The sequence below is a fragment of the Pinus tabuliformis genome, chromosome X (assembly GCF_031772625.1).
Source record: "Pinus tabuliformis cultivar Carrire ecotype Pingquan chromosome X, CPIR1, whole genome shotgun sequence".
NCBI lineage: Eukaryota > Viridiplantae > Streptophyta > Pinopsida > Pinales > Pinaceae > Pinus > Pinus tabuliformis.
Genome location: NC_142308.1, coordinates 396,980,529 through 397,268,886, shown reverse-complemented (window position 1 = coordinate 397,268,886; position 288,358 = coordinate 396,980,529).

Sequence of the window (288,358 nt, the reverse complement as noted above, 5' to 3'; positions counted from 1 at the left end):
TTTTGTAATAAAGCATAAGAGTGGTAAGTCAAATAAATTAGTAGATGCATTGAGCAGCGTAAGTTTTATTGTGCAAGAATTCAAAGTGGGTGCTATAGGATTTGAGGAAATGATTGAAATGTACAAAGATGATGCAGATTTCAAAGATATCTATACGATAGTTCAGAATCCAATGAGTCATAATAGAAGTCAGTGGTTGGACTACCTCATTCAAGGAGGCCTATTGTTTAAAAGCAACAAGTTGTGTATTCCCAAATGTTCCATGAGGGAAAACATAATAAAGGAGAAACATAGTGGAGGATTATCTGGTCGCTTTGGACAAGATAAAACCTTTGATCAGGTGAATGATTTTTATTATCGGCCAAAAATGAAAACTGATGTTAAGAAGTTTCTTGAGAAATGCAGGATATGTCAGCATGCAAAAGGAAGGAGTCAGAATGCAGGATTGTAATAGACATTGCCAATACCAGACCAACCATGGGATGCAGTTAGCATGGATTTTGTTCTGGGATTACCAAAAACCCACAGAGGGAATGATTCCATTTATGTTGTGGTATACAGATTTTCCAAAATGGCACATTTCATTGCATGTAGGAAAACTAGTGACGCAACAAACATAGCTAATTTATTCTTTTTGGAGATTGTAAGATTACATGGGCCACCTATAAGTATTTTGTCTGATCGAGATACAAAGTTTGTAGGGCATTTCTGGATAACTCTTTAGAAGAAATTGGGAGCTAATTTTAGTTTTAGTTCAACATACCATCCTCAAACAGATGGACAGACCGAAGTAGTAAACAGGAGCTTTGGAAATATATTGAGAAGTTTAGTGTATCATAATCCTAAGCAGTGGGATTTAGCACTAGCTCACGCTGAGTTTGCTTATAATGATACTCCAAACTGAAGTAATGGAATGATTCCATTTTAGATTGCTTTTGGAATGAATCCAAGAGTTGTGTATGAGCTTAGGGATTTGGGTAAATAGGAGACCAGAAGTGCAAAAGCTGAAGAGTTTGCAAAACAGATGCAGAAACTATAGGAAAATGTCAAACGGAGATTGCAAGAAAGCAACAAAAAATACAAACAAAGGGTAGATATGAAAATAAGAGAGAAAAAATTCCAAGTGGGAGATTTAGTGATGGTATATTTGAGAAAAGAAAGATTTCCAACTAAAACTTACAATAAACTGAAAATGAAAAATATATGACCTTGTAGAATTGTAAGAAAGTTTTTAGCTAATGAATATGAAATTGAGTTGCCAGAAGGGATTGGAATATCACCCATTTTTAATGTTGTAGATTCATATCCATACAAAGAGGTAGAGACAAAGCTACAAGAGGAAACAGCAGGAGAGGAAGTTCAAACTGTGAATTGGGAAGAACAAATGCCAAAGACAGCTAAGGAAGAGGTGGAAGTTGTTTTGGAGAAAAGAGTATCCAAAAGAACCAAAGGACAGACTTATTTCCAATATCTAGTCAAATGGAAAGGACAGCTAGTGGAGGATGCTAGTTGCTTGACAACAGAAAAAATGCAGAAGTACGGAGTAAGTCCTGAAAGTTTGAAGGACGATTCTTTTCTTCCCCAGGATTCTAATGCAGAAGCATCCGGACTTAGCCAGCAATGTGAAAGTTTGTTCACATGTTGTGGCTAAACAAGTTGAATTTCATTGACCTGATTGGTCAAAAATCAGTTTTACTGAGAGGGTTTGATCTCTCAAGAAATGAGTTGTATTTCATTATTGTAATAAGTTAGAAATTGTCTTATTTTAGGTTCAAAGATAAGTTGTTAGCATAGGTGTGAGGTAGAGCTAGGAATTAGAAGATTTGTTGTTAGATTTATTAAAAATAGGGATTGATTTGTTAGACACAGTTAGAGTGATATCTGATTGATAAAAGGAAGGAAAAATGTAATGAAAAGAGGGAGGATTGAAGAGAGGATTGAGTGGAGCGAGAGCAAGAATAGTGTGTGGATTGGGTTTTGAGACAGAGGTCTTTATTTTGTTGTAATCAAGCCCAAGGCCGAGACTCTGTAAGTATTTTATTGTGAATGAATCATATTGTGTGGATGACTGGTTATCGAACCTGTGGAAACCCTTATGTGCTTTCAAATTCTTTGTGATCGGGACAGAGTGTTATTTCCTTTGTTATTCTGTGTTTCATGTCTAAATCGTGGGTTTTATAGAAGTTCGAGGCCTTTTCTTTAAATATCATTGTTTGATCCGCTTAAATCCTAACCGTCAGATCACCTTTATTAGGTCGGCGGAGTTTATTATATCGTTTTGGTCCCGTAAGTGAAAAACCCAGTTTACACAAAAAATGAGCGCAAAACATAGTCAGATTTGGAATCCAAACTTGAAACATCTATAGACAAGGATCTATACTTTATCGGGTCCGTAAGACCGATATCGGATCGGTGCTTTGAAGTGGAAGGAGTCTAGACAGTGGGCATCGCAACTTGCGATTGGCCGATTCAATCATGGCCATTAGATCGCGACATATCGCAACCGTTGGATTGCGAAGCAGTTTTGCTACAGTAAATGGTTATCGGGCACGTTAAAAGTTGTAAGTGGTTTTGAAGGTCCGACACCCGATCCCATTGAACCGTTGACACGTAGCAAGGTGGAGGGGAAGAAAATCATTTATTGGGCAGTTAAACCTCAGTCTATTGTCCTGCCCGAAATCTCCAACAACCATCAGATTTCACAGCTCCAGATCAACAGTGACCAAAGATCGGTGCGTTGAATTTTGGGTACGGCGAGTGCGCCAATTAAAAAGGTAAATATTCATTGTTTCGGCTTGTTGTTTAGTGTATTTCGATAAAAAGGAAAATTGTCATGTAATAGTTTAAAGGGGATCCACAGGGTGATTTTGGGGGTTTTCTTGAGTCTGCTTCTGCGCTGCGTCATTAAAGAATAAAAAAAAAAAATTAGAAGTCTGCAAATAGATTCTCAAAAACATATGTGAATCAATTTTGGTGGACTGATGGCTAGTTAATAATTTGGTTTCTTTTTATTTGAGTCATATATTTTCAAGGCTCGCTCTCTATCACCTCGATTGTGGCCGAGAATTGAACGGGTGACTTAATAGAGCACCGATCATTATCTATCCAAGACCTTCAAGACTTAGCGGTAAAAATAATTGACTCTAAATAATGGCTTATTTTTATTTGTTTGCTCCAAATATATATATATATATATATATATATATATAAAACAATCAAATAAGTAAAGTCATAGTCCTTTAAACAAAACACTCAAATGAATAATACAGGGGTGAAAATAGTTTACTCTAAGTGCTCTCTTATTTTCATTTATTTCCTCCAAATAGTTTAGCATGATGAAAAAAGCCCCATAAATTTAAGAATTTTTACTTCATTAATAAATAGACTTTACTTTAAATTTAATGCACACTCAAATGTGGCATCTTCTTTTCATTTACTTCCTCCAAATAGGTTAGGATTATGTGTCTTCTTTTCATTTATTTCCTCCAAATAGGTTAGGATTATGTGTCTTCTTTTCATTTATTTCCTCCAAATAATTTAGGGCCTAAAAACTTTTACTTCATTAATAAGGTGAAATATTGAATAAAACTTATAGTAATATATTTTACTAAATATTTTTCCCTAACTCCATTTTTGGAATGGAGGAGTTAGTAAGATCGGAGGAAATATTAAGTAATATTTATGATAATATGTTTTAAGCAATATCTTTCTCCCCCAATTTTAGAATTGAAGTGTGAGGGGTAGATTCATTTAATGGGAGGCCAAGCTATGCGGTTAATAATGTTTATGAAGGGAGTTTTAGGGTTGAATATTGCATAAATTTAGAAGTGAAGTGTGACAGGTAGATCCATTTGTGGTTAATAATGTGTTTACAAGGGATTTTTAGGATTGGGTATCGGGTAAGTTTAGAATTGAAGTGTGAGGGGTAGATTCATTTAATGGGGAAAGGTCTGTGGTTAATAATGTTTATACAAGAGAGTTTTAGGATTGGGCGCACAGTGTGTGTTTAATAAGGTTTATAAAGGGAGTTTTATGGTTGAATATTGAGTAAATTTAGAATTGAAGTGTGAGAGGTAGATTCATTTAATGGGGGCAAGGTGTGCCATTAAAAAAAATGTATTGAGTAAAATTTATAATAATATATTTTAATCAATATTATCTCCTACCATCACCTTTGTATATGGGATAGGGTAAATATTAAGCAAACATTATAACAACAAGTTATACCTAATATATACTCTCTACCCCACTTTCATAAATGATGTTCATCTAACCTATGATCATGTATTAAGTTCATAAGAGGTGGAATTGGAAAGTTGTGGCTAATTATCCTACAAGAAGGTAAAAAGTTTCAATCTTTAGTTGTAATTTCCTATTAATTTTTGTCACCCATAAATTAAATATATTTGGTAGTTAAAGTTGTTCTTAAATATTATAAATAAATTAATCTATGTTCACATTTTTTATTTTCCAATTTTTTAAATGTATTGAAGTTTAAAAATAAATGTACTTGGAAAGTTGTGGATGATTACCACATATGAAAATAAAATGTTTCAATTTCTTATTATAATTGTCTATAAATGTTTTTCAATTAGATAATTTCATTTATTAAAATTGTTCTAATGTTGTTTCAATATCATTATTCTATAATACAATTAAAAAATAGAAGTTAAATTTAAAAATTGAAAATGAAATAAAATTAGATTATTTACAATAAATATGATAATTAATTTATTTACCATTTTCAATCATATACGTTATTTTATAAGTCATCTATTTATTCAAAATTTAAACATTCAATATATGTTTTGTCTATAAGTTAATAGTGTAATTTGAAATTTCCTATGATTATTAATTTATTATGAAGTAAAATTAATATAAATCAATCTTTCATACTTAATTTTATTAAATTCATAGGCATGTTTCTTTTGGATAGTGTTTGCAATATTTTAATTTAAGAATGGATAATAGAGATTTAATTTTAGTGAAATATTTTAAAATATTCTTCGTAGTGTTTATAGATGGAAAGTTGCATATTTTTCTCCATAGTTATGCATTTTCTACACTTTTAATTTAATTGATTAAAAAAATAAATAAAATATGAATAAGTGTAACATGAAATGAGTTAAGATTCTTTTGACATGTGGTTCTGATAAGCCATGCTATTAAAAAAATATTATTTCTATGTTAAAAGTTTCCATCATAAATTGGGCTCCAATATCCATAGTCAAAAATGTTATTACTCGTTTTTTTTAAATATATCTATATTTAGCTCATATATTAAATTTTTTTATAATAATAATAATAATTAATATTATTATCCAATTTACCAAATTGGTGTATGAGACCCCCTTGTTTGTGGGACAAGGGATCAACCTCTGCGTAGTACTGCTAAGTCTACGAAGCCATACATACTCTACCTCCCTCTGGTTTCAAAGTTGTGACTTCTTAAGAGGAAACACATGCTCTTAACCACTCGGGCCACTCAAGTTGTACACATACTCTTAACCATTAGGCTGACTCAAACTGTATAAAGTTCTCACTTAATTAAATGTTATAGTTTTTTCTTCTTCTTTTTTACTAATATAAAATGTATTATATAGTAAATGTTTTGATACTTATAATAAGTTAATACATATCATATTTATCAGCCATTTCATTTATGTGAATAATTTGATTTTTAAATTATATCAAATCCTTACCTCATATATTCCTTACTCTTTTATATCTCATTAACTCTTAATTTGAAAAATAACATTAAAAAAACAATTTAATTAAATATAACATCACCTATGTTATATATGGAATGGACTAATGAAATTTCATTTCATTTCCCGCTCCGCCATATTTCATTAACTCTACAACAAAAACAAACAAACAAAAAATATAATACATTAGTTGGACTAGTGAAATACCACCACTTCATTTTAATTTGAGGAATATTTTCCCTAAAAGTCGTCATGGCATTCGAGGAATACATCTATTATAAGCACATAGATAACAACATAATTGGGGTGAGTGCAGAGGTGGAAAATTTAATGATGAAAATGAAGACACATTGAAGAGACAAATAGATTAGATAATAACAAAAAGCTCTCATTGTACGTTTGATTTACCATCATTGGTTTCCAAACTATATTTGGATTTTTGGTAGAAAACACGTGAATTTGATGCTGACAACATCTGCCTAAATCTACTTTAAATCTCGAACAAAAGAAAAGAGAAACAAATAGGGTAGAGACGCCATTAGGCGAACATCTCCACATTGACAACCCCTCCTACGATGCTGCCATACTCAACCACCGTACGACATGTAACCCATTCATGCAGTGAAGTGTTGGCTGTATATGAATACCAGCTCAGCTGGTTATGGCAGGGTTTAGGGTTTGTTTATTGTGAGTGCTCTGTGCCTTGTTCTTTGTTGCGTTCATTTTTGTTTGGGACCTATTCTTGTCTATTCGCTCTGCCTAGTAGTTGAGCGTCGCTGCTCCAATGGCGGTCACTACCATTACTGTCGTCGATGATGTGGGTAGTGGCTTCAGTGATGTGGGTGGTCATTTATGGACTAGCAGAGATGCTTGTTCTTCAGCTTGTTCAGTTGTTTTTCGTGCGTTTCGTCTTGTTTTTTCGTTTGGTTTTTCTTCCCGTCTGGTGGTATGGGCCCGTTATTCGTCTGCCTTTATCCCTGTGGAAAATTTAGCTTGGCTCGGTGTTGGACATGGTCGCTTCACACTGTGAACAGATTTTTCAGGTTTGTAGTTCAATTTATGATTTGCAATTTAGCATTTTAACTTATTTTTGGTTCCTATCTAACCATTTTGATGTTATTTTGTAGGTTGTTGCAGTTTGAGCTATTGTTTGATCATCTGGGGTTCCTATGGCTTTCTGGCATGGAGAAAAAAGGTAGGACACTATCCTACCAGCTAGAAATACTCTATTTTTTAACACATTTAGCCTCGATTGGAATATTGTGCCCTTTTTTTGTGCTTGTGTATGCTTGTGTATGTGTTTACCTGTGTGGGTTTTGGGTTGCAGGTTGCAGGTTGCGGGTTTTACAGTCAGTGGGTCAGTGGGTTTTACAATGGGTTTTTGTTTGTGGTCTTCAATCAGTGGGTTAGTGGGTTTTACAGTGGGTTAGTGAAACCGGTAACTCAGGATGTCTCTCACTATGACTATAATCAAAATAACCCTCGGCTCAAAGGCCTCTAGGCGAGAAAGGCTTTTATTTACTATTTTTTATCAGGGCTTGATCAAGGGTGTTATCCCCAAGCTGCTAAGCCCGTCATTGAAAGACTGACCTGGTGAACTAGCATGTCTACTAGGTTGGTGCCTTACGTGTACTGGGTGGGCTTGGTTGGCGTGGCCTTGGACCCTTGTTTCTGTTACATGTGCTTCTAATGCTTTGGTCTCTGCCACTGGGCCTCAGGACAAAAAATAAAGGCCCTCGAGTAGTGATACTGCCATAATGAAAGCTACAACAAATTAACGGGCTTCAACCCAAACATTGATTTGAGTCATGCATTTCCTTCTGGTCCAATCTCTTAATCTAGTGTCTCACTCTAGTATCGGTTAGTGGGTTTTACAGTTAGCGGGTTTTACAGTCGGTTTGTGTTTGTGGTATTCAATTTGTGGGTGGCGGAAGAAGTTGTAGTGATAACTCGTGCTATGAGATCTTCAGGTTAGTTAGTAGGAGGGTTTTGAGATTATGGTTGCTATTAAGTTTTGTTTGTTGTGAACATATTTGTTTTTGCTATAATTCCAGTATTGCACAAATTTATAATCAATTGGTATTTATAGTATTCACATTCAATATATCCATGCTCTAAATTTGATTTGTTTTCGGTTCTTGAGTTTCCCTCTTGGTGAAATTTTCACTGCCGACTATAATTACATTTATTTGACATGTACATATCTCAACTATTCAGAGAATACAGTTAGATATAGAGTTATCTTCCTTTGAATTTCTTTCACCCTTATAAATCATGAAAGTTATATTATATTACCTACCCATAAACTACTGCCGAGTTTTCTCCTTATTGAAGTTCAGGTAGTTCATTTTTACTAGAAAATATAGGAAGTAAGAGCATTTACTTCTGAAATAGTTCTATTGTTTACACAGATTTCCATGGATATTCTTTTGAACTAGCTTTCCTTCTTTTTTAAGGAAAGTAATTGTTATCTACACAAAAGTCAACTATTTCCTGTATATTACTATGGTTGCCTCTTCTTATTCGGAACTAGGGATTGTTTTTGGGTTGCTATTAACTTAGCTAAACCCAAGGATTAACCCAAATCCTTTGAGATGGTTCCAGTCCTGTTTATTATGCACACATGTCTACTAATATTACTATTATTGGCTTAGATTTCTTTACATGGTATTTTACCATTCTATTTCAGTACTTTTGTAATGCTTCTACCTACTTAATGAAATCAATACAAGTTTTCTACTTAGAAGGATGCTTTTGGAGATGGCCAGGCATGAGATGGGTGTTTTCTAGTTCTCTTAGCAACTATAGATCCATGGTATGGTAGTATTTATGCTTGAGTCATAGCTCTGGGGCCTTCCAGAGATTGTCTTGAAGCATTATTTGTAGAGATTGTCTTGAAGCATTATTTGTGTATCTTCTATTATTATTGGTTATTAGTATATTCTATTTGTAACTACTTGTCATTTATGTTCACTTCTTCTGCTTCTTTATGTTGTTGCCTTTCATCAAGTAATTACCAAGACTTTCGATCAGCTGAGTCAAGAATCTGTACTAAATGGTTCTTAATGAGCATTTGTGTTATTCAGCTGAGTCAATAATCTGTTCGAAATGGTTGTTAATGAACATTTGGTTTTTGTTGTTGGGGTAATTGCTTTATTTTGTGGCCTCTTCTATAAAGCTCCGGAGTTCAGGAGTGGTAATTACAGAGATTATCTTGAAGCATTATTTATCGTGGCTCTTTAACTTCGTTACTTACATCGTTCATTTACAAACTCTTAACATAGTTAAAATTTCATTATTATTTACAATTTCTTCCTATTCATATTGTCTAATTTCACTCCAAACATAATACTTTTAAATCATGGATTTTTAACTTCGTTACTTACATCGTTCATTTACAAACTCTTAACATAGTTAAAATAATTTTTTTGTTTTGGGAATTAATACTTATTTCATATAAACCTCTAATTTATTAGAATCCCTACACATACTAGTTTCTATAATTTTTTTCTTTTAGCTTAAACCTTGAAAAATGAACTCAAGTGATCTTTCTCACTTTCACTACCATGTTGGCATGTGTCTATTAATTCCTTGGGTGTATCAACTTGATATGGAAGCTGGTTGACTAATCATACACCTGTCAGATTACCTTCAGTGAGGAGACTAATGATAATCCTCATGTTAAAGCTCAAGGGTTATTGGACTAAACTCAAGATCCTAATCTTCTTAGCATTATTAGAGTATCGACATACTCTTCCTAATGTAGTAAGATTGTAGGTTGTAAGACTTTAACAAGATGATTAGACTACTCAAAAGGTCGGCTCCCAGGTTCTAAGTTTATTCTAAGGTTTTATAAAAATTCAAAATAAAAATCATCTGTTTTATAAAAATTCAAAGTCAAAATAAACATTAACTAATTAGTGATTATTTACAATTTCTTCGTATTCATGTCATGAGATTTCACTCCTAATAGAATACTTAATAATCTTTGCCCATTAATTTCTTTGCTTACATCGTTCAATTACAAACTCTTAAGAGATTGTCTTGAAGCATTATTTGTGTATCTTCTATTATTATTGGTTATTAGTATCTTCTATTGGTAACTACTTGTGATTTATGTTCACTTCTTTTCCTTCTTTATGTTTTTTCCTTTCATCAAGTAATTACCAAGACTATCGTTCAACTGAGTCAAGAATCTGTTCTAAATGGTTCTTAATGAGCATTGGTGTTATTCAGCTGAGTCAATAATCTATTTGTGTTATTTAGCTGAGTCAATAATCTGTTATAAATGGTTGTTAATGAACACTTTCTTTTTGTTGTTGTGGTAATTTCTTTCTCTAGTGGCCTGTTCTATAAAGATTTGGAGTTGAGTTCATTTATTTTCACTTCTTCTCCTCCTTGATGTTGTTTCCTTTCATCAACTAATTACCAAATTATGTAATTTCTACTTCTTTTGAACCATAAGGAGAACCCTGTGGCCCAAAAAGAATCTAAGTTTGTCCAACTCCTGCTGAAAAATTTCCATATCTAGTGAAATTCCCCCATAGAGAGGTTTTGAATGGAACAGAGAGCCCTTGGTAAGGGTTCCATGCATGAGAATAGGGAGAAAAACTTTGGAATGAACTCACGGAGGAATACGACATATTCCCCTGTTGGCCAAAGATAATTGATTCCTGACTCCAAGTCTGCTAACAGTTGGGTTAGTTCATCATTGGAAAGGATTATAACTTTGACCCATGGAGGGAAAATGTATTGATCCTAAATATGGGTTAGAATGTGGTATATGACAACTCCCAAAAGGGAGACACTAAAAAGAAGTTAACCCACTTGCCATGGAAGTCATAGACGTGGAGGCAGCTGATGGAAAACTTAATAGAACAGAAGGAATTGTGCTGGTCAGCATTCCAAAGGGGAAAGAAAAAGTGCCAAAGGCAAAAGCTTAGGTGTTGATGTAGGAGCATCTAACCCCCCCTTAATTAAAGGAGTAATTCAAAGCGGAGAAGGAGGAGATGTGGACCATCGATCAAAATAGGGGACAATTCTGTTCAAAACATAGTAAATGATGGAATGGATAAAAGTCTCCAAGAGACCTATTAAATGTAATCTGCCACATATGTATGCATGTAGAGAGATTACGGAGTTGTTGAGTGTTTCATGGAGAGGATTGATTAGATACTTCCAGTGATCCAATCCAATGTTTCCTTATATATATATGAGCCTGCGTGTTCAATGAATAGATAGAGAGTGACCAAAATGTAACCGAAGGGAGAACTTGTGCCTAAGGTTGAAATGCCTTAGATTGTAACTATTCTGTATAATATAGAAAAGTGTGTGTTAAGTGTTGAATTGATGTGCCTGTGTATTATTGTATGAATAGTCTGTGTGTGTGTATTCCATATATAGAGTTGAATCCAGTGTTGCAGGTTCGATCGACCATCGATCACTGTATGGATCGATGGCGATCTAAAATGTCATATATATGAGTGTTTTTCAGAGTGTGGCAAAACTGTGTTTAACACAGAAATCCATCAAAAGGAAAGCGAGATTAAGTTAAGGACGAAGTGGGGGAGAATGCACAATGACCATTGGATCTCAAAGATCAACGGTCCATATCCAATCACTGTGGAGCAGAAATCTCATATCGCATCGGCAAAACCCTTTATGTGATATCAGAATTGGCCTTTAAATTAGTGAGATTGCGATTGTGCGATCAAACAAGGACCGTTGGATCAGAACCAGGATCAACGGTCAAGATTTGATCATTGATCGCATTTCGGCAAAGCCAAATGACAATGGACAATGATTCAGTGATGTTCCAATTGCAATGGGCCTATATGTTGATAGCAATAAAGCATCAATCGGTGATTGGGGATTGGGCCAATCGGAGATCGGAGGAGCGCAGCGATAAGGTTTTAAAGTGAGAGCTGGATTCGATGGAGTTTTATGAATGCGGGTCAAATCTTTTTCAGATCCAGCTTATGCTGTGAAGTGGGTTTTCCCATGTAATCCTGTGTAATCCAATAAAGTGTTGAGGACTCGGTTTTTTAAAGAAAAACGGATATGTTGTATGGTCTCGGGTTTTGAGGTTTAAGCACTATAAGAACGCTTCTGATATGTACTATGGGCCATAATCCACAGGCCTCGGATCGCTTATTTATAAAGAAAGGGGAAATTGGCTATAGCCCTATTTTCCTTTTCATCAAGTGGTATCAAAGCAGGGAAAGGCTAAAATGGAAAGGATTTCCTAAGAGAAGGAAGAAGAGTACAAGCAGAAGGAGAAGAGGTACAGTTGATAAAGCTGGAGAGTTATGATCTTACTGTCATGTAGATAGCAGCAACAGAAGGTGAGAATATTTGCAACAACCTAGAGCAAGGTGTGCTCAATTGGTTCCAGAGAAGAGAACAAAAAGGATGCCAAAAGACCGAGTGAGGAGGGCTTGGTGAGGTATCATGTAGTAGAGGAAGACTATTACTGTAGAGGTTGGTTGCAGCTCACAAAAGATCATGAAGGCAGTTCCACTGAGAAGTGGGTAGAATTGCTAAAGATAAGGAGAAGCATATGACCAGGAGGTCATAAATTTTTGTGCCTCGGGAGTCTGATGCAGGAGCATCTGACCCCCCCTTAATTAAAGAAGGAATCCAAAGCGGAGAAGGAGGAGATGTGGACCATCGAGCAAAACAGGGGACAATTCTGTTCAAAAAAGAGTAAATGATGGAATGGATAAAAGTCTTGAGGAGACTTATTAAATGTAATCTGCCACATATGTATGCATGTAGAGAGATTAGGGAGTTGTTGAGTGTTTCATGGAGAGGATTGATCAGATCCTTCCAGTGATCCGATCCAATGTTTCCTTATATATATATATATATATATATATATATATATATATATATATATATATGATCCTGCGTGTTCAATGAATAGATAGAGAGTGACCAAAATGTAAACGAAGGGAGAACCTATGCCTAAGGCTGAAATGCCTTAGATTGTAACTATTATGTATAATATAGAAAAGTGTGTTATAAATGTTGAATTGATGTGCCTGTATATTGCTGTATGAATAGTCTGCGTGTGTGTATTCCATATATAGAATTGAATCTTGTGTTGCAGGTCCGATCAACCATCAATCATTGTATGGATCGATGGGGATCTTAAAATGTCATATATATGAGTGTTTTTCGAAGTGTGGCAGAACTATGTTTAACATAGAAATCCATCAAAAGGCAAGCGAGATTAAGTTGAGGAAGCAGGGGAGAATGCACAGTGACCGTTGGATCTCAAAGATCAACAGTCCAGATCCAATCATTGTGGAGTAGAGATCTCATATCGCATCGGCAAAACCCTTTATGCGATATTGGAACTGGCCTTTGAATTAGTGCGATTGCAATTGTGCGATCAAACGAGGACCATCGGATTGGAACCAGGATCGATGGTCAAGATTTGATCGCTAATCACATTTTAGCAAAGCCAAATGATAGTGGATGTTGATTCAGTGATGTTCCGACTGCGATTGGCCGATACGCCGATAGCGATAAAGCGTTGATCGACGATCGGGGATTGGGCCGATCAGAGATCGGAGGAGCGCATCGATAAGGATTTGAAGTGAGAGCCAGACCTGATGGAGTTTTATGAATGCGGGTTAAATCTTTTTCAGATCCAGCTTATGCTGCGAAGCAGGTTTTCCCATGTAATCCTATGTAATCTGATAAAGTGTTGAGGACCCAGTTTTTTAAAGAAAATTTGATATGTTGTATCGTCCCAGGTTCTGAGGCTTAAGCGCTATAAGAACACTTCCAATATGTACTGTGGGCCATAATCCATAGGCCTCAGGATCGATTATTTATGAAGAAAGTGGAAATTGGCTATACTCCTATTTTCCTTTTCATCAGGTGCCCCCACTCGAAGATGGCATGGAGGTAGAACAAAAAATTGCAGTGCTAGGAGTGATTAAATGTATGGAAATTGTACCTCCTCCTTGTACTGATAAAGGATTTTTAATACTAGTAGCACTCATTGTGGATACCATGCTTCGAACAGTGATCACTGAAGAAAAATATTGAAATAGACCTGGTCTCAAAGGCATGTGGGTTGAAGTCCTGATGTATAATAAAACGTCGAGATGATCGGGAGGAAGAGGAAAATTAGGATTCAAAGGAGGCTCAAGAATTTCTTCAACCTCTATAATGTCTTCGGACTAGAAGAGGACTCTAGAAAGGACTGGAGTGTTCCTCTCCAAGTCTCTACTGATACCAGGTCGATTTTGTGAATCAATAACTTCAACCGGAGGATCAATCTCCATTGCATCCATTTCCACTGATTGGAAATCACCAGCAAATTTGATCCTACTCCTTCAAGAAGAAGGCTCAACACTTGTAGCTGAAAGCCAACGAAGCCTCCTAAACAAAGGAACTAGTCGATCAACCACTTTTAATTATTTTTAAGAGAACTAATTAAAGACTCAAAAAAATTATAAATCTAGGCTAAATACGAGCAAAGAGAACTCTCTAAAAAATTCCCTAAAATATACATTCAATCAAGCTACTTCCATGTATTTCCACTCTGGATGATGAGGACCAGACACCAAAAAACATGCAAAGTGTTTCCGGGAAAACTAGTGTCCATTCAGAGCTGCTAGTCCCACTAAGACGGGTAGCTATCTTAGAAACAAACAATTCAAAGTAACTTGTGTTTTCCTTTATGAGAGATAGATGAGAGAGAAGCAAAGATTACCAACCTCAGTCTTTCGCTTGGCTCCTTGCTTGTTTCCTCTCTCCTTTGATAGAGCTTCACCACTCCTTTCTCACTTGTTCCACTTCAAAGAACACCTGTAGAGTCAAAGCAACAAAATACCATCAAAGCATAGAGATCTATAGCCATAAACAATGTAGAATCAGATGTACATTAACCATACAAATGCATACACAAATACAAGATTCAAAAAAATACAAGTATATGGAGGAAACTCAAATAGCTTTATTGATAGAAGTAGTAGAAGAGAGGATTACAACCCAGTTTTCTGATCCAACATCCTCCTCTCAGCATGAAAGCCCTCTTCACCTCATGAAAATCTAGATCACCCATCAATACAATGTCTCAAAGAGAAACCAACAACACTTCCTTACAAACTACAAAATTCCAGCCTCTGGATCTCTAGGATAAGGGATCCATATATAGATGTTTTCAGGGGAGTGAGTCAGCTTTTGGGATTTTGATTAGTGTCATTTCACTGATAGTTCTTGGTTCCACTTGGAGATTTCATGATCTCTTACTCATCCCTAGGTGAATTCAGAGAGGCAAGTGTCATATGAGTAGTTTCTAGAAGATTTTTTGAGTTTCCACCTAGCAAACTGCCTCTGCCATTTGTCTGCTCTCGCTCATCACACCCTACAGAAGGGTTTTTCAGTATGCATTGCACCCTCTATGTGTAGCAGGTGAGATGCATTGCACCCTCAGCATGGAGCAGTCTGTATGGTCCTGTTTTGACCAGTTCTGAGCAGTTTTTCAGGGAGAACTTCTGGGAAATGATGTAATCAATTCACCTTGATCCTTTAGGGTATGAAGCAATACTTTTAGGAGTTTTAGAGCTCTTGGTTTATCGACATTTGTGATTGGGGTTACAGTGCCCAAATATGTCTATAACACAAACTGAAATCAAAGACCTTCCGAAAATATCGTGGGATAATGATGGCCCAGGCCGAAAGGTAACAGAAACAGTTACATTGAACTCTAGAAAAAATCCTTTGCCAGTGCAAGCAACCAAGCTTCACAAGGGTACCCTCTAGAAGTACTAATGAATGTGATGCAACATCTGCCTCAGGTGCTATGGGATTCCCCTCCGCAGCCACCTATGTTATCCCTAGATATAGCAACTATGGGCACTAGTTCGTATCAAAAGCTGGGCAGAATAGTCTCGGGGCGGGATCCAACAAGCAGGAGAGGGGGTATCTCTCTTCCTTATCTTCACTCTCCCTCATGCTTGACTCCCAATCACGGAGCTTTCCGGGTCTTTTTAACGACACTTGGTTTCACTCATTATGTAACGTCTACGATTGATAGTTTGAGTGACTTTGGAGAGTTAACACTCCACTGACCTATTCCAAGGCCCTAAAGAGCTTAAACTTGTTGGTGTTGTTAATGACAAATTAAAAAAGTTCTAGTTCTTTTTAATAAAGCGCTTGATTTTATAGGGTTGTTCTTTAAGTCAAAGGTACAACGAGAGTGAAACTTATGGTGTTTTCCACGCAAAAGAAATCAATAGAAACCTAACTATATGCATGCAGTTATTTCCTTTCGATAAAAATGGATTTCTACTTGGTTCTACGAAAAAATTATATAAGAAAAATATTATTTTTCTTTTCTTTTTCAGAAACACTCCACACACTCAAAATATAATAAAAGACTAAAAATTCTTATTGCGCAAACCAACATAATCCAAACTCAAATGGTGATGCAAGATCCTATGAATACTCATACAATAAGAAAACATGCTTTTTTATAACATCAATAAGCCAACTTGAAAATAAAGAGGGCAAAAGGTCAATAACAAATTTTCCTCAAAACCAAGCAAAACCAATTGAAAAAGTTCACAATCGCTCAAAAACAAAAAAAAAGAAACCAAAAACAAAAACTTGAAAAGAAAAAGAAAGGAAAAAGCTATGTTTTTTTCTTTTTCTTTTAAAACCCCAAAGAAATTTTTGAGGTCACAAAATACTACAAAACTTTAAAGATCAAGAAACAAGAATAAAGAGACCCAGTTTTTCGCAAGTTATGCAACTTATCAATAAAATGAGACTTGAAATGAGAAAGGACTACAAACTTACATTAACTAATCTGAATAGAAATGTAAAGGACTTCAACAAACTAATAGAATGTCAGGAAAGAGTCTCAAGATTGCCAAAGACACACTCAAAAACCATGAAAAACAAAATAGGTGAACCAAAAAGGAAAGGAAAGAAAAGAAATATGAAAGTTGGCTTATAAATGAAACTAAAATCAATTTCTTGTTCTAGAAAGACAGAACAACCAAGAACTTCCAACAGAAATCTTGAACCCAAAATGCAAACTTAAACCTTACTCAAAAAGAAATCCTAGGTCAACTAGGTTTTTCACCGAGAAGAAGATTCGAAATTGAAAACTTGCAAGAGAGAAGAGCTCTACTGACAGTAAATAACTAGAAAATAGCAAAATTCACCAGGAAACAGACTCAACTGGGCAAGATATTTTGAAGAAGCAATTCAAAATTAGGTATATGTGACTGTTGAAAGGCACAGAGGCTTGCACATGCATTTCAAACTCAAGAAACTCGCATATATGTGAGTCTATTTCAGGAAACAAGCGTGTATACACTATTATATCTGTAAAACAACGTGTATAAAAAGCTCAATTACGAAAAATAAAAAATGAAGGCCTGCAACAAAAGATCAGGCTTGATGGCTGGGAAGCCAATAAGTTGTTGATGCTATAAAAAAAGTAATCAATAAAACAAAACCTGATCAAGAACAAACAACCCATACTAGGAAGAACAAGAATGTTTTCCCCAACCGAGTCACCAATTCTGTTGTGGGTGGAAACACCCTAGGGTCTTGGATTGAAAAGCCCAATAGAGTGGAGGGCATAATACATAAAGAACACACAGACAAACAGTCTAAATGCTTAAACTACTGATGTTGGAAGTGGTATTACCCGAAGGTCCTACGTTCGAGGTCGATCGTGTAGGGTCCAAACCTCTTCTCCTTCAAATGCCTTTAGAACCTGTAATTTATCCAACAAAAGAATATACAATAGCATTAATAGAAAGCATGTTCATGATATAGGTGTTAAATCAATAAGCAAGTGAGAAAATGAACATTAACATAAGATTCATAAGCAAATAATAACATAGATTAATGCATAAACACAATAAATATCAGGAACAGAACATCATTTCTTTAGTAATGTAAGCTAAATGAAATGTGGAAAAATACAACCCAAGTCTTCCTCCAGTTCCAAGCGGAACCATTCTTCGGATCTGTCTTGCCTAGGCCTCAACAATCTTCCTCCATCGATATATACAAGGATATCATAAAAGGGATGAAGGACATCTCAAAGAGGGAAACAAAGGTTTCCTATAACTTTGGGAGTGCAGAAGGCATAGGTTTCTTTAGAATTGATCAGGTATGTAATCAACTATAATATCAATATCGAATCTCTTCTCCCCTTATACCTTCCCATGGAGGTTTATTTATACTTCTCCAAATTAGTTTTTTCAGTTGGGAAATAGTTGGGCCACGGGCTAGAGTAGGTGAGAAACAGATAAAACCCATAAACTGCGCATGAACTTAAGAAGATTATTTATTATTTAGTGTTCTAACACATATACACAGGTCGGGTATAGACTAACCCATGTGTACGCGCCTTTTATACAGGCAAAAATAGTGTATGGGAAGTAAAACACTGTTTTTTAGAATTTGGACCAAGTCTGAAAAGGAAGGGTTTCCCTAGGCCATAACCATAGCATCAAATCTACCAAGAGTGGTAAATGGTACTATAACAACATGGCTAGATATTTCTAGCTATCTAGTTTCTCAAAGTAGACCTAGAAAAAGGAGTAGAAAAACCAAAGTAGGCCTACCAAAAAACTAGAGAAGAATGTGTATGCAAATATGTAGACTACCAAGGTGTGAAAGAAGAAAGAGAAACTACACATGTAGTAACAACATCTATTCCCCATTACAATCCATTATTCTTAGATCTATTATTACTTGATGCTTACTCATAAAATACCACAGAGGAGCTATGAGGGGTACATAAGCTCAAGGGGGGTGCATGGAAAAAGTATGGAAGCATGAATAATTGATGTAGATCAGTAGCTACAACAACAAGGTTTAGTAGATGCGTACATATGCTTAGCAAGGTGGTTGAGGAAGGCTTGTAGTAGAGGTTTCAAATCCTTGAGTTTTCTATGGTTACAAAAACTTCCAAAATATTGCTACTATCACACAGTGGCACTCCCTTACTTCCACACTCTTATTATTGTGTGTCCGTGATATTTGTTGTAGGATGACCATTTTCTACTCATGGCATTCTCTTGTAGGTATGAAAAGAAAATCGATGGTCTTGACCAATGGAAATTGCCCATGGAATTTTTTCCAATCATGGTGCCTAACATTTTAGCTTGATTTGGTCATCAATGGGAGTATGAACACAAATATTGATGTGGTTACGACTTAGCAGAACATCACTAATGTATTGAGTTGTTCAAGAATGTCTTGATTTGGTCTTCATGGAGCTAATTCACTTACCAGTCCAAGTGGAACGTATCGGTTGTGTTGATTGAGTCTAAATTAATTAATGATGATTGGGTTTGGTATGTTGTTTGAATGGTGAATTTAAAGGTGACAAAGAGGGACTAAGTTAGAGGTCACACAATGTGAGATTTTGAGATAGTGCGTAGAGTATAGACAGATCACATATCTTATATACCTATGCGAATGGCAAAGATGTCAAAAAGAATATAATGTAGAGCTTGTGCATATCATGAGACAGAGAATGTTGGTAGAAGCATTAACAATATTTTTCACTGTGTGTGTGATCATTCTCTATTTGAGTGTGTATGGATCAGAGTAGCATGTCCGCTGGTGATAGAGTGTTGGATCATGTTTGTCCAAGTTTTGTTTGAAGATTGTCATAGATCAATGTCATGGCAAAACATGGATCCAATGACATGGTTTTTGCAGGGGAATATCTTTGTTAAAGTATTTTAGTGTGAGATACATAGATGCCATATGGGTATATTACTAGTATATTGATATATTTGTATATATTATTGGGTAGATTATGACTGAGTGAGTTTGTCAGTAACTTATTTGTGTTTTTGGTGATTGTGTTTTAGTTTGTTGTTGTCTATTGTATGTATTTCCATGTATGATATGGCTCTTGTATTTTCATGAGAGTTGAGCATGTGTTGATGTAGTTTGAGTTGAGTCTTGAGAGCATGTTGTTGTTAGTAATTGGTCAGATGATTATGTATGGAGATATGATTGTGTGAGAGAGTATGTTGTTAGTGTTTGTTGAGAGTATAGATTGATTTTGTTGAGAAATGGCTTGCCTGGAGAGAGGTTCTTATATCCAGTTGATGAGCGTAGAGTCATAATAGGTCCAGTTTATAAATAGGACAAAACAGGGCCTAAATTTGTGTGACCAGAGTGTAGTGGGCCCTAGCATGAAAATGGACGAAATATGGCTTGCTGATTTAGGGATTGGTGGCTTCCTTTACATTGTGGCCTAAGGACTTTGGGAGTGGTGGCATCTCTTTGGTGGTGTCTAGAGGAACTATTGGGTGTTGGTGAATCCAGGAGGTAGTGGCCTACATAGTTGAGGGAGTGGTGGTTTCTAGTAGGTGGTGGCCTGCAAAGTTGAGGAAGTGATGGCTACCAATAGGTAGTGGTATAGACCGAGTGGTTGTCACATGCATTTCATGTTGGGTCTTGCACACTAGTAGTGACAAGTGACATGACGTTGTAAATAATATTTTTCATAATAGGAAGAAGAGAAGAAAAGCGTAAGATGGTTTTTCTCCCATATGGGTTTCCACTTAATACCTAGTGTCATTATGTGTATTGATGATTTATGATTCATGATGGTTCATGTGTTTCTAATGTGATTATATTCTTTGATGCTTTATATGCTCTTCATATGATATGGCTCATGGTTATGTGTTGTTGATAATTAATGAATGATTCAGTGACTGGTAAGGAAAGGGAAAAAAAAGTAATTGTTGATTAATTGTTGCAATACTCATTCAACACCCTCTCAATATTGTCAAGCACCAAAAAAAGTGTGAGAGGAAGGGGAGAGATAGGGATGTAGAAGGGGACACACAAGATGGGATAGAGACAAAGGTTGAGAGATAGCGAGAGACATATGAGGAAGAGGGAGAGAAATATATAAGGGAGACATACAAAGGGGAGAGAAATAGAGATAAGGGTGGATGAAAAAGAGAGAGATAGAGAGAGAGAAATATGAGGAAATAGGGATGTGGGAGAGATAGAATGTGGAAGACATAAGGAGAGAGGAGAGAGAGGGATGGGGGATAGATAGTGGGGGGAGAAAGAGATAGGTAGAGACAAAAAGGTAGGGAAAAGGAGGGAGGGAGGGGTAAAGATAAGGGGAGGGAGAGATATGGAGAGAAGTAGAAAGGGACAGTGAAATGGGTGGAGAGAGGTGGAACTATGGAATGGGAGAGAGAGAAAATGAGGGATGGGGGGAGGGAGGGAGGGAAAGATAAGGATTAGGAAAGTGAGATAGAGGGATAAATATAGGGGGTTAGATATTGTATGTGTCAAAGAGGGAGAGGAATATGTGGAGAAAAAGAGAGAGTGGGATGGGGAAAGGAAGCTAGAATGCGAAGTAGAGAAAGAGATAGAGAGATAAAAAGAGGAATAAAGAGAGGGGTCTAGACAAAAATAATTATGGAAAGGTTAAAAGAGAAAATGAGGCTTAGGGAAAATTAAATTTTAGGAGGAGACATGTGGGAGAGAGAGAGAGAGTCAAGGGGAAGAGTGTTTGTGTGTGTGTTTTCGTTGGAGAGAGAAGGGTGTATAGAGATAAAGAGAGAAATTGAGAGAGGAATACAGAGGAATACATAAGAGAGAGAGAGCGGGGGAGGTATATTTGGAAAGAGGGATACATAGGGATAGAGAGGAGAGAGAGGGATAGGGGAGACATAATGATAGTGAGAGAGATAAAGAGGTAGTCAGTGACAAAAAGGGAGGGAGATGGTGAGATGAGACAAAGAGTAAAAAAAGAGGAGGAATGGTCAGAGGGAAGGAGAGAGAGGGGTACAGAAAGAAGGAAAGGGGGAGAAATGGTGGGGGGTGGGGGTGGGGGGTTGTAAAGAAAGGGGGAGAGGGGGTGGGGCAAAAAGAAAGATGGATGTAGCATGGATACAAGCAGAAGGAGATGGAGAAAGAGATGGATGTAGGAGGAAGACATGCAATGGGATGGTGGAAGAGGGAGGTAGAGACAAATATAGGAGGCAAACATATAGGGAATGTTACAAAGAAAGAGTGAGAAAGAGAGAAATTGGTGAAAGGTGGGAGAGAGAGAGACATATGGGGTAAGGAAAAGAGAGATGAGGGGAGGGGGAGAGACATAGATGAGGGAATGGGGAGACAAAGAGAGGGATAAAATATATGTACATAGGGTGAGAGGGAGGGGGGGTAGGGAGTGGGGAGGTGGAGAGGATAGAAGAGACAGACATAGCATGAGAGAGAGACAAAGAGATAGAGAGAGAGGAGGCTTAGGAAAGAAAAGAAGGAGAAGGATATTGGGGAAAGAGAGATAGAGAGAGTGTGGGTAATGGAGGGAGAGAGACAAGAGAGAGAGGGAAAAGGAGGGAGAGAGATAAGGGAGACAAGGGATATAAGGGAAGGGAGGGAGCAAAAGAAGGGAGATATTGGAGGGAGATATAGGGAGGGAGAAAGGGGGGTAAAAGGAAAAAGAGAGGGGAGTTAGAGAGAGGGGAAAAGGGTGATAGTTGGGGGGAAAGAGATGGATGTAGGAGGGACACATATGGAGGGGGGGAGAGAAAGAGAGGTATAGATGAGGTGGCATAACAGAGTGAGAGAGAGAGAGAAGAGTGATATAAGAGGGAGACATACCAAGGGGGAATGGTGAGAGAGAGATGGGTTAATAGAGAGAGAGAGGGAGAGAAGAGGAGGAAATAGGGAAAGGGGTAAGAGAGATAGAAAGGGGGGGACAAAGGGGGAGAGACCATGAAGAGGAGTAAAACCATCACTGCTCAGCCACACATATTCCTCAAATAAATGTGGACACCTTTTAGATTACGTCTAGCAACCGGCTTCAATAGTATTCCATATTTCTAAAATAAATTTGGAAATCCATTCTGGCTGTTATTAAATATGAACTACATTATTATATATTCCTTTTTCCCACAAACATATGGCCAAATAAAATTTGTCAACTGGACTATCATCTACATAATTCACATACAAACAATAGATCCAACATTTTACAATATTCTTTGGGCCAACCAGTAAAACAAAAAAATATTCAACATTTTACAATAGACTTTGGGTCAACATTAAAGATGAAAAAAAATGGAAAATGGAAAAATCTTGTACGAAAACATGAAAAAATTACTAAATTTAGTAATCAAGTTTTTCATATTATCAAATTTTATCATTTATTATTAATTATAATATAGTACTAAGTAATTTGTAAACCAGAAAAGCAGGAAACTGTAACATAATATTATTAAAATAATTTACCAATTATCATTAACAAATAAGATATAATTTTAATTTTAATTATCATTAATTATTAGGTAGATGGTAGGGAGATAAATTCTACATAATATTTTAGAACAGTAGTCATAGAAAAGTTGAGATTTATCTCCAAAGTAGTTATGTTTTTTTTCTTTTTCATTAAATTGATTAATTAAAAAAATGACATACCATATGAAATGGGTTATGGTATTTTGAGGCTGCTAATAAACTAAGGTATTGAACTATGCTATTGTAACAAAACCTATTTACAAATTATGAATATTTATGGTAAAGTTGAAATAAATGTTGATAAATAAAAATCTTGTTACATTTGTATATATACTTAACTCATATATAAATTATTTTTATAACTAATAATAATAATAATAATAATAATTTAAAATAAATTTATAATATAATTAATTATTACTATGTTTTAATATTTAGCAATATAAAATGTATCATGAAATAAGTGTTTTAATGTTTATCATAAATCGATTATTAACAATACTTATCAATCAAATACAATATTTGAGCGCACTAATTATCACAATTCTTTATTTAAATATCTTATCAATATATACATTAATACCACATCAAATGCTAACTCATATTGTCCACAAAATATGTTTTTCTCAATTCTTTTTTATATTATTTTAATAATTGTATTATAATTAACTTTTTACCGTATTATATACATATAAAATTAAAATACTATATCATAATTTTATTCCTGAAAAGTAACTTACCTTAAGATACATTTAAATTTAATGTTAATATTTATTAAAATTTTATAGATTTACTCTTTATACATATAATACCTTTATTCTTGACCACTAACTTACTTTGTTATGCATCTAATTTCAATATTAAATTACATTTTCTGAATCAATATTTATTATATACATATAGAATTAAAATACTACATCATAATTTTATTCTTGAAAACTAACTTACCTTAAGATACATCTGAATTTGAATGTTAATATTTATTAAAATTTTATACATATAATACCTTTATTATTGACCACTAACTTACTTTGTTATGCATCTAATTTCAATATTAAATTATATTTTTTAAATCAATATTTATTATCGTGTTTTTAAATTTAATTATTAATTTAAAGATTTAGTTAAAATTTTACATAATTTTATAGATTTGTATATATTTATATAAATAATAAGTAAAATACAATTTATTTTTAACTTATAGAAATTATTTATATATATAAATAAACTGACTAATATTTAAATAATTGTTCTAACTTTATATAAAATGAAATAAGAAATATTTAAATATTTTTTAAAATTAAAATATATTTTCTTTTAAATCCGATACATATAAATTTAAATATTAAATTGTATTTCTCGTAATAGTTTTTGAAATTAATATCTCTTTAATCTTGAACTTATTAATTTAGATGTTTTACCAATGCATCTAGTTTGAATGTTAAACATTATTCCCTGTTTTTGTTCAAGACTTCTTTAATTTTGAGCCTATTTATTTGACCTTTATTGAAAGGACTTGAGTTTATTAATTTGAATTATATTGGTTGTCGTTAAATTTTGTTTAAAACGTTTTAATATTGAATTTATTGATTTATATGTTTTATTTATTGTCTTATTCTTATTCACATTTGCTATTATTTACAAAAATATCTACCATATTATCAATTTTCTTAATTTATTTAGTAACACTAAGAATAAAATAATGCTTCTTTTTTCTATTTCAACATAAAAAAATATTTAAAAAATCTCAATTAATTTCTTTTTTAAGTGGATAGAAATCATTAGTCTCAATCATCATCCTCAATTATTTAAATTTTAAATTATATTCCTATCATCACTATTACCAAATAAACCGCCGCATAAAGTAATTTAAAAATAATAATTAATATTATACCATCCATTTTAAAATCGCGAATCACCATCATAAAATTATGATTTTCTCTACGCAATTGATTCCAAAATAATGATGGAAAAAACGCTATCTCAAAATAAAAATTGTACTTGCTTTATAATAAATTTAACAAATCTAATGCAAGGAATCAATTAATATACAACATTTGGATAAAATTTATGAATACGATAGTACACGGAAACTCTACAAGGAAGTTTAAATAAAGCGTGTCACGTTTAATGATATGTGGACACTATACAGCAAAGTTTGAATAAGATATGTCACATATATATTTTGGAAACCTTTCAATTCGATATAATATGCATAAAGCCCATTATCAACATAGGGACCACTAAGAAGCGAGGAGAGAAATTCTAAATACAATACAGTTGAAATAAGAAAAAATACAAGACATACATCAAACAAATGATAATGGAGAAGAAATCACAAGTTTTTTATAACATCGCAGAGCTTGTCTTGTTTGTATTTAAGGGTGAGAAAAATTACAAATTTATAGTTGATGGATAGAGCTCTAGAATTCTCTGCATGTGTTTTTCATGAATGCATAGTGAAATTAGAAGTCAATGGTTGGTGGGAAGTTGACGACAATCGATATGGTAGGTTGTGGCGGTCGTAGTAGGCGTCGGCTTTGTCATTTACATTGCTTCACGTTTAACATTCTCCACCTTGAAGCCAAATCAAGAGTCATGAATCAAGTCACTCCGAGTCCTACCATACCTCTAGATAACTCGTGTTTATTTCTTGGTAGAATCTTAGTGAGCATATCAATAGTATTCTTATCTATATGGATTTTTTCCAAGGATAACTAGTCTTCCTCCAGCACATGTTGAATTCATTGGTACCTTAAGCCAATGTGCCTGGTTTTCGAGTGAGATGTTGGCTTTTTTTTCCAAGTGAGTGGCACTTTGACTATCACAATATAGCACAAACTTGTCCTGCTTTATTCCTATCTCTCCTAGGAATCACTACATCCACAATGTCTCTTTACAAGTTTCTCTTGCATCTATGTACTTTGTCTTTGTTGTAGACAGAGCTACTATTCTTTCTAGCTTTGACACCCCAGATATTGTTGCTCCTACAAATGTATACAACAACCTATAGTGGGCTTTCTGGTGTCCATATCTCCAGCCATATTTCCATCTGCAAATCCTTCAAGAAAAGTATCATTATGGCCAATACATAAACAATAATGACTACTACCCTTGAGATACCTCAAAATCCATTTTATTGCTTGCCTATGTCATTTCCTAGATTGGCAAGGAACCTTCTCACTACTCCCACTAAATAGACAATGTTTGGTCGTGTGCATACCATGACATACATCAAGCTGCCAACTGCTGAAGCATAAGAAATCTTGCTCATTTCTTCATTCTCCTTGTCATTGCTAGGACATAACTCAATACTCAACTTGAAGTGGGTTGCAAGGGGTGTACCAACTTACTTGGCATCCTTCATAATAACCTGTCAAGTACCTTCTCAATATATTTTTCTTGTGATAACCACAACCTTTTGTTTTTTCTGTCATGCCTAATCCTCATGCCCAATATCGGTTGTTCTAGACTCAAATCCTTCATTGTAAATTTGTTGCCCAAAATATTTCTTCAATTTATTTAACATATTCTTATCATCCCCAACAATTAGTGTGTTATCCACATATAAAAATAATATGATATATTTTCTTTGATCATACCTCTTGATATAGACACAATGGTTAGCTTCCAACCTGTGATAACCATGTTCCAACATGAATAAATCAAATTTCTTATACCATTTTCGAGGTACATATTTCAACCCACAGAGACTCTTCTTCAACCCACAATTGAAGTCTTCATTTCCTCTTTCTATGAAGCCTTCTAGTCTCTCAATATAAACATTAAAAATTTCTTCCTCCAATTCACGAGGAAAGAAAGAAATTTTTACATCAAACTATTCATATTTTATGTCTAAAGCAGCAACAAGACCAAGAATGACTCTCATGGATCACATTTTGACAATAGGTGAGAAAATATCAGTGGATTCAATACATTCATTTTGGGAAAATCCTTTCACCACCCGTTGTGCTTTATAGCTCTCCTTCTTTTCATCACCTTCATGCTTAATCTTGTATATCCAATTTTTTTGTAGGTCCTTTCTACCTTTTGGCAATTTTACCAATTCCCAAGTTCTATTTTCCAGCAAAGAGTTCATTTCTTCCTCCATTTCTTTCTTCCATTCTTTATTATGCTCAAATTTACAAGCCTCTTGAAACCAATTAGGCTCACCTTCATCAGTTAATAGGATATAGTTTGAAGGAGGATACCTTTGTGAAGGTTTATGAGGCCTAGAAGAACTATGAACTAGTTGTGGTGGTGTGTTATTAGGTTGAATCTCCTATAAAGGTTACTACAAAGTTCCTTCTTCTTGATGTTCATCATTTTCCACTTGTTGTCCTTCCTGCTCTTGAATTTGTTGTCCATTTTCATGCATTGGTGGGATGTTTTCTTGTTGTTGTTCAAAACGTCAATAAGTTTCTTGACCGTCATCTCACCTACATATATATTAAACATTTGTGACTCATTAAATATAACATCCTTGCATATAATAACTTTATGTTTGACTCGATCCTAGAGGCGATAGCCAAATTCTTCATCTGCATGTCCCAGAAAAATGCATATCATGGATTTATCATCTAGCTTAGTTTTTTATTTTTGAATATGTACACATGATTCACATCCAAATATTTTCAAATGAGAATAATTCAACTTCTTACTAGTCCAAACTTCTTCAGGAATGCCACAGTCCAAGATTTTAGTAAGAGATCAATTTATAAGATAGTAAATTGTCCTCACTGCTTCTACCCAAAAATACTTCTCCAAACCAAAATTTGACAACATACTCCTCACTTTCTCCATAATGGGGTGATTCATTCATTTTGCAACACCATTCTGTTGAGGAGTACCAGGCACAATCTTCTCATACTTTATGCCAAAGTGATTATAATATTCCTTGCTTTTAAGCAATATTCTTCATCGTTATTTGTTCTCAAACACTTGCACAATTTATTAGTTTCTCTTACAACAACAACATGGAATTTTTGAAATATTTCAAATACTTCACATTTACTTTTCATAGGGTAGGCCCAAACTTTCCTGGATGCATCATCTATAAATTTTATAAAATATGATGCTTATCTTAATGACTTAATGTTAACAGGCCCAAACACATCTCTTGTATAAATTCTAACAAATTTTTCTTTCTATCATGGCTACCTCTAAGGAATCAAATCCTTCTTTGTCTACCATATATACAATGCTCGCAAAGATCAAAATTATAGGATTTCAAACCTAGTAGTAAATTTTTACCAACAATGATTTTTAAGCCCTTCTCACGCGTGTGATCAAAGTGCATATGCCACAAATCTATTGAATTTCATTATTTTGTAACAACAACCAAATCTATTTTTTCTATCATTGCCTTCAATGTATATAATGTTCTTTTCTTGGGTCCTCTGTCAACGACCAAATCTCATTTCCTAATTTTTTAGCCTTATTTTCCAAAATTTGTTAAATCACCTTTATCATCTAGTCATCCCACAGAGATCAAGCTCATGCACATTTATGGTATATGACTAACCTGTTTCAGCAACATATCTTATCCATCCTTCATCTTGATCTCAACATCCCCCATTCCAACAATATTGCCAAAATGATTGTTCCCGAGATACACTCTACCATAATTACCAAGATTATATGCAACAAAACTATCTTTACATGGCATTCCATGGTGACATGTCCGAGGATCAAAGAGGTGTGAACATAGAGAAATTATGTGGAAATCTAAAATCCCTGTTCAAATGGTCAACATCAATCCCAGCGGTGCAGCCCCTGTGACAGAGGTGTGAAGATAGAGAGATTATGTGGAAATCTAAAATCCCTGTTCAAATGGTCAACATTAATCCCAGCCGCCTGGACTTAATCAACTCTTTATACTGACATCGCCATCAATCCCCCCAGAAAACAGCGACTGTATAGAAATTGAAATGAAAATAGCATCTAAATATTCACTATGTGCGTGGTTAGTTGTGAATTGTAATGTTGACGCAGTAATTTCTTCCCGTTATAAATAGGGAACAAATCTGTACATTCCCATTTGTATTTAGACAGAGAGAGAACAGATCAGAGCATCGTGGAGAAGAGAGGAGATGATACCGTACTTATATGTCTCCCTTCATTCATTCGGTTTGAGATGAATAAGTAGTAGATATATGGGGACAGTGTCATCTCCCTGCGCATGAAACCTCCCGTTTCTGTACACATCATTTCTAATGACGATCTCGAAGAATCCATTTTCAGTACTGCTTTTAAAGTTGGTAGGATTCTTTGTCCTTTTCGTTTAGTAATTTCTTCTTCTTCTTCTGGGTTAATTTTGATTGAAATTTAATAAAAATATTTAGCTTCGCAATTTTCACAATTCAAGAACTTAGAGATTTTTCGGTGTTTTTCAGGAATTGAATCTAGTTATACACCAAAAACTCATTTTAATCAATTTAGATTCAAAAGCTTGTCAAAAATTGCACCACCAGATTTCTACCGAGAAAGCCAAACCTTCTGGTTAGACTATTTCTAGATAAATTTGCAATACTAAAATTGTTAATTTACAATTTGACCTTTTGTTGTTCTCTCTGGATGAGAATAATTGGATTTTCTTGTTTTTAATTTTTTTGATGAAATAAATTTTCGGCCACTCGTGTAACCAGGTTTTAAATTTGTTTAGAAAAATAATAAAATTTTAGGTAAATTTTTGATAAAATTTAATAGAAATATTTGGGAAATTTAAGTTACTTGTATCGAGTTTTAAGATTTAGAGTGTCCAAAGATTTTGATGGGTTGAATCCATTTTTTGGTAAGATTTATTAAGAAAAAACAATAGCCAGATTCAGTAATTTTTTAATCCTCCGGACAAATTTGCCGCCCCGTAGATAACGCCAACGTCTGAAGCCTGAATTATTTCATTTTAATATTGATTCGAATTGCAGCGAACGTTGTCGAGTTTCTTTTGTTTGATTTCCAGCAATTTTTAATCGTTAATACATCAGTTACAGAGTCCATAGTTTGGTATATTGATTTGAATGGCAGGGAATTTGTTTTGAGAATATTTTGGTTAATTTTTAGAAATTTACAGTATTATTCATTAGTATTCTGTAAATTTGGAACATAATTTGTAATAGGACCACTAATAATAATATCAAATAATTTTTACCCCACTCCTGTGCGTCCTCCTAAAACCAGTGCTGCCCATTACCCAGTCCATAGGCTGGTGTATGATTTTTTGGTAAAGCGGCTAAATGCTTAGGGAAGGAAAGGAGTGCTTCAATATTTAAGAAAAATAATCATAGCTTTAAGAAATATAAATATTGTACATGAAGGTGTATAACAATAGTTTTTCCTGCGGAGTATAAAGAATACATTTTCCCTATCAAATTTATTAATAAATACAATAGGTGTATTTTCCTTAGTATAAAGAATACATTTTCCCTATCAAATTTATTATTAAATACAATGGGTGTATTTTCCTTAGTATAAAGAATACATTTTCCCTATCAACTTTATTATTAAATACAATGGGTGTACTTTCCTTATATACAATCTCTAGATTGATTTTACAAATCAATCTTCTGCGTTGAATTGCGTTTCAGAAGAATGGTGTTACATAATTTAGACATTTTAATAACACTAATTGTAGCTAAAAGAAGCCTTAGATAGTTCAAACATTTTTAACAACAATATTCTACGCACTTATGAAGAAAACTGACGGCTGTCCTCAAGGGGCAACATCACTGATTCCTTCGGTTATTAAATGTCCTAGTCTAATATGTCAAATCCATTAACTTTCATTAATGGGTTAACAACTGTTTTATAACAATAACTTGTTTCTACTGGGTTTGTTTTAATTGAAAAATTAGCTTTTTATAATAAGAGTTTTTTTTTTTTTTTAACATAATTGGTCAATATATATTAATGTTTTGAATAATATTTTTACGTTTTATTTTTAAATTTAAAAAAAAAAAAATTCAAGTGATAAAAAGAAGAGTCCGGTGGTCACAATATTTCTAAGGCAATAAGTGTTAGTCCGATGGTCACAATGTTTCTAGAAAATAGCTCCCTTTTCATCAACGGTCCTGAGACATAAGGTGTTTCATCCCGATTGTTATCGAATAGTTTTGGTCTATTTTGTTCTTATTCTGTATCCATAGAGGGCAATTTAATAGCTTAAATGATTAAATTCTATTTTTTCAGAACTTTCTACCTTCCAACAAATTAATGAAATTATTCTTTATTACAATAAATTTATAATTTGAAGGGTAAACATTAGATAAAATTTATAATATTATATTTTACTAAATATTTTCACTTAATTTCATTTTGGGAATGGGGGAGTATTGAGTAATATTTATGATAATAATTTTTAGCCAATATCTTCTCCCGCACCAATTTTCGAATTGAAGCGTGAGGGGCAGATTTTTTTAATGGGAAGTCTAGGTGTGTGATTAATAATATTTATAAAATGGAAGTTTGGGGGTTGAATATTGGGTAATCTTTTTTGTGGTGATCTCATTTTTTTTAGGTATATCAAGGAAATATTGAGTAATATATATAATAATATGTTTTATTCCATATTTTTTCTCATCATCACCATTGTATATATAAATATTGAGTAATATATATAATAATATATCTTATTCCATATTTTCTCTCACCATCACCCTTGTATATGGGATAAGGTAAATATTAAGTAAAATTTATAACAATAAGTTATACCCAATATTTACTCTCAGCAGCACCCTCATAAAAAATGTTCATCTAACCTATCATCATGTATTAAGTTAATAAGATATACCCAATATTTACTCTCTGCAGCACCCTCATAAAAAATGTTCATCTAACCTATCATCATGTATCAAGTTAATAAGAAGTGGAATTGGAAAGTTGTGGCTAGCTATCTTACCAGATAGTAAATTTTTTAATTTTTAATTGTAATTTCTTATTAATGTTTTTCAACTATAACTTAAATATCTTTGGTGGTTAAAGTTGTACTTAATGACTATTATAAATAGATTAATCATGTTCATATTTTTTATTTTCAAAAAATTGTAAATGTATCAAATTAAAAAAAAAAATGTAGTTGGAAAATTGTGGATAATTATCACATATCAAATAAAATGTTTCAATTTTTTATTGTAATTCTCTATCAATGTTTTTTAATTAGAAAAATTGATTTATTAAAATTGTTCTAATTTTATTTTAATATCATTAATCTATAAAACAACTAAAAATAAATGTTATATGTAAAAATAGAAAATAAAACCAAATTATAAGACTTGAAATAAATATGATAATTAAATTATTTACGATTTTAAATAATATAAATTTCAATTTTAATATGAAAAAAAAGTTACATTATTTTATAATCCACCTATTCATTCAAGATTTTAAACTTTCAATATATGTTTTGTCTACAAGTTAATAGTGTATTTTGAATTTCCCAATGATTATTAACTCATTACGAAGTAAAATTAATATAGCATAAAAATTAATGAATCAAATTTTATATTTATTTTTATTAAATTGGTAGGCATGTTTCTTTTGGATAGTGTTTACAATATTTTAATTTAAGTATTGATAATAAAAATTTAATTTTAGTGAACTATTCTAAAATATTTTGAAAATTCACAGATGAAAAGTTGATATTTATCTCCATTGTTATGCTTTTTTTACACTTTTAATTAAATTGATTAAATAAAGAAAACCATATAAACAAGTGTATGAAGGTTTTTTTGACTTAGGTTTTGATAAGTCATTGTTTCTATGTTAAAAGTTTCCATCATAAATTAAACTCCAATTTCTATGATGAAAAATGTTATTACACATTTTTTAAAATGTATATATATTTAGCTAATATATTAATTCTTTTTATAATAATAATAATAATAAAGTTTTAACTTAGTTTAATGTTATGTTTATTTTTATTTTATTAATATGAAATGTATTATATGATAAATATTTTGATACTTATAATAAGTTGATGGCTATCATATTTATCAACTATTTCATTTATATGAGTAATTTAATTTTTATATTTTATCAAATATTTACCTCATAATATGCTTCCATATTCCCTACTCTTTTATATCTCATTAAATCTTAATTTAAAAAATAAAATTTAAAAGTAATTTAATCAAATATAACATTACTCATGCTATGTATAAGTTGGGCTAATAAAATTTCGTTTCATTTCCTCCTCCATATTTCATTAACTCTTCAACGAAAACGCAAAAGCCAAATTATTAAATATAATATTACTCATGTATTCCATGAGTTATACCTGAGTTGGAGTAGTGACATACCACCATTTCATTTTAATTGGAGGAATACTTTCCCTAAAAGCCCTCATGGCATTCGAGGAATACATCTATTATAAGAACTTAGATAACAAAGTAATTGGGGAGAGTGCAGAGGTGGAAACTTTAATGATGAAAATGAAGACACACAGAACTACAAAGAAACAGATTAGGTAATAACAAAAAGTTCCCATGGTACGTTTGATTGACTATTGTTCGTTCGTTTCACACTATATTTTGATTTTTCTATAGAGAACACGTGAAGTAGATGACAACATCTGTCTAAGGAAGATGTAGAAAGCTACTCGCTTTAAATCTCGAACAAAAGAAAAGAGAAACAAATTACACCAATAAAAAATTAAATTAAATTAAATTTACTTGAACATCCCTAACCAGAAACAGATTACGGGAATAAAAAAACAGTTAAATTAAATTCATTGAACATCCTAACCACATAGAATATGAAAGGACGCCTCTTGTGCTTTCAAAGCCCCATCATAAATAGAACTTGGACCGTTTCTCTGAGTTTTATCTTTGGGATGGTTTAGAAATTGAGAAATGGGAGAATATTTAAAGAATAATAATAAAAAAATAGGAGTCTCGCAATAGATTTTCAAAAATATATGTGAATCAATTTTGGTGGATTGATGGTTGGTTAATAATTGGTTTTTTTTATGAGTTGTATATTTTCAAGGTTCATTCCAAATCATTTTGATTGGGACGGAGTATTGAGCCATTGACTTTATATCATGGAGTCTCTTAACAGAGCACCTAATCATTATCTGTCCAAATTCCTAAGGGCGTAGAGATAAAAATAATTAACTCTAAATAGTGACTTATTTTATTTATTTGCTCCAAATAATATATATATATATATATATATATATATATATATATATATATAACACTCAAATAAGTAAAGTCATTTAAACAAAACTATATAGATAGATAGATAACACTCAAATAAGTAAAGTCTTTTAAACAAAACACTCAAATAAATAATACAGTGGTGAAAATAATTTACTCTAGGTGCTCTCCTTTTTTCACTTATTTCTTCAAAATAATTTAGCATGATGAAAAAACCCCATAAATCTAAGAACTTTTACTTCATTAATAAATGGATTTTACTTTAAATTTAATGCACACTCAAAAGAATAAGAATAATATCTAGGGGTTTTCCCATAAATCTAAGAACTTTTACTTCATTAATAAATGGATTTTACTTTAAATTTAATGCACACTATAATGAATAATATAGGGGTGAAAATAGTTTAATTTAGGTGGTGTCTTCTTTTCATTTATTTCCTCCCAATAGTTTAGGATTATGAACAATTTAGGATTATAAACAAAGTTAATAAATTTTACCTGAGGTGAAATATTTGATAAAATTTATAATATTATATTTTATTAAATATTTTTCCCTAACTCCATTTTTAAAATGGGGGAGTTAGTAAGCTCCGAAGAAATATTAAATAATATTTATGATAATATGTTTTAAGCAATATCGTCCTCGCCCCAATTTTAGAATTGATGTGTGAGGGGTAGATTCGTCTAATGGGGCCACCGTGTGTCGTTAATAATGTTTATGCAAAGGAGTTTTAGGGTTGAATATTGGGTAAATTTAGAATTGAAGTGTGAGGAGGTAGATTACTTTAATGAGGGGCCAAGGTGTGTGGTTAAGAATGTGTGTACAAGGGAGTTTTAGGGTTGAATATTGGATAATTTTTCTTTGGCACCCTCACTCTTAGTATACAGCATAGGAGGGGAATATTCAATAAAACTAATAATAATATATTTTAATTAACATTATCTCCCACAACAACCCTTGTATATGGGATGGGGTAAATATTAAGTAAACCTTATAACAATAAGTTATACCCAATATATACTCTCTATCCCGTCCTCATAAAAGATGTTCATCTAACCTATGACCATGTATTAAGTTAATAAGAGGTGTGTACTAAGTTAATAAGAGGTGGAATTATAAAGTTGTGACTAATTATCCTACAAGAAGGTAAAATGTTTCAATATTTAGTTGTAATTTCCTATTAATGTTTGTGAATCATAACTTAAATATATTTTCTCGTGAAAATTGTGCTTAAATATTAAAAAATAAATTAATCTATGTTGACATTTTTTATTTTAAAAAATTTGTAAATGTATGAAAGTTAAAACAAAATGCACTTGGAAAGTTGTGGATGATTACCACATATGAAAATAAAATGTTTCAATTTCTTATTATAATTCTCTATCAATGTTTTTCAATTAGATAATTTCATTTATTCAAATTGTTCTAATTTTGTTTCAATATCATTAATCTATAATAAAGTTAAAAAATAGATATTAAATTTTAAAATCCAAAATAAAATCAAATTAGAAGACTTGCAATAAATATGATAATTAACTTATTTATCTTTTTCAATCATATACATTATTTTATAAGTCATGTTTTTGTCAATAAGCTAATAGTGTAATTTGAAATTCCCTATGATTATTAATTCATTATGAAGTAAAATTAATATAACATAGAAATTGATGGATCAATTTTTGATAGTTATTTTTATTAAATTGATAGGCATGTTTCTCTTGGATAGTGTTTGCAATACTTTAATTTAAGTATGGATAATAGAGATTTAATTTCTGTGAAATATTTTAAAATACTCTTAATAGTATTTATAGATGGAAAGATGATATTTTTCTCTATAGCTATGTATTTTCTACACTTTTAAATTAATTGATTAAATAATAAAAACATATGAATAAGTGTAACATGAAATGATTTAATATTTTTTTGACATGTGGTTTTGATAAGCCATGCTATTAAAAAATATACATTTATATGTTAAAAGTTTCCATCATAAATTGGGCTCCAATATCCATAGTGAAAAATGCTATTATTCATTTTTTTTATATGTATCTATATTTAGCTCATATATTAATTCTTTTTATTATAATAATAATAATAATTAATATTATTACTCAATTTATCATATTGGTGTATGAGACCCCCTTGTTTGTGGGACAAGAGACCCACCTACATGCAGTACTACTAAGTCTTGAGAAGAAACACATAGTCTTAACCATTAGGCCCACTCAAATTGTATACATGCTCTTAACCATTAAGCCCACTCAAACTATATAAAGTTCTCACTTAATTAAATATTATGTTTTTTTATTTATTTTACCAATATAAAATGTATTATATGGTAAATGTTTTGATACTTATAATAAATTAATTTTATCAACCATTTCATTTATATAAATAACTTAATTTTTAAATTATATCAAATCTTTACCTCATATATTTCTTACTCTTTTATTTCTCATTAACTCTTAATTTAAAAAATAACATTAAAAAAGTAATTTAATTAAATATAACCTCACTTATATGGATTGGATCAACGAAATTTAATTTCATTTCATTTCATATTTTATTAACTCTTCAACAAAAACAAACCAACAAAATATTATTAAATATAATATTACTCATAAATTGGACTAGTGAAATACCACCATTTCATTCTAATTGGAGGAATATTTTCCATAAAAGCCCTCATGGCATTCGAGGAATACATCTATTATAAGAACTTAGATAACAAAGCAATTGGGGAGAGTGCAGAGGTGGAAACTTTAATGATGAAAATGAAGACACACAGAACTACAAACTTAATACCTCAGACAAGACATTGTTGTGTCAGGCAAGATGCTACCAAATTGCATGTAAAGAACTGGCAATATCCCCACCACCTAACTATTTAATTCTTGACATGCCTTGCTACCAAACTTGCTCTCTCCCATGCCTCCTCACATCACCTCATATCTTTCATACACGCCGCACAACTGCCACGACCGCCCTCCCACATTAATAACTATCAGATCATTCATGGCTTCGGTCCCAAGTGAGATGATACTCTTGCACGCACGCCAATCGGGGGATCGATAATAGAGATTTGATTTCAATAAAATATTCTAAAATATTCTTAGTAGTATTTACAGATAAATGTTGACATTTATTTCCATAGTTATACCCTTTCTAAACTTTTTAAAAACCATATGAATAAGTGTAATATGAAATGAGTTAAAGCTTTCTTGATATGTGGTTTTGATAAACTATGGTATTAAAAAAACTATTTATATGTTAAAAGTTTCCTTTCGTAAATTGGGGGCTCCAATATCCATAGTGAAAAATGCTATAACACATTTTTTTTAATTTATACATATTTAATTCATATATTGATTCTTTTTATAATAATAATAATAATAATAAAATCCTACCTTAGTGAAATATTACATTTTTTTATTTATTTTAACAATATAAAATATATTATATGATAAATATTTTGATACTTATAATGAATGAATTGATACCTATCATATTTACCATTCATTTCATTTATATAAATAACTTAAATTTTATATTATGTCAGCTCTTTACCCCCATAATATACTGGATATTCCTTACTCATCCATATTTGATTAACTCTTAATTTGAAAAATAACAAAATTAATTAAATATAACATTACTCGTGTTACTCGAGATGTACTAGTGAGATTCCACCATTTCATTTTATCTGGAGGCGTAATTTCCCTAAAGTCCCTCATTGCATTTAAGGAATATATGTGTTATAAACAGATAGGTTACAAAGCAATAAGGATGAGTGCAGAGGTTGAAAAAAAGGAGAATCCAATTAGATGAATAAAAAATTAAATTTAATTAATATCCCTACCCAAAAACAGATTACGGAAATAAAAAATTAAATTTACTGAACATCCTTATTAACGAAACAGAATTTAAATGGACGCCTCCCGTCCTTTCTGTTGAGATTTTCGGTTTTAATAAATTAGGCAAAAATCTCAGTAGGTGACAACAATAAGATTGAGTTGCTATATTAGCTCTATTTTGTTGGGAGAGAGTTAATGCATCCTATATTTGTTGTAAGAGGATTTATGAGGCAGTTAGATTCTCTTAGCTATAAAACAGGTGTCCATACGGATTGGGTGTGTGAGAGTTTGTGAGGAACTTGATTATCTTGTAATCTCCTGTTTGATAATAAAGATTGCCGATGCCTATGTTTGGTGGACGTAGCCCAGATTGGTTGGGTGAACCACGTTAAACTTCTGTGTCTTTTGTGTATGATTTTATATGCTGTTGTTGTCTCTTGTTTTTGCTGCGCACTGTTGGCTCTAACAAGTGGTATCAGAGCGAGTTGGAGGAGTGGCGCAGCAGAGGTGTGGCGGGCTCACGTTTGCTGGAGGTTGGAGGTCCTGCGCGTTGAACTGCGCTCAACTGGCGGTCCTGCGTGTAACGTGGCGATGGTTTAACGCTGTTGGAGCGTGGCGGTGGGCCTGCGTGCACACCAGGCAACATTGCAATCGTTGTTGGCACGTCATGTTTCAACACAGCGATTAAGCAAAGGAATGCATCAGCTGTTTCAGAGGTAATCAGAATGCATCGCTCACTAGACTCTTCAAGTCATAGCTGTCGTCATCATCACTAAAGGAACGAGATCGCAGATCCGTCATACGCCATTTGGGTAATCAAGGAGAAGACTATAGCAGCGTTAATCTTAAAAGGAAAGGCGATTTCGCATCCGAAGATTTTCTTGTTCGCTATGGAATTCAAAGATCTGGAGACGTACATCAACTACACTGCGTTGAGGGCCAGTTCGATCAATGAATTTAAATTGATAGTGGATTATTGAGCCATATCCTGTCCGGATCATTGTAGGTGGAGTTCTGTTGTGCGTGTTTTTTCAGATATCGCTGTTGGCGCGTTCTCTTCAAGAACAGTCGCGCCAAAACTGGAAGAGGCGCGGATACGATTTTATTAATCGCGCCAGTGCGCTAAGATCCGAATGGGCGCGGAATTTACAGGTATACTCGCGCCAATTTTCAACACTTAAAGCGATTTTCAGTTGGCGCGGTTATTGTGTTGTTAAGCAAGCGCCAAGCCATTTTGCTGATTTGTTGCGCGCCAATCCATTTACAATTTTTTTTTTTTTATTGTAATGTGAAATTTAAATCAGAAGAGAGATGGAAACGGCAATGTAATCAGGCAGCGGTATTTGTTTTATATATTAATTTTTTTTTTATTTAAAAGTTGGATTTGGAGATTGTTTGTTTTAAACGAGATGGCGAAAACTCAGAGTGCCCAGTTTGAAATCGAGAATTTTAACGGCAAAAACAATTTTGAGATCTGGAAGGTAAAGATGCATGATCTCCTGGTACATCAAGGCGTGGCAAAGGCGCTGTTGGGAAGATCCAAACTGCCTTACCCCATGACAGATGATGAATGGAATGAATTGGATGGAAGAGCTTTGAACGGTATTCGACTGTGTTTGGAGGATGATGTTTTGTTTAACATCGTGTCAGAGAAAATTGCTGCTGGTTTGTGGACGAAGCTGGAGAAGCTGTATATGACGAAATCCTTGACAAATCAAATTCTCCTAAAGCGGCAGCTATACAGTTTGCGAATGAAGGAAGGTACATCGATTACTGATCATTTGAATGTTTTTAATACTCTATTGGTGCAATTAGAAAGAATAGAAGTAAAATTTGAATCCGAGGATAAAGCCATAACTTTATTGTGCTCGTTGCCCGAGTCATGGGATCATTTTGTTACTTCTATAAGTCTTAGTTCATCAGAAACCATTGAATTTGATGATGTCGTCGGAGCTTTGTTGTCCGAGGAGACCAGGAAGCGGTCGAATGCTGACACATCTACGTCAGAGGCAATGATGGCTAGAGTTCATTCTAGAGAAAGACGCTCTGGTAAGCACAGCGATTCGTGTTCAAAGTCGAAGGGGAAGAAGAGTAAAGTAAAGTGCTGGTTTTGTGGCAAATCGGGGCACTTGAAGAAGGATTGCTGGAAGCGACAACAAACTTCTAAAGAAGCTTCATCGACAGAGAAGAAGGAAGCAAACACGACCGATACAGGTTCGGCATCTGGTTCAGGTATGAGCGACGAAGTGTTATCAGTTAATTTGTCAAATCATGATCAACATTGGTTGTTAGATTCTGGTGCATCAAACCACATGTGTATTCATAGAGAATGGTTTAAGACGTATAGATCAGTTAATGATGGAGTCGTGTACATGGGTAATGATGTCACATCTAATATTGTGGGAATAGGGAGTATACAGCTGCAAATGTTTGATGGGACAACTAAAATGTTAACTGATGTAAGACATGTACCAAATTTAAGGAAAAATCTAATTTCACTGGGGGCACTTGACACAAATGGATATAAAACTGTAATTCAAGGTGGAGTAATGAAAATTTACAAAGTTATTTTACTAGTAATGAAAGCTAAGAAAGTAGGAAATCTGTTTCAGTTAGAAGGAAGAACATGGTCAGTTCATGTGTCTACTGTGTCTGAACATGACATTAGTTCCATGCGCCTATGGCATCAAAGGTTGGGCCATATGAGTGAAAGAGGGTTAAAGATTTTGGCTAATCGCAAGTTACTTCCTAATCTAAGGTCTGGAAAGTTAGATTTCTGTAAACATTGTCTGTTTGGCAAACAAAGTAAGCAAAAGTTTAAAACAGGCAAACATACTAGTAAAGGAATACTTTATTATATCCATTCAGATGTTTGGGGTCCAGCACCTACAACCTCGTATGGTGGCTCGGCATATTTTGTATCATTTATTGATGACTTTTCTAGGAAAGTGTGGGTCTACATGTTGAAAAGGAAGTCTGATGTTTTTACAGTTTTCAAGCAATTTAGAGCATTGGTAGAAAACATCACTGGTAGAACTATAAAATGTTTAAGAACTGACAATGGTGGTGAGTTTACTTCCAAGGAGTTTGACAACTATTGCAAGGATGCAGGGTTCGAGAGACATAAGACTACTGTTTATACTCCTCAGAAAAATGGAGTTGCTGAACACATGAATAGGACTCTTTTGGAGAGAGCAAGGAGTATGCTGAGTAACGCTGGTTTGCAGAATGAGTTGTGGACAGAAGCGGCGGCTATAGCTTGTTATGTGATAAATCGGTCACCATCGACAACGGTAGGTTGCAAGATTCCTCAAGAGGTATGGAAAGGTCACCCTTGTGATTATTCTAAACTCAGAGTGTTTGGTTGTGATGCATATGCTCTAGTGCCTAAACATCAGTGCACTAAATTAGATCCAAAATCAAAAAGGTATATCTTTGTTGGCTATGGTGATGGAATAAAGGGATTTAGATTGTGGGATCCTACTACCCACAAAATCATCATCAACAGAGATGTAAAGTTTGATTAATCCTCTCTTGTACAGTTAGATGTAGATAATAAATTGAAACAGGATGATGTATCTGATTTTCAGCACATTCAGTTTAACAGCACTTCTAATGATAGTCATGATGACCATAGTTCAGATTCTAGTCATGAACAGGTTTCAGAATCAGATTATGAACAAGGTTCAGATGTAGGTCATGAACAGGTATCAGATGGTGATCATGAAGAAGTTCCTACAGATGGTAGTTAGCCAATTTTGGAAGCACCAGAAACATCCTTAAGGAGGTCTACAAGAATCAAACGCCCTCCAAAAAGGTATGATGATTATGTTACTTTAGTTGCATTTACCGCTAATGATGATGAACCTCTGTGCTATCAGGAAGCTATAGAAGGTTCGAAAAGTGACAAATGGAAAGCAGCTATGAAGGACGAAATGATGGCCTTAGGTAAAAATGGCACATGGGATCTGGTTGAACTTCCCAAAGGCAGGAAAACTGTGGGATGTAAATGGATTTTCAAGGTGAAACGGGGTGTGAATGATACGGAGGACAGATACAAAGCAAGGCTGGTTGCAAAAGGGTTTTCTCAGAAAGCAGGCATTGACTTTCATGAGATATTTTCACCAGTTGTTAAAATAGTTTCAATTCGCATTGTATTAGCATTAGTCGCTTTGCTTGATTTAGAATTACAGCAACTAGATGTTAAGACTTCATTTTTACATGGAGATTTAGATGAGGAAATTTATATGGAACAACCGGAAGGGTTTGTTCAGCATCACAATAAGAAATTTGTCTGCAGGCTCAAGAAATCATTGTATGGTCTGAAGCAGTCGCCTCGACAGTGGTACAAGAAATTTGATTCTTTCATGTTGAGTCAAAAATATATAAGAAGTGAATATGATCATTGTGTTTACTTTAAGCAATTAAGTAATGGCATGTTCATTATCTTAGTGTTGTATGTTGATGATATGCTTTTAGCAAGCAAAAGCATTGAAGAAATCAACAGGTTAAAGACTCAGATGGCAAGGACATTTGATATGAAAGATCTAGGAGCAGCAAGACAGATTTTGGGCATGGAGATTTTCAGAGACAGGAGCAATGGTAAGCTGTGGCTATCACAACAGAAGTATATTAAGAAAATACTTTTGAGGTTTGGTATGAACAATGTGAAGCCTGTGTCAGTCCCTTTAGCTTCCCATTTTAAGCTTTATTCCAGTTTATGTCCTAATACAGACGAAGAAAAGGAATATATGTCTCGAATTCCATATGCCAATGTAGTAGGATGTTTGATGTATGCGATGGTTTGTACTCGACCAGATATTTCACATGCAGTTGGGGTTGTCAGCAGGTATATGGCAAATTGAGGTAAAGAACACTGGTCAGTAGTGAAATGGGTGCTTCGGTATTTGAGAGGCACAAGTAGTTATTGTATCACTTACAATACAAGTAGTGAATTTGTTTGCGGGTATGTTGATTCTGATTTTGCAGCTGATTTGGATAAGAGAAGGTCAACTTTAGGGTATGTCTTTACTCTTGCAGGTGGAGCTATTAGCTAGATGTCAAAGCTACAAAACATTGTTGCTTTATCCACTACCGAAGCAGAATACATTGCTGCTTCTCATGCTTGCAAAGAAGCGATTTGGCTGAAAGGTTTGCTTGGTGAGTTTAGTAGGTTCCAGGACAACATCAAGTTACTTTGTGATAGTCAAAGTGCAATACATTTGGCTAAGAATCTGGCCTATCATAGTAAATCAAAGCATATACCAATAAAGTACCATTTTGTAAGACAGGTTATCACTGAAAGGGGAGTCTCTCTTGAAAAGGTGCATACAAAGGAAAACTGTGCAGACATGTTCATGAAACCAGTTTTGTTAGAGAAGCTGCATTGGTGTTTGGCTTCTCTTGGATTGCAGAAAAAATAAATAATAAAGAAACAGGGTATCAGGTTAATTGTTGTCAAGGTGGAGATTGTTGAGATTTTCGGTTTTAATAAATTAGGCAAAAATATCAGTAGGTGACAAAAATAAGATTGAGTTGCTATATTAGCTCTATTTTGTTGGGAGAGAGTTAATGCATCCTATATTTGTTGTAAGAGGATTCATGAGGCAGTTAGATTCTCTTAGCTATAAAACAGGTGTCCATACGGATTGGGTGTGTGAGAGTTTGTGAGGAACTTGATTATCTTGTAATCTCCTATTTGATAATAAAGATTGCCGATGCCTATGTTTGGTGGACGTAGCCTAGATTGGTTGGGTGAACCACGTTAAACTTCTGTGTCTCTTGTGTATGATTTCATATGCTGTTGGTGTCTCTTCTTTTTGCTGCACACTGTTGGCTCTAACACTTTCAAAGCCAATGATTGTGTTGCTTCTCCTTATAAGTCTTACATTTTCAATGTTCTCTCCCTAAACCCTCCATCGGTCCTCCCCCTACGAGCCTCAAATGCAAGGTATCCCTCCTCTCGATGTTTAGTGCTAGAAGCCTATCGAACTAATTTGATCTCGGGGACTATTTGGTCCATATGGACAAGAGTCTAATTTTTTATTTAAGAGTTAGATCATAAGAATATGTTATTTTTTTAATTTGATAAATGTTTCTAATATCACTGGTTTGATTTCCCTAGTCGTGGACCATGGTAGTAAATAACGTTGATGTATATGTTTCTAATTTAAAAAAATACCAATTAATTTAAAAAGAAATACTATATATTATTGATAATAATAATAAATTAATGAGATTATTTAAACATATTTTATTTAAATCTTTTTATTTACACATTATGCAACCTCTACTTCCTATATTTTTTAGTGTGAAAATATAGAAAAATATATCAAACTTTAAATGTTTCACCAATCCATCTTAGTCCTAAATCCTCCATTTTAAGTTAACTTAAAAATCAAGTAAAACATATATATATATATATATATATATATATATATATATATATATATATATATATATATATATATATATATATATATATATAAGAGGAGAGAATTATTAATAGATTAACATGTAATCTATATAATTAGATCAATATAAACTACTTTATTTTAATAGACCTTAGTAAATCTATATATATTTCAGTTACTGTGGTTAAAGTTACTTGGAAGACTTTGGGCCATGTAGAGGTCTGAATGACTAATAAATATAAATGTTTTTTTCAAGTTTCATTAATATATATTTTATGCAATCAGTCATGGAAAATACAGTGGAAAATAATGTTGAAAGAAAGTTTCGCATCTAGGCAATTAAAAGATAGTTATGGGAAAGGTAGTTTCCTATCCAAACTCCTCTCCCTAGAGATAAACTCTCTTAGTTTGGGAAAAGGAAGCCAAGAGGGTGAGAGGAAGAACCATGATAAGCAACCTTGAAATCTTGGAGCTTGGTTGAAGGGGCCTAAGGGAAGAGATGATAGTTGCAAGCTTAATACCTCAGACAAGACATTGTTGTGTCAGGAAAGACGCTACTAAAATAAGGAGTTCTTGAGCTGGTTGGCGAGTGGGACTCTAACTGAAGACTTTGTGCTTAGTTTAAACCCTAGACTGAACCTAGTTGGGATCAAAGGTAGTTCTAGGTTGAACCTAGTAAGCTCTCCATCCTGAAATTATTCCAGATGTGAAATTAGTTTCTAGCCCAAGCTGAGACTATTAGCAACCCAAAAACAATTTTGAAATCAAAAATGCAAATTTGTATGAATAGTTTCTCGAAAATAGGTCCCATTCAGAAAACTTCCAGACCAAGAAAAAGGGTTTGAAAAATAAAATTAACTTTAGAACTAAGCATTGTATATATGTATATCAATGTATGCATGAAAAAAAAAACAAAACAAAACAAAGATAATTATTAACATCATTATAAATAAAGGAAAATATGTAAAGACAGAAGACATTGTGTGAGTATAAGTACTTGTGTCGAAGATAAAAACCCATATAGATTGTCCAAACAAGTAACTAACAACCAAATCATTCATGTACCAACCATGACTAATTTTACACAAATAAAATCAAGTACGCGTGTATGCTTGAAAGAAAGAAATTTAATTAGGCCAATCGAGGGAAAGGGAACTTTCCATATACCAAATTGAAAACCAAAAACATTAATAGAATGTTTCCAACAAAATATTTCAAGAGAAACCTCATGCATCGGTGATGATGGTTGTGAGGGTATTAACTTAGAATTTATATGTAGAGAGTAAAAAGAAGTTTTCGAGTGTTAGAAACAATGGAAAGCAATACACTACTCAAAGGGGTGGTGAATCAGTGGCGTGGCCAAATTATACAATTTTCACAAATTATACTTTTCAATTACTTTAGCAATTATTCGTGGATCAACAACATAAATCTATCATGTAAAACATATCATCATAAACATCAATCACATTAGAAATATACACAGAAGACACCAATTTTGAATTTATTTCAAGCTTCAACTTGATTACATTAATTCCCCACAAGATATTGCTTGTAGGTTTATCAAAGGCTACCAAAAGGAACTTATATCCCTACTCAATTATCAACATTCAGTGAAAGGGAATGCTTCCCCTTCTCGTTTATTAGCCTATAGTAAAATGGATTCTTGTCCCTTTTCATTTATCAACCTCTGCTAAATGGGACTCTTTCCCTTGCTCGTTTGTCAACCTCTCCTAAAAGGGAATCTTGTCCCTGCTCATTTATCAATCTCTGTTGACAGTGAATTTTTCCCCTAGGAATTTACCATTACCCATTGGAAGGAGCTACATCTACCCCTCATATACAAGCTACCATTTGCTAGGTTAGTTGATCCATCTTTCATCTATTTTCAATCTCAGATGCATTAGAGGAATTTTGAGGTCTAAAATGGGCCTCCTAAGGAAATTATAAAATAATAGTGGAAATAATAAATAAAAAATTAGATTACATCATCAAATTTTAGAGGGAAAAAAGAGAAAAATATTTTTTCAACTCATCTTCTCAGCTTATCTCCTTATGGATTTACTCAAATTTTGAGTTGAAACACTCATTGGATGCAGAATTTGATTCCTCATCCAAGTAGTACTCATGTTTCATACTTTCGATGGACCATTCTACATGAAAAATGAGAAATACATGAAAAATGTGATTGCAATCATGTTTTTGCATGTATTTCTCATTTTTCATGTAGCAGGGTCCATCGAAAGTATGCAACATGGGTACTCCTTGGATGAGGAATTAATTTTTGCATCCAATGAGTACTCCCACTCGAAATTTGAGTAAAACCTTAGGGATATAAGTTTAAAATACGAGTTGAAAAATTAGTTTTTTTTTTTTTCTTTATTTTTTTACTCCAAAAATGGTGAATCATCCCTCATGGTTGACATCATCATCTTGAATCCTATTGCCTCTTATAAATTTGATTTTGGTTGTACATTTTTCTTAGGAGGCCCATTTTAGACCTCAAAATTCCCCTAATGAATAGACCACGTACCTCATAAACATATAAATATTCCCACTCCTACTACTCACCAAATCCACCTTACAAACATCTTCAACAATATTTGATTAATGATAGAAACACCATCACCTTCAACAATTCCTTATTACTGAACAAATCACAATAGTATATGCAACAACAACATTACTACCAAAAATCACTTTGATGAACACACCAAGCCACTTAATCACTGATTAATCATTCACCTCTCAGATATCAAATTTGATCTCTGAATTACTCTTGATGCATACCAACATTATGCATCATGCTCCACCAACAACTTTTAACCTCTCAAATACATCGTATTCCACACATTAATCGACCCATAAACTCTACTACTCAAATTCTTCTTATAAAGATTTTGGAATGATATTTTTGGCTTAAATGTTTTTCTTGTGTAATTTCATGAATCCTAATTTTTTCCTTTCTCCGGTTCATTCTAGTCTTTTGTATGTTCCCTTAACTTCTCAATCTCTGATTTGTAGTTTTGGGCTCAATATATGAATTTTTTTTTCCTAATTTGCTTATTCTAACATTTTACAGAATTTAGCTAGACTTTTCTATTTATGGAAAACCTCTAGATTTTTCAAAATTTCCAAATCAACCTCTTAGTTACTTTCAACTCCTTCATGCATTTACGACTCTATTGTTATGTTTGGCTTAACTACCAAACTCCACCATTAAACTTTCACTTCTCAAATTTGTCAACTCGTTCTACCATGAGCCCAAAGGCTCTACTAAGAACATCATGTTGCCACATTAGCTTCCAGCTCATTCCATCAATTCATGTCCTCCAAGCATTTTAATATAGGCCCAAATACCTTTTATTAATCACCACTACCAAACAAACTTCACGTTGGGCCGAGTGTTTTAAAAATAATATGCGACCCTCATTTATATTATAGCTCAATTGCTTAATAATGCTGCCAAATACACCTCTGCATGACCTCTTTTTAAATTATATTAAAATTGTTACAATTCTTCCATATTAGTTTTTAGCTCCTTTTTCTTGGGACTTGTTTTCTTTTCCACCATAGGTTCTAATCATTTTTTAGGCCGGTGAGGGCTTATTCTCTTTATTAATTGCTCCTTTGTGCCCTTGGCCTTTAACTACAACATATACCTTTGTGTCTAGAACTAAGCCCATAACTCTCTATCCCGTTGCATTTTAGCCTTGCCTTCACCTAAATCTTCTGGGCTAGTCCTTGCGGGCTTAATTGTCCTAGAGGGTCCTCCACTGAAACAAAAATACAATAGAAACACTCCTAGGTTGAGTTAGCTCTAACACTTCGTACGTCATCCTAGACCTAGTTAACCTGTAAACCTCCCGTAGTGCTCTGCTTTATCCTTTCGAGAATGGACCAATAGGCTAACATCATGTTGACGTCACCGGCGCCACATGTCAACCTTTGATTAGTCCACATTTCAATAATAAATTGACCCTTTGGGTGCCCAAATACACCAAATCTACCTCCCATATGTCACGCTCCCAATGGGTGGTTGTTGATGTCACCTCTGACCAATAAATCACTGCCACTTTTCTTGTTGTTAGAGAGGAGAGAGAAGGGTCTCGAGGACAGTTTTTCTCCATATTTCCTTTATTAAAATTTTAATGGTTCCAGACTCTTTTTTCTTTACTTATCCAGGAGGATCCTCAAAACTCTCAAAATTTATCAGTCTCAGATGCTCATTAAAGCAGCGGCAAGTTGAAGAGCTCACTGTGTTGGTTTTGGTTGTATATTTAGTTTTCAAAATGGCCTCCGTATGAGGGAGAAGACACACTCTGAAGTTTTGGTCAAATGAGCAAAAGATGGGCTAGAGCAGGCCAAGTGGCAGCGCCACAGTAGGACAAGTGGCAGCAGGTCAGCAGGGCATGTGGCAGTCAAAATACCAAGTGGAGAGGTCAAACTACCAAGTTGTGGGTCGAACTCGCGACCACCGAGCAGTCATCTCAAAAAAATACCAACAGGCCACAAGTTCACTTTTTCATACAATGGTGCCCAACTATATTTAAAGTTTCTTGCATTGATATGGTGGGGAAAGGGTGGGTGGAGCCCTCCATAGCTGGCAAGCCCTCCAAACCCTTGGATTGTTTTATCAACATTTCCAAACAAGCTAAGAGCACCACCAATATAGCGCATACATATCATCGCACATCCCAATGTTTAACTATATGGTACAACCATTTCCAAAGTTAAAAACATTTGTTAAATCAAATCTAGAATGGCGTGGGCTTATTACCAAAGCTAAGCCATACAATATATATTATATGTATATATGATATTCTGGTGCGCTCGAACTCCAGCATTAGCCCAAACAATATAAATATAATTCTATGTAATGCGAAGCAAATCCAGGGAGGCCAACAGGTTTGACCCTGGAACCTCAGGTGGGTATTATAAAAGACTTAACCATTATGCCATCAGCCAAGGAGATATAAGAACAAATTTGTATTAGTGAAAACTAGAACTTCTCCTCCCTGGTTTCCCGTAATTGACTTGCGTCACAACTCCACATTCATTAACTGCTACTGACGTCATCAAACTTCAAGGTCCCTGCAAGTGTTGAAGCGCTCATAGCTACAATTAAATTTTGAGTGTTGTCTTTCATAGAACACATTAAGAGAATAGCTCTAATTTCATCTTCTAGAATGATTTTAACTGACGCAAGCTAACTAGTAATAATATTGAATTCATTCAAGTGCTCAACAACTGAATCACCCTCCTTCATCTTGAGATTATAAAGATTCTTCATTAAGAACACTTTGTTTGATGTCATGTTCTTCTCATATAGATCATAGAGCTTCTTCTGTAACCTTTCTATCGTCTTTTCTCTTGACAAATTGAAATGCACATTATTTGCTAGATATTGGCAGATTGTTGCAATCATCTTCCTATCTAGGTTATTCCATTCTTCAACCATCATCGATGGAGGTTTCTTTGTCATACGTTTAATTGGAAAATATTGATATTTTAAAATCAATATACCCTCCATTTGTGATATACATAGGGCAAATGTAACCCATTCAACTTCTCCATATTAATTAATTCTCTCTCCATTCTCAATAAAATTCACGCTCTGAAAATTTAAAAACTCTAATTACAATATATAACTTTTATTATTACACCCTTTTAAAATAAAAAACCAAAATCAATCTCTTTTAAAAATTTCATCCTCACACCCTTTTAAAAATTATTTTTACTTTTTTCTATATAACATTTTGATATTTTACAAAATAATATTAATTATTTTCAACGTTTCAATATCATTAATCTATAATAAAATTAAAAAATAGATGTTAAATTTTAAAATCCAAAATAAAATCAAATTAGAAGACTTGCAATAAATATGATAATTAACTTATTTATCATTTTCAATCATATACATTATTTTATAAGTCATGTTTTTGTCGATAAGCTAATAGTGTAATTTGAAATTCCCTATGATTATTAATTCATTATGAAGTAAAATTAATATAACATAGAAATTGATGGATCAATCTTTGATAGTTATTTTTATTAAATTGATAGGCATGTTTCTCTTGGATAGTGTTTTCAATACTTTAATTTAAGTATGGATAATAGAGATTTAATTTATGTGAAATATTTCAAAATATTCTTAATAGTATTTATAGATGGAAAGATGATATTTTTCTCTATAGCTATGTATTTTCTACACTTTTAAATTAATTGATTAAATAATAAAAAACATATGAATAAGTGTAACATGAAATGATTTAATATTTTTTTGACATGTGGTTTTGATAAGCCATGCTATTAAAAAATATACATTTCTATGTTAAAAGTTTCCATCATAAATTGGGCTCCAATATCCATAGTGAAAAATGCTATTATTCATTTTTTTATATGTATCTATATTTAGCTCATATATTAATTCTTTTCATTATAATAATAATAATAATTAATATTATTATCCAATTTATCAGATTGGTGTATGAGACCCCCTTGTTTGTGGGACAAGAGACCCACCTACAGGCAGTACTACTAAGTCTTGAGAAGAAACACATAGTCTTAACCATTAGGCCCACTCAAATTGTATACATGCTCTTAACCATTAAGCCCACTCAAACTATATAAAGTTCTCACTTAATTAAATGTTATGATTTTTTTTATTTTACCAATATCAAATGTATTATATAGTAAATGTTTTGATATTTATAATAAGTTAATTTTTATCAACCATTTCATTTATATAAATAACTTAATTTTTAAATTATATCAAATCTTTACCTCATATATTTCTTACTCTTTTATATCTCATTAACTCCAAATTTAAAAAATAACATTAAAAAATAATTTAATTAAATATAACATCACTTATATGAATTGGATCAATAAAATTTAATTTCATATTTCATTAACTCTTCAACAAAAACAAACAAACAAAATATAATTAAATATAATATTACTCATAAATTGGACTAGTGAAATACCACCATTTCATTTTAATTGGAGGAATATTTTCCCTAAAAGCCCTCATGGCATTCGAGGAATACATCTATTATAAGAACTTAGATAACAAAGTAATTGGGGTGAGTGCAGAGGTGGAAACTTTAGTGATGAAAATGAAGACATACAGAACTACAAAGAAACAGATTAGGTAATAACAAAAAGTTCGCATGGTACGTTTGATTAACTATCGTTGGTTTCCAAACTCTATTTGGATTTTTCGGTAGCAAACACGTCAAGTTGATGCTGACAACCACGTAGTTAAATCTCGAACAAAAGAAAAGAGAAACAAATAATATAAATAAAAAAATTAAATTTAATTGAGCATCCCTAACCAAAAATACATTACGGAAATAAAAAAATCAGCTAGATTAAATTCATGAATATCTTTAACAACGAGAATATGAAAGGACACCTCTTGTCCTTTCAAATACCTGGTGTCCTTTCCAATACCCATCATAATAGAACTTGGACCTTTTTTTCCATGTTTTATTCTTGGGATAGTTTAGAAAGAGAGAAAATGTCAGAATATTCAAAAGATCAGTAAAAGAAGTTTAGGAGCTTGTTAATAGATCGTCAAAAATATTTGTGAATAATTTTGGTCGATAGACGGCTGGCCAATTATTGGCTTGCTTCATTTTATATGTCTAACATTTTCAAGGCTCTTTTTTTATCCTCCATTGTCCTTGCCCTACAAGTTTGAAATGTGAGGTCTCCTTCACCTCTGAATATTTGGTTACCGCCTCTGAATAGATTCCTCAAGTACAATTTTGATGGAGCCACAAAGGTCAATTTTGGAAACTCGCGATATAGGGACATCTTAATAAATTGAGAAATAAACCCTAGATTTATAGTGGAAGGTTCACTGGGACACAACAAAAACAATACAATAGAGTTGTATGCTTTGGAAGTAGGTCTTCAAATGGCGGTAGCAGAAGGCTTCTACTGAATAATACTTGTAGGGAATTCTATCATTGTCATTAACATCCTAAAAAAAACTCTTGAATGGTTCTAGTATGAAGAAGATCTCAACTAGTTGGCAATTGGAATCCTTCATAGTTTGAATTAATCACTCTCTCCCAAGCATTCCAGTGGTCCTTCCAAGTCATGTAAAAAGATTTGGTGATAATTTAGTCAATCATATTGCTAACAATGGTTGAAAAATCAACAACGTATGGATAACATCCATCTCTCGCAAGCATTCGAGTAGTCCTTCCAAGTGATGTAAAAAGATTTGGTGATAATTTAGTCAATCGTATTGCTAACTATGGTTGAAAAACCAATAATGTATGGATAACATCAACCTCTCCCAAGCATTCCAGTGGTCCTTCCAAGTGATGAAAAAATATTTGGTGATAATTTAGTCAATCATATTCCTAACTATGGTTGAAAAGACAACAATGTATGGATAACATCTAGCTGGGAGTCATTGGCCACCCTAGAGTTAGTGGAGGATTGTAGAAATTTGATTGATAAGGATCGACAGAGCTAGGCAAACAACTAGGATCTCCCTAATTCCACCTCAGATTAGGGTGCTTCTAGTTCGAAACATGTCAAGCTCCGATATATGTCTCCAACTCATCTTAGTTTGTCATGTGGTTTCTATATGTTATTTTTTGTAACTAGCTCTTCATGGTCATAGCTTTGCATAGTGATGGAAGCCTATGGAACCAATTTGATCTGAGGAAATGTTTAGTCTATATGGACAAGAGTCTATTTTATGATTTAAGACTTAGATTAGAAGTATATGTCACTTTTTTTTTTAATTTGATAAATGTTTCTTCTGTCACTGGTCTGGCTTCCCTAACAGTAGACCACAGTAGTAAATTATGTTGACGTACATGTTTTATAATTCAAAAAAGCACCGATTAACTTTAAAAAAATAGTATATATTATTCGTAATAATAAAAACTTTAAAAAATAGTATATATTATTGATAATAAAACAAATTAATGAGATTATTTGAAGACATTTTATTTCAATCTTTCCATTTACGCATTATACAACCTCTACTTCCTATATTTTTTAATGTGAAAATACAGAAAAATATATCAAATTTTAAATGTTTCATTGATCCATCTTAGTCCTAAACCCTCCAGGTTAGGTTAAACTGAAAATAAGTAAAACCTATATACAATAGATTAAAATGTAAGCTATATAATTACATTGATGTGGACTACCTTTTTGTAATACCACTAGTAAATATGTAAATATTTTAGTTACTATTATCGAAGTTACATGGAAGACTGTGGGCCATGTAGAGGAATGAATGTTTGATGAATATATATGTTTTGTTAAGATTTCATTAATACATATTTTATGCAATTAGTCATGGAAATTATTCTTGAAAGTAATGTTCAAAGAAAGTTTCACTTCTACATAGTTGAAAGATAGTTGAGATCAAGGTGGTTTTTTGCCCAGACTCCTCTCCCTAGAGATAAACTATTGCAATTTGGGAAAAGAAAGCCAAGAGGATGAGAAGAAGAAGCCTAAGGCAACATTGAAACCTTGGAGGTTCATTGAAGGGGCCCAGGGAGGATATAATAGATGCAATCTTAATACCTTAGACGTGATGTTGTTTAGGGATGAAGGTCTCTACAAAAAAAAAGAGTTTTTGAGTTGGTTGTCTAGTCAAATTCCAGCTTAAGCCTGTGCACTTAGTTTAAACCTTAAACTGAACCTGGTTGGGATCAAAGATTGTTATGGGATAGACGTAGTAAGGTATCCATCCTGAAATTTTTCTAGATGTGAAGTTGGTTCAAAGGGAAGTCTCAGTGGTGTTACTAGTTCTCACAGGTTGGGTGGAGCAAATTTTCCCTTATAAATTTTTGGTTGGCTCAGACAAACAAAACAGAAAGGACCATATAAGTACTATGAATGTATTTTCTATTGTATAATTTTTTATTTCAAAGGTAGAATTGTTTTGTTTTATCCATACTCTGTTATGGTTTTCTAACTATAACATAAATCTTGATATCAAATACAAGACTGGGTATTAAGTTAATGTGAACTCAGCCTAGTTTCTATACAAAGATGAGACTCTCAAAAGACCAGAAAAAATTCGAAATTCGAAAATGAAAATATATATGAACAAGCCCTAGAAAATAGTTCACGTTCATAAAAACTTCTATGCCAAGAAAAAGGGTTTGAAGAGGAAAATTTACTTTAGCACTAGGAACTATATATATGTATATCAACATATGACTGAAAAAGAAAAAAAAGAAAAAAAAAAGAGAGATAACAAAGAGAATTATTAACATCATTGTAAATAAAGGAAAATATGTAAATACAAAAGACAAATTGTGAGTATAAGTACTTGTACCAAAACTAAAAACCCATATAGATTCTTCAAACAACTAACTAAGAACCAAATTGTTCTTGTACAAATCATGATTAATTTAAAAAGAATTAAAGCATGAATGAGTGTATGCTTGAAAGAAAAAAATTTAATTAGGTCCATCGAGGTCTAAGGAACTTTTCATATGTGAAATTGAAAACTAGAAATATTAATAGAATATTTCCAACAAAATATTTCAAGAGAAACCTCACGCATCAGTGAGGATGGCTCTATTCCTAGAAGTTCATCACTTTTTGAAGTCAACTATCAACTCGAGAAGAGGGACAAACAATTACACTGAACTTCTCACCCTAAATATTTTGATGTGTTGGGCATTGGAACTGGGATGCAGATCCCTACAAATCTTTGGAGACTCCCTCAATGTAGTCAATTGGTTCAATATTGTCTGGAGATGACACAAGTTAAATATTTTTCCTATTTATGAAGAAATTTTTTAGTTGAAATCATCATTTGATATTGTCATTTGTTATGACATATGCAGGGAGCGAAACGGTGAAATAGAAGTGCTATCTAAAGCAAGTGTTATACAGGATCAAGGCATATGGCAAGTCAACAACTCAGTAGAGGAGTCATATCTCTTACATCAACATTAGCCCTTATTAGCAGCCTAAATCCCTTCCTTATATGCTCCTATTCCTTTTTTCATGGATCACAATTGACATTTTTTTGTGGATGGTGGATCCTGTATGGATTATACATATGACTATTTTGGTAGTACTATTGGATATGTCATTTTTTGTTATGGGATGCTTATTTTGTATACTATGGGTTTAACTCTTCGTATAAAGTCCATTTTTTTCTATTCTCATGCTATACGCAGACTTATGTTGAATGGATCATTCTTGTGCTTATGTAAAAATTTATAAATAATAATAAAAGGCTACGATTTTTCTGCAAAACAAAATCAGTGAAGATTGTTGTGAGGGTATTAACCTAAACTTTTTATGCAAAGAGTACAAATAAGTCCAATATTTAATGTTATGATGATTGTAATAAATATTTAATAGAATAATTACTATAGAAATAGGGCCATAATCTAGAGTTAGCCTCAATGGCAACCCAAGTTCGAAACGATCGAAGTCTTTTAACATAATAAATTTCTAGATAAGGTAAAAACTAATAGCTTAAACCCTAACTCAATTATATCCTAGGACGGGATCAGTTCATAATTCCAATAACACTTGGAGAAAATAATAGAAGGGTTTCATTAAAACCTTGGAACTTGAAATTTAATAGCCAAAATTTCCCACTTGAAGTTAAATAGGAACCTCACTAGTAATCAAAGAAAGAATTAGAAGAACAAAAACATTGTTAGTAAACCTAGTAATTATTATTCCAAAAAAAAATATGAGCTACAAGGACATAGGAAGTAGGGTTCTTACATGAACCCTTCCTCAACTATAATAGTCGCACCAAATACATCCCTGTGCAAACAATAAATTTAGAATGCATTGGATACATAGAAATTATCAGAAATTAAACTAACTAAAGGAGGATACAACTCATACCCAACAACAATGAAATATCTATTAATAGTATAAATAAATAAGATAACTATAACCACACAAACCCTCCAAAAGAAATTCAAAATGGTTTCCAACTCACAATTTTTATGTAAATTGTCTATGTTTGCTACGCCAAGAACTAAACTACCAAAACAAAATGAAGGAAGATGGTTCGAACATTTTAAACATAAATCCTTTTCTTTGTAAAAATAATATCTATTGAAAAAAGTTAAAGAGTTGAATTACCTGGAAAGCTGTTGTCGGACCATTGCAGGAGAAGATGATTCATGGCATAGGTATTTTTAAGATTCGAAAGGGTAAGTTGTAGTGCTAGTTACAATGAGTGGTGAGAGTGTGAATGAGTGGAGATTGATGCCAAACCATGGAGTTGGTTACTCTCTAACAACTTCATCTCAATCTAATTGTTGATGCAAACCATAAGGTATTCAATCATCTATTAGGACCATAATTCACATCCCATCATGACCAAATCCCTAGGCGATGTCACAACTAGAGGTATCACAAATGTTCAAAGTAGCCACTGAAGGGATAAAGGAAATATGTAGACCCTTGGTGAATTACGAAGCAACATACAAACATATAAATTAAACATTCATAATAAGTTGTTCTAAAAACTATACATAACCTTACCAAGTGCCAACACAAATATACTACATCGTATGAAAACACATAAGAAAAACATTACCATATCATAAGTATAGCAATATTCTATAACATGGAGGATGACAGAAGTAGGGTTTACAATGTCTCAACATAGGGAAGTGGAATTTATAATGTCTTGGAATATATAACTTGCAGCCCATAGATATCTATATATATATATATATATATATATATATATATATATATCTATTGTAAGCTTGGCAAGACTATATCTTCATGATCCCAATATATCAGCCCGATCAGGACGGGGAATTGAACCAGTGACTTCACACCAAGGGGTGCCTTAACAACGCACCTGATCATTGTCTATCCAAGATCCCGTGGACATCTATATAAAAAAAAATTAATAAGTCAACCTTTAACACAATAATTTTCAAGTTACACATAAAAGAAAAAAAAATGGTGAGGTATGTTACAAGCTGTATCAGAGCCTTAGTAACTATATTGTGGCCTATTCAAGGAAATCAGTATAGTAAAAAAACTATGTTTTTTATTCCACAGAAATGAGGAGATAGTGGCATGACTACCACACCACCTACAAGACCACCTACATGACATAGTTCAATACCCTTTCCAAGACCCAATCTAGAAATGTGGGTCCAACTACAAGATGAATCTCAGTCCATAACCGTAATGTTGATGTAAATAGTTCAACAACTAAGGACAAGGATGGCCAAGTTAAGTGTTGATAATGAACAACTAATGTGGGACCAGGAAAGGATAATTAAAATCTTAACTGATAAACAAAATCAAATAAATTCAGCCCTAACTCCTGATAATGGAAATATAGTAGAATCACATGGGAGAAAAGAAATCAATGTACTTGAGAGAAGCCTTGCACAAGAATCAAAGGGTGGTAAGGAAAAAGAGGAGGAAGAATCAATAATTTCTTCCTAAGAGAGAATGCAGAAAGGAACAAAAAGACAAAAAACATAATTATAAGGGGAGTTTACAAAAATCAATCCCTCAATCTTTGACAGTGAATCTGAAGAGGCTGCTAAAGCATTGTCGGTAAAAATAAATAAGTACTTACATATTTATGAGTATGATAACACTCCGGGTTAAGGAAACCGAAGGGGTTGATGAATAGGGGATCACTTGGGAAAATGTTCAACAATACTTCAAGAATAAGTACTTGACTGAATTGTTCTATGATGATAAATCGAAGGGATTTCATCACTGTAGATTGGATAAATTATCCATGGATTAGAATGTGATGCGGGAGCATAGGACTCAAAGGGGAAAAATCTCCCAAATTATTCCAAAAATCCAAAAAAAAATCTACAGGCAAGGGAGTGGGGACCTTTAGCCTGCAATTTCTATGCTTTCTTAGTTAAAAATAGAATAAATCCTAGCAATAAATCATGCTATTTGTAATAGAGCTTTTCAAGCTTTAAATCATCCTGTAAAGCATGCTTTTCTTTGTATCGGATAAGGACCGAGAGGGCCTATCCTTAGATAAAAATAAAAAGCCAGAAAAGCTCTCAAGGAGAGAGAGAGAGGAGCGATGCCAGAAGTATCATTATGGAAGTACCTCTTGGCGTTCTGGAGAAAAATCGATGGTATTCGATCGATGTCGATATATATATTGTAACTATTTTATATAATGGATAGAATCGTGTTCAGTGTTATTTGTATACATCTGTGTGTGTGTTTTATAAGTAAGTCAAATCCAAACATGCATGCGTTGTGAGTTTGTCAATCTTCATCGATCGCTTGAGAGATTGTCATGACACATTGGTTAGATTCATAATTGTGGAGTGAAGCAGGCATCTTAACCGATTGAATATATGTATAGTTCGTCTTATGTTTCTATTATTTTAGTTCTCTGTGTTCGACATGATCGATTAACCTCGCTTATCGATTCATTCAGCAACAGGGGTGTCCAGTGGAAGTGGAAATTAGTGATGAAGGCATTATTCTGTGAAACCATAGAGTACGAGTTTCGGCAATCAAAATTTGAGCGTTTATTTGGCAATTATGAAGGAGCCTGAGGGGTCGATATGAAGCAGGACATGCTTTCACCCACATGAAAGATGAGTAAGATGCCGAGGATGTAATACGAGAGCTGGATGATCCAAAATTTGGCAGGCAACGGCGTGGTCTCAGCATGGACTGGAAGAAGCCGCTGATTGAGGTTTCCGCCGATCTGAGGATGGATGAAGATCCGTTACAGGTTTGAATGTTTAATCGAAAGAAACAGTTGGAAAATGTATGTGACCACCGCTGGTTATAGAGTCAGAAGTATTATCATGTATTCCCGTGTGTTGTGTTATGGTTTGGGACAGAGTTTATTATTTGACACCTATCAGGTATGCTGGTTGTGATTATAAATGGCGTTAATTGCGTGTTGTAAAATGGATTATTAAGTGAATGCTCGATTGTAATAAAGAATCGTTGATAAATTAAAAGGCTTAATCCCAAAGATGTTTCCGCAGCAGAGACTTTGTGGGCCATAACCCACAGGTCCAGGTTCGAAATTTTTGGGATTTGGGATTTTGGGCTTACCCAAGATCTCATCCCATCAGTTGGTATCAGAGCCCGTAAACTGACATTGAACTAAATCTCAGGAGAGGGAGAAGGATGGCTTTCAGAGTTGGAAGAGAATGAGGACGTGGTGGAAGAGGACGGCCTGTTGCAAATGCTGAACTAATGGCAACCGTAGAAGAGCTGCGAGCTAGAGTGGATGCATTAACTTCGGATAGAAATATAGATGATGGAGATGTCAGTGAGCCCGAAATTGAAGCTGCTGCAGAGGAGGAAGTTGTACAGGTTACTCCTGAGATGAGGCTCTTTCAGTCAGTGTTGAAGTCCACAGCCAGGCCATGGAACCAATTAGTACCGATATATCAAGGAGGACTGAATCCAGAAGAATTGATCGACTGGATTAACAGCATGGAGAAATTCTTCGATTACGAAAGAAACAGAAGATGAGAAGAAAGTAAAGTTTGTTGTCACCAAGTTAAAAGGCCATGCAGCACTCTAGTCGGATGGTGTGCAGGCGGAAAGGAAGAGACATTGTAAGCAGCCAATCAAGAACTGGAGCCGAATGGTAGCAAAGTTAAGAGGTAAGTTCTTGCCAAGTAATTATCAGCAAATGTTGTTTAGACAAATGCAAAATCTTAGACAGAGAGCTTTAATAGTAAAAGAATATACAGAAGAGTTTTATAAAGTGAACATAAGAGCTGGAGAAGCCCAAGATACAGATGAGAAGGTGGCTAGATATCTGAATGGCCTTAGGATGGACATTTAGGATGAGATAAGTTTGTTGTCTCCTAAAACAGTAGAGGAAGCTTATCAGATAGCACTGAAAGCTGAGGAAAAAATCATGAGGAAGCAGTCTGCCAGAGGGAGAGAGACTTTCAAAGGAAAAGGAAGTCAAGGTGGTAGAGGAGGATCTACATCACCTAAAGAAGGAGCTAGCAGTAGCTCAACCTAGCATGCACCCACAGGAGGTGATGCAAGAGGCAGAGGGAGTTTTTCTAGAGGAAGAGGAGGCAGAGAAATAAGATGTTACAGATGTAACAAGCTGGGACATAGAGCTTTTGAGTGTCCAGAGAATGCAAACACAAAGCAGAGGAATGCAATTGTTGCTCCAACTGAGGGAGAGATGCCAGTGGCAGCGGTAGCAGAAGAAGAAAATTTACCAGAAAGAGGAGAATCTCTGGTGGTTAATAAAGTCTTACTTAAACCAGTGAAAGAGGTGGCTGAACCGCCACAAAGGAAGACTTTATTCAGGACAGTGTGCAAAGTCCAAGGGAAATGTTGCCAGATGATCATTGATAGTGGCAGCACTGATAATTTGGTCTCTACAGAAGTAGTGGAGAAATTGAAGCTGAAGACAATGAAGCATCCAACACCTTATAAGGTTTCATGGTTACAAAAGGGACATCAACTGTTGGTAAGTGAACAGTGTGAATTGGAATTTCAAGTGGGCAAGTACAAAGATAAAATTGTTTGCGATGTGATGCCTATGGACGTGTGTCACATATTGCTTGGAAGACCTTGGCAATATGACAGAGGAGCCATACATGATGGAAAAAGAAACACCTACAAGTTTGGAAAGGATGGTATCAATCATACATTGTTGCCTCTGCAAGAAGAAGATGAGCCGGGACAGAAGACTAATTCAAAAACCCTGTTACTTGGAAAAAAGGAATACCTTGAGCAGATGATAAGTATACCGTTGAGTCATGAAGAGGAGATCATTGATGATTTCTTGAGTTATTGGATAAATCCAGACCAGCTGGATAATGTAGCTGATACTTTTGATGTGGCTACAGGGGCTGAGGAGGATGTGCAATCTTGTGAAGCTGCTACAGCACAAGAGGAAGTTCTTATGGATGCAGAAGAAGTAGATCAGTCTGTAGCACGGATAAGTGAAGCAACAGTTGAGACTGTTGAACTCTGTGATTTTCAAACTGACAGTTTGTGTGTGAATGCAGGGACTATAAGTGATGACGAAATGCTGCAACAATGCCATAGAGAAATTGCATTGTTGGAATACTTGTTGAAGAATCCAAAGTATGACAGGGAGATTGCAAATGAAAGAGTTCAGTACAGTGGACAAGACCAAGAAGGCATCATTAGAACAGATGGTGTGGAAGAAAGACTAATGGACAGTCTTATGAATTTTGCTAAGAATTCGAATCAGCATGTTGATATGCTGACGGAGGAGAAGGAGAAAACAGAGCAGCAAATTGAATTATTGCCAAGAGAAGATAAGGTACAGCAGCCTTATGTTTTTAATTCTAACAAGTGTTTTGTGAGTGCAGGTGATGTAGAAGACAGTCCATCACTTGGAATTGTCTTGAGGGAAGAAGAACTGTTGCAAAAAGAAGATAAGACAGTCATGTCTCATATGCAGAAACTTGTTTCTATGGGTGACAATAAAGAGTTGGCTTGCGGTTATAGACATTTTTGTGCCTCGCGACATGGAGCATGAAATGTCAATAATTACAGGGATCCTCAGTCCCTAAACATGTTGTTCTTACCCCTAAAAGAACAAGGTCATCAAACAACAGCACTTCCAATCAGTTCTCCACCTGAAAACACTTCAAAACAGGCTAATTTTGGATCATGTCAGCTGCTCCACTGAGCATCTGCGCTGGAATGCAACTGCTCCTCCTTGTACCTGCGCTGGAAGTCAAATCTAATGAAGGCTACCTGCGCTGGGCGAGATTGGCCAAGTGGCACAGTCATTTTGCAAGGTGTCAACTGCCCAGGAAGCTTCCAAACTGACACTTGGTTCATGAGATTCGCCCTGTGATGAGTAAGAGGTACTTGATCACCATGTGTAAGCAAGGATCTCCAAGTGGACTCAAGAACTGAAGATTAACTGAAGAGGGAGAGGACACAAGGCAGCTTCATGTCAGTCTCAAGCTGACTCATCCTCTCTTCTTCTCTCCTATATATAGAGCTCTTCTATGAGGTCTAAGGAGGCTGGAATTTTGTGTAAAGCAAGGAGGTGTTGTTGGTTTACAGTTAGAGCTATTGGGTGATTGTTTTACTAGAGGTGAAGAGGAGAGTTCTTGCTGCTGGGGAGGTGCTGCTGGATTGGAGCCATCATTGGTTGTAACCTTCTCAGAACCTTGTTTCTTCTATCAATAAAGTTTTGCATGTTCTCCTATATACTTGTATTGCATTGATGTATTGTATTTACATGTATATTTGATTCACTCTAATCCATGTATCAGTTATGAGTACTTGTATCTTGTAGTTTCCTCTCTTGTTTTGTGCAGGATCTGTGTGTAGCTGGACCGGCAAAGAGAGCAAGGAGCTGGGAACAAGAGACAAAGAGAGAGGACAAGGATCGACTAAGCGAAAGACACCAGGTTGGTTAATCTTTCTTCATTCTCTCTGTACTTTCATAAAGGAAATCATCAAAACTTTACTTTCAGTTGTTGCTAAAGACTGTCACCTTTAGAGTAGGGATAGGGTCATCCGCATCGGATACTTTTCCCCACAACAAACTGGCGACTCCGCTGGGGAGCCTAGTATCTTGTTGGTGTTTGTAGTATTTTGCTATTCATTTCTTGAAGAAAAAGAGTACCAAATCGAAAAGCTTTTGACTATATCAAAAGCGAAGTAGAGGGACTGCTACTCTTGCTCATTTGCTGAGCAAATTCAAGATTTAAAGAGCTAATCTACAAAAGACTCTTTACTCTTTGTGATAGATCTTCATCCTCTTGATCATCCCTTAGCCTGTACTTGACCTATAGCTTTTTATTTCAGCAAAAACAGTGCATTTTTGAGCTTTTTATGACCCGGAATTCTTTGCAGACGCAACTCTCGTGTGTCAGTGCAGGCTGTCCACAGGCAGTCTGCATTACAGCGCAGGTGCTCCCTTCGGGAACTGCGCTGAGAGTCAAATTGGCAGACTAGAACCTGCGCTGGTCCAGTTAGCCATTGTCTTGCTCAGCTTTCCCTTTGTGTCTTGGCCCTGTTTTCACTGATTTTTAGCTGATTGCTTGCTGGTCATTGTACTTGCTGTAGACCACTTCTCCTTGACATTATTCCGCCTCAGTTGTGTGATGAAACTGTGAATGTTCTTTCAGTATTTCTTGTTTCAGTTACAGTTTCCCATTGTGAAAAGCGAACCAGTATAGTTGTGACCTCTTAGATCCTGAACTGTAAAAATGTCTTTGTGATCTTATGAGCTAGTTTTATTACTGTTCATGGCTGTTTGAGTTTGTTTGTTTTTCACTTTATGGTTTGAATCTATACATTTCCAGTGTTTAAACAAGTCGATCATAAGGTGTCTTTTTGATTTTGGACAAGCTTGTTTATTTCTACTTGAAATTAGATTCAAAATTATACAACAGTTTCCTTTCTGTCTTACATCAACATTAAGGATAACGAAAAGAAATACATGCATTGTGCATTTTGCATTTGACTGTATGCTTGACGATTTAGGAAGATGTGCATTTTAGTGTGTGTTCTATGATCTGTGGAAAAAGTTGTGTCTTTCTTTTCCCTCAGTAGATTAAGGTTTTCAAAGTTGAAAGATTGAAAAGATTTGCTTCTCATTCTTAGATTGCATATAGGAAGTTGTATATATACATCTCGTGGCGAACCTGAAAGGCAAACTGTTAAGAAAGATCAACATTAAAATAAACTCAATTTACATAACAACGCTTTGGAATTTAACGCAAACATCTAGAGGTCTAGGTAGAGACGTGTTCCGGCGTCGTTAAACATAGTGACTGTCGATCTCTACGAAGGTGGGTGATTCCTCCTGAGAGTCGGTGGCACTAACACGGACTTGAGCTCCCGCGTACCGTCGCGTATATTGGGAGACCCCTATAGGCTTTTATCCTTTATCCTTAGGAAACCGTGTCGGCCGCCCTACTGATTGCGATGCAGTGAACACAGCATTCACGAAGATCGACCACCCGTACCGTAAAACGTATTCTGTGGTTTCGCGAAAGGTTTGGCACACCCTCTGCCTAGATCTCCAGAGCAGTTTCTTTTGGCCTTTTTCAAACTCTATAACTGAAAAAGTCCAACCGAGCATTTGTCACTTCGGGCTCGTTAAAACATCGAAGGCGACTAGAGTCATCTTTAGCTTTTTCTCGACTCTTAAAACATGAAAAAGCAAGTTTGTGTCTAAAAGCGTCGTTAATAAAATTTATTTTAAGCGGAACATAATCACCTGTTATTCCCACGTTGATCTTTCAGTTGAAAAGTATGGAGCCCACCAACCAAGGAAATAACCTTGGCGGAAGTCCAAACCCCTTCTCCTCTTGGGGAGATGTTGGTGCGCCTCATATGGCTACATTGTCACTTCCAGGATTGACAATCGGCCTCCCTGTATGGCTCTTTTCAACTAATGTAGTCCAGATCGCCACTAATCCTGAGCAGTCGAATCAACAGTCAGAACAATCTAGAACTACCCACCAGCCTTCCACTTCTTATGATACTTCCTCTGATCCTTCATCTTCCCAAGGTAGAGCTGGCAAAAGTCAGCCTCCCAAGGAGAAGAAGGAAAAGAAGAAGAGAGAAAAGAAGCAGAAGGAGCCTCTGGCGAAGGCGACTGGGGGCAAGCAGAAGAAAGCTGACAAAAACCCACACACTGCACCGACCGGGCCTAAATCGCCATGTGTCATTTGCAAAGGGATCCACTTCCATCGTGATTGTCCTTGTATTCCCTGGATACTAAGGGACTGGTCCCCAAGGTTGCACAATCCGGTAGCATCAACCTCTGGTTGTCATGTTGATTGCAATCCGTCGACTAATGAGAGTGAAGGACGAAGAAGGGGACCAAGATCACCCTGTCTATTGTGTGAAGGCAATCATGCCATCCACAAATGTCCATTCTTAGATGAGGCAAAGAGAGTTTTGGAAGATCGTCCGGTATCACCGTTACGACTTCCTCCTGGATACCAAAAACTCGTGCCTAATCCCTCGATAGTTGAAAATCCAGCTGGCCCGCTCAAGTGGTCAGCTGAAGTGTCGGTCATTGAGAATGAACCTACTGAATCCAGACCAGACGAAAGTCTAAAGGTCGAAACGGCAGTTGACCCGGTTCTTCCTTCAGAGGTTCTATCGTCCAATGACTCCGTCATTGAAGACCCGTCTTCAAATGACACCGTCGCCGAAGAGTCATCTTCATGCGACACGCTCACTGAAGAGAATAAGGATGACACCATCTAGGTTCTTTTCATCAGCACCGACTCCGATGAGCGTCAGGGCAATGTGCCCATTCCTTTATCGCAGGAAGGAACATCATCAGAGTCATATCCGGCCGTATATTCGGTCCCACCACCAAGCAACCTGGTTGTATCCTTTGATTGGAATCAACTAGGCATACCCCGGTTACCAGCCAGTGTACCATTCAGAATCATTGTCCAGATCTATAGAATGATCATGGCTGGTACTATCATTGATGAAGGGGCGTCTGTGAGTATCCTTTCCTCTATTGCTTGGAAAGCACTGGGTTCCCCAGCGCTTTTACCTGAGTTGAGAAATCTCTCAGGTTTTGATAAAGGAACCAGTCGACCATTAGGGATCCTCCCCAATGTACCTGTTACATTGAAAGGGAAGACCGTAGAGATGAACGTGATGGTCGTCCAAGGACCTTTGGATTATAACCTACTCCTTGGGCGGGACTATATTTATTGCATGGGAGCGATAGTCTCCTCACTCTTTAGAGTAATGTGTTTTCCACAGGAAGGAAGGGTGGTCAAGCTCGTAGACCAACTTTCGTTTCCGGGATCTCGCATCGCAGATAGTCAAATACCATTCCTAAATGGTCTGTTCACTCAAGATTCGCCTCCACCCCCAGTCCTTCTTCCCGATGAGTGCGAGTGATTCGGAAAGAAAGACTGGAACCCAGGGGGCATGCACCCTGGTCTGCTTCGGGCAGAAGAAACCCCGGGTATAAGGAAGAATTTCCGCAGAAGAATATGACTAGTCCGTACCCCGTCCGTGGAAGGAAGTGGGGTTGTTCTGGAATAATAATCTTTTGTTAAAGTTATGTGTTTGACAAAAGAGTCATTCACCTTTGTCTAAAAAAGTGGGCAATGCCCAAGTAGGAATTCCCTTATTGCAACAGATAGTAAACATCCTTGAATTCAAGCCTCGCCCATCGAAACATATGTTTTGAAGGATAAGCAGGGGCAGCCTACAAGGAAGGGGACTATATTGTTTCGACAGAAGGTAACCATCTTTGGACAACCCAATGATAGACACCGCCAAAGAAAGACATTGATTTGCGGCAGCAAATCAAACCGTCTTTTGAATAATAAGAAAGAGGCAAGCCTCCCTCAATAATACCAATGTTTTATCTTTGAGTAGTGTTCTTCCATTGTCACAAATAGCTGTTTGTTAAAAGTGGGCCGACAAGAAGCCTGAGTACTGCGTAAGACCCCTTAGAATAACGAGAAGACAAGTATCGTTAACATTAGATTGGCAAGATGACAAGTAACTGTGAACACCCAAAGAAAAGCAGAGGTAGGGGAGAGGAGGGGCAGCCTCGAAATTCTATCCTATACCTAGGGGCATGCAAACCTTCTGGAGTGCAAGCTAGGGGCGGTTATTTATCTGGTTTTAAGATTAGCCGTTTCCAAACTTGCATGAAAGAAGCTTGTGGGGCAAAAGTAAAATTTGCCAAAAGTGAGCATAGCTGTGGTAAGGCATAAGCTCTATAAAAATTGGTCCTTACGGGAGGCGTTCTTTTTATGACTGGTATATCGAGCAGTTTTAGCATATAGTTCATGCTCGTTAAAAAATAAACGCAAAATTCGAGTAGTTTTATGACTGAATCTATGCTCGTTAAAAAATAGAAAAGTGTGAGCAAAAGTTTCCCCCAGAGTTCAAGCTCATGGAAAAAATGAACCGGTAAATAACCTTTTGGGATCGCAAATTCATCAGCCATAAGAGCCTTGATCGTGTTGTCATCCATCACCTCCACCGTTCATTTGGCTGATTATTCACTTCCATTTGTGTGTTTACCTCTTTTGAGAAACAGCTGCGAAGAGTGATTCCACCTAGCCATCCTCGTAACACTGCCGTGATTGGAAAATTCCAACCTGTACCTGGAATCTGTAGCTATCCCTGTTTATCACTTGTTCCTCAAAAGACGAGTCTTCTTTCAGCTCTTTTCACTGACTCGTAAAATATGAAAAGTTTGCCGAGTTTTGGCCTTCCAGCTCGTTAAATGACCGGAACGCTATCCCTCCTCTAAATTTTAATCTTTTTGGACCTGAGGGATTATTGCACAAAAGGATCGAGCGCTTGTCTTGTTCGGCTCGTTAAAAGTACCGAACAGCCATCCCTTCTGTATTGTTTTATACTTTTTCGGACTTAAGGGATTTGCTGACGAAAAAGGAATTATGGAGTTGACTTTCCGTACCTTTTCAGACTCTCTAAAAATGAAAAGGACCGAGTTTTCTTTGTCGTTAGACTCGTTAAAATGATTAAATAGTGACAAACTTGTCTTTAGACGAGAACGAGTTTCCCTATCGCTAGGCTCGTTAAATCATAGCGATGGGCTTGCCCGAAGGGCAGGTTATAGAACAAGCATATGTTATCCTCCTCAAGCTTGACAAAAATAAAGAGGTACTGGTCAGAAATGACTGGGGGAAAATTGGGAGAACATCAAAGTTTAATGATAGCAAGTCACTCTTGAACGTGACACTTTTCCTCCGTACCACATCGGGTTGGGTTGTTTCATTCACCGGTCTCATCGCCATGGTCCTCGCCAAACCATCCACGTTTGGGGTAATGCTATCGATCCATCGCATCAGTGTCGTTATATGTTCAAGAGGGGTCATTCTGAAAGTGTCAACCGTGTCCCATCCACTGCCATACATTATCGTTCATCCATTCATGATCGCCACCCTGAATCATATGTCACAGTTTGTTTTCACCTCCACTAAAGTCATTAGCTCCGTTCCGTGTCATTGATGTGGGATTCATTAAGGCCCTCCTTTGACGGATCGCTTCTTGTCGACTTCAGCTCATTATCCAAGAAGTTGATCTAGGAACACCCCCATCAGTACTTTGAAGCTTGCATGCCTCAATGGCAAGTTTCTCACTTCCGGCGACAGGTATACATCAATGACCTTCGACTAGAAGATTTTGCGTGGCGTTCGACGCCAAGTCCTTTATTCACGCCACGAGAATTGTACTGTAGTACCTTGAGGGTCATCGTCATTATTGGTGATTCCTCTCGCGCTTGTTAACGGTTTTCATTATTGACCGGTAATCAAGCGATGTCTTTCCATGTTCGACTTCAGCAAAATTCTCACATGGATCGACTTGTACTTAGAGTGAAGATCGAACGAGTTTGAAGACCCCGGATCTAGTTTCATCCATCCGGGCTGCGATATATATTCAGGAAATATAAAAGCATTTGCCATGTACATCATTGCAGCAGATGATCATCCTATTCAAAGGATGATAATTTCAGCAGAAAATTATCAGTCTACCTTCAGACGATCGTCTGTCATATGTACCAAAATGTATTTATAAAAGCTGAGCATGGGAATGCCCGCCTCAGCTAGATCATGAAAATAGAATGAAAAATAATGTATTGTATTGTATTGTATTACAGGGCGCCTCCTCAGCACTAGAATGAACTTCGGACCCTCTAGATAAAGCATTTCACCCGATAAACGGCCTCATACTTTAGGGGGCAACTGTTATAGACATTTTTGTGCCTCGCGACATGGAGCATGAAATGTCAATAATTACAGGGATCCTCAGTCCCTAAACATGTTGTTCTTACCCCTAAAAGAACAAGGTCATCAAACAACAGCACTTCCAATCAGTTCTCCACCTGAAAACACTTCAAAACAGGCTAATTTTGGATCATGTCAGCTGCTCCACTGAGCATCTGCGCTGGAATGCAACTGCTCCTCCTTGTACCTGCGCTGGAAGTCAAATCTAATGAAGGCTACCTGCGCTGGGCGAGATTGGCCAAGTGGCACAGTCATTCTGCAAGGTGTCAACTGCCCAGGAAGCTTCCAAACTGACACTTGGTTCATGAGATTCGCCCTGTGATGAGTAAGAGGTACTTGATCACCATGTGTAAGCAAGGATCTCCAAGTGGACTCAAGAACTGAAGATTAACTGAAGAGGGAGAGGACACAAGGCAGCTTCATGTCAGTCTCAAGCTGACTCATCCTCTCTTCTTCTCTCCTATATATAGAGCTCTTCTATGAGGTCTAAGGAGGCTGGAATTTTGTGTAAAGCAAGGAGGTGCTGTTGGTTTACAGTTAGAGCTATTGGGTGATTGTTTTACTAGAGGTGAAGAGGAGAGTTCTTGCTGCTGGGGAGGTGCTGCTGGATTGGAGCCATCATTGGTTGTAACCTTCTCAGAACCCTGTTACTTCTATCAATAAAGTTTTGCATGTTCTCCTATATACTTGTATTGCATTGATGTATTGTATTTACATGTATATTTGATTCACTCTAATCCATGTATCAGTTATGAGTACTTGTATCTTGTAGTTTCCTCTCTTGTTTTGTGCAGGATCTGTGTGTAGCTGGACCGGCAAAGAGAGCAAGGAGCTGGGAACAAGAGACAAAGAGAGAGGACAAGGATCGACTAAGCGAAAGACACCAGGTTGGTTAATCTTTCTTCATTCTCTCTGTACTTTCATAAAGGAAATCATCAAAACTTTACTTTCAGTTGTTGCTAAAGACTGTCACCTTTAGAGTAGGGATAGGGTCATCCGCATCGGATACTTTTCCCCAGAACACTTGCCTAAATAGCCAAGAAAAGACTGGTATGCAGAATCTTGGAGCTGCTACAATGTTAGAAAATGAGGTTACAATGTTTGAAGGACTTGATTTGATTGAGAAAATCAATCAAGATGATGGTGGACAATTACTGAAGATTTTCGAAGAGGAAGAAGAAGGTGGTGAGCCAAAGAATGTTGCAGAGGGTCAGGAAGTTTGGGAGGAAGCAACATCTATGGCAGCAGCGGCAGCAACATCTATGGTGGCAATGATAGCAACATCAATGGCGGCAACATCCATAGTGACAGCTAGAGCAGCATATGGGATGACATTTATAGTGCCAGTTGAGACAACATTGACAGCAGCAGAAGAAGCACTGAAGCCTTATGGTTTTTATTCTAAAAATTTTTCTGTGAATGCAGGTATTGTCACCGGTGCTGAGGAACATTTGACTGAGTTGAGCAGTCAAATGAAGGGAAAAGAAGTTCTCTGTTCCAGAAGACAAGAGGGTGTGGATGATCGGGTGGCAGTCAGAACAGAGGCCAGCATAGAAGCAAGAAATCAGCAAGTGACAGTACAGATAGAGAGAGTAAAAACTGAGCAAGCTGTCTTAACTCAGCAGATAGTAAGAAATCGACAGCTGGGAGATTTATTGGACCAAGAGATTGAAAGCATCAGAAAACTAATGATGACAGTATCCTGGAAGAGGTCAACAGCAGTAAAACAAAGGAGAAGCAGCAAAAGAAAGATAACAAAAGAATATGAAGGCTTAGTCAGTGCGGCGATGCAGCATAAAGTGTGGAGACCTAGAGAAGAACAACAAATAGAAGCAATGACAAGTGGGAAATGGCAGCACAAGATATGGGATCCAGGGAAACATAGATCTGAACACATGATCAGGAGATCATGAAATTTTTCTACCTTGGGAGTCTGATGCGGGAGCATAGGACTCAGAGGGGAAAAATCTCCCAAATTATTCCGTAAAATCCAAAAAAAAATCTACAGGCAAGGGAGTGGGCTCCTTTAGCCTGCAATTTCTATGCTTTCTTAGTTAAAAATAGAATAAATCCTAGCAATAAATCATGCTATTTGTAATATAGCTTTTCAAGCTTTAAATCATCCTGTAAAGCATGATTTTCTTTGTATCGGATAAGGACCGAGAGGGCCTATCCTTAGATAAAAATAAAAAGCCAGAAAAGCTCTCAAGGAGAGAGAGAGAGGAGCGATGCCAGAAGTATCATTATGGAAGTACCTCTTGGCGTTCTGGAGAAAAAACGATGGTATTCAATCGATGTCGATATATATATTGTAACTATTTTATATAATTGATAGAATCGTGTTCAGTGTTATTTGTATACATCTGTGTGTGTGTTTTATAAGTAAGTTAAATCCAAACATGCATGCGTTGTGAGTTTGTCAATCTTCATCGATCGCTTGAGAGATTGTCATGACGCGTTGGTTAGATTCATAATTGTGGAGTGAAGCAGGCATCTTAACCGATTGAATATATGTATAGTTCGTCTTATGTTTCTATTATTTTAGTTCTCTGTGTTGGATGTGATCGATTAACCTCGCTTATCGATTTGTTCAGCAACAGGGGTGTCCAGTGGAAGTGGAAATTAGCGATGAAGGCATTATTCTGTGAAACCATAGAGTACGAGTTTCGGCAATCAGAATTTGAGCGTTTATTTGGCAATTATGAAGGAGCCTAAGGGGTCGATATGAAGCAGGACATGCTTTCACCCACATGAAAGATGAGCAAGATGCTGAGGATGTAATACGAGAGCTGGATGATCCAAAATTTGGCAGGCAATGGCGTGGTCTCAGCCTGGACTGGAAGAAGCCGCTGATTGAGGTTTCCGCCGATCTGAGGAGGGATGAAGATCCATTACAGGTTTGAATGTTTAATCGAAAGAAACAGTTGGAAAATGTATGTGACCGCTGCCGGTTATTGAGTCAAAAGTATTATCATGTATTCCCGTGTGTTGTGTTATGGTTTGGGATAGAGTTTATTATTTGACACCTATCAGGTATGCTAGTTGTGATTATAAATGGCGTTAATTGCGTGTTGTAAAATGGATTATTAAGTGAATGCTCGATTGTAATAAAGAATCGTTGATAAATTAAAAGGCTTAATCCCAAAGATGTTTCCGCAGCAGAGACTTTGTGGGCCACAATCCACAGGTCCAGGTTCGAAATTTTTGGGATTTGGGATTTTGGGCTTACCCAAGACCTCATCCCATCAAAATGTAATGAAATTTACCTCCTTACTAAGGTATGTTCCTTACATATATGACTAAAAGGCTAAAGTGTAGCATTTTATAAGTAGTCGACCTACATTTATGAAATAATGATTAGAGTTTGATAATTATAAGACCATGGATGAAGTGGTCCATAAAGCACGGACATGTTATGAACAAATGAAATAGAAAGGTGATAACAATAAAATGTCGTTCGGTAGAAATGGCCAGCAGTACTCTCAGAATACTAAGAATGCAAATACTACAAATTATAAGAATTCACACAAAAATCAGCAAAGAAAATTCTTTAGGAAGAAATTAGCGGAAGCATAAATTGAAAAATGAATCTAGACCAATAGAACCACCTAGAAAACTTGAATATGGTAAACCACAGAAACGACCATTACAGTGTTGGGGTTGTGGAGAACCACACTACGTTAAAAACTTCCCTTATCATAGGAGGATAGAATAGGAAGCAAATATCCAAGATGCATATACCATCGCGGAAGTGGCAAGGAGTCTACCCAAGATTAATGATGCACTAGAGGACCATCAAGTTGAATACCAACATACCATGGTTGAGTTCGAAGGTAATATTTATAACAATGTTGTTTCTATTTTAATTGACTCTTGAGAAAGTCTCAACTATATAAGTCCTAAAATATTAGAGTTATTTCATTTTCAAGTTAATAATTTCAAGAACTCAAGGATGGTGGAGTTAGCCACTGGGGAAAAAGAGGAGTGACGGAAATGATGGAAAGTTTTCCTATTGAGTTGATAGGAAAATCAATAGAGATAAATTTAAATGTTTTCCCTTTAGGTTCTTATGATATTTTAATTGCCATGGATTGGCTGGAGAAGAATTGGTCACTTGTAAATTGTAAAGACAAAACCATTAGTTTTATTAATGATGAACGGGTTAGGCAAGGGATCTAGAAAATAAGAATACCTCTAAAATTGAGACCAATTACAACATCACAGCTTGGAAAATGCATTAGGGAAGGCTGTAAAATTTATGTTGTTTGAGTGGGATACACTAATTCTAAGGAGAAGATAAGAACCATAAAAAATATTTTAATTGTCCAAAAAAATTTTGATGTATTTTTGGAACAAATCCACGAGATGCCCCCAAAGTGGGACGTTGATTTTACCATTGAATTGATTCCAGGAGCCACCCTAGTATCTAGGGCACCTTATGGATGAGTATATTGGAATTAACTGAATTAAATATGCAGTTGTAGGAACTTCTTGTTAAGAAATATATTCACCCAAGTGTATCGCCATGGGGAGCCCCTGTACTCTTTGTAAAAAATAAAGATGGCACCTTATCACTCTACATTGACTATTGACAACTAAACAAGTTAACCATTGAAAACAAGTACCCGTGAGTTAGGATTGAGGATTTATTCAATCAAGTTGGTGCCACTACTAAGTTTTCCAAGATTGATCTGCACTCCAGTTATGACCAATTAATACGAATCAAAGATGAAGATATATGTAAAATTTCAATTATGACTTGTTACATGAACTATGCATTTGTATTCATAGCTTTTGGGCTTACTAAACACACAACTACATCTATGTGTTTCATGAATAGCATATTCTATCAGTATATCAATAAGTTCTTGGTAGTTTTCTTTGATGATCTCCTAATTTACTCAAAGAATATGGAAGATCATAAGAAACATTTACAAATAGTGTTTCAAACCTTACGGAACACCAAATATATGTTATGTATAGAAAATTTGATTTTTATAAATATAAAATATAATATTTAGGACATGTCATCACTCAAGAGGGAATAGTTGTAGATGCTGCAAAGATTAAGACTCTAATGTAATGACCTATTTCTAAAAATGTATCAGCGATTAGATATTTCACAGGGTTAGTAGGTTATTACCATCACTTTATAAAAGGAATTTCAAGGGTATCCTACCCCATCACTTCTTTACATAAGAAGGGGAGAAGTTTTTAGTGGATAGCAGAGTGTGATAATAGTTTTGATCAACTAAAGAATATATTCACTACAACCCCCATATTGAGGATTGCAAAGCCAAAGAATGAGTTTGATGTTTGTATTGATTCTTGTAAGGAAGGGCTAGGAGGTGTGTTGATGCAAGAAGGGTGGGTGGTGGCCTATGAATACTAAAAATTGAATGAACATGAACAAATGTATTCAACCTATAATTTGGAATTAATAGTCATAGTGCATACATTAAAAGTATGGCAACATTACCTACTACGAAATAAATTCGTCTTGATGACCAATCACAATAGTTTGGAAAATTTCTTTAAACATCCCACTCTTAACACTTAACATGCATGCTGAAATTCTTTCTTAAGTAATTGACTTTGAGATAAAACATTTGAAAGGTAAGGAAAACCGGGTGGAAGATGCTCTAAGTAGGAGGTTGAATTACATTTATGAAATATCATTGAGGAAAATCAAAGTTGATTTTATGAATCAGTTTAAAGATATAGCCCAAAGAGACCTAGAATACCAATTTTTATGGAAGCAAATAAGGAAAAAAAAGAACACTGAAAACCAACTACGTTATGATGTTAATAATGATTATATGTTGAGTTATAGGAACATAATCTATGTTCCCAACCAACAACCTACTAAGAAATTGATTTTAGATAAATACCATAGAAGCCCCTATGTTGGCCACCCTCGTTATCAAAAATTAATTATTGTTTTAAGGAAAGATTAATTTTGGCTTGGTATGAAGAGAGAAGTGGTAGAGTATATGAAAAAAAGTCTACAATGTGAACATGTAAAAGTTGAATGCCAACATCCAGCAGGTTTACGTCACCAATTACCCATTCTTGAATGGAATAGGAGACCATCACATTGGATTTAATACCAATTTACCTAAGTCCAAGAGGAAAAATGATTCTATAATGGTTGCGGTGCACAAATTAAGTAAATCAACACAATTTTTGCATGTACATTCAACCTATAGAAATGTTCATATTGCTGACATATCTATGAGATAATTGTTTTCATTTACAAGGTGTACTTAAAGTAGTAATCTCTGAAAAAGATGTGAAGTTTACTTCTTCTTTTTGGAAGGCCCTCTTTATAGGATTAGGCACTCAAATACATTTCAGTACTACTTATCATCCGCATATGGATGGACAAACTAAATGAATAAACCATGTACTAGAGGATATGTTAAGAATGTACATCATGCAACAACCAACCAAATGGGAAGAATACCTTCACCTACTAGAATTTGCCTACAACAATAGTTACCATGCCTCCTTAAAGATGATCCCACTAGAGGTATTGTACGAATGAAGGTGTAGGACACCTATTAATTGGAGTAATCCTAAAGATAAACTAATGTTGGGACCTGAAATGATAAAAGAGATGGAACATACTGTGAAGAATGTATAAATGAATTTGAATCTTGCTCAGGATCGAAAGAAAACTTATGTAGACAAAAGATGAAGTTTTAGGGAATTTCAAGTGGGATACCATGTGTATGTAAGGGTGAAATTGAAAAAGAGAACCTTAAGGTGGGAAGGCTATTCAAAATTGGCTCCTCAATTTTGTAGCCCTTTCCAAATTCTTACTAGAATTGGGCCTGTAGCCTATCAGTTGGCATTACCTAGTCACATACGTTGACATAACGTATTCCATGTCTCTTTGTTGAACAATTATATTTACAATCATAGACATAAAAATGATTTTATATGTGTATTTGTTAATTATTGGTTAATGGAAAACTAATTACAACCTTAATGACTATGGATGTAGGTTGTGTTGGATGGAAAATTCCTGGTCAAGCCTCTATGTAGCCTCGATTGGAGAGAAATAATGCAATGAAAGTGATCTATCACCTAGGTTAAGGTATAGAGTAAACACTTTATCCTAGCAGCCCAGAACAGGCTACGTGGGAGGATGGAAATTTTATATGAGAGGCATATCCTAGCCCATTCTAAGGGATAATAAAACACCACAGATGATGTTTCACTCAAGCGGGGCAGGGGGTGAGATGTAATACCCCCAGTAAATTTATAAATATTTTAGCTAATGTGGTTAAATTTATTTGGAATATTTTGGGCCATGTAGAGGCCTAAATGACTAATGAATATAAATGTTTTGTTTAAATTTCATTAATATATATTTCATGCAATCAATCATGGAAATTACAGTGGAAAGTAATGTTGAAAGAAATTCTCACATCCATAGAGTTGAAAAAATGATACAGACAAGGTGGTTTCCTGCCCAAACTCCTCTCCCTGGAGATAAACTATCTCAGTTTTGGAAAAGGAATCCAAGAGGGTGACAGGAAGAATCCCAAGGAAATCTTGAAATCTTGAAGCCTAGTGGAAGGGTCCCAAGGGAGGAGATGATAGTTGCAATATTAATGCCTCAGATGAGAATTTGGCGAGGGAGGGAGGATGTTGCCAGAATAAGGTGTTCTTGAGCTGGGTTGCTAGTGGAATCCCAGTTGAAGCCTGTATACTCAGTTTAAATCATACACTGAACCTGTTTAGGATTAAAGGAAGCTATTTTTTTCACCCACTAAGGTCTTTGTCTTGGAATTATTCAGGATGTGAAGTTGTCTAAGAGGAGAGTCCCAATAGTGTTACTAGTTCTAACAGGTTGGGTGGATTATTATTTCCCCTGTAACTTTGTGGATCTCTCAGAAAAAAAAAAAAAAAAGTAAGGAACACATAAGTACTATGAATGTGTTTTTTGTTGGATAATGTTCTATTTCAAAGGTAGAATTGCTTTGTTTGATCCATACGGTGTTATGGTTTTCTAATTATGAAATAAATCTTGATATCAAATACAAGACAAGGTATTATGGTAATGTGAGCTCGAGTTAGTTTGCATACCAAGACTAGAATTTCAGTAGCTAGCGACTATCTTGAATTCTAAAAGGAAAAATTGTATGAATAGGTCTTGGAAAATATGTCCCATTCAAAAAAACTTTTTGACCAAGAAAAAAGGTTTGAAAAAGGAAATTAACTTTAGCACTAAGTACTATATATATGTATATCAACGTATTCCTTAAAAAAATTAACAAAGAGAATTATTAACATCATTATAAATAAAGGAAAATCTATAAATACATAAGACAAAGTGTGAGTATATGTACTTGTGCCGAAATTGAAAACCCATATAGATTGTTCAAACAACTAACTAAGAACTAAATCGTTCCTGTACCAACCATGACTAATTTTAAACAAGTAAAAGCATGAATGTGTGTATGCTTCAAAGAAACAAATGTGCTTAGGCCCAATGAGGGCTAGGGAACTATCCATATAAGAAATAAAAAACCATAAATATTAATAGAATATTTCCAACAAAATATTTCAAGAGAAACTAAATGCACCAGTGATTATTCTCATGAGGGTACTAACATAAAATTTATATGCATAGAGCACAAATAAGTCCATTATTTCATGGTATGAAGAATATAATAAATATTTGATAGAATAAGAGACATGACCACAACCTACAAGTAGCCTCAATGGCAACCCAAGGAAGAAACAACCAAAATATTTTAACAAAATAATGAAAACTAATAGCATAACCCATAACTCGAGTAAACTGTAGGATAGGGTTGGTTCATAGTTCCAACAACACTTGAGAAAAGAATAGAAGGGTTTTCGTAAAAACCTGGGAAATTGAAAGTTTGTAACCATATTTTCCCACTCAAAGTCAAATAGGAACCGCAACTATAATCAAAGAAGGAATGAGGAGAACAGAAACCTTATTATGAAACTTGGGAATTAATGTTCAAAAAATATTATGAGGTACACAGAGATAGGAAGTAGAGTTTTTACCTGAACCCTTCCTGAAACATAATATTCGTATCCAATACATCCTTGTGCAAACAATAAAGTTAGAATCCAGTGGATACACATAAATTACTAAAAAATAAATTAACTGAAGGAGAATACCACTCATACCCAACAAAAAATGACATATATATTAATAGTCTAAACAAGAGAGAAAACCAGGACCACTTGAAACCTCCAAAACAAATGCATAAGGGTCCCAAACTCACAATTGAAATGTAAATCATCTATGTCTACTACCTCAAGGAACAAAATACCAAAATGTTGATGGTGCTTGACCCACCAACATGTCATGGATCTGCCTGGTAAGAAGTCCCAATTAGGCCTCACACATTTGGTGTAGGAGTCCCACCAATGGGTCATACAGTAATTCCTTGACCACAGTTTCTTACAAAGGCAAGTAAGATGTCCCTGGTGGTAGCAAGGGTGTGACATATGCGGTAAGCCAAGGAAGGTGCATGAGAGGTTCTAACAAATGGAGGGAGAGTTAAGTGTGCCCCTTGGAAACTTGTGATAGCATGGAGTTAAGAAGGGAACACAGGAGAAAAGATGCATCACAACATGGAAGGCAAGTTAGCTAGCAATCCAAAGTAATGGTTAAACCAAAAACACATTTTAGAAAGATTCATACATACATATGCAGAAATAGCTACACATACATGCGTAAGAAAACATATACATATATCATTTAGAGTACTCAAGATAGCTGAAATACAATACGACATATGCATGAAACGTGTTAGCTCTGTTATATTAAGAAGTGTAAGTTCTAGTCATAAAATACATCCATGTCCAACCACTAGTTTCGACATTGAAACGTTACAGCCACAACCGCCTGCTCCTCCAAAGAGATATACTATGTCTGCGTAGTGGAGAAGCCAAGGCACTTTACAATACTATCCAAGCTCTCTCTAAGATGCTCCTATCGAAGATTGGCTGACCAAAAGTCTCTATAATGGGTTATCAGGGACTATTTATAGCAAAGGGTGGGGTGGCCCTTGAGATTCCCCTTTGTGATAGTTCATCTACCCTCATGACTCTTCATCTACTCTATGACTGTTACACCCTGTTAATATAGGTTCTCATTGACGTCAATATAGCAGTGTTTGTGATGGAAAATTCTTTGATACATAATTTCCCATTGATGCCCATTGATCATAATGATCATAGTGATGAAAGTTTGATATATGATGATATGATGAGATGGATGACCCAAGTGGATTGAATATATATATACAGACATAATAGAAGCAAGAAGCCAAAGAGGAGAAGCGATCGTGAAGCCAAAGAGTAACATGAAGAGTTTATCGAAAGCCATCAAAGAAGAAAGTCATCGGAGAAAGATAAGCAGGTCATCGCATATGCCCAAGGGTAAGCGTTATCGAAATAAAACAGCGAAGGAGAAACAACGACAACGTAGGAGTAAATAAGAAAACATCAGACGAGCCATATTGGAATTATCGCATGTAATATATGCCCAAGAAGAACCGATAGGAAGAAAGCAATGGAGGAGCATAAACAGAGTTATAGGAGGTCACAGGAAGATAAGCCACAAGAGAAACAACTATTGGAAGAGCAAAAGAGTGAAGATAAGTCACAGGAGCAACAACTATTGGAAGAGCAAAAAAGTGAAGAGAAGTCACAGGAGCAATAACTATCAGAAGAGTAGAGGTTAGGAGTATACATATGTTTCATGCTAAATCCTAGCCATCGATCTCAGCCCACGCTAAATCCTAGTCGTCGATCTCTGTTTTTAAACCGTGTGCTAGTTGAAGACCCGCAGGCCGTAGATTTGATGACCTCGTATATCGAATGGATATCAGGTCATAAAGTGATCAGACGTTAAATCTAAAAATGGACCTAAACTTTTATAGATCAAGGATATATAATCCTTATCCTCTTTGTAAAGCAGTTAAGCGTTGCGTAAGTTCTCTAGCCGATATCATTGTGAACCATTAGATCCAGTGCGCCTTGATCAAATGGTGGAGGATCAGCGATTGGGTTTGTTGATCGGGTGGATCAACAACTGTCAGATTAATGATGAGATCAACGATGGAGAATTAATCTGATAAGACTTGGGACTGAGTGGACCCAAGACGTTTATGGACACGGGTTTATTTTATTTGGGGTCCGGTCTTGTGCATTCAGGTGGGACTGACGTTCGTTGTCGGGTTCTGTGTTAAAGCACTGCTTGGTGATTGGTCGGGTCTTTGTTTAAAACCCAACAATGTAAACACTTCCAATTTTTATTTATTGCATATCGAGGAGTCTTAGGAATAACTCCAATTTTTCATGAATTTGCGATTGGAATAAAGGTGATGACGTGGCATGTGGGACCTCTATGTGGGTATAGAATCTCTTATATGGTTTTCCGTGAATAATCAAGTCTATGGATAAAAGACCCTCCGATATATATTTTTAATATACAAGTCAACCTCCCTCCCATAGATGTGTCCTTTGGTCATTGGTGAAACTCGTATAAAAATGAGTTAAACGCTTCAGTTCTTAGTATCTATCTCGGGCACAAAAATAGAGCATAAAGAAGTTCACACCTTGTGAACTTGAAGAGACAGAGGAAGCCAAAGGAACGGTAGAAAGAAATCCAAAGGTCGAGCGAACAAAAGTGGAAGCTGAAAGATCCAACAGAAGAAGAGGGAAGCTTAAGGTCCAGCGAAAGAAGAAGGAAGCCGAAGCTCGAACATTCTATTGACTGGGTTATTTATTGAAAATATCGAACCTATGTTTGTGTGTGATTCAGATAACAGTTCAAAAGGACGCTCTGCAGATCTAAGAAGATTATCTGAGTATGAACAAGGTTGTTTTTAATTGAACACACAATATGAAACCGCAACAGTCACTCCTCTAAATAAGTCACTCCTGAAGCAGTTACTCTTGAAGCAGTCACTATTGAAGCATTTACCGTGATAGTGAGAACATAGGCTTGAAACAAAGAGTTTTTTTTGTGCATAGCTTAGAGCAGTTCATTGTAGACACATTGAAGTTGCGTGGAGACTATTGAAGACCATGATGTATTAGTCATAATGATGTGACTTGGAGATTTTTCTTAGGTATAATGAAGAGAAATGGTGATACCTTCTATGAGACAAGGTTGTCATTGATGTAGCAGTGAAGTTGTAGATTGACAGAATTCAGTGAAGAAGATTTTGGGAGCAGAGAATTACTATCAAACATATCTAGAAAAAATATAGCAGTGGGTTGGAGCCCAGAGGGTTGGTGCTCTGAAGGTTGGAGCCTCGAACAAACAAGGTAGGTGCTTTGACAAGATAGGGTTGGAGCCCTTGTGGTTGGTGTCTCAGAATTGGAAGGATTGGTGTCCTTGGAGTTGGTGCTCCTAAACACAAGGTTGGTGCCTTGAGAAGATAGGGTTAGTGCGCTAGAGGTTGGAGCCCCACAAAAGACCAAGTTGGTGCTTGGGAACTGGTTGGAGCCTGTGAGATTGAAGATTAGTGTCTTCATGAAGGGTTGGAGCCCTATATATATTATACCTGATTTATTGTAAAGATTGTATTAATAAAAGCATTTATTCCTATTGTTCATTTTGTGTTCTCAATATAAATGATTTAACTATAAAAATAACAATTGAAAAGGAATACTAATTCAACCCCCCCTCTCAGTATTTCCAACAATTGGTATTAGAGCCAGTACCTTCACTCAAAGCCTAACAGCTTGAAGGTTGATCATTAGAACACAAATGGCAAAGCCAAGGAAGAAAGTCTCCAATCCTCCTAAAGATGTGTCTCCCTCTACCACTGAAATAGAAGTCAATCAATTTGTGAACGCTCCATGGTTCAATGAAAACTTTGATTGATGGGAAGAAAGAATAAGGAATTTCTTAAATACTCAAGGCATTGAAGTATGGGAATTAGTAATTACTGATAACATGATGAATGGAGAATCCAAGGAGTACAATGCAAAAGCAATGAAGGCAATCTTGAATGGGCTACCATATTATATAAAGAACAATTTAGGAAAATGTTCGTCAGCGAAGGGTATATGTGACAAACTTCATGATCTTCACTCAAAAGGAGCATTGACAATGATCTCTAGTCAAGAAAATGATGGAAAACAAGAAGAAAATCTAGAGCCCGTCAAGGAAGCTGAAGATAAGATTGATGACATCAAGGCTAAAGAAGACCTAGAAAATGAAGAGAATGAAAAATACTTTGTAGAAGATCTCCTCACTAAACTTATGGCTGCCATGGAAGAGATTATCAATTTGAAAAAGGAAAATGAGGAACTTAATAAGAAAGCACTAGCTGGTGACAAAGACCAAACAAGGAAGAAAGTTGACCTTGTCAAGCTTCAAGTACAAGAAAGGGATGAAGAGCTTGCCAAGCTTAAGAAGGAATTTCATCAAAACAAAAGAAAGCATCATGAAGAAGTCATATCGATGACAAATCAATTGGATAAGGCAAAGAAACAGGAAGATATCTTATCAAGTCAGTTTCAATAAAGGTGCAAGAGTTTGAAAAAACTTGAAGAAGAGATTGGTCAGTACAAGGTAGAGGTCTCCTCTCTCAAATCTCAACTGCAAGAAGCAAGAAAGTTAGCACAAGGAGCTGAGAAGACAATGGAAGCATTGGAAATCATAGAAGGACAGGTTGATGACACAGAAAATGAGAGAAACACCATGTTGTGCCAACTAAAAGCAAAGGATGAAGAGATATTCAAAGTAAAATCCAACCTCTACCTTCTCAAGGACAAAACATGTAAAGCTACAAGAATCAAGGAAGAAATGGAGAGCATTCTAGCAAAAGAAAATGAAGAAATATTCAAAATGAAGTCAGATATCATCTCCCTTAAAATAGAAGCAAATGAAACTACTTGTATCAAGGAAGAAACTGAGAAACAACTTGCTAAAAAGAATAATGATTGCAAAAGATTGGAATAAGAGATTGTCTCCCTCGAAAAAAAGGTTCAAGGGATGGAAAAATTATTGAAAAGCTCTCAAGCATTGGATAACATGCTCAACCATCAAAGATCTCCATTTGATAAATCAGGTCTTGGCTATGAAGGTGAATCCTCAAGCAAGGGTGACCATACTTCAAAAAAAAGGATGTGAGGAAGCCAAAAAGAAATGTTGATGCTCCCAGATCCAAGAAAGGCAAGGATAAGAGTCAAGGCAACAATGAAGGAAATCCTATTCTAAGAAGAAATGAAGATGATGTCAAGGATGCAAGAAGAAATGGTTATAATCAAGGGATCTCAACGCAGAAAGGCTTCAAAAGTACATCAAGAAAATATCTATCTCCCAGGTACTAAAGTTTATTTCTTGGTTATTGTTATTCTTGTACAAACCATAGACACATGGAAAAAGATTGTAGGGCATATCACAAAGACAAATATAATGGTCCCCATCAATCTCCAAGAAGAAATTTTGCAAGAAGAAGTCATGAATTCTTATTCAAGAATGACATAGAGTGCTTCAAGTGTCATAACATTAGTCATATGGCACATAATTGTAACTTGATTTGGGCATCTTCTCAAGCTAGAAATATGCCAGAAAAGAAAGTTATACAAGTATGGAGAAGAAAATAAATACAATCTGAAAATCTCTTGAACTCTCCAGCCAACAACACATGTTGTTGACTTGATGAAGATATCCTTGATATTCTGTGTGTTTGATGATAGGTTTCTTCCAAAACCATACAGTTAGGGGGAGATTATGTTGATTAGGATTTCTTGCAGAAGTTATTCATGAATGGATCCTTATGAAATCCTTGATGAGCTATATTAACAATCATTCTTTGATAAAGATCATTTCTTAGGAGCACTACATTGAAGAACAAGGTCTTGTAACCATTCTTTGGACTGTTGTTGAAGATGTTTTTTTTCCACTTGATCACTAAGGATAAATTGGAGCAGCAGAGAAGGCCATCAAATGCTAGAGAAATAGGGAAAATAACTATGTTGTCGTTATTACAGAATGCTAGAGAAATAGGGAAAATAACTATGTTGCTGTTATTACAGATATTAAATGTCTCGACTCATGGATTTGATGTGAGAACAAGTAAATTATGGACACAAATAGAGGCAACCTCCAAACAAACAGATACATCTGGTAATGGAGCTTGAAGCAAGAGCAGTTGGCAACATCTAACAAAACTAAAGAATTGGAAAAATATGCCTATCAGTAAAAAGAATTTAAAAGACAGTCACAAATTGGATATCAAAATCTGCTAGTGGAGATAACTTGCAGAGACTTTTACAAGAACATAAGGAAAATATGGCTCATCAAAAGGACTATAGAAAGGAGAATGTTGTGTAGTCGAATATAGCTCAATAACTTAAGGAGAAGCACAGAGATACAAAGGAACTTGGATATGAAGAAACATAGCAATTTTAGTGGTGTCTTTTCCTGATTCATACTATAAAGACTCCTTAATTCTCACTGTGAAGACAACAAAATTCGGATTGCAAAAGCATAAAAACTTGGACTTGAACATTTGGTGTATGTCTATTTGGAGTCTATTTGGAAGCATTGAAATGGATCATCCTTAAGCATTGTTGAAGCCATGATAAAGTAGTTTTTGAGAAATAAATAAGGGATAATGTGCTAGCTGATGATGAGGCAACAATCCTTCTATCTTGAGTAAAAAGAAGAGAACCATGATAGAGGGAGTAACATAACCATGAAGATCTACCATTCATAAAGAACAGAAATAGTTTGATAGGGGGAGTCCTTGTGCACTCCTTTCCCATTGATGTCAAAGGGGGAGAGAAGAAGAATATCGCCATAAATGACAAAGGGGGAGATTGTTAATCCAGGTTGTCATTGATGTCAATATAGTAGTGTTTGTGATGGCAAATTCTTTGATACATAATTGCCCATTGATGCCCATTTATCATAATGATCATAGTGATGAAAGCTTGATATATGATGATATGATGAGATGGAGGACCCAAGTGGATTGAATATATATATATATATATATATATATATATATATATATATATATATATATCTATATATATATATATATATATATATATATATATATATATATATATATATATATATATACAGACAGAATAAACCAAGAAGCCAAAGAGGAGAAGCCATCGTGAAGCCAAAGAGTAAAATGAAGAGTTTATCGAAAGCCATCAAAGAAGCATGTCATTGGAGCAAGAGAAGCAGGTCATCACATATGCCCAAGGGTAAGCGTTATTGAAAGAAAACAACGGAGGAGCAATAGCAACAACAAAGGAGTAAAGAAGAAAACTTTGGAGGAGCTATATCGGAAGTATCGCATGTAATATATTCCCAAGAAGAACTGATAGGAAGAAAACAGCGGGGGAGCATAAACAGAGTTATAGGAGGTCACAGGAAGATAAGCCACAGGAGAAACAACTATTGGAAGAGCAGAAGACTGAAGAGAAGTCACAGGAGCAATAGATATCGGAAGAGAAGAAGAGTGAAGAGAAGTCACAGGAGTAACAACTATCAAAAGAGCAGAGGTTAGGAGTATACAGATGTTTTAGGCTAAATCCTAGACATCAATCTCAGCCCGTGCTAAATCCTAGCCGTCGATCTCTATTTTTAACCCGTGTGCTAGTTGAAGACCCGCAGGCCGTAGATTTGATGACCTCGTATATCGAATGGATATCGGGTCATGAAGTGATTGGAAGTTAAATATAAAAACAGACCCAAAATTTTATAGATCAAGGATTTATAATCCTTATCGGCTCCGTAAAGGTGGTTAAGTGTCGCGCAAGTTCCCCAGCCGATATCATTGTGAACCATTGGATCCAGCATGCCTTGATCAAACAGTAGAGGATCGGGGATTGGGTTTGTTGATTGGGTGGATCAATAACCATCGGATTAATGATGAGATCAACGGTGGAGAATTAATCCGATAAGTCTTGGGACTGAGTGGACTCAAGAATTTTATCGACACGGGTTTATTTTATTTGGGGTTCGGTCTTATGCATTCAGGTGGGACCGACATTCATTGGCGGGTTCTGTGTTAAAGTGCTACTTGGTGATTGGTCGGGTCTTTGTTTAAAACCCACCAATGTAAACACTTCCAATTTCTATTTATCGCATATCGAGTAGTCTTATGAATAACTCCGATTTTTCATGAAGTTGCGATTGGATTAAAGGTGATGACATGGCATGTCGGACCTCCATGTGGGTATAGTAGCTCTTATATGGTTTTCCGTGAATAATCAAGTCTATGGATAAAATACTCTCCAATATATATTTTTAATATACAAGTCGGCCTCCCTCCAATAGACGTGTTCTTTAGTCATTGGTGAAACTCATATAAAAATGATTTAAAGCACTTCAGTTCTGAGTATCTATCTCGGGCACAAAAATAGAGCATAAATAAGTTCACAACTCATGAAATTGAGGAGACAGAGGAAGCCAAAGGAACAGTAGATAGAAAGCCAAAGGTCGAGTGAAAAAATGTGGAAGCCGAAGGTCGAGCGAGCAAAGAAGGAAGCTGAAAGGTCTAGTAAAAGAAGAAGGAAGCCGAAAGGTCTAGTGGAAGAAGAAGGAAGCTGAAAGGTCCAGTGGAAGAAGAAGGAAACCAAAGGTTGAACATTCTGTTGACTAGGTTATTTATTGAAAATCTCGGACCTATGTTTGTGTGTCATTCAAATAACAGTTCAAAATGATGCTCTGCAAATCTAAGAAGATTATCTGAGTATGAACATGGTTGTTTTTAATTGAACACAAAATATGAAACCATGACAGTCACTCCTCTAAAAAAGTCACTCTTGAAGAAGTCAAACCTAAAGCATTTATTGTGACAGTGAGAACAAAGGCTTGAAACAGAGAGTTATTTTTGTGCAGAGCTTAGTGCAGTTCATTGTAGACACATTGAAGTTGTGTGAGACTATTGAAGACCATGATGTTTTAGTCATAATGATGTGACTTGGAGATTTTTCTTAGGTATAATGAAGAGCAATGGTGATACCTTCTATGAGACAAGGTTGTCATTGATGTAGCAGTGAAGCTGTAGATTGACAGAATTTAGTGAAGAAGATTTTTGGATCAAAGAATTACTATCAAACATATCTAGACAAAATATAGCAATGGGTTGGAGCCCAGAGGGTTGGTTCCCTGAAGGTTTGAGCCTCAAATAAACAAGGTAGGTACCTTGACAAGATAGGGTTGGAGCCCTTGGGGTTGGTGCCTCAGAATTGGAAGGATTGGTGTCCTTGGAGTTGGTGCTCCTAAACACAAGGTTGGTGCCTTAAGAAGATAGGGCTGGTGGCCTAGAGGTTGGAGCCTCACAAAAGACCATGTTGGTGCTTGGCAACAGGTTGGAGCTTGTGAGAATTAAGATCGATGTCTTCATGAAGGGTTGGAGCCCTATATATATTGTACCTGATTTATTGTAAATATTATATTAATAAACACATTTATTCCTATTGTTCATTTTGTGTTCTAAATATAAATGAATTAACTGGTAAAAATAACAATTGAAAAGGAATACTGATTCACCCCCCCCCCCCAATATTTCCAACACACCGAACTATCGACACTTCAACTTACACTTGACAAGATGTTACATTACAATGCACATGTACCCATGTGAGACAAAATGGCTTGAGAAAACCATGCAAGACATCAATATGTCTCAAAAAACTATTAGAAGACCAGCTCTTCGACATCCTCATGGTGGTCAACAGTAGTGAACTGATGCCAAGATCAATAGTCCATGATGGTGTCTATGTACTCTAAGGTCACATCCTTCTAGAACCTCACTCTTGCCTCCATAGAATCTAGGTACACTACTTGGGCTTCTCTATCCAACTTGTTTGATATCATGTGCATCATTTTCTTGAGTGCAGACAGACTAGCAACACACTTGTATATGGTGTCTGCACTAATGGATAAGCCTGGGATGGTGGCTATGCGCATCAACTCGTCAAAGTACGAGTCAATATCTAGTCGTACCTGTGCCTTTGTCCTCACCTCAGTGAGTGTCCCAATAGATGGGATCACATGTGCATACACAACAACATCCATGCTCTTGAATACATGTGTATGGGAAGCCTGTAGACTAGTGATGAGCTACAGGAGCTCTTCATAGTTCCCGATCTAACTCCAGATGCGTGCCTTCAGCTCAACCGCTCTGGGCTTCATCATCTTAGGCAAGTGAAGTGGGGCCCCCTTGTATCTCATCGTCTATGTTTTCATGTAATCAACAGTAGCATGCATGTTCGACAAGATATGTGCTTTCCTAGCACATCGTTGCTGCCACCCGTTGAGATGGACGACTGCCTTATGCATAGTACCAAACTTGGAATACAACGCCCACATGATTGTGTCAAGAGACAATACTTCATCTAGTATTGCCTTCTTCAATTCTGCTCAGGCAGATGCTATAATCAATTCTCCTACCTACATGGAAGTTTTTATCTCCTTAGTCATTTGCTCATTCTCAGCTATCAGGAAGTGAACACTCGAGCTAGTGGCTTCGACATATGCTCTGGCAGAATCAGCCAATGCTGCTAGATGTTTGTGAATGTCAGACATGATCACTCATTCCTCAAACTACACAGGAGGTGTATGATCATCTTGAGTCGACACTCTGCGAGATTGCATAACTCTATGTTCAGACTCCTTGAATGAGATGTTGTGCATCTCTCCTTCTAATGTATCTCTGAGGATATCAGTTTCTCCTTGGTCGCTTAGGACTTGCTCCTCTACTGGATATGGTGAAGCTGGTGGGTCAACCTCTTGTTGGTGACGCATGAGGTCATTATGATGCTCTAACTCCTATTGCTCCGTGAATTCATGCTCCTGCGAGGACTCACCCTATCTGCTTGATGCCCATTGTTTTGATGATTCTACTACATGTACAGGCACAGTTTCATATATCTGCACAAGTTGCACCCCCTCTTGTACCTACTGCTACTGCACTTCCTTCTCCTGTCTGTGCAGCTCCTATTCCTTTCAGAGTTTCTCCTTTACCTCATGCAACTCCTTCTTTGCTTCCTCCATTCTCTATTTCTCTCTTTTCCTTTGTGCATTTCTCTTGTCTCGTTGTTGACTCTTTTCCTCTATTGCCAAAGTTGTTTTCTGCATAAGTGGGTTAGCTCAGAACTTGCAGCTTTTCTCCCTACATGTTGTCAACAATCTTCCTTTTTCCCTTGTCGCATACTCGTATGTTTGCCTCTACTATTGCTGCTACTTCTAGTGCTCTCTGGGATGTTGCTTCACGCTACTTCGCTGTCCATTCCACAATGAGGCCAACTAGTTCATTGAGTCTGGAGGAGTTGTAACAATATCTCCATGGGTCTTCCTCTGCCCAATGACATGCCCCGTGGATCTAGTTGAACTGTACTCTCATGCAATGATCTTTCATAAGACAATGCAGGTCATACAAAATATAACTTTGGAGGTCGAATGGATATTTCTTCATCTGCTTTGCTTCGACATCTGCATGCTTGAAACTCTGCATCTCGTATAACCTGATCCACAATGGAAGAGTAGTCCAAGGTTCCTTCTTCTTCTGGTGCAACCTAGCTATCAATCCTGGTGAGATGTGATATTATACTTCCTGCATGATGAGTTTGTCCAAGGAAAACTTCGGTAGAACATGCAGAGGCTTCTCCACATTTACATCCGTATGAAGGTACTAGACAGTGAGGCATACCAATTAGCTTTGTTAATCAGTGCCTCCACTGCTACCTACGACATGCAGGGTGGATTTTGTTCGAATATCATCTTGTAAATTGGGGTGAGAAAATGATCAAACAACTGTGTGATAACTCCTCTGAATTTTCATTCAGACAACATCTTATAATAAGTGTTCATAATAGTCTCTGCCGGTGTTGATGCCCACTTCAAGCCTAGGAACTCTTGACAGGAACAGATTGCATTGATGATGTAGATGAAGATTTAGATTTCTTCTTGCATACCTTTGGGTGTTTTTCGAGCCCTTGCTACTTGTTCCTTCAGCTGATGAGCCAACATGTTAGACCAGTTGCATGCTTTTCCTTCTCTGGCCAGTTGGTCCAATGTGATCACCCAACTCTGTGGGAAGGTTTCCGTGCTTTCTTGGCCATACAGTCAACATGAAAATATGACCGAGTATTGATATGCCTTCCACAGTATCTTCATCTTGTAGACTTAGTTGGGTGTCATCCTGAATCTAGCCGACTCCTTCACCTAGTTCTTCAAAATGTCTTTGGATTTAGCATTGTTGCTGGGTATGCTGAAGGGAGTCTCCATGATGATCACAAGCTTTGACATATGATACATCTCAACATAATACTATGCCCTGAAGGTATAAATCTTTGTCCAACTAACACTTCTCAATGTCATCGTCTCAGGATCAGTGTGTGAGATGATCCAATGTATCATGTCCGTGCATGGGAGAACTGGATACCTGCATGCAATCTGGTACAAGCTACACTTGTGGATGCTCACATATACTTGGTGGTCTTCGAGGTGTTCCCCAAATGTCCCTGCAAATGCATCATTGACCTCTTTCCATTTCAGCTTGATGTCCTTGTCTACATTCAGCTTGATATCTTCATAGATCGACATACTTGTAGGAACTCGCTCAATTGCTTCTCTAGTTGCACTTCCATAAGTGTCCTTTGATCCTTCTCTCTAAGAGGCCATTGATCTTGAACTGCAAAGAGGCGGAAAAACACCTGCTAGATCTTGAAACAAAGCGACATGCATGGCAAGAAATCTGTCAGCGAAAGCAAAAGAAAACTTGAGGAATGACATGCAACATACCTCGGGATTGACTCACAAGGATTACCCAATTTCTCCTAGGAGGCTGGATGACTAGTTTCTAGAACTACGCAAAAGGCAGTCTGGGCTATCTGGGGAGGTTGGCTGGCTACTGGAATTGTGCAATGCGCAATCTAGGCTAGCCTGCTGGGTACTGGAACTGTGTAAAGTACAATTTTAGCTAGCAATGGTTGCAGGCCTAGTGACTACATTGTGCAATTTTCTGGGCCATCAGTCACTGTCCCTCAGAATTGCACAGTGTAAGACTGGAGGATAGTCACTGGGAAAATATGCGCATTTCATGAGAGGAAGACAGAGCCTTCCCTCTCATAATTGTACAATGTTGTCTTTGTGTGGCATCATCCGGGCCATGGCTACCCATATCCACAAACAGGCAACTGAAAGAAACTATGAATATGATTGCATGGCGATAATGAGTGTAAGTAGGAGTGAATGATTGTGCATGCAAATAGTGAACGAAAGATTCAGAAAATGGAACAACATGCATGTGGGTGAAGTGAGTTGTCGAATTGGTGATTGTTCGTGCAAAACAATTTCGTGCATGCGACAATAGTGAGATGCTAATGAAAATTGAAACGGTGCTAGCACAAGCTAGTATGCATGTAGACAATAGCAAGCATTCATATAAATCAAGAAAACAACACTCACACCAGTGGAAACACAAAAAGTGACAGAAATGCTACAAAAGACAGGTTACGACAACTTACCTGTGAATATCTCAGCTGGATGTGCTGAAGACTCCTGGATGTGTTGTGGGTTGTCAGAGCTCCAAGATCGATGTGAATAAATGAGATCTGAAGCATCGAATAAATAAGTTTTAGGCTCATGATGCACATTACAGCAAATCTAGGAGAAAGAGACGCTTGGAGAAAGGATTCTAAAACGATCTTTGCATGTAGCCTCCAGTTGCTAAAAATGGCTCCCTAAAATCTAGGGATGCTTTTTGCATGTTTCTTTTTACTATTCCTGGAAAAAGAAGCCCATGCATTCAAGTCAAGTTTTCTTGGTCCCTGGTGGAACTAGTCAACCCAACTATGTATGCAACAATCTACTCAGTTGAGGAGAAAAAATGTACATTTCTGGGAGGGAGTTGGGCTAGTTGCCCAAAGGGATTGGACAACTACTTGGCAAAGCAGCTGACTGCTACCCAGATTTGTGTAATTTCTTGACTGAGAAGTCCTACTGGGAGGAACTACGCAATTTTCTCAGTGAATCTTGACAGGCATATTTGTGCAATTCTGTAGCCCAGTAGACTGCCATACATAATTGGACAATTTCTGGAGGGAAGGCTAGTTTCTCTCCAAAATTGCACAATTTTTTTAGGGATCTGCTCAGCCTAAAGCTGGACCAAGTCCGGAGAAACAACCTATGATGGGGATGCAACAAGCTCTGATGCACAGGTTGACAATCTGCTAGAAAATCACTGAAGCTTGTGTACTTGACAAGGCAAGACATGCTGCTCTAAAAGGTTGGTAAGGAGACTCCAAAATGAAGATAAGGAAAAATTTTGGAGGGTGGTTGTAGCCGCTGCAACACTTGGCAACACAATGGTAGAACTCTAGCCCTTTGAATGGACCTTGTTCATGAAAAGCAAGTCTAACACCTCCGAAAGTATTGTTCAGTTCTAAATTCGTCTTGGTTTCCATACTAGCTTGATTATAAGATGTAGCATCTGCCAAGCTCTTGGTTGATTGACACACATTCCAAGCCAAGGAAACATAGTTGCTTTGATTGGGGTTGAGGGATATATTGGTGCACAGGCAGTATAGTCGTCAGAGTCTTAGTTTCATCTCTGTTGTTGCTCCGCTGCCAGCAGGCCTGGACAGTACCCTGACGGAGTCACGCAGGAACACAAGCATCGCTCTGTTGCCATTAATTCTGGTTAGTACCCCGATGGAGTTAATTGTATCACCTCTCTGTGTAGGAAGCCTTTCTCCTCTTTCACCTTATTCATTTTTCATTTTTAAAATTTTTCACTTTTCATTTTCATGACTATGCATAGCACTTATTCATTTGAGAGGCAGAAGAGGGATCTTGACTTATTGAGAGTAGAAGAGGTTGTTCCTTTAGAGAAGTAGTGTATTTTATAACTTTGATGTGCCTATTAAGGTTTTCCCCCTCACCTTACTCTACTTGACTGAGCTGCCAAAGGTTAACCCAAAAACAACCGACTAGAGTAGGCAACACTAGTTAGCGCGCAAGCATTGTGTTTTCACTAAGGTTCACTTTGAATAGTACATATTTTCCATCAACATATCATGGACCAAAGGTAACAAGTTCTTCATATAGAGGAAGGATTATAGATAATGAAGTAGTGATAGGTGCACAAGGCCTCTTTTGCTTTTAACCCATCTTTTTTGAAGAGTCACGCATGGTTTCATGCAAAACTAACCTACAAACAAAACAAAGAAAACAAACAATAGTGCAAAACAAAAGCAAAAGTAAAAGCAAAGTGAGTAAGTAAACAAGGAATAAGACAAACAAACATGCAAAGCAAGAAAGAAAACAAGCATGCAAGCAAACAAACTGAAAGAAAACACTACTCCAACTCCTAAGATAACAGTGCATGGGCCTGATCACATGAAGTGATATTTCAAATGTAGCCACCGGTGCATTGGTTGACCCATGTTGGTGAAGGCTTGGTTTGTAATCAACCCGGTCGTGCGAACCAACAAACAAGAAAGATATAACAATGAAGACAAACACACTTCATGTTTAAAAGTGTCTACAGGACATAAGTGAGTGCAAGTACATGCCATGTGGTCCCTGGACTTGTCACGGTGCTATGCGACACTACGTGTAGCTTTGAAGCATACACATAATCTTCACTATGACATGCAAGGAAATGAAAGAAACAGAGACAACTGGTGTCGTGCGCATGTTCTTCCAATGTAAGATTCCTCCAATGCATGAGTGATGGGATCGTGCAGTTCAAGTGGAGGAAGCATCATATGTGTGTGAGATTGATATTCAATGCATACATATGAGTGATGAGGAGCCTCAGGTGTTTCAGCAATTTTCTAATAGAAGCGAAACCAACCTTGGGACAACGAGGGCCTAACATAACCATCAGCTCGGGCTGAAGTGCCTCGACAGTCTGGGATGTTTGGACTTCATCATTAGATAAATCATGATAAATAGGTGGCTTCGAAAAATCAATTGTGGTAGAATAATTATCGTGATCGAATACGGGAGTAAATGGATCACGACAGCCACGATCACAAAAATCAATGATTGCATCGGCATCCTCATGATCTGATGAATCAAGAAAAGGGGCAGTTGAAAAGAGAACAAATTCATCCTCTATGTTTCCGGAAATGGAAGATGAAAGATCAAGTGGATTTTTAATGAATAGTTTATTCTCTCTACTATCCAATGATGGACAAACATCTAGTGTTTCCTACGAGTGATCAACAATGGGTGCACCCATAGATGAAGATACACATGTGAAATCATGGATGGCAGGTTCACCAAAGATGTTAGGAAAGAACGGAGAAGGCTCGGACAAAGGGGAGGCATCCTTCGCCGAGTGTTTATGCTCAAGCTCCCAGTCATACTCTTCATGAATGACGGTGCATGTTGGTTGTGCAACATCAACTTCGTCGATGGCTTGATTGTTGTTCACAACAAGTGTAGAGTCCAGAATGGAATAAAACAAGACAGTATCAGCTAGAGGATCATCCGAGTATGAAGACAGAGATTGTAGTACAAAATGCATATGACAACGCGATGGACTCATAGCCAAATCTACATGAAAATTAAGTGAAGTGATGTTGGGAGCAGGGAAAATTTTAAGAACCACCCTAAATTAATATGTATAATAAATGGGCTAATCCACATGATACATAGGAAAAATGGGAGGCGATTTTATCAATAATATAATATGTATATATAATTTTTTTGCGAATCTCTCACCAGATTATATTATCTTGTACAATGATGGAGAATCTTTCACTGAATTATAAAATCTTGTAAGATCTTGGCAAATCTTTTACTGAATAATAAAACATTGTGAAGTCTTGGTGAATGTTTTGTTAAAGTATGAAGTCATATATGATAATAAGAAAACATATTCATTAAACTGTAATATACTAACATACATGTTTGGAAAAAAGAAACATAATTTTCTCTTCCTACAAACAATGTTCCAAGTTTCAGTGGCCATGTTTTTCAAGGTTCTTACAATACACTCTTTCATATCTTTCTATTAGTTTTGATAATATTCCACAACAAAGTTCTTGTAGGTGTTGATATTGACAATGAGTTCTGTCAAGGTAGGAGAGATTAATCTTTTCTCTACAACTTTTGTCAAGCTACCACTTTTTTCAAGTTATCAAATTTCTTTCTTATTCCATAGACTCCAACTGTGAGATAAAAAAAACACATCAAGTTTGTTTACCCCAACATGCCAACAAGTAGCAAGCCCCAACTATATTATATAAGAAAGTATTAGGTATCCCAAAGGCTTGAAGGGGATCTAATTGAAAGAAGTGACCATTGTGAGAATCCTTCCAATCAATATATGAATATATAAATGTAGATTTATTATTATTTTAATTGGAAATCTTCAATTAAATAATAAAATTTAATTACGTCTCTCTCAATCTAAATTGCTTATTAGCATAATTCACTACCCTCATAGATCTCGCATTTTTTAACAGCGTTGTAACATGTAGATTAATTTCCTTTTTGGTGAACAATCTCCACCTTTTAGGAAAATATGGTGCAATGGCTCCAACCCCTACAGATCATTAGGACAAACTAAGAATAGCACAGAAGATGAAAGGTTGTACAAACCAACTTATTTTTCAAACAACTAATCCAACATCAGTTCTTAAACCTTTTCATGAAGATATCATATTGAGAATGTTTGAAAAATGGTGAGAAATCTTCTGCAAGGGTGATGCAGAAAGAGTCATAAGGTTTCATTGTTTTGAATTTTTTTTGTTAAATCAAAAAAAGTTAAAAGCTAATATTAATGGAGATATTGGGGGGATGAAATCTATTTATCCCTCTGAGCACCTGGTAGACCCAGAATTAAGATGGATCTAAGATGATAGAACTCCTATTTAAATAGTCTATGCTCACATGAATACCATGGTATTACCATGGGTCAATACCATGGGTTATCATACACCTGGAGCTTAAAAATTAGTATTAGTAATTTATAAAAATTAATAAAATTAATAATTGATTTTTATTTTATTTTTTATTTTAACCAAGTTAAAATGTTTAACATACATTAAATTACAACATCCATTTTTACTCTTGATCCACCAAATCCAGATGGATCTATGCTGGTTTAATTCCCCCATTTAAATAGGCTACATTCCACGTGAATACCATGGGTCAATACCATGTGCCATTTTTATTTATACTAATATTAGGGTTAATAATGTTTTTTTTGCATGGTATTAATAATAATCTAGCCCATGGTATTTGGCCCATAGTATTTTGCCCATAGGTTTCACCTAAATATAATGCATTTTTTGAGTGTTTGTAAATATAAGGTGACTTATGGAGTAAATATAAAAAAATGTTTTATTTGTTTACCATACCTCTCGTTTATTTATATTTTTATTAATTTACCATACCTCTTTTACAAATATGGTATTTGGCCCATAGGATTCACTTAAATAAAACCTCTTTTTTGAGCCTTCATAAATAGAAAGAGGGTTATGGACTAAATATAAAAAGAGGTTTTATTTATTTACCATACCTCCACTTTATTTATATTTTTATTTGTTTACACCCTTGCATGTATATAAGGTGACTTATGGAGTAAATATAAAAAATGTTTTATTTATTTACCATACCTCTCATTTATTTATATTTTTATTAATTTACCATACCTCTTTTATAAATATGGTATTTGGCCCAAAGGATTCACATAAATAAAACCTATTCTTGAACATTAGGGCGAATGGAAGGTTGTAACTCTTAATTTTAAGGACTAAATTACCTTTTTTACCCTCTCCCTTAAAATAAGGTGGTCTATTTGAGGCGATTTCTAAAATGTACTATGATACAAAATATTCGTCCACTAAAAATTTAAAACCCTTCAATTTCGCCAAAGGGCGAAGATTCGCCCCTAAAATTTTCCATGGTTGGGAGGATGTGATAGTTGAACATATGTGTGAGCATGATCTCCTGCATCACTCTGCAGTGGTGGAGCCATTTGATGAGGGGATCGAGGACAGTCACTTGTCATAGTAACCGTGTCTATCTGTGATTGCACAGCTCCATCACCAAAGAATGTTGAGCGAGGCTTGAGTTCAAAATTCTTCTTGGGATGGGCAGATTTCTAAAGACAATACTCGAATCTATCTCAAAGATAGAAAAATTTCATCTGTCTCTTGGAGCTTGGAACTGCAAATGATGGAAGCGCTGCCAAAAATCCATAAGTGATTCATGTGGATCCTTCCGTTGTTGTAACAGTTTTTGGTCAAGATGTTCTGGATCAAAATTATAGAAAGTATCTTCAATGAGATCACAGAAGTGCTCAAGTGAGTGCACTCTGTCATCCGGTAGGCTACACAGCCACCGATGTGGATATTCACGAAATGTGTATGCAAGAAGCAGGTTAGCCTGTTCATCAGAACATCCATCTTCCTCATGAAGCATGGCAAGGAATTCATGTAAGAACTCAGGCAAGGCCACTTCACCTTCACCATCATATGTTTATGTGGACAAGAGATCGAAAAACTCACTCGTGACAGTGACAGATTCAGCGCGCGAAAAACATCGTAGAGGGAGGAGAGTGCAATACTCCATGATAGATATGAAAAGGTTCAAAATAGGATGAGAGGACATAGCTTGTCATCTGGCCCTCCTTCTAGTGCCAGAAATGTTGACGGTGCTGGACCCGCAAACATGTCAGGTGATCTCCCCAGTAAGAAGTCCCAATTAGACTTAAGACCATTTGGTGTAGGAGTCCCAGCAGTGGCTCGTATGGTAATGCATTGACCACAGTTTCGCACAGAGGAAAATAAGATGTCCCTATTGGTAGCAAGGGTATGACATATGCGGTAAGTCAAGGAAGGTGCATGAGAGGTTCTAACACATAGAGGGTGAGGTGAGTGCACCCCTTGGAAACCTGTGATAGCACGAAGTTAAGAAGGGAACACACAAGCAAAGATGCATCACAACATGGAAGAAAAGTTAGCTAGAAATCCAAATTGATGGTTAAACCAACAATACATTTAAGAAATATTCATACATCCATATGCAGAAATAGCTACACATACATGCGTAAGAAAATAGATACATATATCATTTAGAGAACTCAAGATAGCTGAAATATAATACAACATATGAATGAAACATGTTGGCTCTGTTATATTAAGAAGTGTAAGTTCCAGTCATGCAATACATCCATTTCCAACCACTAGTTTTGATAGCGGAACGTTACAACCACAACCGCCTGCTCCTCGAAAGAGACATACTAGCATTGCGCAGTGGAGAAGCCAAGGCGCATTACAATATTGTCCCAGCTTTCTCTAAGATTCTCCTATCAAAGCTTGGCTGACCAAATACCTCTACTATGAGCTATGAGGGATTATTTATAGCAAAGGGTGTGTTAGAATATCCCGACACATAGGAAATAGTTAAGTATAACTTGGTCTAGTGTAGAGTTAGGTGAAGTGTGTTTCTTTACTATGTACATTTGTAACTTACAATCTGATGGTCACGATATGTTCTAGACATGAAGTGATCTAATGTTTCATTCTCTCCTTAGTATTACGGACACTTGATCCATGGCTTAACACCCGATTAGTCCATGATCTCTATTTAAAGAGCATGGAGGGTCATTTTTAGGGTGACCGTTCATGAGAGAAGCTTATGTAAATTTTTATTCTTATATTAATAATTTTCCTGAAGTGGTCGCATTGGCTCAGGTCGTGGAATCTTTCCCTCTTTGAGGGTTTTAACCACGTCAAGAATACTGGTGTATTGATCTGTGATCTGTTTGTGAGCGGTGTCCTTTGGTTTTTTGTCTAAGGAACTTACCCTTTAAATTCCTACATGGTATCAGAGCTATTTGAGGGCCGCACCCATTGGTGATCATAATCGGAAGTCAGTACAACTGCATCACACTGTCATATCCTAGATCTACTGTTTCTGATCGCTTTCGGGCAGAGAGGACTACTCTATTGTGTTAGGAGCATATGTTCTAGTGAGGAACACCTTTCCTTTCACGTGAAAAGGTTTCTGGTAGTACTAAATACGTCATTTTTATGATCTGGAGGTATAAAGCCTTTTTTTGCAGTTTTAGCTATTTATCTCTCTGTTTATTTCGGTTTATTTATCTCTCTCTTTTTTTATTACCAAATCTATACCTTTCATTTATGCATATTCTCTTTGCCCCGTGACTTTGTGTGATCTGGGAAAATCAGAAACAGAAAGGAAAGATTTTTCTCATGCGTATGCTATTTTTCGTCACGCCTTAGTGTGATCTCGGAAAATAAAAAACATTGAGGAAAATATTTAGTTTCTGGTGAAAGCTAACTTCAAGCCATAAGGTTTGGTTTTTTTTGTATGTCCATGTTGGGTTGTGTGGTTTTTTGTTTCATATGAAAAAAGAGTTTTTTCAAGTAAGCACACACCCCAAAGCTTCAGTGACTAAAAAAAAAAACTCCCCCTTCCCCTTTTCCAAAAATTACTAACTTTTTAAAGTAGCTCACTTGGTCCAAAATTATTTTATGAGAATAGAGGTCTTCGGTTCAAGTTTTTTTTTCGTTGAGTTACTTTTTTCAAAAAGCACATGTAACTTATGTTCTAAAGTTACTTTAGGTAAAAGTGTTCTCACCCATTATAAAAAGTGAGTCACTTATAATTCTAAAGTCTCTTTATCTTTTTTTAAGTTACAATTTAGTGGGTAGCTCATAAAGTACCATTGTAAAAGTGACTTTCACTTATTTAAAAAGTGGGTTGCATATTTTTTTTTTTAAGTGAGATAATTATATTAAGTTTGGAAAGGTAGGGGGATTTTTTTTTAATATAACATTATCATTCACTTCCACACATTCAAACACTTCGTTGGAATCTTCAACAACTTTGCTTCAAAAAGCCATAACTTATTCATCCGGAAGACGTTTTCAGAACCATTTTATTTTAATCGGCCTAATTTTTCGAGATCTTTCCATTGGAAACTTAGTGTTAGCATCTACAACTTCAGCTTCTATTAAAATGGAAATTTCATACCAAGTTATTCTTGATAGCACCAACTACTTCCAATGGTGGTCCTACATTGTGGATTTACTTAGAAGTAAAGGTCTTTATCAAATAGCCTCAGGCCAAGAAACTAAACCTAAAGATGAAGATAAGGCAACCAAATGGGAAAATAGGCAAGATCAAACACGTGGGTTGATAGGGATGTCTATTTCTCGTAACCTTAGATTCCATATCGCAGAACTTGATACCCCTAATGAAGCAATGAAACAACTCAATAAAGTTTTTGGAATTAAAAATGAAATTATAGCCCATCAACTTGAAAATGACATGCTTACGTTGGAACTCAATAATTTTTCCTCCATTGAAGATTATTTTTCCAAGTTCAAGACCCTTAGACTTCTCTTGGAAGGTGTTAAGGTTGAGAAAGAAGATGGTAGCCTTATCTATTTCATACTTACTAAGTTGGGACCAACCTACTCTGTGTTTGTCTCCACCTTCCATTCTACTAGAGAAGCCTTCATTTCTCAAGGACAAGACTACAAGTCACCCTATTTTGATGCCTTTTGTGATTCTTTAATAAGGGAACAAGAAAAACTCTTACATCTTGGTCTTCTTAATCTTGGAAACTGTCTAAGAAAGCCTTAGCCACCGAGCAACAACCAAATTCAAAGAATCCTAAGAAGAGATATCCTAAAGAGAATGGTCCTAAACCAAATAAGGGTCCTAAGCAATTTCATTCTCAAAATGAGAAATCAATTCAACAAAATGATAAGGCAAATAAAAGTAAAGGGAAGAACATTGATATACATTACAACTTTTGTAATCGAGATGGCCACTTCAAATCCAAATGCTTTAAGAAGATGGAAGCCTCGGAAGCAGAAATGAAGAAGCATAACATCCATTTGGAGCACTCTTCAACGTCAACTTCATCTTCAGGAATAGCATTTTCTGCATGTGTTTGTCAAGCATCTCGGTTTGGTTATGCACTAAATGTATCTTCCTCTTCTCATTCTCATGAGTGGCTCATTGATTATAGAGCTTCTTATCACATGGAAAAAAACAAAGCCATGTTTTCTTCTTTAAATGATTTGTAACACCAAACATATACATGTTGCTAATGATAGATCTCTTAGCGTTGTAGGGACTAGAACTTACATATAGATAATGGTCGATTTAATGATGTATTATGTGTTCTAACAGTATCCTGCAACCTTCTATCTGTATATTAGATAACTCATTCAGGTGAAGGTGAAATTGTTGAATTTTCACCTCATGATGTTGTAATTAAGGACCTAAGAGATCCTGGATAGATTTTAGCTACTGGCATTGCTGATGATTCTAGAGGTTGTATCAGTCTAACAAATTTGGGTCATCAACTATTCCCTCGGTATTTGCTGCTCATAATGATGAAGTATGAAAACTTTTGCATGAGCGATTTGGTCACTTAAACTATCACTCCCTCCAAAATCTATGTAAAGAAAATATGGTGACAGATCTTCCTATGGTCTCTTGCAAAGATGGTGCTTATTTTGGATGTGTACTCGGAAAACATCATCGGGATAGTTTTGAAAAACATGCCTCTTGGCACACCTCAACCCCTTTACATCTTGTGCATATTGATTTATGTGGTCCACTTCCAATTGTTTCATTCTTTGGCTACAAGTATTTCTTAACTTTCATTGATGATTTCTCCAGACACACTTGGCCTTTAAGGTCTTTGTTGAAAAACAATCTGGACATCAAATTCTTAAGCTAAGATCTGATAATGGAGGAGAATATGTTAACAAAAAATTCATCAATTTTTGCGCTGAGAATTGAATTCAAATGCAACATACAGTTCCATATACTCCACAACAAAATGGTGTAGCTAAAAGGAAGAATCACACCTTAAAGGAAATGGCTAATTGTATGCTTCAATCTAAAGGACTTAGTCTTAATTTCTGGATAGAAGCAATTAACTGTGCAAATTACATAGTAAATCGTACTCCTACTAATGTTTGAAACAATAGCACTCTAGAAGAAGCATGGAGCTCAATTAAACTAGATGTAAGTCACTTTCATGTTTTTGGAAGTGAAGCATGGGCCCATATTCCAGATGAGAAACATAAAACTTTAGAACCTAAGAGTGAAAAATGTATTTTTTTTGGATATTCTGAAGATGTCACAGGATATAAACATATTCCACTTAAGTCCAAAAATGTTATCATTACCTATGAGCTTATATTGGTGGATGTGCCACCTCTCTCTATCCCTTCTACTTCTGAAAATATTTCTTCTTCAGATGATGACAGCGAGGATGAAAATCCTCCCCCACCTTCTCAGGATCCTCCTTCAACTCCTCAGCTTCCAAAATGGGTTCGTGATACTCGGGATGTAGCAAGTATTATTGCAAGTGATCCTACAGATCAGCGATGTACATGTTCTCAGTTCGATAGAGTTGTTTCTTTACTGGCTCAAGCTTCAACATATTATGAACCTGACACCTTTGAAGAAGTTTCAGGCCATCCAAATTGGGACATAGCTATGAATGAAGAATATCGTTCTGTTGGAAAATGATACATGGGATCTTGTTCGTCTTCCAAAGGGACGAAAGTGTGTTAGATGCAAATGGGTTTAGAGAACCAAGTATGGACCAAATGGAAAAGTCAATAAACATAAGCTCGTCTTGCTGTTAAGGGTTTTTCACAAGTTGAAGGCATTGACTGTACTGAAACCCTCTCCACTGTTGCCAAAATGAGCTCTATCTGCCTTGTTCTTTCCCTTGCTACCTCTTTCAAATGGGAAGTCCATCGGATGGATGTTAAATTTTCCTTCTTGCATGGGGACTTTCATGAGGAAATCTATATGGAACAACCTACTGTCTTTATACAAATATATTCCAGCCTTGTATGTCGGCTTAAGAAATACCTTTATGGTCTCAAGAAAGCCCCTCGGGCTTGGTATGCCAAAATGGATACCTTTTTTTTTAGATACTAGCTTTTCTAGGTGTCATTTTGACAATACTATCCACACCAAGAAAGTTGGTAAGTCTCTTATCATTCTTGTTCTTTATGTTGATGATCGTCTCCTTACTGGTAGTGATCCCAACCTTATAAACCATCTGAAGTCCAAGCTTAAAAAGAAGTTTGAAATGACAGACTTAGGTCACTTGCATTATTTTCTTGGTCTTCATTCTTGCAATCCAAGGAAGGTATTTCCCTTTCCCGGTCCATGTATGCCTGTGATCTTCTACCCCACTTTCACATGGAAGACTGTAAGCTAGCCCCTTCTCCCTTTCAGTCTGGAGCCAAACTTTCAGTCACTTGTACTTCCCCTGAAGTTGATGCTACCTTATACTGTCAACTTGTAGGAAAACTTTTGTATCTGACCCATGATTTTCTTGACCTTCCTTTTATGTTGGCATTATTGCTCGGTTTATGCAAAACCCACATGAAAGTCATCGGAAAGCAGCTAGAAGAATACTTCATTGTGTTCAAGGTACAATTCAGTTTGGGATTCACTATAGTACAAAAGCATCTCCTATATTGGTTGGTTTCACTGATTCTGATTGGGCTGGTGACCCTGATGATCAAAATTCTACTGTAGGTTATGTATTCACTCTTGGTTCTCGACCTATTACATGGGCTTGCAAGAAACAAAGTTCTATTTCTCTTTCTTCAGTAGAAGCAGAGTATCGCGATGTCATAGAAGCTAGTAAGGAAGCCCTGTGGCTTCGTCAAATCTTGTCAGAGTTTGGCTTTCAGCAGTAGTATCCGACTACACTTTGGTGTCATAATCAAAGTGCCATTCAACTATGCAAAGATCCAGTCCAACATCAGCGTAGCAAACACATTGAAATACACATGCACTTCATCGGAAAGCTCATTCATGACCATGTTCTTAAAGTGCAATATTGTTCAACCGATGGTCAAGTTGCAAACATCTTTACAAAGGCTCTCACAGAGGAAAAGTTTACTAAACTTCGATTTATGGTTGGAGTTCAGGAAGTTGTCACTAAGGGGGGATAGGCTCTAATTCCTCCTTGCTTCTCCTATTGTGTCATATTTTTACATCCTTCAATCCTATCCCAAGTTGTTCTTAAGGGGGGATGTTAGGATATTCTAACACATAGGAAATAGTTAAGTATAACTTGGTCTAGCGTAGAGTTAGGTAAAGTGTGTTTGTTTACTATGTACATTTGTAGCTTACAATATGACGGTCACGATATGTTCTAGACATGAAGTGATCTGACGGTTCATTCTCTCCTCAGTATTACCGACACTTGATCCATGACTTAACACTTGATTGGTCCATGATATCTATTTAAAGAGCATGGAGGGTCATTTGTAGGGTGACCATTCATGAGATAAGATTATGTAAATTTTCATTCTTTTATTAATAAATTTCCTAAAGTGGCTGCGTTGGCTCAGGCCGTGGACTGTTTCCCTCTTTGAGGGTTTTAACCACGTCAAGAACACTGGTGTATTGTTCTGTGATCTGTTTGTGAGCGGTGTCCTTTGGTTTTCTTTCTGAGGAACTTACCCTGTAAATTCCTACAGGGTGGGGTGGCCCTTGACATTTCCCTTTGTGAAAGTTCATCTACCCTCATGACTCTTCGTCTACTCTATGACTGTTACATCCAACTATCGACACTTGAACTTACACTTAACAAGACATTACATTACAATGCACATGTACCCATGTGAGACAAAATGACTTGAGCAAGCCATGCAAGACATCACTATGACTCAAAAAATTGTTGGAAGACCAGCTCTCTGACATCATCACGGTGGTCGACAATAGGGAACTGATGCCAAGCTCAGTATTCCACAATGGTGTCCATGTACTTTGAGGTGACATCCTTTTGGAACCTGGCTCTTGCCTCCATAGCATCCGGGTACACTACTTAGGCTCCTCTATCCAACTCGTCTAGTAGCATGCACATCATTGTCTTGAGTGTGGCCAGACCAACAACATACTTGTGCATGGTGTCTGCACTGATGGACAAGTCTAGGATAGTGGCTATGCACATCAACTCATCAAAGTACGAGTCAAGCTCTAGTCGGACCTGTGCCTTTGTCTTCGCTTGGGTGAGTGTCCTAATAGATGGGATCGCATGTGCGTGCACAAAAAAATCCATACTCTTGAATACATGTGCATGGGAAGCATGTAGACTAGTGATGAGCTGCAGGGGCTCTTTATAGTTCTCGATTTGACTTCGAATGCATGCCTTCAGCTCGACCGCTCTGGGCTTCATCATCTTAAGCAAGTGAAGTGGGGCTCCCTTGTATCTCATCGTCCATGTCTACATGTAATCAATAGTAGCATGCACGCTCGACAAGATACGTGCTCTCCTAGCACATCACTGTTGCCACCCATTGAAATGGACAACTGCATTATGCATGGTACCAAACTTGGAATACAAGGGCTGCATCACTATGTGAAGAGATAATACTTCATCCAGTATTATGTTCTTCAATTCTGTTCGGGCAGATGCTGTAACCAATTCTCCTCCCTACTTGGCCATTTGTAGCTCCTTAGCCATTCGCTCGTTCTTAGCTATCAAGACGCGAACACTCGAGCTGGTGGCTTCGGCATATGCTCTGGTAGCATCGGCCAACGCTGCTGGATGTTTGCGCATGTCAAACACGATCACTCATTCCTCAAACTACGCAGGAGATGTGTGATCATCCGGAGTCGAGACTCTGCAAGATTGCACAACTCTATGTTGAGTCTCGTTGAATGAGATGTTGTGCATCTCTCCTTCTGGCTTACCTCCAAGGATCTTAGTGTCTCCTTGGTCGATTAAGACTTTCTCCTCTTCTGGATGCGGTGACGCTGGTGGGTCGACCTCTTGGCAATGAGGCATGAGGTCAGTGTCTTGCTCTAACTCTTGTAGCTTCATATCTATATCCATCTGTTCAAGTTCTTGCTCTATCTCCTAAGTGAAGTCCTGATCCTTCGAGGGCTAACCCTATCTGCCTGATGTCAATTGTTCTGATGAGTCTACTACCTATATGGGCACATTTTGATCTGTCTGCATAAGTTGCACCCTATTGTACGTGTTCCTACTGTGCTTCATTCACTTGTTTGTGCAGCTCTTGTTCCTTACGGAGTTCCTCTTTCAACTCATGCAACTCCTTCCCGGCTTCCTCCACTCTCCCTTTCTCTCTCGGCCTTTACGCATTTCTCTTGTCGCGTTGTTGCCTCTTTGCCTCTATTTCCAAAGTTTCTTTCTACACAAGTGGGTCAGCTCGGAACATGCAACTTTTCTCTTCCTCCATGCTTTTGAAAATCTTCCTTTTGCCCTTGTCGCACACTAGTATGTTTGCCTCTATTGCTGCTACTGCTTCTGGTGCTCTCCGAGATGTTGCTTAACGTTGCTTTGCTATTCATTCCACAGCGAGGCCAATCGGTTCATTGAGTATGGAGGAGTTGTAACAATATCTCCATGGGTCTTCCTCCGCCTAATGACATGCCCTGTGGATCTAGTTGAACTATACTCTTGCGCAGTGATCTTTCACAAGACAATGTGGTTCATACGGATTATAACTTCGGAGGTCGAATGGATATTTCTTCATATGCTCTACTACAACATCTGCATGCTTGAAACTTTGTATCTCGTATTACTTGATCCACAATGGAAGAGCAGGCGAAGGCGCCTTCTTCTTCCAGTGCAGCCTAGTTGTCACTCCTGCCGAGATGTGATATGATACTTCCTGCATGACGAGTTTTTCCAATGCAAACTTTGGTAGAATATGTGGAGTCTTCTTCGCATTTTACATCCATATGAATGTGCCGGATGGTGAGGCATACCAATCAACTATGTTAATCAGTGCCTCCATTGTTGCCTTTCACATGCAGGGTGGATCTTATTCGAATATCATCTTTTAAACCGGGGTGAAAAATGATCGGACAGCTATGTGATAATTCCTATGAAGTTGCATTTGGAAAACATCTTAGAATAAGTTTTCACAATAGTCTCTGCCAATGTCCATACCCACTTCAAGCCCAAGAACTCCTGATGGTCATAGATTGCATCCAAGATGTAGGTGGACATGTAGATTTCTGCTTACATACCTTTGGGCGACTATCGATCCCTTGTTACTTGTTCCTTCAGGTGATGAACCAATATGTCAGACCAATTGCATGCTTTTCCTTCTCTGTCCAGTCAGTCTAATGTGATCACCCAACCCTGTGGGAAGGTTTCCGTGATTTCTTGGCCATATAGTCGACATGCAAAGATGACCAAGTATTGATACGCCTTTCATAGTATATTCATTTTGTAGACCTCATTGGGTGTCATCCTAAATCTAGCCAGTTCCTTCACCCAGTTCTTCAAAATGTCTCTAGAGTTGGCATTACTGTTGGGTATGCTGAAGGGAGTATCCATGATGATCACAGGCTTCGACATATGATACATCTCATCAAAATCCTATGCCCTGAAGGTAGAAATATCTGTCCCGTTGATACTGGTCAATGTCATCGTCTCAGGATCAGTGTGAAAGACGATCCAATGTATAATGTTTACACATGGGAGCACGGGATACCTGTATGCAATCTAGTACAAGCCAGACTTGTTGATGTTCACATAGACTTGGCGGTTTTCAAGGTCTTTAGCAAATGTGCTTGCAAATGCATCATTAACCAATTGCCATTTTAGCTTGATGTCCTTGTCTACAATCAGCTTGGTATCTTCATAGATCAGTAGACTTGTAGACACTCGCTCAACTACTGCTCCAGTTGCACTTTTGTCAGTGTCCTTTGATCTTGCTCTCTTGGAGGCCATTGATGTTGAAATGTTAAGAGGCAGACGAACACCTGCTAGATCTGGAGATAAAGAAACATGCATAGCAAGAAATTTTTCAACGAAAACCAAAGAAAACTTGAAGAATGACATGCAACATACCTGGGGATTGACTGGAAAGGATTGCACAATATCTCCTAGGAGTCTGGTTGACTGGCTGCCAGAACTATGCAAAAGGAAGTCTGAGTTATCTGGGGTGGCTGGCTGGCTATTGGAATTGCGCAATGCACAATCCAGGCTGGCTTGTTGGCTGTTGAAACTGCGTAATGGCCATTTCACCTAGCAGTGGTTGTAGGACTAGTGACTACTTTGCGCAATTTTCTAGGCCAGTAATCACTATCCCTCATAATTGTGCATTGCAAGACTAGAGGATAGACACTAGTAAGAAATGTGAATTACATTAGAGGAAGATAGAGCCTTCCCTCTCAGGATTGTGAAATGTTGTCTTGGTGAGGTAAAGTCTGGGCCAAGGCTGCCGAGATCCGCCAACAGGCAACTGAAAGGAAATGTGAATGTGATTACATGGCGATACTAAGTGTAACCAAGAGTGAATGATCATGCATACAAACAATGAATGAAAGATTCAGAAAATGGAATATCATGCATGTGGGTGAAGCGAGTCACCCAATCAGTGACCGTTTGTGCAAAACAGTTTCATGCATGCGACAACAGTGAGATTCTAAAGAAAACTGAAACGGTGCTAGTACAAACTAGTATGCATGTAAATGATAGAAAGCGTTCACAGAAATCAAGAAAACAACACTCACACTAGCAAAAACACAAAAAGAGATAGAAAGTCTGCAAAACACAAGTTAAGCCATCTTACCCGTGAATAGTTGAGCTGGATGTGTCAAAGAATCCTAGATGTGTTGTGGGATGTCATAGCTCCAATATCAATGTGAATGAGTGAGCTTTGAAGCATCAAATAAATAATTTTGAGGCTTATGATGTGCATGCCACAAATCTAGGAGAAACCGACACTTGGAGGAAGGATTCTAAAATGATATTTGCATGTAATATCCAGCTGCAAAAAATAGCTCCCTAAAATCTAGGGATGTTTTTTTCATGTTGCTTTTTGCTATTCCGAGAAAAAACAACCCATGCATGCAAGTCAAGTTTTCTTGGTCCTGACTACAACCTTTCAACCCAACTGCACATGCAACAGTCTGCTCAGCTAAGGAGAAAAAATATGGATTTCTGGGAGGGAGCTGAGTAGATGCCCAGAGGGATTATGAAATTTCTAGGTAGAGCAATTGACTATTGCCTAGAATTGCGCAATTTCTAGGCTGAGCAGTCCTACTAGGAGGAATTGTGAAATTTTCTCAGTGAAGCTTGATAGGAAAATTTATACAATTCTGCAACCCAATAGGCTGCGAAACAGAATTGCGTAACTTCTAGAGGGAAGGTTGGTTCCTGTCGAGAATTGCACAATTTCTTAAGGGAGCTGCTCAACCTGCAGCTGGACCAGACTTGAGAAACAACCTATGAGGGGGATGCAACAAGCTCTGATGCACAGGTTGACAATCTGCTAGAAAATCACTGAAGCTTGTGTATTTGACAAGGCAAGACATGATGCTATGAAAGGTTGATAGGGAGGCTCCAAAATGAAGCGAAGGCAAAATTTTGGAGGGTGGTTTTAGCCGCTACAACACAAAACAAAACGAAGACAAGAACATTTTAAACATAAAACCCTCACTCTATATAAACGATCCCTATTGAAAAAACATGAAGAATGAAATTACGTGGTAAGCTAGTGTCGACTTGTTGGCATAGGAGATGATTCTAGGCGTAAGTATTGTCGATAGTCGAAAGGGTAAGGTGCAAAGCTAGTTCTGACGAATGGTGAGAGTGCGAACGATCAGAGAATGATGCGAAAAAGGGAGGTGGTTACCCTCAAACTAGTTCATCTCAATCCAGCCATTGATGCAAACACTAATGTCTTGAACCATCAATTGAGACCGTAATTTGCATCCTAGGACAACCAAATCCCTATGTAATGTCGCAACTTGCGATATCACAAATATTCAGAATAACTACTTAAAAGATAAATGAAATATATAGACCCTTGGTACATTATGAAGCAACAACATACAACAATATCAATTAAACATGAATATAAATTATACTAAAAACTAGTCATTATCTTACCAAGCACTAACACAAATATAACGCTTCATATGACAACACATAAGAAAAACATTAGCATAGCATAAGTGTTCTAAGGTCGTATAATGTGCAAGATGAAAATAGTAGGGATAATAATGTCTCTACATAGATACATATGTGGAGGATAAGTAGAGTTCATAATTTCTTCTTCGCATATATAGCATGTAGCGAGATATATATATATATATATATATATATATATATATATATATATATATATATAATAAGTTTATATATATATATATATATATATATATATATAATAAGTCAAACTTTAACACAATAATTTTTTAGTTACAGGTAATAGAAAAATAAATAAATGTTGGAGTATATTACATTGTTGTTATTTAAACCTTAAAATATATGTAGAATTTTAATGGTTTTGATTTTAAAAAATTCTTAATGGGTATGTAGTAGGGAAGAAAATTATTTTATTATTATGTAGTATGAAAGAAAATTATTTTATTATAAAATTATTTTATTATTTTTTTTAAGCTTCGTAGGAATACATCTTTATCATAATAATTTTCCAATTATAAATAATAGAAAAAATAAATAAATGTTGGAATATATTACCTTAGTGTTATTTAAACCTTAAAATATATGTGGAATTTTAATCATTTTGATTTTTTAATGGATTTGTAGCATGAAAGAAAATTATTTTGTTATAAAGTTAGTCTATTATGTTTTTTGTAAACTTGGTAGGAATACATCTTCATCATGTTGAACTTCTCACCCCGATTGGGAGAAAGCAAAGGATTTGAACCCAAGACTTCTAGTTGAGTGAGACTTCATTTCCATGGCCATTGCCAATTGAGTTACCCTAAGAGGACATGAACTTAGTTTAGTATTATTATTACAAAATTATTTATGTTTTTTATTTTAATGATAAATATAAATAACTCATGGGTATATAATATATGGTGATGGAGTGTATTGTTAAGTCACTCCATGGTGTCAAAATTACTTGTTTGAAATTTTGTGGGAAAAAATCTAACCATGTTAACGGTTGGTGTGGCCTAGGGCAAGTGCAATCACTGAGTGATTTTGATAGCTTTCCAAGTAATTTTGACAACTTAAATGCTGATAGATCGAGGTTTCTCAAACCTTATAACTTTCCAAATGATTTTGACAACTTAAATATTGATATATCAAAATTTCTCAAACCTTAAACTTGTAGTCATCTCATAGCTCAAATAATTTCACAAACAAAAAAAATTAATAAATAAAAATAATATTCTTAGTTATCATTCACACACACACACACACAAATATATATATATATATACATATATATATATATATATTGGTGTGGCCTAGGGCAAGTGCAATAACTAAGTGATTTTGATAGCTTTCCAAGTAATTTTGACAACTTAAATGCTGATAGATCATGGTTTCTCAAACCTTATAACTTTCCAAATAATTTTGACAACTTAAATTGATATATCAAAATTTCTCAAACCTTAGACTTGTAGTCATCTCATAGCTCAAATAATTTCACAAACAAAAAAATTAATAAATAAAAATAATATTCTTAGTTATCATTCACACACACACACACACATATATATATATATACATATATATATATATATTGGTGTGGCCTAGGGCAAGTGCAATAACTAAGTGATTTTGATAGCTTTCCAAGTAATTTTGACAACTTAAATGCTGATAGATCATGGTTTCTCAAACCTTATAACTTTCCAAATAATTTTGACAACTTAAATTGATATATCAAAATTTCTCAAACCTTAGACTTGTAGTCATCTCATAGCTCAAATAATTTCACAAACAAAAAAATTAATAAATAAAAATAATATTCTTAATTATCATTCATATATATATAATTTTAGTTATCATTCATATATATATATATAATTTTATTTATCATTCATATATATATGTAAATTTAATAATATTATTCACCATTGTATAAATAAGATGTGTCCCGTTTAATAACGTGTAGACACTATACAAGATTAGATAGGTCACATATGTATTTTGGAAACCTTTCAATTCGATTTAATAATATTATTTACGCATTATTGTATAAATAAAATGTATGCCGTTTAATAACGGGTAGACACTATACAAGACAGGATAGGTCACATATATATATTTTGGACACCTTTCAATTCGATTATCAACATGGGGACGAGTCGGCAGATGATTCCGACTATATATTTTATTCGTTTGAAAAGCAATGGTTGTGATTGCTGAAAATTGATTCATCCTCCAATCACAAAGGTGAAAAGAGAGAGAAATTATCTGGAAATCTGAAATTGGTGCTCAAGTGGTCAACCTTAATCCCAGTCGCCTGGACCTAATCAACTCTTTATACTGACATCGCCATCAATCCCCAACAAACAGCGACCGTAGAGAAATTGAAATGAAAATAGCGTCCGAGTATTCTCTCCTTTACAGGTTGTGCGTGGTTAGTTGTGAATTCTAAGCTTGACGCAGTAATTTCTTCCCATTATAAATAGGCAACATTTTTTTGCATTCTCATTGGGAACATTTTTTTGCATTCTCATTGTATTTAGTGTTGGCTCTTTGTTAAGGGTGATGTAGAAGGTCAATGTGTGTTTAGTGGCATGTGCTTAAATCTAGCGATGTGTCTGTTTACTAATACTTGTAGGTTTTGGTGTAACGGCAATTGTGTCTCCAACAAGTGGAATCAGAACCAAAGGTCTTGAGTTTGAAACACACAGAGCTCACGTTGGAGGGAGATTGTTCGCTCCCTGTTAATGGCGATATGTATCTGTTTACTAACACCTGTAGATTTTGGTGTAAAGGCAATCGTGACTCCAACATTTAAACAGATAAAAGAAAATAGATCAGAACATTTTATTTAATATTGATTCGAATTGCAGTGAATGTTGTTGAGTTTCTTTTGTTTGATTTCCGGAAATTTGTAATCATTAATACATCAGTGCTGACAATTAGAGTCCATAGGCTGGTATATTGATTTCAATTGCAGTGAATTTGTTTGCAGAGTCCATATGCTACTGTATGACTTTTTTGGTAAAGCTGCTAAATGCTTAGGAAATGAAAAGAGTGCCACACATATGGTTATTTAGTTCAATATTTAAGAAAATAAGAAATATAAATATTTTACATGAAAGTGTATAACAAAAGAAGAATACATTTTCTCTATCCAATTTAATATTGAATACAATGGGTGTATTTTTTTTCATGCAGAGTATAAAGAATACATTTTCCTATCCAATTTATTATTGAATACAATGGTTTTTTTTTTTGCCTGCAGAGTATAAAGAATACAGTTTCCCTATCCAATTATACAGTTTCCCTATCCAATTTATTATTGAATACAATGGGTGTATTTTTCTTTTATACAATCCCTAGCTTCATTTTACAAATCAATCGTCTGCACTGACTTGCGTTTCAAAGGAATGGTGTTATATAATCTAGACATTTTAATAACGGTAATTCTCGTTAAAAGAAGTCTCGGATAGTTCAAACATTTTTATAACAATACTGATGGCTGTCCTCCAGGGGCAACATCACTGATTCTTCAGTTATTAAATATAATATAATCTAATAAGTTAAATCTAGCAATTTTCAAAAAGGGTGCCACTCTCTTAGAAACACATATATATTTTATTATTAATATTTCATGGTTACATACATTATAATTGTGTTAACAGACAGTAATATATAGTATATCATCTGATTCGAACTTAGGTGGGGAAGTAATTAATGAACTGTCCCAACCACCCCAAATAACGTCAGTACATTTTCATAAATGGGTTTGTAACAATAAGTTGTTTCTACTGGGTTTGCTTTAATCGAAATTCAGCTTTTTATAATAAGAGATTGTTTCTGAAATTTGATAACATAATCTTTGAATATATAGTAATGTTTTAATAATGCTTTTAAATTTTATTTTTAAATACAAAAAATTTTAAAGGGATAAAAATATGTAATACACTTAAATTGGTTTCCAAATTTGTATTAAAATTCAAAATAAAATCCCGAGAAAAATTCCAAAGGAAGCACTTGATTAACTTACAGAAGAAGAAGAGTCCGATGGTCACAATGTTTCTAGAACAATAACTCTCCTTTCATCAACGGTCCTGAGAGATAACGTGTCTCATCCCGATTGTTATCGAATAGTTTTGGTCTATCTTGTGCTTATTCTTTATCCGGAAAGGACTATTCAATAAATTTATTGGTCTAAATTTTATTTCTTGTTAGAACTTTCTTCGTTCCAACAAATTAATGAGATTATTTTTCTAACAATATATTTATTTTATTGGTTTTATTAATCTGAAGTAAATATTTTTTTATTTTACAAGTAGTTTTTATTTATTTTTATTGAAATGCGTGTGAAAAAATATTTATATAAAGATGAGAGGAAAAATAATGGGAAATATTTGATAGACTTTATAATAATATATTATATTAAATAATTATTTTTATTTTTATTTTTGGATTGGGGAATGAGTAAGATTGGAGGAAATATTGACTAATATTTATGATAATATGTGTTACTAGCTATTTTCTCCATTCTAATTTTGGAATTGAAGAGTGATGGGTAAATTCTTTTAATGGGAGGTCAAGGTGTGTGGTTAATAATCTTTATACAAAGGAGATTTGATGTTCAATATTGGCTAAATTTTGCCATGGTACCCTCACCCTTCATATATGACATAGGAGGAAATATTGAGTAAAACTTATAATAACATGTTAATTTCTCCACTACAACCCTTGTATATGGGATGGGGGTAAATATTAAGTAAAAATAAACAATATGTTATATCCAATTTTTTCTCTCCACCCCAAATGCTCATCTAACCTATGACCATATATTAAGTCAATAAAAAGTAGGATTGGAAAGTTGTGGATAATTATCTTACATTTAATCTCTAGTTGTAATTTCCTATCAATGCATGTCAACCATAACTTAATAACTTTGCTGGTTAAAATTTCGCTCAAAAACTAGAATAGATTAATCTATGTTCACTTTTTTATTTTCAAAAATTTGTAAATGCTGGTTAAAATTTCGCTCAAAAACTAGAATAGATTAATCTATGTTCACTTTTTTATTTTCAAAAATTTGTAAATGTATTAAAGTTAAAAAGAAATGCAGTTGTAATTGTGTATCAATCTTTTTCAATTGAATAATTTGATTAGTTATAATTGTTTTAATTTTGTTTCAATATCATTAGTCTATAATACAATTAAAAAAAAGATATTAAATTTAAAAATGGAAAGTAGAACTAAAGTAGCAGACTTGCAATAAATACCATAATTAACTTATTTTTCATTTTCAATAATATAAATCTTGATTTTAATATGAAAAAAAAATTACATTATTCTATAAGCTACTGAATTATTCAAGATTTCAAACTTCCAATATGTGTTTTTGTCTAAAAACTAATAATGTCATTTGAAATTCCCTATGACTATTAATTTATTATCAGATAAAATTAACATGACATATAAATTAATCGATCAATCATTCATATTTATTTTTATTAAATTGATAAGCATGCTTTTATGGGATAGTTTTTACAAATTTTGAATTTAAGTATCGATAATAGAGATTTTTTTTTTTTTGGTATAATTAGTAGGACCTTTCATTCATTCATAAAAAGCAGATTACAACCATAATAGACATTTCGTGGCCTCAACTTGCCCATTGCGAAACCATGTTTGTTATCCATTAGAATGCGTTATATGACATCGAAAATCTGAAGTTCTTAAGTCTATCAAACTTAGCCAATAAGGCCTGAATGTCTAAAACCCAGTTCACACTTAACCTACTCACAACAGTACTACTTAATGACATATACAACATCAAAATTTAACGACAACCACAAAAAAAGAAGCATTTAGAGCTAGTCCTCTGAGGACTCCACTGGAACTAGGTCCTTTTCCCTAGAACACAAAATCTCTAACTGAGGCGGACACATGATGTGTCATTCAATATGTCCCAACTAAACATTTTATTGCTCAATTTGAAATTGGACAAGTTGGAATTCCTTTTAGATTTCTTGAAATCCTGGATTGGTCTTAATGAAACATGTTGTGTTCATAATTGCCCTCGCCACTATATTCTTGATCATCCAGTAAAGATGAATTGTTTATTTATACCATGTAATCATGTCGCTCGTATTGTCGGGATCCGAAACCAACAACCTCCATTCTTCCTCCCATATCTCTTGCTCGGCGCGTTGGTTGAGATCTATCTCCCAACCTGCAGTCATTCATCTCACCTAGACATGGGTGACAGTGACATAAGATTGAGACACAACACTGATATGCCGAGCTTGTGATTTCTAGCCTATATCATTTTCTTTTCTCACTGCGGTTTGCCGAGCCATATTAGAAAACTCCCACTGGACAACAGAACAATCTTTGAGCCAAATTGTTAGTCGATGAGAAGCCTACGGCTCACAAATTGGGTGGGTTTTCAACCTACTAACACTTGGTGCATTAACAAAGAACAAAAAGAGGGGACATACAAAATTAGTTTTATTTCTGATAAACATACAACAAAACTGGACATCCCACTTCCATTGGTACTCTTCTCCATCTGCTAGCACCTCTTGTTGTAGGACCACATTGAAACAATACAAACCATGGTGAGTCAATCTCCTTCCGAGGAAGGGATTGCCAACCTGCTCCTCAGGCCATTTCCAACATCGAAATTAAGAGTAATAGTGAAACAAAACCAACATCCTATAGGTCCTAATCTTAAAAAATTCGACCAAATATAGAAACAATCATGCTGACCATGATGGATACCCTTCCCGCAAAGACAAAAGGTCCATACAACGCCATACATTCCCATGTGAAGCAATAAAATACCATACAGGACCAAAACCAATTTAGAAATAGCAGATTCAAACCCATTCCCATCTAATGAACAGACCATACCAAATCTTACAGTCACCCATTCAAAGGAGGGAACTAAAATCTTATGAACTACTATCACATTTTTGGTATGTCTCTAGCAAGGGTTAAAGGGAAGAAACAACACATACCCTAGAACCATTGCCATGAAGCCTACGCTGAGACCCTTCTGCAACTGAGGCCTGTCGTCAAAACTTTCTGCAGGAAAGGGGCTCGACCAGTGATCCTCAGCTCCCAGAACCGCAATACACCACAACCAAATTGCATGTAAAGAACTGGCGATATCCTCCACCGCCTAGCTATTCAATTCTCGACACGCCTTGCTGCCAAACTTTCTCTCTCCCATGCCTCCTCACATCACCTCATATCTTTCATACACCCCGCACAACTGCCACGACCGCCCTCCCACATTAATAACTATCAGATCATTCATGGCTTGGGTCCCAAGTGAGATGATCCTCTTGTGCACACCCCAATCGGGGGATCGATAATAGAGATTTGATTTCAATAAAATATTCTAAAATATTCTTAGTAGTATTTACAGATAAATGTTGATATTTATTTCCATAGTTATACCCTTTCTAAACTTTTTTAAAACCATATGAATAAGTGTAATATGAAATGAGTTAAAGTTTTCTTGATATGTGGTTTTGATAAACTATGGTATTAAAAAAACTATTTATATGTTAAAAGTTTCCTCTCGTAAATTGGGCTTCAATATCCATAGTGAAAAATGCTATAACACATTTTTTTAAATTTATACATATTTAATTCATATATTGATTCTTTTTATAATAATAATAATAATAAAATTCTACCTTAATAAAATATTACATTTTTTTTATTTATTTTAACAATATAAAATATATTATAAGATAAATATTTTGATACTTATAATGAAGTGATACGTATCATATTTACCATTCATTTCATTTATATAAATAGCTTAAATTTTATATTATATCAGCTCTTTACCCCGTAATGTACTGCATATTCCTTACTCATCCATATTTGATTAACTCTTAATTTGAAAAATAACAAAATTAATTAAATATAATATTACTCATGTGTTACACGAGATGTACTAGTGGGATTCCGCCATTTCATTTTAATTGGAGGCGTAATTTCCCTAAAGTCCCTCATCGCATTTAAGGAATACATCTCTTATAAACAGATAGGTTACGAAGCAATATTCATTGGGATTCAACAAAAGAAATACGCAAATTTGTATCCTTTGGAAGTAGGTCTTAAAATGGCAGTAGCGGAAGGCTTCCATCAATTAATAGTTGAAGGGGCTTCTAGTATTGTCATTAAAATTCTGAAAAGATTCTTGAATGGTTCGTTTGAAGAAGATCTCAACTAGTTGGCGATTGGAATCCTTCGTGGTCTAAATCAATCCACCTCTCTCATGCTTTCAAGTAGTCCTTCGAAGTCATGTAAAAAGTTTTGGTAATCATCTCGCTAACATTGGGTGCAAAACCGACAAGGTATGGATAACATCTAGTTGGAGTCATTGGCCACCCAAGAGTTAGTGGAGGATTAAATAAATTTTATTGATAAGGATCGATATATTTAGGCAAAGTACCAGGATCTCGCCAATGCTGCCTCGAATTAGGGTGCTTCTGGTTGGAAACGTGTCGATCTGATAAATGTCTCCAACTATTCTTAGTTTGTGATGTGGTTTCTATATGTTTTTTTTGTAACTAGCTCTTCATGGTAATATATCTGCATAGTGGTAGAAGCCTATCGAACTAATCGGACTATTTGGTCCATATGGACAAGAGTCTAATTTTTTATTTAAGAGTTACATCATAAGTATATGTTATTTTTTTTTCAATTTGATAAATGTTTCTAGTATCACTGGTTTGATTTCCCTACTAGAGGACCATGGTAGTAAATGACGTTGATGTATATGTTTTCCAATTTTAAAAAATACTAACTAATTATAAAGAAATATTATATATTATTGATAATAACAATAAATTAATGACATTATTTAAACATATTTTATTTAAATTTTTTTATTTACACATTATGCAACCTCTACTTCTTATATTTTTTTAGTGTGAAAATATAGAAAAATATGTCAAATTTTAAACGTTTCACCAATCCATCTTAGTCCCAAGTCCTCCATTTTAAGTTAACTTAAAAATCAAGTAAAACATATATACATAAAAGGAGAGAATTATTAATAGATTAACATGTAATCTAAATAATTAGATCGATATAAACTACTTTATTTTAATAGACCTTAGTAAATCTATATATATTTCAGTTACTGTGGTTAAAGTTACTTGGAAGACTTTGGGCCATGTAGAGGCCTGAATGACTAACAAATATAAATGTTTTTTTTAAGTTTCATTAATATATATTTTATGCAATTAGTCATGGAAATTACAATGGAAAATAATGTTGAAATAAAGTTTCGCATCTAGACAATTGAAAGATAGTTATGGGAAAGGTAGTTTCCTATCCAAACTCCTCTCCCTAGAGATTAACTCTCTTGGTTTTGGAAAAGGAAGTCAAGAGGGTGAGAGGAAGAACCCTGACGCAACCTTGGAATCTTGGAGCTTGGTTAAAGGGGCCCAAGGGAAGAGATGATAGTTGCAAGCTGAATACATCAAACAAGACATTGTTGTGTCAAGTAAGACGCTACTAAAATAAGGAGTTCTTGAGCTGGTTGGCGAGTGGGACTCTAACTGAAGACTGTGTGCTTAGTTTAAACCCTAGACTGAACCTAGTTGGGATTCTAGGTTGAACCTAGTAAGCTCTCCATCCTGAAATTGTTCTAGATGTGAAATCAGTTTCTAGCCCAAGCTAAGACTATTAGCAGCCCAAAAACAATTTTGAATTCAAAAATGGAAATTTGTATGAATAGTTTCTCGAAAATAGGTCTTGTTCAGAAAACTTCCAGACCAAGAAAAAGGGTTTGAAAAAGAAAATTAACTTTAGAACTAAGCATTGTATATATGTATATCAACGTATGCATGAAAAAAAAAAGAACAAAGATAATTATTAACATCATTGTAAATAAAGGAAAATATGTAAATACAGAAGACATTGTGTGAGTATAAGTACTTGTGTCGAAGATAAAAACCCATATAGATTGTCCAAACAAGTAAGTAACAACCAAACCATTCATGTACCAACAATGACTAATTTTACACAAATAAAATCAAGTACGCGTGTATGCTTGAAAGAAAGAAATTTAATTAGGCCAATCGAGGGAAAGGGAACTTTCCATATACCAACTTGAAAACCAAAAACATTAATAGAATGTTTCCAACAAAATATTTCAAGAGAAACCTCATGCATCATTGATGATGGTTGTGAGGGTATTAACTTAGAATTTATATGTAGAGAGTAAAAAGAAGTTTTCAAGTGTTAGAAACAATGGAAAGCAATACACTACTCAAAGGGTGGTGAATCAGTAGCATGGCCAAATTATACAATTTTCACAAATTATACTTTTCAATTACTATAGCAATTATTTGTGGATCAACAACATAAATCTATCATGTAAAACATATCATCATAAACATCAATCACATGAGAAATATACACAGAAGACACCAATTTTGAATTTATTGCAAGCTTCTAGTATTGTCATTAAAATTCTGAAAAGATTCTTGAATGGTTCGTTTGAAGAAGATCTCAACTAGTTGGCGATTGGAATCCTTCGTAGTCTAAATCAATCGACCTCTCTCATGCTTTCAAGTAGTCCTTCGAAGTCATGTAAAAATATTTGGTAATAATGTAGTCAATCATCTCGCTAACTATGGGTGCAAAACCGACAAGGTATGATAACATCTAGTTGGGAGTCATTGGCCACCCAAGAGTTATTGGAGGATTACATAAATTTTATTGATAAGGATCGATAGATTTAGGCAAAGTACCAGGATCTCGCCAATTCCGCCTCGAATTAGGGTGTTTCTCTGATAAATGTCTCCAACTATTCTTAGTTTGTGATGTGGTTTCTACATGTTTTTTTTTTGTAGCTAGCTCTTCATGGTAATATATCTGCATAGTCGTAGAAGCCTATCGAACTAATTTGATCTGAGTGACTATTTGGTCCATATGGATAAGAGTCTAATTTCTTATTTAAGAGTTAGATCATAAGTATATGTTATTTTATTTTTTCAATTTGATAAATGTTTCTAGTATCACTGGTTTGATTTCCTTACAGGAGGACCATGGTAGTAAATGACGTTGATGTGTATGTTTTCCCATTTTAAAAAATACTAATTAATTTAAAAAGAAATGTTATATTTTATTGATAATAATAATAAATTAATGAGATTATTTAAACATATTTTATTTAAATCTTTTTATTTACACATTCTGCAACCTCTACTTCCTATATTTTTTTAGTGTGAAAATATAGAAAAATATATCAAACTTTAAACGTTTCACCAATCCATCTTAGTCCTAAACCCTCCATTTTAAGTTAACTTAAAAATCAAGTAAAACATATATTCATAAAAGGAGAGAATTATTAATAGATTAACATGTAATCTATATAATTAGATCGATATAAACTACTTTATTTTAATAGACCTTAGTAAATCTATATATATTTTAGTTACTGTGCTTAACGTTACTTGGAAGACTTTGGAGAAACCTCATGCATCAGTGATGATGGTTGTGAGGGTATTAACTTATAATTTATACGTAGAGAGTAAAAAGAAGTTTTTGAGTGTTAGAAACAATGGAAAGAAATACACTACTCAAAGGGGTGGTGAATCAGTAGCGTGGCCAAATTATACAATTTTCACAAATTATACTTTTCAATTACTTTAGCAATTATTCGTGGATCAACAACATAAATCTATCATGTAAAACATATCATCATAAACATCAATCACATGAGAAATATACACAGAAGACACCAATTTTGAATTTATTGCAAGCTTCAACTTGATTACATTAATTCCCCACAAGATATTGCTTGTAGGTTTATCAAATGCTACCAAAAGGAACTTATATCCCTACTCAATTATCAACATTCAGTGAAAGGGAATGCTTCCCCTTCTCGTTTATTAGCCTATAGTAAAAGGGATTCTTGTCCCTTTTCATTTATCAGCCTCTGCTAAATGGGACTCTTTCCCCTGCTCATTTGTCAACCTCTCCTAAAAGGGAATCTTGTCCCTGCTCGTTTATCAATCTTTGTTGAAAGTGACTCTTTCCCCTAAGAATTTACCATTACCCACTAGAAGGAGCTACATCTACCCCTCATATACAAGCTACCATTTGCTAGGTCGGTTGATCCATCTTTCATCTATTTTCAATCTCAGATGAATTAGAGGAATTTTGAGGTCTAAAATGGGCCTCCTAAGGAAATTATAAAATAATAGTGGAAATAATAATAAAAAAAAAAGATTACATCATCAAATTTTAGAGGGAAAAAAGAGAAAAATATTTTTTCAACTCGTATTTTCAGCTTATCTCCTTATGGGTTTGCTCAAATTTTGAGTTGAAACATTCATTGGATGTAGAATTTGATTCCTCATCCAAGTAGTACTCATGTTTCATACTTTCGATGGACCCTTCTACATGAAAAATGAGAAATACATGAAAAATGTGATTGCAATCATGTTTTTGCATGTATTTCTCATTTTTCGTGTAGCAGGGTCCATCGAAAGTATGCAACATGGGTACTCCTTGGATGAGGAATTAATTTTTGCATCCAACGAGTACTCCCACTCGAAATTTGAGTAAAAATCGAGTTGAAAAAATAGTTTTATTTTTTATTTTTTATTTTTTTTACTCCAAAAATGGTGAATCATCCCCCATGGTTGACATCATCATTTTGAATCCTATTGCCTCTTATAAAGTTTATTTTGGTTGTACATTTTTCTTAGGAGGCCCATTTTAGACCTCAAAATTCCCCTAATGAATAGACCACTTACCTCATAAACAGATAAATATTCCCACTCCTACTAATCACCAAATCCACCTTACAAACATCTTCAACAATATTTGATTAATGATAGAAACACCATCACCTTCAACAATTCCTCATTACTAAACAAATCACAATAGTATATGCAACAACAACATTACTACCAAAAATCACCTTTGATGAACACACCAAACCACTTAATCACTGATTAATCGTTCACCTCTCAGATATCAAATCTGATCTCTGAATTACTCTTGATGCATACCAACATTATACATCATGCTCCACCAACAACTCTTAACCTCTCAAATACATCATATTCCACACATTGATCGACCCATAAACTCTACTGATCAAATTCTTCTTATAAAGATTTTGGAATGATATTTTTGGCTTAAATGTTTTTCTTGTGTAATTTCATGAATCCTATTTTTTTTCCTTTCTCCGATTCATTCTAGTCTTTTGTATGTTCCCTTAACTTCTCAATCTCTGATTTGTAGTTTTGGGCTCAATATGTGAATTTTTTTTTCCTAATTTTCTTATTCTAACATTTTACAGAATTTAGCTAGACTTTTCTATTTATGGAAAACCTCTAGATTTGTCAAAATTTCCAAATCAACCTCTTAGTTGCTTTCAACTCTTTCATGCATTTACGACTCTATTGTTATGTTTGGCTTCACTACCAAACTCCACCATTAAACTTTCACTTCTCAAATTTGTCGACTCGTTCTGCCATGAGCCCAAAGGCTCTACTAAGAACATCATGTTGCCACATTAGCTTCCAACTCATTCCATCCATTCATGTCCTCCAAGAATTTTAATATAGGACCAAATACCTTTTATTAATCACCACTACCAAACAAACTTCACGTTGGGCCGAGTGTTTTAAAAATAATGCCAACATACCTATGCGACCCTCATTTATATTATAGCCCAATTCCTTAATAATGCTGCCAAATACGCTTGTGCATGACCTCTTTTTAAATTATATTAAAATTGTTATCAATTCTACCATATTAGTTTTTAGCTCCTTTTTCTTGGGACTTGTTTTCTTCTCCACCATAGGTTCTAATCATTTTTTAGGCCTGTGAGGGCTTATTCTCTTTATTAATTGCTCCTTCGTGCCCTTGGCCTTTAACTGCAACATATACCTTTGTGTCTAGAACTAAGCCCATAACTCTCTATCCCATTGCATTTTAGCCTTGCCTTCACCTAAATCTTCTGGGCTAGTCCTTGTGGGCTTAATTGTCCTAGAGGGTCCTCCACTGAAACAAAAATCCAATAGAAACACTCCTAGGTTGAGTTAGCTCTAACACTTCGTACGTCATCCTACATCTAGTTAATCTGTAAACCTCCCATAGTGCTCCGCTTTATCCTTTCGGGCACGGACCAATAGGCTAACATCATGTTGACGTCACTAGAGCCACATGTCAACCTTTGATTAGTCCACATTTCAATAATAAATTGGCCCTTTGGGTGCCCAAATACACCAAATCTACCTCCCACATGTCATGCTCCCATTGGGTGGTTGCTGATGTCACCTCTGACCAATAAATCACTGCCACTTTTCTTGTTGTTAGAGAGGAGAGAGAAGGGTCCCGAGGACAGTTTTTCTCCATATTTCCTTTATTAAAATTTTAAAGGTTCCAGACTCTTTTTTCTTTACTGATCCAGGAGGATCCTCAAAACTCTCAAAATTTATCAGTCTCAGATGCTCATGAAAGCCACGGCAAGTTGAAGAGCTCGTTGTGTTGGTTCTGGTTGTATATTTAGTTTTCAAAATGGCCTCCATATGAGTGAGAAGACACACTCTGAAGTTTTGTTCAAACGAGCAAAAGATGGGCTAGAGCAGGCCAAGTGGCAGTGCCACAGTAGGACAAATGGCAGCAGGTTAGCAGGGCACGTGGTAGTCAAACTACCAAGTGGAGAGGTCAAACTACCAAGTTGTGGGTCGAACTCGCGACCACTAAGCAGTCACCTCAAAAACTTACCAACAGGCCACATGTTCACTTTTTCATACAATGGTGCCCAACTATATTTAAAGTTTCTTGCATTGATATGGTGGGGAAAGGGTGGGTGGAGCTCTCCATACCCGGCAAGCCCACCAAATCCTTGGATTGTTTTATCAACATTTCAAAACAAGCTAAGAGCACCACCAAATATAGCGCATACATATCACCGCACATCCCAATGTTTAACTATATGGTACAACCATTTCCAAAGTTAAAAACATTTGTTAAGTCAATTCTAGAATGGCGTGGGCTTATTACCAAAGCTGAGCCATACAATATATATTATATGGATATATGATATTCCGGTGTGCCTGAACTCCAGCATTAGCCCAAACAATATAAATGTAATTCTATGTAATGCGAAGCAAATCCAGGGAGGCCCACAGGTTTGACCCTGGAACCTCAGGTGGGTATTATAAAAGACTTAACCCTTGTGCCATCGACCAAGGAGATATAAGAACAAATTTGTATTAGTGAGAACTAGAACTTCTCCTCCCTGGTTTCCCGTACTTGACTTGTGTCACAACTCCCCATTCATTAACTGCTGCTGACGTCATCAAACTTCAAGGTCCCTGCAAGTGTTGAAGTGCTCGTAGCTACAATTAAATTTTGAGTGTTGTCTGTCATAGAACACAGTAAGAGAATAGCTCTAATTTCATCTTCTATAATGATTTTAAGTGACGCAAGCTAACTAGTAATAATATTGAATTCATTCAAGTGCTCAACAACTGAATCACCCTCCTTCATCTTGAGATTATAAATATTCTTCATTAAGAACACTTTGTTTGATGTCATGTTCTTCTCATATAGATCATAGAGCTTCTTCTGTAATCTTTCTATCGTCTTTTCTCTTGACATATTGAAATGCACATTATTTGCTAGATATTGGCAGATTGTTCCAATCGTCTTCCTATCTAGGTTATTCTATTCTTCAACCATCATCGATGGAGGTTTCTTTGTCATACCCTCAATTGGAAAATATTGATATTTTAAAATCAATATACCCTCCATTTGTGATATAAATAGGGCAAATTTAAGCCATTCAACTTCTCCATATTAATTAATTCTCTCTCCATTCTCAATAAAGTTCATGCTCTGAAAATTTAAAAACTCTAATTACAAGGAGAGCACATTTTACCGATTATATACTATCATTTCGGTGATGATATACTGTCATTCCCTGTTTTCTTTTAATCGTATTGTATTCATGCGATATAATTTGCGGTTTTGGAGTTTTGGAGTTGCAGTGATCTGCGGTTTTCATGCGGTGATCTGCGGATTTCAGAGTTGCGGCTTTCAGATCTGCAGTGAAGATTTTTGATGCGGTGATCTGCGGCTTTCAGATCTGCGGTGATCTACGGCTTTCATTCCATTCTGGTGCTGCTTTGTTTGAGTAAAAGATTCGATTCGGGCTTTTCTTGACTCATCGATTTCCAGTCCATATTGTTGCTTTGCTCGTTTGCTTTCAGGGCATCTTCCATTGAAGGATATTATATTACGTGCTCTCTTCGAAGATATGCGGTGATCCGCTGCTTTCAGATCTGCAGGGATCTACGGCTTTCATATCTTGCATGGTATGATCTGCGGCTCTGCGGTACATTTAATATACATTTCCGGTCTTGCTTCCCTCGCCTGCTAAGGTGTTTTGCTGGTGATCTGTGGCTTTCAGATCTGCCATGATATGATCTGCAGCTCTGCAGCACATTTAATATACATTCCCGGTCTTGCTTCCCTCGCCTGCTAAGGAGAACATTCTCTAGATGGCTCCCAGCTTCGTGAAAATCGCTGCTGGCTCAGTTCCGTCCGCCTCTGGGGTGCAAGCTCCTGCCCATATCGTCAGTGAAGCCCCAGCTCCCATTGTGCAGGTGGTCCAAACTTCACTTGATGAGGCTTTGAAGTTCTCTGAAAGTGCCCTAATATGCCGATTCAATGGTTTTTGGCCGCGGTTGATAGCTCTCCACAGTTGGATTTCGAAGGTATTGAAGCCTCTAATTCCTAATGCAATTATTATCTACCCCTGTGCTAGGGGTTTCTTTATAGTAGATTTTGAAAACCGTGAAAGAAGACAATGTATTCTAGATTCCGGCCCTTGGTTTTGGGATAAATCAGGGCTATTCATGAGGCCATGGAACCCATCATTCGATCCCTCAACAACAGTCATAACCTCAGCGCAAGTTTGGGTGAGATTGCCAAACCTACCCTTGCATCTCTGGAATTTCTCTTCGCTAGAAGCCATTGGAAATGCAATTGGGAAATTTTACTGCAGGTGCCCAAAAACATAGGAATATGCCAGAACCACGTATGCACACATCTGTGTGGAAATGGACTTCAATGTCAGATTCCCAGTTGAAATACACTTAATAAGTAAAGACTATGTGTGGAACCAGAAACTCGATTACGAAAGTGTCCTCTTTAGATGTCGATCCTGCTTTGAGACAGGCCACCTAGCCAAAAATTGCCCAAAAGCCTCCCAGAAAAATTCTGCTAGAAAAAATCACCACAGATCTACATGGTGGGAAGGAGCACAAAAAGAACACTACACTGTCATCCAAGAAGAATACTCTCGAAACAACTCTGAATTACAAGAAATCGGGCAAGATAGAAACAACTCTCAAGGCAAGCAGGGGGAAAGCCCCGCCCAACAACAAAAAAGTGAACTCAACAACCCCTCAAGCATCAACAGTTATGAGGTTTCCAATAACGCGCGAAATAAATCTTCATTTAATAGCAATGCAGATCTCCTAGACCAAACTTCTTCTCCGACTATCTCCAAAAGGATGAACACAATAGATCGCGAAGCTAAGACACCAATGTCCCAAGAACCAGAAGAGATGAAGGAGATGCAAGATAAAGAAAGTTGGAAGACCGTAGAGAAGAAAAAGAAAGCTACATCACCAATCTCGCCAAGAAAGACGAGGAGCCAAACAATTAGAAATTAAGAAATTATAGGTCCGATACACCAATTTGATCTCAGTGGACGTTAACCACTACCATCATCATCATCATAACTTTTATTATTACACCCTTTTAAAATAAAAAACCAAAATCAATCTCTTTTAAAAATTTCATCCTCTCACCCTTTTAAAAATTATTTTCACTTTTTCTATATAATATTTTGATATTTTACTTTTTTAAGTATATTTCAAGATACTTATAAAACATATATAAGCTATCCACTTCATATAAAAAGTTAATGTACAATTACTGATTTATGATATTTTGAGGGGGAAAGATCCCCACTGAAAAAGCCACATATTACAATCATATTACATCATATACATCTATACAACTGGACCATATGTACAACGTGACAACCACATTACATCAAATATAAGTCGGGATTGAACCCTGGTGTGGCAACCGGCAGCCCCTACCATCATATCATGCACATCGCGTGCAATTACTGATTTATGATTACGACCATACATTTTATGCGTTTGTAAAGCAGTGGTTGTGATTGCTGAAAATTGGCGCAGCCCCTGTGACAGAGGTGTGAAGATAGAGAAATTATGTGGAAATGTAAAATCCTTGTTCAAATGGTCAACATTGATCCCAGCCGCCTGGACCTAATCAACTCTTTATACTGACGTCGCCATCAATCCCCCCAGAAAACAGCGACTGTATCGAAATTGAAATGAAAATAGCATCTAAAAATTCATTATGTGCGCGGTTAGTTGTGAATTGTAACGTTGACGCAGTAATTTCTTCCCGTTATAAATAGGGAACAAATCTGTACATTCCCATTTCTATTTAGACAGAGAGAAAACAGATCAGAGCATCGTGGAGAAGAGAAGGGCAGGTCATGTCGTGTTTCCTGCGCAGGGGAGATGATACCGTACTTATCTGTCTCCCTTCATTCCTTCGGTTTGAGATGAATAAGTAGTAGATATATTGGGACAGTGTCATCTCCCTGCGCATGAAACCTCCAGTTTCTGTACACATCAATCTATCTATTATCATTATTTCTAACGACGATCTCCAAGAATCCATTTTCAGTACTGGTAGGATTCATTGTCCTTTTTGTTTACTAATTTCTTTTCTTTTCCTTTTTGTTAATTTTGATTGAAATTAATAAAAATATTTAGCTTCGCAATTTTCATAATTCAATAACTTAGAGATTTTTGGGTGTTTTTCAGGAATTGAATCTAACTATACACCAAAAACTCATTTTAATCAATTTAGATTCACGAGCTTGTCAAAAATTGCACCACCAAATCTCCACTGAGAAAGCCAAACCTTCTGGTCAGACTATTACTAGATAAATTTGCAATACTAAAATTGTTAATTTACAATTTGACCTTTTGTTGTTTTCTCTGGATGAGAATAATTGGATTTTCTTGTTTTTAAATTTTTTAATGAAATAAATTTTCGGCCACTAGTGTAACCAGGTTTTAAATTTGTTTAGAAAAATATTAAAATTTTAGATAAGATTTTGATAAAATTTTGGGGACTAATAGTGTAACCAGGTTTTAAATTTGTTTAGAAAAATAATAAAATTTTAGGTAAATTTTTGATAAAATTCAATAAAAATATTTAGGAAATTTAAGTTACTTGTATCAAGTTTTAAGATTTAGAGTGTCCAAAAATTTTAATGGGTTGAATCCATATTCATTATAAAAACAAAAATTCAATCCCTCTTTCGGTAAGATTTATTAAAAAAACAATAGCCAGATTCAGACATTTTTTAATCCTCCGGGCAAATTTGCGCCCCGTAGAGAACGCCAATGTCTGAAGCCTGAATTATTTCATGTTAATATTGATTCAACTTGCAGCGAACATTGTCGAGTTTCTTTTGTTTGATTTCCAGAAATTTTTAATCGCTAATACATCAGTTAGACAGTCCATAGGTTGGTATATTGATTTGAATGGCAGGGAATTTGTTTTGAGAATATTTTGGTTAATTTTTAGAAATTTACAGTATCATTCATTAGCATTCTGTAAATTTGGAACATATTTTGTGATAGGACCACTAATAATAATATCAAATATTTTTTACCTCACTCCTGTGGGTCCTCCTAAAACCAGTGCTGCCAATTAGCCGGTCCATAAGCTAGTATATGATTTCTTGGTAAAGCGGCTAAATGCTTAGGAAAGGAAAGGAAAGGAGTGCCACACATATGGTTATTAAATTCAATGTTTAAGAAAAAAAATCATAGCTTGTAGAAATATAAATATTCTACATGAAGGTGTATAACAATAGTTTTTCCCGCAGAGTATAAAGAATACATTTTCCCTATCAAATTTATTAATAAATACAATTGGTGTATTTTCCTTAGTATAAAGAATACATTTTCGCAATCAAATTTATTATTATATACAATGGGTGTATTTTCCTTATATACAATCCCTAGATTGATTTTACAAATCAATCTTCTGCGTTGAATTGCGTTTCAGAAGAATGGTGTTACATAATCTAGACATTTTAATAACACTAATTGTAGCTAAAATAAGCCTTAGATAGTTCAAACATTTTTATAACAACAATATTCTACGCACTTATGAAGAATACTGACGGCTGTCCTCAAGGGGCAACATCACTGATTCCTTCGGTTATAAATGTAACCTAGTCTAATATGTCAAATCCATTAACTTTCATTAATGGGTTAACAACTGTTTTATAACACTAACTTGTTTCTACTGGGTTTGTTTTAATTGAAAAATTAGCTAATTATAATAAGAGTTTGTTTTTTAAATTTGATAACATAATTTGTCAATATATAGTAATGTTTTGAATAATGTTTTTACGTTTTATTTTTAAATATAAAAATAAATTTAAAATGATAAAAATGTGTAACACACTTAAATTGGTTTCCAAATTTGTATTAAAATTCAAAATAAAATCTCGATAAAAATTCCAAAGGAAACACTTAATTAACTTCCAGAAGAAGAGTCCGGTGGTCACAATATTTCTAAATCAATGAGTCTTAGTCCGATGGTCACAATGTTTCTAGAAAATAGCTCTCTTTTCATCAACGGTCCTGAGAGATAAGGTGTTTCATCCCGATTGTTATCGAATAGTTTTGGTCTATTTTGTTATTATTCTGTGTCCATACATGGCAATTTAATAAGTTAAATGACTAAATTCTATTTTTTCAGAACTTTCTTCGTTCCAACAAATTAATGAAATTATTCTTTATTACAATAAATTTATAATTTGAAGGGTAAATATTAGATAAAATTTACAATAAGATATTTTACTAAATATTTTTCCTTAATTTCATTTTGGGAATGGGGGAGTATTGAGTAATATTTATGATAATATTTTTTAGGCAATGTCTTCTTCCGCACCAATTTTCGAATTGAAGCGTGAGGGGTAGATTTGTTTAATGGGAAGCCCAGGTGTGTGATTAATAATATTTAGACGGTTTGGGATTGAATATTGGGTAATTTTTTTGTGTGGCAATATCACTTCTTTTTAGGTATATCACGGAAATATTGAGTAATATATATAATAATATGTTTTATTCTATATTTTTTCTCACCATCACTATTTAATATATAAATATTGAGTAATATATATAATGATATATTTTATTCTATATTTTCTCTGGCCATTGCCATTGTATATGGGATTTGTATATGGGATGAGGTAAATATTAAGTAAAATTTATAACAATAAGTTATATCCAATATTGACTCGCCCCGGCACCCTTATAAAAAATGTTCATCTAACCTATCATCATGTATTAAGTTAATAAGAAGTGGAATTGGAAAGTTGTGGCTAGTTATCTTAACAGATGGTAAATTTTTTTATTTTTAATTGTAATTTCTTATTAATGTTTGTCAGCTATAACTTAAATATTTTTGGTAGTTAAAGTTGTACTTAAAGACTATAAATAGATTAATCATGTCCATATTTTTTATTTTCAAAAATTTGCAAATGTATCAAATTTAAAAAAGAAAATGCAGTTGGAAAGTTGTAGATAATTATCACATATCAAAATAAAATGTTTCAAATTTTTATCGTCATTCTCTATCAATGTTTTTTAATTAGAAAATTTGATTTATTAAAATTGTTTTAATTTTATTTTAATATCATTAATCTATAAGACAACTAAAAAATAGATGTTATATGTAAAAATAGAAAATAAAACCAAATTACAAGATTTGAAATAAATATGATAATTAAATTATTTATGATTTTAAATAATTTAAATTTTAATTTTAATATGAAATAAAAATTACATTATTTTATAAGCCATCTATTCATTCAAGATTTTAAACTTTCAATATATGTTTTGTCTACAAGCTAATAGTGTAATTTGAATTTCCTTATGATTATTAACTCATTACGAAGTAAAATTAACATAAGAAAAAATTAATAGATCAAATTTTTATAGTTATTTTTATTAAATTGGTAGGTATGTTTCTTTTAGATAGTGCTTACAATATTTTAATTTAAGTATTGATAATAGAAATTTAATTTCAATGAAATATTCTAAAATACTCTGAATAGTATTTACAGTTGAAAAGTTGATATTTATCTCCATTGTTATGCTTTTTTTTACATTTTTAATTAAATTTATTAAATAAAAAAAACTATATAAATAAGTGTATTAAGCTTTTTTTTGACTTGTGGTTTTGATAAGTCATTGTTTCTATGTTAAAAATTTCCATCATAAATTAAACTCCAATTTCTATAACGAAAAATGCTATTACACATTTTTTAAAATGTATATATATTTAGCTAATATATTAATTCTTTTTATAATAATAATAATAATAATAAAAATAAAGTTTTAAATGTTATGTTTATTTTTATTTTATTAATATGAAATGTATTATATAGTAAACATTTTGATACTTATAATGAGTTGATGGCTATCCTATTTATCAACTATTTTATTTATATGAGTAACTTAATTTTTATATTTTATCAAATATTTACCTCATAATATACTTCCATATTCCCTACTCTTTTATATCTCATTAAATCTTAATTTGAAAAATAAAATTTAAAAGTAATTTAATCAAATATAACATTACTCATGCTATGTATAAGTTGGACTAATAAAATTTCATTTAACGAAAACACAAAAACCAAATTATTAAATATAGTATTACTCATGTATTCCATGAGTTATACATGAGTTGGAGTAGTGAAATACCACCATTTCATTTTAATTGGAGGAATACTTTCCCTGAAAGCCCTCATGACATTCAAGGAATACATCTATGATAAACACTTAGATAACAAAGTAATCGGGGTGAGTGCAGAGGTGGAAAATTTAATGATTAACGTGAAGACACACTGAACAACAAAGAAATAGATGAGATAATAGCAAAAAGTTCCCATTGTACGTTTGATTGACTATCGTTGGCTTCCAAACACGTGAAGTTGATGACAACATCTGTCTAAGAAGATGCAGAAAGCTACTCGCTTTAAATCTCGAACAAAAGAAAAGAGAAACAAATTACACAAATAAAAAATTAAATTAAATTAAATTTACTTGAACATCCCTGACCAAAAACAGATTACGGGAATAAAAGAAGCAATTAAATTAAATTCATTGACCATCCTAACCACAGAGAATATGAAAGGACGCCTCTTGTGCTTTCAAAGCCCCATCATAAATAGAACTTGGACCGTTTTTCTAAGTTTTATCTTTGGGATGGTTTAGAAATTGAGAAATGGGAGAATATTTAAAGAATAAAAAAAAAATTAGGAGTCTTGCAATAGATTTTCAAAAATATATGTGAATCAATTTTGGTTGATTGATGGTTGGTTGATAATTGGTTTTTTTTTTTTATGAGTTGTATATTTTCAAGGTTCATTCCATATTACCTTGATTGGGATGGAGTATTGAACCAGTGCCTTCACATCATGGAGGTCTTAACAGAGCACCCAATTATTATCTGTCCAAAATCCTAAGAACTTAAAAATAAAAATAATTAACTCTAAGTAGTGACTTATTTTATTTATTTGCCCCAAATAATATATATATATATATATATATATATATATATATATATATATATATAACACTCAAATAAGTAAAGTCATTTAAACAAAACACTCAAATGAATAATACAAAGGTGAAAATAGTTTACTCTAGGTGCTCTAGTTTTTTCATTTATTTCTTCCAAACAGTTTGGCATGATAGAAAAAAACCCCATAAATCTAACAACTTTTACTTCATTAATAAATGGATTTTACTTTAACTTTAATGCACTTGATAAGGGTGAAAATAGTTTACTTTAGGTAGTGTCTTCTTTTCATTTATTTCCTCCAAATAGTTTAGGATTATGAACAATTTAGGATTATAAACAAAAATTAAGAATTTTTACTTCAAATGAAATATTTGATAAAATTTATAATAATATATTTTACTAAATATTTTTCCCTAACTCCATTTTTAAAATGGGGAAGTTAGTAAGTTCCAAAGAAATATTAAGTAATATTTATGATAATATGTTTTAAGTCCTCGCCCCAATTTTAGAATTGAAGTGTGAGGGGTAGATTCGTTTAATGGGGGCCACGGTGTGTGGTTAATAATGTTTATACAATGGAGTTTTAGGGTTGAATATTGGGTAAATTTAGAATTGAAGTGTGAGGAGGTAGATTAGTTTAATGAGGGGCCAAGGTGTGTGGTTAATAATGTGTGTAAAAGGGAGTTTTAGGGTTGAATATTGGATAATTTTTCCCCGGCACCCTCAGTCTTAGTATACAATATAGGAGGGGAATATTCAGTAAAACTAATAATAATATATTTTAATTAATATTATCTCCCACCACAACCCTTGTATATGGGATGGGGTAAATAAGTTGTACCCAATATATACTCTCTATCCCACCCTCATAAAAGATGTTCATTTAAACTATGACCATGTATTAAGTTAATAAGAGGTGTGTACTAAGTTAATAAGAGGTGGAATTGGAAAGTTGTGACTAATTATCCTACAAGAAGGTAAAATGTTTCAATTTCTTATTATAATTCCCTATCAATGTTTTTCAATTAGATAATTCATTTATTAAAAATGTTCTAATTTTGTTTCAATATAATTAATCCATAATAAAATTAAAAAATAAATGTTAAATTTTATAATCCAAAATAAAATCAAATTACAAGACTTGCAATAAATATGATAATTAACTTATTTATCATTTTCAATCATATACATTATTTTATAAGTCATGTTTTTGTGGATAAGCTAATAGTGTAATTCGAAATTCCTTTCAATATAATTAATCCATAATAAAATTAAAAAATAAATGTTAAATTTTATAATCCAAAATAAAATCAAATTACAAGACTTGCAATAAATATGATAATTAACTTATTTATCATTTTCAATCATATACATTATTTTATAAGTCATGTTTTTGTGGATAAGCTAATAGTGTAATTCGAAATTCCCTATGATTATTAATTCATTATGAAGTAAAATTAATATAACATATAAATTGATGGATCAATCTTTGATAGTTATTTTTATTAAATTGATAGGCATGCTTCTCTTGGATAGTGTTTGCAATACTTTAATTTAAGTATGGATAATAGAGATTTAATTTTTGTGAAATATTTTAAAATATTCTTAGTAGTATTTACACTTTTAATTTAATTGATTAAATAATAAAAACATATGAATAAGTGTAACATGAAATGAGTTAAGATTTTTTTGACATGTGGTTTGATAAGCCATGCTATTAAAAAATATACATTTCTATGTTAAAAGTTTCCATCATAAATTGGGCTCCAATATCCATAGTGAAAAATGTTATTATTCATTTTTTTATATGTGTCTATATCTACCTCATATATTAATTCTTTTTATAATAATAATAATAATAATTAATATTATTATCCAATTTATCAGATTGGTGTATGAGACCCCTTGTTTGTGGGACAAGAGACCCACCTATGGGCAGTACTACTAAGTCTTGAGAAGAAACACATACTCTTAACCATTATGCCCACTTAAATTGTATACATGCTCTTAACCACTAAGCTCACTCAAACTATATAAAGTTTCTCACTTAATTAAATATTATGATTTTTTCTATTTTACCAATATAAAATTTATTATATGATAAATGTTTTGATACTTATTAATTTTTATCAACCATTTTATTTATATAAATAACTTAATTTTTAAATTATATCCAATCTTTACCTCATATATTTCTTACTCTTTTATATCTCATTAACTCTTAATTTAAAAAATAACATTAAAAAAGTAATTTAATTAAATATAACATCACTTACCTGAATTGATCATGAATTGGATCAGAGAAATTTAATTTAATTTAATTTCATATTTCATTAACTCTTCAACAAAAACAAACAAACAAAATATAATTAAATATAATATTACTCATAAATTGGACTAGTGAAATACCACCATTTCATTTTAATTGGAGGAATACATCTATTATAAGAACTTAGATAACAAAGTAATTGGGGTGAGTGCAGAGGTGGAAACTTTAATGATGAAAATGAAGACACACAGAACTACAAAGAAACAGATTAGGTAATAACAAAAGGTTCCCATGGTACGTTTGATTAACTATCGTTGGTTTCCAAACTCTATTTGGATTTTTCGGTAGCAAACACGTCAAGTTGATGCTGACAACCACTGCCTAAAGCTACCTGCTTTAAATCTCGAACAAAAGAAAAGAGAAACAAATAATATAAATAAAAAAATAAAATTTAATTGAGCATCCCTCACCAAAAATAGATTACGGAAACAAAAAATTCAGCTAGATTAAATTCATGAATATCTTTAACAACGAGAATATGAAAGGACACCTCTGGTCCTTTCAAATACCTGGTGTCCTTTCAAATACCCATCATTATAGAACTTGGACTTTTTTTCCATGTTTTATTCTTTCGATAGTTTAGAAAGAGAGAAATGTCAAAATATTCAAAGGATCAGTAAAAGAAGTTTAGGAGCTTGTTAATAGATCGTCAAAAATATTTGTGAATAATTTTGGTCGATAGATGGCTGGCCAATTATTGGCTTGCTTCTTTTTATATGTCTAACATTTTCAAGGCTCTCTTTTTATCCTCCATCGTCTTTCCCCTACGAGTTTGAAATGTGAGGTCTCCTTTCTCTCTGAATATTTGGTTACCGCCTCTGAATAGATTCCTCAAGTACAATTTTGATGGAGCCACAAAGGTCAATTATGGAAACTCTCGATATAGGGACATTTTAATAAATCGAGAAGTAAACCCTAAATTTATAGTGGAAGGTTCACTCGGACACAAAAAAAAACAATACAATAGAGTTGTATGCTTTGGAAGTAGGTCTTAAAATGGTGGTAGCAAAAGGCTTCTATGGAATAATACTTGTAGGGAATTCTATCATTGTCATTAACATCCTAAAAAAACTCTTGAATGGTTCTAGTATGAAGAAGATCTCAACTAGTTGGCAATTGGAATCCTTCATAGTTTGAATTAATTAATTTCTCCCAAGCATTCCAGTAGTCCTTCGAAGTCATGTAAAAAGATTTGGTGATAATTTAGTCAATCATATTGCTAACAATGGTTGAAAAACCAACAATGTATGGATAACATCAATCTCTCACAAGCATTCGAGTAGTCCTTCCAAGTGATGTAAAAAGATTTGGTGATAATTTAGTCAATCATATTGATAGCTATGGTTGAAAAACCAATAATGTATGGATAACATCAACCTCTCCCAAGCATTCCGGTAGTCCTTCCAAGTGATGTAAAAATATTTGGTGATAATTTAGTCAATCATATTGCTAACTATGGTTGAAAAGACAACAATGTATGGATAACATCTAGTTGGGAGTCATTGGCCACCACAGAGTTAGTGGAGGATTGTAGAAATTTGATTGATAAGGATCGACAGAGCTAGGCAAACAACTAGGATCTCCCTAATTCCACCTCAGATTAGGGTGCTTCTAGTTCGAAACATGTCAAGCTCCGATAAATGTCTCCAACTCCTCTTAGTTTGTCATGTGGTTTCTATATGTTATTTTTTGTAACTAGCTCTTCATGGTCATAGCTTTGCATAGTGATGGAAGCCTATGGAACCACTTTGATCTGAGGAAATGTTTAGTCTATATGGACAAGAGTCTATTTTATGATTTAAGACTTAGATTAGAAGTATATGTCACTTTTTTTTTAATTTGATAAATGTTTCTTCCATCTTTGGTCTGGTTTCCCTAACAGTAAACCACAGTAGTAAATGATGTTGACGTACATGTTTTATAATTCAAAAAAGCACCAATTAACTTTAAAAAAATAGTATATATTATTCGTAATAATAAAAAATTAAAAAAATAGTATATATTATTGATAATAAAAAAAAATTAATGAGATTATTTGAAGACATTTTATTTCAATCTTTCTATTTACGCATTATACAACCTCTACTTCCTATATTTTTTAATGTGAAAATACAGAAAAATATATCAAATTTTAAATGTTTCACTGATCCATCTTAGTCCTAAATCCTCCATGTTAGGTTAAAGTGAAAATAAGTAAAACCTATATACATAAAAGGAGACAAATATTAATAGATTAAAACGTAAGCTATATAATTACATTGATGTAGACTACTTTTTTGTAATACCACTAGTAAATATGTAAATATTTTAGTTACTATTATCAAAGTTACATGGAAGACTATGGGCCATGTAGAGGAATGAATGTTTGATGAATATATATGTTTTGTTAAGATTTCATTAATACATATTTTATGCAATTAGTCATGGAAATTATTCTTGAAAGTAATGTTCAAAGAAAGTTTCACTTCTACATAGTTGAAATATGGTTGAGATCAAGGTGGTTTTCTGCCCAGACTCCTCTCCCTAGAGATAAACTATTGCAATTTTGGAAAAGGAAGCCAAGAGGATGAGAGGAAGAAGCCTAAGGCAACATTGAAACCTTGGAGGTTCGTTGAAGGGGCCCAGGGAGGATATAATAGATGCAATCTTAATACCTTAGACGTGATGTTGTTCAGGGACGAAGGTCACTGCAAAAAAAAAGAGTTTTTGAGTTGGTTGTCTAGTCAAATTCCAGCTTAAGCCTGTGCACTTAGTTTAAACCTTAAACTGGACCTGGTTGGGATCAAAGGTTGTTATGGGATAGACCTAGTAAGGTATCTATCCTGAAATTTTTCTAGATGTGAAGTTGGTTCAAAGGGAAGTCCCAGTGGTGTTACTAGTTCTCATAGGTTGGGTGGAGCAAATTTTCCCTTATAAATTTTTGGTTGGCTCAGACAAACAAAAAAGAAAGGACCATAGAAGTACTATGAATGTATTTTCTATTGTATAATATTTTATTTCAAAGGTAGAATTGTTTTGTTTTATCCATACTTTGTTATGGTTTTCTAACTATAACATAAATCTTGATATCAAATACAAGATTGTGTATTAAGTTAATGTGAACTCAGCCTAGTTTCTATACAAAGATGAGACTCTCAAATGACCAGAAAAAATTCTAAATTTGAAAATGAAAATATATATGAACAAGCCCTAGAAAATAGTTCACGTTCATAAAATTTTCTATGCCAAGAAAAAGGGTTTGAAGAGGAAAATTTACTTTAGCACTAAGAACTATATATATGTATATCAACATATGACTGAAAAGAAAGAAAAAAAAAGAGAGATAACAAAGAGAATTATTAACATCATTGCAAATAAAGGAAAACACGTAAATACAAAAGACAAATTGTGAGTATAAGTACTTGTACCAAAACTAAAAACCCATATAGATTCTTCAAACAACTAACTAAGAACCAAATTGTTCTTGTACCAATCATGACTAATTTAAAAAGAATAAAAGCATGAATGAGTGTATGCTTGAAAGAAAAAAATGTTAATTAGGCCCATCGAGGTCTAAGGAATTTTTCATATGTGAAATTGAAAACTAGAAATATTAATAGAATATTTCCAACAAAATATTTCAAGAGAAACCTCACGCATCAGTGAGGATGGCTCTGTTCCTAGAAGTTCATCACTTTTTGAAGTCAACTATCAACTCGAGAAGAGGGACAAACAATTACACTGAACTTTTCACCCTAAATATTTTGATGTGTTGGGCATTGGAACTGGGATGCAGATCCCTACAAATCTTTGGAGACTCCCTCAATGTAGTCAATTGGTTCAGTATTGTCTGGAGATGACACAAATTAATTTTCTTTCTTATTTATGAAGAAATTTTTTAGTTGAAATCATCATTTGATATTGTCATTTGTTATGACATATGCAGGGAGCGAAACGGTGAAATAGACATGCTATCTAAAGCAAGTGTTATACAGGATCAAGGCATATGGAAAGTCAACAACTCAGTAGAGAGGTCATATCTCCTACATCAACATCAGTCCTTATTAGCAGCCTAAATCCCTTCCTTATATGCTCCTATTCCTTTTTTTATGGATCACAATTGACAGTTTTTTTTGGATGGTGGATCCTGTATGGATTATACATATGACTATTTTGGTAGTACTATTGGATATGTCATTTTTTGTTATGGGATGTTTATTTTGTATACTATGGGTTTAACTCTTCTTATAAAGTCCATTTTTGTCTATTCTCATGCTATACGAAGACTTATGTTGAATGGATCAGTCTTGTACTTATGTAAAATTTTATAAATATTAATAAAAGGCTATGATATTTCTGCAAAACAAAATGAGTGAGGATTGTTGTGAGGGTATTAACCTAAATTTTTTATGCTGAGAGTACAAATAAGTCCAATATCTAATGTTATGATGATTATAATAAATATTTAATAGAATAATTACTATAGAAATAGGGCCATAATCTAGATTTAGCCTCAATGGCAACCCAAGGTTGAAACAATCGAAATCTTTTAACATAATAAATTTCTAGAGAAGGTAAAAATTGATAGCTTAAACCCTAACTCAATTATATCCTAGGACGGGATCAGTTCATAATTCCAATAACACTTGGTGAAAATAATAGAAGGGTTTCATTAAAACCTTGGAACTTGAAATTTAATAGCCAAAATTTCCCGCTCAAAGTTAAATAGGAACCTCACTAGTAATCAAAGAAAGAATGATAGGAACAAAAACATTGTTAGTAAACCTAGTAATTATTATTCCAAAAAAAAATATGAGCTACAAGGACATAGGAAGTAGGGTTCTTACATGAACCCTTCCTCAACTATAATAGTCGCATCAAATACTTCCTTGCGCAAACAATAAATTTAGAATCCATTGGATACATAGAAATTATCAGAAATTAAACTAACTAAAGGAGGATACAACTCATACCCAACAACAATGAAATATCTATTAATAGTATAAATAAATAAGATAACTGTAACCAAACAAACCCTCCAAAATAAATTCAAAATGGTTTCCAACTCACAATTTTTATGTAAATTGTCTATGTTTGCTATGCCAAGAACTAAACTACCAAAACAAAATGAAAGAAGATGGTTAGAACATTTTAAACATAAATTATTTTCTTTGTAAAAATAATATCTATTGAAAAAAGTTAAAGAGTTGAATTACTTGGGAAGCTGTTTTCGGAGTATTGCAGGAGAAGATGATTCATGGCATAGGTATTTTTAAGATTCGAAAGGGTAAGTTGTAGTGCTAGTTACAATGAGTGGTGAGAGTGTGAATGAGTGGAGATCAATGCCAAACCATGGAGTTGGTTAATCTTTAACAACTTCATGTCAATCTAATTGTTGATGCAAACCATAAGGTATTCAATCGTCTATTGGGACCATAATTCACATCCCATGATGACCAAATCCCTAGGCGACGTCACAACTAGAGGTATCACAAATGTTCAAAGTAGCCACTGAAGGGATAAAGGAAATATGTAGACCCTTGGTGAATTACGAAGCAACATACAACCATATAAATTAAACATTCGTAATAAGTTGTTCTAAAAACTATACATAACCTTACCAAGTGCCAACACAAATATACTACATTGTATGAAAACACATAAGAAAAACATTACCATATCATAAGTATAGCAATGTTCTATAACATGGAGGATGACAGAAGTAGGGTTTACAATGTCTCGACATAGAGAAGTGGAGTTTATAATGTCTTGGAATATATAACTTGCAGCCCATATATATATATATTGTAAGCTTGGCAAGACTATATATTCATGATCCCAATATATCAGCCCGATCAGGACGGGGAATTGAACCAGTGACTTCACACTAATGGGTACCTTAACAGCGCACCTGATCAATGTCTATCCAAGGTCCCGTGGACATATATATAAAAAAAACTTAATAAGTCAACCTTTAACACAATAATTTTCAAGTTACACGTAAAAGAAAAACAAAAAGGTGAGGTATATTACAAGCTGTATCAGAGCCTTAGTAACTATATTGTGGCCTATTCAAGGAAATCAGTATAGTAAAAAAACTATGTTTTCTATTCCACAGAAATGAGGAGATAGTGGCATGACAACCAGACCACCTACAAGAACACCTACATGACCTAGTTCAATACCCTTTCCAAGACCCAATCCAGAAATGTGGGTCCAAATACAGGATGAATCTCAATCCATAACCGTAATGTTGATGTAAATAGTTCAACAACTAAGGACAGGGATGGCCAAGTTAAGTGTTGATAATGAACAACTAATGTGGGACCAAGAAAGGATAATTAAAATCTTAACTGATAGACAAAATCAAATAAATTCAGCCCCAACTCGTGATAATGGAAATAGAGTAGAATCACATGGGAGAAAATAAATCAATGTACTTGAGAGAAGCCTTGCACAAGAATAAAAGGGTGGTAAGGAAACAGAGGAGGAAGAATCTATAATTTCTTCCCAAGAGAGAATGGAGAAAGGAACAAAAAGACAGAAAACATAATTATAAGGGGAGTTTACAAAAATCATGCCCTCAATCTTTTATGGTGAATCTGAAGAGGCCGCTAAAGCATAATTAGTAAAAATAAATAAGTACTTACATATTTATGAGTATGATATCAATCCAGGTTAAGGAAATCGAAGGGGTTGATGAATAGGGGATCACTTGGGAAAAGGTTCAACAATACTTCAATAATAAGTACTTGACTGAATGGTTCTATGATGATAAATCAAAGGAATTTCATGACCGTAGATTGGATCAATTATCCATGGATGAGAATGTAATGAAATTTACCTCCTTACTAAGGTATGTTCCTTACATACATGACTAAAAGGCTAAAGTGTAGAATTTTATAAGTAGTCAACCTACATTTATGAAATAATGATTAGAGTTTGATAATTATAAGACCATGGATGGAGTGGTCCATAAATCATGGATATGTTATCAACAAATGAAATAGAAAGGTGATAACAATAAAATGTCGTTCAGCAGAAATGGCCAGTAGTACTCTCAGAATACTAAGAATGCAAATACTACAAATTATAAAAATTCACACAAAAATCAGCAAAGAAAATTCTTAGGAAGAAATTAGCGGAAGCATAATTGAAAAATGAATCTAGACCAATAGAACCACCTAGCAAACTTGAATATGGTAAACCACAGAAATGACCATTACAGTGTTGGGGTTGTGGAGAACCACACTATGTTAAAAACTTCCCTTATCATAGGAGGATAGAATAGGAAGCAAATATCCAAGATGCATCTACCATGGTGGAAGTGGCAAGGAGTCTACCCAAGATTAATGATGCACTAGAGGACCATCAAGTTCAATACCAACGTACAATGGTTGAGTTCAAAGGTAATATTTATAACAATGTTGTTTCTATTTTAATTGACTCTTGAGAAAGTCTCAACTATATAAGTCCTAAAATATTAGAGTTATTTCATTTTCAAGTTAATAATTTCAAGAACTCAAGGTTGGTGGAGTTAGCCGCTAGGGAAAAAAGGGGAGTGACGGAAATGATGGAAAGTTGTCCTATTGAGTTGATAGGAAAATCAATAAAGATAAATTTAAATGTTTTCCCTTTAGGTTCTTATGATATTTTAATTGGCATGGATTGGCTGGAGAAGAATTGGTCACTTGTAAATGGTAAAGACAAAACCATTAGTTTTATTAATGAAGAACGGGTTAGGCAAGGAATCTAGAAAATAAGAAGACCTCTAAAATTGAGACCAATTACAACATCATAGCTTGGAAAATGCATTAGGGAAGGCTGTAAAATTTATGTTGTTTGAGTGGGATACACTAATTCTAAGGAGAAGATAACAACCCTAAGAAATATTTTAATTGTCCAAAAATTTGCTGATGTATTTTTGGAACAAATCCACGAGATGCCCCCAAAGTGGGACGTTGATTTTACCATTGAATTGATTCCAGGAGCCACCTGAGTATCTAGGGCACCTTATGGATGAGTATATTGGAATTAACTGAATTAAATATGCAGTTGTAGGAACTTCTTGTTAAGAAATATATTCACCCAAGTGTATCACCATGGGGAGCCCCTGTACTCTTTGTAAAAAGTAAAGATGGCACCTTATCACTCTACATTGACTATTGACAACTAAATAAGTTAACCATTGAAAACAAGTACCCGTGAGTCAGGATTGAGGATTTATTCAATCAGGTTGATGCCACTACTATGTTTTCCAAGATTGATCTGCACTCCAGTTATGACCAATTAATACGAATCAAAGATGAAGATATATGTAAAATTTCATTTATGACTTGTTACATGAACTATGCATTTGTATTCCTAGCTTTTGGGCTTACTAAACGCACAACTACATCTATGTGTTTCATGAATAGCATATTTTATCAGTATATCAATACGTTCTTGGTAGTCTTCATTGATGATCTCCTAATTTACTCAAAGAGTATGGAAGATCATAAGAAACATTTAAAAATAGTGTTTCAAACCTTACATAACACCAAATATATGCTATGTATAGAAAATTTTATTTTTATCAATATAAAATATAATATTTAGGACATGTCATCACTCAAGAGGGAATAGTTGTAGATGATAAAAAGATTAAGACTCTAACATAATGACCTATCTCTAAAAATGTATCAGCGATTAGATCTTTCACGGGTTTAGTAGGTTATTACCATCACTTTGTAAAAAGAATTTCAAGCGTATCCTACCCCATCACTTCTTTACATAAGAAGGGGAGAAGTTTTTAGTCGATAGCAGAGTGTGATAATAGTTTTGATCAACTAAAGAATCTATTCACCACAACCCCCATATTGAGGATTGCAAACCCAAAGAACGAGTTTGATGTTTTTATTGATGCTTGTAAGGAAGGGCTAGGAGGTGTGTTGATGCAAGAAGGGTGGGTGTTGGCCTATGAATACTAAAAATTGAAGGAACATGAACAAATGTATTCAACCTATAATTTGGAATTAACAGTCGTAGTCCATACATTAAAAGTATGGCGACATTACCTACTACGAAATAAATTCATCTTGATGACCAATCACAATAGTTTGGAAAATTTCTTTAAACATCCCACTCTTAACACTTAACAAGCATGCTGAAATTCTTTCTTAAGTAAACTTGACTTTGAGATAAAACATTTGAAAGGTAAGGAAAATCAGGTGGAAGATGCTCTAAGTAGGAGGTTGAATTACATTTATGAAATATCATTTAGGAAAATCAAAATTGATTTTATGAATCAGTTTAAAGATATAGCCCAAGGAGACCTAGAATACCAATTTTTATGGAAACAAATAAGGAAAAAAAAGAACACTGAAAACCAACTACGTTATGATGTTAATAATGATTATATGTTGAGTTATAGGAACATAATCTATGTTCCCAACCAACAACCTATTAAGCAAATGATTTTAGATAAATACCATAGAAGCCCATATGTTGGCCACCCTCGTTATCAAAAATTAATTATTGTTTTAAGGAAAGATTAATTTTGTCTTCGTATGAAGAGAGAAGTGGTAGATTATATAAAAAAATGTCTACAATGTGAACATGTAAAAGTTGAATGCCAACATCCAACAGGTTTACGCCACCAATTACCCATTCTTGAATGGAATAGGAGACCATCACATTGGATTTAATACCAGTTTACCTAACTCCAAGAGGAAAAATGATTCTATAATGGTTGCAGTGGAAAAATTAAGTAAATCAACACATTTTTTGCATGTACATTCAACCTATAAAAATGTTCATATTACTGATATATCTATGAGATAATTTTTTCATTTACAAGGTGTACCTAAAGTAGTAATGTTTGAAAAAGATGTGAAGTTTACTTCTTCTTTTTGGAAGGCCCTCTTTATAGGATTAGGCACTCAAATAAATTTCAGTACTACTTATCATCCGCATATGGATGGACAAACTAAATGAATAAACCATGTAGTAGAGGATATGTTAAGAATGTACATCATGCAACAACCAACCAAATGGGAAGAATACCTTCACCTAGTAGAATTTGCCTACAAAAATAGTTACCATGCCTCCTTAAAGATGATCCCACTGGAGGTATTGTACGAATGAAGGTGTAGGACACCTATTAATTGGAGTAATCCTGAAGATAAACTAATGTTGGGACCTGACGTGATAAAAGAGATGGAACATACTGTGAAGAATGTATAAATGAATTTGAAAGTTGCTCAGGATCGAAAGAAAACTTATGCAAACAAAAGATGAAGTTTTAGGGAATTTCAAGTGGGATACCATGTGTATGTAAGGGTGAAACTGAAAAAGAGAACCTTAAGGTGGGAAGGCTGATCAAAATTGGCTCCTCAATTTTCTAGCCCTTTCAAAATTCTTCCTAGAATTGGGCTTGTAGCCTATCAGTTGGCATTACCTAGTCACATACGTTGACATAATGTATTCCATGTCTCTTTGTTGAACAATTATATTTACAATCATAGACATAAAAATGATTTTATATGTGTATTTGTTAATTATTGGTTAATGGAAAACTAATTACAACCTTAATGACTATGGATGTAGGTTGTGTTGGATGGAAAATTCCTAGTCAAGCCTCTATGTAGCCTCGATTGGAGAGAAATAATGCAACGAAAGTGATCTATCACCTAGGTTAAGGTGTAGAGTAAACACTTTATCCTGGTAGCCTAGAAGAGGCTAGCTGGGAGGATGAAAATTTTATATGAGAGGCATATCCTAGCCCATTCTAAGGGATAATAAAACACCACGGATGATGTTTCACTCAAGCGGGGCAGGGGTGAGATGTAATACCCCTAGTAAATTTATAAATATTTTAGCTAGTGTGGTTAAATTTATTTGGAATATTGTGGGCCATGTAGAGGCCTCAATGACTAATGAATATAAATGTTTTGTTTAAATTTCATTAATATATATTTCATGCAATCAATCATGGAAATTATAGTGGAAAGTAATGTTGAAATAAGTTCTCACATCCATAGAGTTGAAAAACTGATACAGACAAGGTGGTTTCCTGCCCAAACTCCTCTCCCTAGAGATAAACTATCTCAGTTTTGGAAAAGGAATCCAAGAGGGTGACAGGAAGAATCCCAAGGAATCTTGAAATCTTGAAGCCTAGTGGAAGGGTCCCAAGGGAGGAGATGATAGTTGCAATATTAATGCCTCAGATCAGAAGTTGGCAAGGGAGGGAGGATGTTTCCAGAATATGGTGTTCTTGAGCTGGTTGGCTAGTGGAATCCCAGTTGAAGCCCGTATGCTCAGTTTAAACCATACAATGAACCTGTTTAGGATTAAAGGAAGCTATTTTTTGGACGCAGTAAGGTCTCTATCTTGGAATTATTCAAGATGTGAAATTGTCTAAGAGGAGAGTCCCAGTAGTGTTACTAGTTGTAACAGGTTGGGTGGAGTATTATTTCCCCTTTAACTTTGTGGATCTCTCAGAAAAACAAGAAAGTAAGGAACACATAAGTACTATGAATGTGTTTTTTGTTGGATAATGTTCTATTTCAGAGGTAGAATTGCTTTGTTTGATCCATATGGTGTTATGGTTTTCTAATTATGAAATAAATCTTGATATCAAATACAAGACAAGGTATTATGGTAATGTGAGCTCGGGTTAGTTTGTATACCAAGACTAGACTTTCAGTAGCTAGCAACTATCTTGAATTCTAAAAGGAAAAATTGTATGAATAGGTCTTGGAAAATATGTCCCATTCAAAAAAAACTTTTTGGCCAAGAAAAAAGGTTTGAAAAAGGTAAGTAACTTTAGCACTAAGTACTATATATATGTATATCAACATATTCCTGAAAAAAATTAACAAAGAGAATTATTAACATCATTATAAATAAAGGAAAATCTATAAATACATAAGACAAAGTGTGAGTATATGTACTTGTGCCGAAATTGAAAACAACCCATATAGATTGTTCAAACAACTAACTAAGAACTAAATCGTTCCTGTACCAACCATGACTAATTTTAAACAAGTAAAAGCATGAATGTGTGTATGCTTCAAAGAAACAAATGTGCTTAGGTCCAGTGAGGGCTAGGGAACTATCCATATAAGAAATCAAAAACCATAAATATTAATAGAATATTTCCAACAAAATATTTCAAGAGAAAATGGATGCACCAATGATGATTCTCATGAGGGTACTAACATAAAATTTGTATGCATAGAACACAAAGAAGTCCATTATTTCATGGTATGAAGAATATAATAAATATTTGATAGAATAAGAGACATGACCACAACCTACAGGTAGCATCAATGGAAACCCAAGGAAGAAACGACCGAAATATTTTAACAAAATAATTAAAACTAATAGCATAACCCATAACTCCAGTAAACCATAGGATATGGTCGGTTCATAGTTCCAACAACACTTGAGAAAAGAAAAGAAGGGTTTTCATAAAAACCTGGGAACTTGAAAGTTCGTAACCATATTTTCCCACTCAAAGTCAAATAGGAACCTCAACTATAATCAAAGAAAGAATGAGGAGAACAAAAACCTTATTATTAAACTTGGGAATTAATGTTCAAAAAATATTATGAGGTACACAGAGATAGGAAGTGGAGTTTTTACCTGAACCCTTCCTCAAACATAATATTCGTATCCAATACATCCTTGTGCAAACAATAAAGTTAGAATCTAGTGGATACACATAAATTATTAAAAAATAAATTAACTGAAGGAGGATACCACTCATACCCAACAAAAAATGACATATATATTAATAGTCTAAACAAGCGAGAAAATCGGGACCACTTGAAACCTCCAAAACAAATGCATAAGGGTCTCAAACTCACAATTGCAATGTAAATCATCTATGTCTACTACCTCAAGGACCAAAATACCAAAATGTTGATGGTGCTCGACCCACCAACATGTCATGGATCTCCCTGGTAAGAAGTCCCAATTATGCCTCACACATTTGGTGTAGGAGTCCCACCAGTGGGTCATACGGTAATTCCTTGACCACAGTTTCGTACAGAGGCAAGTAAGATGTCCCTGTTGGTAGCAAGGGTGTGACATATGCGATAAGCCAAGGAAGGTGGATGAGAGGTTCTAACAAATCGAGGGAGAGTTAAGTGCGCCCCTTGGAAACTTGTGATAGCATGGAGTTAAGAAGGGAACACACGAGAAAATATGCATCACAACATGGAAGGCAAGTTAGCTAGCAATCCAAAGTGATGGTTAAACCAAAAACACATTTCAGAAAGATTCATACATACATATGCAGAAATAGCTACACATACATGCGTAAGCAAACATATACATATATCATTTAGAGTACTCAAGATAGCTGAAATACAATACAACATATGCATGAAACGTGTTAGCTCTGTTATATTAAGAAGAGTAAGTTCTAGTCATAAAACACATCCATGTCCAACCACTAGTTTCGACAATGAAACTTTACAGCCAAAACCGCATGCTTCTCCAAAGAGATATGCTATGTTTGCGTAGTGGAGAAGCTAAGGCACTTTACAATACTGTCCAAGCTCTCTCTAAGATGCTCCTATCGAAGATTCGCTGACCCAAGTGGATTGAATATATATACAGACAGAATAGAAGCAAAAAGCCAAAGAGGAGAAGCCATCGTGAAGCCAAAGAGTAACATGAAGAGTTTATCAAAAGCCATCAAAGAAGCAAGTCATCGGAGAAAGATAAGCAGGTCATCGCATATGCCCAAGGGTAAGCGTTATCGAAATAAAACAGCGGAGGAGCAACAACGACAACAGAGGAGTAAATAAGAAAACATAGGAGGAGCCATATTGGAATTATCGCATGTAATATATGCCCAAGAAGAACCGATAGGAAGTAAACAATGGAGGAGCATAAACAGAGTTATAGGAGGTCATAGGAAGATAAGCCATAGGAGAAACAACTATCGGAAGAGTAGAAGAGTGAAGATAAGTCACAGGAGCAAAAACTATCGGAAGAGCAGATGAGTCAAGAGAATTCACAGGAGCAACAACTATCGGAAGAGCGGAGGTTAGGAGTATACATATGTTTCACGCTAAATCCTAGCTGTCGATCTCAGCCCACGCTAAATCCTAGCCATCGATCTCTGTTTTTCAACCGTGTGTCAGTTGAAGACTCGTAGGTCGTAGATTTGATGACCTCGTATATTGAATGGATATCGGGTCATAAAGTGATCAGACGTTAAATATAAAAACAGACCCAAACATTTATAGATCAAGGATTTATAATCCTCATGGGCTCCGTAAAGGCTGTTAAGCGTCGCACAAGTTCCCTGGCCGATATCATTATGAACCATTACATCCAGTGCACCTTGATCAAATGGTGGAGGATCAGCAATTGGTTTTGTTGATCGGGTGGATCAACAACTGTCGAATTAATGATGAGATCAATGGTGGAGAATTAATCTGATAAGGCTTGGGACTTGGTGGACGCAAGACGTTTATGGACATGGGTTTATTTCATTTGGTGTCCCGTCTTGTGCATTCAGGCGAGACCGATGTTCGTTGGCGGGTTCTATGTTAAATCACTGCTTGGTATTGGTCGGGTCTTTGTTTAAAACCTACCAATGTAAACACTTCCGATTTTTATTTATTGCATATTGAGGAGTCTTAGGAATAACTCCAATTTTTCATGAAGTTGCGATTGGAATAAAGGTGATGACATGGAATGTGGGACCTCCATGTGGGTATAGAAGCTCTTATATGGTTTTCCGTGAATAATCAAGTCTATGGATAAAAGACTCCCCAATATATATTTTAATATACAAGTCGACCTCCCTCCAATAGACGTGTCCTTTGGTCATTGGTGAAACTCGTATAAAAATGAGTTAAAACACTTTAGTTCTGAGTATCTATCTTGGGCAGAAAAATAGAGCATAAAGAAGTTCATGACTCATGAACTTGAAGAGACAGAGGAAGTCGAAGGAACGGTAGAAAGAAATCCAAAGGTCGAGTGAAAAAAAGTGGAAGCCGAAGGTCGAGCAAGCAAAGAAGGAAGCCGAAAGGTCCAGCAGATTCAGAAGAAGGAAGCCGAAGGTCGAACATTCTATTGACTGGGTTATTTATTGAAAATCTCGAACCTATGTTTGTGTGTGATTGAGATAACAGTTCAAAAGGATACTCTGCAGATGTAAGAAGATTATTTGAGTATGAACAAGGTTGTTTTTAATTGAACACACAATATGAAACTATGACAATAACTCCTATAAATAAGTCACTCCTGAAGCAGTTACTCTTGAAGAAGTCACTCTTGAAGCATTTACCGTGATAGTGAGAACATAGGCTTGAAACAAAGAGTTGTTTTTGTGCATAGCTTAGAGCAGTTCATTGTAGACACATTGAAGTTGTGTGGAGACTATTGAAGACCATGATGTATTAGTCATGATGATGTGACTTGGATATTTTGCTTAGATATAATGAAGAGAAATGGTGATACCTTCTATGAGAAAATGTTGTCATTGATGTAGCAGTGAAGCTGTAGATTGACAGAATTCAGTGAAGAAGATTTTGGGAGCAGAGAATTACTATCAAACATATCTAGACAAAATATAGCAGTGGGTTGGAGCCCAGAGGGTTGGTACCCTGAAGCTTGGAGCCTCGAACAAACAAGGTAGGTGCCTTGACAAAATAGGGTTGGAGCCCTTGTGGTTGGTGCCTCAGAATTGGAATGATTGGTGTCCTTGGAGTTGGTGATCCTAAACACAAGGTTGTTGCCTTGAGAAGATAGGGCTAGTGCCCTAGAGGTTGGAGCCTCACAAAAGACCAAGTTGGTGCTTGGAAACAGTTTGGAGCCTGTGAGATTGAAGATCAGTGTCTTCATGAAGGGTTGGAGCCCTATATATATTGTACCTGATTTATTGTAAATATTATATTAATAAAAGAATTTATTCATATTGTTCATTTGTGTTCTAAATATAAATAATTTAACTGTAAAAATAACAATTGAAAAGGAATACTGATTCAACCCCCCCTCTCAGTATTTCCAACAATTGGTATCAGAGTTAGTACCTTCACTCAAAGCCTAACAGCTTGAAGGTTGATCATTAGAACACAAATGGAAAAGCCAAGGAAGAAAGTCTCCAATCCTCCTAAAGATGTGTCTCCCTCTACCACTGAAATAGAAGTCAATCAATTTGTGAAGGCTCCATGGTTCAATGAAAACTTTGATATATGGGAAGAAAGAATGAGGAATTTCTTAAAGACTCAAGGCATTGAAGTATGGGAATCAGTAATTACTGATAACATGATGAATGGAGAATCCAAAGAGTACAATGAAAAAGCAATGAATGCAATATTGAATGGGCTACCATATTTTATAAAGAACAATTTATGAAAATGTTCGTCAGCGAAGGGTATATGGGAAAAACTTTATGATCTTCACTCAAAAGGAGCATTGACAATGATCTCTAGTCAAGAAAATGATGGAAAACAAGAAGAAAATCCAGAGCCCATCAAGGAAGCTGAAGATAAGATTGATGACATCAAGGCTAAAGAAGACCTAGAAAATGAAGAGAATGAAAAAGACTTTGTAGAAGACCTCCTCACTAAACTTATGGCTGCCATGGAATAGATTATCAATTTGAAAAAGGAAAACGAGGAACTTAATAAGAAAGCACTAGCTGGTGAACAAGACCAAACAAGGAAGAAAGTTGACCTTGTCAAGCTTCAAGTACAAGAAAGGGATGAAGAGCTTGCCAAGCTTAAGAATGAATTTCATCAAAACAAAAGAAAGCATCATGAAGAATTCATATCGATGACAAATCAATTGGATAAGGCAAAGAAATGGGAAGATATCTTGTCAAGTTAGTTTGAACAAAGGTGCAAGAGTTTGAACAAACCTGAAGAAGAGATTGGTCAATACAAGGTAGAGGTCTCCTCTCTCAAATCTCAACTGCAAGAAGCAAGAAAGTTGAAAAGACAATGGAAGCATTGGCAATCATAGAAGGACAAGTTGATGAAGCAGAAAATAAGAGAAACACCATGATGTGCCAACTAAGAGCAAAGGATGAAGAGATATTCAAACTAAAATCCGACCTCAACCTTCTCAAGGACAAAACATGTAAAGCTACAAGAATCAAGGAAGAAATGGAGAGCATTCTAGCAAAAGAAAATGAATAAATATTCAAAATGAAGTCAGATATCAACTCCCTTAAAATAGAAGCAAATGAAGCTACTCGTATCAAGGAAGAAACTGAGAAACAACTTGCTAAAAAGAATAATGATTGTGAAAGATTGGAAGAAGAGATTGTCTCCCTCGGAAAAAGGTTGAAGGGATGGACAAATTATTGAAAAGATCCCAAGCATTGGATGACATTCTCAACCATCAAAGATCTCCATTTGATAAAGTAGGTCTTGGCTATGAAGGTGAATCCTCAAGCAAGGGTGACCATACTTCAAACAAAAAGGATGTGAGGAAGCCAGAAATAAATATTGATGCTCCCAGATCCAACAAAGGCAAGGATAAGAGTCAAGGCAACAATGAAGGAAATCCTATTCTAAGAAGAAATGCAGATGATGTCAAGGATGCAAGAAGAAATTGTTATAATCAAGGGATCTCAAGGCAGAAAGGCTTCAAAAGTACATCAAGGAAATATCCATCTCCCAGGTACCAGAGTTTATTTCTTGGTTATTGTTATTCTTGTACAAACTTTAGACACATGGAAAAAGATTGTAGGGCATATCACAAAGACAAATATAATGGTCCCCATGCATCTCCGAGAAGAAATTTTGCAAGAAGAAGTCATGAATTCTTATTCAAGAACAACATAGAGTGCTTCAAGTGTCATAACATTAGTCATATGGCACATAATTGTAACTTGATTTGGGAACCTTCTCAAGCTAGAACTATGCCAGAAAAGAAAGTTATACAAGTATGGAGAAGAAAGAAAATACAATCTGAAAATATCTTGAACTCTCCAGCCAACAACACATGTTGTTGACTTGATGAAGATATCCTTGATATTTTGTGTGTTTGATGATAGGGTGCTTCCAAAAGCATACAGTTCGGGGGAGCTTATGTTGATTAGGCTTTCTTGCAGAAGTTATTTATGAATGGATCCTTATGAAATCCTTGATGAGCTATATTAACAATCATTCTTTGATAAAGATCATTTCTTAGGAGCACTACATTGAAGAACATGATATTGTAACCATTCTTTGGATTGTTGTTGAAGATGTTTTTTTACACTTGATCACTAAGGATAAATTGGAGCAACAGAGAAGGTCATAAAATGCTAGTTAAATAGGGAAAATAACTATGTTGTTGTTATTACAGATGTTAAATGTCTCGACTCAGGGATTTGATGTGAGAACAAGTAAATTATGGACACAAATAGAGGCAACCTTCAAAAAAACAGATACATCTAGTAATGGAGCTTGAAGCAAGAGTAGTTGGCAACATCTAACAAAACTGAAGAATTGGAAAAAGATGCCTATCAGTAAAAAGAATTTAAAAGACAGTCACAGATTGGATATCAAAATCTGCTAGTGGAGATAACTTGCAGAGACTTTTACAAGAACATAAGGAAAAGATGGCTCATCAAAAGGACTATAGAAAGGAGAATGTTGTGTAGTCGAATATAGCTCAATAACTTAAGGATAAGTACAGAGATACAAAGGAACTTGGATATGAAGAAGCATAGCAATTTTAGTGGCGTCTTCTCCTGATTCATACTATAAAGAATCCTTAATTCTCACTATGAAGACAACAAAATTCGAACTGCAGAACCATAAAAACTTGGACTTGAACATTTGGTGTATGGCTATTTGGAGTCTATTTGGAAGCATTGAAATGGAGCATCCTTAAGCATTGTTGAAGCCATGATAAAGTAGTTTTTGAGACATAAATAAGGGATAATGTGCTAGCTGATGATGAGGCAGCAATCCTTCTATCTTGAGTAAAAAGAAGAGAACCATGACAGGGGGAGTAACATACCCATGAAGATCTACTATTCATAAAGAACAGAAGTAGTTTGATAGGGGGAGTCCTTGTGCACTCCTTTTCCATTGATGTCAAAGGGAGAGAGAAGAAGAATATTTCCATAAATGACAAAGGGGGAGATTGTTAATCCAGGTTGTCATTGATGTCAATATAGCAGTGTTTGTGATGGAAAATTCTTTGATACATAATTTCCCATTGATGCCCATTGATCATAATGATCATAGTGATGAAAGTTCGATATATGATGATATGATGAGATGGAGGACCCGGGTGGATTGAATATATATATACAGACATAATAAAGCAAGAAGCCAAAGAGGATAAGCCATCGTGAACCCAAAGAGTAAGATGAAGAGTTTATCGAAAGCCATCAAAGAAGCATGTCATTGGAGCAAGAGAAGCAGGTCAACGCATATGCCCAAGGTAAGCGTTATTGAAAGAAAACAACAGAAGAGCAACAGTGACAATAGAGGAGTAAAGAAGAAAAAATCGGAGGAGCAATATTGGAAGTATCGCATGTAATATATTCCCAAGAAGAACTGATAGGAAGAAAACAGCGGGGGAGCATAAACAGAGTTATAGGAGGTCACAGGAAGATAAGCCACAAGAGAAACAACTATCGGAAGAGCGGAAGACTGAAGAGAATTCATAGGAACAGCTATCAGAAGAGCGAAAGAGTGAAGAGAAGTCACAGGAGCAACAACTATCAGAAGAGCAGAGGTTAGGAGTATATGGATGTTTCAGGCTAAATCCTAGCCATCAATCTTAGCCCGTGCTAAATCCTAGCTGTCGATCTTTGTTTTTAACCCTTGTGCTAGTTGAAGACCCGCAGGTCGTAGATTCGATGACCTCGTATATCGAATGGATATCGGGTCATAAAGTGATTGGATGTTAAATCTAAAAATGGACCCAAACTCTTATAGATCAAGGATTTATAATCCTTATCGGCTCTTTAAAGGTGGTTAAGTGTCGCGCAAGTTCCCCAGCCAATATCATTGTGAACCATTGGATCCAGCGTGCCTTGATCAAACAGTAGAGGATCGACGATTGGGTTTGTTGATTGGGTGGATCAATAACCGTCAGATTAATGATGAGATCAATGGTGGAGAATTAATTCGATAAGACTTGGGACTGAGTGGACTCGAGAAGTTTATGGACACGGGTTTATTTTATTTGGGGTCCAGTCTTGTGCATTCAGGTGGGACCGACATTCATTGGCGGGTTCTGTGTTAAAGTGCTACTTGGTGATTGGTCGGGTCTTTGTTTAAAACCCACCAATGTAAACACTTCCAATTTGTATTTATCGCATATCGAGGAGTCTTAGGAATAACTCTGATTTTTCATGAAGTTGCGATTGGATTAAAGGTGATGACATGGCATGTTGGACCTCCATGTGGGTATAGCAGCTCTTATATGGTTTTCTGTGAATAATCAAGTCTACGGATAAAAGACTCTCCAATATATATTTTTAATATACAAGTCGGCCTCGCTCCAATAGGCATGTTCTTTAGTCATTGGTGAAACTAATATAAAAATGATTTAAAGCACTTCAATTCTGAGTATCTGTCTCAGGCACAAAAATAGAGCATAAATAAGTTCACAACTCGTGAACTTGAGGAGACAGAGGAAGCCGAAGGAACAATAGAAAGAAAGCCAAAGGTCGAGTGAACAAAAGTGGAAGCCGAAGGTCAAGCGAGCAAAGAAGGAAGCCGAAAGGTCCAGTAGAAGAAGAAGGAAGCCAAAAGGTCCAGTGGAAGAAGAAGGAAGCCGAAAGGTCCAGCAGAAGAAGAAGGAAACCGAAGGTCGAACATTCTGTTGACTGGGTTATTTATTGAAAAGCTCGGAACTATGTTTGTGTATGATTCAAATAACAGTTCAAAAGGATGCTTTGCAAATTTAAGAAGATTATCTGAGTATGAACATGGTTGTTTTTAATTGAACACACAATATGAAACCACGATAGTCACTCCTCTAAATAAGTCACTCCTGAAGTAGACACACCTAAATCATTTACCGTGACAGTGAGAACAAAGGCTTGAAACAGAGGGTTATTTTTGTGCAGAGCTCAGTGCAGTTCATTGTAGACACATTGAAGTGGCATGAGACTATTGAAGACCATGATGTATTAGTCATCATGATGTGACTTGGAGATTTTTCTTAGGTATAATGAAGAGCAATGATGATACCTTCTATGAGACAAGGTTGTCATTGATGTAGCAGTGAAGCTGTAGATTGACAAAATTTAGTGAAGAAGATTTTGGGATCAGAGAATTAATATCAAACATATCTAGACAAAATATAGAAATGGGTTGGAGCCTAGAGGGTTGGTTCCCTGAAGGTTGGAGCCTCGAACAAGCAAGGTGGGTACCTTGACAAGATAGGGTTGGAGCCCTTGGGGTTGGTGCCTTAGAATTGGAAGGATTGGTGTCCTTGGAGTTGGTGCTCCTAAACACAGGGTTGGTGCCTTGAGAAGATAGGGCTGGTTCCCTAGAGGTTGGAGCCTCACAAAAGACCAAGTTGGTGCTTGGCAACAGGTTGGAGCCTATGAGAATTAAGATCGGTGTCTTCATGAAGGGTTGGAGCCCTATATATATTGTACCTGATTTATTGTAAAGATTATATTAATAAACACTTTTATTCCTATTGTTCATTTTGTGTTCTAAATATAAATGATTTAACTGGTAAAAATAACAATTGAAAAGGAATATTGATTCACCACCCCTCTCAGTATTTCCAACACACCGAACTATCGACACTTCAACTTACACTTGACAAGACATTACATTACAATGCACATGTACCCATGTGAGACAAAATGGCTTGAGAAAACCATGCAAGATATCAATATGGCTTAGAAAACTATTGGAAGACTAGCTCTTCAACATCCTCATGGTGGTCGACAATAGCGAACTGATGCCAAGATCAGTAGTCTGCGATGGTGTCTGTGTACTCTGAGGTGACATCCTTCTGGAACCTCACTCTTGCCTCCATAGAATCTGAGTACACTACTTTGGCTCCTCTATCCAACTTGTCTGATATCATGTGCATCATTTTCTTGAGTGCGGACAGACCAGCAACACACTTGTAAATGGTGATTGCACTAATGGATAAGCCTGGGATGGTGGCTATGCGCATCAACTCGTCAAAGTACGAGTCAATCTCTAGTCATACCCGTGCCTTTGTCTTCACCCCAGTGAGTGTCCCAGTAGATGGGATTGCATGTGCATGCACAACAACATCCATGCTCTTGAATACATGTGCATGGGAAGCATGTAGACTAGTGATGAGCTATAGGAGCTCTTCATGGTTCCCAATCTGACTAAGGATGTGTGCCTTCAGCTCGACTGCTCTGGGATTCATCATCTTAGGCAAGTGAAGTGGGGCCCCCTTGTATCTCACCATCCATGTTTTCATGTAATCAACAACAGCATGCATGTTCAACAAGCTATGTGCTCTCCTAGCACATCGCTACTGCCACCCGTTGAGATGGACGACTGCCTTATGCACAGTACCAAACTTAGAATACAACACCCACATGACAGTGTCAAGAGACAATACTTCATCCATTATTTCCTTCTTCAATTCTACTCAGGCGGATGCTATAATCAATTCTCCTCCCTACATGGAAGTTTGTATCTCCTTAGCCATTCGCTCGTTCTCGGCTATCAGGAAGTGAACACTCTATTTAGTGGCTTCGACATATGCTCTGGCAGCATCGGCCAATGCTGTTGGATGTTTCTGAACGTCAGACATGATCACTCATTCCTCAAACTACATAGGAGGTGTATGGTCATCTCGAGTCGAACTCTGCGCGATTGCATAACTCTATGTCCAGACTCCTCGAATGAGATGTTGTGCATCTCTCCTTCCGACTTATCTCCAAGGATATAAGTTTCTCCTTGGTCGCTTAGGACTTGCTCCTCTACTGGATATGGTGAAGCTAGTGGGTCAACCTCTTGTTGGTGACGCATGAGGTCATTGTCTTGCTCTAACTCCTGTTGCTCCATATATGTATCCATCTGTTCAATTTCTTATCTATATCCTCAATGAAGTCATGCTCCTGCGAGGACTCACCCTATCTACTTAATGCCCATTGTTCTGATGAGTCTACTACATGTACAGGCACAGTTTCATATATCTGCACAAGTTGCACCCCCTCTTGTACCTATTCCTGCTGCACTTCCTTCTCCTATCTGTGCAGCTCCTGTTCCTTTTGGAGTTTCTCCTTCAGCTCATGCAACTCCTTCTTTGCTTCCTCCATTCTCTATTTCTCTCTTTTCCTTTTTGCATTTCTCTTGTCTCGTTGTTAACTCTTTTCCACTATTGCCAAAGTTGTTTTCTGCATAAGTGGGTTATCTCAGAACTTGCAGCTTTTCTCTTCCTGCATGTTGTCAACAATCTTCCTTTTGCCCTTGTCGCGCGCTGGTATGTTTTCCTCTGCTACTGTTGCTACTTCTAGTGCTCTCTGGGATGCTGCTTCACGCTACTTCATTTTCCATTCCACAACGAGGCCGACTGGTTCATTGAGTCTGGAGGAGTTGTAACAATATCTCCATGGGTCTTCCTCCGCCCAGTGACATGCCCCGTGGATCTAGTTGAATTGTACTCTCACGCAATGATCTTTCATAAGAAAATGCAGGTCATACAAAATATAACTTTGGAGGTCGAATGGATATTTCTTCATCTGCATGCTTGAAACTTTGCATCTCGTATAGCCTGATCCACAATGGAAGAGCGGTCCAAGGTGCCTTCTTCTTCTGGTGCAACCCAGCTGTCAATCCTGGTGAGATGTGATATGATACTTCCTGCATGATGATTTTGTCCAAGGAAAACTTCGGTAGAACATTCAGAGGCTTATCCACATTTACATCCGTATGAAGGTGCTGGATAGTGAGGCATACCAATCATCTTTGTCAATCAGTGCCTCCACTGCTACCTTCGACATGCAGGGTGGATGTTGTTCGAATATCATCTTGTAAATTGGGGTGAGAAAATGATCAAACAACTGTGTGATAACTCCTCTGAATTTTCATTCAGACAACATCTTATAATAAGTGTTCATAATAGTCTCTGTCGATGTCGATGCCCACTTCAAGCCCAGTAACTCTTGACAGGCACAGATTGCATCGATGATGTAGGTGAAGATTTAGATTTCTTCTTGCATACCTTTGGGTGTTTTTTAAGCCCTTGCTACTTGTTCCTTCAGCTGATGAGCCAACATGTCAGACCAGTTGCATGCTTTTCCTTCTTTGGCCAATCAGTCCAATGTGATCACCCAACTCCGTGGGAAGGTTTCCGTGCTTTCTTGGGCATAGAGTCAACATGAAAATATGACCGAGTATTGATATGCCTTCCACAGTATCTTCATCTTGTAGACCTAGTTGGGTGTCATCCTGAATCTAGCCGACTCCTTCACCCAGTTCTTCAAAATGTCTCTGGTTTTAGCATTGTTGTTGGGTATGTTGAAGGGAGTCTCCATGATGATCACGAGCTTTGACATATGATACATCTCATCATAATACTATGCCCTGAAGGTAGAAATCTTCGTCCAACTAACACTGCTCAATGTCATCGTCTCAGGATCAGTGTGCGAGACGATCCAATGTATCATGTCCGTGCATGGGAGAACTGGATACCTGCATGCAATCTAGTACAAGCTGCACTTGTGGATGCTCACATAGACTTGGTGGTCTTCGAGGTGTTCCCCAAATTTCCATGCAAATGCATCGTTGACCTCTTGCCATTTCAGCTTGATGTCCTTGTCTAAAATCAACTTGGTATCTTCATAGATCGACATACTTGTAGGCACTCACTCAATTGCTGCTCCAGTTGCACTTCCGTAAGTGTCCTTTGATCCTTCTCTCTGAGAGGCCATTGATCTTGAACTGCAAAGAGGCAAACAAACACCTGCTAGATCTTGAAACAAAGAGACATGCATGGCAAGAAATCTATCAGCGAAAACCAAAGAAAACTTGAGGAATGACAAGCAACATACCTCGGGATTGACTCGCAAGGATTACCCAGTTTCTCCTAGGAGGCTGGATGACTAGCTGCTAGAACCACGCAAAAGGCAATTTGGGCTATCTGGGGAGGTTGGCTGGCTACTGGAATTGTGCAATGCGTAATCCAAGCTAGCCTGCTGGGTACTAGAACTGTGTAAAGTACAATTTCAGCTGGCAGTGGTTGCAGGCCTAGTGATTGCATTGCGCAATTTTCTGGGCCAGCAGTCACTGTCCCTCAGAATTGCACAGTGCAAGACTGGAGGATAGTCACTGGGGAAATATGCGCATTTCCTGAGAGGAATATAGAGCCTTCCCTCTCAGACTTGCACAATGTTGTCTTTGTGTGGCATCATCCGGGCCATGGCTACCCAGATCCACAAACAGGCAACTGAAAGAAATTGTGAATATGATTGCATGGCAATAATGACTGTAAGTAGGAGTGAATGATCGTGCATGAAAATAGTGAATGAAAGATTCAGAAAACGGAACAACATGCATGTGGATGAAGTGAGTCGTCGAATTAGCGATCGTTCGTGCAAAACAATTTTGTGCATGTCACAACAGTGAGATGCTAACGAAAATTGCAATGGTGCTAGCACAAGCTAGTATGCATGTAGACAATAGCAAGCATTCATATAAATCAAGCAAACAACACTCACACCAGTGGGAACACAAAAAGCGACATAAATGCTACAAAATACAGGTTACAACAACTTACCCATGAATATCTCAGCTGGATGTGTTGAAGACTCCTGGATGTGTTGTGGGATGTTAGAGCTCCAAGATCGATGTGAATAAATGAGATTTGAAGCATCGAATAAATAAGTTTGAGGCTCATGATGCGCATTCCAGCAAATCTAGGAGAAAGAGATGCTTGGAGGAAGGATTCTAAAACGATCTTTGCATGTAGCCTCCAGATGCTAAAAATGGCTCCCTAAAATCTAGGGATGCTTTTTGCATGTTTCTTTTTGCTATTCCTGGAAAAAGAAGCCCATGCATGCAAGTCAAGTTTTCTTGGTCCCTGGTGGAACTGGTCAGCCCAACTATGTATGCAACAATCTGCTCAGCTGAGGAGAAAAAATGTACATTTCTGGGAGGGAGTTGGGCTAGCTGACCAAGGGGATTGGACAATTACTTGGAAAAGCAGCTGACTACTACCCTGATTTGTGTAATTTCTTGGCTGATTAGTCATGCTGGGAGGAACTATGCAATTTTATCAGTGAAGCTTGACAGGCATATTTGCGCAATTCTGTAGCTCAGCAGGCTGCCAGACATAATTAGACAATTTCTGGAGGGAAGGCTAGTTCCTCTCCAAAATTGCGCAGTTTTTGTAGGGATCTGCTCAGCCTGAAGCTAGACCAAGTCCAGAGAAACAACCTATGATGGGGATGCAACAAGCTCTGATGCACAGGTTGACAATCTACTAGAAAATCACTGAAGCTTGTGTACTTGACAAGGCAAGACATGCTGCTCTAAAAGGTTGGTAAGGAGACTCCAAAATGAAGATAAGGAAAAATTTTGGAGGGTGGTTGTGGCCGCTACAACACTTGGCGACACAATGGTAGAACTCTAGCCCTCTGAATGGACCTTGTTCATGAAAAGAAAGTCTAACACCTCCGAAAGTATTGTTCAGTTCTCAATTCATCTTGGTTTCCACACTAGCTTGATTATAAGATGTAGCATCTGCCAAGCTCTTGGTTGATTGACACACATTCCAAGCCAAGGAAACACAGTTGTTTTGATTGGGTTTGAGGGATAGATTGGTGCACAGGCAGTATAGTCGTCAGAGTCTTAGTTTCATCTCTGTTGTTGCTCCGCTGCCAGTAGGCCTGGACAGTACCCTGACGGAGTCACAGAGGAACACAAGCATCGCTCTGTTGCCATTTATTCTGGTCAGTACCCAATGGAGTTAATTGTATCACCTCTCTGTGTAGGAAGTCTTTCTCCTCTTTCACCTTATTCATTTTTCACTTTTAAAATTTTTAACTTTTCATTTTCATGACTGTGCATAGCACTTATTCATTTGAGAGGTGGAAGAGGGATCCTGACTTATTGAGAGTAGAAGAGGTTGTTCCTTTAGAGAAATAGTTTATTTTATAACTTTGATGTCCCTATTAAGGTTTTCCCCCTCACCTTACTCTACTTGACTGAGCTACCAAAGGTTAACCCAAAAACAACCGACTAGAGTAGGCGACACTAGTTAGCGTGCAAGCATTGTGTTTTCACTAAGGATCACTTCGAATAGTACATATTTTCCATCAACATATCATGGACCAAAAGTAACAAGTTCTTCATATAGAGGAAGGATTATAGATAACCAAGTAGTGATAGGTGCACAAGGCCTCTTTTGCTTTACCCATCATCTTTCAAGAGTCATGCATGGTTTCATGCAAAACTAACCTACGAACAAAACAAAGAAAACAAACAATAATGCAAACCAAAAGCAAAAGTAAAAGCAAAGTGAGTAAGAAAACAAGGAAGCAGAAAAACAAACATGTAAAGCAAGAAAGAAAACAAGCATGCAAGCAAACAAAGTGAAAGAAAACACTATTTCAACTCCTAAGATAATAGTGCATGGGCCTGATCACGTGAAGTGATATTTAAAATGTAGCCACCAGCGCATTGGTTGACCCATGTTGGTGAAGGCTTGGTCTGTAAGCAACCCGGTCGTGCAAACCAGCAAACAAGAAAGATATAACAATGAAGACAAACACACTTCATGTTTAAAAGTGTCCACATGACATAAGTGAGTGCAAGTACATGCCATGTGGTCCGTGGACTTGTCAGGGTGCTATGTGACACTATGTGTAGCTTTGAAGCATATGCATCATCTTGACTGTGACATGTAAGGAAATGAAAGAAACAGAGACAACTTGTGTCGTGTGCGTGTTCTTCCAATGTAAGATTCCTCCAATGCATGAGTGATGGGATCGTGTAGTTCAAGTGGAGGAAGCATGATATGTGTGTGAGATTGATATTCAATGCATACATATGAGTGATGAGGAACCTCAGGTGTTTTAGCAATTTTCTGATAGAAGCGAAACCAACCTTGGGACAGCGAGGGCCTAGCATAACCATCAGCTCGGGATGAAGTGCCTCGATAGTCTGGGATGTTTGGACTTCATCGTTAGATAAATCATGATAAATAGGTGGCTTCAAAAAATCAATTGCTGTAGAATAATTATCGTGATTGAATACGGGAGTAAATGGATCACGACATCCATGATCACAAAAATCAATGATTTCATCGGCATCCTCATGATCTGATGAATCAAGAAAAGGGGCAGTTGAAAAGAGAACAAATTCATCCTTTGTGTTTCCGGAAATGGAAGATGAAAGATCAAGTGGATTTTCAATGAATAGTTTATCCTCTCTACTGTAAGATGATGGACAGATATCCTGTGTTTCCTGCGAGTGACCAACAATGGGTGCACCCATAGATGAAGATACACATGTGAAATCATGGATGGCAGGTTCACCAAAGATGTCAGGAAAGAACGAAGAAGGCTCGGACAGAGGGCAGGCATCCTTCGTCGAGTGTTTATGCTCAAGCTCCCAGTCATACTCTTCATGAATGACGGTACATGTTGGTTGTGCAACACCAACTCCGTCGATAGCTTGATCCTTGTTCACAACAAGTGTAGATTCCAAAATGGAAGAAAACAAGACAGTATCATCTGGAGGATCATCCGAGTATGAAGACAAAGGTTGTGGTACAAAATGCATATGACAACGCGATGGACTCACAACCAAATCTGCATGAAAATTAAATGAAGTGATGTTGGGAGCAGGGAAAATTTTAAGAACCACCATAAATTTATATGTATAATAAATGGGCTATCCCCATGATACATAGGAAAAATGGGAGGCGATTTTATCAATAATATAATATGTATATATAATTTTTTTGGCGAATCTCTCACCAAATTATATTATCTTGTACAGTGATAGAGAATCTTTCATTGAATTATAAAATCTTGTAAGATCTTCGCAAATCTTTTACTGAATAATAAAACATTGTGAAGTCTTGGTGAATGTTTTGTTAAAGTATGAAACCATATATGATAATAAGAAAACATATTCATTAAACTGTAATAGACTAACATACATGTTTGGAAAAAAGAAACATAATCTTCTCTTCCTATAAACAATGTTCCAAGTTTCAGTGGCCATGTTTGTCAAGGTTCTTACAATACACTCTTTCATATCCTTCTATTAGTTTTGATAATATTCCACAACAAAGTTCTTGTAGGTGTTGATATTGACAACGAGTTCTGTCAAGGTAGGAGAGATTAATCTTTTCTCTACAACTTTTGTCAAGCTACCACTTTTTTCAAGTTATCAAATTTCTTTCTTATTCCATAGACTACAATTACGAGATAAAGAAAAACACATCAAGTTTGTTTACCCCAACACGCCAACAAGTAGCAAGCCCCAACTATATTATATAAGAAAGTATTAGGTATCCCAAAGGCTTGAAGGGGATCTAATTGAAAGAAGTGACCATTGTGAGAATCCTTCGAATAAATATATGAATATATAAATGTAGATTTATTATTATTTTAATTGGAAATCTTCAATTAAATAATAAAATTTAATTACGTCTCTCTCAATATAAATTGCTTATTAGCCTAATTCACTACCCTCATAGGTCTCGCATTTTTTAACAGTGTTGTAACATGTAGATTAATTTCCTTTTTGGTGAACAATCTCCACCTTTTAGGAAAATATGATGCAATGGCTCGAACCCCTACAGATCATTAGGACAAACTAAGAATAGCACAGAAGATGAAAGGTTGTACAAACCAGCTTATTTTTTAAACAAATAATCCAACATCAGTACCTAAACTTTTTCATGAAGATATCATATTGAGAATGTTTGAAAAATGGTGAGAAATCTCCTGCGAGGGTGATGCAGAAAGAGTCATAAGGTTTCATTGTCTTGAATTTTTTTGTTAAATCAGAAAAAGTTAAAAACTAATATTAATGGAGATATTGGTATTTTTTATTAAATTTTGTGAAGTGACTAAATGTAGCTTTAACCATTCACCTTAAGATGTTTTTACGATATAATTTCCTAAGTCTATTTAATATCTTCATTATCATAAAAACCAACCTATATCCATCTTAACTCCACATCTACCACTCTTAGGGGGATGAAATCTATTTATCCCTCTGAGCACTTGGTATACCCAGAATTAAGATGGATCTAAGATGATAGAATTTCCCATTTAAATAGTCTATGCTCACATGAATACCATGGTATTACCATGGGTTATCATAAACCTGGAGCTTAAAAATTACTATTAGTAATTTATAAAAATTAATAAAATCAATAATTGATTTTTATTTTATTTTCTATTTTAACCAAGTTAAAATGTTTAACATAAATTAAATTACAACATCCATTTTTACTCTTGATCCACCAAGCCTCGAGAGGAATCAAATATTTTTTCACTTTATACTAATTTGCATATCACGATATTTGATCTCTCTCGAGGCTTAGTAGATCTAGAGTAAAGATGGATCTATGCTGATTTAATTCCCCCATTTAAATAGGCTACATTCTACGTGAATACCATGGGTCAATACCATGTGCCATTTTTATTAATACTAATATTAGGGTTAATAATGTTTTTTTGCATGGTATTAATAATAATCTAGCCCATGATATTTGGCCCATAGTATTTTTCCCATAGTTTTCACCTAAATATAACGCATTTTTTGAGTGTTCTTAAATATAAGGTGACTTATGGAGTAAATATAAAGAAATATTTTATTTGTTTACCATACCTCTTGTTTATTTATATTTTTATTAATTTACCATACCTCTTTTACAAATATGGTATTTGGCCCATAGGATTCACTTTAATAAAACCTCTTTTTTGAGCCTTCATAAATAGAAAGAGGGTTATGGACTAAATATAAAAAGAGGTTTTATTTATTTACCATATGTCTAATTTATTTATATTTTTATTTGTTTACCATACCTTTTGAGTAAGTATAAAAAGAGGCTTTATTTATTTACCATACCTCCACTTTATTTATATTTTTATTTGTTTACACCCTTGCATGTATATAAGGTGACTTATGAAGTAAATATAAAAAGTGTTTTATTTATTTACCATACCTCTCATTTATTTATATTTTTATTAATTTACCATACCTCTTTTATAAATATGGTATTTGGCCCATAGGATTCACATAAATAAAACCTATTCTTGAAAATTAGGCCGAATGGAAGGTTGTAACTCCTAATTTTAAGGACTAAATTTACCTTTTTTACCCTCCCCTTTAAAATAAGGTGGGCTATTTGAGGTGATTTGTAAAAATGTACTATGATACAAAATATTCGCCCACTAAAAATTTAAAACCCTTTAATTTCGCCAAAGGGCGAACATTCACCCCTAAAATTTTCCATGGTTGGGAGGATGTGATAGTTGAACATACATGTGTGAGCATGATCTCCTGCATCACTCTGCAGTGGTGGAGCCATTTGATGAGGGGATGGCGGACAGTCACTTTGTCTATCTGTGATTGCACAGCTCCATCACTGAAGAATGTTGAGTGAGGTTTGAGTTCAAATTTCTTCTTGGGATGGGCAGATTTTTTAAGACAATACTTGAATCTATCTCAAATATAGAAAAATTTCATCTGTCTCTTGGAGCTTGAAACTACAAATGATGGAAGCACTGCCAAGAATCCATAGTCGATTCATGTGGATCCTTCCATTGTTGTAACAGTTTTTGATCAAGATGTTCTGGATCAAAATTATAGAAAGTATCTTCAATGAGATCATAGAAGTGCTCAAGTGAGTGCACTCTGTCAGCCGGTAGGCTACATAGCCACCGACGTGGATATTCACGAAAGTGTGTATGCAAGCAGCAGGTTAGCTTGTTCATCAGAACATCCATTTTCCTCATGAAGCATGGCAAGGAAGTCCTGTAAGAACTCAGGCTAGGCCACTTCGCCTTCACCATCATATGTTTATGTGGACAAGAGATCGAAAAACTCCCTCGTGACAGTGACAGAGTCAGCGTGCGAAAAACATCATGGAGGGAGGAGAGTGCAATACTCCATGATAGATATGAAAAGGTCCAAAACAGGATGAGAGGACACAACTTGTCATCTGGCCCTCCTTCTAGTGCCAGAAATGTTGACGGTGCTGGACCTGCCAAAATGTCAGGGGATCTTCCCAGTAAGAAGTCCCAATTAGAACTAAGACCGTTTGGTGTAGGAGTCCCAGAAGTGGCTCATATGGTAATGGCTTGACCACAGTTTTGCACAGAGGAAAATAAGATGTCTTTGTTGGTAGCAAGGGTGTGACATATGCGGTAAGTCAAGGAAGGTGCATGAGAGGTTCTAACACATAGAGGGTGAGGTGAGTGCACCCCTTGGAAAACTTGTGATAGCATGGAGTTAAGAAGGGAACACACAAGGAAAGATGCATCACAACATGGAAGAAAAGTTAGCTAGAAAACCAAATTGATGGTTAAGCCAACAATACATTTAATAAATATCCATACATACATATGCAGAAATAGCTACACATACATGCATAAGAAAATAGATACATATATCATTTAGAGTATTCAAGATCGCTGAAATATAATACAACATATGATTGAAACACGTTGGCTCTGTTATATTAAGAAGTGTAAGTTCCAGTCATACAATACATCCATTTCCAACCACTAGTTTTGATAGCGGAACATTACAACCACAACCGCCTGCTCCTCGAAAAAGACATACTAGCATTGTGTAGTGGAGAAGCCAAGGCACATTACAATACTGTCCCAGCTTTCTCTAAGATTCTCCTATCAAAGCTTGGTTGACCAAATACCTCTACAATGAGCTATGAGGGATTATTTATAGCAAAGGGTGAGTTAGGATATCCCGACACATAGGAAATAGTTAAGTATAACTTGGTCTAATGTAGAGTTAGGTAAAGTGTGTTTCTTTACTATGTACATTTGTAACTTACAATCTGATGGTCATGATATGTTCTAGACATGAAGTGATCTAATGTTTCATTCTCTCCTCAGTATTACAGACACTTGATCCATGGCTTAACACCCGATTAGACCATGATATCTATTGAAAGAGCATGGAGGGTCATTTTTAGGGTGACCGTTCATGAGAGAAGCTTATGTAAATTTTCATTCTTTTATTAATAATTTTCCTGAAGTGGTTGTGTTGGCTCAGGCTGTGGAATCTTTCCCTCTTTGAGGGTTTTAACAATGTCAAGAATACTGGTGTATTGATCTGTGATCTGTTTGTGAGTGGTGTCCTTTGGTTTTTTGTCTAGGGAACTTACCCTTTAAATTCCTACATGGTACCAGAGCTATTTGAGGGCCGCACCCATTGGTGATCCAAATCGGAAGTCGATACAACTGCATCCCACTGCCGTATCCTAGATCTACTGTTTCTAATCGCTTTCGGTCCGAGAGGACTGCTCTATTGTGTTAGGAGCATTTGTTCCAGTGAGGAACCCCTTTCGTTTCACATGAAAAGGTTTTCAGTAGTCCTAGATACGTCATTTTTATGATCTGGAGGTATAAAGTCTTTATTTGCAGTTTTAGCTATTTATCTCTTTGTTTATTTCAGTTTATTTATCTCTCTCTTTTTTTATTACCAGATCTTTACCTTTCATTTATGATTATAATCTTTGCCCCGTGACTTTGTGTGATCTTGGAAAATCCAAAACAGAAAGGAAGGATTTTTCTCACGCGTATGCTCTTTTTCGTCGTGCCTTAGTGTGATCTTGGAAAATAAAAAACATTGAGGAAAATATTTAGTTTCTGGCGAAATCTAACTTCAAGCCATAAGGTTTGGTTTTTTTTGTATGTCCATGTTGGGTTGTGTGGTTTTTTGTTTCGTATGAAAAAAGAGTTTTTTTCAAGTAAGCACGCACCCAAAGCTTCAGTGACTAAAAAGAAAGCTCCCCCTTCCCCTTTTCCAAAAATTACTAACCTTTTAAACTAGCTGACTTGGTCCAAAATTATTTTATGAGAATAGAGGTCTTCCGATCAAGTTTTTCTTTTGTTGAGTTACTTTTTTGAAAAAGCACATGTAACTTATGTTCTAAAGTTACTTTAGGTAAAGTGTTCTCACCCATTATAAAAAATGATTCACTTATAATTTTAAAGTCTCTTTATCTTTTTCTAAGTTACAATTTAGTGGGTAGCTCATAAAGTACCATTGTAAAAGTGACTTTCACTTATTTAAAAAGTGGGTCACATATTTTTTTTAAAGTGAGCTAATTATATTAAGTTTGGATTTTTTTTAAATATAACATTATCATTTATTCTGCACATTCGAACACTTCGTCGGCATCTTCAACAACTTTGCTTCAAAAAGCCATAACTTATTCATTCCGAAGACGTTTTCAGAACCGTTTTTTTTTAATCGGCCTAATTTTTCGAGATCTTTCCATTGGAACACTTAGTTTCAACATCTACAACTTCAGCTTCTATTAAAATGGAAATTCCATACCAAGTTATTCTTGACAGCACCACCTACTTCCAATGGTGGTCCTACATTGTAGATTTACTTAGAAGTAAACGCCATTATAAAATAGCCTTAGGCCAAGAAACTAAACCTAAAGATGAAGATAAGGCAACCAAATGGGAAAATAGGCAAGATCAAACAAATGGGTTGATAGGGATGTCTATTTCTCTTGACCTTAGATTCCATATCGCAGAACTTGATACCCCTAATGAAGCAATGAAAAAACTCACTAAATTTTTTGGAATTAAAAATGAAATTAGAGCCCATCAACTTGAAAATGACATGCTTACGTTGGAACTCAATAATTTTTCTTCCATTGAAGATTATTTTTCCAAGTTCAAGACCCTTAGACTTCTCTTGGAAGGTGTTAAGGTTAAGAAAGAAGATGGTAGCCTTATCTATTCCATTCTTACTAAGTTGGGACCAACCGACTCTGTGTTTGTTTCCACCTTCCATGCTACTAGAGAAGCCTTCATTTCTCTAGGACAAGACTACAAGTCACCCTCTTTTGATGCCTTTTGTGATTCTTTAATAAGGGAACAAGAAAAACTCTTACATCTTGGTCTTCTTAATCTTGGAAACTATCTAAGAAAGCCTTAGCCACCCAGAAACAACCAAATTCAAAGAATCCTAAGAAGAAATATCCTAAAAAGAATGGTCCTAAACCAAAAAAGGGTCCTAAGCAATTTCATTCTCAAAATGAAAAATCAATTCAACAAAATGATAAGGCAAATAAAATCAAAGGGAAGAACATTGATAGACATTACAACTTTTGTAATCGAGATGGCCACTTCGAATCCAAATGCTTTAAGATGATGGAAGCCTTGGAAGCAGCAATGAAGAAGCATAACATCCATTTGGAGCACTCTTCAACTTCAACTTCATCTTTAGGAATAACACTTTCTGCATGTGGTTGTCAAGCATCTCGATCTGGTTATGCACTAAATGTATCTTCCTCTTCTCATTCTCATGAGTGACTCATTGATTATAGAGCTTCTTATCACATGGAAAAAAACAAAGCCATGTTTTCTTCTTTAAATGATTTGTAACACCAAACATATATATGTTGGTAATGATAGATCTCTTAGCGTTGTAGGGACTAGAACTATACATCTAGACAATGGTCAATTTAATGAGGTATTATGTGTTCCAACAGTATCCTGCAACCTTCTATCTTTATATTAGATAACTCATTCAGGTGAATGTGAAATTGTTGAATTTTCACCTCATGATGTTGTAATTAAGGACCTAAGAGATCCTAGACAGATTTTAGCTACTGGCATTGCTGATGATTCTAGAGGTTGTATCAGTCTAACAAATTTGGGTCATCAACTGTTCCCTCGGTATTTGCTGCTCATAATGATGAAGTATGCAAACTTTGGCATGAGCGATTTGGTCACTTAAACTATCACTCCCTCCAAAATCTATGTAAAGAAAATATGGTGACAGGTCTTCCTATGGTATCTTGCAGAGATGGTGTTTATTTTGGATGTGTACTCGGAAAACATCATCGGGATAGTTTTGAAAAACATGCCTCTTGGCACGCCTCAGCCCCTTTACATCTTGTGCATAGTGATTTATGTGGTCCACTTCCAATTGTTTCATTTGCTGGCTCCAAGTATTTCTTCACTTTCATTGATGATTTCTCCAGACGCACTTGGCCTTTAAGGCCTTTGTTGAAAAACAATATGGACATCAAATTCTTAAGCTAAGATCTGATAATGGAGGAGAATATGTTAACAACAAATTCATCAACTTTTGCACTTAGAATGGAATTCAAATGCAACATACTGTTCCATATACTCCACAACAAAATGGTGTAGCTGAAAGAAAGAATCACACCTTAAAGGAAATGGCTAATTGTATGCTTCAATCTAAAGGACTTAGTCTTAATTTTTGGACATAACCAATTAACTGTGCAAATTACATAGTAAATCACACTCCTACTAATGTTTTAAAGAATATCACTCTAGAAGAAGCATGGAGCTCACTTAAACTAGATGTAAGTCACTTTCATGTTTTTGGAAGTGAAGCATGGGCCCATATTCCAGATGAGAAACATAAAACTTTAGAACCTAAGAGTGAAAAATGTATTTTTGTTGGATATTCTGAAGATGTCACAGGATATAAACATATTCCACTTAAGTCCAAAAATGTTATCATTAGAAGAGATATAAAGTTTTCTGAAAATATATTGGCCTATGAGCTTAGTTTGGTGGATGTGCCACCTCTCTCTATCCCTTCTACTTCTGAAAATATTTGTTCTTCAGATGATGACAGCGAGGATGACAATCCTCCCCCACCTTCTCAGGATCCTCCTTCAACTCCTCAGTGTCCAAAATGGGTTTGTGATACTCGGGATGTAGCAAGTGCTATTGCAGGTGATCCTACAGATCAGCGATGTACACGTTCTCAGTTCGATAGAGCTGTTTCTTTACTGGCTCAAGGTTCAACGTATTATGATCCTGACACCTTTGCAGAAGCTTCAGGCCATCAAAATTGGGACGCAGCTATGAATGAAGAATATCGTTCATTATTGTAAAATGATACATGGGATCTTGTTCCTCTTCCAAAGGGACGAAAGTGTGTTAGATGCAAAAGGGTTTAGAGAAACAAGTATGGACCAAATGGAAAAGTTAATAAACATAAAGCTCGTCTTGTTGCTAAGGGTTTTTCACAAGTTGAAGGCATTGACTATATTGAAACCTTCTCCCCTATTGCCAAAATGAGCTCTATCTGCCTTGTTCTTTCCCTTGCTGCCTCTTTCAAATGGGAAGTCCATCGGATGGATGTTAAATTTTCCTTCTTGCATGGGGAATTTCATGAGGAAATCTATATGGAACAACCTACTGGCTTTATACAAATAGACTCCAGCCTTGTATGTCGGCTTAAGAAATCCCTTTATGGTCTCAAGAAAGCCCCTTGGGCTTGGTATGCCAAAATGGATACCTTTTTTCTAGATACTAGCTTTTCTAGGTGTGATTTTGACAATACTATCCACACCAAGAAAGTGGGTAAGTATCTTATCATTCTTGTTCATTATGTTGAGGATCATCTCCTTACTGGTAGTGATCCCAACCTTATAAACCATCTGAAGTCCAGCCTTAAAAAGAAGTTTGAAATGATAGACTTAGGACACTTGCATTATTTTCTTGGTCTTCAAGTCTCGCAATCCAAGGAAGGTATTTCCCTTTCCCAGTCCATGTATGCCTGTGATCTTCTACACCACTTTCACATGGAAGACTGTAAGCTAGCCCCTTCTCCCTTTCAGTCTGGAGCCAAACTTTTAGTCACTTGTACTTCCCCTGAAGTTGATGCTACCTTATACTATCAACTTGTAGGAAAACTTTTGTATCTGACCCATGACTGTCTTGACCTTTTCTTTTATGTTGGCATTATTGCTTGGTTTATGCAAAACCCACATGAAAGTCATTGGAAAGTAGCTAGAAGAATACTTCACTATGGTCAAGGTACAATTAAGTTTGGGACTCACTATAGTGAAAAAGCATCTCCTATATTGGTTGGTTTCACTGATTCTAATTGGGCTGGTGACCGTGATGATCGAAATTCTACTGTAGGTTATGTATTCACTCTTGGTTCTAGACCTATTACATGGGCTTGCAAGAAACAAAGTGCCATTTCTCTTTCTTTAGTAGAAGCAGAGTATCGTGATGTCGTAGAAGCTAGTAAAGAAGCCCCGTGGCTTCGTCAAATCTTGTCAAAGTTTGGCTTTCAGCAGCAGCATCCGACTACACTTTGGTGTGATAATCAAAGTGCCATTCAACTATGAAAAGATCTAGTCCAACATCAGCACAACAAACACATTGAAATACACATGAACTTCATCAGAAAGCTCATTCATGACCATGTTCTTTAAGTGCAATATTGTTCAACCGAAGGTCAAGTTGCAGACATCTTTACAAAGGCTCTCACAGAGGCAAAGTTTACTAAACTTCGATTTATGGTTGGAGTTCAGGAAGTTGTCACTAAGGTGGAATAGGCTCTAATGCCTCCTTGCTTCTCCTATTGTGTCATATTTTTACATCCTTCAATCCTATCCCAAGTTGTTCTTAAGGGGGGATGTTAGGATAATCTAACACATAGGAAATAGTTAAGTATAACTTCGCCTAGTGTAGAGTTAGGTAAAGTGTGTTTGTTTACTATGTACATTTGTAGCTTACTATCCGACGATCATGATATGTTCTAGACATGAAGTGATCTGACGGTTCATTCTCTCCTCGGTATTACCGACACTTGATCTGTGGCTTAACACTTGATTGGTCCATGATCTCTATTTAAAGAGCATGGAGGGTCATTTGCAGGGTGACCGTTGAACAATATTGTTCTGTTTGTGAGCGGTGTCCTTTGGTTTTCTTTCTGAGGAACTTACCCTGTAAATTCCTACAGGGTGGGGTGGCCCTTGACATTTCCCTTTGTGAAAGTTCATCTACCCTCATGACTCTTCATCTACTCTATGACTGTTACATCCAACTATCGACACTTGAACTTACACTGAACAAGACATTACATTACAATGCACATGTACCCATGTGAGACAAAATGGCTTGAGCAAGCCATGCAAGACATCACTATGACTCAAAAAACTGTTGGAAGACCAGCTCTTTGACATCATCACGGTAGTCGACAGTAGGGAACGAATGCCAAGCTCGGTATTCCACGATGGTGTCCATGTACTTTGAGGTGACATCCTTATGGAACCTGACTCTTACCTCCATAGCATCCGGGTACACTACTTAGGCTCCTCTATCCAACTCGTCTAGTAGCATGTGCATCATTGTCTTGAATGTGGCCAGACCAACAACATACTTGTGCATGGTGTTTGCATTGATGGACAAGTCTAGGCTAGTCACTATGCACATCAACTCGTCAAAGTACGAGTCAAGCTCTAGTCGGACCTATGCCTTTGTCTTCACTTGGGTGAGTGTCCCAATAGATGGGATCGCATGTGCGTGCACAAAAAAATCCATACTCTTGAATACATGTGCATGGGAAGCTTGTAGACTAGTGATGAGCTGCAGGAGCTCTTTATAGTTCTCAATTTGACTCCGAATGCATGCCTTCAGCTCGACCGCTCTGGGCTTCATCATCTTAAGCAAGTGAAGTGGGGCTCCCTTGTATCTCATCGTCCATGTTTACATGTAATCAATAGTAGCATGCACGCTCGACAAGATACGTGCTCTCCTAGCACATCACTGTTGCCACCCATTGAGATGGACAACTGCATTATGCATGGTACCAAACTTGGAATACAAGGGCTGCATCACTATGTTAAGAGACAATACTTCATCCAGTATTATGTTCTTCAATTCTGTTTGGGCAGACGCTGTAACCAATTCTCCTCCCTGCTTGGCCATTTGTAGCTCCTTAGCCATTCACTCATTCTTAGCTATCAGGACGAACACTCGAGCTGGTGGCTTTGGCATATGCTCTGGTAGCATCGGCCAATGCTGCTGGATGTTTGCTCATGTCAAACAATATCACTCGTTCCTCAAACTGCGTAGGAGATGTATGATCATTCGGAGTCCAGACTCTGCGAGATTGCACAAATCTATGTTGAGTCTCGTTGAAAGAGATGTTGTGCATCTCTCCTTCTCGCTTACCTCCAAGGATATTAGTGTCTCATTGGTCTATTAACACTTTCTCCTCTTCTGGATGCGATGACGCTGGTGGGTCGACCTCTTGGTGGTGAGGCATGAGGTCGGTGTCTTGCTCTAACTCTTGTTGCTCCATATCTATATCCATATGTTCAAGTGCTTGCTCTATCTCCTAAGAAAAGTCTTGATCCTTCGAGGGCTCACCCTATCTGCCTGATTTTAATTGTTCTGATGAGTCTACTACCTATACGGGCATAGTTTGATCTGTCTGCATAAGTTGCACCCCGTATTATATGTGTTCCTACTGTGCTTCCTTCACCTATTTGTGCAGCTCTTGTTCCTTTCAGAGTTCCTCCAACTCATGCAACTCCTTCCCGGCTTCCTCCATTCTCCCTTTCTCTCTCGGCCTTTGTGCATTTCTCTTGTCGTGTTGCTGCCTCTTTGCCTCTATTTCCAAAGTTTCTTTCTACACAAGTGGGTTGGCTCGGAACATGCAACTTTTCTCTTCCTCCATGCTTTTGAAAATCTTCCTTTTTCCCTCATCACGCACTAGTATGTTTTCCTCTATTACTGCTACTGCTTCTGGTGCTCTCCAGGATGTTGCTTGACGTTGCTTTGCTATTCATTCCACAGCGAGGCCAACTGGTTCATTGAGTATGGAGGAGTTGTAACAATATCTCCATGGGTCATCCTCTGCCTAATGACATGCCCTGTGGATCTAGTTGAACTATACTCTTGCGCAGTGATCTTTCACAAGACAATGTGGTTCATACGTATTATAACTTCGAAGTTCGAATGGATATTTCTTCATATGCTCTACTACAACATCTGCATGCTTGAAACTTTGTATCTCATATTACTTGATCCACAATGGAAGAGTAGGCCAAGGCGCCTTCTTCTTCCGGTGCAGCCTAGTTGTCACTCCTATCGAGATGTGATATGATACTTCCTGTATGACGAGTTTTTCCAATGCAAACTTCGGTAGAATATGTGGAGTCTTCTTTGCATTTTACATTCATATGAAGGTGCCGGATGGTGAGGCATACCAATCAGCTATGTTAATCAGTGCCTCCATTGTTGCCTTCGACATGCAGGGTGGATCTTGTTGGAATATCATCTTGTAAACCGGGGTGAAAAATGATCAGAAAGCTATGTGATAAATCCTATGAAGCTGCATTTGGAAAACATCTTAGAATAAATTTTCACAATAGTCTCTGCCAATGTCCATGCCCACTTCAAGCCCAAGAACTCCTGACGGGCATATATTGCATCCAAGATGTAGGTGGACATGTAGATTTCTGCTTGCATACCTTTGGGCGACTATCGAGCCCTTGTTAATTGTTCCTTCAGGTGATGAGCCAATATGTCAGACCAATTGCATGCTTTTCCTTCTCTGTCCAGTCAGTCTAACGTGATAACCCAACCCTGTGGGAAGGTTTCCGTGATTTCTTGGCCACATAGTCGACATGCAAAGATGACCAAGTATTGATGCGCCTTTCATAGTGTATTCATTTTGTAGACCTCATTGGGTGTCATCCTGAATCTAGCCGGCTCCTTCACCCAGTTCTTCAAAATGTCTCTAGAGTTGGCATTGCTGTTGGGTATGCTGAAGGGAGTATCCATGATGATCACAGGCTTCGACATATGATACATCTAATCAAAATCCTGTGCCCTGAAGGTAGCAATATCTGTCCCATTGACACTGGTCAATGTCGTCATCTCAGGATCAGTGTGAGAGACAATCCAATGTATAATGTTTGCACATGGGAGCACGAGATACCTATATACAATCTAGTACAAGCCGAACTTGTTGATGTTCACATAGACTTGGCAGTTTTCAAGGTCTTCACCAAATGTGCTTGCAAATGCATCATTGACCACTTGCCATTTTAGCTTGATTTCCTTGTCTACAATCATCTTGGTATCTTCATAGATCAGTAGACTTGTAGGCACTCGCTCAACTGCTGCTCCAGTTGCACTTTTGTCAGTGTCCTTTGATCTTGCTCTCTTGGAGGCCATTAATGTTGAAATGTTAAGAGGAAGACAAACAGCTGCTAGATCTGGAGACAAAGCAACATGCATGGTAAGAAATTTTGTCAACAAAAACCAAAGAAAACTTGAAGAATGACATGCAACATACTTGGGGATTGACTGGAAAGAATTGCGCAATTTCTCTTAGGAGTCTAGCTGACCGGCTGCCAGAACTGCGCAAAAGGAAGTCTGAGCTATCTGGGGTGGCTGGCTGGCTACTGGAATTGTGCAATGCGCAATCCAGGCTGGCTTGTTGGCTATTGAAACTGCGTAATGGCCATTTCAGCTGGCAGTGGTTGTAGGTCTAGTGACTACATTGCGCAATTTTCTGGGCCAGTAATCACTATCCCTCACAATTGTGCAATGCAAGACTGGAGGATAGACACTGGTAAGAAATGCGCATTTCATTAGAGGAAGACAGAGCCTTCCCTCTCAAGATTGCGAAATGTTGTCTTGGTGAGGTAAAGTCTGGGCCAAGGCTGTCGAGATCCGTCAACGGGCAACTGAAAGGAAATGTGAATGTGATTGCATGGTGATACTAAGTGTAACCAGGAGTGAATGATCATGCATACAAACAGTGAATGAAAGATTCAGAAAACGGAACAACATGCATGTGGGTGAAGCGAGTCGCCCAATCAGCGACCGTTTGTGTAAAATAGTTTCATGCATGCGACAATAGTGAGATTCTAAAGAAAACTGAAACGATGCTAGTACAAGCTAGTATGCATGTAAATGATAGAAAGCGTTCAAAGAAATCAAGAAAACAACACTCACACTAGCGAAAACACATAAAGAGACAAAAATGCTGCAAAACACAAGTTAAGCCAACTTACTCGTGAATAGCTGAGTTGGAGGTGCCAAAGACTCATAGATGTGTTGTGGGATGTCATAGCTCCAATATCAATGTGAATGAGTGAGCTCTGAACCATCGAATATATAATTTTGAGGCTTATGACGCGCATGCCACAAATCTAGGAGAAACCGACACTTGGAGGAAGGATTCTAAAATGATCTTTGCATGTAATCTCCAGCTGCCAAAAATAGATCCCTAAAATCTAGGGATGCTTTTTTCATGTTGCTTTTTGCTATTCCGGGAAAAAACAACCCATGCATGCAAGTCAAGTTTTCTTGGTCCTCACTACAACCTGTCAACCCAACTACACATGCAACAGTCTGCTCAGCTGAGGAGAAAAAATATGCATTTCTGGGAGGGAGCTAAGTAGATGCCCAGAGGGATTACACAATTTCTAGGCAGAGCAACTGACTATTGCCCAGAATTGCACAATTTCTGGGCTGAGCAATCCTGCTAGGAGGAATTGCGCAATTTTCTCAGTGATTCTCGACAGGCATATTTGTGCAATTATGCAACTCAATAGGATGCGAGACAGAATTGCGTAATTTGTAGAGGGAATGCTGGTTCTCGTCGAGAATTGCGCAATTTCTTAAGGGAGCTGCTCAACTTGCAGCTGGACCAAATCTTGAGAAACAACCTACGAGGGGGATGCAACAAGCTCTGATCCACACGCTGACAATCTACTAGAAAATCACTGAAGCTTGTGTATTTGACAAGGCAAGACATGCTGCTATGAAAGGTTGGTATGGAGGCTCCAAAATGAAGCTAAGGCAAAATTTTGGAGGGTGGTTTTAGCTGCTATAACACAAAACAAAACGAAGACAAGAACATTTTAAACATAAAACCCTCACTCTATATAAACGATCCCTATTGAAAAAACATGAAGAATGAAATTGCGTGGTAAGCTAGTGTCGACTTGTTGGCATAAGAGATGATTCTGGGCGTAAGTATTGTCGATAGTCGAAAGGGTAAGCTGCAAAGCTAGTTCTGACGAGTGGTGAGAGTGCGAATGATCAGAGAATGATGCCAAAAAGGGAGGTGGTTACCCTCAAACTAGTTCATCTCAATCCAGCCATTGATGCAAACACTAATGTCTTGAACCATCGATTGAGACCATAATTTGCATCCTAGGACAACCAAATCCCTATGTAATGTCGCAACTTGCGATATCACAAATATTCAAAATAACTACTTAAAAGATAAATGAAATATGTAGACCCTTGGTACATTATGAAGCAACAACAGACAACAATATAAATTAAGCATGAATATAAATTATACTAAAAACTAGTCATTATCTTACCAAGCGCTAACACAAATATAACGCTTCATATGACAACACATAAGAAAAACATTAGCATAGCATAAGTGTTCTAAGGTCGTATAATGTGCAAGATGACAATAGTAGGGATAATAATGTCTCTACATAGATACATAAATGGAGCATAAGTAGAGTTCATAATTTCTTCGCATATATAGCATCTAGCGAGATATATATATATATATATATATATATATATTAATTGTAAGTCAAACTTTAACACAATAATTTTCCAGTTATAGGTAATAGAACAAATAAATAAATGTTGGAGCATATTACATTGTTGTTATTTAAACCTTAAAATATATGTGGAATTTTAATGATTTTGATTTTTAAAAATTCTTAATGGATATTAAGTAGGGAAGAAAATTATTTTATTATTAAATTAATTTATTATTATGTAGTATGAAAGAAAATTATTTTATTATTCTTTTTAAGCTTGGTAGGAATTATGTGGAAATCTGAAATTCGTGCTCAAGTGGTCAACATTAATCCCAGTCGCCTGGACCTAATCAACTCTTTATACTGACATCGCCATCAATCCCCAACAAACAGCGACTGTAGTGAAATTGAAATGAAAATAGCGTCCGAGTATTCTCTCCTTTATAGGTTGTGCGTGATTAGTTGTGAATTCTAAGCTTGACGCAGTAATTTCTTCCCCTTATAAATAGGGAACATTTCTTTGCATTTTTATTGTATTGTATTATTAATATTTCATGGTTACATCATCATCAACATAACATATAGTATATCATCTGAACCGTCCCAACCACCCCGAATAACGTCAGTACATTTTCATAAATGGGTTTATAACAATAAGCTGTTTCTACTGGGTTTGTTTTAATCGAAATTCAGCTTTTTATAATAAGAGATTGTTTCTGAAATTTGAATATGTAGTAATGTTTTAATAATGCTTTTAAATTTTATTTTTAAATATAAAAATATTTAAAAGGATAAAAATATGTAACACACTTAAATTGGTTTCCAAATTGGTATTAAAATTCAAAATAAAATCACGAGAAAAATTCCAAAGGAAGCACTTGATTAACTTACAGAAGAAGAAGAGTCCGATGGTCACAATGTTTCTAGAACAATAACTCTCCTTTCATCAACGGTCCTGAGAGATAACGTGTCTCATCCCCATTGTTATCGAATACTTTTCGTCTATATTGTGCTTATTCTTTATCCGGAAAGGACTATTCAATAAATTTATTGGTCTAAATTTTATTTTTTTACAACTTTCTTCGTTCCAACAAATTAATGAGATTATTTTTCTAACAATATATTTATTTATATTGGTTTTATTAATCTGAAGTAAATATTTTTATATTTATATTTTTTTATTTTACAAGTAGTTTTTATTTATTTTTATTGAAATGTGTGTGAAAAAATATTTATATAAAGATGAGAAGGAAAATAATGGGAAATATTTGATAGGCTTTATAATAATATATTATATTAAATAATTATTTTTATTTTTATTTTTAGATTGGGGAATGAGTAAGATTGGAGGAAATATTGAGTAATATTTATGATAATATGTGTTACTAGCTATTTTCTCCATTCTAATTTTGGAATTGAAGAGTGATGGCTAAATTCTTTTAATGGGAGGTCATGGTGTGTGGTTAATAATCTTTATACAAAGGAGATTTGATGTTCAATATTGGTTAAATTTTTCCATGGTACCCTCCCCCTTCATATATGACATAGGAGGAAATATTGAGTAAAACTTATAATAACATGTTAATTTCTCCACTACCACCCTTGTTTATGGGATGGGGGTAAATATTAAGTAAAAATAAACAATATGTTATATCCAATTTTTTCTCTCCACCCCAAATGCTCATCTAACCTATGACCATATATTAAGTCAATAAAAAGTAGAATTGGAAAGTTGTGGATAATTATCTTACATTTTATCTCTAGTTGTAATTTCCCATCAATGCATGTCAACCATAACTTAATAACTTTGCTGGTTAAAATTTCGCTGAAAAACTAGAATACATTAATCTATGTTCACTTTTTTATTTTCAAAAATTTGTAAATGTATTAAAGTTAAAAAGAAATGCAGTTGTAATTGTCTATCAATCTTTTTCAATTGAATAATTTGATTAGTTATAATTGTTTTAATTTTGTTTCAATATCATTAGTCTATAATACAATTAAAAAAAAGATATTAAATTTAAAAATGGAAAGTAGAACTAAAGTAGAAGACTTGCAATAAATACGATAATTAACTTATTTATCATTTTCAATAATATAAATCTTGATTTTAATATGAAAAAAAAAATTACATTATTCTATAAGCTACCTAATTATTCAAGATTTCAAACTTCCAATATGTGTTTTTGTCTAAAAACTAATAATGTCATTTGAAATTCCCTATGATTATTAATTTATTATCAGATAAAATTAACATGACATATAAATTAATGGATCAATCATTCATATTTATTTTTATTAAATTGATAGGCATGCTTTTATTGGATAGTTTTTACAAATTTTGAATTTAAGTATCGATAATAGAGATTTTTTTTTTTTTTTGTATAATTAGTAGGACCTTTCATTCATTCATAAAAAGTAGATTACAACCATAATAGACATTTCGTGGCCTCAACTTGCCCATTGCGAAACCAAATTTGTTATCCATCAGAATGCGTTATATGACATCAAAAATCTGAAGTTCTTAAGTCTGTCAAACATAGCCAATAAGGCCTGAATGTCTAAAACCCAGTTCACACTTAACCTACTCACAACAGTACTACTTAATGACATATACAACATCAAAATTTAACAACAACCACAAGAAAAGAAGAGCTAGTCCTCCGAGGACTCCACTGGAACTAGGTCCTTTTCACTAGAACAAAAAATCTCTAACTGAGGTAGGCACATGATGTGTCGTCAATATGTCCCAACTAAACATTTTGTTGCTCAATTTGAAATTGGACAAGTTGGAATTCCTTTTAGATTTCTTGAAATCTTGGATTGGTCTTAATGAAACATGTTGTGTTCATAATTGACCTCGCTACTATATTCTTGATCATCCAGTAAAGATGAATTGTTTATTTATACCATGTAATCATGTCGCGGGTATTGTCAGGATCCGGAACCAACAACCTCCATTCTTCCTCCTATATCTCTTGCTCGACGCATTGGTTGAGATCTATCTCCCAACCTGCAGTCATTCATCTCACCTAGACATGGGCGCCAGTGACATAAGATTGAGACACAATACTGATATGTCGAGCTTGTGATTTCCAACCTGTATCATTTTCTTTTCTCACTGCGGTTTGCCAAGCCATATTAGCGAACTCCCACTGGACAACAGAACAATCTTTGAGCCAAACTGTTAGTCGATGAGAAGCCCACGGCTCGCAAATTGGGTGGGTTTTCAACCTACTAACACCTGGTGCATTAACAAAGAACAAAAAGAGGGGACATATAAAATTAGTTTTATTTCCGATAAACATACAACAAAACTGGACATCCCACTTCCATTGGTACTCTTCTCCATCTGCTAGCACCTCTTGTTGTAGGACCACATTGAAACAATACAAACCATTGTGAGTCAATCTCCTTCCGAGGAAGGGATTGCCAACCTGCTCCTCAGTACATTTCTAACATCGAAATGAAGAGTAATAGTGAACCAAAACCGACATCCTATAGGTCCTAATTTTAAACCAATTCGACCAAATATAGCAATAATCATGCTGACCATGATGGATACCCTTCCCGTAAAGACAAAAGGTCCATACTATGCCATACATTCCCATGTGAAGCAATAAAATACCATACATGACCAAAACTAATTTAGAAATAGCAGATTCAACCCCATTCCCATCTAACGAATAGACCATACTGAATCTTACAGTCACCCATTCAAAGGAGGGAACTAAAATCTTATGAACTACTATCACATTTTTGGTATGTCTCTAGCAAGGGTTAAAGGGAAGAAACAACACATACCCTAGAACCATTTCCATGAAACCTACACTGAGACCCTTCTGTAATCGAGGCATGTCATCAAAACTTTCTGCAGGAAAGGGGCTCGACCAATGATCCTCAGCTCCCAGAACCACAATACACCACAACCAAATTGCATGTAAAGAACTGGCGATATCCCCCACCGCCTAGCTATTTAATTCTCGACATGCCTTGTTGCCAAACTTGCTCTCTCCCATGCCTCCTCACATTACCTCATATCTTTCATACACGCCGCACAACTGCCACGACCGCCCTCCCACATTAGTAACTATCAGATCATTCATGGCTTGGGTCCCAAGTGAGATGATCCTATTGCGCGCACCCCAATTGGGTGATCGATAATAGAGATTTGATTTCAATAAAATATTCTTAGTAGTATTTGCAGATAAGTGTTGATATTTATTTCCATAGTTATACCCTTTCTAAACTTTTTGAAAACCATATGAATAAGTGTAATATGAAATGAGTTAAAGTTTTCTTGATATGTGGTTTTGATAAACTATGATATTAAAAAAAACTATTTATATGTTAAAAGTTTCCTTTCGTAAATTGGGCTCCAATATCCATAGTGAAAAATGCTATAACACATTTTCTAAAATTTATACATATTTAGTTCATATATTGATTCTTTTTATAATAATAATAATAATAGAGTTCTACCTTAGTAAAATATTACGTTTTTTTATTTATTTCAACAATATAAAATATATTATATGATAAATATTTTGATACTTATAATGAATTGATATCTATCATATTTACCATTCATTTCATTTATATAAATAACTTAATAATTTTATATTATATCAGCTCTTTACCCCGTAATGTACTGCATATTCCTTACTCATCCATATTTGATTAACTCTTAATTTGAAAAATAACAAAATTAATTAAATATAATATTACTCATGTGTTACACGAGATGTCCTAGTGAGATTCCGCCATTTCATTTTAATTGGAGGCGTAATTTCCCTAAAGTCCATCATCGGATTTAAGGAATACATCTGTTATAAACAGATAGGTTACAAAGCAATATTCATTGGGACTCAACAAAAGAAATACGCAAATTTGTATCCTTTGGAAGTAGGTCTTAAAATGGCAGTAGCGGAAGGCTTCCATCAATTAATAGTTGAAGGGGCTTCTAGTATTGTCATTAAAATTCTGAATGGTTCGTTTGAAGAAGATCTCAACTAGTTGGCGATTGGAAGCCTTCGTAGTCTAAATCAATCGACCTCTCTCATGCTTTCAAGTAGTCCTTCGAAGTCATGTAAAAGGATTTGGTAATAATGTAGTCAATCATCTCGCTAACTATAGGTGCAAAACCGACAAGTTATGGATAACATCTAGGTGGGAGTCATTGGCCACCCAAGAGTTAGTGGAGGATTACATAAATTTTATTGATAAGAATCCATATATTTAGGCAAAGTACCAGGATTTCGCCAATTCCGCCTCGAATTAGGGTGCTTCTAGTTGGAAACGTATCGATCTCTGAGAAATGTCTCCAACTATTCTTAGTTTGTGATGTGGTTTCTATTTTTTTTTGGGCAACTAGCTCTTCAAGGTAATATATCTGCATAGTGGTAGAAGCCTATCGAACTAATTTGATCTCAGGGACTATTTGGTCCATATGGACAAGAGTTTAATTTTTTATTTAAGAGTTAGATCATAAGTATATGTTATTTTTTTTTCAATTTGATAAATGTTTCTAGTATAACTGGTTTGATTTCCCTACTGGAGGACCATGGTAGTAAATGATGTTGATGTATATGTTTTCCAATTTTAAAAAATACTAATTAATTTAAAAAGAAATACTATATATTATTGATAATAATAATAAATCAATGAGATTATTTAAACATATTTTATTTAAATCTTTTTATTTACACATTATGCAACCTCTACTTTCTATTTTTTTAGTGTGAAAATATAGAAAAATACATCAAACTTTAAACGTTTCACCAATCCATCTCAGTCCTAAATCCTCCACTTTAAGTTAACTTAAAAATCAAGTAAAACATATATACATAAAAGGAGAGAATTATTAATAGATTAACATGTAATCTATATAATTAGATCGATATAAACTACTTTATTTTAATAGACCTTAGTAAATCTATATATATTCTAGTTACTGTGGTTAAAGTTACTTGGAAGACTTTGGGCCATGTAGAGGCCTGAATGACTAACAAATATAAATGTTTTTTTTAAGTTTCATTAATATATATTTTATGCAATCAGTCATGGAAATTACAGTGGGAAATAATGTTGAAAGAAAGTTTCACATCTAGACAATTGAAAGATAGTTATGGGTAAGGTAGTTTCCTATCCAAACTCCTCTCCCTAGAGATAAACTCTCTTATTTTGGGAAAGGGAAGCCAAGAGGGTGAGAGGAAGAACCCTGAGGCAACCTTGAAATCTTGGAGCTTGGTTGAAGGGGCCCAAGGGAAGAGATGATAGTTGCAAGCTTAATACCTCAGACAAGACATTGTTGTGTCAGACAAGACGCTACTAAAATAAGGAGTTCTTGAGCTAGTTGGCGAGTGGGACTCTAACAGAAGACTATGTGCTTAGTTTAAACCCTAGAATGAACCTAGTTGGGATTAGAGGTAGTTCTAGGTTGAACCTAGTAAGCTCTCCATCCTGAAATTGTTCTAGATGTGATATTAGTTTCTAGCCCAAGCTGAGACTATTAGCAGCCCAAAAACAATTTTGAATTCAAAAATGCAAATTTGTATGAATAGTTTCTCGAAAATAGGTCCCGTTCAGAATACTTCCAGACCAAGAAAAAGTGTTTGAAAAAGAAAATTAACTTTAGAACTAAACATTGTATATATGTATATCAACGTATGCATGAAAAAAAAAAACAAAACAAAGATAATTATTAACATCATTGTAAATAAAGGAAAATATGTAAATACAGAAGACATTGTGTGAGTATAAGTACTTGTGTCGAAGATAAAAATCCATATAGATTGTCCAAACAAGTAACTAACAACTGAATCATTCATGTACCAACCATGACTAATTTTACACAAATAAAATCAAGTACGCGTGCATGCTTGAAAGAAAGAAATTTAATTAGGCCAATCGAGGGAAACGGAACTTTCCATATACCAAATTGAAAACCAAAAACATTAATAGAATGTTTCCAACAAAATATTTCAAGAGAAACCTCATGCATCAGTGATGATGGTTGTGAGGGTATTAACTTAGAATTTATATGTAGAGAGTAAAAAGAATTTTTCGAGTGTTAGAAACAATGGAAAGCAATACACTACTCAAAGGGGTGGTGAATTAGTAGCATGGCCAAATTATACAATTTTCTCAAATTATACTTTTCAATTACTTTAGCAATTATTCGTGGATCAACAACATAAATCTATCATGTAAAACATATCATCATAAACATCAATCACATGACAAATATACACAGAAGACACCAATTTTGAATTTATTGCAAGCTTCAACTTGATTACATTAATTCCCCACAAGATATTGCTTGTAGGTTTATCAAATGCTACCAAAATGAACTTATATCCCTACTCAATTATCAACATTCAGTGAAAGGGAATGCTTCCCCTTCTCATTTATTAGCCTATAGTAAAAGGGATTCTTGTCCCTTTTCATTTATCAGCCTCTGCTAAATGGGACTCTTTCCCCTGCTCGTTTGTCAACCTCTCCTAAAAGGGAATCTTTTCCCTGCTCATTTATCAATCTCTTTTGAAAGTGACTCTTTCCCCTAGGAATTTACCATTACCCACTGGAAGGAGCTACATCTACCCCTCATGTACAAGCTACCATTTGCTAGGTCGGTTGATCCATCTTTCATCTATTTTCAATCTCAGATGCATTAGAGGAATTTTGAGGTCTAAAATGGGCCTCCTAAGGAAATTATAAAATAATAGTGGAAATAATAAAAGAAAAAATTAGATTACATCATCAAATTTTAGAGGGAAAAAGAGAAAAATATTTTTTCAACTCGTATTTTTAGCTTATCTCCTTATGGGTTTACTCAAATTTTGAGCTGAAACACTCATTGGATGCAGAATTTGATTCCTCATCCAAGTAGTACTCATGTTTCATAATTTCGATGGACCCTTCTACATGAAAAATGAGAAATACATGAAAAATGTGATTGCAATCATGTTTTTGCATGTATTTCTCATTTTTCGTGTAGTAGGGTCCATCGAAAGTATGCAACATGGGTACTCCTTGGATGAGGAATTAATTTTTGCATCCAACAAGTACTCCCACTCGAAATTTGAGTAAAACCTTAGGGATATAAGTTTAAAATACGAGTTGAAAAAATAGTTTTTTTTTTTTAACTCCAAAAATGGTGAATTATCCCCCATGGTTGACATCATCATCTTGAATCTTATTGCCTCTTATAAAGTTTATTTTGCTTGTACATTTTTCTTAGGAGGCCCATTTTAGACCTCAAAATTCCCCTAATGAATAGACCACTTACCTCATAAACAGATATATTCCCACTCCTACTACTCACCAAATCCACCTTACAAACATCTTCAACAATATTTGATTAATGATAGAAACACCATCACCTTCAACAATTCCTCATTACTGAACAAATCACAATAGTATATGCAACAACAACATTACTACCAAAAATCACCTTTGATGAACACACCAAACCACTTAATCACTGATTAATCATTCACCTCTCAGATATCAAATCTGATCTCTGAATTACTCTCGATGCATACCAACATTATGCATCATGCTCCACCAACAACTTTTAACCTCTCAAATACATCGTATTCCACACATTCATCGACCCATAAACTCTACTGCTCAAATTCTTCTTATAAAGATTTTGGAATGATATTTTTGGCTTAAATGTTTTTCTTGTGTAATTTCATGAATCCTAACTTTTTCCTTTCTCCGGTTCATTCTAGTCTTTTGTATGTTCCCTTAACTTGTCAATCTCTGATTGTAGTTTTGGGCTCAATATATGAATTTTGTTTTCCTAATTTGCTTATTCTAACATTTTACAGAATTTAGCTAGACTTTTCTATTTATGGAAAACCTCTAGATTTGTCAAAATTTCCAAATCAACCTCTTAGTTGCTTTCAACTCTTTCATGCAGTTACAACTCTATTGTTATGTTTGGCATAACTACCAAACTCCACCATTAAACTTTCACTTCTCAAATTTGTCGACTCATTCTACCATGAGCCCAAAGGCTCTACTAAGAACATCATGTTGCCACATTAAATTCCAACTCATTCCATCCATTCATGTCCTCCAAGCATTTTAATATAGGCCCAAATACCTTTTATTAATCACCACTACCAAACAAACTTCACGTTGAGCCGAGTGTTTTAAAAATAATGCCAACATACCTATGCGACCCTCATTTATATTATATCCCAATTGCTTAATAATGCTGCCAAATACACCTGTGCATGACCTCTTTTTAAATTATATTAAAATTGTTATCAATTCTGCCATGTTAGTTTTTAGCTCCTTTTTCTTGGGACTTGTTTTCTTTTCCACCATAGGTTCTAATCATTTTTTAGGCCTGTGAGGGCTTATTCTCTTTATTAATTGCTCCTTCGTTCCCTTGGCCTTTAACTGCGACATCTACCTTTGTGTCTAGAACTAAGCCCATAACTCTCTATCCCGTTGCATTTTAGCCTTGCCTTCACCTAAATCTTCTGGGCTAGTCCTTGCGGGTTTATTTGTCCTAGAGGGTCCTCCACTGAAACAAAAATCCAATAGAAACACTCCTAGGTTGAGTTAGCTCTAACACTTCGTACGTCATCCTACACCAAGTTAACCTGTAAACCTCCCGTAGTGCTCCGCTTTATCCTTTCGGGCACGGACCAATAGGCTAACATCATGTTGATGTCACGGTGCCACATGTCAACCTTTGATTAGTCCACATTTCAATAATAAATTGGCCCTCTGGGTGCCCAAATACACCAAATCTACCTCCCACATGTCACACTCCCATTGGGTGGTTGCTGATGTCACCTTTGACCAATAAATCACTGCCACATTTCTTGTTGTTAGAGAGGAGAGAGAAGGGTCCCGAGGACAGTTTTTCTCCATATTTCCTTTATTAAAATTTTAATGGTTCCAGACTCTTTTTTCTTTACTGATCCAAGAGGATCCTCAAAACTCTCAAAATTTATCAATCTCAGATGCTCATGAAAGCAACGGTAAGTTGAAGAGCTCGTTGTGTTGGTTCTGGTTGTATATTTATTTTTCAAAATGACCTCCGTATGAGGGAGAAGACACACTCTGAAGTTTTGTTCAAACGAGCAAAAGATGGGCTAGAGCAGGCCAAGTGGCAGCGCCACAGTAGGACAAGTGGCAGCAGGTCAGCAAGGCACGTGGTAGTCAAACTACCAAGTTGTGGGTCGAACTCGCGACCACCGAGCAGTTACCTCAAAAACTTACCAACAGGCCACATGTTCACTTTTTCATACAATGGTGCCCAACTATATTTAAAGTTTCTTGCATTGATATGGTGGGGAAAGGGTGGGTGGAGCCCTCCATACCCGGCAAGCCCGCCAAACCCTTGGATTGTTTTATCAACATTTCCAAACAAGCTAAGAGCACCACCAAATATAGCGCATACATATCAGCGCACATCCCAATGTTTAACTATATGGTACAACCATTTCTAAAGTTAAAAACATTTGTTAAATCAAATCTAGAATGGCGTGGGCTTATTACCAAAGCTAAGCCATACAATATATATTATATGTATATATGATATTCCAGTGCGCTCGAACTCCAGCATTAGCCCAAACAATATAAATGTAATTCTATGTAATGCAAAGCAAATCCAGGGAGACCCACAGGTTTGACCCTGGAACCTCAAGTGGGTATTATAAAAGACTTAACCATTGTGCCATCGGCCAAGGAGATATAAGAACAAATTTGTATTAGTGAGAACTAGAACTTCTCCTCCTTGGTTTCCCGTAATTGACTTGCGTCACAACTCCCCATTCATTAACTGCTACTGACGTCATCAAACTTCAAGGTCCCTACAAGTGTTGAAGTGCTCATAGCTACAATTAAATTTTGAGTGTTGTTTGTCATAGAACACATTAAGAGAATAGCTCTAATTTCATCTTCTAGAATGATTTTAACTGACGCAAGCTAACTAGTAATAATATTGAATTCATTCAAGTACTCAACAACTGAATCACCCTCCTTCATCTTGAGATTATAAAGATTCTTCATTAAGAACACTTTGTTTGATGTCATGTTCTTCTCTTCATCTTGAGATTATAAAGATTCTTCATTAAGAACACTTTGTTTGATGTCATGTTCTTCTCATATAGATCATAGAGCTTCTTCTATAATCTTTCTATCAACTTTTCTCTTGACAAATTGAAATGCACATTATTTTCTAGATATTGGCAGATTGTTGCAATCGTCTTCCTATCTAGGTTATTCCATTCTTCAATCATCATCGACGGAGGTTTCTTTGTCATACCCTCAATTGGAAAATATTGATATTTTAAAATCAATATACCCTCCATTTGTGATATACATAGGGCAAATGTAACCCATTCAACTTCTCCATATTAATTAATTCTCTCTCCATTCTCAATAAAATTCATGCTCTGAAAATTTAAAAACTCTAATTACAATATATAACATTTATTATTACACCCTTTTAAAATAAAAAACCAAAATCAATCTCTTTTAAAAATTTCATCCTCTCACCCTTTTAAAAATTATTTTTATTTTTCTATATAATATTTTGATATTTTACTTACTTTCATTTTTAAGTATATTTCAACATAGTTATAAAACATATATAAGCTATCCACTTCATAAAAAAAGTTAACACGGTCCTTATGAAAAAACCTAAAGCGAATATATGAATGTACGATTACTGATTTATGATTACGACCATACATTTTATGCGTTTGTAAAGCAGTGGTTGTGATTGCTGAAAATTGGCGCAGCCCCTGTGACAGAGGTGTGAAGATAGAGAAATTATGTGGAAATCTAAAATCCCTGTTCAAATGGTCAACATTGATCCCAGCCGCCTGGACCTAATCAACTCTTTATACTCACATCGCCATCAATCCCCCCAGAAAACAGCGACTGTATCGAAATTGAAATGAAAATAGCATCTAAAAATCTCATTATGTGCGTGGTTAGTTGTGAATTGTAATGTTGACGCAGTAATTTCTTCCCATTTGTATTTAGACAGAGAGAGAACAGATCAGAGCATCGTGGAGAAGAGAAGGGCAGGTCATGTCGTGTTTCCTGCACAGAGGAGATGATACCGTACTTATATGTCTCCCTTCATTCATTCGGTTTGAGATGAATAAGTAGTAGATATATGGGGACAGTGTCATCTCCCTGCGCATGAAACCTCCCGTTTCTGTACACATCAATCTATCTATTATCATTATTTCTAATGACGATCTCCAAGAATCCATTTTCAGTACTGCTTTTAATGTTGGTAGGATTCATTGTCCTTTTTGTTTAGTAATTTCTTTTCTTTTCTTTTTTGTTAATTTTGGTTGAAATTTAATAAAAATATTTAGCTTCGCAATTTTCATAAGTCAATAACTTCGAGATTTTTGGGTGTTTTTCAGGAATTGAATGTAATTATACACCAAAAACTCATTTTAATCAATTTAGATTCACGAGCTTGTCAAAAATTGCGCCACCAAATCTCCACTGAGAAAGCCAAACCTTCTGGTCAGACTATTACTAGATAAATTTGCAATACTAAAATTGTTAATTTACAATTTGACCTTTTGTTGTTTTCTCTGGATGAGAATAATTGGATTTTCTTGTTTTTAAATTTTTTGATGAAATAAATTTTCGGCCACTAGTGTAACCAGGTTTTTATGGTGATTCAAAGCTATGGGTTGATTCGGTTAACCAGAAAAACTGCATTCAGGCTCATCATTTATCTGGTTGGAGAGATAGGATACAGTTCTACTGGTCTTGCCTGGAGAATTGCTCTATTCAACACATCAATAGGGAAGAAAACAGTACAGCAGACGGTCTCTCAAAAAAGGGACTCTTCTCTTTTTCAGAATTTTGGCACCTCGACATTGTATCTGATGATTTCCATTATCAGATATCTGATTTTGCCCTTCCAGATTTGTAAAGAAAATGCATGGCTGTCTTATTGTATTTGGAGTTTTTGATATCAGAATTTATCAGAATCGAAGGCTGAGTCAATTAGTTCTTCAGATATAGGTTTTTTTTTTCTTATATACATATGGGATCATATCTCTGTTACTGCACAATCAGAGAAAGAATGTATTATTCTGCTTTTATATACTTCATATAATACATAAAGCTTTTTTTCTTTGAAAAAAAAAAACCAGGTTTTAAATTTGTTTAGAAAAATATTAAAATTTTAGGTAAGATTTTGATAAAATTTTGGGGACTAATAGTGTAACCAGGTTTTAAATTTGTTTAGAAAAATAATAAAATTTTAGGTAAAATTTTGATAAAATTCAATAGAAATATTTGGGAAATTTAAGTTATTTGTATCAAGTTTTAAGATTTAGAGTGTCCAAAAATTTTGTGGGTTGAATCATATTCATTATAAAAACAAAAATTCAATCCCTCTTTCGGTAAGATTTATTAAAAAAAGAATAGCCAGATTCAGACATTTTTTAATCCTCCGGGCAAATTTGCCGCCCGTAGAGAACGTCAATGTCTGAAGTCTGAATTATTTCATTTTAATATTGATTCAACTTGCAGCGAACGTTGTCGAGTTTCTTTTGTTTGATTTCCAGAAATTTTTAATCGTTAATACATCAGTTACAGAGTCCATAGGTTGGTATATTGATTTGAATGCCAGGGAATTTGTTTTGAGAATCTTTTGGTTAATTTTTAGAAATTTACAGTATCATTCATTAGCATTCTGTAAATTTGGAACATATTTTGTGATAGGACCACTAATAATAATATCAAATATTTTCTACCTCACTCCTGTGGGTCCTCCTAAAACCAGTGCTGCCAATTAGCCAGTCTATAGGCTAGCATATGATTTTTTGGTAAAGCGGCTAAATGCTTAGGAAAGGAAAGGAGTGCCACACATATGGTTATTAAATTCAATATTTAAGAAAAACAATCATAGCTTTAAGAAATATAAATATTCTACATGAAGATGTATAACAGTAGTTTTTCCTGCAGAGTATAACAATAAGTTATACCCAATATTTACTCTCCGCCGCACCCTCATAAAAAATGTTTATCTAACCCCCATCATGTATTAGGTTAATAAGAAGTGGAATTGGACAGTTGTGGCTAGTTATCTTAGCAGATAGTAAATTTTTTAATTTTTAATTGTAATTTCTTATTAATGTTTGTCAACTATAACTTAAATATTTTTGGTAGTTAAAGGTGTACTTAAAGACTATAAATAGATTAATTATGTCCATATTTTTTATTTTCAAAAATTTGTAAATGTATCAAATTAAAAAAAAAAAGGTGTAGTTGGAAAGTTGTGGATAATTATCACATATCAAAATAAAATGTTTCAATTTTTTATTGTAATTCTCTATCAATGTTTTTTAATTAGAAAATTTGATTTATTAAAATTGTTCTAATTTTATTTTGATATCATTAATCTATAAGACAACTAAAAAATAGATGTTATATGTAAAAATAGAAAATAAAACCAAATTATAAGACTTGAAATAAATATGACAATTAAATTATTTATGATTTTAAATAATATAAATTTCAATTTTAATATGAAAAAAATTACATTATTTTATAAGCTATCTATTCATTAAGATTTTAAACTTTCAATATATGTTTTGTCTACAAAGTAATAGTGTAATTTGAATTTCCCTATGATTATTAACTCATTACGAAGTAAAATTAATATCAAATTTTTATATTTATTTTTATTAAATTGGTAGGCATGTTTCTTTTGGATAGTATTTACAATATTTTAATTTAAGTATTGATAATAGAAATTTAATTTTAGTGAAATATTCTAAAATATTCTAAATAGTATTTAGAGAAGAAAAGTTGATATTATCTCTATTGTTATGCTTTTTTTACACTTTTAATTAAATTGGTTAAATAAAAAAAACCATATAAATCAGTGTATTAAGTTTTTTTGACTTGTGGTTTTGATAAGCCATTGTTTCTATGTTAAAAGTTTCCATCATAAATTAAACTCCAATTTCTATAATGAGAAATGCTATTACACATTTTTTAAAATGTATATATATTTAGGTAATATATTAATTATTTTTATAATAATAATAATAATAATAATGTTTTCACTTAGTTTAATGTTATGTTTATTTTTATTTTATTAATATGAAACGTATTATATGGTAAATGTTTTGATACTTATAATAAATTGATGGCTATCATATTTATCAACTATTTCATTTATATGAGTAACTTAATTTTTATATTTTATCAAATAGTTACCTCATAATATACTTTCATATTCCCTACTCTTATATCTCATTAACCCCTAATTTGAAAAATAAAATTTTAAAATAATTTAATCAAATATAACATTACTCATACTATGTATAAGTTGGACTAATAAAATTTCATTTCATTCCCTCTTCCATATTTCATTAACTCTTCAACAAAAACACAAAAACCAAATTATTAAATATAATATTAGTCATGTATTAAATGAGTTATACATGAGTTGGAGTAGTGAAATACTATCATTTCATTTTAATTGGAGGAATACTTTCCCTAAAAGCCCTCATGGCATTCACATCTATGATAAACACTTAGATAACAAAGTAATCGGGGTGAGTGCAGAGGTGGAAAATTTAATGATTAACATGAAGACACGCTGAACAACAAAGAAATAGATTAGATAATAGCAAAAAGTTCCCATTGCACGTTTGATTGACACGTTTGATTGACTATCGTTGGTTTCCAAACTATATTTTGATTTTTCTACAGAAAACACGTGAAGTTGATGACAACATCTGTCTAAGGAAGATGTAGAAAGCTACTCGCTTTAAATCTCGAACAAAAGAAAAGAGAAACAAAATACACAAATAAAAAATTAAATTAAATTAAATTTACTTGAACATCCCTAACCAAAAATAGATTACGGGAATAAAAAATAAAAGCAATTAAATTAAATTCATTGAACATCCTAACCGCAGAGAATATGAAAGGACGCCTCTTGTGCTTTCAGAGCCCCATCATAAATAGAATTTGGACCGTTTTTCTAAGATTTATCTTTTGGATGGTTTAGAAATTGAGAAATGGGAGAATATTTAAAGAATAATAAAAAAAAATTATAGGAGTCTTGCAATAGATTTTCAAAAATATGTGTGAATCAATTTTGGTGGATTGATGGTTGGTTAATAATTAGGTTTTTTTTCTTTATGAGTTGTATATTTTCAAGGTTCACTCTATATCATTTTGATTGAGGCTGAGTATTGAACCAGTGACTTCATATTATGGAGTGTCTTAACAGAGCACCCAATCATTATCTGTCCAAAACCCTAAGGACTTAGAGATAAAAATAATAACTCTAAATAGTGACTTATTTTATTTATTTGCTCCAAATAATATATATATATATATATATATATATATATATATATATATATAACACTCAAATAAATAAAGTCATTTAAACAAAACACTCAAATGAATAATACAAAGGTGAAAATAGTTTAGGCTAGGTGCTCTCCCTTTTTCATTTATTTCTTCCAAATAGTTTAACATGATGAAAAGAACCCCATAAATCTAAGAACTTTTACTTCATTAATAAATGGATTTTGCTTTAAATTTAATGCACACTGGAATGAATAATATAGGGGTGAAAATAGTTTACTTTGGGTGGCGTCTTCTTTTCATTTATTTCCTCCAAATAGTTTAGGATTATGAACAATTTAGGATTATAAACAAAGTTAAGAATTTTTTACTTCAAAATTTATAATAATATATTTTACTAACTATTTTTCCCTAAATCCATTTTTAGAATAATATGTTTTAAGCAATATCATGCTAGCCCCAATTTTAGAATTGAAGTGTGACGGGTAGATTCGTTTAATGGGGGCCACAGTGTGCGGTTAATAATGTTTATACAAGGGAGTTTTAGGGTTGAATATTGAGTAAATTTAGAATTGAAGTGTGAGGAGGCAGATTAGTTTAATGAGGGGCCAAGGTGTGTGGTTAATAATGTGTGTACAAGGGAGTTTTAGGGTTGAATATTGGATAATTTTTCCATGTCACCCTCACTCTTAGTATACGGCATAGGAGGGGAGTATTTAGTAAAACTAATAATAATATATTTTAATTAATATTACCTCCCACCACAACCCTTCTATATGGGATGGGGTAAATATTAAGTAAACCTTATAACAATAAGTTATACCCAATACATACTCTCTATCCCACCCTCATAAAATATGTTCATCTGACCTATGACCATGTATTAAGTTAATAAGAGGTGTGTAATAAGTTAATAAGAGGTGGAATTGGAAAGTTGTGACTAATTATTTTACAAGAAGGTAAAATGTTTCAATTTCTAGTTGTAATTTCTTATTAATGTTTGTCAATTATAACTTAAATATATTTTCTCATTAAAGTTGTGCTTAAATATTATAAATAAATTAATCTATGTTCACATTTTTTATTTTCAAAAATTTGTAAATGTATGGAATTTAAAACAGAAATGCACTTGGAATGTTGTGGATGATTACCACATATGAAAATAAAATGTTTCAATTTCTTATTATAATTCTCTATCAATGTTTTTCAATTAGATAATTTCATTTATTAAAATTGTTCTAATTTTGTTTTAATATCATTAATCTATAATAAAATTAAAAAATAGATGTTAAATTTTAAAATCTAAAATAAAATCAAATTAGAAGACTTGCAATAAATATGATAATTAACTTATTTATCATTTTCAATCATATACATTATTTTATAAGTCATGTTTTTGTCGATAAGCTAATACTGTAATTTGAAATTCCCTATGATTGTTAATTCATTATCAAGTAAAATTAATATAACATATAAATTGATGGATCAATCTTTGATAGTTATTTTTATTAAATTGATAGGCATGTTTCTCTTGGATAGTGTTTGCAATACTTTAATTTAAGTATGGATAATAGACATTTAATTTCTGTGAAATATTTTAAAATATTCTTAGTAGTATTTACACTTTTAATTTAATTGATTAAATAATAAAAAAACATATGAATAAGTGTAACATGAAATGAGTTAAGATTTTTTTGACATGTTGTTTTGATAAGCCATGCTATTAAAAAATATACATTTCTATGTTAAAAGTTTCCATCATAAATTGGGCTCCAATATCCATAGTGAAAATTTCTATTATTCATTTTTTTATATGTATCTATATTTAGCTCATATATTAATTCTTTTTATTATAATAATAATAATAATTAATATTATTATCCAATTTATCAAATTGGTGTATGAGACCCCCTTGTTTGTGGGACAAGAGACCCACCTACGGGTAGTACTACTAAGTCTTGAGAAGAAACACATACTCTTAACCATTAGGCCCACTCAAATTGTATACATGCTCTTAACCATTAAGCCTACTCAAACAATATAAAGTTCTCACTTAATTAAATGTTATGAATTTTTTATTTTACCAATATAAAATGTATTATATGGTAAATGTTTTGATACTTATAATGAGTTAATTTTTATCAACCATTTCATTTATATAAATAGCTTAATTTTTAAATTATATCAAATATTTACCTCATACATTTCTTACTCTTCTATATCTCATTAACTCTTAATTTAAAAAATAACATTAAAAAAATAATTTAATTAAATATAACATCACTTATATGGATTGGATCAATGAAATTTAATTTCATTTCATTTCCTATTTCATTAACTCTTCAACAAAAACAAACCAACAAAAAAAAATATAATTAAATATAATATTACTCATGTAATACATGAGTTGGACTAGTGAAATACCACCATTTCATTTTAATTGGAGGAATATTTTCCCTAAAAGCCCTCATGGCATTCGAGGAATACATCTATTATAAGAACTTCGATAACAAAGTAATTGGGTAGAGTGCAGAGGTGGAAACTTTAACGATGAAAATGAAGACACACAGAACTACAAAGAAACAGATTAGGTAATAACAAAAAGTTCACATTGTACGTTTGACTTACTATCGTTAGTTTCCAAACTCTATTTGGATTTTCCAGTAGCAAACACGTCAAGTTGATGCTGACAACAACTGCCTAAAGCTACTTGCTTTAAATCTCGAACAAAAGAAAAGAGAAACAAATAATATAAATAAAAAAGTAAATTAAATTAAATTTAATTGAGCATCCCTAACGAAAAAAAATAGATTACGGAAATAAAAAATTCAGTTAGATTAAATTCATGAATATCTTTAACAACGAGAATATGAAAGGACACCTCTTGTCCTCTCAAATACCCGGTGTCCTTTCGAATACCCATCATAATAGAGCTCGGACTTTTTTTCCATGTTTTATTCTTTGGATAGTTTAGAAAGAGAGAAATGTCAGAATATTCAAAGGATCAGTAAAGGAAGTTTAGGAGCTTGTTAATAGATCGTCAAAAATATTTGTGAATAATTTTGGTCGATAGATGGCTGGCCAATTATTGGCTTTCTTCTTTTTATAAGTCTAACATTTTCAAGGCTCTCATTTTATCCTCCATCGTCCTTCCCCTACGAGTTTCAAATGTGAGGTCTCCTTCCTCTCTAAATATTTGGTTACCACCTGTGAATAGATTCCTCACATACAATTTTGTTGGAGTCACAAAGGTCAATTCTGGAAACTCTGGGTATAGGGACATCTTAATAAATCCAAAAGTAAACCCTAGATTTATAGTGGAAGGTTTATTGGGACACAACAAAAACAATACAATAGAGTTGTATGCTTAGGAAGTAGGTCTTAAAATGGCGGTAGCAGAAGGCTTCTATTGAATAATACTTGTAGGAGATTCTATCATTGTCACTAACATCCTAAAAAAAACTCTTGAATGGTAATAGTATGAAGAAGATCTCAACTAGTTGGCAATTGGAATCCTTCATAGTTTGAATTAATCAATCTCTCCCAAGCATTCCAGTAGCCCTTCCAAGTCATGTAAAAATATTTGGTGATAATTTAGTCAATCATATTGCTAACAATGGTTGAAAAAACAACAATGTATGGATAACATCAATCTCTCGCAAGCATTCGAGTAGTCCTTCCAAGTGATGTGAAAGGATTTGGTGATAATTTTCTCAATCATATTGCTAACTATGGTTGAAAAACCAACAATGTATGGATAACATCAATCTCTCCCAAGCATTCTAGTAGTCCTTCCAAGTGATGTAAAAATATTTGGTAATAATTTAGTCAATCATATTGCTAACTATGGTTGAAAAGACAACAATGTATGGATAACATCTAGTTGGGAGTCATTGGCCACCCGAGAGTTAGTGGACTATTGCAGAAATTTGATTGATAAGGATCGAGAGAGCTAGGCAAACAACTAGGATCTCCCTAATTCCACCTCAGATTAGGGTGCTTCTAGTTTGAAATATGTCAAGCTCCGATAAATGTCTCCAACTCCTCTTAGTTTGTCATGTGGTTTCTATATGTTATTTTTTGTAACTAGCTCTTCATGGTCATAGCTTTGCATAGTGATGGAAGCCTATGGAACCAATTTGATCTGAGGAAATGTTTAGTCTATATGGACAAGAGTCTATTTTATGATTTAAGACTTAGTTTAGAAGTATATGTCACTTTTTTTTAATTTGATAAATGTTTCTTCTGTCACTGGTCTGGCTTCCCTAACGGTAGACCACGGTAGTAAATGATGTTGACGTACATGTTTTATAATTCAAAAAAGTAGCAATTAACTTTAAAAAAATAGTATATATTATTCGTAATAATAAAAAATTAAAAAAATAGTATATATTATTGATGATAATAAAAAATTAATGAGATTATTTGAAGACATTTTATTTCAATCTTTCTATTTACACATTATACAACCTCTACTTCCTATATTTTTTAATGTGAAAATAATATATCAAATTTTAAATGTTTCACTAATCCATCTTAGTCCTAAATCCTCCATTTTATGTTAAACTGAAAATCAAGTAAAACCTATATACATAAAAGGAGACAATTATTAATACATTAAAATGTAAGTTATATAGTTACATTGATGTAGACTACTTTCTTGTAATACCACTAGTAAAAATGTAAATATTTTAGTTACTATTATCAAAGTTACATGGAAGATTTTGGGCCATGTAGAGGAATGAATGTTTGATGAATATATATGTTTTGTTAGAATTTCATTAATACATATTTTATGCAATTTGTCATGGAAATTATTCTTGAAAGTAATGTTCAAAGAAAGTTTCACTTCTACATAGTTGAGAAATAGTTGAGATCAAGGTGGTTTTCTTCCCAAATTCCTCTCCCTAGAGATAAAATATTGCAATTTGGGAAAAGGAAGCCAAGAGGATGAGAGGAAGAAGCCTAAGGCAACATTGAAACCTTGGAGGTTCATTGAAGGGGCCCAGGGAGGATATAATAGATGTAATGTTAATACCTTAGACGTGATGTTTTTCAGGGAGGAAGGACGCTGCAAAAAAAAAGAGCTTTTGAGTTAGTTGTCTAGTCAAATTCCAGCTTAAGCTTGTGCACTTAGTTTAAACCTTAAACCGAACCTGGTTGGGATCAAAGGTTGTTATGGGTTAGACCTAGTAAGGTCTCCATCCTGAAATTTTTCTAGATGTGAAGCTGGTTCAAAGGGAAGTCCCAGTGGTGTTACTAGTTCTCACAGGTTGGGTGGAGCAAATTTTCCCTTATAAATTTTTGGTTGGCTCAGACAAACAAAAAAGAAAGGACCATATAAGTATTATGAATGCATTTTATATTGTATAATGTTTTATTTCAAAGGTAGAATTGTTTTGTTTTATCCATACTTTGTTATGGTTTTCTAACTATAACATAAATTTTGATATCAAATACAAGATTGGGTATTAAGTTAATGTGAACTCAGCCTAGTTTCTATACAAAGATGAGACTCTCAAAAGACCAGAAAAAATTCTATATTTGAAAATGAAAATATATATGAACAGACCCTGGAAAATAGTTCACATTCATAAAAACTTCTATGCCAAGAAAAAGGGTTTGAAGAGGAAAATTTACTTTAGCACCAGGAACTGTATATATGTATATCAACATATGACTGCAAAAAAAACAAAAAAGAAAAAAAAGAGAGATAACAAAGAGAATTATTAACATCATTGTAAATAAAGGAAAATATGTAAATAAAAAAGACAAATTGTGAGAATAAGTACTTGTACCAAAACTAAAAACCCATATAGATTCTTCAAACAACTAACTAAGAACCAAATTGTTCTTGTACCAATCATGACTAATTTAAAAAGAATAAAGGGATGAATGAGTGTATGCTTGAAAGAAACAAATTTAATTAGGCCTATCAAGGTCTAAGGAACTTTTCATATGTGAAATTGAAAACTAAAAATATTAATAGAATATTTCCAACAAAATATTTCAAGAGAAACCTCACGCATCAGTGAGGATGGCTTTATTCCTAGAAGTTCATCACTTTTTGAAGTCAAATATCAACTCGGGAAGAGGGACAAACAATTACACTGAAATTCTCACCCTAAATATTTTAATGTGTTGGGCATTGGAACTCGGATGCAGATCCCTACAAATCTTTGGAGACTCCTTCAATGTAGTCAATTGGTTCAATATTGTTTGGAGATGACACAACTTAAATATTTTGCTTTTTTATGAAGAAAATTTTTAGTTGAAATCATCATTTGATATTGTCATTTGTTATGACATATGCAGCGAGCGAAACGGTGAAATAGACGTGCTATCTAAAGCAAGTGTTATACAGGATCAAGGCATATGGCAGGTCAGCAACTCAGTAGAGGGGTCATATCTCTTACATCAACATCAGTCCTTATTAACAGTCTAAATCCCTTCCTTATATGCTCCTATTCCTTTTTTTATGGATCACAATTGACCATTTTTTGTGGATGGTGGATCCCGCAATCCCATGTATTGTAGGATTATACATACGACTATTTTGGTAGTACTATTGGATATGTCATTTTTTGTTATGGGATGTTTATTTTGTATACTATGGGTTTAACTCTTCTTATAAAGTCCATTTTTTTTATTCTCATGCTATACGCAAACATATGTTGAATGGATCAGTCTTGTACTTATGTAAAATTTTATAAATATTAATAAAAGGCTACAATTTTTCTGCAAAACAAAATCAGTAAGGATTTTTGTGAGGGTATTAACCTAAATTTTTTATGCAGAGAGTAAAAATATGTCGAGTATTTAATGCTATGATGATTATAATAAATATTTAATAGAATAATTACTATAGAAATAGGGTCATAATCTAGAGTTAGCCTCAATGGAAATCCAAGGTTGAAACGATCGAAATCTTTTAACATAATAAATTTCTAGAGAAGGTAAAAAATAATAGCTTAAACCCTAACTCAATTATATCCTAGGACGGGGTCAGTTCATAATTCCAATAACACTTGGAGAAAATAATAGAAGGGTTTTCATTAAAACCTTGGAACTTGAAATTTAATAGCCAAAATTTCCCACTCGAAGTTAAATAGGAACCTCACTAGTAATCAAAGAAAGAATGAGAAGAACAAAAACATTGTTAGTAAACCCAGTAATTATTATTCAAAAAAAAATATGAGCTACAAGGAGATAGGAAGTAGGGTTCTTACATGAACCCTTCCTCAACTATAATAGTCGCACCAAATACATCCCTGCACAAACAATAAATTTAGAATCCATTGGATACATATAAATTATCAGAAATTAAACTAACTAAAGGAGGATACAACTCATACCCAACAACAATGAAATATCTATTAATAGTATAAATAAATAAGATAACTATAACCACACAAACCCTGCAAAAGAAATTCAAAATGTTTTCCAACTCACAATTTTTATGTAAATTGTCCATTTTTGCTACGCCAAGAACTAAACTACCAAAACAAAATGAAGGAAGATGGTTAGAACATTTTAAACATAAATCCTTTGCTTTGTAAAAATAATATCTATTGAAAAAAGTTAAAGAGTTGAATTACTTGGAAAGCTGTTGTCGGACTATTGCAGGAGAAGATGATTCATGGCATAAGTATTTTTAAGATTTGAAAGGGTAAGTTGTAGTGCTAGTTACAATGAGTGGTGAGAGTGTGAATGAGAGGAGATCGATGCCAAACCATGGAGTTGGTTACTCTCTAACAACTTCATCTCAATCTAATTATTGATGCAAACCATAAGGTATTCAATCATCTATTAGGACCATAATTCACATCCCATGATGACCAAATCCCTAGGCGATGTCACAACTAAAGGTATCACAAATGTTCAAAGTAGCCACTGAAGGGATAAAGGAAATATGTAGACCCTTGGTGCATTACGAAGCAACATACAACCATATAAATTAAACATTAATAATAAGTTGTTCTAAAAACTATACATAACCTTACCAAGTGCCAACACAAATATACTGCATCATATGACAACACATAAGAAAAACATTACCATATCATAAGTATAGGAATGTTCTATGACATGGAGGATGGCAGAAGTAGGGTTTACAATGTCTCGACATAGAGAAGTGGAGTTTATAATGTCTTGGAATATATAAATTGTAGCCCATATATATATATCTATATATATATATATATATATATATATATATATATATATATATATATATTGTAAGCTTGGAAATACTATATCTTCATCATGCCCAATATATCAGCTCGACTAGGGCGGGGAATTGAACCGGTGACTTCACATTAAGGGGTGCCTTAACAGCGCACCTGATCTTTGTCTATCCAAGATCCCATGGACTTATATATATATAAAATTAATAAGTTAACCTTTAACACAATAATTTTCAAGTTACACGTAAAAGAAAAAAAATGGTGAGGTATATAACAAGCGGTATCAGAGCCTTAGTAACTATATTGTGGCCTATTCAAGGAAATCAGGATAGTAAAAAAACTATGTTTTCTATTCCACAGAAATGGGGAGTTAGTGGCATGACGACCACACCACCTGCAAGACCACCTATATGACCTAGTTCAATACCCTTTCCAAGACCCAATCGAGAAATGTGGGTCCAGCTACAGGATGAATCTCAGTCCATAACCATAATGTTGATGTAAATAGTTCAACAACTAAGGACAAGGATGGCCAAGTTAAGTGTTCATAATGAACAACTAATGTGGGACCAGGAAAGGATAATTGAAATCTTAACTGATAAACAAAATCAAATAAATTCAGCCCTAACTCTCAATAATGGAAATATAGTAGAATCACATGGGAGAAAAGAAATCAATGTACTTTAGAGAAGCCTTGCACAAGAATCAAAGGGTGGTAAGGAAAAAGAGGAGGAAGAATCTATAATTTCTTCCCAAGAGAGAATGCAGAGAGGAACAAAAAGACAGAAAAAATAATTATAAGGGGAGTTTACAAAAATCAAGCCCTCAATCTTTGACAGTGAATCTGAAGAGGCTACTAAAGCATAGTCGGTAAAAATAAATAAGTACTTACATATTTATGAGTATGATAACAATCTAGGCTAAGGAAATCGAAGGGGTTGATGAATAGGGGATCACTTGGGAAAAGGTTCAACAATACTTCAAGAATAAGTACTTAACTGAATGGTTCTATGATGATAAATCAAAGGAATTTCATGACCGTAGATTGGATCAATTATCCATGGATGAGAATGTAATGAAATTTACCTCCTTACTAGTATGTTCCTTACATACATGACTAAAAGGCTAAAGTGTGGCATTTTATAAGTAGTCGACCTACATTTATGAAATAGTGATTAGAGTTTGATAATTATAAGACCATGGATGAAGTGGTCCATAAAGCATGGATATGCTATCAACAAATGAAATAGAAAGGTGATAACAATGAAATGTTGTTTGGCAAAAAGGGCCAGTAGTACTCTCAGAATAATAAGAATGCAAATACTACAAATTCTAAGAATTCACACAAGCAAAGAAAATTCTTAGGAAGAAATTAGCAGAAGCATAAATTGAAAAAGAATCTAGACCAATAGAACCACCCAGCAAACTTGAATATGGTAAACCACAAAAATGACCATTATAGTGTTGGGGTTGTGGAGAACCACACTATGTTAAAAACTTCCCTTAAAATAGGAGGATAGAATAGGAAGAAAATATCCAAGATGCATCTACCATGGCGGAAGTGGCAAGGAGTCTACCCAAGATTAATGATGCACTAGAGGACCATCAAGTTGAATACAAACTTACAATGGTTGAGTTTGAAGGTAATATTTATAACAATGTTGTTTCTATTTTAATTGACTCTTGAGAAAGTCTCAACTACATAAGTCCTAAAATATTAGAGTTATTTTATTTTCAAGTTAATAATTTCAAGAACTCAAGGTTGGTGGAGTTAGCTGCTGGGAAAAAAGAGTGATGGAAATGATGGATAGTTGTCCTATTGAGATGACAGGAAAATCAATAAAGATAAATTTAAATGTTTTCCTTTTAGGTTCTTATGATATTTTAATTGGCATGGATTGACTGGAGAAGCATTGATCACTTGTAAATTATAAAAACAAAACCATTAGTTTTATTAATGAAGAATGGGTTAGGCAAGGAATCTAGAAAATAAGAAGACCTCTAAAATTGAGACCAATTACAACATCACAGCTTGGAAAATGCATTAGGGAAGGCTGTAAAATTTATGTTGTTTGAGTGGGATACACTAATTCTAAGGAGAAGATAACAACCCTAAAAAATATTTTAATTGTCGAAAAATTTGCTGATGTATTTTTGGAACAAATCCCTGAGATGCCCCTAAAGTGGGACGTTGATTTTACCATTGAATTGATTCTAGGAGCCACCAGAGTATCTAGGGCACCTCATGGATGAGTATATTGGAATTAACTGAATTAAATATGCAGTTGTAGGAACTTCTTGTTAAGAAATATATTCACCCAAGTGTATCACCATGGGGAACCCCTGTACTCATTGTAAAAAATAAAGATGGCACCTTATCACTCTACATTGACTATCGACAACTAAACAAGTTAACCATTGAAAACAAGTACCCGTGAGTTGGGATTGAGGATTTATTCAATCAGGTTGATGCCACTACTATGTTTTCCAAGATTGATCTGCACTCCAGTTATGACCAATTAATATGAATCAAAGATGAAGATATATGTAAAATTTCATTTATGACTTATTACATGAACTATGCATTTGTATTCCTAGCTTTTGGGCTTACTAAATGCACAACTACATCTATGTGTTTCATGAATAGCATATTTTATTAGTATATCAATAAGTTCTTGGTTGTATCCATTGATGATATCCTAATTTACTCAAAGAATATGGAAGATCATAAGAAACATTTACAAATAGTGTTTCAAACCTTACGGGAACACCAAATAAATGCTAAGTATAGAAAATTTGAATTTTATAAATATAAAATATAATATTTAGGACATGTCATCACTCAAGAGGGAATAGTTGTAGATGCTGAAAAGATTAAGACTCTAACGTAATGACCTATTTCTAAAAATGTAGCAGTGATTAGATCTTTCACGGGGTTAGTAGGTTATTACCATCACTTTATAAAAGGAATTTCAAGGGTATCCTACCCCATCACTTCTTTACATAAGAAGGGGAGAATTTTTTAGTGGATAGCAAAGTGTGATAATAGTTTTGATCAACTAAATAATCTATTCACTACAGCCCCCATATTGAGGATTGCAAACCCAAAGAACGAGTTTCATGTTTGTACTTATGCTTGTAAGGAAGGGCTAGGAGGTGTGTTGATGCAAGAAGGGTGGGTGGTGGCCTATGAATACTAAAAATTGAAGGAACATGAACAAATATATTCAACCTATAATTTGGAATTAATAGTAGTAGTCCATACATTAAAAGTATGGTGACATTACCTACTACGAAATAAATTCATCTTGATGACCAATCACAATAGTTTGGCAAATTTCTTTAAACATCCCACTCTTAACACTTAACAGGCATGCTGAAATTATTTCTTAAGTAAATTTGACTTTGACATAAAACATTTGAAAGGTAAGGAAAACTGGGCGGAAGATGCTCTAAGTAGGAGGTCAAATTACATTTATGAAATATCATTTAGGAAAATCAGAATTGATTTTATGAATCAGATTAAAGATATATCCCAAAGAGACCCAGAATACCAATTTTGATGGAATCAAATAAGGAAAAAAAAGAACACTGAAAACCAACTACGTTATGATGTTAATAATGATTATATGTTGAGTTATAGGAATATAATCTATGTTCCCAACCAACAACCTATTAAGCAATTGATTTTAGATAAATACCATAGAAGCCCCTATGTTGGCCACCTTCCTTATCAAAAATTAAGTATTGTTTTAAGGAAAGATTAATTTTGGCTTGGTATGAAGAGAGAAGTGGTAGATTATATAAAAAAATGTCTACAATGTGAACATGTAAAAGTTGAATGCCAACATCCAACAGGTATATGTCACCAATTACCCATTATTGAATGGAATAGGAGACCATCACATTGGATTTATTACCAATTTACCTAAGTCTAAGAGGAAAAATGATTCTATAATGGTTGCAGTGGACAAATTAAGTAAATCAACACATTTTTTGCATGTGCATTCAACCTATAAAAATGTTCATATTATTGATATATCTACGAGATAATTTTTTCATTTACAAGGTGTACCTAAAGTAGTAATCTCTGAAAAAGATGTGAAGTTTACTTCTTCTTTTTGGAAGGCCCTCTTTATAGGATTAGGCACTCAAATACATTTCAGTACTACTTATCATCCGCATATGGATGGACAAACTAAATGAGTAAACCATGTACTAGAGGATATGTTAAGAATGTACATCATGCAACAACCAACCAAATGGGAAGAATACCTTCACCTAGTAGAATTTGCCTACAACAATAGTTACCATGCCTCCTTAAAGATGATACCATTTGAGGTATTGTACGAATGAAGGTGTAGGACACTTATTAATTGGAGTAATCCCGAAGATAAAATAATGTTGGGACTTGACGTGATAAAAGAGATGGAACATACTGTGAAGAATGTATAAATGAATTTGAAAGTTTCTTAGGATCGAAAGAAAACATATGCAGACAAAAGATGAAGTTTTAGGGAATTTCAAGTGGGATACCATGTGTATGTAAGGGTCAAACTGAAAAAGAGAACCTTAAGGAGGGAAGGCTGTTCAAAATTGGCTCCTCAATTTTGTAGCCCTTTCCAAATTCTTACTAGAATTGGGCCTCTAGACTATCAGTTGGCCTTACCTAGTCACATACGTTGACATAATGTATTCCATGTCTCTTTGTTGAACAATTATATTTACAATCATAGACATAAAAATGATTTTATATGTATATTTGTTAATTATTGGTTAATGGAAAACTAATTACAACCTTAATGACTATGGATGTAGGTTGTGTTGGATGGAAAATTCCTGGTCAAGCCTCTATGTAGCCTTGATTGGAGAGAAATAATGCAATGAAAGTGATCTATCACCTAGGTTAAGGTGTAAAGTAAACACTTTATCCTGGTAGCCTAGAAGAGGCTACCTAGGAGGATGAAAATTTTATATGAGAGGCATATCCAAGCCCATTCTAAGGGATAATAAAACACCACGGATGATGTTTCATTAAATACCCCCCAGTAAATTTATAAATATTTTAGCTAGTGTGGTTAAATTTATTTGGAATATTGTTGGCCATGTAGAGGCCTCAATGACTAATGAATATAAATGTTTTGTTCAAATTTCATTAATATATATTTCATGAAATCATTCATGGAAATTACAGTGGAAAGTAACGTTGAAAGAAATTCTCACATCTGTAGAGTTGAAAAATTGATACAGACAAGGTGGTTTCCTGCCCAAACTCCTCTCCCTAGAGATAAACTATCTCAGTTTTGGAAAAGGAATCCAAGAGGGTGACAGGAAGAATCCCAAGGCAATGTTGAAATTTTGAAGCCTAATGGAAGGGTCCCAAGGGAGGAGATGATAGTTGCAATATTAATGCGTCAGATGAGAAGTTGGCGGGGGAGGGAGGATGTTGCCAGAATAAGGTGTTCTTGAGCTGGTTGGCTAGTGGAATCCCAGTTGAAGCTTGTATGCTCAGTTTAAACCATAGACTAAACGTGTTTAGGTTTAGAGGAAGCTATTTTTTGGACCCAATAAGGTCTCTATCTTGAAATTATTCTGGATGTGAAGTTGTCTAAGAGGAGAGTCCTAGTAGTGTTACTAGTTGTCATAGGTTGGGTGGAGTATTATTCCCCTGTAACTTTGTGGATATCTCAAAAAAAAAAAAGTAAGGAACACATAAGTACTATGAATGTGCTTTTTGTTGGATAATGTTCTATTTCAGAGGTAGAATTGCTTTGTTTGATCCATATGGTGTTATGGTTTTCTAATTATGAAATAAACCTTGATATCAAATACAGGAGAAGGTATTATGGTAATGTGAGCTCGAGTTAGTTTGTATACCAAGACGAGACTTTCGGTAGGCCAGCGACTATCTTGAATTCTAAAAGTAAAATCTGTATGAATAGGTCTTGGAAAATATGTCCCATTCAAAAAAAAAGTTGACCGAGAAAAAAGGTTTGAAAAAGGAAATTAACTTTAGCACTAAGTACTATATATATGTATATCAACATATTCCTCAAGAATAATTAACAAAGAGAATTATAACATCATTATAAATAAAGGAAAATCCATAAATACATAAGACAAAGTGTGAGTATATGTACTTGTGCTGAAATTGAAAACCCATATAGATTGTTCAAACAACTAACTAAGAACTAAATTGGTCCCTGTACCAACCATGACTAATTTTAAACAAGTAAAAGCATGAGTCTGTGTATGCTTCAAAGAAACAAATGTGCTTAGGCCCAGTGAGGGCTAGGGAACTATCCATATAAGAAATCAAAAACCATAAATATTAATAGAATACTTCCAACAAAATATTTCAAGAGAAACTTGATGCACCAGTGATGATTCTCATGAGTGTACTAACATAAAATTTGTATGCATAGAGCACAAAGAAGTCCATTATTTCATGGTATGAAGAATATAATAAATATTTGATAGAATAATAGACATGACCACAACCTACAGGTAGCCTCAATGGCAACCCAAGGAAGAAACGACCGAAATAATTTAAACAAATAATGAAAACTAATAGCATAACCCATAACTCCAGTAAACCCTAGGATAGGGTCGGTTCATAGTTTCAACAACACTTGAGATAAGAAAAGAAGGGTTTTCGTAAAAACCTGGGAAATTGAAAGTTCGTAACCATATTTTCCCACTCAAAGTCAAATAGGAACCTCAACTATAATCAAAGAAAGAATGAGGAGAATAGAAACCTTATTATGAAGCTTGGGAATTAATGTTCAAAAAATATTATGAGCTACACAGAGATAGGAAGTGGAGTTTTTACCTAAACCCTTCCTCAAACATAATAGTCATACCCAATACATCCTTTCACAAACAATAAAGTTAGAATCCAGTGGATACACATAAATTATTAAAAAATAAATTAACTGAAGGAGGATACCACTCATACCCAACAAAAAATGACATATATATATTAATAGTCTAAACAAGTGAGAAAACCGAGACCACTTGAACCATCCAAAACAAATGCATAAGGGTCTCAAACTCACAATTGCAATGTAAATCATCTATGTCTACTACCTCAAGGACCAAAATACCAAAATGTTGATGGTGCTCGACCCACCAACGTGTCATGGATCTCCCTAGTAAGAAGTCCCAATTAGGCCTCACAACATTTGGTGTAGGAGTCCCACCAGTGGTTCGTATGGTAATTCCTTGACCACAGTTTCGTACAGAGGCAAGTAAGATTTCCGTATTGGTAGCAAGGGTGTGACATATGCGGTAAGTCAAGGAAGGTGCATGAGAGGTTCTAACAAATGAAGGGAGAGTTAAGTGTGCCCCTTGGAAACTTGTGATAGCATGGAGTTAAGAAGGTAACACATGAGAAAAGATGCATCACAACATGGAAGGAAAGTTAGCTATCAGTCTAAAGTGATGGTTAAACCAAAAACACATTTCAGAAAGATTCATACATACATATGTAGAAATAGCTACACATACATCCGTAAGAAAACATATACATATATCATTTAAAGTACTTAAGATAGCTGAAATACAATACAACATATGCATGAAACGTGTTAGCTCTATTATATTAAGAAGTGTAAGTTCTAGTCATAAAATACATCCATGTCCAACCACTAGTTTCGACAGTGAAACGTTACAGCCACAACCACCTGCTCCTCCAAAGAGATATACTATGTCTGCGTAGTGGAGAAGCCAAGGCACTTTACAATACTGTCCAAGCTTTCTCTAAGATGCTCCTATCGAAGATTGGCTGACCAAAAGTCTCTATAATGAGTTATGAGGGACTGTTTATAGAAAAGGGTGGGGTGGCCGTTGACATTCCCCTTTGTGACAGTTCATCTACCCTCATGGCTCTTCATCTACTCTATGACTATTACACCTTGTTAATCTAGGTTGTCACTGACATCAATATAGCAGTGTTTGTGATGGAAAATTCTTTGATACATAATTGCCCATTGATCATAATGATCATAGTGATGAAAGTTTGATATATGATGATATGATGAGATGGAGGACCCAAGTGGATTGAATATATATATACGGACAGAATAGAAGCAAGAAGCCAAAGAGTAACATGAAGAGTTTATCGAAAGCCATCAAAGAAGAAAGTCATCGGAGCAAGAAAAGCAGGTCATCGCATATGCCCAAGGGTAAGCGTTATCGAAATAAAACAACAGAGGAGCAACAACGACAAAAGAGGAGTAAAGAAGAAAACATCGAAGGAGCCATATTGGAAGTATCACATGTAATATATGCCCAAGAAGAATCGATAGGAAGAAAACAATGGAGGAGCATAAACAGAGTTATAGGAGGTCACAGGAAGATAAACCACAAGAGAAACAACTATCGGAAGAGCGAAAGAGTGAAGAGAAGTCACAGGAGCAACAACTATTGGAAGAGCGAAAGAGTGAAGAGAAGTCACAGGAGCAACACTGATTAGAATAGAAGAGGTTAGGAGTATACAAATGTTTTGCACTAAATCCTAGCCATTGATCTCAGCCTATGCTAAATCCTAGCCATTGATCTCTATTTTTAAATTGTCTTCTAGTTGAAGACCCGCAGGTCGTAGATTTGATGACCTCGTATATCAAATGGATATCGAGTCATAAAGTGATTGGACGTTAAATCTAAAAATAGACCCGAACTTTTATAGATCAAGGATTTATAATCCTTATCAGCTCCATAAAGGTGGTTAGGCATCGTGCAAGTTCCTCGGTCGATATCATTGCAAACCATTAGATCCAGCACGCCTTGATCAAACGGTGGAGGATTGGCAATTGGGTTTGTTGATCGGGTGGATCAACAATCATCGAATTAATGATGAGATCAACGGTGGAGAATTAATCTGATAAGACTTGGTACTCTATGGACCCGAGACATTTATGGACATAGGTTTATTTTATTTGGGGTCTGGCCTTGTGCATTCAGGTGGGACCGGCGTTTGTTGGCGGGTTCTGTGTTAAAGCGCTGCTTGGTGATTGGTCGGGTCTTTGTTTAAAACCCACCAATGTAAACACTTACGATTTTTATTTATTGCATATCAAGGAGTCTTAGGAATGACTCCAATTTTTCATGAAGTTGTGATTGGATTAAAGGTGATGATGTGGCATGTGGGACCTCCATGTGGGTATAGAAGCTCTCATATGGTTTTCCGTGAATAATCAAGTTTATGGATAAAAGAATCTCCTATATATATTTTTAATATACAAGTTGGCCTCCCTCTAATAGACGTGTCCTTTGGTCATTGGTGAAACTCGTATAAAAATGAGTTAAAACGCTTCAGTTCTAAGTATCTATCTCGGGCACAAAAATAGAGCATAAAGAAGTTCACAACTCATGACCTTGAAGAGAAAGAGGAAACCGAAGGAACGGTATAAAAAAAGCCAAAGGTCAAGCAAACAAAAGTGGAAGTCGAAGGTCGAGTGAGCAAAGAAGGAAGCTGAAAGGTCCAACGGAAGAAGAAGGAAGCCGAAAGGTCCAGCGGAAGAAGAAGGAAGCCGAAGTTAAAACATTCTATTGACTGGGTTATTTATTGAAAAGCTTAGACCTATGTTTGTGTGTGATTTAGATAACAGTTCAAAAGGATGCTCTGCATATCTAAGAAGATTATCTGAGTATGAACAGGGTTGTTTTTAATTGATCACACAATATGAAACCGCGACAGTCACTACTGAAGTAGTCACTCCTGAAGCATTTATGTGATAGTGAGAACAGAGGCTTGAAACAGAGAGTTGTTTTTGTGCAGAGCTTAGTGCAGTTCATTGTAGACACATTGAAGTTGCGTGGAGACTATTGAAGACCATGATGTATTAGTCATCATGATGTGACTTGGAGATTTTTCTTAGGTATAATGAAGAGAAATGGTGATAACTTCTATGAGAAAAGGTTGTCATTGATGTAGCATGGAAGCTGTAGATTGACAGAATTCAGTGAAGAAGATTTTGGGAGCAGAGAATTACTATCAAACATATCTAGACAAAATATAGTAGTGGGTTGGAGCCCAGAGGGTTGGTGCCATGAAGGTTGGAGCCTCGAACAAACAAGGTAGGTGCCTTGACAAGATAGGGTTGGAACCCTTGTGGTTGGTGCCTCAGAATTGGAAGGATTGGTGTCCTTGGAGTTGGTGCTCCTAAACACAAGGTTGGTGCCTTGAGAAGATAGGGCTAGTGCCCTAGAGGTTGGAGCCTCACAAAAGACCAAGTTGGTGCTTGGCAACAGGTTGGAGCCTGTGAGATTGAAGATCAGTGTCTTCATGAAGGGTTGGAGCCCTATATATATATTGTACCTGATTTATTGTAAAGATTATATTAATAAAAGAATTTATTCCTATTGTTCATTTTGTGTTCTAAATATAAATGATTTAACTATAAAAATAACAATTGAAAAGGAATACTGATTCAACCCCCCCCCCCCCAGTATTTCCAACAATTGGTATCAGAGCCAGTACCTTCACTCAAGGCCTAACAACTTGAAGGTTGATCATTAGAACACAAATGGCAAAGCCAAGGAAGAAAGTATCCAATCCTCCTAAAGATGTGTCTCCCTCTACCACTGAAATAGAAGTCAATCAATTTGTGAAGGCTCCATGGTTCAATGAAAACTTTGATATATGGGAATAAAGAAGGAGGAATTTCTTAAAGACTCAAAGCATTGAAGTATGGGAATCAGTAATTACTGATAACATGATGAATGGAGAATCCAAGGAGTACAATGCAAAAGCGATGAAGGAAATCTTGAATGGGCTACCATATTCTATAAAGAACAATTTAGGAAAATGTTCATCAGCGAAGGGTATATGGGACAAACTTCATGATCTTCACTCAAAAGGAGCATTGACAATGATCTCTAGTCAAGAAAATGATGGAAAACAAGAAGAAAATCCAGAGCCCGTCAAGGAAGCTGAAGATAAGATTGATGACATCAAGGCTAAAGAAGACCTAGAAAATGAAGAGAATGAAAAAGACTTTGTAGAAGATCTCCTCACTAAACTTATGGCTGCCATGGAAGAGATTATCAATTTGAAAAAGGAAAACGAGGAACTTAATAAGAAAGCACTAGCTGGTGACCAAGACCAAACAAGGAAGAAAGTTGACCTTGTTAAGCTTCAAGTACAGGAAAGGGATGAAGAGCTTGCTAAGCTTAAGAAGGAATTTCATCAAAACAAAAGAAAGCATCATGAAGAAGTCATATCCATGACAAATCAATTGGATAAGGCAAAGAAACAAGAAGATATCTTGTCAAGTCAGTTTGAACAAAGGTGCAAGAGCTTGAAAAACTTGAAGAAGAGATTGGTCAGTACAAGGTAGAGGTCTCCTCTCTCAAATCTCAACTGCAAGAAAATAAAGTTAGCACAAGGAGTTGAGAAGACAATGGAAGCATTGGCAATCATAGAAGGACAGGTTGATGAAGCAGAAAAGGAGAGAAACACCATGATGTGCCAACTAAAAGCAAAGGATGAAGAGATATTCAAACTAAAATCCAACCTCAACCTTCTCAAGGACAAAACATGTAAAGCTACAAGAATCAAGGAAGAAATGGAGAGCATTCTAGCAAAAGAAAATGAAAAAATATTCAAAATGAAGTCAGATATCATCTCCCTTAAAATAGAAGCAAATGAAGCTACTCGTATCAAGGAAGAAACTGAGACACAACTTGCTAAGAAGAATAATGACTGCGAAATATTGGAAGAAGAGATTGTCTCCCTCGAAAAAAATGTTGAAGGGATGGACAAATTATTGAAAAGCTCTCAAGAATTGGATGACATGCTTAACTAGCAAAGATCTCCATTTGATAAATCAAGTCTTGGCTATGAAGGTGAATCCTCAAGCAAGGGTGACCATACTTCAACCAAAAAGGATGTGAGGAAGCCAGAAAGAAATGTTGATGCTCCCAGATCTAGCAAAGGCAAGGATAAGAGTCAAGGCAACAATGAAGGAAATCCTATTCTAAGAATAAATGCAGATGATGTCAAGGACATAAGAAGAAATATTTATAATCAAGGGATCTCAAGACAGAAAGGCTTCAGAAGTACATCAAGGAAATATCCATCTCCCATGTACCAAAGTTTATTTCTTGGTTATTGTTATTCTTGTACACACCTTAGACACATGGAAAAAGATTGTAGGGCATATCACAAAAATAAATATAATGGTCCCGGTCAATCTCCAAGAAGAAATTTTGCAAGAAGTCATGAATTCTTATTCAAGAACAACATAGAGTGCTTCAAGTGTCATAACATTAGTCATATGGCACGTAATTGTAACTTGATTTGGGCACCTTCTCAAGCTAGAACTATGCCAGAAAAGAAATTTATACAAGTATGGAGAAGAAAGCAAATACAATCTGAAAATCTCTTGAACTCTCCAGCGAACAACACATGTTGTTGACTTGATGAAGATATCCTTGATATTCTAAGTGTTTGATGATAGGTTTCTTCCAAAATCAACAGTTAGGAGGAGCTTATGTTGATTAGGCTTTCTTGCAGAAGTTGTTCATGAATGGATCCTTATGAAATCCTTGATGAGCTATATTAACAATCATTCTTTGATAAAGATCATTTCTTAGGAGCACTACATTGAAGAACATGATCTTGTAACCATTCTTTGGACTGTTGTTGAAGATTTTTTTTTTCCCACTTGATCACTAAGGATAAATTGGAGCAACAGAGAAGGCCATCAAATGCTAGAGAAATAGGGAAAATAACTATGTTGTTGTTATTACAGATGTTAAATGTCTCGACTCAGGGATTTGATGTGAGAACAGGTAAATTATGGACACAAATAGAGGCAACCTTCAAAAACAGATACATCTGGTAATGGAGCTTGAAGCAAGAGCAGTTGGCAACATCTAACAAAACTGGAGAATTGAAAAAAGATGCCTATCAGTAAAAAGAATTTAAAATACAGTCACAGATTGGATATCAAAATTTGCTAGTGGAGATAACTTGCAGAGACTTTTACAAAAGGACTATAGAAAGGAGAATTTTGTGCAGTCGAATATAGCTCAGTAACTTAAGCAGAAGCACAGAGATACAAAGGAACTTGGATATGAAGAAACATAGCAATTTTAGTGGCGTGTTCTCCTGATTCAAACTATAAAGACTCCTTAATTCTCGTTGTGAAGATAAAAAATTCAGATTGCAGAAGCATAAAAGCTTGGACTTGAACATTTGGTGTATGGCTATTTGGATTCTATTTGGAAGCATTGAAATGGAGCATCCTTAAGCATTGTTGAAGCCATGATAAAGTAGTCTTTGAGAAATAAATAAGGGATAATGTGCTAGTTGATGATGGGGCAGCAATCCTTCTATATTGAGTAAAAAAAGAGAACCATGATAGGGGGGGTAACATACCCATGAAGATCTACTATTCATAAACAATAGAAGCAGTTTCATAGGGGGAGTCCTTGTGCACTCCTTTGCCATTGATGTCAAACGGGGAGAGAAGAAGAATATTGCCATAAATGACAAAGAGGGAGATTGTTAATCTAGGTTGTCATTGATGTCACTGTAGAAGTGTTTGTGATGGAAAATTCTTTGATACATAATTTCCCATTGATGCCCATTGATCATAATGATCACAGTGATGAAATTTTGATAAAAGATGATATCATGAGATGGAGGACCCAAGTGGATTGAATATATATATGCATACAGAATAGAAGCAAGAAGCGAAAGAGGAGAAGCCATTGTGAAGCCAAAGATTAAGATGAAGAGTTTATCAAAAGCCATCAAAGAAGCAAGCCATTGGAGCAAGAGAAGCAGGTCATCGCATATGCCCAAGGGTAAGCATTATCGAAAGAAAACAACAGAGGAGCAACAACGACAACAGAGGAGTAAAGAAGAAAACATCGGAGGAGCTATATCAGAAGTATCACATGTAATATATTCCCAAGAAGAACCGATAGGAAGAAAACATCGGAAGAGAATAAACAGAGTTATAGGAGGTCACAAGAAAATAAGCCACGTGAGAAATAGCTATCGGAAGAGCAGAAGAGTGAAGAGAAGTCACAGGAGCAACAGGTATTAGAAGAGCAGAAGAGTGAAGAGAAGTAACAGGAGAAATAGATATTAGAAGAGCGGAGGTTAGGAGTATATGGATGTTTCGGGCTAAATCCTAGCCGTCGATCTCAGCCCATGCCAAATCCTAGCCGTCGATCTCTATTTTTAACCCGTGTGCTAGTTGAAGACTAGAGGACATAGATTTGATGACCTCATATATCGAATGGATATTGGGTCATAAAGTGATCAAATGTTAAATCTAAAAATGGACCCGAACTTTTATAGATCAAGGATTTATAATCCTTATCAGCTCCTTAAATGTGGTTAAGTGTCACGCAAGTTCCCTGGCCGATATCATTGTGAACCATTGGATCCAGCATGCCTTGATCAAACGGTAGAGGATCGACGATTGGGTTTGTTGATCGGGTGGATCAACAACCGTCGGATTAATGATGAGATCAATGGTGGAGAATTAATCTGATAAGACTTGGGACTGAGTGGACCCGAGAAGTTTATGGACACGTTTATTTTATTTGGGATCTGGTCTTGTGCATTCAAGTGGGACCGGCATTCATTGGCAGGTTCTGTGTTAAAGTGCCACTTGCTGATTGGTCGGGTCTTTGTTTAAAACCCACCAATGTAAACACTTCCAATTTTGTATTTACCGCATATCGAGGACTCTTAGGAATAACTCTAATTTTTCATGAAGCTGCGATTGGATTAAAGGTGATGATGTGGCATGTCGGACCTCCATGTGGGTATAGCCACTCTTATATGGTTTTCTGTGAATAATCAAGTCTATGGATAAAAGACTCTCTGATATATAATTTTAATATACAAGTCGGCCTCCCTCCAATAGACATGTTCTTTAGTCATTGGTGAAACTTGTATAAAAATGAGTTAAAACGCTTCATTTCTGAGTATCTATATCGGGCACAAAAATAGAGCATAAAGAAGTTCACAACTCGTGAACTTGAAGAGACAGAGGAATCCAAAGGAACAGTAGAAAGAAATCCAAAGATTGAGCGAACAAAAGTGGAAGTCGAAGGTCAAGCGAGTGAAGAAGGAAGCTGAAAGGTCCAATAGAAGAAGAAGGAAGCTGAAAGGTCCAACGGAAGAAGAAGGAAGCCGAAAGGTCCAGCAGAAGAAGAAGGAAGCCGAAGATCGAACATTCTGTTGACTCGGCTATTTATTGAAAAGCTCAGACCTATGTTTATGTGTGATTCAGATAACAGTTCAAAAGGATGCTCTATAGATATAAGAAGATTATTTGAGTATGAACATGGTTGTTTTTAATTGAACACACAATATGAAACTACAACAATCACTCCTCTAAAGAAGTCGCTCCTAAAGCATTCACTCTTGAAGCATTTACCATGACAGTGAGAATAGAGGCTTGAAACAGAGAGTTGTTTTTGTGCAGAGCTTAATGCAGTTCATTGTAGACACATTGAAGTTGTGTGAGACTATTGAAGACCATGATGTATTAGTCATCAGGATGTGACTTGGAGATTTTTCTTAGGTATAATGAAGAGCAATGGTGATATCTTCTATGAGACAAGGTTGACATTGATGTAGCAGCGATGTTGTAGATTGACATAATTCACTGAAGAAGATTTCGGGATCAGAGAATTACTATCAAACATATCTAGAGAAAATATAGCAATGGGATAGAGCCCAGAGGGTTGGTGCCCTGAAGGTTGGAGCCTCGAACAAATAAGGTAGGTACCTTGAGAAGATAGGGTTGGAGCCCTTGGGGTTGGTGCCTTAGAATTGAAAGGATTGGTGTCCTTGGAGTTGGTGCTCCTAAACACAAGGTTGGTGCCTTGAGAAGATAGGGCTGGTGCCCTATAGGTTGGAACCTCACAGAAGACCAAGTTGGTGCTTCGAAATAGGTTGGAGCCTGTGAGAATTAAGATCGGTGTCTTCATGAAGGGTTGGAGCCCTATATGTATTGTACCTGATTTATTGTAAAGATTATATTAATAAACACATTTATTCCTATTTTTCATTTTTTGTTCTAAATATAAATGATTTAACTGGTAAAAATAACAATTGAAAAGGAATATTGATTCATCCCCCCCTCTCAGTATTTCCAGCACACCCAACTATTGACACTTGAACTTACACTTGACAAGATGTTACATTACAATGCACATGTACCCTTGTGAGACAAAATGGCTTGAAAAAACCATGCAAGACATCAATATGGCTCATAAAACTATTGGAAGACCAACTCTTTGAAATCATCACGGCGGTCGACAATAGCGAACTGGTGCCAAGATCAGTAGTTCGTGATGGTGTCTATGTACTCTGAGGTGACATCCTTCTAGAACCTAACTCTTGCCTCCATAGAATCTGGGTACACTACTTGGGCTCCTCTATCCAACTCGTTTGATATCATGCGCATCATCTTCTTGAGTGCGTACAAACCAACTACACACTTGTGCATGGTGTCTGCACTAATGGATAAGCCTGGGATGGTGGCTATGCACATCAACTCGTCAAAGTACAAGTCAATCTCTAGTCGTACCTGTGCCTTTGTCTTCACCTCAGTGAGTGTCCCAATAAATGGGATCGCATGTGCGTGCACAAGAACATCCATGCTCTTGAATACATGTGCATGGGAAACCTGTAGACTAGTGATGAGCAATGGGAGCTCTTCATAGTTCCCGATCTGACTCCGGATGCGTGCCTTCAACTCGACCACTCGAGGCTTCATCATCTAAGGCAAGTAAAGTGGGGCCCCCTTGTATCTCATCGTCCATGTTTTCATGTAATCAACAACAACATGCACATTCGACAAGATATGTGCTCTCCTTGCACATCGCTGCTGCCACCCATTGAGATGGACGACTACCTTATGCATGGTACCAAACTTGGAATACAATGCCCGCATGACTGTGTCAAGAGACTATACTTCATCCAGTATTGCCTTCTTCAATTCTTCTCAGGCATATGCTATAATCAATTCTCCTCCCTACATGGACGTTTATATCTCCTTAGCCATTCGCTTGTTCTCAGCTATCTGGAAGAGAACACTCAAGCTAGTGGCTTCCACATTTGAGATCACTCATTCCTCAAACTACACAGGAGGTGTATGATCATCTCGAGTCGGCACTCTGCGAGATTGCATAACTCTATGTTCAGACTCCTTAAATGAGATGTTGTGCATCTCTCCTTCCGGCTTATCTCCAAGGATATGAGTTTCTCCTTGGTCACCTGGGACTTGCTCCTCTACTGGATATGGTGAAGCTGGTGGGTCGACCTCTTGGTGGTGACACATGAGGTCGTTGTCTTAATCTAACTCCTGTTGCTCCATATTCGTATCCATTTGTTCATGTTCTTTCTCTATCTCCTTAGTGAAGTCATGCTCCTGTAAGGACTCACCCTATCTACTTGATGCCAATTGTTCTGATGAGTCTACTACATGTACAGTCACAGTTTCATATATCTGCACAAGTTTCACCCCCTCTTGTACCTATTCCTGCCACACTTCCTTCTCCTGTCTGCACAGCTCTTGTTCCTTTCGAAGTTTCTCCTTCAGCTCATGCAACTCCTTCTTTGCTTCCTCCATTCTCTATTTCTCTATTTTCCTTTGCATGTTTCTCCTGTTGCATTGTTGACTCTTTTCCTCTATTGCCAAAGTTGTTCTTTGGATAAGTGGGTTAGCTCAGAACTTGCAGCTTTTCTCTTCCTACATGATGTCAACAATCTTCCTTTTGCCCTTATCACACACTGGTATGTTTGCCTCTGTTACTGCTGCTACTTATAGTGCTCTCTAGGATGTTGCTTCACGCTAATTCGTTGTCCATCCAACAGTGAGGCTGACTGGTTCATTGAGTCTAGAGGAGTTGTAACAATATCTCCATGGATCTTCCTCCGCCCAATGACATGCCCCGTGGATCTAGTTGAACTGTACTCTCGCTCAATGATCTTTCATAAGACAATGCGGGTCACACAAATTATAACTTTGGAGGTTGAATGGATATTTCTTCATCTGCTCTGCTTCGACATTTGCTTGCTTGAAACTCCGCATCTCGTATAACCTGATCCACAATGGAAGAGTGGTCCAAGGTGCCTTCTTCTTTCGGTGCAACCTAGTTGTCAATCCTGGCGAGATGTGATATGATACTTCCTGCATGATGAGTTTGTCCAAGGAAAACTTCGGTAGAACATGTAGAGGCTTCTCCACATTGTATATCCATATGAAGGTGCCGAACAGTGAGGCATACCAATCAGATTTGTCAATCAGTGCCTCCATTGTTGCCTTCGACATGCAGGGTGGATTTTGTTCGAATATCATCTTGTAAATTGGGGTGAGAAAATTATCAAACAAATGTGTGATAACTCCTCTAAATTTTCATTCAGACAACATCTTACAATAAGTGTTCACAATAGTCTCCGCTGGTGTCCATTCCCACTTCAAGCCCAGGAACTCTTGACAGGCATAGATTGCATCGATGATGTAGGCGAAGATTTAGATTTCTTCTTGCATACCTTTGGGTGTTTTTCGAGCCCTTACTACTTGTTCCTTCAGCTGATGAGCCAACATGTCAGACCAGTTGCATGCTTTGCCTTCTCTGGCCAGTCGGTCCAATGTGATCACCCAACTCCATGGGAAGGTTTCCATGCTTTCTTGGCCATAGAGTTGACATGAAAATATGACTGATTATTGATATGCCTTCCACAGTATCTTCGTCTTGTAGACCTAGTTGGGCGTCATCTTGAATCTAGCTGACTCCTTCACCCAGTTCTTCAAAATGTCTCTAGATTTAGCATTGTTGTTGGGTATGTTGAAGGGAGTCTCCATGATGATCACAAGCTTTGACATATGATACATTTCATCATAATACTATGCCCTGAAGGTAGAAATCTTCATCCAACTAACACTGCTCAATGTCATCGTCTTAGGATCAATGTGCGAGACGATCCAATGTATCATGTCTGTGCATGGGAGAACTAGATACCTGCATGAAATCTGGTACAAGCCGCACTTGTGGATGCTCACATAGACTTGGTGGTCTTCGAGGTCTTCCCCAAATGTGCCTGCAAATGCATCATTGACCTCTTGCCATTTCAGCTTGATGTCCTTGTCTACAATCAGCTTGGTATCTTCATAGATCGACATACTTGTAGGCACTCACTCAATTGCTGCTCCAGTTGCACTTCCGTAAGTGTCCTTTGATCCTTCTCTCTGAGAGGCCATTGATCTTGAACTGCAAAGAGGTGGACAAACACCTACTAGATCTTGAGACAAAGCGACATGCATGGCAAGAAATCTGTCAGCGAAAACCAAAGCAAACTTGAGGAATGACATGCAACATACCTCAGGATTGACTCGCAAGGATTACCTAGTTTCTTGTGGGAGGCTAGATGACAGGCTACTAGAACTGCACAAAAGGTAGTCTGGGCTATCTCGGGAGCTTGGTTGGTTATTGGAATTGTGCAATACGCAATCCAAGCTAGCTTGCTAGGTACTGGAACTGCGTAAAGTACAATTTCAGCTGGCAATGATTGCAAGCCCAATGGCTGGATTGCACAATTTTCTGGGCCAACAGTCACTGTCCCTCAGAATTGCACAGTGAAAGGCTGGAGGATAGTCACTGGGCAAATATGTGCATTTCCTGAGAGGAAGACAGAGCTTTCCCTCTCAGGATTGCACAATGTTGTCTTCGTGAGGCATCATCCGAGCCATGGCTACCGAGATCCACAAACAGGCAACTGAAAGAAACTGTGAGATGCTAACGAAAACTAAAACGGTGCTAGCACAAGCTAGTATGAATGTAGATGATAGCAAGCATTCATATACATCAAGCAAACAACACTCACACCAGCGGAAACACAAAAAGCGACAGAAATGTTGCAAAAGACATGTTAAAACAACTTACCCATGACTATCTCAGGTGGATGTCTTGAAGACTCCTAGATGTGTTGTGGGATGTTAGAGCTCCAAGATCGATGCGAATAAGTGAGCTCTGAAGCATCGAATAAATAAGTTTGAGGCTCATGATGTGCATGCCAACAAATCTAGGAGAAAGCGACACTTGGAGGAAGGATTCTAAAACGACCTTTGCATGTAGCCTCCCCCTGCTAAAAATAGATCCCTAAAATCTAGGGATGCTTTTTGCATGTTTCTTTTTGTTATTCCTGGAAAAAACAGCCCATGCATGCAAGTCAAGTTTTCTTGGTCCCTGGTGGAACCGGTCAACCCAACTACATATGCAACAATCTGCTCAGCTGAGAAGAAAAAATGTACATTTCTGGGAGGGAGTTGGGCTAGCTTCCCAAAGGGATTGCACAATTACTTGGCAAAGTAGCTGACTTCTTCCCAGATTTGCATAATTTCTTGGCTGAGCAGTCCTGCTGGGAGGAATTGCACAATTTTCTCAGTGAAGCTTGACAGGCATATTTGCGCAATTCTGTAGCCCAGCAGGCTGCCAGACATAATTGGACAATTTCTGGAGGGAAGGATAGTTCCTCTCCAGAATTGCATAATTTTTTTAAGGATCTACTTAGCTTGAAGCTGTACCAAGTTCGAAGAAACAACCTGTGATGGGGATGCAACAAGCTCTAATGCACAAGCTGACAATCTGCTAGAAAATCACTGAAGCTTGTGTACTTGACAAGGCAAGACATGCTGCTCTAAAAGGTTGGTAAGGAGACTCCAAAATGAAGATAAGGAAAAATTTTGGAGGGTGGTTGTAGCCGCTAAAACACTTGGTGACACAATGGTAGAACTCTAGCCCTCTTAATGGACCTTGTTCATGAAAAGCAAGTCTAACACCTCCGAAAGTATTGTTCATTTCTCAATTCGTCTTGGTTTCCACTCTAGCTTGATTATAAGATGTAGCATCTGCCAAGCTCTTAGTTGATTGACACACATTCCAAGACAAGGAAACACAATTGTTTTGATTGGGGTTGAGGGATATATTGGTGCACAGGCAGTATAGTCGTCAGAGTCTTAGTTTCATCTCTGTTGTTGCTCCGCTGCCAGCAGGCCTGGACAGTGCCCCGACAGAGTCACGCAGGAACACAAGCATCGCTCTATTAGCATTGATTCCAGTCATTACCCCGATGGAGTTAATTGTATCACCTCTCTGTGCAGGAAGCCTTTCTCCTCTTTCACCTTATTCATTTTTCATTTTTTAAATTTTTCACTTTTCATTTTTTTCACTTTTCATTTTTTTCACTTTTCATTTTCATGACTATGCATAGCGCTTATTCATTTGAGAGGTGGAAGAGGGATCCTGACTTATTGAGAGTAGAAAAGGTTGTTCCTTCAGAGAAGTATTTTATTGTATACCTTTGATGTGCCTATTAAGATTTTCTCCCTCACCTTACTCTACTTAACTAAGTTGCCAAAGGTCAACCCAAAAAAAACCAACTAGAGTAGGTGACACTAGTTAGCGCGCAAGCATTCTGTTTTCACTAAGGTTCACTTAGAACAGTACGTATTTTCCATCAACGTATCATGGACCAAAAGTAACAAGTTCTTCATACAGAGGAAGGATTATAGATAACCAAGTAATGATAGGTGCACAAGGCCTCTTTTGCTTTACCCATGTTTTTTCAAGAGTCATGCATGGTTTCATGCAAAACTAACCTACGAACAAAACCAAGAAAACGAACAATAAAGCAAAACAAAAGCAAAAGTAAAATCAAAGCGAGTAAGCAAACAAGGAAGTAGACAAAAAAACATTCAAAGCAAGAAAGAAAACAAGCATGCAAGCAAACAAACTAAAAGAAAACACTACTCCAACTCCTAAGATAACAGTGCATGGGCCTGATCACGTGAAGTGATATTTCAAATGTATCCACCGGCGCATTGGTTGACCCATGTTGGTGAAGGCTTGGTCTGTGAGCAACCCGGTCATGTGAACCAGCAAAAAAAACACACTTCATGTTTAAAAGTGTCCACAGGACATAAGTGAGTGCAAGTACATGCCATGTGGTCCGTGGACTTGTCACGGTGCTATGTGACACTATGTGTAGCTTTGAAGCATATGCATACTCTTGACTGTGACATGCAAGGAAATAAAAGAAACAGAGACAACTTGTGTCATGCGTGTGTTCTTCCAATGTAAGATTCCTCCAATGCATGAGTGATGGGATCGTGCAATTCAAGTGGAGGAAGCATGATATGTGTGCGAGATTGATATTCAATGTATACAGATGAGTGATGAGGAGCCTCGGGTGTTTCCACAATTTTCTAATAGAAGCGAAACCAACCTTGGGACAGCGAGGGCCTGACATAACCATCAGCTCGGGCTGAAGTACCTCGACAGTCTGGGATGTTTCGACTTCATTGTCAGATAAATCATGATAAACAGGTGGCTTTGAAAAATCAATTGTGGTAGAATAATTATCGTGATCAAATACGGGAGTAAATGGATCATGAGAACCACAATCATAAAATCAATGATTTCAACGGCATCCTCATGATCTAATGAATCAAGAAAAGGGGCAGTTGAAAAGAGAACAAATTCATCCTTTTTGTTTCCGGAAAAGGAAGATGAAAGGTCAAGTGGATTTTCAATGAATAGTTTATCCTCTCTACTGTCAGATGATGGACAGACATTTGATGTTTCCTGTGAGTGATCAGCAATGGGTGCACCCACAGATGAAGATACACATGTGAAATCATGGATGGCAGGTTCACCAAAGATGTCAGGAAAGAAAAGAGAAGGCTCGGACAGAGGGGAGGCATCCTTCACCAAGTTTTTATGCTCAAGCTCCTAGTCATACTCTTCATGAATGACGGTGTATGTTGGTTGTGCAACACCAACTCCGTCGATGGCTTGATACTTGTTCACAACAAGTGTAGAGTCTAGAATGGAAGAAAACAAGACAGTATCATCTGGAGGATCATCTGAGTATGAAGACAGAGGTTGTGGTACAAAATGCATATGACAACGCGATGGACTCAAAACCAAATCTGCATGAAAATTAAATGAAGTGATGTTGGGAGGATGTGATAGTTGAACATATGTGTGAGCATGATCTCCCGCATCACTCTGCAGTGGTGGAGCCATTTGATGAGGGGATGGCGGATAAGAGATCAAAAAACTCCCTCGTGACGGTGACATATTCAGCATGTGAAAAACATCGTGGAGGGAGGAGAGTGCAATACTCCATGATAGATATGAAAAGATTCAAAATAGGATGAGAGGACGCAGCTTGTCATCTGGCCCTCCTTCTAGTGCCAGAAATGTTGACGGTGCTGGACCCGCCAACATGTCAGGGGATCTCCCTAGTAAGAAGTCCCAATTAGACCTATGACCGTTTGGTGTAGGAGTCCCAACAGTGGCTCATACGGTAATGCCTTGACCACAGTTTTGCACAGAGGAAAATAAGATGTCCCTCTTGGTAGCAAGGGTGTGACATATGCAGTAAGTCAAGGAAGGTGCATGAGAGGTTGTAACACACAGAAGGTGAGGTGAGTGCACCCCTTGGGAACCTGTGATAGCATGGAGTTAAGAAGGGAACACACAAGCAAAGTTGCATCACAACATGGAAGAAAAGTTAGCTAGAAATCCAAATTGATGGTTAAACCATCAACACATTTAAGAAATATTCATACATACATATGTAGAAATAGTTACACATACATGCATAAGGAAATAGATACATATATCATTTATAGTACTCAAGATAGTTGAAATATAATACAACATATGAATGAAATGTGTTGGATCTGTTATATTAAGAAGTGTAAGTTCCAGTCATACAATACATCCATGTCCAACCACTAGTTCTGATAGCGGAACATTACAGCCACAACCGCTTGCTCCTCGAAAGAGACATACTAGCTCCGCGCAGTAGAGAAGCCAAGGCGCATTACAATACTGTCCCAGCTTTCTCTAAGATCCTCCTACCAAAGCTTGGTTGACCAAATACCTCTACAATGAGCTATGAGGGATTATTTATAGCAAAGGGTGTATTAGGATATCTCGACACATGGGAAATCGTTAAGTATAACTTAGTCTAGTGTAGAGTTAGGTAAAGTGTGTTTCTTTACTATGTACATTTGTGACATACAATCTGATAGTCACGATATGTTCTAGACATGAAGTGATCTAATGTTTCATTCTCTCCTCGGTATTACAAACACTTGATCCATGGCTTAACACCTCATTGATCCATGATCTCTATTTAAAGAGCATGGAGGGTCATTTTTAGGGTGACCATTCATGAGAGAAGCTTATGCAAATTTTTATTCTTTTATTAATAAATTTCCTGAAGTGGTCGCATTAGCTCAGGCCATGGAATCTTTCCCTCTTTGAGGGTTTTAACCACGTCAAGAATACTCGTGTATTGATATGTGATCTGTTTGTGAGCGGTGTCATTTGGTTTTCTGTCTGAGGAACTTACCCTTTAAATTCCTACATGGTATCAAAGCTATTTTAGGGCTGCACCCATTGGTGATCCAAATCGGAAGTTGGTACAACTACATCCGACTGTCGCATCCTAGATCTACTATTTCTGATCACTTTCGGGTTGAGAGGAATGCTCTATTGTATTAGGAGCACCTGTTCCAGTGAGGAACCCCTTTCATTTCATGTGAAAAGGTTTCTGATAGTCCTAGCTACGTCATTTTTAGATCTAGAGGTATAAAGTCTTTATTTGCAATTTTATCTATTTATCTCTCTGTTTATTTCGGTTTATTTATCTCTCTGTTTTTTTATTACCAGATCTATACCTTTCATTTATGCATATGCTCTTTGCCCCGCCACTATGTACGATTTGGGAAAATCAGAAACAGAAAGGAAGGATTTTTCTCATGCGTATGCTCTTTTTCGTCGCGCCTTAGTGTGATCTCAGAAAATAAAAACATTGAGGAAAATATTTAGTTTCTTGTGAAAGCTAACTTCAAGCCATAAGGTTTGGTTTTTTTTGTATGTCCATGTTGGGTTGTGTGGTTTTTTGTTTTGTATAAAAAAATATTTTTTTCAAGTAAGCACGCACCCCAAATCTTCAGTGACTAAAAAAAAAACTTCCCCTTCCCCTTTTCCAAAAATTACTAACCTTTTAAACTAGCTCACTTGGTCCAAAATTATGTTATGAGAATAGAGGTCTTCAGTTCAAGTCTTTCTTTTGTTGACTTACTTTTTTCAAAAAGCACATGTAACTTATGTTCTAAAGTTACTTTAGGTAAAAGTGTTCTCACCCATTATAAAAAGTGAGTCACTTATAAATCTAAGTTGAGTTACTTTCTTCAAAAAGTACATGTAACTTATGTTCTAAAGTTACTTTAGGTAAAGGTGTTCTCACCCATTATAAAAAGTGAGTCACTTATAAATCTAGAGTCTCTTTATCTTTTTTTAAGTTACAATTTAGTGGGTAGCTCATAAAGTACCATTGTAAAAGTGACTTTCACTTATTTTAAAAAGTGGGTCACATATTTTTTTTTTAAGTGAGCTAATTATATTATGTTTGGAAATGGGAAGGGGATTTTTTTTAAATATAACATTATCATTCACCTCTGCACATTCACACACTTCGTCGGCATCTTCAACAACTTTGCTTCAAAAAGCCATAACTTATTCATCCGGAAGATGTTTTCAGAACCGTTTTTTTTAATCGGCCTAATTTTTTGAGATCTTTCCATTGAAACACTTAGTTTCAACATCTACAACTTCAGTTTCTATTAAAATGGAAATTCCATACCAAGTTATTCTTGGCAGCACCAACTACTTCCAATGGTGGTCCTACATTGTGGATTTACTTAGAAGTGAAGGTCTTTACAAAATAACCTCAGGCCAAGAAACTAAACCTAAAGATGAAGATAAGGCAACCAAATGGGAAAATAGGCAATATCAAACACGTGGGTTGATAGGGATGTCTATTTCTCCTGACCTTAGATTCCATATTGCAGAACTTCATACCCCTAGTGAAGCAATGAAACAACTTGCTAAAGTTTTTGGAATTAAAAAAGAAATTAGAGCCCATCAACTTGAAAATGAGTTGCTTACATTGGAACTCAATAATTTTTCTTCCACTGAAGATTATTTTTCCAATTTCAAGACCCTTAGACTTCTCTTGGAAGGTGTTAAGGTTAAGAAAGGATATGGTAGCCTTATCTATTCCATTCTTACTAAGTTGGGACCAATCTACTCTGTGGTTGTTTCCACCTTCCATTCTACTAGAGAAGCCTTCATTTCTCAAGGACAAGACTGCAAGTCACCCTCTTTTGATGTCTTTTGTGATTCTTTAATAAGAGAACAAGAAAAACTCTTACATATTGATCTTATTAATCTTGGAAACTCTCTATGAAAGCCTTAGCCACCCAGCAACAACCAAATTCAAAGAATCCTAAGAAGAAATATCCTAAAAAGAATGGTCCTAAACCAAATAAGGGTCCTAAGCAATTTCATTCTCAAAATGAAAAATCAATTCAACAAAATGATAAGGCAAATAAAAGCAAAGGGAAGAACATTGATAGAAATAAAAATGCTTTAAGAATATGGAAGCCTTGGAAGCAGCAATGAAGAAGCATAACATCTATGTGGAGCACTCTTCAACTTCAACTTCATCTTCAGGAATAGCACTTTCTACATGTGGTTGTCAAGCATCTCGGTCTGGTTATGCACTAAATGTATCTTCCTCTTCTCATTCTCATGAGTGGCTCATTGATTCTAGAGCTTCTTATCACATTGAAAAAAACAAAGCCATCTTTTCTTTTTTAAATGATTTGTAACACCAAACATATATATGTTGGTGATGATAGATCTCTTAGCATTGTAGGGACTAGAACTATACATCTAGACAATGGTCAATTTAATGATTTATTATGTGTTCCAATTCTATCCTAAAACCTTCTATCTGTATATTAGATAACTCATTCATGTGAAGGTGAAATCATTGAATTTTCACCTCATGATGTTGTAATTAAGGACCTAAGAGATTCTAGGCAGATTTTAGCTACTAGGATTGCTGATGATTCTACAGGTTGTATAAGTCTAACAAATTTGGGTCACCAACTGTTCCCTCGATATTTTTTGCTCGTAATGATGAAGTGAGCAAACTTTGGCATGAGCGATTTGGCCACTGAAACTATCGCTCCCTTCAAAATCTATGTAAAGAAAATATGGTGACAGGACTTCCTATGGTATCTTGCAGAGATGGTGTTTGTTGTGGATGTGTACTCAGAAAACATCATTGGGATAGTTTTGAAAAACATGCCTCTTGGAACGCCTTAGTCCCTTTACAGCTTGTTCATAGTGATTTATGTGGTCCACTTCCAATTGTTTCATTCTTTGGCTACAAGTATTTCTTAACTTTCATTGATGATTTCTCCAGACCCACTTGGTCTTTAAGGCCTTTGTTGAAAAACAATCTGGACATCAAATTCTTAAAATAAGATCTGATAATGGATGAAAATATGTTAACAACAAATTCATCAACTTTTGCACTGAGAATGGAATTCAAATGCAACATACTATTCCATATACTCCACAACAAAATGGTGTAGCTGAAAGGGAGAATCACACCTTAAAGGAAATGGCTAATTGTATGCTTCTTTTTTTTTTGCTGAAGCAAGCGCCGATCCTTCTAATTCATTAATTCAAAAGAAAAATACATATTGTACATAAGACCCAATCCTTTACAAGAATTCGGGAAAAATAAGTCCCTGCCAAAGACCAAAACCCTCCAAGCTATTACATTGATAACCAAACTTTTGAGAGAAAAACATGGAAAGTTTGCTAGAGCTCCCAACCACCCTTTTGGAAAAACAAATTTCCCAGAGCCAACAAACTTGCAAGGATACCCCCAACCATACAAAGTCCACACACCACGAAAGAGGAAGAAAACACGCCAAACCAGAAGAAAGGATAGGGCCCACCTGGCCCTACCAAAACCAACACGTACGATCCCAACTGTTGATCCTGGCTGCTGAATCCAACGGCTTACAATCATATCGCACGGCCTTACATGACAGATAGATAGTGTGCGATCAAAGGCGGTATCAAAGTCAACCACTTGCCACTTGTAACAATCTCAATGGAATCGCTCCCGAAGCTGCAAAATCGTAAACCGCTTATGTGACGCGCGATAACCGGAAAACCCACCATGCCCTGGTTTCCAAGCCCGATAGCGGAAAGGTAGAAAATTTCAGCCATCGGAAAAATGGACCACACATTCTAAATATTCCTGCTGCAGAGCCAGACTTCGATACTGTGCTTGTTCGAGATAAGACCAGGTAACTTGTCTGCCAGAGAATTGAGAACCACGATCAACTGAGTCCAGGATAAAATGAGACCATCTTTAGCTTTCCTTTCTACTAAAAACATACTGATCGGTTACAAAAGTTCTCGCCGGAGAAATCAATTCATGCCAGTCAACCTGGCCTGATATCTAAACACTTCTGTGTCTTCTTCTGCTAGTTCTTCGCAGAGAACCTTTAAATGGTTTTGAGGTATCTCCTGCCACTTTTTCGCCAATCCGCCATTAGCATTGTTCACCCCTTGGTTGGCTAGAAGGTCCGCTAGTTTGTTGGCCGAACGTCGAACATGGTTGAAATTAACCGTTCGCAGCTCTTGGAGGTGAACATGGATTCTTTGGTAGACCTGGATTAGTTTCCAGTGAGTGGAGACTTTCTCCGGCCTAGAACCGCAGTTGATTCTTTTCACAGAGTTGATGGTTATCTCTGAGTCCGCTTCTATAATGACGTTAGAGCTATGGTATTGGATCAGAAACTCTAGACATTGTTCCAGAGCCATTAATTCTGCCATATTATTGGTGGCTCTTCCCAAATGATAGTGGAAGATAAAGATAATACTGCCCTTTTCATCTCTTAAAACCCCTCCAAAACCAGTTGTTCCTGAGTTGCCTTTTTAAGCCCCATCTATGTTGAATTTCAAATAGCCTTTTGGTGGTGGTTGCCAAAAATCCTTCGTTGTACCCATAGTTATGTTCTTCTTGATGAGTCCCTAGGGAATAATCTCTTTCATTCCCAGTTGTCTGAGAATTCTTAGCTCAGTCTTAGAGGGGGGATTTCTAGGGAGATTACGAACTGTGATACTAACTGTCTCCCTGAGCTGTTTTAGGATCAGATCAAAAAGTCTTAGAGGAATCACATTTTCATTCTTAAAAATTCTTTTATTTCTTTCTTTCCAAACATTCCAGATAATGAAGCTTGGCATGAACGCCCAGGCCAAATTAAGGAACTCATTCTTCGAATAGTTTCCTCTCCACTTGTTTAGGGTATTTGTGATACTGCTTCTATCCCTATCTGTCTATTAGAAAATGCTAGAAAAAGCATCCCACAACCAAGTGGTGTAAGAGCAGCTATTAAGAATGTGCTCCATGGTTTCCTCCTGTTCTTCACAAAGCTGGCATCTGGAAGGCCCCATAACCCCCCTTTTCCTAATGTTGTCCCAGGTTAAAATTTTCTTATGATGAACCAACCACATGAAAAGCTTGATTTTCATCTTACCTTGGTACTTCCAGAGGTGCTTCCAGGTATCTTCTGGAATTCTCGATTCAAGCCCTAGGAGAATACCTTTAGCTTCCTTAAGATTGAAGGTGCCTCTATTGTTACTACCCCATCTCAATTGATCCTGCCCCTCTGTAACTAAAATCATTCTTTGTTTAAGCAAGCTCCCCAAAGCCTCTGCTTTAATTTTAATAGGGCTATCCTCTCTGCAATCAATTTTCCTCCAGCTTCTCCACTTTCTGGAGTTTTGTGCAGGATCCCAAAAATCCTTAACTTTGTTTAACCCTTGGGAGTCTGTTTCCTGCTTGAGACTTAAAAATTCCTCTCTTAACAGGGTTGGTTCTTGTTGCCATTTGTCCTCCCAAAAGAGTGCAAGATCTCCTGCTCTGATTTCCCAAAAACTGTTATTTTGAACTATGCTTCTATTTTCCTAGGCTCCGTTCCAGATATGAGATCCTTTTAAGTTTCTAGACATCCTAATGAGATCATTAGTGTGCCAAGCGCTGGCATATTTCTCTTTCCAGATCTTTTCCCACTGGGCTGTTGGCTCCTAAATCCATCGCCACCAGAGCTTGGCTCCTAGCACTTTACTAAGAATCTCCTGATCATCCAAGCCTAGACACCCATGAATTTTGGGTTTACAGATTTTATCCCAGGAGACCAGGGCCCACTTCTTCTTTGTTTCTTCCTTGCCCGAGAGGAAATCTCGTTGTATACTTCTGAATTGTTCTAAAACCCCTTTGGGAGCTTGGAGGGCTGATAACATAAAAGCCGGGATGGATTGCAAAACCACCTTTGTCAGAACCAACCTACCTGCCAAGTTCAAGACTCTGAAGGTCCATTTTTTGACTTTGTCCTACATCTTAGTAAGCACCGATTCCCAGATGCTTTTCTGCATAGGTCTGGCTGTGAGGGGGATTCCCAAATACTTTGTGGGTAGGGAGTCCCTTTGGAAGCAAAGAATTCTTGACATATTTCTTTGGATAGCTATGTTAGTGTTTAAGAAGAAGATTTTTGACTAAGAGAGATTGACCTCCATATCTGTAGCCATGGCAAATTCCTTTAGGATTTGATTGAAGGCTGAAGCTTCTTTGACTGTGGGGATTCCTTGCAGCATGGTGTCATCTACAAATTGTTGGTGAGTCAAAGCTTGACCATTCTCAGATAATTGAAGTCCTTTGATTTTGCATGTTTCCTTGGCATGCTTAATGGATCTTCCAAGTCCTTCCATCATGAGAATAAAAAGAAAGGGAGAGAGCGGGTCTCCCTACCTTAGACCTCTGGAAGGGATGAAAATCTCTGAGGGAGATCCATTTACCAGAATAGAAAAGCTAGCTGAAGTCACCAGAGACATGACCCATCTGTCCCAGTTGTGATCGAAGCCAAAAGCAGTGAGGACCTTCTTGATGTAAATCCAATTCACCTTGTCATATGCTTTGGCAATATCCAATTGCATGATCATCCCCAACTTCTTTTTACTAGTAAGCGTGTGAATCACTTCCTGGGCTTGAATGATGTTATTTAAAATTTGTTTGCCCTCCACATAACCTGCCTGTTCCTCTGATACCAAGAAGGGAAGGAGAGGTTTTAATCTATTAGCAACCACTTTGGATATAATCTTGTATACTACATTACATAAAGCTATGGGTCTGTATTTATCTGCAGTTTGAGCTAATTCCTGTTTGGGGATCAAGGAGATGAAGGAGGTGTTGAGGGATTTTAGGATGGTATTGCTAAAACTGGAATCCTCCACCACATTCAGAATATCCTGTTTGAAAATATGCCAACAGGCTTTAAAAAAATCCACGTTGAAACCATCCGGGCCTGGTGCTTTGCAATTCTGCATGTCTTTGAGAACCTCGCTTACTTCCTCTTCAGTGACTGGTCTATTGAGGTTACAATTGTCCTCTCTAGACACCAACTTAGGGATATGCCTTATAATTTCCTTGCAGGATTGTTCCCTGTTTGAATTGTTTTCCCGAGTGATGTTTCGGAAATGCTTAACAAGCACCGCTTCAATATTCTTATGAGTATTCTGAAGCTCCCCATTCTCATTCTTTATCGAAGAGAATCTGTTGTGTGCTCTATTGGCTATGGTGGATCTGTGGAAAAATCTTGTGTTTCGCTCTCCTTCCTTGAGCCACTGAACTCTAGACTTTTGTCTCCAAAATATTTCCTCTTGTTTGCATAAATTTTCCCATTCTTGATGATGTTTGTCAGCCTGGTCACTCTTGAATTTTTCAAAGCCATCTTGGATCAATTCCTAGTTGAGTTCCTGAATTTCGATTTCCAAAGATTTTTTGTTCACAAAAATGTTTCCAAAATCATTCTTGTTCCATTCTTTGAGCCTGAACTTTACATGCTTTAGTCTTTTATGAAGGAGGTACATTAGTGATCCTTGTAATTGCAAATCTTCAAACCACCATTTTTCAATGTTACTAATGAAATCCGGGTGGGAGAGCCAGATGTTCTCAAATCTAAAGGGCCTATTTCTAGGAGAAACCATACCCTTGATTTCTAATTGAATCGGCCAGTGATCGGACCCTCCAAAGGGAAGGATTCTTGTTGTTATTTCTTTATCTATTATCATCAACTCCTCCGAAATCATGAACCTATCTAATTTAGAGGCTACTTGTGCCTCACCTCCTCTTTTGTTGTTCCATGTAGAAAAGCCATTGCTCAATTCTGAATCAACCAATTTCATATCATCTGTGAATGATTGGAAGGCTAACGAGTCTTTGGCTAGCGCTCTCGTTCCTCCTTTTTTTTCCGAAAGAAACTTGATCATATTAAAATCACCTCCCAGGATCCAAGGAATCTCATCCTATCTATTCTTGAGATCTCTTAGGTAATCTATTAATTTGAGTTTGTCATCTATTTTTTGAGGGCCATAAACATTTGTGACCAGGAAGGTTTCTGAAACCCCCATTGGTTGCATGACTACTAATAAGTAATTTTTGGATGCTTCAGCATCTATAATGTTAATTTTCTGGGGATTCCAAAGAGTTAGAATACCCCCCGCTGTGCTTTCAGCTTTCACTTCTACAAACTCAAATCTGTTGAGCCATTTGCTATGAATTTGTTCTATTTTCTGAATGGAACAATTGGTTTCCTGGATGAAGATCATATTCGGCATTTCTTGTTTCATTTTGTAACTTAGCATTCTTTGTTTCGTCTTACTACCTAGACCTCTAATATTCCAGGATGTGAACTTCATAATTCAAGATTTGTAAAGGAGTAACTGGTTAAGTCTTTCATCTTACCCGAGTCTATCATTAACTTTCCAAACTCCATCAAGAGGTCCTTCTGCTTTTTCCTACCCCTTTTCTTTCCAGTGTTTCTGGTAGCTAGTCCTGGATTTGATTTAATTGTTTTCACCCCTCTGTACGCTTGCTTGTCAATGGTTTTTCCTTTCTCTGGCCCTTTTTCCTAAGTTCTCCATAAAAAAAACTATTGAATTCTGTTGCACTCTTCTTGGGGTAGTGAATCTAGCCCTCCTGTGCTTCCCTACATCAAGAACCCTTCCAGATCTAGGTGTTCCTTATCTATAATTTCTTGAAGTTCATGGTCCTCCATATCAGTTTAGCTTTGGGTCATTTCCTGATCCATCTCTAGTTTTGTTTCACTCATCATAATTTCTTTCTCATTCCCCATCTCTTGTGTTGGGTGGCCATTTCCTTCCTTTTCCTTTTCATTAGGGCCCTCCTCCATAGATTGATCTACATTTTCCATTTCTTCATTCTCTTCCAGTGCTTGATACCTATTTTGACTAGCCTTTTGACCTTCATTTCGAAGATTTTTTGGTCCTTTTTTGCCTCATTTTCCTTTACTTACCACTTTCTAAAAGCTTTCTGTGTCCTTCATTGTATTTTGTTTACTTCTATTGTCAACTCTGCTAAGAAGGCAATCTTTGGACAAGTGTCCATGTTCATGGAATTTACGACATCTGAATGGGATATGCTCGTAGTCCACTGTTTGCACCCAGTCCTCATCAAAAACTTCTAGTATGACTTCATCCGGAAGAACTCCGGATAGATCCATTTCTACACAGATTCTTGCATAGGAAGTGTATTTGCCCCTTCTTGTGGCTTTCGAAGCTTTGACAAAGCGACCTAGTTTATTACCTATGGCAGCAAGCGATTCAGTTTGCAAGTAATCAAGAGGTAGAGAATAGAGCCTTACCCAGACTGGTACCAAAGAAAAAGTCTCTTGCTCTGGAACAAAGTTCATAATCCATGGCCGCATATAGAGGCCCGCTACTGCATAAAAGTAGGGTCCTCCTTCGAATATTTTGTCTTTGTCTTTAATACTTGTGAACACCACGGTGAAGAATCCCTTTGACCCAAGATGCAGATCGATGCTTCCTTTGGGTTTCTAGTGGTACTTGATCCACATCTGTAAAGCCTTTTCAGTGGGCCATAGTCCCATGAATTTGCAGATTATAGCATAAGTCCCCATGTGTTCCCTGTGTGCCTGCAATGCAGGATCATTTAGCACTACTCTAGGAGTAGTCTCCGTTTTGGGTTTGCATAGTCCCTTTTGTTTATTGTCCCTTGTTCTCTGGCTTTTGTCTTCTTCCTCCTTGTCTTTAGTGCTAACATTTCCCTTGGGCTTGACCCCATCTGTCTCCTTTTCATTATTAGTTTTTCCCCCTTCCCCAGAAATACTGACTTTACCATGTGGGGCCTTGCCTCTGCTGGCTACGACCTCCTTGTAGGAGGGAGTGGAGCTCCCTCCTCTGCGGCCCTCCATTAGGAGCAAGCACTAAAGCTCACTGAAACCCTAGCTGCGCTCTTTCCTCCCATTCTGTCTCCTTTGTTCACCTTCTTTTCTGTATTAACCCTCACTCTCCAAGACTAAAATGCATTATCATTATATGGTATGATCATGATTAGTTCCGGCTAATTGTATGCTTCAATCTAAAGGACTTAGTCTTAATTTTTGGGCAGAAGCAATTAATTGTGCAAATTACATAGTAAATCACAATCCTACTAAGGTTTTAAATAATATCACTCTAGAAGAAGCATGGAGCTCAATTAAACTAGATGTAAGTCACTTTTGTGTTTTTGGAAGTGAAGCATGGGCCCATATTCCAGATGAGAAACATAAAAATTTAGAACCTAAGAGTGAAAAATGTATTTTTGTTGGATATTCTAAAGATGTCATAGGATATAAAAATATTCCACTTAAGTCCAAAAATGTTATCATTAGAAGAGATATAAAGTTTTCTGAAAATATATTGGCCTATCAGCTTGGTTTGGTGGATGTGCCACCTCTCTCTATCCCTTCTTCTTCTAAAAATATTTCTTCTTTAGATGATGACAGCAAGGATGACAATCCCCCCCCCCCCACCTTCTCAGGATCCTCCTTCAGCTCCTTAGCTTCCAAAATGGGTCCATGCTACTCTGGATGTAGCAAGTGCTATTGCAGGTGATCCTATAGATCAGCGATGTACACATTCTCAGTTCGATAGAGCCGTTTCTTTACTGGCTCAAGCTTCAACGAATTATGATCCTAACACCTTTGCAGAAGCTTCAAGCCATGAAAATTGGGACATAGCTATGAATGAAGAATATCATTCATTATTGGAAAATGATACATGGGATCTTGTTCCTCTTCCAAAGGGACGAAAACGTGTTAGATGCAAATGGGTTTAGAGAACCAAGTAAGGACTAGATGGAAAAGTCGATAAACATAAAGCTTGTCTTGTTGCTAAGGGTTTTTCACAAGTTGAAGGCATTGACTATACTGAAACCTTCTCCCCTATTGCCAAAATGAACTCTATCTTCCTTGTTCTTTCCCTTACTACCTCTTTCAAATGGGAAGTCCATCGAATGGATGTTAAATTTGCCTTCTTGCATGGGGACTTTCATGAGGAAATCTATATGGAACAACCTACTGGCTTTATACAAATAGACTCTAGCCTTGTATGTCGTCTTAAGAAATCCCTTTATGGTCTCAAGCAAGCCCCTCGGGCTTGATATGCCAAAATGGATAGCTTTTTTTTAGATACTGACTTTTCTAGGTGTCATTCTGACAATACTGTCCACACGAAGAAAGTGGGTAAGTCTCTTATCATTATTGTTCTTTATGTTGATGATTGTATCCTTATTGGTAGTGATCCCAGCCTTATAAATCATCTTAAGTCCAGCCTTACAAAGAAGTTTGAAATGACAGACTTAGGACAGTTGCATTTTTTCTTGGTCTTCAAGTCTTGCAATCCAAGGAAGGTATTTCCCTTTCCCAGTCCATGTATGCCTGTGATCTTCTACACCACTTTCACATGGAAGACTGTAAGCTAGCCCCTTCTCTCTTTCAATCTAGAGCCAAACTTTCAGTCACTTATACTTCCCCTGAAGTTGATGCTACCTTATACCATCAACTTGTAGGAAAACTTTGGTATCTGACCCATGATTGTCCTGACCTTTCCTTTTATGTTGGCACTATTGCTCAATTTATGCAAAACCCACATGAAAGTCATTGGAAAGCAGCTAGAAGAATACTTCATTATGTTCGAGGTACAATTCAGTTTGGGATTCACTACAGTGTAGAAGCATCTCCTCTATTGGTTGGTTTCACTGATTCTGATTGGGCTGGTTACCCTGATGATCAAAATTCTACTGCATGTTATGTATTCACTCTTGTTTCTAGACCTATTACATGGTCTTGCAAGAAACAAAGTGCCATTTCTCTTTCTTTAGCAGAAGTAGAGTATCATGGCATCGTAGAAGCTAGTAAGGAAGCCCTGTGGTTTCGTCAAATCTTGTCAGAGTTTGGCTTTCAGTAGCAACATCCAACTACACTTTGGTGTGATAATCAAAGTGCCATTCAACTATCCAAAGATCTAGTCCAACATCAGTGTAGCAAACACATTTAAATACACATGCACTTCATCAGAAATCTCATTCATGACCATGTTCTTGAAGTGAAATATTGTTCAACCGATGGTCAAGTTGCAAACATATTTACAAAGGCTCTCACAGAGACAAAGTTTACTAAACTTCGATTTATGGTTGGAGTTCAGGAAGTTGTCACTAAGGGGGGATAGGCTCTAATTCCCCCTTCCTTCTACTATTGTGTCATATTTGTACATCCTTCAATCCTATCCCAAGTTGTTCTTAAGGGGGGATGTTAGGATATTCTGACACATAGGAAATAGTTAAGTATAACTTGGTCTAGTGTAGATTTAGGTAAAGTGTGTTTCTTTACTATGTACATTTGTAGCTTGCAATCTGACGGTCAAGATATGTTATAGTCATGAAGTGATCTGACGGTTCATTCTCTCCTTGATATTACTAACACTTGATCTGTGGCTTAACACTCGATTGGTCCATGATCTCTACTTAAAGAGCATGGAGGGTCATTTTTAGGGTGACCATTCATGAGAGAAGCTTATGTAAATTTTCATTCTTTTATTAATAAATTGCTTGAAGTGGCTGAGTTGGCCTAGGTCGTGGATTGTTTCCCTCTTTAAGGGTTTTAACCACATCAAGAATATTGGTGTATTGATCTGTGATCTGTTTGTGAGTGGTGTCCTTTGGTTTTCTTTCTAAGGAACTTACCCTGTAAATTCCTACAGGGTGGGGTGGCCCTTGAAATTTCCCTTTGTGAAAGTTCATCTACCCTCATGACTCTTCATCTACTCTATGACTGTTACATCCAACTATCGACACTTGAACTTACACTTAACAAGAAATTACATTACAATGCACATGTACCAATGTGAGACAAAATGGCTTGAGCAAGCCATGCAAGAAATCACTATGACTCGAACAACTGTTGGAAGACTAGCTCTTTGACATCCTCACGGTGGTCAACAGTAGCGAACTGATGCCAAGCTCGGTATTCCACGATGGTGTCCATGTACTCTGAGGTGACATCCTTCTAAAACCTTACTCTTACCTCCATAGCATCCGGGTACATTCCTTAGGCTCCTCTATCCAACTCGTCTAGTAGCATGCGCATCATTGTCTTGGGTGTGGCCGGACCAACAACATACTTGTGCATGGTGTCTACACTGATGGACAAGTCTAAGTTGGTGGCTATGCACATCAACTCGTCAAAGTACGAGTCAAGCTCTAGTCAGACCTATGCCTTTTTCTTCGCATGGGTGAGTGTCCCAATAGATGGGATCGCATGTGTGTGCACAACAAAATCCATACTCTTGAATACATGTGCATGGAAAGCTTGTAGACTAGTGATGAGCTGTAAGAGCTCTTCATAGTTCTTGATTGACTCAAAATGCATGCCTTCAGCTCGACTGCTCTGGGCTTCATCATCTTAAGCAAGTGAAGCAGGGCTCCCTTGTATCTCATTGTCCATGTTTACATGTAATCAACAGTAGCATGCATGCTCGACAAAATACGTGCTCTCCTAGCACATCATTGTTGCCACCCATTGAGATGGACGACTGCATTATGCATGGTATCAAACTTGGAATACAAGGGCTGCATCACTATGTGAAGAGACAATACCTCATCCATTATTGTGTTCTTCAATTCTGCTCGGGCGGATGCTATAACCAATTCTCCTCCCTGCTTGGCTGTTTGTAGCTCCTTAGCCATTCGCTCGTTCTTAGCTATTAAGAAGCGAACACTCGAGCTGGTGGCTTTGGAATATGCTCTGGTAGCATAGACCAATGCTGCTGCCAATGATGCTGGATGTTTACCCATGTCAAAAGCGATCACTCATTCCTCAAACTGCGTAGGAAATGTATGATCATCCGAAGTCGATACTCTACGAGATTGCACAACTCTATGTTGAGTCTCGTCGAATGAGATGTTATGCATCTCTCCTTCTGGCTTACCTCCAAGGATCTTAGTGTCTCCTTGGTCGCTTGAGAATTTCTCCTCTTCTAGATGCGGTGATGCAGGTGGGACGACCTCTTGGCGGTGAGGCATGAGGTTGGTGTCTTGCTCTAACTCTTGTTGCTCCATATCTATATCCATCTATTCAAGTGCTTTCTCTATCTCCTGAGCGAAGTCTTGATCCTTCAAGGGCTCACCCTATCTACCTGATGTTAGTTGTTCTGATTAGTCTGCTACCTGTATGGTCGCATTTTGATCTGTCTGCATAAGTTGTGCCCCCTATTGTACGTGTTCCTACTGTGCTTCCTTCACCTATCTGTGCAGCTCTTGTTCCTTCCGGAGTTCCTCCTTCAACTTGTGCAACTCCTTCTCGGATTCCTCCATTCTCCATTTCTCTCTTAGCCTTTGAGCATTTCTCTTGTCGCGTTGTTGCCTCTTTACCTCTATTTCCAAATTTTCTTTCTGCATAAGTGGGTCAGCTCGGAACTTGGAACTTTTCTTTTCCTCCATGCTTTCGAAAATCTTCCTTTTGTCCTTGTCGCACACTAGTATGTTTGCCTCTGTTGCTGCTACTGCTTCTGGTGCTCTCCACAATGTTTCTTGGCGTTGCTTTGCTATTCATTCCACAGTGAGGCTGACTGTTTCATTGAGCCTGGAGGAGTTGTAACAATATCTCCATGGGTCTTCCTCCGCCCAATGACATGCCCTGTGGATCTAGTTGAACTATACTCTCGCGCAATGATTTTTCACAAGACAATGCAGTTCATACAGATTATAACTTCGGAGGTCGAATGGATATTTATTCATATGATCTACTACAACATCTGCATGCTTGAAACTTTGTATCTCGTATTACTTGATCCATAATGGAAGAGCGGGCCAAGGCGCCTTCTTCTTCTGGTGCAGCCTAGTTGTCACTCCTGCCAAGATGTGATATGATACTTCCTGCATGACGAGTTTTTCCAATGCACACTTTGGTAGAATTTGTGGAGGTTTCTTCACGTTGTACATCTGTATGAAGGTGTCGGATGGTGAGGCATACCAATCAGTTATGTTAATCAGTGCCTCCATTGCTGCCTTCGACACTCAGGGTGGATCTTGTTCGAATATCATCTTGTAAACCGGGGTGAAAAATGATCAGATAGCTATGTGATAACTCCTATGAAGTTGCATTTGGAAAACATCTTAGAATAAGTTTTCACAACAGTCTCCACCAATGTCCATGCCCACTTCAAGCCCAAGAACTCCTGGCGGGCATAGATTCCATCCAAGATGTAGGTGGACATGTAGATTTCTACTTGCATACCTTTGGGTGATTGTCGAGCCCTTGTTACTTATTCCTTCAGGTGATGAGCCAATATGTCAGACCAGTTGCATGCTTTGCCTTCTCTGTCCAATCAGTCTAATGTGATCACCCAACCCTATGAGAAGGTTTCCGTGATTTCTTGTCCATATAGTCGACATGCAAAGATGACCAAGTATTGATACGCCTTTCATAGTATATTCATTTTATAGACCTCATTGGCTATCATCCTAAATCTAGCCGGCTCCTTCACCCAGTTCTTCAAAATGTCTCTAGAGTTGGCATTGTTGCTGGGTATGCTGAAGGGAGTATCCATGATGATCACATGCTTCGACATATGATACATCTCATCAAAATCCTATGCCCTGAAGGTAGCAATCTCTGTCACGTTGACACTGGTCAATGTCGTCGTCTCAGGATCAGTGTGCGAGATGATCCAATGTATAATGTTTTCACATCGGAGCATGGGATAACTGTATGCAATCTAGTACAAGTCGGACTTGTTGATGTTCACATAGACTTGGCGGTTTTCGAGGTCTTCACCAAATGTGCTGACAAATGCATCATTGACCTCTTGCCATTTTAGCTTGATGTCCTTGTCTACAATCAACTTGGTATCTTCATAGATCAGTAGACTTGTAGGCACTCGCTCAACTGCTGCTCTAGTTGTACTTCTGTCAGTGTCCCTTGATCTTGCTCTCTTGGAGGCCATTGATCTTGAAATGCTAAGAGGCGGACGAACACCTGCTAGATCTGGAGACAAAGCGACATGCATGGCAAGAAATTTTGTCAATGAAAACCAAAGAAAACTTGAAGAACGACATGCAACATACCTGGGGATTGACTGGAAAGGATTGCGCAATTTCTCCTGGGAGGCTAGCTGACTAGCTACCAGAACTGTGCAAAAGGAAGTTTGAGCTATCTGAGGTGGCTGGCTGGCTACTAGAATTGTGCAATGCACAATCCAGGCTGGCATGTTTTCTTCTGAAACTGCACAATGGCCATTTCAATTGGCAGTGGTTGTAGGCCTAGTGACTGCATTGTGCAATTTTCTGGGCCAGCAATCACTATCCCTCATAATTGTGCAATGCAAGACTGGAGGATAGACACTAGTAAGAAATGTGCAATTCATTAGAGGAAGACAAAGACTTCCCTCTCAGGATTGCGGAATATTGTCTTCGTGAGGTAAAGTCTGGGCCAAGGCTATCGAGATCCACTGACGGGCAACTGAAAGAAAATGTGAATGTGATTGCATGGCGATACTAAGTGTAAGCAAGAGTGAATGATCGTGCATACAAATAGTGAATGAAATATTCACGGAAAAACATGCATGTGGGTGAAGCAAGTCGCCCAATCAGCGATCATTCGTGCAAAACAGTTTCATGCATGCAACAACAGTGAGATGCTAAAGAAAACTCAAATGGTGCTAGTACAAGCTAGTATGCATGTAAATGATAGAAAGGGTTCACAGAAATCAAGAGAATGAGCAGTCCTGGAAGGAGGAATTGCACAATTTTCTCAGTGAATCTTGACAAACATATTTGTGCAATTCTACAGCCCAGCAGGCTGTGAGACAAAATTGCGTAATTTCTGGAGGGAAGGCTAGTTCCCGTCTAGAATTGCGGAATTTCTCGAGGGAGCTGCTCAGCCTGCAGCTGGACCAAATCTGAGAAACAACCTATGAGGGGGATGCAACAAGCTCTGATGCACAGGCTGACAATTTGCTAGAAAATCACTGAAGCTTGTGTATTTGACAAGGCAAGACATGCTGCTATGAAAGGTTGGTAGGGAGGCTCCAAAACGAAGCTAAGGCAAAATTTTGGAGGGTGGTTTTAGCTGCTACAACACAAAACAAAAGGAAGACAAGAACATTTTAAACATAAAACCCTCACTCTATATAAACGATCCCTATTGAAAAAACTTGAAGAATGAAATTACGTGGTAAGCTAAGGTTGACTTGTTGGTAAAGGAGATGATTCTGGGCATAAGTATTGTCGATAGTCGAAAGGGTAAGTTGCAAAGCTAGTTCTGACGAGTGGTGAGAGTGTGAATGATCAGAGAATGATGCCAAAAAATGGAGGTGGTTACCCTCAAACCAGTTCATCTCAATCCAGCCATTGATGCAAACACTAATGTCTTGAACCATCAATTGAGACCGTAATTTGCATCCTAGGACAACCAAATCCCTATGTAATTTCGCAACTTGTGATATCACAAATTTTCAAAATAACTACTTAAAAGATAAATGAAATTTGTAGACCCTTGGTACATTATGAAGCAACAACAGACAACAATATAAATTAAACATGAGTATAAATTATACTAAAAACTACCAAGTGCTAACACAAATATAACAAATATAACGCTTCATATGACAACACATAAGAAAAACATTACCATATCATAAGTGTTCTAAGGTCGTATAATGTGCAAGATGACAATAGTAGGGTTTATAGCATAAGTAGAGTTCATAATTTCTTCGCATATATAGCATGTAGTCCCATATATATACATATATATATATATATATATATATATATATATATATATATATATATATATATATATATATATATAGATATAGATATATATATATATATATATATATATATATATATATATATATATATATATAATAATTCAAACTTTAACACAATAATTTTCCAGTTATAGGTAATAAAAAAAAAAAAAAAAAAATTGGAGTATATTACATTGTTGTTATTTAAATCTTAAAATATATGTGGAATTTTAATCATTTTGATTTTTTAATGGATTTGTAGCATGAAAGAAAATTATTTTATTATAAAATTAGTTTATTATGTTTTTTGTAAGCTTGGTAAGAATACATCTTCATCATGTTGAATTGTAAGCTTGGTAGGAATACATCTTCATCATGTTGAACTTCTCACACCGATTCGGGGATAGCAAAGGACTTGAACCCAAGACTTCCAGTTGAGTGAGACTTCATTTCCATGGCCATTGCCAATTGAGTTACCCCAAGGGGACATAAACTTAGTTTAGTATTATTATTACTAAATTATTTATATTTTTTATTTTAATAATAAATATAAATGACTCATGGGTATATAATATATGGTGATGGAGTGTATTGTTAAGTCACTGCATGGTGTCAAAGTTACTGGTTTGAAATTTTGTGGAAAAAAATCTAACCATGTTAACAGTTGGTGTGGCCTAGGGCAAGTGCAATCCCTGAGTGATTTTGATAACTTTCCAAGTAAAATGTTGATAGAACGGGGTTTCTCAAACCTTATAACTTTCCAAATGATGTTAACAACTTAAATATTGATAGATCAAGATTTCTCAAACCTTAAACTTGTAATCATCTCATAATTTAGATAAATAAAATTAATAATTTTAGTTATCATTCATATGTATATATATATATATATATATATATATATATATATATATATATATATATATATATATATATATATATATTTAATAATATTATTCACCCATTGTATAAATAAGATGTGTCCCGTTTAATAACGTGTAGACACTATACAAGATTAGATAGGTCGCATATATATGTTGGAAACCTTTCAATTCGATTTAATAATATTATTTACGCATTATTGTATAAATAAAATGTGTGCCGTTTAGTAACGGGTAGACACTATACTAGCATTTGCATCTGATGTTGCAAAGGAAACGTCGTAAGGCATAAAGTGTGGAAGTGTGGAAGAATAACAATAAAGTGTGTATGCCATAAAGTGTGGAAGAATAACGACATGTGAATGGACATTGTTGAAAGTAAGGGTGGATGATAATGATTTACAATTGATATTTTTAGTTATTTGTATTCTGAGTAAGGATATTTTGTAAATAATAGTAGTGTGTAGAAAAATAACTAAATGGACATTGTTGAGAGCAGGGGTGGATGATAATGAGTTACCGTTGAAAGTATTAGTTTTGTATTTTGAATATGGATATTTTGTAAATAATAATAGTGTGTAGAAGAATAGAAACATGTGAATCAACATTGTTGAAAGCAAGGGTGGATGATAATGAGTTATAGTTAATGTCATGTCACAGGTTATCCGTTATCCCCATTATCCATTTAATTGTCGTTCATGTGAACATGTTTTTGTATATTATTTTAAGGCTTTTTTTCAAGTTCTTGCCAAACCAATTACTATGAAGAAAATATATTAACAATGTTGCCATTCCTATGACATTTATATTAAAGAGACCTATAATAATATTTATGGAATTCATATGAAAACTATGTTAAAAGAAAGACAGATAAAAATATTATAAAGCACTTCTCAACTTCCCAAACCAATTATTATGAAAAAAATATATTAACAATGTTGCCATTCCTATGACAACTATATTAAAGGGACCTATAATAATATTTCTGCAATTCATATGACAACTATGTTAAAAGAAGGACAGATAAAATATTATAAAGCACAACAAAGAACTTCTAAAAACAAGATTACACTGGGAACATTCACTGGCATCATTGTTTTTGAGATAAAAAAATATTATGGTGAGGACATGGGTCTGAATTCCACTATTCCATTTTCCTAAAAAGCATAAAAAACACATTCAAATCATCCAATGAAACTCTTACTTATAAAGATAAGCCTTTATGGATTAGATTGCACCACAAAAATGTGGAAGAGTAGCCTACGATTGATCACCACAATGAATAGTCTTAATATGCTAGAGGGGCGTGTCATATCTTTTGAATTGGTCTTCAACAATTTCCAAGACAAGCCATAGATGTAGACTCAACAACAACCTTTAGTTTACTTATAAAATTGCTTCGAATCATTTTTGCAGGCTTCCATATATAAAATTATCTAAAGTGAGTGCTATATTTTTACATATTTATTTGACAATATGTGTAGCAACTGTGTTGATCAATATTTCCAAACTCCCTCAGCGGCCAAGATTGAGATTGTTAGCACGGGAGATTCCAAACAAATCTTCAGAAACAGAGATGGAACGTGTCTCCTTTCCAAGGAATGCCTTTGCAAAAAATAATTATGTTAGCAGACGTTCAGTTATCTCCCTCAATCAAACTAGTGTATTAAATAAGTGCATACATTTTCTATAATGGAAGTTGAATTCACTGCATGGCAAGACCCCTTGATGAAATTTTTGCAGGACCCACTTGGATTTCCAAAGCTTGCAAAGCTTAAGTTTACTAGAGCTTGAATGTGATGAATCCACAATAGTTTCACCCAAAATTGTGAAAGAATTTGCATTTTCCGAACTACATGACAATTTAAAGAAATCAACAAACACAATTTTGTTAATAACCTACATCCCTGTAACAGAGAGGTTCAAATTGTGCTATGTGACTGAATATTTTTTCTTAATAGCCAGACATGGACAAAGATGGTCTAAAACCTCTACAAAGTTATAGAAGATAAGTCACACCTTGTGTCATTTCATTTGATGTGCTGTTGCAAAGTGATGTTGCCCCTGATTTTATAAGGGTAGACACCTCTCGTATGTATTCTGCACTAGCTTGCACATAAGCAAGACCACGCTGAGAATATGTGGCACGCAGAGGAGGATGGGGTCTAACACAAATTTTTCTCACTGCTTCCCATCCAGCCAAAACTGTGGACTGTAAATTTGAAGATCGAGAGCGTAGGGACTCCATATTTAGAAAGGATGACCTACAAGACTGAAAACTGCATCTGGATGGCATATCTGGCATGATCTTGACTTTATGCACTGCATCAAAAACAAGGTATTGAAAGCTCAGTTTAAACCTTCTGAATCATGAGGTGTTTTACATTCACTTGCTTTATTTCAAGTGCAATCAAATAACCATAGACTCCCAAACCTACCTAATGGAAAAATTTTGATGGAAATTATAACAGCACAATAGATCTCTATTCTCTACATCTATTTGTTTCTTTTTCACTGCCTTTCAAGAAGAACGAGATATGTGCCATTTAGAAAATAATGAATAAAAACAAATCAACTGTACTTATTATTGATGCATCCATATCAAGTCAATACAAAATAACCATGAAAAGAATCAGATGCTACTATACCTTATAGCTCACATAACAGCAGTTTTTTAAAGAAGATTCATTGCTCCTACCCGAAGAAAGGAGATGGCTTCACCCCCTCGAGCCTTCTCCTCGAAAGTTCCTTCTCACTCCTCAAACAGCAAACCTGGAATGGCGTAAAAGAGACTCTGAGGATTCTTTCATAAACTGGTGGAGGTCCAAAAATCTAACCACAATCTTCTTCGATGGGGCCTCCAAAGGAAACCCCGGGATTGCTGGTGCTGGAGGGGTCATTTATTCTTCGGATGGGAGTTCAAGAGACTGCTTCTGCTGGGGTTTAGGCCAGAAAACCAACAACCAAGCAGAGATATTTGGTCTTCTCAAAGCTTGCCTCATAGCAAGAGAAAAGGGTGTCAAAGACCTCCAAGTTTTCGGAGATTCTGAGATTCTAATAAAAAAATTAAACTCGGAGGATCTCTTCAGCAATGCTAGTCTCAACAAAATTCTGGGCAGATTGAAAAGAGTCCTTCAAGATTTCACCTCCTACAAGTTCTATCATATCCTCAGAAACCTGAATGGTGAAGCAGACGAGATGGCGAACAAAGGATGCTCTCTCATGAAAGGGCAGCTAATTATAAACGACGACAATTCCTTTCAAATTCCTTGAAAATGATGCAACTTAAAAGCTGAATTTGTTGGATGTTCACTTTGTAATTGGGGCTGCCTCGGCAAAGACCCCTCCTATCTTTTTCAAATAAATAAAACTTATATCCGTTACAGTTAAAAAAAAAAAAAACAACAATGTGCATGCACTATTCAGTACGACATGGATCCTAGCCCTTAATAACGAATGGAGCAAGGACTACTATGTGACTCTTGGACATTGCCATTTATGCTGTGAATTTTCTTTTCTCAAGAGTAGACAATAGTAGCATTTTACTGAAGATATATATATATATATATATATATATATATATATATATATATATATATATATATATGCATGCCAAGGAAAAGAAAAAAATAATAAAAATGTTATAAGCTTTATACTGTTCGAAAAAAGGATGTCCATATTGTTCAAACATGCAAATGTATTATATAAACATTGTATCAAAATGCACGCCTTATAAACAAAAATGTCCTAACAAATTCTATATGGCTAAGAAATGCTTCCATCTGGAAAATCTTAGGGAAGAAAATCATTTTATTAAGAGGTCTGTAAAATGGAGATAAGAAAATTCCTTTAGAGACTGAAAAATTTCTCCATCCAAACACAAAAAGCAACTGATTTCAGTATAATCTCTTAGGGTCCATTTCATTAAAAAGGCATGGATAAGCAATTGCAACAAGAAAACATATTTAAAAAACACTGCCAGTTATACAAGATCTTGCATCCACTAGTACGTGAATATTCAGCGTGTAGGGGAAACTTGCTGATATAGTTGGCACAAGTGAAAACCACCTATAGTCATTCCAAATAAGTATGAAATAGTGTAAACTCAAACTTTCCTTTTCTAAAACAGGTCTTACGAACAAAGAGATACCGTGTCCACCAAAAAACAAAATCCAAGCTGCAGAAGAAATCCAGTAACAAAAGCCAACTCTAAAGTCTAGACACAATGATATATGAGAAAGAAAATAATGAAATAGAAGCATTGTCAAATATCCACCATGCGTTTCCCTTGATATCATTTTGGAGAATGATCAGTACAAGTCTCTCCTATTCCAAAGATGTAACTTTCTGGTTAAGAATGTAACTTCAAGCACCAGTTATTGTACATTGAAAATTCTAACAGCTATAGCAGAAAAGGCACACATTTTAATAAGACCTATTAAGAAAAAAAAAAAAGATTTACAGAGTGTTAGAAAGCTACAGTTCAACAATAATCATTAATTATTGGAAGACTGGAAGTAGTCAAACATATTCATATCAAACCAATCCAAGAAGAGCATTGGGGGTTTCTCAACGAGCCTCACATTTTTTCCACATCGCATGCAAAGACTCTGGATCTCATGAAGGGGATTGGCTGCCTCTTCACCAGCATTCACTGCCTCAACTACATTTCCAACATCAGCAATAAATCTATCCTTACCCATTGGCATTGTTTTGACTGACCGCGTGTTCAAAACGACCAACAACAAGATCTGCTTAAATACAAAACATGTGCCAGCACTTCATGTCAATCCCCAACTATCAGTAATGAACTCCTTTAGACAGAAATAGATATCTGTGCCAATCAAGAGCCATCTAAATTTGTTTATCAAAAGACATAACAACCATGACAGAAGCTTTTTACAAAACAGACAGCATATTTCATATCTTCCACATAAACAGTCTTGGAAGAACTTTGAATGGCCAACAAATTGAATTCAGGTGACAAGATTGGATGTACTCTACAGAAGGCTTCTTATCTAATTTCAGAGTATGTTCACAAAATGCTCACTATATCCTGAAGACTTTTTACAAGAGAATCCCTAAGTGACTCAAGGACGGTATGAGTGGAGCTACATAACAGACTTAAGGCACGAAGAAGCAGTTACCATATTTAGGAATCCTAAATATGGTCCTATATCTATTACATAACATGAACGCGCGCCTTAAATGAGCAGTTGCAGGGAGTCTAAATGCCTCTGGAACCTTCTCAAACCTGCTATCTTGCTTTCGATTAATCCTCCGGCGTATTGATTGTCACTGAATATCTTGCATTGGCTTTTACTTTCCGCTTCTCTCTCCTTTCGTATATTAGCAATTGTCCCAAAAGTACAAAGAGAGGCCGATAGGATTATTAAATTGGAATTGTTGAATTTTTCCAGAAGAGTTAATTGGTTACCCAGCCCTGGTCCTTATGGTCATCTTCTTGTTTGCAGGGTTAGAGGTTCATTACCAGTGTAACTGCATTGCTTTTGGCAATCTTTCAAGGATAGAGCAAACAACTTCAATGCTACCGACACATACAATAATAAAAAGAAGGCCAAAAATGCCCAAAATGACTTAGGTGGTGATGGCCAAGTCAGTTCAACAAAGGAATCCAGTCTTTTTTCTGCCTCGAAAGACACCTACCTGAAAGCGTACAAAGTAAAGTAATTGATAAAGAATTGAGGTCTCATCCGACTATAGACTGCTTTTGCAGTGGAAGCACTGCAGTTGCAGTTGTTAAACACGTAATCTTTAATTAGTCGATATATTTTATATCTATTAGTTATGAATGAAAGTTCCTTTCTTTCTGTTTTGTCCTGTTTTCTGTTGTTTAACTTGAAACAAGATATAGTCTATAGATGTTCCTTTTGCTGATGTAAAACTACATGCCTTCTGTTTTAGATTTATAAGCAAAGTATGGTACATTTTCAAGGCCCAAAAAATTAACATCTAAAAACTATAAGACCTGTTGGCACATAATGTCCTAGCAGGTAAATAAAGAAAGTCAGATGTTGTCTTCTGTTGTGAATCCCAATTGGACTTGTCAGTCTCCTGTCATTCTTGTTTTTTGTGGTCCTATTCTAATTTTGTCTTTTAGTACAATGTGTTTGTCAGGGCATACATGTAGATTGCATATGTTACATTCGACATTCTAAATAAGTACCCTCTTACATGAGGAACAGAGTGCTATTTATTTTATGTTCAAAACCACCACCAAATAAGAGTAACTAATTCAAATATAAGCTACTAAACCAGTTTCAAATTTCTTTCAGCAGCTAACTACATAAAATTATACATATAAAAATCTTACCATACAAGTACTTATCCAGAATATGAACCACACGATGACTAGTTATTTAGAATAAATGCATGAAGCAGACCCTGAGCTGAATGGGTTTGCTCTAGAGTACCAGATATTCAATCACTTCATATGATCGTGGTCTCACTTCAAGTAAGTTAACTTTTGCACCTAATAATTGTAGAAGGTAAATAAGATCTTGTTGATGAATATACTCATGAGAAGAGCTCCGAGACGATGCAGATACAATAAAGGATTGACCAAATCAAATTAGAAACCAAGAAGATGGTTTGAACAAATGGACAGCCAAGTGGCCTGCGCACATATTTAGAACTCACAATGTCTGCCACCATTGAATTCAGAACATTTCATTTATGAACTCTTGAGAAAAGAAAATTCACAGCATAAATGGCAATTTCCAAGAGTCGCATAGTAGTCCTTGCTCCATTCATTACTAAGGGCTAGGATCCATGTCGTACTGAATAGTGCATGCACATTGTTGTTAGGGCATACATGTAGATTGCATATGTTACATTCGACATTCTAAATAAGTACCCTCTTACATGAGGAACAGAGTGTTGTTTATTTTATGTTCAAAACCACCACCAAATAAGAGTAACTAATTCAAATATAAGCTACCAAACCAGTTTCAAATTTCTTGCAGCAACTAACTACATAAAATTACACATATAAAAAGCTTACCATACAAGTACTTATCCAGAATATGAACCACATGATGACTGGTTATTTAGAATAAATGCATGAAGCAGACTCTGAGCTGAATGGGTTAACCACATGATGACTGGTTATTTAGAATAAATGCATGAAGCAGACTCTGAGCTGAATGGGTTTGCTCTGGAGTACCAGATATTCAATCACTTCATATGATCGTGGTCTCACTTCAAGTAAGTTAACTTTTGCACCTGATATTTGTAGAAGGTAAATAAGATCTTGTTGATGAATATACTCATGAGAAGAGCTCTGAGACGATGCAGATACAATAAAGGATTGACCAAATCAAATCAGAAACCAAGAAGATGGTTTGAACAAATGGATAGCCAAGTGGCCTGTGCACATATTTAGAACTTACAATGTCTGCCACCATTGAACATTCTCTCTTGTCAATAATGCTAACAGGGAAATTTGAGCAACACCCTTCCCTAAATTTGCAATAAGAGGTGTAATGGCATGCTCAGTTATGACAACTTCAACCCATACCTTCTTCTCAATTTCATGCAGATCATCTATCATTAAATATCAATCACAGGCTGTGATACTTACTGTTTGATGGTTCTTTATTTGATTGTAATGCAAAGATTCCAATCAAATAAAGAACCATAGTTTGATGGCTTGAAGAGTACATGGAAAATCTTTCAACATCATATCCATATTTGTATGGGATATATGCATTCTCGTAATATTTCTATTATACACAAGATTGAAAACTACTACTTTCAAATTATAAAAAATTGCAGGGAACGGTATACTAACATTGGATAGGAGGCAAGAGATGTGAGAATGAGAAGAATTCATAGAACTGGGCAAGTTTAGAGGGAGGACACATTCCTGTCATATCCCCTTTATCTGTGGCCTCTTTGGCAGCAGCCATAGCTGCAATGGCCTCAGATTTCCCCTCTTTCGAGATTTCTTTCTTCCTTCACCCTTAGAATAATGTTGGTTTCAGTTCTCCTCTCCATCATTTTCTTTTTCACTAGCCTCAACCTTACCTTCAACTTTTTGAAAGGTCTCTCTTTTATTGTCTTTTCCATCCTTGTTTGCTTCTTTTCTTTCTTTATTGCTAGGTAAGATTTCTTTAGAGCAACATCGTTGTTTTATTCAGCCACATTCTCTATCATTGAGTGAGCTGATTATTTTCCACCTCCCTGCCCAGACCGAGGTTCCCCTTGCTTTCCTGAAGAACCAAAGCATGTTGTACAGGCAACAATGTCCAGTAATCTTCTAATGTGTGCAACTGCATGCTCTTCAGTGTAGTCCTCTGCAAAGGAAAAATAAACGAAAATCATATATAGAGTATTATGCAAACTTTGAGTATAAACAACGCATATTCTTCTTTGCATATATATTTGAAGCACGTATGCAAGTAGAAATTCAGTTTAGATCACTTCAAGAAACAAGAGAACAATTTTCTAATATTATGATTTAACATTATTTCTGACCCCTTTTCAAGATAAAAACATTTATATTTTAAAGAAAGGCAAGACAAAATTTCTAGCTATCTCCCCTGACTTGTTTAGATGGGGGAGTAGAGTTATTGGTTACCTTCTACAATAGTAAGGGCACAGGTCTTCAAGGTTGCAACATCTGATGAATCCCTCAACCTGTTGCCATGAACCTGGTATAATTCAAGTTTTTACCAAGTCATGGATACTTCAAGAAAACTATGATGGCCAATGTTGCCATGGTCACACTTAAGCTTTACAAACTAATAATAGAACCAGTTTCACTGTACATGGCTATTTCTATCTTGACACGAACACCTGTGTTGTTAATGCAAGTAGGGTCATACCACATGATATCTTGAACAGAACCAGTCAATTGCAATCCACCAGCCTGTCAAACAATCCCATTATTTAATGAGCTTTTGAACTACTGATTTTCTTACCTCATGGGATAAAGAATAGTTGGTTAGATGGCATGTCTCCACATTCACAGCTAATAATCGGCATAAATCAAGAATACGGTCTGTGGAAATTCCCTGTTTCCATAAAACAAACATATATTAAAATCTACTGTCGAACCAAACATAACTATCCATAGGTCTGGATGCTGCAAGATTGGATTATATTCATCATAATTCTTAAAGCTGGATCGAACATCTATGACAAGACTTATGTTACCACCTACCGTCATAAGCACTGGATAATATTTTTTATGAGATAGCGTACCTTTAAAATAACTTGAGAATCATCTGGAGTGTTCATTGTGACACCTAGCATAGTAGGCAGGACTGCAAGCAACAAACGATACCATATAGTCATTGGTTGCCACCATAACAATTTCTTATTTTTAAAAGCAAACGGAGACCTCATATTTGTATTGATATAAAAGTACTAAGATCAGATGAACTTGTGAATAGCCAAGAAGTTGCCCACAGCTGGTCTTTGCCTTTTCAACCAATTAATCACATCGAGATCAGAGAGAACAACCACCAAAACGCAATGACAGGGCATCGGAGAGTAACCACAACACGGCCCATGCGATGCCACAGCCAAAATAATTGGAAAAAGGATACAGAGTATTTCTTGAAAAATGATACGAAGTATTTCTTGAAGATGTAAATCATAATATGACTCATCACAAATAATTTTTCTGAGATTCAGAAGGTTACAAGCAAAGGTAGGAACTCAACCCCAAGATTTCTCCAGGTGCTTCTCTATCCATTTTCATTCTATTCAAACACAATACTGAAGAATTATTTGAAATATCCCTCTACCAGGACTATTACAAACCTTCCAACTCAATGATCTGTCAATTTGACCTGCAACATATGATGCCAATCTAGAATCCACTATCTGCAAGAAAAAACCAACTTAAGGAAGAAGTCTGGACCTTGAATATAGGAAGAACTAAAAACAACATCCTTCTATTTAAAGAACTCATAAAATGGAACACATACCTTCTCCATTTTCCCAAGATCCAAACCTTCGAAATTCTTTAAGGTAAGATATGGAGGCAATGCGAATCTACATTTTTGACAAAGAAAAATCAATAGAAGTCAAAAACAATTATGGATCCAGAATTGAATCTCAACACAGAGGTGTGCCTTACTGTCTAACATGTATGAGTGGATATCACAATGAGACTTTTCAGAACATTAGATACCTCAGTGTCAGACAAGGGATGAACAAAGAGGAATCCCAGATAAAATGGAGACTTCTGACTTATTTTAAGTTTGATACATTATAGGTGCTAAATGCTTTTTCTAACCCTAGCGTCGCTTCTGATCCTAAAAGAATTCCACAATGTTCTGATTTTTATTGAGAGCTAGATTGTTATCAACTAACCTTGGTGGCATTTCATATTATAGTGAATTTTCATTTGCTATTATTCCAAATAGTCTGCAGGCTTATTCAGAAGTATCCCACTGGCTTGGTAATTGCTCAAGTCCTTGAAATTGAAGCCATCACCAGTGAGGCTGATTTCTCCATGCCTTTTAGAATGACCGTGTATGAAACTGTAGACCTTGAAAGTCTTTTCTATATTTTCTGAAGGATACAAACACCAGGAATAAGAAAATGAAGGAAAGTGAAAGTTGCAGGTTTTTTTTGGCAGAAGCATCATAGATGTGAACGAAGGTTGTTACATCAAAGAACTAAAGAGCGATTATACAAGATCCCCATCTCTACATAAGCAAGGAGAGCTAGAATATAGAGTTTGGTTCCAACTTCAAGAAATATAACTTTGAAAGTGAAAACGAGAAGTTTAGGAATAGGAATCAACTTTCTGTGAGGTGTCAAATTATTTGGGATTCTTTGAGTTTGTCAGCAAATCTAAAATAGAATTAATTTTCACTACCTATTTCTAATGTCAGATTACCTCTGCCCAAGTCGAGGTGTGTCCACAGTCAGTGCAATTGCCTTAAAACCAACCCTCTCCGCTCTTCTAACAAGTTGTGCAACAACATTCCTATTCTTGTAAACTTGCCAGCAATGACATCTAAATTTTAACACCACTCATACATCCACATTTAGTAAACCCAACGCAATATAACTAATCTTACCATTAGTTTAGAAGCCTATAATACAATTGGATGGATATGAACTCAATTACATCTCAGAAAACATGGAAAGACAATCATATGGGTGGAAATGATAAACTTACATAAAGTTGAAAAAAGGGAATGCCTGGTCCAATTGAAGCAACCTCTTCAACACTTGATGTAGCCCATGAAGAAAGCGTTTACAACAAATATGTCCAAGCCTCAATTTTTATCAACACAACAAACCATTTCAAAATCCAAAATCATTATGATTTCTTAAATCCTTAATAGCTAGAAGGAAATTAAAACATTCAGAAGATCGATCCCACAAAGAGAAGACCGATGCCCAAACCATTATAGTTCCAACAGCTCTTGCAGTAGCATACTCTCCTGTAAAAGATGATGGATTCACTTTCGGAAAATATATGCATCAAAATAGGATGTTAACTGTTATATAATAATCTAATGCATACCTTCGGGATGAGGCATCTTTTGCATGGCAGTTGGAGCAATCATAACAGGCATTGATATCTTGAATCCCAACACAGTGGTACTCACATCCACCTTTGTTACATCAACTAATATACGGGGATGAAACCTGATACATACAACATCAACCAAAATCTTTGTAATAATGTCAATTCCCCTGATGCTTGTAATGAAAGAGGTGCCATAATGTTCAAAAGTTTGGAAAGTCTTCAGTCGGAAGAGTCATGAAAAAACCTCCACATCTTCTGCCTTCCTCTGAAGAAATCCGGATATGCAGATTTGTTTTAAGAAAAGACCTAAGGGACATGTTCGAAAGGATAAGTGGACTCGATAACCAACATAAAAATTATATTTGAAGAATTGCGAGAACTAACTGGCACCTCAAGGACTATGATGAAAGGAATAAATTTAATTTATTCATATTGATTTGTTTTATGGAGCGAAACTGTGGTAAAACAAAACACCAAATATTTGAAAAGAAAAACTCAACATTAATTTTCCAGGATTTGTGGCGACTCGGATCATTGGAAGCGAATGACAATACAGGACAATATTTCCGTGCTAGTTCCCTTCTCAGCAGCTCTGTCAACCAGGAGTTTAGCAGCCGTGTCAGGATCCATCACGTCCTTCAATAAATCTACGGCCTCTTCATTCCCCATTGTTTCCCACACACCATCGCTATCAAAAACTCGGTGGCCCAGTCTATCAGCTCCTCTCTCACACCCATACCTTCTTCTCAATTTCATGCAGATCATCTGTCATTAAATATCAATCACAGACTGTAATACTTACTGTTTGTCAATTCATAAATTGGAAAACCTTTACAGAAAACTTAAAAAACAAGATCCTTAAAATAAGCCATATCTGAAACCCTGTAAAATAAAATGATGTCCCAAGTTTACTGGGAAGAGCATTTTAGTGTGAGAGTGTTTTGTTAAGTAAAGCCTGTAAAATAAAATGATGTCCCAAGTTTATTGGGAAGAGAATTTTAGTGTGAGAGTGTTTTGTTAAGTAGGCAGAGCATTTTAGTGTTTGAGTGTTTTGTTAAGTCATTTATTTGTAAAAGTGTAACGGTTATAGCAGAGGATTTTAGAGCATTTTAGTGATTGAGTGTTTTGTTAAGTCATTTATTTGTAAAAGTGTAATGGTTCCTAGTAGAACATTTTAGAGAGCATTTTAGTGATTGAGTATTTTGTTAAGTTACTTATTTGTAAAAGTCATTGTTCCTGATAATTAAGTCATTGTTTCTGTTAAAGCACTATGTAATTGAACCTGAGAATTAAATGTTTTGTTAAAGTACTATGTAATTATGTAATTGAATCTGATAATTAAGTGTTCTGTTAAAGCACTATGTAGTTGAATCTGATAATTAAATGTTTTGTTAAAACACTTACCAATAAAAAAGCATTTTATTGATTGAGTATTTCGTTAAGTTACTCATTTGTAAAATTCACTGTCACTAATAATTAACAAGTGTTCTGTTAAAATAGTATGTAATTAAGTGTTCTATTAAAGCCCTATGTAATTGAATGTTCTGTTAAAGCACTCACTCACCAATAACTCTGGCTCACCTTGTCCCATACGGTTTGCCCACTGTTATACCTACCTTGTCCCATTTGGTTTGCCTACTATTATAACGTGCAGAAATTTTGCCTACTATTATACCTACCTTGTCCCATATGGTTTGCCTACTATTATACCCTCCGGAAATTTTATATGCAGTGGATTGCAGCTATGATTATATAGTTCTCTCCTACTATTATACCATCCAGAAATTTGAAATTTTATATGCAGTGGATTGCAGCTATGATTATATAGTTCTCTTTACCATTTCCCTCCAAACCCCCCAAAAAAAATTGTCCCAAAGCCAATAAATTGAATTACCAGAAAAGGGGTTACCTCGTATATTGATCCATGGGGGATTGGTGATCCTCTTGTAATCGATGGAGAGCTGAACGACAGTTCCAGCACGACAGAGGATAGCCTTGGAATCGCCTGCGTTCGCTACCAGAAGTTGACGCCCATCAATCACCATTGTCGTCACTGCTCTGCAATTTCCATTTCCCCAAGCCACCTTCTTGTCCTTCAAAATCCCGGCCTTCGTCTCTCGAAAGGCCTCCACGATTGCTTTCTCCGGATTCGACCAAAACCCCGGCTTCCACAGGAGACCACAAAACCATGGCAGAACCATTAATGAAATTATGTAATTAGCATCCTCTGAAAAAATTCATAAATGAAAATCCCCAAATCAGTAACAGCTTATTTTCCCCCTCTTACCTGTTTCAAAATATTAGAGAAAAGGTTCCTCTACAGGTAATGCTGCACATTAACGTGGCCTGAATTAGGGGCAGAACTGTAAATGGCGAATAACCCCATATCTCTGTTCTGAAACTTTTTTGTCTCTGCTACAGTACAGCAGCCGCGGCAGCGGTGACCGGAATAATTGCCATATGCCACTCCACGGATTTGATTTTGCGTACATGATTGACTACCAGCCGGTGACGGATCATTCGAGGTAACAGGAATTTGCTGCAACTGAGGTGCCATCTTCAAATTTTTCACATCGAGATTCAACTACGTCTTTCTCCCTTCACAGTTAGATGGTGGCTCTTCTAAATGTGTGCATTTTCATGAATATTTAAACGAGCGAGGGCAAGTGCAAGGTCTCACACGGAGAAGCACCTGGAAGCAGCGTAGCGTCGAGCGAGGGCAAGCGTCAATCTGCTGGTTCGCATCGTATGCTGGTCTATCAATTGGATGGGTAAGATTATTTTCATCGTCTAACACTTAAATCAAAGGCTCAGAAATGTACACGTAACCCAAGAGGAAAGTTGATTTCAAAAGGAAACGCCTTACGACGTAACAAGATAGGATAGGTCACATATATATTTTGGACACCTTTCAATTCGATATAATATGCATAAATCCCATTATCAACATAGGGACGACTCGGCAGATGATTCCGACTATATATTTTATTCGTTTGAAAAACAATGGTTGCGATTGCTGAAAATTGATGCATCCTCCAACCACAAAGGTGAGCTGGGAGAGAAATTATGTGGAAATCTGAAATCCATGCTCAAATGGTCAACATTAATCCCAGACGCCTGGACCTAGTCAACTCTTTAATTGACATCGCCATCAATTCCCTGGAAATAGCGACTGTAGAGAAATTGAAATGAAAATAGCATCCGTGTATTCTCTCCTTTACAGGTTGTGCGTGGTTAGTTGTGAATTCTAATCTTGACGCAGTAATTTCTTCCCATTATAAATAGGGAACATATCTGTGCATTCCCATTTGTATTTAGACAGATAGAGGAGAATAGACCAGAGCATTTTATTTAATATTGATTCGAATTGCAGTCAATGTTGTTGAGTTTCTTTTGTTTGATTTCCGGAAATTTGTAATGATTAATACATCAGTGCTGACAATTATAGAGTCCATAGGCTGGCATATTGATTTCAATTGCAGTGAATTTGTTTGCAGAGTCCATATGATCCTGTATGACTTTTTTGGTAAAGCTGCTAAATGCTTAGGAAAGGAAAAGAGTGCCACACATATGGTTATTAAGTTAAATACTTAAGCAAAATAATTTAGCTGTAAGAAATATAAATATTTTACATAAAAGAGTATAGCAAAAGTTTTCCACTGCATAGTATAAAGAATACACTTTCCCTATCCAATTTATTATTGAATACAATGGGTGTATTTTTCTTTTATACAATCTGTAGTTTGATTTTACAAATCAATCTTATGCATTGACTTGTGTTTCAGAAGAATGGTGTTATATAATCTAGACATTTTAATAACAGTGATTCTCGTTAAAAGAAGTCTTAGATAGTTCAAACATTTTTATAACAACAATATTCTTCTTTCATGACCGTATCTAGCTGCTTCAGCTGTGTGAAGGAACCTTTCTCGGGGGCCATGGATGTGGCTACGATCTTCCCCTTACCTTGAGAACGAACCAAAAAGAAAATAAATTTCCTAGTCTAGGAGATGATCTTACTGCATTTCCTAGCAGAGATCAAAGAAGTGGTTGTAGGCGGGGCTACCTCTAGTATCCTATATAATGCATTACCCAAAGAAATAATAACAGCATGAGGCCTTGACTTATACACAGCATGTCACTTCCACAAGTATGGTTGGCCTAATAATACATCACACAATACCTTATATGTGAAGGGTTGATGCTGTAGGGAAGGCGACATTGCTGGCGGACTCGGAGATCTTGTCCTTGGTGAAGCCACCCGATATTGTACGACTGCGGGTGTGGTGTAGTCGGTAGTCCCAACCGCTTCATGACCTCTACTAAAATGAGGTTCTTTTGGCTGCCATTGTCGACAATGAATTTCAGCGGTGAACCCTTCACCAACATTTGTGAGTGGAAAAGACGCTCCCCCTCCTCTGGATCTTTGGGCTCATTCTTTTGGACCTTAGCGGAGGCAAAAATGGCATTAGGCTTCACATCAATGATTAGCTTCCCTTTTTCATTCCTCTTGTCGGGTTCTGACTCAGGGTCAGAACATGCATATGATTTTGAAGCCTTCAACTCAGCCACCAGCGATTGCTTGGCTCGACACTCACTCGTGCTGTGAGTGGGTCTCTTGTCGAACTCACACCACTTTCTTGTGTCCTTCTTTGACTTCATGGTATTGTTATTTTCTTGCAGCTCTAACGGTTTGTCTTGGGTCACACCGTCTTGGCTTTGTCCTTGGTTCTACGGTTTGGGGAAGCCTTTACCTTGCTTCGGATTCGCAGATCCGAAGTCTCGCTTCTTCTGTTTATACTTCTACCCGATCTTGACAGTTTATCGGTATGCCGTACCGAGCAAGGATATGTCCAGGAACTCCACGTCATCTTGGATGTACCTGTGTAGGCAGTCGCGATATTTGAGTACCAAATGCCGCTCAGAATCATTGATACCCAACTTTGTACGAAGGGTTTGAAAAATATTGGTAAACTCCGGCACGTCTTGGTCTCTTCTCCGCTACAGTGTGGTCCACTTTATGTATTTATCCTCATAACTTCCAACAGGGTAGTACTGCTCCTTGATGGCATCCTGGAATGAATTCCAAGTGGGTGTGACTGAAAACAGTGAGGCCGTACTTTCATCCTTCTGCTCGCAGTAGGTTTCCCACCAGTTCTTGATGTGGGGGGCGGCTTTGAGAAGAGCGAAAGTGATCTTTTTCCAGCTAGAAAAATCATGAATAGAAAAATACCCTTCTAGCATATTTAACTATTTATCTACAACATTTGCATCTATGTGACCCTCTAATATGGGGATTTCAAATTTAACTTGTACCTTAAAGGGTGTGGCATTTCCAGAGTAGTTGCTAGATGCGTCGCCCCTAGGTAGCCATTGAAGGAGCTGGGCAAAGTTGTCCATTATCGCATTCCTTTGTCGCTTGAGGGCTTCTTCAAGCAAGATTTTGATAGGATCTCCTGCCCCCTCATCTTTATTTTCATCCGCCATGGGAGGCCGTCGGGATTTGCGAGGCTGGTCTTGCAAAGGTTCGACTAGTTCGAGCCCTAATTCCTTATATCCCGACCTCATTGGGGACAAGCAAAGAAAAACAAGCAAAGAGGAGACCACTCTTATACCACTGATCCGAATTTAAACAAGAACACAACAAATTATAGATATAACCATAAATATAAAGATGCAGCAGAAATAATACTTCATTTCATTAATGTAAAATACTGAAATATGCTTACAAATAGAAATGGAAATAAACTAGCTCGAGCGATGGTAGCTTGTCTCTGAGAAGAGATGTGGCAGCTACATGCCTCTAAAGTGTGTTACAATGAGGCTTGAAGACCTATTTATTATTTAGAAACAATGGAAAACCCTAAACATCCAAAAAACTAACCCTAGCAAATGAAGCGCCAAACTATGGGCCCCATTTGGGTAAATTGGTACATCAACTTCCCGGGGTCATAACTTTGGCATATGATCTCCGTTTGATGCACACAATACCTCATTAGAAAGTCTATCTATCCAAGGACTAAAATGTTTGAGTGACCAACATCAATCAATAACCCATGTTGGTCCTAGTTTTCCCAAAAAAACTTCGTTTAGTTCCTCAAAACGGCTCCGGAAGTTCACGACTCGAAAAACTGCCAAAAATAGTAAATTGTGTTACAAATAAGGTAACTGAAAAACTGAAAGAGATAGTTGTGGAGATCCAAGTGGGATAGGTAGGTGAACACCAACATCCACCTAGATCATGTAGGTACGAAAAGAAAATTGATGGTCTTGACCGATGTAAATTGCCTATGGAATTTTTTGCGATCATGGTGCCTAACATTTTAGTTTGATTTGGTCATCATTGGGAGTATGAACACAAAGATTGATGTGGTTACAACCTAGCATAACATCGCTAATGTATTAAGTTGTTCAAGAATGTGTTGATTTGGTCTTCATGGAGCTAATTCAATCACCAATCCAACTGGAATGTATCGATTCTGATGATTGAGTCTAAATTAATTATTCTTGATTGGGTTTGATATGTTGTTTGAATGATGAATTTAAATATGACGAAGAGGGACTAAGTTAGAGGTTACACAATGTGAGATTTTGAGATAGTGCGTAGAGTATAGACAGATCACATATCTTATATACCTATGCGAATGATAAAGAGGTCAACAACAAAATAGTGTAGAGCTTGTGCATATGATGAGACAGAGAATGTTGGTAGAAGCATTGACAATGTTTTTCATTGTGTGTGTGATCATTCTATACTCAAGTGTGTATGGATCAAGGTAGCATGTCTGCTGGTGATAGAGTGTTGGATCATGTTTCTCCAAGTTTTGTTGGAATATGATCAGAGATCAAAGTCATGGTAAAGCATGGATCCAATGACATGGTTTTTGCAGGGCAATATCCTTTTTATAGTATTTTAGTGTGAGATGCATAGATACCATATGGGTATATTACTAGTATATTGATGTATTTGTATTTATTGTTGGGTAGATTATGACTGAGTGAGTTTGTCAGTAACTGATTTGTATTTTTGGTGATTGTGTTTTAGTTTGTTGTTGTCTATTGAATGTATTTCCATGTATGATATGGCTCATATACTTTCATGAGAGTTGAGCATGTGTTGATGTAGTTTGAGTTGAGTCTTGAGATCATGTTGTTGTTAGTAATTGGTGAGATGATTATGTATGGAGATATGATTTTGTGAGAGAGTATGTTGTTAGTGTTTGTTGAGAGTAGAGATTGATTTTGTTGAGAAATGGCTTGCCCGGAGAGAGGTGCTTATATCCAGTTGCGGAGCATAGAGTCATAGTAGGTCGAGTTTATAAATAGGGTGAAAGGAGGCGTAAATTTGTCTGACCGGAGTGTAGTGGGCCCTAGCATGAAAATGGACGAATTATGGCTTGCTGATTTAGGGATTGGTGGCTTCCTTTGGATTGTGGCCTAAGAAATTTGGGAGTGATGGCTTCTCTTTGGTGGTGTCTAGAGAAACTATTGGGTGTTAGCGAATCCAGTAAGTAGTGACCTACATAGTTGAGGGAGTGGTGTTTTCTCGTAGGTGGTGACCTGCAAAGTTGAGGAAGTGATGGCTTCCATTAGGTACTGGTATAGACCAAGTGGTTGTCACATGCATTTCAAGTTGTGTCTTGCACACTAGTAGTGACTAGTGACATGATGTTGTAAATAATATTTTTCATAATAGGAAGAAGAGAAGAAAAGTGTAAGATGGTTTTTCTTCCATATGGGTTTCCACCTAATACCTAGTGTCACTATGTGTATTGATGATTTATGTTTCTTAATGGTTTATGTGTTTCTAATGTGATTATATTCTTTGATGCTTTATATGTTCTTCATATAATATGGCTCATGGTTATGTCTTGTTGATAATTAATGAATGATTTAGTGACTGGTAAGGAAAGGGAAAAATTAGTAATTGTTGACTCATTGCTGCAATACTCATTCAACACCCTCTCAATATTGTCAAGCACCCAAAAAAAGGGTGGGAGGTAGAAGAGAGATAGGAATGTAAAAGGGGGACACAAAAGATGGGAGAGAGGCAAAGGGAGAGAGATAAAGGGAGACATACGAGGAAGAGGGAGATAAATATATAAGGGAGACATACAAAGGGGGGAGAAATAGAGATAAGGGTGAACGTAAAAGAGAGAGAGAGAGAGAGAAATATGAGGAAATAGGGAAGTGGGATAGATAGAAAATGGGAGACATAGGGAGAGAGGAGAGAGAGGGATGGGGGATAGATAGTGGGGGGAGAGAGAAAAATGGAGGGAAAAGGAGGGAGGGAGGGGTAGAGATAAAGGGAGGGGAGATATGGAGAGAAGTAGAAAGGGACAGTGAAATGGGTGGAGAGAAGTGGAACTATGGCATGGGCGAGAGAAAAATGAATAATTAGAGAGAGAAAATGAGGGATGGGGGAGGGAAGGAGTGAAAGATAAGGATTAGGAAAGTGAGATAGAGGGATAAAGATAGGGGGTCAGATATTGTGTGTGTCAAAGAGGGAGAGGAATATATGGAGAAAAAGAGAGAGTGGGATGGGGAAAGTAAGCTAGAATGGGAAGTAGCAAAAGAGATAGAGAGATAAAAAGATGAATAAAGCGAGGGATGTAGACAAAAATAATTATGGAAAGGTTAAAAGAGAAAATGAGGCTTAGGGAAAATTACATTTTAGGAGGAGACATGTGGGAGAGAGAGAGAGAGTCAGGGGAAGAGTGTGTGTGTCTATATGTGTGTGTGTTCGAGAGAGAAGGGTGTACAGAGATAAATAGAGAAATTGAGAGATAAATACATAGGGATACATATGAGAGAGAAGGGGGGGGGGAGGGGGTGGGGTATATCTGGAAAGAGGGAGACATAGGGATAGAGAGGAGAGAGAGGAATAGGGGGAGACGTAGTGGTAGTGAGAGAGATAAAGAGATAGTGAGTGACAAAAAGGGAGGGATATGGTGAGACAAAGAGTAACAAAAGCGGAGGAATGGTGAGAGGGAAGGAGAGAGGGGGACAGAAAGAAGGAAAGGGGGATAAATGGGGGGTGGGATACGGAAATGGGGAGACGAGGTGGGGCGAAAAGAAAGATGGATGTAGGAGGGAGACATATAATGGGATGGTGGAAGAGGGAGATAGAGATAAATATAGGAGGAAAACATATATGGAATGTGACAAAGAAAGGGTGAGAAAGAGAGAAATTGAAGAAAGGTGGGAGAGAGAGAGACATATGGGGGAAGGAAAAGAGAGATGGGGGGAGGGGGAGAGACATATATGAGGGAATGTGGAGACAAAGAGACAGATAAAATATATGTGCATAGGGCGAGATGGGGGGGTAGGGAGTAGGGAGGTGGAGAGGATAGAAGAGACAGACATAGGGGGAGAGAGAGAAAGAGAGATAGAGAGGGAGGAGGCTTAGGAAAGAAAAGAGGGAGAAGTATATGGGGGAAAGAGAGTTAGAGAGAGAGTGGGTAATGGAGGGAGAGAGACAAGGGAGAGAGGGGAAAGGAGGGAGAGAGACAAGGGAGACGAGGGATATAAGGGAAGGGAGGGAGACATTAAAGGGAGATATTGGAGGGAGAGATAGGGAGAGAGAAAGGGGGTAAAAGGAAAAAGAGAGGGGGGTTAGAGAGAGGGGAAAAGGGTGATAGCTAGGGGGGAAAGAGAGGGATGTAGGAGGGACACATATGGAGGGGGGAGAGAGAAAGAGACATATAGAGGAGGTAGCATACTAGAGAGAGAGAGAGAGAGACATACCAAGGGGGAATGGTGGGGGAGAGATGGGTTAACAGAGAGAGAGAGAGAGGAGGAAATAGGGAAAGGGGTAAGAGATATAGAAAGAGGGAGACACAAGGAGAGAGACGACAAAGAGGGATAGAGGGACATACACATGCATTACATCATTATGTTTCCCATGATAACCCACAAGCATCACTATATATTTTTGATCAAGTGTAGATTTTTTAAAATTGTTATGTTCATATCATGTAGTAAAACCATCACTGGTCAACGAGACATATTCCTCAAATAAATGTGGACACCTTTTAGATTACCTCTAGCAATCGGCTTCAATAGTATTCCATATTTCTAAAATAAATTTGGAAATCCATTTCGGCTCTTATTAAATATGAACTACATTATTATATATCCTTTCTCCCACGAACATATGGCCAAATAAAGGTTGTCAACTAGACTATCATCTACATAATTCACACACAACCAATAGATTCAACATTTTACAATATTCTTTGGACCAATCAGTAAAACAGAAAAAGATTCAACATTTTACAATAGACTTTGGGCCAATCATTAAAGCAAAAAAAAAATGGAAAATGGAAAAATCTGAAAAATTTACTAAATTTAGTAATTAAGTTTTTCATATTATAAACTATTATCATTTATTATTAATTATAATATAATACTAAGTAGTTTGTAAACCAAAAAAAGCAGAAAACTGTAACATAATATTATTAAAATAATTTTCCAGTTATCATTAACAAAAAAGATAGAATTTTAATTTTAATTATCATTAATTATTACGTAGATGGTAAGGTGTTAAATTCTACATAATATTTTAAAATAGTAGTCATAGAAAAGTTGAGATTTATCTCCAAAGTAGTTATGTTTTTTTGTCTTTTTCATTAAATTGATTAATTAAAAAAATGACATACCATATGAGATGGGTTATGGTATTTTCAGGCATGTGGTACTGATAAACTAAGGTATTGAACCATGCTATTGTAACAAAGCCTATTTACAAATTATGAACCTTTATGGTCAAGTTGAAATAAATGTTCATAAATAAAAATCTTGTTACATGTGTATATGTACTTTTTTTTTTTGATAACTAGCTGAATCGACAACAGCGGTGGTATCGTACTCGCGTTATATGGTGTCATGCCCCCCAGGCCGGTGCTAGTCTTTCAACCGCTCTTGGCGAGGTGCGGCACCACCGAACACTTTCTTTTCACCAATACTTATGTTCATGGACTACACCTAACCACTTATCCTACTTAGTTTGTGTTTTGCAACCAAGTATTATTAATGTTTCCTTTATACCAATGAACACCCATACACATTCATTATCATCAGCAATTATACATGAAGAACACAATTGCACGGTATAAAGGGAGGGGCAACTCCCTGAACAATGAGTCTGCCTGAATAATATATTATACAATATTCAATATTACAAAGCTTACAAGTAAACTTGGGAAACACCAAGTTTCATACTTAGCCAAATTTACAACTTCATCACACCTCCGTGTGATAACCAAGATCCTTTGCCCAAGTCGGGCAGGCGCGCCCTCACACGAGTTGCCTTCCGCACTTCACAACCGAACCTTGTTTTCGTGCACGACAGGCAGGTGACTCCACCAAGTCACCAAGACACCCTCTTTGCACAACTGGCTTCACCAACGTTCCACCGTTCTGTTTGCTTCTACATGACGGGTGGGCGCTCACCCGAGCCACCCAAGAACCCGTGCCAAGTCTCGGCACCCTCACCCGCGCCTTCACCCAAGATACGTGCTGCCTAAACGAGCTGCCCAAGACTTGGGCGCATACGACCTGCGCCTTCTTCTCTTGCTGCAGCCCTTTAACTCACACTTCTTCGTAGAAGACTCCTTGCTTGAGCGCTTTTCAAATGAACCTTCATCGCACATAATATATACGGTGCGTTGGGCAAGTCTTGGCTGCCCAAGCCGACTTGCCAATGCCCTCACGCATCGTTTGAATGCTTGTCTTTGTGTTGGTCGGCCAACACTTCAACGCATTTCCATTACAATGTATGAGGTCGGCCTTTGCTAAGTTTGTAGGTCGGCCCGTGGGTTGAGCCCACGCTCCCCATGCTATAAAACATGTCGCTCTATCCTTCTATGTGCATCATAACATATCCCTTTACACATTTTGGTCGTAGAGCTTCGCACTTTGCATTTCTTACTTCGCTCGTTCACCAACAAGCTCGCACCTCATGCCGGTGGGTGTGCCAAGGACCACAGGTCCGTACACACGAGGTCGAATCGCACTAGCTGCCACTATAACATCTAGGAGGAACCGCCCAGCCTGTAAGGAATGGCCCCTCAGGATAAGACGAGACTTGAACCCGTGACCCGCACAGCGACACAAATGACTTAGCAGACCGTTCGCTGACCACAAGAACAAACCCCTACGGGCTATTTTTATATGTACTTAACTCATATATAAATTATTTTTATAACTAATAACAATAATAATATTAATAATTTAAAATAAATTTATAATATAATTAATTATTATTATGTTATAATATTTAGCAATATAAAATGTATCATAAAATAAGTGTTTTAATGTTTATCATAAATTGATTATTAACAATATTTATTAATCAGATATAATATTTGAGCGCACTAATTATTACAATTCTTTATTTAAATATCTTATCAATATATACATTAATATGACATAAACGGCTAACTCACGTAGTCCACAAAATACATATTTCTCAATTTTTTTTTATATTATTTTAATAATTGTATTATAATTAACTTTTTACCATATTATTTATATATATATATATAAAATACTACATCATGATTTTATTCTTGAAAACTAACTTACCTTGAGATACATTTGAATTTGAATGTTAATATTTATTAAAATTTTATAGATTTACTCTTTAGGAATATAATACCTTTATTCTTGACAACTAACTTACTTTGATATGTATCTAATTTCAACTTTTTTAAATCAATATTTATTATTGTCTTTTTAATTTTAATTATTAATTTAGACATTTAATTAAAATGGTATACAATTTTATAGATCTGTATATATTTATATAAATAATAAGTAAAATACAATTTATTTTTAATAGAAATTATTTATATATATAAATAAACTGACTAATATTTAAATAAATTTTCTAACTTTATATAAAATGAAATAAAAAATATTTAAATATTTTTTTAAAATTAAAATAAATATTTTAAAAATCACATACATATAATTTTGAATATTAAGTCGTATTTCTCGTAGTCATTTTTGAAATTAATGTCTCTTTAATCTTGAACTTATTAATTTGGATGTTTTATTAATGCATCTAGTTGATGTTAAACATTATTCCGTGTATTTGTTCAAGACTTCTTTAATCTTGAGCCTATTTATTTGAACTTTAATGAAAGGACTTGACTTTATTAATTTGAATTTTATTGGTCGTCCTTAAATTTTGTTTTAAATTTTTAATATTGAATATATTGATTTGTATTTTTTATTTATTGTTTTATTTTTATTTACATTTGTTTTTATTTACAAAAATATTTACTACATTATCAATTTTCTTCTTAACTTGTTTAGTTAGAAACATTATAGTAATTTAAGAATAGAAGAACGTTTTTTTTTCCTATTTTATTTTTAATATTCAAAGATCTCAATTAATCTCTTTTTTTAAATCAATAGAGATCATTGATCTGGTCATCATCCTCTATTATTTAAATTTTAAATTATATTTAAATTAAATAAATTTTAGGATAAATAATTATTAAAAAAAATTAGTTATATAATTTTAAAAATATATATATATATATATTTCTATATGAAAATTTAAACTTTAAATCTCATTCTTTATATTTACGCCGTAAGGCGTTTCCTCTGAGAAAAACTTTCCTCTCAGCTTACTTGTCAACACTATGAGCCATTAGATTATAGGTTAGACGATTGAACCATCTTGAATCGTTCGATTAGGGTAAGGTAGTTGGAACACCAACCGCCTTATAGCCACAAATTCGATCCCTCCTGAACGGTTTTGGTCTCGCGTTGTAGTTCGACTTCGCGTTGTCAATTGCAGGCCTGGGAAACGCTATGGAGCTCTCTGTCACAGTACTCTTTTAATTATCACTAGAAATGCTTGCTCCGTTACAGCCTTGGATCGAACTACAATTATGAATGCTGCGTAGACAAGCTCTTCTGTGAAATGTTGCGTAAAAGCTCTTCTGTGAAAGGAAAATTTACCATATCTTTGTCCTGCAATGTTTTCAATACAGGCTGATGGGCCTTCTAAAATGTAGGGCTTTCAGCTATCACAATATTCAAGCTCGCACACAAGAGTCGACCAAGTGCCTGGATCTCCACTTCTCCAGTTCCGCTTCTTCCATTCACAATCCCTGCAAACATGATCATTCCATTCACAGAATCTTCACAATCAGCCACAACGTGCCAAATTGGGGACTCAAAGTTCCCTCCATCACCGTAGAGACAAAGAAGGCTTCCAGATAGTGGACACTTATAATTCTTCAGCTTCTCTACATGTATAGCCACAGTTATGCCAGAATAGCTTCCACAGAAATGGATTCCCATAACATAACCATTTTTCCAAATCTTCAAGTGCCTTGGCGCATCCTGTAATGACTTCTTCCTTAGAGCAGAGATACCCTTCTTCAAACCCCAGATGCAATCCTCCTGGAGCAATAAAAAATAAGTTTCCATGTACACATCAATAGAGCCATAGCTTCCTTTCTTCTTAACACAAGGGAACCCCTTCAAACAATTTCCCAAAGCCTCGTCTTCTGTTTGTAAACCTGTAATTTCAGGTAACAACGACATTTTATTCCATGGAAGATTAACTTTCCTTAAGGAAATTGCATTTCCCGCCTAAGCGGTGAGCAAACCCAGAAGGAACTAGCAGTGGCAATCAATGTTTTCTCCACTCTTTTTTTGAAACACCATGTCATTCAACAACGGAAAAACACCATAAACTGTTTCAGACAGTATTCTGCAAGGCGTATTATGAACTTCTTGAGCAGCTTTTCTGCTGAAGCTGAGTTGAATATATCTAAAATATACTCTTTCAGAGACCAATGCATGAGAGAAGTACCACTGAAAATCCTATAGAATTTCTTCAACCTTGAAGTATATAATTCTGTCTCGTTGCCATGGGAGATAATGTTAACTAACTCTAATACAGAGTATACAAGATTGAAACCCGGCTTCTGTAAATTTAATACCTGCAGAAATCCAGCTGGGCATTTTCTAATATCTCACAGAAAATTGCTTCTGGTGCCTGGAATGTCTTCTTGGTGGGTTATTATTATCCATTATGATAATTCAGTTAGCTTAAGAGCTAGAAATACTGAAATTTTCTCCAGTCTATTGACTAAAACCTTTCTCTTGCATGTTGATTACATACTGGGTGACAATCCAAGGGCCACAAGTTACATGGTGGGATATGGACCAAAGTATCCTCGTCAGTTCCACCACATGGCTTCCTCCATTGTATCACAAAGAGGATTCAACATTTCTTAGTTGCAAAGGATATTTGATATGGTTTGATTGCTAGTGGAATGACCCTAATGTTTTATTTGGTGTTGTTGTTGCAGGACGTGATAACAATGATAACTTCGTAGATGCAAGAGACAACTATCAGTGGACAAAACCTACAACCTACAACAGTAGGCCTATGGTGGGACTTTTTGCCAGACTTTAGGGGGGGGGGAATTGCTGGAAATGACCAGAGTCTTCCAAGTAGCCTTCTCTTATAGGATGCAATTAATTTGGTTTTAGTTTGTTTTAGTGATGATGTTGTTGGTGGTGTTCTAATGGTCCTTTCTTGAAATTGTTGTTCCTAAGCCTGGATCAGGTTCAGGTTCCCCTGCTCCAACTCATGATCTACCTCAAAATCCAAAACCTAAGCCAAAGCCCTCTCCAACAAGTAGGAGTTATACACAGATTTCTTTCCAACGATTCTGTTTATAGAGAGAGGGTTTCATTTATCGTGGAAGTCCATAGTGAGAAGCATCATTCCTACCAATTGTGCTCTCCTTTTGTTGCAGAGCATAAAATAGAGAGGACACACACTCTGCATTGGAAATTGTTGTGACATCCACCGGCTTTAAGATTTAAAAAACTAGGTCAACATTCAAAGCCATGATCCCTGAAATTCTTCAGAATTCAATCAAAAGCCCAACATAAGTTGAACTGTCACTTGTGATGCTTTCCACATGACATATCCACACTCTGATGGACTTGGAGTTTCAATGTGCATTCGGAAAGCTCTGGCAGATGTAGGAATTTTACCAAAGGAGGTCAGTGTTTTTGATTTTTAATAAAGGATTATCAATGTTGTAGAATTACTCCAGTTTTAATATTTTATTGAAACTTGTAAATGCTTAATTACCAATTATCATATCCTCAATAATAATGCAGGTCAACTATATCAATGCACATGCAACCTCAATCCAAGTAGGAGATCTAGCATAGATTAATGCTATCAAGAAGGTTTTTAAGGATACTTCTAGTATTAAAATGAATGGAGTTTTACCAGAGATAAATGGATAGTTTGGGCTGCATGATAAATTTAGTAGACAATTGACATTTATATGTGGTTTGTTAGTAGACAATTGACATTTATATGTGGTTTGTTATCAGTTCCTCATGCAAGGTAGGGGTGGGCAAAACCTAGCAGTTCTGCAACAATATCAATAAAAAGATGGGTATTACATGTGTGCATGTGTTCAAAAGAATGGAGACAACGTACAAAGAACACCAGATTTGTTTGTCTTGGCATTGATCTATCTTCATGAATGCATTATACACCTATGCTCTATCTTGATAACAAGTAAAAAAGTGGAATAAATGAGTGTTTCTCTGTATTCAGGTGGACTGTTGTATTCACAGAAATGGAACAATATGCATGTTGTGACAAGTGCCTTATTCCTGCTTATATTCTACTCTGATTATTTGTCTTCTGTTGGCAAGCAATTGCAATGTCCTGGTAAGAATAACCTTGAGAAGGGAAGAATAGTGTGGAAGCTGACTCAAAATATGTGAAAAGCGAATTCCACAATTTGAAGATAAGGGTGATAGAACAAAAAGTAGAATTAAGATAAGTAAGAGAAAAATTGTCTCATGAAGCGGTTGGAGATTAAAAAAAAAGGAGAGCAGCATGGAGGACAAGAATGGACTATTATTGAATGATGAAGCTCCTTATAGAAATTCTAATCCGTCTTTTAAAATATTGAAACATGAAATAATATAGTGAAGCAAGGCATTACATAAGGAACCAGACTACCTTTTAGATACCTTGTTGCCCAAAAAGGCACCACCTGCCATCGCAAACCTAGAAGGAACTAGCAGTGGCAATCAATGTTTTCTCCACTCTTTTTTTGAAACACCATGTCATTCAACAACGGAAAAACACCATAAACTATTTCAGACAGTATTCTGCAAGGCGTATTATGAACTTCTTGAGCAGCTTTTCTGCTGAAGCTGAGTTGAATATATCTAAAATATACTCTTTCAGAGACCAATGCATGAGAGAAGTACCACTGAAAATCCTATAGAATTTCTTCAACCTTGAAGTATATAATTCTGTCTCGTTGCCATGGGAGATAATGTTAACTAACTCTAATAAAGAGTATACAAGATTGAAACCCGGCTTCTGTAAATTTAATACCTGCAGAAATCCAGCTGGGCATTTTCTAATATCTCGCAGATTCTGGTGCCTGGAATGTCTTCTTGGTGGGTTATTATTATCCATTATGATAATTCAGTTAGCCTAAGAGCTAGAAATACTGAAATTTTCTCCAGTCTATTGACTAAAACCTTTCTCTTGCATGTTGATTACATACTGGGTGACAATCCAAGGGCCACAAGTTACATGGTGGGATATGGACCAAAGTATCCCCGTCAGTTCCACCACATGGCTTCCTCCATTGTATCACAAAGAGGATTCAACATTTCTTAGTTGCAGAGGATATTCGATATGGTTTGATTGCTAGTGGAATGACCCTAATGTTTTATTTGGTGTTGTTGTTGCAGGACGTGATAACAATGATAACTTCGTAGATGCAAGAGACAACTATCAGTGGACAAAACCTACAACCTACAACAGTAGGTCTATGGTGGGACTTTTTGCCAGAATTTAGGGGGGGGGAATTGCTGGAAATGACCAGAGTCTTTCAAGTAGCCTTCTCTTATAGGATGCAATTAATTTGGTTTTAGTTTGTTTTAGTGATGATGTTGTTGGTGGTGTTCTAATGGTTGTTTCTTGAAATTTTTGTTCCTAAGCCTGGATCAGGTTCAGGTTCCCCTGCTCCAACTCATGATCTACCTCAAAATCCAAAACCTAAGCCAAAGCCCTCTCCAACAAGTAGGAGTTATACACAGATTGTTTTCCAACGGTTCTGTTTACAGAGAGAGGGTTTCATTTATAGTGGAAGTCCATAGTGAGAAGCATCATTCCTACCAATTGTGCTCTCCTTTTGTTGTAGAGCATAAAATAGAGAGGACACACACTCTGCATTGGAAATTGTTGCGACATCCACCGGCTTTAAGATTTAAAAAACTAGGTCAACATTCAAAGCCATGATCCTTGAAATTCTTGAGAATTCAATCAAAAGCCCAACATAAGTTGAACTGTCACTTGTGATGCTTTCCACATGACATCCACACTCTGATGGACTTGGAGTTTCAATGTGCATTCGGAAAGCTCTGGCAGATGTAGGAATTTTACCAAAGGAGGTCAGTGTTTTTGATTTTTAATAAAGGATTATCAATGTTGTAGAATTACTACAGTTTTAATATTTTATTGAAACTTGTAAATGCTTAATTACCAATTATCATATCCTCAATAATAATGCAGGTCAACTATATCAATGCACATGCAACCTCAACCCAAGTAGGAGATCTAGCATAGATTAATGCTATCGAGAAGGTTTTTAAGGATACTTCTAGTATTAAAATGAATGGAATTTTACCAGAGATAAATGGATAGTTTGGGCTGCATGATAAATTTAGTAGACAATTGACATTTATATGTGGTTTGTTAGTAGACAATTGACATTTATATGTGGTTTGTTATCAGTTCCTCATGCAAGGTAGGGGTGGGCAAAACCTAGCAGTTCTGCAACAATATCAACAAAAAGATGGGTATTACATGTGTGCATGTGTTCAAAAGAATGGAGACAACGTACAAAGAACACCAGATTTGTTTGTCTTGGCATTGATCTGTCTTCATGAATGCATTATACACCTATGCTCTATCTTGATAACAAGTAACAAAGTGGACTAAATGAGTGTTTCTCTGTATTCAGGTGGACTGTTGTATTCACAGAAATGGAACAATATGCATGTTGTGACAAGTGCCTTATTCCTGCTTATATTCTACTCTGATTATTTGTCTTCTGTTGGCAAGCAATTGCAATGTCCTAGTAAGAATAACCTTGAGAAGGGAAGAATAGTGTGGAAGCTGACTCAAAATATGTGAAAAGCGAATTCCACAATTTGAAGATAAGGGTGATAGAACAAAAAGTAGAATTAAGATAAGTAAGAGAAAAATTGTCTCAGGAAGCGGTTGGAGATTAAAAAAAAAGGAGAGCAACATGGAGGACAAGAATGGACTATTATTGAATGATGAAGCTCCTTATAGAAATTCTAATCCGTCTTTTAAAATATTGAAACATGAAATAATATAGTGAAGCAAGGCATTACATAAGGAACCAGACTACCTTTTAGATACCTTGTTGCCCAAAAAGGCACCACTTGCCATCCTTTTTGTCATTTTGATCTATAGGATGATATCTAATAATAGTTTATGCGGGTGTCCTGGATTAGTTGTATAATATTACTAGTGGAAAAAAGGAAGATTGCCAAAATCCCATGGCATATGGAGAGCGAAGTGACACAATATATTCTCTTTGGCAATGGACTCAGAAGTTTCCTAATCGATAGCAGAATGTTGGCTATTAGTAGTCAATGCATCAGTACATGGTGTTGTGATTATACAAGTGTATTTTCATAGAATTCAATGACCCACCGAAGTTTTCTTGCACAAAGAAATCCAGCTGGGCATTTTCTAATATCTCACAGATTCTGGTGCCTGGAATGTCTTCTTGGTGGGTTATTATTATCCATTATGATAATTCAGTTAGCCTAAGAGCTAGAAATACTGAAAATTTCTCCAGTCCATTGACTAAAACCTTTCTCTTGCATGTTGATTACGTACTGGGTGACAATCCAAGGGCCACAAGTTACATGGTGGGATATGGATCAAAGTATCCTCGTCAGTTCCACCACATGGCTTCCTCCATTGTATCACAAAGAGGATTCAACATTTCTTAGTTGCAGAGGATATTCGATATGGTTTGATTGCTAGTGGAATGACCCTAATGTTTTATTTGGTGTTGTTGTTGCAGGACGTGATAACAATGATAACTTCGTAGATGCAAGAGACAACTATCAGTGGACAAAACCTACAACCTACAACAGTAGGCCTATGGCGGGACCTTTTGCTAGACTTTAGGGGGGGGAATTGCTGGAAATGACCAGAGTCTTCCAAGTAGCCTTCTCTTATAGGATGCAATTAATTTGATTTTAGTTTGTTTTAGTGATGATGTTGTTGGTGGTGTTCTAATGGTCGTTTCTTGAAATTGTTGTTCCTAAGCCTTGATCAGGTTCAGGTTCCGCTGCTCCAACTCATGATCTACCTCAAAATCCAAAACCTAAGCCAAATCCCTCTCCAGCAAGTAGAAGTTATACACAGATTGCTTTCCAACGATTCTGTTTATAGAGAGAGGGTTTCATTTATTGTGGAAGTCCATAGTGAGAAGCATCATTCCTACCAATTGTGCTCTCCTTTTGTTGCAGAGCATAAAATAGAGAGGATGCACACTCTGCATTGGAAATTGTTGCGACATCCACCGGCTTTAAGATTTAAAAAACTAGGTCAACATTCAAAGCCATGATCCCTGAAATTCTTCAGAATTCAATCAAAAGCCCAACATAAGTTGAACTATCACTTGTGATGCTTTCCACATGACATATCCACACTCTGATGGACTTGGAGTTTCAATGTGCATTCGGAAAGCTCTGGCAGATGTAGGAATTTTACCAAAGGAGGTCAGTGTTTTTGATATTTATTAAAGGATTATCAATGTTGTAGAATTACTACAGTTTTAATATTTTATTGAAACTTGTAAATGCTTAATTACCAATTATCATATCCTCAATAACAATGCAGGTCAACTATATCAATGCACATGCAACCTCAACCCAAGTAGGAGATCTGGCATAGATTAATGCTATCGAGAAGGTTTTTAAGGATACTTCTAGTATTAAAATGAATGGAATTTTACCAGAGATAAATGGATAGTTTGGGCTGCATGATAAATTTAGCAGACAATTGACATTTATATGTGGTTTGTTATCAGTTCCTCATGCAAGGTAGGGGTGGGAAAAACCTAGCAGTTCTGCAACAATACCAACAAAAAGATGGGTATTACATGTGTGCATGTGTTCAAAAGAATGGAGACAACGTACAAAGAACACCAGATTTGTTTGTCTTGGCATTGATCTGTCTTCATGAATACATTATACACCTATGCTCTATCTTGATAACAAGTAACAAAGTGGACTAAATGAGTGTTTCTCTGTATTCAGGTGGACTGTTGTACTCACAGAAATGGAACAATATGCATGTTGTGACAAGTGCCTTATTCCTACTCATATTCTACTCTGATTATTTGTCTTCTGTTGGCAAGAAATTGCAATGTCCTGGTAAGAATAACCTTGAGAAGGGAAGAATAGTGTGGAAGCTGACTCAAAATATGTGAAAAGCGAATTCCACAATTTGAAGATAAGGGTGATAGAACAAAAAGTAGAATTAAGATAAGTAAGAGAAAAATTGTCTCAGATCAGGAAGCAGTTGGAGATTAAAAAAAAAGGAGAGCAGCATGGAGGACAAGAATGGACTATTATTGAATGATGAAGCTCCTTATAGAAATTCTAATCCGTCTTTTAAAATATTGAAACATGAAATAATATAGTGAAGCAAGGCACTACATAAGGAACCAGGCTACCTTTTAGATACCTTGCTGCCCAAAAAGGCACCACCTGCCATCCTTTTTGTCATTTTGATCTATAGGATGATATCTAATAATAGTTTATGTGGGTGTCCTGGATTAGTTGTATAATATTACTAGTGGAAAAAAGGAAGATTGCCAAAATCCCATGGCATATGGAGAGTGAAGTGACACAACATATGCTCTTTAGCAATGGACTCAGAAGTTTCCTAATCGATAGCAGAATGTCAGCTATTAGCAGTCAATGCATCAGTACATGGTGTTGTGATTATGCAAGTGTATTTTCATAGAATTCAATGACCCACCGAAGTTTTCTTGCACAATTGAAATGGTCAAATTTGTGGAACAAGTAGAGGAACAAATCATGCCATAGCAGAGAATTGCAATAGTTAATACATTCTATATTTCCAATCTACCAATAGTTAGGTAAATATTGCAACACAATCTACCAACTTCAGGTAAACTGTTTAGAATTTTGTTTATCAATCTTAGATGGCAGTAGTCAAGAATCGAGAATATAGAAAAATTGTATATACATATAAAGATTGTATATACAAATCAAAAAGAAAATTGTAAGTCGGCTCTAAACTATCTCGGGGTGCACAAGTAAATCCATCAGAATTGTTGGCATTTGCTAAGTCACACGTGTAGACCATTGATCACCTAAATTTGATCTGAGAACCAATGTCTTCTTGGTGGGTTATGATTATTCACGATGACAGTCTAAGAGCTAGAAATACTGAAATTTTCTCCAATCTATTGGCTAAAACCTTTATCTTGTCGGTTGATTACACATTGGGTGACAATCCAAGGGCCACAAGTTACATGGTGAGATATGGACCAAAGTATCCTCGTCCGGTCCACCACAGGGTTTCCTCCATTGTATCAAACAAAGAGGATTCAACCTTTGTTAGTTGCAAAGGAGGATATTCTATATGGTTCGATTGCTAGTGAAATGACCCTTACCATATCTTTTTCCTGCAATGCTTTCAATACAGGTCGATAGGCCTTGTAAAATGTAGGCCTTTCAGCTATCACAATATTCGAGCTCGCACACAAGAGTCGGCCAATTGCCTGGATCTCCACTTCTCCAGTTCCGCTTCGTCCATCCACAATCCCTGCAAACATGATCATTCCATTCACAGAATATTCACAGTGAGCCACAATGCCCCAAATTGGGGTCTCAAAGTTCCCTCCATCATTGGAGAGACAAAGAAGGCTTCCGAACAATGGACGTTTATAGTTCTTCAGCTTCTTTACATGTATAGCCACAGTTATGCCAGAATAGCTTCCACCGAAATGGATTCCTAGAACATAACCATTTTTCCAAATCTTCAAGTGCCTTGGCGCATCCTGTAACGAATTCTTCCTTAGAGCAGAGATACCCTTCTTCAAACCCCATAAGCAATCATCCTGGAGCAATTGGAAATAAGTGTCCATGTATACATCAATATAGCCATATCTTCCCTTATTCTTAGCACAAGGAAACCCCTTCAAACGATTTCCAAGAGCCTCGTCATTTGTTTGTAAACTTGTAATTTCAGCTAACAATGACATTTTATTCCCTGGAAGATTAGCGTTTGTTAAGGAAATTGCATTTCCTGCCTGAGTGGTGAGCAAACCCACAAGGAACTAAAAGTGTCAATAAATGTTTTCTCCACTCTTTATTTGAACCACCATGTCATTCAACAACGGAAAAACATCATAAAATGTTTCAGGACAGTATTCTGCCAGGCATATCATCAACTTCTTGAGCAGCTTTTCTGCTGAAGCTGAGCTATATATATCTACAATATACTCTTTCAGAGACCAGTGCAAGAGAGTAGTACCACTGAAAAGTCTATAGAACTACTTCAACCTTGCAGTATATAATTCTGCCTCGTTGGCATGAGAGATAATGTTAACTAACTCTAATACAGAGTATAAAAGATTAAAACCTGGCTTCTGCAAATTTAATACTTGCAGAAATCAAGCTGGGCATTTTGTGATATCTCGCAGAACATTGCTTCTGGTGCCTGCTTGGCATTGGCTCAAAAGTGTCTCCAAGTAAAAAGATAAATCTTCTGAACTTCTTGGCATGCATTGCACTAAGAGGGCATAAATTGCCCTTGGCTTGTCTGGCGATTCATTGGAAACAAATTCAAAAATATCCCCTACTTCCAGCTGGAGCATGCCTGTCTCTCTGAATGATGAAGCTCCTTATTGAAATTCTAATCCGTCTTTTAACATGTTGAAACATGAAATAGTATAGTGAAGCAAGACAGTACATAAGGAACTAGGCTACGCTTTTAGACACGCTGCTGCCCAGAAAGGCACCACCTACCATCCTTTTTGTCATTTTGATCTATAGGATGATATCTAATAATAGTTTATGTGTTTGTCTTGTATTAGATGTATAATATTACCACTGGAAAAAAGAAAGATTGTCAAAATTCCATGGCATACGGAGAGTGAAGTGGCACAACACATGCTCTTTGGTAATGGACTCAGAAGTTTCCTCATCGATAACAGAATGCGGACCATTAGCAGTCAACGCATCAGCACATGGTGCTGCGATTATACAGGCATATTGGCATAGAATTCAATGACCCACTAAAGTTTTCATGCAAACCGAAATGGTCAAATTTGTGCAACAAGTGGAGGAAAAAATCATGCCATAATAGAGGATTGCAATAGTTTATTCATTCTATATCCGCATTGTAAATGGGAATGTTATGTAAATATTGCAAGGTCATAGTGAGAAGCATAGTTCCTCCCAACTAGGATCTTCTCTTGTTGCAGAGCAGAAAATAGAGAGGACACACACTCTACATTGGCAATTGTTGCGCCATCCACTCACTTTAAGATTTAAAAAATTAGGTCAACATTCAAACCATGATCCCTGAAATTCTTGAGAATTCAATCAAAAGCCCAACGTACGCTAAACTGTCACTTGTGATGTTTTCCACATGACCGATCCACACTCTGATGGACTTGGAGTTTCAATGTGCATTCGGAAAGCTCTGGAAGATGCAGGAATTTTACCAGATGAGGTCAGTGCTTTTGGTTTTTTAATAAAGGATTATCAGTGTTGTATTATTACTACAGTTTTAATATTACATTGAAACTTGTAAATGCTTAATGACCAATTATTGTATCCTCAATAACAATGTAAGTCAACTATATCAACGCATATGCAACCTCAACCCAAGTAGGAGATCTGGCGGAGATTAATGCTATCAAGAAGGTTTTTAAGGATACTTTTGGTATTAAAATGATGGAATTTTACGAGAGGTAAATGGATAGTTTGGGATGCATTATAAATTTAGCAGGCAATTGACATTTATGTGTGGTTTGTGATCAGTTCCTCATGTAAGGTAGGGATGGGCAAAACCTAGCAGTTTTGCAACAATACCAACAAAAAGATGAGTATTACGTGTGTGCATGTGTTAAGAAGAATGGAGACAACATACAAAGAACACCAGCTTTGTTTGTCTTGACATTGATCTGTTTTCATGAATACATTATACAACTATGCTCTATCTTGATAACAAGTCACAAAGTGGACTAAAGGAGTGTAGGAGTGTTTCTATGTATTCAGGTGGACTGTTGTACTCGTATAAATGGAACAATATGCATGTTGTGACAAGTGCCTTGTTCCTACTTATAGTCTATATTGATTATTTGTCTTCTACTGGCAAGATGGATAGTTTGGGTTGCATGATAAATTTAGCAGAAAATGACATTTATATTTGGTTTGTGATCAATTCCTCATGCAAGGTAGGGGTGGGAAAAACCTAGCAGTTATGCAACAATACCAACAAAATGTTGGGTATTGCATGTGTGCATGTGTTTAGAAGAACAAAGACAATTTACAAAGAACACCAATTTTATTTGTCTTGACATTGATCTGTCTTCATGAATACATTATACACCTATGCTTTATCTTGATAACAAGTCACAAAGTGGACTAAAGGAGTGTTTCTTTGTATTCATATAGCATAGTTCAAAGCCTTGAATTCACTCTCATTAATAAATTCCAAATCTTTGACTTGTGACTCTGAGGAATGTGGCCTTCATCAAGGCTTAAAACACCTGGACTCTTTATAAGGTACCTTCCTATCTGCTTTGTCTCTTCAGACATTTTGACATTTTCTTCATGGGTGAAAGTGTAAAACAAAGAGTAGCTTCGTATCAACACACTTTCCTTCTTATGCCACTCATGTAGCATTTTTATGCTGTAAATATTACATACATGTCTCGGTGCTTTACATGACACAAACATTACAAATCCTCTAAAAGGGGACTCCCTTATTGTGAAGTCTCTTAATTGTGAAATCCCTTAATGGGTTCAGAATATAAACATGAATGATAACATTCCACTTTCTCTTTGCCATCTATAGAGTATGCTTTTGGGGTTAATGATTAATGGTTTGCAACTGGAAACAAACTCAGATAATTTTGTACGCAAATTTCTTCTTCTATGCTATTGTTTCTTATGCTACCGCCTTACGGCGTTTCCTTTGCAACATGTGGTGCAAATGCTAGTATATTTCATATCATCACTATTACCAGATAAACCGCCCCATAAACTAATTTAAAAATAATAATTAATATTATATCATCCATTTTAAAATCGTGAATCACCATCATAAAATTATGATTTTCTCTATCCAACATAATGATGTCAAAAACGCTATCTAAAATAAAACTGTACTTGCTTTATAATAAATATAAAGCATCTAAAGCAAGGAATCAATTAATATACCTCGTTTGGATAAAATTTATGAATATGATAGTACACGGAAACTCTACAACGAAGTTTAAATAAAGCATGTAACGTTTAATGATATGTGGACACTATACAGCCAAGTTTGAATAAGATATGTCACATATATATTTTGGAAACCTTTCAATTCGATATAATATGCATAAAGCCCATAAAGCCCATTGCTAGTGAGCAGCGATGGAATAAAAGTTGAGAAATTCTAAATACAATATAGTAGAAATAAGCAAAAATACAAGACATAGATCAAACAAATGACAATGGAGAAGAAATCACAAGTTTTTTATTACATGGCAGAGCTTGTCTTGTTTACATTTTAAGGGTGAGGAAAATTACAAATTTATAGTTGATGGATAGAGCTCTAGAATTCTCTGCATGTGTTTTTCATGACTACACAGTGAAATTAGAAGTCAATGGTTGGTGGGAAGTCGGCGACAGTCAATATGGTAGGTTGTGGCGGTCATAGTTGGCGTCGGCTTTGTCATTTACATTGCTTCACATTTAACATTCTCCACCTTGAAGCCAAATGAATAGTCCTGAATCAAGTCACACTGAGTCCTACCATGCCTCTAGATAACTCATGTTTATTTCTTGGTAGAATCTTAGTGAGAATATGAGTAGGATTCTTATCTATAAGGATATTTTCCAAGGATAACTGTCGTCAAGCCCACAAGTCGGCGAAGGGCGAACGACAGGCGAGTGATGAGTTGGGAGGTAATCGACAAGTTGGGGTGCACCCACATAGTGCGATGAGTTGGCCGAATGGAGGAGACGAGCTAACATGCGACGCGAGAGTCATTGTGAAAAAATGAATAATTGTTGGAATGTTGGTGAACTTATATGATGGGCAGTGCCATGTATGGGCGCCCACACCATGGGCTGACACGAAGATGGGGCGAGTTGGATGAAATGGTGGGTCAGCATGGTGGGTTGACGCCCCAACCGATGGGCCAACCACAATATAAATAATGCGGAGGAATGGTGGGATAAATCATCAAGCGATTCTTCCAAGTGTTCATGCGAGCTAGGAGGGCGAGCTACATTGGGAGGTCTGAAACTTCGCGAAGTGTAGGTGGACTCTTAGGCCAAAGCACGGAGCCGCAGTAAACGCAGGAAAACAGGTCATAGGCAGGGCGAAAGCATTCGATGAAACGGGTGAAGGCGTTCGGTGAAACGGGCGAAGGCGTTTGGTGAAATGGGTGAAGGCGTTCGGTGAAATGGGTGAGGGCATTCGGTGAAACAGGCGAGGGCATTTGGTGAAACGGGAGAGGGCATTCGGTGAAACAGGCGAGGGCATTCGGTGAAATGGGCGAGGGTGTTCGGTGAAACAGGCGAGGGCATTCGGTGAAACGGGCAAAGGCGTTCAGTGAAAAGGGCGAGGGCGTTCAGTGAAAAGGGCGAGGGCGTTTGGTGAAACGGGCAAGGGCATTCAATGAAACGGGCGAGGGCATTCAGTGAAACGGTGAACGACTTGCTAAACGAAGGAATGGTGTAGGTGGCCAGTGGGTGCCTCTACCCAGTGAAAGTGTAGGCTGCACGATGGTGCAGGACGAACTTGTAAAATTTTGCAGATTGATTGTAAATTTTTGTAAAAGTGTTATTATCATTATTATTTGGGCAAACTCATATTGAGGGAGTTTCCCCTCCAGTTAAAGATTTCCGCTGTGCATATGTGTGAATGGTAATAACGATGAAGATGAATAATTGAATGTTTTCGCTATGTATGTGAATGTTATACTTGGAGAATTGAAAAATAAACTTATAGAAAGTAGGCATAGTCCACACTGTGTGAGTATTATTAAAAAGAAAACGGGTGGTGGTATCGCACCCACCTTCGTGCGGTTGGAAGAGTACCGCCAGGGTAGAGGCGCCATAGATGGTATCAGAGCCCTTGATTTTCTGCAGGGCTTCATTGGAGATTTGAAGAGAAGCTGATCCCACTATCACTTCGTGACATATGGTATCAGAGGTTGATTCAGTCGAACCAGGCTTATTGAAGGAAATGTTACACTTCGTGATAGGTTTAGCAGGGGTGAAGCCTTGTGCTTGGGCCAAGCTGAACGACAAGACATGGAAGGTTTGGAAGAATTTCAAGGCAGGCCCTTGCTGACCTTATACAGGTTGAAGCGGATGAAAGAAGAGAACCCA